We start from the raw sequence: 288,358 nt of genomic DNA, 5'->3' as shown, positions 1-288,358 counted from the left end.
GGCACGGGCTTGGAGGGCCGAAGGGCCTGTTCCTGTGCTGTATTGTTCTTTGTTCTACCCCACTCCCTCTCATCCTGGTGTGCTCCATGTGCCTATCCAATAACCGCTTAAATGTTCCTAAATTGTCTGACTCCACTATCACTGCAGGCAGTCCATTCCACACCCCAACCACTCTCTGCGTAAAGAACCGACCTCTGATATCCTTCCTATATCTCCCACCATGAACCCCATGGTTATGCCCCCTTGTAATAGCTCCATCCACTCGAGGAAATAGTCTTTGAACGTTCACTCTATCTATCCCCTTCATCATTTTATAAACCCAAATCTTCCAGGATTCTATAGACTCTGGAACAGTTCCTACAGATTGGAGGGTAGCAAATGTAACCCCACTATTAAAAAAGGGAGGTAGAGAGAAAACATGGAATTATAGTGATATAATTCACTATCCCTGATAAATGTGAGGTGATTCATTTTGGTAGGACAAATTTAAATGTGGATTACAGGGTCAAAGGTAGGGTTCTGAAGACTGTGGAGGAACAGAGAGATCTTGGGGTCCATATCCACAGATCTCTAAAGGTTGCCAGTCAAGTGGATAGAGCTGTGAAGAAGGCCTATAGTGTGTTAGCTTTTATTAACAGGGGGTTGGAGTTTAAGAGCCGTGGGGTTATGCTGCAACTGTACAGGACCTTGGTGAGACCACATTTGGAATATTGTGTGCAGTTCTGGTCACCTCACTATAGGAAGGATGTGGAAGCGCTGGAAGGAGTGCAGAGGAGATTTACCAGGATGCTGCCTGGTTTGGAGGGTAGGTCATATGAGGAAAGGTTGAGGGAGCTAGGGCTGTTCTCTCTGGAGCGGAGGAGGCTGAGGGGAGACTTAATAGAGGTGTATAAAATGATGAAGGGGATAGATAGAGTGAACGTTCAAAGACTATTTCCTCGGGTGGATGGAGCTATTACAAGGGGGCATAACTATAGGGTTCGTGGTGGGAGATACAGGACGGATATCAGAGGTAGGTTCTTTACGCAGAGAGTGGTTGGGGTGTGGAATGGACTGCCTGCAGTGATAGTGGAGTCAGACGCTTTAGAAACATTTAAGTGGTTATTGGATAGGCACATGGAGCACACCAGGATGATAGGGAGTGGGATAGCTTGATCTTGGTTTCAGATAAAGCTCGGCACAACATCGTGGGCCGAAGGGCCTGTTCTGTGCTGTACTGTTCTATGTTCTATGATTCACTAAGTGATTTTGTAGGAAAACACTTGGAAGTGGCAGGATCGGACGGAGTCAGCATGGATCTATGAAAGGAAATCATGCTTGACAAATCTACTGGAATTCTTCGAGGATGTAACTAGTGGAGTTGAAGAGGGGGAACCAGTGGATGTGGTTTATTTGGGCTTTCAGAAGGTTTTTGACAAAGTCCAACACATAAGAGATTCGTGTTAAAATTAAAGCCCAAGGGATTGGGGGAAGTGTATTGAGATGGATAGAAATCTGATTGGCACACAGGAAACAAAGAGTAAGAATAAATGGGTCATTTTCCAAATGGCAGGCAGTAACTAGTGGGATACCGCTCGGATCGGTGCTGGGGACCCCAGCTATTCACAATATATACTAATGATTTACATGAGGGAACTAAATGTAATATCTCCAAATTTGGAGATGACACAAAGCTCAGTGGGAGGGTGAGCTGTGAGGAGGATGCAGACATGCTTCAGTGCGATTTGGACAAGTTGACTGAACAAAGAACAATACAGCACAGGAACAGGCCCTTCGGCCCTCCAAGTCTGCGCCGCTCATGTGCCCAACTAGACCATTCGTTTGTATCCCTCTATTCCCAGCATGTTCATGTGGCTATCAAGATAAGTCTTAAACGATCCCAGCGTGTCCGCCTCAATCACCTTGCTTGAGAGTGCATTCCAGGCTCCCACCACCCTCTGTGTAAAATACGTCCCCCTGACATCTGTGTTGAACCTTGCCCCCTCTCACCTTGAACCTGTGTCCCCTTGTGTTTGTCACCTCTGACCTGGGAAAAAGCTTCCCACCGTTCACCCTATCAAAGATTTCTGTTAGAGGCCCAGCAATTTCATCTCTTGCCTCCCTGAGGAGTCTAGTATAGATGCCATCCGGCCCTGGGGATTTATCTGTCTTAATGTTTCCTAAAAAACCGAACACTTCCTCCCTTGTAATTGAGATTTTTTCTAACGGGTCAACGCATCTCTCTGAGACCCTACCAGTCAACATGTCCCTCTCCTTTGTGAATACTGATGCAAAGTATTCATTTAGGATCTCTCCTACTTCCTTTGGTTCTTAGCATAATTCCCCTCCTTTGTCCCTGAAACGTCCGATTCTTTCCCTGACAACCCTCTTGTTCCTAACGTATGTATAAAATGCCTTAGGATTCTCCATAATCCTGTCTGCCAAGGACATTTCGTGACCCCTTTTTGCCCTTCTAAGTCCCTGTTTGAGTTCTTTTCTACTTTCTCTGTATTCCTCTACTGCTCCATCTGTTTTTAGCTGCCTGGACCTCATATATGCCTCTTTTTTCTTTTTGATTAGACCCACAATTTCACTGGTTATCCACGGCTCTCGAATCCTACCTTTCCTATCCTCCTTCTTTACAGGCACATGCCTGTCCTGCAGTCCTATCAACTGCTCCTTGAAAGACTCCCACATGCCAGGTGTGGATTTACCCTCGAACAGCCTCTCCCAATCAACAGCCACCAAATCCTGCCTAATCCGGCTGTAGTTAGCCTTCCCCCAATTCAGCACCTTACCCAAAGGACAACACTCATCTTTTTCCATTGCTATCCTAAAGTTTACAGAATTGTGGTCACTATTTGCCACATGTTCCCCCACTGAAACTTTGATGACCTGACCGGGCTCATTCCCCAGTATAGCCCCCTTTCTAGTTGGACTGTCAACATATTGTTCCAAAGAACCTTCCTGTACGCATTTTATAAATTCTTCCCCGACCAGGCCCCCAGCCCTAAGCGATTTCCAGTCGATGTGAGGGAAATTAAAGTCTCCTACTACAACAACCCTATTTTTTCAGCACCTGTCCAGAATCTCCTTACATATCCGTTCCTCAACTTCCCGTGGGCTGTTGGGAGGCCTGTAGTATACCCCCAGCATTGTGACTGCGCCCTTCCTGTTTCTGAGCTCCACCCACAGTGACTCGTTACCTGACCCTTCCAAATTGTCCACCCTCTGTACCGCTGTAATATGCTCCCTAACCAGCATTGCTACTCCCCCACCTCTCCTAGCCCCTCCTCTGTCTCGCCTAAAACACTTATACCCCGGAATATTCAGCTGCCAGTCCTGTCCTTTTAACCAAGTCTCCGTGAGGTTATCCACTTCGGTAGCAAAAATGGGAAGGCAGATTACTATCTGACCATAAATTAGGAGAGGGAAATGTGCAACGAGACCTGGGTATCCTCATACAGCAGTCGCTGAAGGTGCAGCAGGCAGTAAAAAGGGCAAATGGTATGTTGACCTTCATAGTGAGAGGATTTGAGTACAGGAGCAGGGATGTCTTGCTGCAATTATACATTGCCTTGATGAGGCTACATATGGAATATTGTTTTGCAGTTTTGGTCTCGTTATCTGAGGAAGGATGTTCTTTCTGTGGAGGGAGTGCAAGAAAGTTTACCAGACTGATTCCTGGGGTGGCAGAGCTGATGTATGAGGAGAGATTGAGTTGGTTAGGATTGTATTCACTGGATTTCAGAAGAATGAGTGGGGAATCTCATAGAGACTTATAAAATTCCAACAGGACTAGACAGGGTAGATGCAGGAAGGATGTTCCCAATGGTGGGGGAGTACAGAATCAGGGGTCGCAGTCTGAGAATACACGGTAGACCATTTAGGACAGAGATGAGGAGAAATTTCTTCACCCAGAGAGTGGTGAACCTGTGGAATTCGCTACCACAGGAAGCATTTGAGGCCAAAACATTGAATGTTTTCAAGAAGCAGTTGAATGTAGCTCTTGGTGCGAAGGGGATCAACGGATATGGGGGGAAGGGGGAGATCATGGTATTGTGTTTATGATCAGCCATGACCATAATGAATTGTGCAGCAGGCTTGAAGGGCTGAATGGCCTCCTCCTGCTCCTATTTTCAGTGTTTCTATCATAATGAATGGCAAAGCAGGCTCAAAGGGCTGAATGGCCTACTCCTACTTCTACTTTCTTTGTATGTTTCTTTGTATAATGCAATGACCCTTCCTCTCTTCCACCCTGTCCCCCATCACGCCTGAAATCTCTATACCCTGGAATATTGAGTTGCCGGTCCTGCCGGGTTGTACTCTCTATCCCTTCCTGCTACACTCTGGTTATCTTTACCCAAGTCGCTACCTTGATTAACTGCATCTCATACAATTCCTTCCCCACTATTTAGTTTAAAGCCCTCTCCACCATCCTAGTTACACTGGCCCCAGCACGATTCAGTTGAAGACAATCTCAAAGTTACAGCTGCCACTTTCCCCAGTACTGGTGTCAGTGCTCCATGAACCAAAACCCATTTCTCTTAAACTGGCCTGAGCCACACATTCGTCTCTCTAATCTTATTTACCCGACACCAATTTGCTCATGGCTCAAATAATAATTGTTACCTTTAATGTTATGCTTCTTAATTAAGCTCCTAGTTGGTCATAATCCCTAAGCAGGATCACTTTCCTAGTACCTAGGGAAAGCGAATTGCGTGGAGGACGCGGAAAGTCTGCAGAGAGATTTGGATAGGCTGAGCGAGTGGGCGAGGATCTGGCAGATGGAATATAACGTTAGCAAATGTGAGGTTATCCACTTTGGAAGAAATAATAGTAAATTAGAATATTATTTAAATGGAGAAAAATTACATCGTGCGACTGTGCAGAGGGACCTGGGGGTCCTTGTGCACGAATCGCAAAAACTCAGTCTGCAGGTGCAGCAGGTGATCAAGAAGGCGAATGGAATGTTGGCCTTTATCGCGAGGGGGATAGAATATAAAAGCAGGGAGGTCTTGCTGCAACTGTACAAGGCACTGGTGAGGCCGCAACTGGAGTACTGTGTGCAGTTTTGGTCCCCTTATTTGCGAAAGGATATATTGGCCTTGGAGGGAGTGCAGAGAAGGTTCACCAGGTTGATACCGGAGATGAGGGGTGTAGCTTATGAGGAGAGATTAAACGGATTGGGTCTGTACTCGTTGGAGTTTAGAAGGATGAGGGGTGATCTTATAGAGACATATAAGATAATGAAGGGGCTGGATAGGGTAGAGGTGGAGAGATTCTTTCCACTTAGAAGGGAAACCAGAACTAGAGGGCACAGCCTCAAAATAAGGGGGGGCCGGTTCAGAACAGAGTTGAGGGGGAACTTCTTCTCTCAGAGGGTAGTGAATCTCTGGAATTCTCTGCCCATTGAAGTGGTGGAGGCTTCCTCGTTGAATGTGTTTAAATCACGGGTAGATAGTTTTCTGATCGATAAGGGAATTAGGGGATATGGGGAGCAGGCGGGTAAGTGGAACTGATTCGCTTCAGATCAGCCATGATCTTGTTGAATGGCGGGGCAGGCTCGAAGGGCCAGATGGCCTACTCCTGCTCCTATTTCTTATGTTCTTATGTACCTATGTGAACCATGACAACTGGATTCTCTCCCTCTAACTACAAGTTCCTTTCTAACCAAACTTGGCTGAACAGAACTGTGTCTATCCCTCTGACTATACTCTCCCTTACTATGCCTACATTTCTGTTAATTCCCCCCTCTTAAAAGGCTTCCTGTAGCAGTGCCATGTCAGTTTGCGCATCCACCCTGCAGCAGAGTGGCTAGCACTTCTGCCTCACAATGTCAGGGACCTGGGTTTGTTTCCAGCCTTGGATGTTTGTGTGGAGTTTGCACATTCCACAGTTTCCTCCCACAGTCCGTAGATGTACAAGTTAGGTGGATTGGCCATTCTAAAGTGTCCCTTAGTATCCAAAAATGTGTAGGTTAGTGGGATTAACCTTGATCAATGTGCGAGGTTTCAGTGAAAGAATGGGCTTGGGTGTGATGCTCTTTCGGAGACTCAATGGGCCAAATGGCCTCCTCCTGCACAGGACGGATTCTATTCTATTGTCTGAATCTCCCCCCGTGCACTTTGTCTGTTGCAGTAATTAAAATGAAGACTTGGGTTGTAAAAAGTGTGTTGTAATGTTGGAAGTTAACCTTTAATGGATCAGAACTGAGAACTTTTGTTACACTATAATTAAAACTTTCTGTTTCACATTCAGGTCTTTGAACATTGGAAATAAATATGGTTACAGAGTCGAATTCACTGGTGTAGGCAAAGGGCCTCCCGGGACAGAGCAATTGGGATTCTGCACACAAATATCGATATTTCTGAGAGAGCTTTCAAAAACAATTCAAATTGAGACTAAAAATTCAGACACATTATATAAACAGGTGAGTGTTTTCATACAGTAAAATCACAAATTATTGAGAAATCAGTCTCCAAATTTTCTGTCACAAAGAACAAAGAAAATTACAGCACAGGAACAGGTCCTTCGGCCCTCCAAGCCTGCACCGACCATGCTGCCCAACTTAACTAAAACTCCCTACCCTTCCAGGGACCATATATATCCCTCTATTCCCATCCTATTCATGTACTTGTCAAGACGCCTCTTAAAAGCCACTACCGTATCCGCTTCCGCTACCTCCCCCGGCAACGAGTTCCAGGCACCCATTACTCTCTGTGTAAAAAATCTACCTTGTACATCTCCTTTAAACCTTGCCCCTCGCACCTTAAACCTATGCCCCCTAGTAATTGACTCTTCCGCCCTGGGAAAAAGCTTCTGACTGTCCACTCCATCCATGCCTTTCATCATCTTGTAGACTTCTATCAGGTCTCCCCTCAACCTCCGTCGCTCCAGTGAGAACAAACCAAGTTTCTCCAACCTCTCCTCATAGAGCTAATGCCCTCCATACCAGGCAACATCCTGGTGAATCTTTTCTGTACCCTCTCCAAAGCCTCCACATCCTCCTGGTAGTGTGGCGACCAGAATTGAACACTATATTCAAGTGCGACCTAATTAAGGTTCTATAAAGCTGCAACATGACTTGCCAATTTTTAAACTCAATGCCTCGGCCGATGAAGGTAAGCATGCCGTACGCCTTCTTGACTACCTTCTCCACCTGCTTGCCACTTTCAGTGACCTGTATACCTCGATACCCAGATCCCTTTACCGATCAATACTCTTAAGGGTTCTGCCTCATGTTAAGTTGTTTTCAGGCAGCGGTGTGGATCATTTGGTATATAGAATATATATTTTAGCAAAATGCTGGTTCATTGCCCTCTTCATGAATTAGAGTCATAGAGGTTTACAGCATGGAAACAGGCTGTTCGGCCCAACTTGTCCATGCTGCCCTTTTACTTTAAAACCCCTAAGCTAATCCCAATTGCCTGCATTTGGCCCATATCCCTCTATACCCATCGTACCCACATAACTACCTAAATGCTTTTTAAAAGATAAAATTGTACCCGCCTCTACTGCTACCTCTGGCAGCTTGTTCCAGACACTCACCACCCTCTGTGTGAAAAAACTGCCCCTCTGGACACTTTTGTATCTCTCCCCTCTCACCTTAACCTATGCCCTCTAGTTTTAGACTCCCCTACCTTTGGGAAAAGATATTGACGATCTACCTTGTCTATGCCCCTCATTATTTTATAGACCTCTATAAGGTCACCCCTCAGCCTCCTACGCTCCAGAGAAAAAGTCCCAGTCTATTCAGCTTCTCCTTATAACTCAATCCATCAAGTCCCGGTACAAAGAACAAAGAACAATACAGCACAGGAACAGGCCCTTCGGCCCTCCAAGCCCGCGCCGCTCCCTGGTCCAAACTAGACCATTCTTTTGTATCCCTCCATTCCCACTCCGTTCATGTGGCTATCGAGATAAGTCTTAAACGTTCCCAGTGTGTCCGCCTCCACCACCTTGCCCGGCAGCGCATTCCAGGCCCCCACCACCCTCTGTGTAAAATACGTCCTTCTGATATCCGTGTTAAACCCCCCCCCCCCCCCCCCCCCCCTCACCTTGAACCTATGACCCCTCGTGAACGTCACCACCAACCTGGGAAAAAGCTTCCCACCGTTCACCCTATCTATGCCTTTCATAATTTTATACACCTCTATTAAGTCTCCCCTCATCCTCTGTCTTTCCAGTGAGAACAACCCCAGTTTACCCAATCTCTCCTCATAACTAAGCCCCTCCATACCAGGCAACATCCTGGTAAACCTCCTCTGCACTCTCTCTAAAGCCTCCACGTCCTTCTGGTAGTGTGGCGACCAGAACTGGGCGCAGTATTCCAAATGCAGCCGAACCAACATCCTATACAACCGCAACATCAGACTCCAACTTTTATACTCTATGCCCCGTCCTATAAAGGCAAGCATGCCATATGCCTTCTTCACTACCTTCTCCACCTGTGCCGTCGCCTTCAAGGATCTGTGGACTTGCACACCCAGGTCCCTCTGCGTATCTACACCCTTTATGGTTCTGCCATTTATCGTATAGCTCCCCCCTACGTTAGTTCTACCAAAATGCATCACTTCGCATTTATCTGGATTGAACTCCATCTGCCATTTCTTGGCCCAAATTTCCAGCCTATCTATATCCTTCTGTAGCCTCTGACAATGTTCCTCACTATCTGCAAGTCCAGCCATTTTCGTGTAGTAGCATCCGAGTAAATCTTTTCTGCACTCTTTCTAATTTAATAACATGCTTTCTATATGACGGAATAGGGCCTATAAAAGGTGAAGGCGGGAAAGTCTGTACGGAACCAGTAGAAATGGCAGAGGTGCTCAATGAGTATTTTGCCTCGGTTTTCACAGAAGAGAAGGACCTGGGTGGATGTACTGCGGGCGTGCGGTGGACTGAAAGGATTGAGTATGTGGACTTTAAGAAAGAGGTTGTGCTGGAATCTTTGAATGGCATCAAGATAGATAAGTCGCCTGGTCCGGATGTACCCCAGGTTACTGTGGGAGGCGAGGGAAGAGACTGCAGAGCCTCTGGCGATGATCTTTGCGTCGTCGATTGAGACGGGAGAGGTATTGGAGGACTGCGGATGTGGTTCCTATTTTCAAGAAGGGGAATAGGGATAGCCCAGGTAATTACCGACCGGTGAGTCTAACCTCAGTGGTTGGTAAACTGATGGAGAAGATCCTGAGGGACAAAATATATGAGCACTTAGAGAGGTTTAGTATGCTCAAGAATACTCAGCATGGCTTTGTCAAGGGCAGATCATGCCTTACGAGCCTGGTGGAGTTCTTCGAAAATGTGACTAAACACATTGACGAAGGGAAGGCGGTAGATGTGGTTTATATGGATTTTAGCAAGGCGTTCGATAAAGTCCCCCATGCAAGGCTTCTAGAAAAAGTGAGAGGGCATGGGATCCAAGGGGCTGCTGCCTGGTGGATCCAGAACTGGCTTGCCCAAAGGAGGCAGAGAGTGGGTATAGATGGGTCTTTTTCTAAATGGAGGTCGGTCACCAGTGGTGTACCCCAGGGATCTGTTCTGGGACCCTTGCTGTTTGTCATTTTCATAAATGACCTGGATGAGGAAGCGGAGGGATGGGTTTTTAAATTTGCCGACGACACGAAGGTTGGTGGGGTTGTGATAGTCTGGAGGGATGTCAGAAGTTACAGAGGGACATAGATAGGATGCAAGACTGGGCGGAGAAGTGGCAGATGGACTTCAACCCAGATAAATGCGTCGTGGTCCATTTTGGTAGGTCAAATGGGATGAAGGAGTAGAATATAAAGGGAAAGACTCTTAGTACTGTAGAGGATCAGAAGGACCTTGGGGTCCGGGTCCATAGGACTCTAAAATCGGCCCCGCAGGTGGAGGAGGTGGTTAAGAAGACGTATGGTGTGCTGGCCTTTATCAATCGAGGGATTGAGTTTAGGAGTCCGGGGATAATGATGCAGCTATATAAGACCCTCGTCAGACCCCACTTGGAGTACTGTGCTCAGTTCTGGTCACCTCACTGCAGGAAGGATGTGGAAAAGATTGAAAGGGTGCAGAGGAGATTTACAAGGATGTTGCCTGGATTGAATGGCATGCCTTATGAGGATAGGCTGAGGGAGCTCGGTCTTTTCTCCTTGGAGAGACGAAGGATGAGAGGAGACCTAATAGAGGTGTATAAGATGTTGAGAGGCATAGATCGGGTGGACTCTCAGAGGCTTTTTCCCAGGGTGGAAATGACTGCTACGAGAGGACACAGGTTTAGGGTGCTGGGGTGTAGGTACAGGGGAGATGTTAGGGGGAGGTTTTTCACACAGAGGGTGGTGGGCGAGTGGAATCGGCTGCCGTCAGTGGTGGTGGAGGCGAACTCAATAGGGTCTTTTAGAACATAGAACATAGAACATAGAAAGCCACAGCACAAACAGGCCCTTCGGCCCACAAGTTGCGCTGATCATATCCCTACCTCTAGGCCTATCTATAGCCCTCAATCCCATTAAATCCCATGTACTCATCCAGAAGTCTCTTAAAAGACCCCAACGAGTTTGCCTCCACCAGCACCGACGTCAGCCGATTCCACTCACCCACCACCCTCTGAGTGAAAAACTTACCCCTGACATCTCCTCTGTACCTACCCCCCAGCACCTTAAACCTGTGTCCTCTCGTAGCAACCATTTCAGCCCTTGGAAATAGCCTCTGAGAGTCTACCCTATCCAGACCTCTCAACATCTTGTAAACCTCTATCAGGTCACCTCTCATCCTTCGTCTCTCCAGGGAGAAGAGACCAAGCTCCCTCAACCTATCCTCATAAGGCATGCCCCCCAATCCAGGCAACATCCTTGTAAATCTCCTCTGCACCCTTTCAATGGCTTCAACATCTTTCCTGTAATGAGGTGACCAGAACTGCGCGCAGTACTCCAAGTGGGGTCTAACCAGGGTCCTATAAAGCTGCAGCATTATCTCCCGACTCCTAAACTCAATCCCTCGATTAATGAAGGCTAGTACGCCGTACGCCTTCTTGACCGCATCCTCCACCTGCGAGGCCGATTTAAGAGTCCTATGGACCCGGACCCCAAGGTCCTTCTGATCCTCTACACTGCTAAGAATGGTACCCTTCATATTATACTGCTGCTTCATCCCATTGGATCTGCCAAAATGGATCACCACACACTTATCCGGGTTGAAGTCCATCTGCCACTTCTCCGCCCAGTCTTGCATTCTATCTATGTCTCGCTGCAACTTCTGACATCCCTCCAAACTATCCACAACACCACCTACCTTGGTGTCGTCAGCAAACTTACCAACCCATCCCTCCACTTCCTCATCCAGGTCATTTATGAAAATGACAAACAGCAAGGGTCCCAGAACAGATCCCTGGGGCACTCCACTGGTCACTGACCTCCATGCAGAGAAAGACCCCTCCACAGCCACTCTCTGCCTTCTGCAGGCAAGCCAGTTCTGGATCCACAAGGCAACAGCCCCTTGGATCCCATGCCCTCTCACTTTCTCAAGAAGTCTTGCATGGGGGACCTTATCGAACGCCTTGCTGAAGTCCATATAGACCACATCCACCGCTCTTCCTTCGTCAATGTGTTTGGTCACATTTTCAAAGAACTCAACCAGGCTCGTAAGGCACGACCTGCCCTTGACAAAGCCGTGCTGACTACTTTTGATCATACTAAACTTCTCTAGATGATCATAAATCCTGTCTCTCAGGATCCTCTCCATCAACTTACCAACCACTGAGGTTAGACTCACCGGTCGGTAATTTCCCAGGCTGTCCCTGTTCCCTTTCTTGAATACATTGGGCTTAATAGGATGGAGGGTTATAGGTGGGTCCAGAAGGTGGGGATGTGTTCGGCACAACTTGTGGGGCCGAAGGGCCTGTTTGTGCTGTAGTTTTTCTATGTTTCTAATAGGGTGGACCAGAATTGCACACAGTGTTCCAAGTGTGGCCTTACCAATGTCGTGTACGACTTCAACAAGACGTCCCAACTCCTGTATTCAATGTTCTGACCGATGAAACCAAGCATGCTGAATGCCTTCTTCACCACTCTGTCCACCTGTGACTCCACTTTCAAGGAGCTATGAACATGTACCCCTAGATCTCTTTGTTCTGTAACTCTCCCCAACGCCCTACCATTAACTGAGTAAGTCCTGCCCTGGTTCAATCTACCAAAATGCATCACCTCACATTTGTCTAAATTAAATTCCATCTGCCATTCGTCAGCCCATTGGCCCAATTGATCAAGATTCCGTTGCAATTGGAGATAACTTTCTTCACTGTCCACTATGTCACCAATCTTGGTGTCATCTGCAAACATACTAACCATGCCTCCTATATTCTCATCCAAATCATTAATATAAATGACAATTAACAGTGGGCCCAGCACTGATCCCTGAGGCACAACGCTGGTCACAGGCCTCCAGTTTGAACAACAACTCTCTACAACCACACTCTGGCTTCTGTCAAGAAGCCAATTTTGTATCCATTTAGATACCTCACCCTGGATCCCGTGAGATTTAACTTTATGCAACAACCTACCATGCGGTACCTTGTCAGAGGCCTTGCTAAAGTCCATGTAGACAACATCAACTGCACTGCCCTCATCTACCTTCTTGGTTACCCCTTCAAAAAACTCAATTAAATTTGTGAGACATGATTTTCCACTCACAAAGCCATGCTGATTGTCCTAATCAGTCCTTGCATCTCTAAATGCCAGTAGATCCTGTCTCTTAAAATACCTTCCAACAATTTACCCACCACAGATGTGAGGCTCACTGGCCTGTAGTTCCCAGGTTTTTGCCGGCAGCCCTTTTTAAACAAAGGCACAACATTTGGCACTCTCCAATTTTCAGGCACCTCACCCGTGACTATCAATGATTCAAATATCTCTGCTAGGGGACCCGCTATTTCCCCCCTGGCCTCCCACAACGTCCTGGGATATACTTCATCAGGTCCCGGGGATTTATCTACCTTGATGCGCTTTAAGACTTCCAGCACCTCCTTCTCTGTAATATGTACACTCCTCAAGACATCACTATTTATTTCCCCAAGTTCCCTAACATCCATGCTTTTCTCAACAGTAAATACTGATGAGAAATATTCATTTAGGATCTCACCCATCTCTTGTGGATCCGCACATAGATAACCTTGTTGATCCTTAAGAGGCCCTACTCTCTCCCTTGTTACTCTTTTGCCCTTTATGTAAATGTCGAAGTTCTTTGGATTCTTCTTTGCCTTATCTGCCAAAACAATTTCGTGTCCCCTTTTTGCCCTCCTGATTTCTCTCTTAACTCTACTCCTACACCCCCTATATTCTTCAAGAGATTCACTTGATCCCAGCTGCCTATGCATGTCATGTGCCTCTTTCTTCTTCTTGACCAGGGCCTCAATATCCCGAGTCATCCAGGGTTCCTGACTTCTGCCAGCCTTGCCCTTCACTCTAAGAGGAATGTGTTTACCCTGAACCCTGGTTAATACACTTTTGAAAGCATGCCACTCAGCAGACGTCCCTTTGTCTTCCCACAGACTCCCCCAATTAACTTTTGAAAGTTCCTGCTTGATACCATCAAAATTGGCCTTTTAATTCCATTTTAATTAATCGCATGTTAATCTTTGTTAATCAATTCTGTATGAACATATGAAATAGGAACAGCAGTAGGCCATTTGTCACCTTGAACCAGTCTGCCATTCAATAAGACTGTGGCTGATGCAATTATAACCTCAACTCAACAGTCCTGCCTACTCCTGATAACTTTTCACCCTCTTCCTTATCAAGAATTCCAAAAACTCGCGGCCCTCAGAGAAAAACTATCACCTATTGTCTGTCTTAAATAGACGATCCGTTATTTTTAAAGTGATCCCTAGTCTTAGATTCTCCTACAAGCAGAAACATCGTCACATCCGCCCTGTCAAGATCCTTCAACATCTCATATGTTTCAATAAAGGCATCTCTGAATTCCAGCAAATACAAGCCTAGCCTGTCCAAACTTTCCTCAATAGACAACCCACCCAGTGTTGGGCTTAGTCTAGTAAACCTTCTCTGAACTGCTAATGCAGTTACATCCTTCCATACATGAGGAGACCAGTATTGTATTCAGTGCTCTAAATACGGTCTCACCAATGTCCTGTACAACCTCCCACTGTAATAAATCCCCCTTACAATAAATGATATTCTACCAGGTTTCCTAATAACTTGTTGCACCTGCATACTCACTCGTGCACGAGGCCACTCAGAGCTCTGCAATCTCTCATTGTTTAGATAATAAGCTTCTTTTGTATTCTTACCGTCAAAATGGACAATTTCACATTTTCCCACATTATACTCCATTTGCCTGATCTTTACCCACTCATTTAAACTATCAACATCACTTTGTAGACTCCTTAATACATCTTCACAACTTACTTTCCCACCCTATCTTTGTTTCAGGAACAAACTTAGAATGATATATTTGGTTTTCATCCATGTTATTGATATAAACTGTAAATGTTGAGGCCCAGCACTAAACACAATGACACATCATTGTCACATCCTGCCAACCAGGAAAAGACCAATTTATGCCTGCTCTCTGTTTCCTGTTGGCTAGCCAATCATTACCTCAGCAACATGAGTTTTTATTTTCCACAATCACCTTTGATGTGGTACTTTATCAAATGGCTGCTGGAAATCCCCTTCATCCACAGTGTATGCAATGTCTGCAGTAAGTGTTTGCTTTGGCTCAGAGTCATTCAGTAGCAGATACAGCGACACGTGAGAGAGGAAGAGAGTTACCTGGACGCCTTGGTTCAGGGGACAGTCACACTCCTTAGGATAGGATCTTCTGGTTTGGAAACTGGACACAGCAGGAAGGTGTGATTGCAGCTCAGGCAGATAATGGAACCCAGAGGGCAGGAGTGTTAACCTCTGCGATTGTCCAACAGGTCTGAGGTTCTCTGAGCTTGTTTGGATGGGAGTGGGGATTGCAGGGTGAGTGTACTGACAGACGATGGCACTGTGATAGAGGAAGCCATTTAAACGGGGCGTGTACATTAGACGTCACAGAATCATAAGAACATAAGAACTAGGAGCAGGAGTAGGCCATCTGGCCCCTCGAGCCTGCTCCGCCATTCAATAAGATCATGGCTGATCTTTTTGTGGACTCCATAGAAACCATAGAAACCCTACAGTGCAGAAAGAGGCCATTCGGCCCATGAGTCTGCACCGACAACAATCCCACCCAGGCCCTATCCCCGTATCCCTACATATTTACCTGCTAACCCCTCTAACCCTCACATTTACACACTAATCCCTCTAATTTACGCATCCCGGGACACTAAGGGGCAATTTAGCTTGGCCAATCAACCTAAACCACACATCTTTGGACTCAGCTCCACTTACCTGCCCGCTCACCATAACACTTAATTCCTTTACTGTTCAAAAATGTATCTATCCTTGCCTTAAAAACAGCACTTGGCCCATTGCCTCAACTGCTCCACTGGGCAGGGAATTCCACAGATTCACAACCCTTTGTGTGAAGAAGTTCCTCCTCAACTCAGTCCTAAATCTGCTTCCCCTTATTTTGAGGCTATGCCCCCTAGTTCTAGTTTCACCCACCAGTGGAAACAACTTCCCTGCTTCTATCTTATCTATTCCCTTCATAATCTTATATCTTTCTATAAGATCTCCCCTCATCCTTCTGAATTCCAATGAGTATAGCCCCAGTCTACTCAGACTCTCCTCATGAGCCAACCCTCTCAACTCTGGAATTAACTGAGTGAATCTCCTCTGCACCCCCTCCAATGCCAGTATATCCTTTCTCAAGTAATCATACAGTGCAGAAGGAGTCCATTCGGCCCATCGAGTCCGCACTGACCACAATCCCACCCAGACTCTAACCCCATAACCCCATGCATTTACCATGCTAGTCCCCCTCAAACTAAGGGGCAATTTAGCATAGAACATAGAAAGCCACAGCACAAACAGGCCCTTCGGCCCACAGGTTGCGCCGATCACATCCCCACCTCTAGGCCTATCTATAGCCCTCAATCCCATTAAATCCCATGTACTCATCCAGAAGTCTCTTAAAAGACCCCAACGAGTTTGCCTCCACCACCACCGACGTCAGCCGATTCCACTCACCCACCACCCTCTGAGTGAAAAACTTACCCCTGACATCTCCTCTGTACCTACCCCCCAGCACCTTAAACCTGTGTCCTCTCGTAGCAACCATTTCAGCCCTTGGAAATAGCCTCTGAGAGTCTACCCTATCCAGACCTCTCAACATCTTGTAAACCTCTATCAGGTCACCTCTCATCCTTCGTCTCTCCAGGGAGAAGAGACCAAGCTCCCTCAACCTATCCTCATAAGGCATGCCCCCCAATCCAGGCAACATCCTTGTAAATCTCCTCTGCACCCTTTCAATGGCTTCAACATCTTTCCTGTAATGAGGTGACCAGAACTGCGCGCAGTACTCCAAGTGGGGTCTAACCAGGGTCCTATAAAGCTGCAGCATTATCTCCCGACTCCTAAACTCAATCCCTCGATTAATGAAGGCCAGTACGCCGTACGCCTTCTTGACCGCATCCTCCACCTGCGAGGCCGATTTAAGAGTCCTATGGACCCGGACCCCAAGGTCCTTCTGATCCTCTACACTGCTAAGAATGGTACCCTTCATATTATACTGCTGCTTCATCCCATTGGATCTGCCAAAATGGATCACCACACACTTATCCGGGTTGAAGTCCATCTGCCACTTCTCCGCCCAGTCTTGCATTCTATCTATGTCTCGCTGCAACTTCTGACATCCCTCCAAACTATCCACAACACCACCTACCTTGGTGTCATCAGCAAACTTACCAACCCATCCCTCCACTTCCTCATCCAGGTCATTTATGAAAATGACAAACAGCAAGGGTCCCAGAACAGATCCCTGGGGCACTCCACTGGTCACTGACCTCCATGCAGAGAAAGACCCCTCCACAGCCACTCTCTGCCTTCTGCAGGCAAGCCAGTTCTGGATCCACAAGGCAACAGCCCCTTGGATCCCATGCCCTCTCACTTTCTCAAGAAGTCTTGCATGGGGGACCTTATCGAATGCCTTGCTGAAGTCCATATAGACCACATCCACCGCTCTTCCTTCGTCAATGTGTTTGGTCACATTTTCAAAGAACTCAACCAGGCTCGTAAGGCACGACCAATCCACCTAACACACACATCTTTGGATGTAGTGGTGATGGTCTGGAATGCGCTGCCTGGGAGGGTGGTGGAGGTGGGATACCTCATATCCTTTAAAAAGTTCCTGGATGAGTACATGGCACACCATAACATTCAAGGCTATGGGCCAAGTACTGGCAACTGGAATTAGGTGGGCAAGTCAGGGCCTTTCATGCGTCGGTGCAGATTTGATTGGGCTGAAGGGTCTCTTTTACACTGTAGTATTCTGTGATTCTGGTAGCAGGGAATAGCATCGTGAGAGGGATTATCACTGTTATCTGGATCAAAGAGCCAGAGTCCATGGTGGGACACCTGCTGTGGTGGGCTGGTCCAGTCCAAATGGCTGTGTTGTCTGTGTGGCTTTTGCTACCAAATAAACCTGTTGGACTTTAACCTGGTGTTGTTAAACTTCTTACTGTGTTTACCCCAGTCCAACACCGGCGTAGAACCATAGAAAATTACAGCTCAGAAACAGGCCTTTTGGCCCTTCTTGTCTGTGCTGAACCATTTTATGCCTAGTCCCACTGACCTGCACTTGGCTCATATCCCTCCACACCCCTCTCATCCATGAACCCGTCCAAGTTTTTCTTAAATGTTAAAAGTGACCCCGCATTTACCACTTTATCCGGCAGCTCATTCCACACTCCCACCACTCTCTGCGTGAAGAAGCTCCCCCTAATATTCCCTTTAAACTTTTCTCCTTTCACCCTTAACCCACGCCCTCTGGTTTTTTTCTCCCCTAGCCTCAGCGGAAAAAGCCTGCTTGCATTCACTCTATCTATACCCATCAAAATCTTATACACCTCTATCAAATCTCCCCTCAATCTTCTACGCTCCAGGGAATAAAATCCCAACCTATTCAATCTCTCTCTGTAACTCAGCTTCTCAAGTCCCGGCAACATCCTTGTGAACCTTCTCTGCACTCTTTCAACCTTATTTACATGCTTCCTGTAACTAGGTGACCAAAACTGTACACAATACTCCAAATTCGGCCTCACCAATGCCTTATATAACCTTACCATAACACTCCAACTTTTATACTCGATACTCCGATTTATAAAGGCCAATGTACCAAAGGCACTCTTTACGACCCTATCCACCTGTGACATCACTTTTAGGGAATTTTGCACCCGTATTCCCAGATCCTTCTGTTCAACTGCACTCTTCAGAGTCCTACCATTTACCCTGTACGTTCTACTTTGGTTTGTCCTTCCAATGTGCAATATCTCACACTTGTCTGCGTTAAATTGGCCATTACGGAGACGTGGGTAGAACAAGGACAGGAATGGTTGTTGGACGTTCTGGGGTATAGATGTTTCAGTAAGTGTAGGGAAGCTGGTAAAAGAGGTGGAGGAGTGGCATTCTTAATCAAGGATAGTCTAATGGCTGCAGAAAGGCACTTCGGGGGGGATCTGCACACTGTGGAAATATGGGCTGAGGTTACAAATAGGAAAGGAGCGGTCACGTTGTTAGGAGTTTACTATAGGCCCCCAAATAGTAATAGAGATATGGAGGAAGAAATTGCTAAGCAGATTATGGATATGTGTGGGGTGCACAGGGTAGTTGTCATGGGGGACTTTAACTTTCCAAATATTGATTGGAACCTTTGTAGGTCAAATAGTTCGGATGGGGCAGTTTTTGTGCAGCGTGTGCAGGAGGGTTTCCTGACACAATATGTGGATAGGCCGACAAGAGGTGAGGCCACATTGGATTTGGTACTGGGAAATGAACCGGGCCAAGTGTTAGATTTGGTTGTGAGAGAGCACTTTGGAGATAGTGACCACAATTCGGTGTCTTTTGTTATTGCAATGGAGAGGGATAGGGCCGTACGGCAGGGCAAGGTTTACAATTGGGGGAGAGGTAATTATGATGCGATTCGGCAAGAATTAGGGGGCATAAGATGGTAACAGAAACTGTCAGGGAAAGGCACTAATGAAAAGTGGTACTTTTTCAAGGAACAAATACTGGATGTACTTGATAGGTATGTCCCTGTCAGGCAGGGAGGAAATGGCCGAGTGAGGGAACCATGGTTCAGGAAAGAGGTGGAATGTCTTGTGAAAAGGAAGAGGGAAGCTTATGTCGGGATGAGGAAACAAGGTTCAGATGGCTCGATTGAGGGTTACAAGTTAGCAAGGAATGAGCTGTAAAAGGGGCTACGGAGAGCTAGGAGGGGACATGAGAAGTCCTTGGCGGGTCGGGTCAAGGAAAACCCCAAGGCTTTTTATTCTTATGTGAGGAATAAAAGAATGACCAGGGTGAGGTTAGGGCCGGTCAAGGACAGTAGTGGGAACTTGTGTATGGAGTCAGTAGAGATAGGCGAGGTGATGAATGAATATTTTTCTTCAGTGTTCACCAAGGAGAGGGGCCATGTTTTTTGTGGAAGAGAAGGTGTTACAGGCTAATAGGCTGGAGGAAAATAGATGTTCGGAGGGAGGATGTCCTGGCAGTTTTGAATAAACTGAAGGTCGATAAGTCCCCTGGGCCTGATGAAATGTATCCTAGGATTCTTTGGGAGGCAAGGGATGAGATTGCAGAGCCTTTGGCTTTGATCTTTGGGTCCTCACTGTCCACGGGGATGGTGCCAGAGGACTGGAGAGTGGCGAATGTGGTTCCTCTGTTTAAGAAAGGGAATAGAAATGACCCTGGTAATTATAGACCGGTTAGTCTTACTTCGGTGGTTGGTAAATTGATGGAAAAGGTCCTTAGTGATGGGATTTACGACCATTTAGAAAGATGCGGATTAATCCAGGAAGTCAGCACCGATTCGTGAAGGGCAAGTCGTGCCTCACAAATTTGATTGAATTTTTTGAGGAGGTAACTAAGTGTGTTGATGAAGGTAGGGCAGTTGATGTCATATACATGGATTTTAGTAAGGCGTTTGATAAGGTCTCCCATGGTCGGCTTATGATGAAAGTAAGGAGGTGTGGGATCGAGGGAAAGTTGGCCGATTGGATAGGTAACTGGCTATCTGATCGAAGACAGAGGGTGGTGGTGGATGGAAAATTTTCGGACTGGAGGCAGGTTGCTAGCGGAGTGCCGCAGGGATCAGTGCTTGGTCCTCTGCTCTTTGTGATTTTTATTAATGACTTAGAGGAGGGGGCTGAAGGGTGGATCAGTAAATTTGCTGATGACACCAAGATTGGTGGAGTAGTGGATGAGGTGGAGGGCTGTTGTAGGCTGCAAAGAGACATAGATAGGATGCAAAGCTGGGCTGAAAAATGGCAAATGGAGTTTAACCCTGATAAATGTGAGGTGATTCATTTTGGTAGGACTAATTTAAATGTGGATTACAGGGTCAAAGGTGGGGTTCTGAAGACTGTGGAGGAACAGAGAGATCTTGGGGTCCATATCCACAGATCTCTAAAAGTTGCTCAAGTGGATAGAGCTGTGAAGAAGGCCTATAGTGTGTTAGTTTTTATTAACAGGGGGTTGGAGTTTAAGAGCCGTGGGGTTATGCTGCAACTGTACAGGACCTTGGTGAGACCACATTTGGAATATTGTGTGCAGTTCTGGTCACCTCACTATAAGAAGGATGTGGAAGCGCTGGAAAGAGTGCAGAGGAGATTTACCAGGATGCTGCCTGGTTTGGAGGGTAGGTCTTATGAGGAAAGGTTGAGGGAGCTAGGGCTGTTCTCTCTGGAGCGGAGGAGGCTGAGGGGAGACTTAATAGAGGTTTATAAAATGATGAAGGGGATAGATAGAGTGAACGTTGAAAGACTATTTCCTCGGGTGGATGGAGCTATTACAAGGGGGCATAACTATAGGGTTCATGGTGGGAGATATAGGAAGGATATCAGAGGTAGGTTCTTTATGCAGAGAGTGGTTGGGGTGTGGAATGGACTGCCTGCAGTGATAGTGGAGTCAGACACTTTAGGAACATTTAAGCGGTTATCACCAGGATGATAGGGAGTGGGATAGCTTGATCTTGGTTTCAGATAAAGCTCGGCACAACATCGTGGGCCGAAGGGCCTGTTCTGTGCTGTACTGTTCTATGTTCTAAGAAGAAAAGAAAAGACGACAAAAGGTTCAGGGAGCTAGGTAATGTTAGAAATCTTGAAGAGTATACGACTAGTAGGAAGGAACTTAAGAGGGAAATTAGAAGAGCAAGAAGGGGTCATGAGAAGGCCTTGGCAGACAGGATAAAGAATAACCCAAGGCATTCTACAGGTATGTTAAGAGCAAGGGGATAAGATGTGAAGGAGTAGGACCTATCAAATGTGACGGTGGGAAAGTCTGTATAGAACCGGTAGAAATGGCAGAGGTACTCAATGAATTGGATCCAGAACTGGCTTGCCTGCAGAAGGCAGAGAGTGGTTGTAGATGGGTCTTTTTCTGAATGGAGGTTAGTCACCAGTGGAGTGCCCCAGGGATCTGTTCTGGGACCCTTGATGTTTGTCATTTTCATAAATGACCTGAATGAAGAAGTGGAGGGATGGGTTGGTAAGTTCGCCGACGACACGAAGGTTGGTGGTGTTGTGGATAGGTTGGAGGGATGTCAGAATCTGCAGCGTGACATAGATAGGATGCAAGACTGGGCGGAGAAGTGGCAGATGGACTTCAGCCCGGATAAATGTGTAGTGGTCCATTTTGGCAGGTCAAATGGGATGAAAGAGTATAATATCAAGGGTGAGACTCTTAGCAGTGTAGAGGATCAGAAGGACCTTGGGGTCCGGGTCCATAGGACTCTTAAATCGGCCTCGCAGATAGACGAGGTGGTCAAGAAGGCGTATGGTGTGCTGGCCTTCATCAATTGAGGGATTGAGTTTAGGAGTCGGGAGATAATGATGCAGCTTCATAAGACCCTCGTCAGACCCCACTTGGAGTACTGTGCTCAGTTCTGGTCACCTCATTACAGGAGGGATGTGGAAATGATTGAAAGGGTGCAGAGAAGATTTACAAGGATGTTGCCTGGATTTGTTGGCATGCCTTCTGAGGATAGGCTGAAGGAGCTCTGTCTTTTCTCCATGGAGAGACGAAGGATGAGAGGTGACCTGATAGAGGTGTACAAGTTGTTGAGAGGTATAGATTGGGTGGATTCTCGGAGCCTTTTTCCCAGGGCTGAAGGCAGAGAGTGGTTGTAGATGCTACGAGAGGACAGAGGTTTAAGGTGCTGGGGAGTAGGTGCAGAGGAGATGTCAGGGGTACGTTTTTCACTCAGAGGGTGATGGGTGAGTGGAATCGGCTGCCGTCAGTGGTGGTGGAGGCAAACTTGATAGGGTCTTTTAAGAGACTTCTGGATGAGTACATGGGACTTTATCGGATTGAGAGTTATAGGTAAGTCTATATATAAGCCGAGGTAGGTAGGGACATGACCGGCGCAACTTGTGGGCCGAAGGGTCTGTTTGTGCTGTATTTTTTCTATGGTCTATGTAATACTTTGCTTCAGTATTAACAGTGGAAAAGGATCTTGGTAGTTGCAGTGCAGACTTGCAGTGGACTGAGAAGATTGAGCATGTGGACATTAGGAAAGAGGATGTGTTGGAGCTTTTGACAAGCATCAAGTTAGATAAATCGCCAGGACCGGATGGGATGTACCCCAGGTTACTGTGGGAAGCGAGGGAAGAGATTGCTGAGCCTCTGGCGATGATCTTTGCGTCATCAATGGAGACGGGAGAGGTTCTGGAGGATTGCAGATGTAGTTCCGTTATTCAAGAAAGGGAGAAGAGATAGCCCAGGAAGTTATAGACCGGTGAGTCTAACCTCAGTGGTTGGTAAGTTGATGGAGAAGATCCTGAGAGGCGGGATTTATGAACATCTGGAGAGGAATAGTATGATCAGAAATAGCCAGCACGGCTTTGTCCAAGGCAGATCATGCCTTACGAGCCTAATTGAATTTTTTGAAGATGTAACTAGACACATAGACGAGGGAAGAGCGGTAGATGTAGTTTGTATGGATTTCAGCAAGGCGTTTGATAAGGTGCCCCATGCAAGGCTCATTGAGAAAGTGAAGGGGCATGGGATACAAGGGGACATTGCCTTGTGGATTCAGAACTGGCTTGCCCACAGAAGGCAAAGAGTGGTTGTAGATGGGTCTTTTTCAGCATGGAGGTCGATCACCAGTGGACTGCCCCAGGGATCTGTTCTGGGACCCTTGCTCTTTGCGATTTTTATAAATGACCTGGATGAGGAAGTGGAAGGATGGGTTGGCAAGTTTGCTGATGGGGTTGTGGATAGTGTAGAGGGATGTCAGCAGTTGCAACGAGACATAGATAAGATGCAAGACTGGGCGGAGAAGTGGCAGATGGACTTCAACCCAGATAAGTGTGTGGTGGTTCATTTTGGCAGGTCGAATAGGATGAAAGAATATAATATTAAGGGGAAGGCGCTTGGCATTGTGGAAGATCAGAAGGATCTTGGGGTCCAGGTTCATAGGACGCACAAAGCAGCGTCGCAGGTGGAGGCTGTGGTTAAGAAGGCGTATGGAATACTGGCCTTCATCAATAGAGGAATTGAGTTTAGAAATTGGGAGATAATGCTGCAGCTGTATAGGACCCTGGTCAGACCCCACCTGGAGTACTGTGCCCAGTTCTGGTCGCCTCATTACAGAAAGGATGTGGAAGCCATAGAAAGGGTGCAGAGGAGATTTACAAGGATGTTGCCTGGAATAGGTGGCATGCCTTATGAGGATAGATTGAGAGAGCAAGGTCTTTTCTCATTGGAGAGGCGAAGGATGAAAGGTGACCTGATAGAGGTGGTATAAGATGTTGAGGGGTATTGATAAAGTGGATTCTCGGAGGCTTTTACCCAGGGCTGAAATGGTTGCCACAAGAGGTCAGAGGTTGAGGGTGCTGGGGAGTAGGTACAGAGGAGATGTTAGAACATAAGAACATAAGAAATAGGAGCAGGAGTAGGCCATCTGGCCCTTCGAGCCTGCCCCACCATTCAACACGATCATGGGTGATCTGAAGCGAATCAGTTCCACTTACCCGCCTGCTCCCCATAACCCCTAATTCCCTTATCGATCAGAAAACTATCTACCCGTGATTTAAACATATTCAACGAGGAAGCCTCCACCACTTCAATGGGCAGAGAATTCCAGAGATTCACTACCCTCTGAGAGAAGAAGTTCCCCCTCAACTCTGTTCTGAACCGGCCCCCCCTTATTTTGAGGCTGTGCCCTCTAGTTCTTGTTTCCCTTCTAAGTGGAAAGAATCTCTCCACCTCTACCCTATCCAGCCCCTTCATTATATGTCTCTATAAGATCACCCCTCATCCTTCTAAACTCCAACGAGTACAGACCCAATCTGTTTAATCTCTCCTCATAAGCCACACCCCTCATCTCTGGTATCAACCTGGTGAACCAGGGGGGGGGGAGGGATCCTGAGTAGTGGGGCTGAAAGTGAGGGATGCATGGATGGGGACTGCAATGCACGGCATTGCAGAGGTGGGGTGGAGCAGGGTTTGAAATGTGTATACTTCAATGCCAGGAGTATTCGCAATAAAGTGGGTGAACTTGCAGCGTGGATCAGTACCTGGGACTTCGATGTTGTGGCTATTTCAGAGACATGGATAGAGCAGGGGCAGGAATGGATGCTGCAGGTCCCGGGGTTCAAATGTTTTAGTCGAAGTAGGGAAGGAGGTAGAAGAGGGGGAGGGGTAGCATTATTGGTCAGAGATTGTATCACAGTGTCAGAGAGGAGGTTTGATGAGGACTTATCTGTTGAGGTAGTATGGGCGGAGATTAGAAATAGGAGAGGAGAGGTCACCCTGTTGGGAGTCTTTTATAGACCTCCTAAAAGTTCTAGAGAGGTTGAGGAAAGGATTGCGGAGTCAATCCTGCTTAGGAGTGAAAGTAATAGGGCAATTGTTATGGGGGATTTTAACTTGACTAATATTGACTGGAATTGTTATAGCTCTAGCTCGTTAGAGGGGTCAGTTTTTGTTCAAAGCGTGCAGGAAGGTTTTTTGACTCAGTATGTAGACAGGCCAACTAGAGGTGAGGCTATATTGGATCTGGTGCTGGGAAATGAGCCAGACCAGGTGCTAGACTTGGAAGTTGGTGTGCATTTTGGTGATAGTGACCACAATTCGGTTACGTTCACCTTAGTGATGGAAAGGGATAGGCATGAACCTCGGGCCAGTGGTTTTAGCTGGGGGAAGGGTAATTATGAGGCTATTAGGAGAGAATTAGGAAACATAGGTTGGACTAGGAGATTACAGGGACTGGGAACGTCCGACATGTGGAGTTTTTTCAAGGAGCAGCTACTGCGAGTCTGTGATAGGTATGTCCCTGTCAGGCAAGGAGGAATTGGTAGGGCTAGGGAACCGTGGTGCACCAAAAAAGTTTCTTTGTTGGTTAAAAAGAAAAAGGAGGCTTATGTTCGGATGAGACGTGAGCACTCGGGTAGTGCACTAGAAAGCTTTAGATTGGCTAAGAGGGAGTTGAAGAGCGAGCTTAGAAGGGCTAAAAGGGGACATGAGAAGACTTTGGCGGATAGGGTTAAAGAGAATCCTAAGGCGTTCTATAGGTATGTCAAGAACAGAAGGTTGGTTAGGGCAAGTTTAGGGCCAGTTATAGATGGCAGAGGGAAGTTATGTGTGGAACCGGAGGAGATTGGTGAAGCATTGAACCAATATTTCTCTTCGGTGTTCACGCAAGGGGACATGAATATAGCTGAGGAGGACACTGGGTTGCAAGGGAGTAGAATAGACAGTATTACAGTTGATAAGGAGGATGTGCAGGATATTCTGGAGGGTCTGAAAATAGATAAATCCCCTGGTCCGGATGGGATTTATCCAAGGATTCTCTGGGAGGCAAGAGAAGTGATTGCAGAGCCTCTGGCTCTGATCTTCAGGTCGTCGTTGGCCTCTGGTATAGTACCAGAAGATTGGAGGTTAGCGAATGTTGTCCCATTGTTTAAGAAGGGGAACAGAGACTTCCCTGGGAATTATAGACCGGTGAGTCTCACTTCTGTTGTCGGCAAGATGTTGGAAAAAATTATAAGGGATAGGATTTATAGTTATTTGGAGAGTAATGAATTGATAGGTGATAGTCAGCATGGTTTTGTGGCAGGTAGGTCGTGCCTTACTAACCTTATTGAGTTTTTTGAGAAAGTGACCAAGGAGGTGGATGGGGGCAAGGCAGTGGACGTGGTATATATGGATTTTAGTAAGGCGTTTGATAAGGTTCACCATGGTAGGCTTCTGCAGAAAATGCAGATGTATGGGATTGGGGGTGATCTAGGAAATTGGATCAGGAATTGGCTAGCGGATAGGAAACAGAGGGTGGTGGTTGATAGTAAATATTCATCATGGAGTGCGGTTACAAGTGGTGTACCTCAGGGATCTGTTTTGGGGCCACTGCTGTTTGTAATATTTATTAATGATCTGGATGAGGGTATAGTTGGGTGGATTAGCAAATTTGCTGATGACACCAAAGTCGGTGGTGTGGTAGACAGTGAGGAAGGGTGTCGTAGTTTGCAGGAAGACTTAGACAGGTTGCAAAGTTGGGCCGAGAGGTGGCGGATGGAGTTTAATGCGGAGAAGTGTGAGGTAATTCACTTTGGTAGGAATAACAGATGTGTTGAGTATAGGGCTAACGGGAGGACTTTGAATAGTGTGGAGGAGCAGAGGGATCTAGGTGTATGTGTGCATAGATCCCTGAAAGTTGGGAATCAAGTAGATAAGGTTGTTAAGAAGGCATATGGTGTCTTGGCGTTTATTGGTAGGGGGATTGAATTTAGGAGTCGTAGCGTTATGTTGCAACTGTACACAACTCTGGTGCGGCCGCACTTGGAGTACTGTGTGCAGTTCTGGTCCCCACATTACAGGAAGGATGTGGAGGCTTTGGAGAGGGTGCAGAGGAGGTTTACCAGGATGTTGCCTGGTATGGAGGGGAGATCCTATGAGGAGAGGCTGAGGGATTTGGGATTGTTTTCGCTGGAAAGGCGGCGGCTAAGAGGGGATCTTATTGAAACATATAAGATGATTAGAGGTTTAGATAGGGTGGATAGTGATAGCCTTTTTCCTCTGATGGAGAAATCCAGCACGAGGGGGCATGGCTTTAAATTGAGGGGGGGTAGTTATAGAACCGATGTCAGGGGTAGGTTCTTTACCCAGAGGGTGGTGAGGGATTGGAATGCCCTGCCAGCATCAGTAGTAAATGCGCCTAGTTTGGGGGCGTTTAAGAGATCCGTAGATAGGTTCATGGACGAAAAGAAATTGGTTTAGGTTGGAGGGTCACAGTTTTTTTTTAACTGGTCGGTGCTACATCGTGGGCCGAAGGGCCTGTTCTGCGCTGTAATGTTCTATGTTCTTCTATGTTCTATGTTCTAACCTTCTCTGCACTCCCTCCAAGGCCAATATATCCTTTCGCAAATAAGGGGACCAAAACTGCACACAGTACTCCAGTTGCGGCCTCACCAGTGCCTTGTACAGTTGCAGCAAGACCTCCCTGCTTTTATATTCTATCCCCCTCGTGATAAAGGCCAACATTCCATTCGCCTTCTTGATCACCTGCTGCACCTGCAGACTGAGTTTTTGCGATTCGTGCACAAGGACCCCCAGGTCCCTCTGCACAGTCGCACGATGTAATTTTTCTCCATTTAAATAATATTCCAATTTACTATTATTTCTTCCAAAGTGGACAACCTCACATTTGCTAACGTTATATTCCATCTGCCAGATCCTCGCCCACTCGCTCAGCCTATCCAAATCTCTCTGCAGACTTTCCGCGTCCTCCACACAATTTGCTTTCCCACTCACCTTCGTGTCAACAGCAAACTTGAATACCCTAGATTCAGTCCCCTCCTCCAGATCATCTATGTAAATGGTAAACAATTGAGGCCCCAGCACCGATCCCTGCGGCACGCCACTGGTCACCAACTGCCAACCAGAAAAGCACCCATTTATCCCAACTCTCTGCTTCCTGTTAGATAGCCAATCCACAATCCACGCCAACACCTTACCCCTAACTCCGTGTACCCCAATCTTCTGCAGCAACCTTTTGTGAGGCACCTTATCGAACGCCTTCTGGAAATCTAAAAACACCACATCCACCGGTTCCCCTCTGTCAACCGCACTAGTGACATCTTCATAAAAGTCCAGTCGATTCGTCAAACACGACTTTCCCTTCATGAATCCATGCTGCGTCTGCTTGATCGAACCATTCTTATTCAGGTGCTCTGTTATTTCCTCTTTAATAATGGACTCTAGCATCTTCCCAACTACGGACGTTAAGCTAACCGGCCTGTAGTTACCCGCCTTTTGTCTACTTCCTTTTTTAAACAGCGGCATAACAGTAGCTGTTTTCCAGTCAGCCGGCACTACCCCAGAGTCCAGCGAATTTTGATAAATTACTACTAACGCATCTGCTATTACCTCAGCCATTTCTTTCAGTACCCTGGGATGCATTCCATCCGGGCCCGGGGACTTGTCTACCTTCAGTCCTATTAGTCTACCAAGCACCACCTCCTTAGTAACAGTAATTGTATTAAGGACCTCCCCTCCCACCAACTCTCGATCTCTAATATTCGGCAAACTATGTGTGTCTTCCACCGTGAAGACCGACACAAAGAACTTATTTAAAGTCTCAGCCATTTCCTCGTTTTCCACTATTAAATCCCCCCTCTCATCTTCCAAGGGTCCAACATTCACTCTAGCCACTCTATTCCTTTTTATATACTTGTAAAAACTTTTACTATCATTTTTTATATTTTGAGCTAGTTTAGTTTCATAATCTATCTTTCCTTTCTTAATCGCTTTCTTAGTCGTTCTTTGTTTTTCTTTATAGAACATAGAAAGCCACAGCACAAACAGGCCCTTCGGCCCACAAGTTGCGCCGATCACATCCCCACCTCTAGGCCTATCTATAGCCCTCAATCCCATTAAATCCCATGTACTCATCCAGAAGTCTCTTAAAAGACCCCAACGAGTTTGCCTCCACCACCACCGACATCAGCCGATTCCACTCACCCACCACCCTCTGAGTGAAAAACCTACCCCTGACATCTCCTCTGTACCTACCCCCCAGCACCTTAAACCTGTGTCCTCTCGTAGCAACCATTTCAGCCCTTGGAAATAGCCTCTGAGAGTCTACCCTATCCAGACCTCTCAACATCTTGTAAACCTCTATCAGGTCACCTCTCATCCTTCGTCTCTCCAGGGAGAAGAGACCAAGCTCCCTCAACCTATCCTCATAAGGCATGCCCCCCAATCCAGGCAACATCCTTGTAAATCTCCTCTGCACCCTTTCAATGGCTTCAACATCTTTCCTGTAATGAGGTGACCAGAACTGCGCGCAGTACTCCAAGTGGGGTCTAACCAGGGTCCTATAAAGCTGCAGCATTATCTCCCGACTCCTAAACTCAATCCCTCGATTAATGAAGGCCAGTACGCCGTACGCCTTCTTGACCGCATCCTCCACCTGCGAGGCCGATTTAAGAGTCCTATGGACCCGGACCCCAAGGTCCTTCTGATCCTCTACACTGCTAAGAATGGTACCCTTCATATTATACTGCTGCTTCATCCCATTGGATCTGCCAAAATGGATCACCACACACTTATCCGGGTTGAAGTCCATCTGCCACTTCTCCGCCCAGTCTTGCATTCTATCTATGTCTCGCTGCAACTTCTGACATCCCTCCAAACTATCCACAACACCACCTACCTTGGTGTCGTCAGCAAACTTACCAACCCATCCCTCCACTTCCTCATCCAGGTCATTTATGAAAATGACAAACAGCAAGGGTCCCAGAACAGATCCCTGGGGCACTCCACTGGTCACTGACCTCCATGCAGAGAAAGACCCCTCCACAGCCACTCTCTGCCTTCTGCAGGCAAGCCAGTTCTGGATCCACAAGGCAACAGCCCCTTGGATCCCATGCCCTCTCACTTTCTCAAGAAGTCTTGCATGGGGGACCTTATCGAACGCCTTGCTGAAGTCCATATAGACCACATCCACCGCTCTTCCTTCGTCAATGTGTTTGGTCACATTTTCAAAGAACTCAACCAGGCTCGTAAGGCACGACCTGCCCTTGACAAAGCCGTGCTGACTACTTTTGATCATACTAAACTTCTCTAGATGATCATAAATCCTGTCTCTCAGGATCCTCTCCATCAACTTACCAACCACTGAGGTTAGACTCACCGGTCGGTAATTTCCCGGGCTGTCCCTGTTCCCTTTCTTGAATATAGGGACCACATCTGCAATCCTCCAATCCTCCGGAACCTCTCCCGTCTCCATCGACGATGCAAAGATCATCGCCAAAGGCTCCGCAATCTCCTCCCTCGCCTCCCACAGTAACCTGGGGTACATCCCATCCGGTCCCGGCGACTTACCAACCTTGATGCCATTCAATAGTTCCAACACATCCTCTTTCTTTATGTCCACATGCTCGATCCTTTCTGTCCACCGCAAACCAGCAGTACAACCACCCAGATCCCTTTCCACCGTGAATACCGAGGTAAAGTATTCATTAAGCAGCTCCGCCATTTCTAACGGTTCCGCACAAACTTTTCTCCCTTCACCTTTTAAGGGTCCTATGCCTTCACATCTCATCCTTTTACTCTTGACATATTTGTAGAAAGCCTTGGGATTCTCCTTAATCTTACCCGCCAAGGCCTTCTCATGACCCCTTCTCGCTCTCCTAATTTCCTTCTTAAGCTCCTTCCTACATCCCGTATACTCCTCTAAATCCTTAACACCTCCTAGCTCTCTGAACCTTCTGTACGCCTCTCTTTTCTTATTCACCAGGTTCATCACAACCTTTGTGCACCACGGTTCCCGTACCCTACCAACACCCCTCTGTCTCATCGGAACGTTGTCATGCAGAGCTCCAGACAAACATTCCTTGAAAATCCTCCACTTTCCTTCGGTACTTTTCCCCAAGAATGCCTCCTTCCAATTTACCCGTCTAATTTCCTCCCTGATGACACTGTATTTCCCTTTACTCCAGAGAAACACTTTCCTAGCCTGCCTGATCCTATCTCTTTCCAATGCTATCGTGAAGGAGATAGAATTATGATCGCTATCCCCAAGATGCTCACCCACCGAGAGATCCTCCACCTGTCCAGGTTCATTAGCCAGCACCAGATCAAGTACAGCCTCTCCTCTAGTAGGCTTATCCACATACTGTGTCAGGAAACTCTCCTGGACACACCTAACAAACTCCTCTCCATCCAAACCCCTAGCCCTAGGGATATTCCAATCTATGTTTGGGAAATTAAAATCTCCCATCACGACAACTCTGTTATTCCTACATCTCTCCAGGATCTGTTTCCCCATCTGCTCCTCAACATCTCTGTTACTATTGGGCGGCCTATAGAAAACACCCAGCAACGTTACCGACCCCTTCCTGTTCCTAACCTCCACCCACAGAGACTCCGTAGTCAATCCCTCCACGGCGTCCACCTTCTCTACAGCCGTGACACTATCCCTGATCAACAGTGCCACTCCCCCCCCTCTCTTGCCTCCCTCCCTGTCCTTCCTGAAACATCTAAAACCCGGCACCTGAAGCACCCAGTCCTGTCCCTGAGACATCCAAGTCTCCGTAATGGCCACCACATCACAATTCGAAGCAGCAATCCACGCTCTAAGCTCATCCACTTTATTCACTACACTCCTGGCATTAAAATAGACACATCTCAGACCTTCAGCCTGAGCACTTCCCTTCTCCATCACTCGTCTAACCTCCCTCTTACCCTGTTTACATTCCTTATCTATTTGCGAGCTAACCTCCTCGCTCTCAGTCCCCTCATTTCGATTCCCTCCCCCCAACCTTTCTAGTTTAAAGTCTCTCCAGTAGCCTTTAAAGCTTTCCCAATCCACTAATTCTCCACTATTTTTGGCCACTCTGTACGCATCTGATTTTATTTTAATACTCTCCTTTATTTCCTTCGTTATCCACGTCCGGTTATCCTTTTTCTTACAGTCCTTCTTTATCACTGGAATATATTTTTGCTGAGTACTTTAAAAAATCTCCTTAAAAATCCTCCACTGTTCCTCAGCTGTCCTACCTACCAGTCTGCTCGCCCAGTCTACATTAGCCAATTCCACCCTCATCCTATCGTACTCCCCTCTGTTCAAGCAGAGGACACTGGTTTGGGACCCTACTTTCTCACCCTCCATCTGTATCAGAAATTCCACCATATTATGTATCACACACACATAAAATATTAGGGGTACGTTTTTCACTCAGAGGGTGGTGGGTGCTTGGAATCGGCTGCCGGTAGTGGTGGTGGAGGTGGATTCGATAGGGTCTTTTATGAGACTTTTGGATAAGTTCATGGAAGTTAGTAAGATAGAGGGTTATAGGTAAGCCTAGTAGATAGGGACATGTTCGGCGCAACTTGTGGGCCGAAGGGCCTGTTTGTGCTGTAGCTTTTCTATGTTCTATGAATCCCAAGATCTCTGTTCCTCCACATTCCTCAGAACCCTGCCGTTGACCCTGTAATCCACATTCAAATTTGTCCTATCAAAATGAATCACCTTGCACTTATCAGGGTTAAACTCCATCTGCCATTTTTCGGCCCAGCTCTGCATCCTATCAATGTCTCTTTGCAGCCTACAACAGTCCTCCACCTCATCCCCTACTCCACCAATCTTGGTGCCATCAGCAAATTTACTGACTCACCCTTCAGCCCCCTCCTCCAAGTCATTGATAAAAATCACAAATAGCAGAGGACCCAACACTGATCCCTGTGGTACACCGCTGGTAACTGGTCTCCAGTCTGAAAATGTTCCCTCCACCACCACCCTCTGTCTTCTATGAGATAGCCAGTTACTTATCCAATCAGCCAAATCTCCCGCTATCCCACACCTCCTTACTTTCTTCATGAGCGGATCATGGGGAACCTTATCAAACGCCTTACTAAAATCCAACTATACGACATCAACTGCTCTATCTTCATCTCCACACCTAGTTACCTCCTCAAAGAATTCAATCAAATTTGTGAGGCAAGACTTACCATTCACGAATCCATGTTCACTATCCCGGATTAAGCTGCACCTTTGCAAATGGTCATAAATCCTATCCCTCAGGACTTTTTCCATTACCGACCACCGAAGTAAGACTAACTGGCCTATAATTACCAGGGTCATTCCTATTTCCTTTCTTGAACAGAGGAACAACATTCGCCACTCTCCAGTCCTCTGGCACTATCCCCGTGGACAGTGAGGACCCAAGGATCAAAGCCAAAGGCTCTGCAATCTCTTCCCTTGCCTCCCAAAGAATCCGAGGATATATCCAATCTGGCCCAGGGGACTTATCAACCCTCAGATTTTTCAAAATTGCTAATACATCTTCCCTCAGAACATCTACCTCCTCCAGTCTATGAGCCTGTATCACACACACATCCTCAAAAACATGGCCCCTCTCCTCGGTGAACACTGAAGGAAAGTGTTCATTCATCGCCTCTCCTGTCTCTTCTGACTCCATGCACAAGTTCGCACTACCGTCCTTGACCGGCCCTAACCTCACCCTGATCATTCTTTTACTTCTCACATAAGAGTAAAAAGTCTTGGGGTTTTCCTTGATCCGACTCGCCAAGGACTTCTCATGCCCCCTCCTAGCTCTTCTCAGCCCTTTTTTTCACTCATTCCTTGCTGTCTTGTAACCCTCAAGCGACCCAATTGAACCTTGTTTTCTCATCCTTACCTACGCTTCCCTTTTCCTCTTGACAAGTCATTCAACCTCTTTTGTGAACCATGGTTCCCTCACTCGTCCATTCCCTCCCTGCCTGACAGGGACATACCTATCAAGGACACACAGTATTTGTTCCTTGAACAAGCTCCACTTTTCATTTGTGCCTTTCCCTGACAGTTTCTGTTCCCATCTTTTGCTCCCTCATTCCCGCCTAATCGTATCATAATTACCCCTCCCCCAATTATAAACCTTGCCCTGCCATATGGCCCTATCCCTCTCCATTGCAATAGTGAAAGACACCGAATTGTGGTCACTATCTCCAAAGTGCTCTCCCACAAACAAATCTAACACTTGGCCCAGTTCATTACCCAGTACCAAATCCAAAGTAGCCCCACCTCTTGTCGGCCTATCCACATATTGTGTCCGGAAACCCTCCTGCACACACTGTACAAAAATTGCCCATCCTAATTATTCGACTTATAAAGGTTCCAATCAATATTTGGAAAGTTAAAGTCACCCATGACAACTACCCTGTGACCTCCACACCTATCCATAATCTGCTTTGCAATTACTTCCTCCACATCTCTATTACTATTTGGGGGCCTATAGTAAACCCCTAACAACGTGACCGCTCCTTTCCTATTTCTAACTTCAGCCCATATTACCTCAGTAGGCAGATCCCCTTCGATCTGCCTTTCTGCAGCCGTTAAACTATCCTTGATTAACAATGCTACTCCTCCACCTCTTTTATCACCTTCCCTACTCTTACTGAAACATCTATACCCCGGAACTTCCAACAACCGTTCCTGTCCCTGTTCTAACCATGTCTCCGTAATGGCCACAACATCGTAGTCCCAAGTACCAATCCATGCTCCAAGTTCATCTACCTTATTCCGGATGCTCCTTGCATTGAAGTAGACACACTTCAACCCACCTTCCTGTCTGCCGGTACACTCCTGCGACCTTGATTCCCTCCTCAGTACCTCACTACACTCAACACTGGCTTCTGGACTACAGCTCGTTTTCCCATCCTCCTGACAAATTAGTTTAAACACCTCCGAAGAGCCGTAGCAAATTTCCCTCCCAGGATGTTGGTGCCCCTCTGGTTCAGGTGCAACCCGTCCTGTTTGTACAGGTCCCACCTTCCCCAGAATGTGCTCCAATTATCCACGTAACTGAAACCCTCCCTCCTACACCATCCCTGCAACAACGTGTTTATCTGCACTCTCTCCCTGTTCCTCAACTCGCTAGCACGTTTCACCGGCAACAAACCAGAGATGACAACATGTTTTGTCTTGGCTCTCAGCTTCCACCCTAGCTCCCTAAATTCCTGTTTTAAATCCCCATCCCTTTTCTTACCTATGTCGTTGGTACCGATGTGTACCACGACTTGTGACTGTTCCCCCTCTCCCTTAAGGATCCTGAAAACACGGCCCGAGACGTCACGGACCTTGGCACCCGGGAGGCAACATACCATCCATGAGTCTCTTTCGCTGTCACAGAACCTCCTATCTATCCCTCTAACTATTGAGTCCCCAATAACTATTGCTCTCCTGCTCTCTCTCTCTCTCTCTCTCTCTCTCTCCCCCCCCCCGCCCTCCCTGCCGAGGCACAGAGACAGACTCAGTGCTGGAGATTCGGTCACCGCGGCCCACCACTGGTAGGTCAACAAAGAACAATACAGCACAGGAACAGGCCCGTCAGCCCTCCAAGCCCGTGCCGCTCCCTGGTCAAAACTAGACGATTCTTTTGTATCCCTCAATTCCCACTCCGTTCATGTGGCTATCGAGATAAGTCTTAAACGTTCCCAGTGTGTCCGCCTCCACCGCCTTGCCCGGCAGCGCATTCCAGGCCCCCACCACCCTCTGTGTAAAATACGTCCTTCTGATATCCGTGTTAAACCTCCCCCCCCCCCCCCCCCCCACCTCACCTTGAACCTATGGCCCCTCGTGAACGTCACCACCGACCTGGGAAAATCTTCCCACCGTTCACCCTGTCTATGCCTTTCATAATTTTATCCGCCTCTATTAGGTCACCCCTCATCCTCCGTCTTTCCAGTGAGAACAACCCCAGTTTACCCAATCTCTCCTCATAACTAAGCCCCTCCATACCAGGCAACATCCTGGTAAACCTCCTCTGCACTCTCTCTAAAGCCTCCATGTCCTTCTGGTAGTGTGGCGACCAGAACTGGACGCAGTATTCCAAATGCGGCCGAACGAACGTTCTATACAACTGCAACATCAGACCCCAACTTTTATGCTCTATGCCCTGTCCTACAAAGGCAAGCATGCCATCTGCCTTATTCACGACCTTCTCCACCTGTGACGTCACCTTCAAGGATCTGTGGACTTGCACACCCAGGTCCCTCTGCGTATCTACACCCTTTATGGTTCTGCCATTTATCGTATAGCTCCCCTCTACGTTCGTTCTACCAAAATGCATCACTTCGCATTTATCTGGATTGAACTCCATCTGCCATTTCTTTGCCCAAATTTCCAGCCTATCTATATCCTTCTGTAGCCTCTGACAATGTTCCTCACTATCTGCAAGTCCAGCCATTTTCGTGTCGTCCGCAAACTTACTGATCACCCCAGTTACACCTTCTTCCAGATCGTTTATATAAATCACAAACAGCAGAGGTCCCAATACAGAGCCCTGCGGAACACCACTAGTCACAGGTATGCAGCCGGAAAAAGACCCTTCCACTACCACCCTCTGTCTTCTGTGACCAAGCCAGTTCTCCACCCATCTAGCCACCTCCCCCTTTATCCCATGAAATCCAACATTTTGCACCAACCTACCATGAGGTACTTTGACAAACGCTTTACTGAAGTCGATATAGACGACATCCACGGCCCTTCCCTCGTCAACCATTCTGGTCACTTCTTCAAAACACTCCACCAGGTTAGTGAGGCATGACCTCCCTCTCACAAAACCATGCTGACTATCGTTAATGAGTTTATTCCTTTCTAAATGTGCATACATCCTATCTCTAAGAATCCTCTCCAACAACTTCCCTACCACGGACGTCAAGCTCACCGGCCTATAATTTCCCGGGTTATCCTTCCTACCCTTCTTAAATAACGGGACCACATTAGCTATCCTCCAATCCTCTGGGACCTCATCTGTGTCCAGTGACGAGACAAAGATTTGCATCAGAGGCCCAGCGATTTCATCTCTCGTCTCCCTGAGCAGCCTTGGATAGATTCCATCAGGCCCTGGGGATTTGTCAGTCTTTATATTCCCTAAAAAACCTAACACTTCCTCCCTTGTAATGGAGATTTTCTCTAACGGGTAAACACTCCCCTCCAAGACACTCCCAGTCAACACATCCCTCTCCTTTGTGAATACCGACGCAAAGTATTCATTTAGGATCTCCCCTACTTCTTTGGGCTCGAAGCATAATTCCCCACTTTTGTCACTGAGAGTTCCGATTTGTTCCCTGACAACCCTTTTGTTCCGAACGTATGAATAAAATGCCTTGGGATTCTCCTTAATCCTGTCTGCCAAGGACATTTCGTGACCCCTTTTTGCCCTTCTAATTCCTCGTTTGAGTTCTTTCCTACTTTCTTTGTATTCCTCCAGAGCTCCCTCCGTTTTTAGCTGACTGGACCTAATGTACGCCTCTCTTTTCTTTTTGACCATAGAACCATAGAAAATTACAGCTCAGAAACAGGCCCTTTGGCCCCTCTTGTCTGTGCTGAACCATTTTTTGCCCAGTCCCACTGACCTGCACTTGGACCATATCCCTCCACACCCCTCTCATCCATGAACCCGTCCAAATTTTTCTTAAATGTGAAAAGTGACCCCGCATTTACCACTTTATCCGGCAGCTCATTCCACACTCCCACCACTCTCTGCGTGAAGAAGCCCCCCCTAATATTCCCTTTAAACTTTTCTCCTTTCACCCTTAACCCATGCCCTCTGGTTTTTTTCTCCCCGAGCCTCAGCGGAAAAAGCCTTCTTGCATTCACTCCATCTATACCCATCAAGGGTATAGGTAGAGTGACCAATCCCAATCCCAATTGACCAATCCCTCAATTTCCCTGGTTATCCACGGTTCACGAATCCGACCCTTCCTATCCTTTTTTACAGGCACATGCCTATCCTGCAGCCCTAACAACTGTTCCTTAAAAGACTCCCACATGCCAGATGTGGATTTACCCTCAAACAGCCTCTCCCAATCAACAGCTGCCAATTTCTGCCTAATCCCACTAAAGTTAGCCTTCCCCCAATCCAACACCTTACCCTTGGGACACCGCTCATCCTTTTCCATCACTGTTCTAAAGCTAACAGAATTGTGGTCACTATTTGCCACATGTTCCCCTACCGAAACTTTGAAGACCTGACCGGGCTCATTCCCCAGTACTAGGTCCAGTATAGCCCCCTCTCTAGTCGGGCTATCTACATATTGTTCCAAAGAACCTTCCTGTACGCATTTTACAAATGCCTCCCCATTCAGACTCCCAGCCCTACGCGATTTCCAGTCTATACCAGGGAAATTGAAGTCTCCCACTACAACAACCCTATTTTTCCTGCACCTATCCAGTATCTCCTGACATATCCATTCTTCCACTTCCCTTGGGCTGTTGGGGGGCCTGTAGTATATCCCCAACATAGTAACTGCGCCCTTCCTGTTTCTGAGCTCCACCCACAGTGACTCGTTACACGACCCCTCTGAATTGTCCTCCCTCTGCACCGCTGTAATATGCTCTCTAACTAATACTGCTACTCCCCCACCTCTTTTGGCCCCTCCTCTGTCTCGCCTAAAACACTTGTACCCCGGAATATTCAGTTGCCAGTCCTGTCCCTCTTTCAATCAAGTCTCTGTCACCGCAACCACATCCAAATGCCTCGTAAGCATTAAGGCCCTAAGTTCGTCTGTCTTACCTGCTACGCTCCTTGCATTGAAGTAGATGCACTCCAGCCTCCAGGCCCAGTCATCCTCCCCCAGAGTGCTCTTCTTCTTTGCCAGCCTTGTCCTGGCCCCAAGCTCGTCCCCAGCCTCTACACTGGTAGACCTAATTTTTTGATCCCCACCCCCCTGCCATATTAATTTAAACCCACCCGAACTGCACTAGCAAAACTCCCAGCCAGGATATTCGTGCCCTTCCAATTTAGTTGTGATCCGTCCTCCTTGTACAGGTGCCCTCCTCTCTTGAAAACTCTCCAGTGATCCAGGAATATGAAGCCCTCCCTCCTGGACCAGTCCTTTAGCCAAGCGTTCAATTGTACTATCTCCCTATTCCTAGCCTCACTGGCCCTAGGCATTGGGAGCAGCCCAGAGATTGCCACCCTGGAGGCCCTACTTTTTAGCCTATTTCCCAACTCCCTGAATTGCTCTCGTAGGATCCTCCTGCGCTTCCTATCTACGTCATTTGCACCAATGTGTGCAATGACATCCATTTCTCTATCCTCCCCTTTTAATATGCCTCCTATCCGCTCGGAGACATCCAGTACCCCAGTACCAGGTAGGCAGACTACCATGCTGGAGTCCTGTTCGCACCCACAGAATCGCCTGTCCGTGCCTCTAACCGACGCGTCCCCCACCACTATTGCTCTCTTAATCCCTCTCTTTCCTTTCCTGGCCACAGAGCCTGACTGTGTGCCAGTGACCTGGTCTCTGTGGCTTACCCCTGGAGAGTCATCCTCCTCCACACTATCCAAAACAATATATCTGTTTTGGAGTGGGACAACCACAGGTGACCCCACCACTAATTGCTCACTCCCCTCCCCTCTCACACCTGTCGCCGAGCCCTTCATGTGCCCAACTAGACCATTTGTTTGTATCCCTCTATTCCCAGTCTGTTCATGTGGTTGTCTAGATAAGTCTTAAACGATCCCAACGTGTCCACCTCAATCACCTTGTTTGGGAGTGCATTCCAGGCCCCCACCACCCTCTGTGTAAAATACGTCCCCCTGACATCTGTGTTGAACCTTGCCCCCCTCACCTTGAACCTGTGTCCCCTTGTGTTCATCACCTCCGACCTGGGAAAAAGCTTCCCGCCCTTCACCCTATCTATGCCCTTCATAATTTTATACACCTCTATTAGGTCGCCCCTCATCCTCCGTCTTTCCAGGGAGAACATCCCCAGTTTACCTAATCTCTCCTCATAGCTAAGACCCTCCATATCAGGCAACATCCTGGTAAACCTTTTCTGTACTCTCTCCAAAGCCTCCACATCCTTCTGGTAGTGTGGCGACCAGAACTGGACGCAGTATTGCAAATGTGGCTGAACCAATGTTCTATACAGCCGCAACATCATATGCCAACTTTTATATTCTACGCCCCGTCCAATAAAGGCAAGCATGCCATATGCCTTCTTGATCACCCTCTCCACCTGTGCTGCCACCTTGAAGGATCTGTGGACTTGTACATCCAGGTCCCTCTGTGTGTCTATACTCCTGATGGTTCTGCCATTTATTGTATAGCTCCCCCTTACATTAGATCGACTGAAATGCATCACTTCGAATTTATCTGGATTAAATTCCATCTGCCATTTCTCCGCCCAATGTTCCAGCCTATCTATATCCTGCTGTATTCTCTGACAATGTTCATCACTATCCGCCACTCCAGCAATCTTTGTGTCGTCCGCAAACTCACTTATCACACCAGCTACATCTTCCTCCAAATCATATTAAAAGGGGAGGATAGAGAAATGGATGTCATTGTACACATTGGTGCAAATGACGTAGATAGGAAGCGCAGGAGGATCCTACGAGAGCAATTCAGGGAGTTGGGAAATAGGCTAAAAAGTAGGGCCTCCAGGGTGGCAATCTCTGGGCTGCTCCCAATGCCTAGGGCCAGTGAGGCTAGGAATAGGGAGATAGTACAATTGAACGCTTGGCTAAAGGACTGGACCAGGAGGGAGGGCTTCATATTCCTGGATCACTGGGGAGTTTTCAAGAGAGGAGGGCACCTGTACAAGGAGGACGGATCACAACTAAATTGGAAGGGCACGAATATCCTGGCTGGGAGTTTTGCTAGTGCAGTTCGGGTGGGTTTAAATTAATATGGCAGGGGGGTGGGGATCAAAAAATTAGGTCTACCAGTGTAGAGGCTGGGGACGAGCTTGGGGCCAGGAAAAGGCTGGCAAAGAAGAAGAGCACTTTCTCAAGGAACTTTTACTCTTATGTGAGGAATAAAAGAATGACCAGGGTGAGGTTAGGGCCGGTCAAGGACAGTAGTGGGAACTTGTGTATGGAGTCAGTAGAGATAGGCGAGGTGATGAATGAATACTTTTCTTCAGTGTTCACCAAGGAGAGGGGCCATGTTTTTGAGGAAGAGAAGGTGTTACAGGCTAATAGGCTGGAGGAAATAGATGTTCGGAGGGAGGATGTCTTGGCAGTTTTGAATAAACTGAAGGTCGATAAGTCCCCTGGGCCTGATGAAATGTATCCTAGGATTCTGTGGGAGGCAAGGGATGAGATTGCAGAGCCTTTGGCGTTGATCTTTGGGTCCTCGCTGTCCACGGGGATGGTGCCAGAGGACTGGAGAATGGCGAATGTTGTTCCTCTGTTTAAGAAAGGGAATAGAAATGACCCTGGTAATTATAGACCGGTTAGTCTTACTTCGGTGGTTGGTAAATTGATGGAAAAGGTCCTTAGGGATGGGATTTACGACCATTTAGAAAGATGCGGATTAATCCGAGATAGTCAGCACGGATTCGTGAAGGGCAAGTCGTGCCTCACAAATTTGATTGAATTTTTTGAGGAGGTAACTAAGTGTGTTGATGAAGGTAGGGCAGTTGATGTCATATACATGGATTTTAGTAAGGCGTTTGATAAGGTCCCCCATGGTCGGCTTATGATGAAAGTGAGGAGGTGTGGGATAGAGGGAAAGTTGGCCGATTGGATAGGTAACTGGCTATCTGATCGAAGACAGAGGGTGGTGGTCGATGGAAAATATTCGGATTGGAGGCAGGTTGCTAGCGGTGTGCCGCAGGGATCAGTGCTTGGTCCTCTGCTCTTTGTGATTTTTATTAATGACTTAGAGGAGGGGGCTGAAGGGTGGATCAGTAAATTTGCTGATGACACCAAGATTGGTGGAGTAGTGGATGAGGTGGAGGGCTGTTATAGACTGCAAAGAGACATAGATAGGATGCAAGGTTGGGCTGAAAAATGGCAAATGGAGTTTAACCCTGATAAATGTGAGGTGATTCATTTTGGTAGGACAAATTTAAATGTGGATTACAGGGTCAAAGGTAGGGTTCTGAAGACTGTGGAGGAACAGAGAGATCTTGGGGTCCATATCCACAGATCTCTAAAGGTTGCCACTCAAGTGGATAGAGCTGTGAAGAAGGCCTATAGTGTGTTAGTTTTTATTAACAGGGGGTTGGAGTTTAAGAGCCGTGGGGTTATGCTGCAACTGTACAGGACCTTGGTGAGACCACATTTGGAATATTGTGTGCAGTTCTGGTCACCTCACTATAAGAAGGATGTGGAAGCGCTGGAAAGAGTGCAGAGGAGATTTACCAGGATGCTGCCTGGTTTGGAGGGTAGGTCATATGAGGCAAGGTTGATGGAGCTAGGGCTGTTCTCTCTGGAGCGGAGGAGGCTGAGGGGAGACTTAATAGAGGTGTATAAAATGATGAAGGGGATAGATAGAGTGAACGTTCAAAGACTATTTCCTCGGGTGGATGGAGCTATTACAAGGGGGCATAACTATAGGGTTCGTGGTGGTAGATACAGGACGGATATCAGAGGTAGGTTCTTTACGCAGAGAGTGGTTGGGGTGTGGAATGGACTGCCTGCAGTGATAGTGGAGTCAGACACTTTAGAAACATTTAAGCGGTTATTGGATAGGCACATGGAGCACACCAGGATGATAGGGAGTGGGATCGCTTGATCTTGGGTTCAGATAAAGCTCGGCACAACATCGTGGGCCGAAGGGCCTGTTCTGTGCTGTACTGTTCTATGTTCTAGCACTCTGGGGGAGGATGACTGGGCCTGGAGTGCTGGAGTGCATCTACTTCAATGCAAGGAGCGTAGCAGGTAAGACAGACGAACTTAGGGCCTTAATGCTTACGAGGCATTTGGATGTGGTTGCGGTGACAGAGACTTGATTGAAAGAGGGACAGGACTGGCAACTGAATATTCCGGGGTACAAGTGTTTTAGGCGAGACAGAGGGGGGGCCAAAAGAGGTGGGGGAGTAGCAGTATTAGTTAGAGAGCATATTACAGCGGTGCAGAGGGAGGATAATTCAGAGGGGTCGTGTAACGAGTCACTGTGGGTGGAGCTCAGAAACAGGAAGGGCGCAGTCACTATGTTGGGGGTATACTACAGGCCCCCCAACAGCCCAAGGGAAGTGGAAGAATGGATATGTCAGGAGATACTGGATAGGTGCAGGAAAAATAGGGTTGTTGTAGTGGGAGACTTCAATTTCCCTGGTATAGACTGGAAATCGCGTAGGGCTGGGAGTCTGAATGGGGAGGCATTTGTAAAATGCGTACAGGAAGGTTCTTTGGAACAATATGTAGATAGCCCGACTAGAGAGGGGGCTATACTGGACCTAGTACTGGGGAATGAGCCCGGTCAGGTCTTCAAAGTTTCGGTAGGGGAACATGTGGCAAATAGTGACCACAATTCTGTTAGCTTTAGAACAGTGATGGAAAAGGATGAGCGGTGTCCCAAGGGTAAGGTGTTGGATTGGGGGAAGGCTAACTTTAGTGGGATTAGGCAGAAATTGGCAGCTGTTGATTGGGAGAGGCTGTTTGAGGGTAAATCCACATCTGGCATGTGGGAGTCTTTTAAGGAACAGTTGTTAGGGCTGCAGGATAGGCATGTGCCTGTAAAAAAGGATAGGAAGGGTAGGATTCGAGAACCGTGGATAGCCAGGGAAATTGAGGGATTGGTCAATTGGGATTGGGATTGGTCACTCTATCTATACCCTTGATGGGTATAGATGGAGTGAATGCAAGAAGGCTTTTTCCGCTGAGGCTCGGGGAGAAAAAAACCAGAGGGCATGGGTTAAGGGTGAAAGGAGAAAAGTTTAAAGGGAATATTAGGGGGGGCTTCTTCACGCAGAGAGTGGTGGGAGTGTGGAATGAGCTGCCGGATAAAGTGGTAAATGCGGGGTCACTTTTCACATTTAAGAAAAATTTGGACGGGTTCATGGATGAGAGGGGTGTGGAGGGATATGGTCCAAGTGCAGGTCAGTGGGACTGGGCAAAAAATGGTTCAGCACAGACAAGAGGGGCCAAAGGGCCTGTTTCTGAGCTGTAATTTTCTATGGTTCTATGGTCAAAAAGAAAAGAGAGGCGTACATGAGGTCCAGGCAGCTAAAAACAGATGGAGCACTGGAGGAATACAGAGAAAGTAGAAAAGAACTCAAACAGGGACTTAGAAGGGCAAAAAGGGTCACAAAATGTCCTTGGCAGACAGGATTAAGGAGAATCCTAAGGCATTTTATACATACGTTAGGAACAAGAGGGTTGTTAGGGAAAGAATCGGACCTCTCAGGGACAAAGGAGGGGAATTATGCTTAGAACCAAAGGAAGTAGGTGAGATCCTAAACGAATACTTTACATCAGTATTCATAAAGGAGAGGGACATGTTGACTGGTAGTGTTTCAGAGAGATGTGTTGACCCGTTGGAAAAAATCTCAATTACAAGGGAGGAAGTGTTAGGTTTTTTAGGAAACATTAAGACAGACAAATCCCCAGGGCCAGATGGCATCTATCCTAGACTCCTCAGGGAGGCAAGAGATGAACAAAAGGGTTGTCAGGGAAAAAATCGGACCTCTCAGGGACAAAAGTGGGGATTTATGCTTGGAGCCCAAAGAAGTAGGGGAGATCCTAAATGAATACTTTGCGTCGGTATTCACAAAGGAGAGGGATGTGTTGACTGGGAGTGTCTCGGAGGGGAGTGTTGAACCGTTGGAGAAAATCTCCATGACAAGGGAGGAAGTGTTAGGTTTGTTAGAGAATATAAAGACTGACAAATCCCCAGGGCCTGATGGAATCTATCCAAGGCTGCTCAGGGAGACGAGAGATGAAATCGCTGGGCCTCTGACGCAAATCTTTGTCTCGTCACTGGACGCAGGTGAGGTCCCAGAGGATTGGAGGATAGCTAATGTGGTCCCGTTATTTAAGAAGGGTAGGAAGAATAACCCAGGTAATTATAGGCCAGTGAGCTTGACGTCCATGGTGGGGAAGTTGTTGGAGAAGATTCTTAGAGATAGGATGCATTTAGAAAGGAATAAACTCATTAACGATAGTCAGCATGGTTTTGTGAGAGGGAGGTCATGCCTCACTAACCTGGTGGAGTGTTTTGAAGAAGTGACCAGAATGGTTGACGAGGGAAGGGCCGTGGATGTCGTCTATATGGACTTTAGTAAAGTGTTTGACAAAGTCCCTCATGGTAGGCTGGTGAAAAAGGTTGGATCTCATGGGATAAAGGGGGAGGTGGCTAGATGGGTGGAGAACTGGCTTGGTCACAGAAGACAGAGGGTGGTAGTGGAAGGGTCTTTTTCCGGCTGGAGGCCTGTGACTAGTGGTGTTCCGCAGGGCTCTGTATTGGGACCTCTGCTGTTTGTGATTTATATAAACGATCTGGAAGAAGGTGTAACTGGGGTGATCAGTAAGTTTGCGGACGACACAAAATTGGCAGGACTTGCAGACAGTGAGGAGCATTGTCAGAAGCTACAGAAGGATATAGATAGGCTGCAAATTTGGGCAAAGAAATGGCAGATGGAGTACAATCCTGATAAATGCGAAGTGATGCATTTTGGTAGAAATAATGTAGGGAGGAGCTATACGATAAATGGCAGAACCATAAAGGGTGTAGATACGCAGAGGGACCTGGGTGTGCAAGTCCACAGAACCTTGAAGGTGACGTCACAGGTGGAGAAGGTGGTGAAGAAGGCATTTGGCATGCTTGCCTTTATAGGACGGGGCATAGAGTATAAAAGTTGGGGTCAGATGTTGCAGATGTATAGAACGTTGGTTCGGCCGCATTTGGAATACTGCGTCCAGTTCTCGTCGCCACACTACCAGAAGGACGTGGAGGCATTGGAGAGAGTACAGAGGAGGTTTACCAGGATGTTGCCTGGTATGGAGGGGCTTAGTTATGAGGAGAGATTGGGTAAACTGGGGTTGTTCTCACTGGAAAGACGGAGGATGAGGGGAGACTTAATATAGGTGTATAAAATTATGAAAGGCATAGATAGGGTGAACGGTGGGAAGCTTTTCCCCAGGTCGGTGGTGACGTTCACTAGGGGTCATAGGTTCAAGGTGAAGGGCGGGGGGGAGATTTAACACAGATATCAGAAGGACATATTTTATACAGAGGGTGGTGGGGGCCTGGAATGCGCTGCCAGGCAAGGTGGTGGAGGCGGAGACACTGGGAACGTTTAAGATTTATCTAGACAGCCATATGAACGGAGTGGGAATGAAGGGATACAAAAGAATGGTCTAGTTTGGACCAGGGAGCGGCATGGGCTTGGAGGGCCGAAGGGCCTATTCCTGTGCTGTATTGTTCTTTGTTCTTTGATTGGAGGATAGCAAATGTGGTCCCGTTATTTAAGAAGGGTAGCAAGGATAACCCGGGTAATTATAGGCCGGTGAGCTTGACGTCCGTGGTAGAGAAATTGTTGGAGAAGATTCTTAGAGATAGGATATTTGCGCATTTCAAACTGAATAATCTCATCAGCGACAGACAGCATGGTTTTGTACGAGCGAGGTCATGCCTCACAAATTTGGTTGAGTTTTTTGAGGTGGTGACAAAAACAATTGACGAGGGAAGGGCCATGGATGTCGTCAATATGGATTTTAGTGAAGCATTTGACAAGGTCCCTCATGGCAGGCTGGTGCAAAAGAACAAAGAACAGTACAGCACAGGAAACAGGCCCTTCGGCCCTCCAAGCCTGTGCCGCTCCTTGGTCCAACTAGACCAATCGTTTGTATCCCTCCATTCCCAGGCTGCTCATGTGACTATCCAGGTAAGTCTTAAACGATGTCAGCGTGCCTGCCTCCACCACCCTACTTGGCAGCGCATTCCAGGCCCCCACCACCCTCTGTGTAAAAAACGTCCCTCTGATGTCTGAGTTATACTTCGCCCCACTCAGCTTGAGCCCGTGACCCCTCGTGATCGTCACCTCCGACCTGGGAAAAAGCTTCCCACTGTTCACCCTATCTATACCCTTCATAATCTTGTATACCTCTATTAGATCTCCTCTCATTCTCCATCTTTCCAAGGAGAACAACCCCAGTCTACCCAATCTCTCCTCATAGCTAAGACCCTCCATACCAGGCAACATCCTGGTAAACCTTCTCTGCACTCTCTCCAACGCCTCCACGTCCTTTTGGTAGTGCGGCGACCAGAACTGGACGCAGTATTCCAAATGTGGCCTAACCAGCGTTCTATAAAGCTGCATCATCAGACTCCAGCTTTTATACTCTATACCCCGTCCTATAAAGGCAAGCATACCATATGCCTTCTTCACCACCACCTCCACCTGTGTTGCCACCTTCAAGGATTTGTGGACTTGCACACCTAGGTCCCTCTGTGTTTCTATACTCCTGATGACTCTGCCATTTATTGTATAACTCCTCCCTACATTATTTCTTCCAAAATGCATCACTTCGCATTTATCTGGTTTAAACTCCATCTGCCACCTCTCCGCCCAATTTTCCAGCCTATCTATATCCTGCTGTATTGCCCGACAATGCTCTTCGCTATCCGCAATTCCAGCCATCTTCGTGTCATCCGCAAACTTGCTGATTACACCAGTTACACCTTCTTCCAAATCATTTATATATATCACAAATAGCAGAGGTCCCAGTACAGAGCCCTGCGGAACACCACTGGTCACAGACCTCCAGCCGGAAAAAGACCCTTCGACCACTACCCTCTGTCTCCTATGGCCAAGCCAGTTCTCCACCCATCTAGCCACTTCTCCTTGTATCCCATGAGCCTTAACCTTCTTAACCAACCTGTCATGTGGGACTTTGTCAAATGCCTTACTGAAATCCATATAGACGACATCCACGGCCCTTCCTTCATCAACCGTTTCTGTCCGACTATCAACTGCTCTGATGTTGCAGCTGTATAGAACGCTGGTTAGGCCACATTTGGAGTACTGCGTCCAGTTCTGGTCACTGCACTACCAGAAGGACGTGGAGGCTTTAGAGAGAGTGCAGGGAAGGTTTACCAGGATGTTGTCCAGTATGGAGGGTCTTAGCTATGAGGAGAGATTGGGTAAACTGGGCTTGTTCTCCCTGGAAAGACGGAGAATGAGGGGAGACGTAATGGAGGTGTACAGAATTATGAAGGGTATAGATAGGGTGAACAGTGGGAAGCTTTTTCCCAGGTCGGAGGTGATGATCACGAGGGGTCACGGGCTCCAGGTGAGAGGGGCAAGATATAACTCCGATATCAGAGGGACGTTTTTTACACAGACAGTGGTGGTGGCCTGGAATGCGCTGCCAAGTAGGGTGGTAAAGGCAGACACGCCAGCATCGTTTAAGACTTACCTGGATAGTCACATGAGCAGCCTGGGAATGGAGGGATACAAACAAATGGTCTAGTTGGACCAATGAGCGGCACAGGCTTGGAGGGCCGAAGGGCCTGTTTCCTGTGCTGTACTGTTCTTTGTGCTCCTTAAAAGACTCCCACATGCCAGATGTGGATTTACCCTCGAACAGCCTCTCCCAATCAACAGCCACCAAATCCTGCCTAATGCGGCTGTAGTTAGCCTTCCCCCAATTCAGCACCTTACCCATAGGACAACACTCACCTTTTTCCATTACTATCCTAAAGTTTACAGAATTGTGGTCACTGTTTGCCACATGTTCCCCCACTGAAACTTTGATGTAAAGGGATCGTCCCCCTTTACTGTTCAAAAATTTATCCTTGCTTTAAAAACATTTAATGAGGTAGCCTCAATTGCTTCATTGGGCAGGGAATGCCACAGATTCACAACCCTTTGTGTGAAGAAGTTCCTCCTCAACTCAATCCTAAATCTGCTTCCCCTTATTTTGAAGCTATGCCCCCTAGTTCTAGTTTCACCCGCCAGTGTAAACAACTTCCCTGCTGCTATCTTATCTATTCCCTTCATAATCAGATATGTTTCAAAAGATCTCTCCTCATTCTTCTGAATTCCAATGAGTATAGCCCCAGTCTACTCAGTCTCTCTTCATAAGCCAACCCTCTCAACTCCGGAATCAACCTAGTGAATCTCCTATGCACCCCCTCCAGTGCCAGTATATCCTTTCTCAAGTAAGGAGACCAAAACTGTACACAGTACTCCAGGTGTGGCCTCACCAGCACCTTTTACAGCTGCAACATAATCACGCTGTTTTTAAACTCCATCCCTCTAGCAATGAAGGACAAAATTCCATTTGCCTTCTTAATTACCTGCTGCACCTCCAAATCAACTCCTTGAGATTCCTGCACAAGGACACCCTGGTCCCTCTGTACAGCAGCATGCTGCAATTTTTTACCATTTTTTCCCGACAAGATAGGAGAGGCGCTAAATGAATATTTTTCGTCAGTATTCACACAGGAAAAATACAATGTTGTCGAGGAGAATACTGAGATACAGGCTATTGGACTAGACGGGATTGAGGTTCGTAAGGAGGAGGTGTTAGCAATTCTGGAAAGTGTGAAAATAGATAAGTCCCCTGGGCTGGATGGGATTTATCCTAGGATTCTCTGGGAGACTAGGGAGGAGATTGCAGAGCCTTTGGCTTTGATCTTTATGTCGTCATTGTCGACAGGAATAGTGCCAGAAGACTGGAGGATAGCAAATGTTATCCCCTTGTTCAAGAAGGGGAGTAGAGACAACCCTGGTAATTATAGACCACTGAGTCTTACTTCTGTTGTGGGCAAAGTTTTTGCAAGAATTATAAGAGATAGGATTTATAATCATCGGGAAAGGAATAATTTGATTAGGGATAATGAACACGGTTTTGTGAAGGGTAGGTCGTGCCTCACAAACCTTATTGAGTTCTTTGAGAAGGTGACCAAAGAGGTGGATGAGGGTAAAGCAGTTGATGTGGTGTATATGGATTTGAGTAAAGCGTTTGATAAGATTCCCCACGGTAAGCTATTGCAGAAAATACGGACGTGTGGGATTGAGGGTGATTTAGCGGTTTGGATCAGGAATTGACTAGCTGTAAGAAGACAGAGGGTGGTGGTTGATGGGAAATGTTCATCCTGGAGTTCAGTGACTTGTGGTGTACCGCAAGGATCTGTTTTGGGGCCACTGCTGTTTGTCATTTTTAGAAATGACTTGGATGAGGGTGTAGAAGGATGGGTTAGTAAATTTGCGGATGACACTACAGTCGGTGGAGTTGTGAACAGTGCGGAAGGATGTTGTAGGTAACAGAGGGACATGGATAAGCTGCAGAGCTGGGATGAGAGGTGGCAAATGGAGTTTAATGCGAAAAAGTGTGAGGTGATTCACTTTGGAAGGAGTAACAGGAATACAGTGTTCTGGGCTAATGGTAAGATACTTGGTAGTGTGGATAAGCAGAGAGATCTCGGTGTCCATGTGCATAGATCCCTGAAAGTTGGCACCCAGGTTGATAGGGTTGTTAAGAAGGCGTACGGTGTGTTCGCTTTTATTGGTAGAGGGATTGAGTTTCGGAGCCATGACGTCATGTTGTAGCTGTGCAAAACTCTGGTGCGGCCGCACTTGGAGTATTGCGTACAGTTCTGGTCACCGCATTATGGGAAGGATGTGGAAGCATTGGAAGGGGTGCAGAGGAGATTTACCAGGATGTTGCATGGTATGGTGGGAAGGTGTTATGAGGAAAGGCTGAGGAACTTGAGGCTGTTTTCGATGGAGAGAAGAAGGTTAAGAGGTGACTTAATAGAGGCATACAAGATGATCAGAGGATTAGATAGGGTGGGCAGTGAGAGCCTTTTTCCTCGGAAGGTGATGGCTAGCACGAGGGGACATAGCTTTAAATTGAGGGGTGATAGATATAGGACAGATGTCAGAGGTAGGTTCTTTACTCAGAGAGTAGTAAGGGCGTGGAATGCCCTGCCTGCAACAGTAGTGGCCTCGCCAACATTAAGGGCATTTAAATGGTCATTGGATAAACATATAGAACCATAGAACCATAGAAAATTACAGCTCAGAAACAGGCCTTTTGGTCCTTCTTGTCTGTGCCGAACCATTTTTTGCCTAGTCCCACTGACCTGCACTTGGACCATATCCCTCCACACCCCTCTCATCCATGAACCCGTCCAAGTTTTTCTTAAATGTTAAAAGTGACCCCGCATTTACCACTTTATCCGGCAGCACATTCCACACTCCCACCACTCTCTGCGTGAAGAAGTCCCCGCTACTGTACACAATACTCTAAATTCGGTCTCACCAATGCCTTGTATAACCTTACCATAACACTCCAACTTTTATACTCGATACTCCTATTTATAAAGGCCAATGTACCAAAGGCACTCTTTACGACCCCATCCACCTGTGACGTCACTTTTAGGGAATTCTGTACCTGTATTCCCAGATCCCTCTGTTCAACTGCACTCTTCAGAGTCATGGAAACATAGAAAACTGCAGCACAAAACATAGAACATAGAACATTACAGCGCAGAACAGGCCCTTCGGCCCACGATGTTGCACCGACCAGTTAAAAAAAAAAACTGTGACCCTCCAACCTAAACCAATTTCTTTTCGTCCATGAACCTATCTACGGATCTCTTAAACGCCCCCAAACTAGGCGCATTTACTACTGATGCTGGCAGGGCATTCCAATCCCTCACCACCCTCTGGGTAAAGAACCTACCCCTGACATCGGTTCTATAACTACCCCCCCTCAATTTAAAGCCATGCCCCCTCGTGCTGGATTTCTCCATCAGAGGAAAAAGGCTATCACTATCCACCCTATCTAAACCTCTAATCATCTTATATGTTTCAATAAGATCCCCTCTTAGCCGCCGCCTTTCCAGCGAAAACAATCCCAAATCCCTCAGCCTCTCCTCATAGGATCTCCCCTCCATACCAGGCAACATCCTGGTAAACCTCCTCTGCACCCTCTCCAAAGCCTCCACATCCTTCCTGTAATGTGGGGACCAGAACTGCACACAGTACTCCAAGTGCGGCCGCACCAGAGTTGTGTACAGTTGCAACATAACGCTACGACTCCTAAATTCAATCCCCCTACCAATAAACGCCAAGACACCATATGCCTTCTTAACAACCTTATCTACTTGATTCCCAACTTTCAGGGATCTATGCACACATACACCTAGATCCCTCTGCTCCTCCACACTATTCAAAGTCCTCCCGTTAGCCCTATACTCAACACATCTGTTATTCCTACCAAAGTGAATTACCTCACACTTCTCCGCATTAAACTCCATCCGCCACCTCTCGGCCCAACTTTGCAACCTGTCTAAGTCTTCCTGCAAACTACGACACCCTTCCTCACTGTCTACCACACCACCGACTTTGGTGTCATCAGCAAATTTGCTAATCCACCCAACTATACCCTCATCCAGATCATTAATAAATATTACAAACAGCAGTGGCCCCAAAACAGATCCCTGAGGTACACCACTTGTAACCGCACTCCATGATGAATATTTACTATCAACCACCACCCTCTGTTTCCTATCCGCTAGCCAATTCCTGATCCAATTTCCTAGATCACCCCCAATCCCATACATCTGCATTTTCTGCAGAAGCCTACCATGGTGAACCTTATCAAACGCCTTACTAAAATCCATATATACCACGTCCACTGCCTTGCCCCCATCCACCTCCTTGGTCACTTTCTCAAAAAACTCAATAAGGTTAGTAAGGCACGACCTACCTGCCACAAAACCATGCTGACTATCACCTATCAATTCATTACTCTCCAAATAACTATAAATCCTATCCCTTATAATTTTTTCCAACATCTTGCCGACAACAGAAGTGAGACTCACCGGTCTATAATTCCCGGGGAAGTCTCTGTTCCCCTTCTTAAACAATGGGACAACATTCGCTAACCTCCAATCTTCTGGTACTATACCAGAGGCCAACGACGACCTGAAGATCAGAGCCAGAGGCTCTGCAATCACTTCTCTTGCCTCCCAGAGAATCCTTGGATAAATCCCATCCGGACCAGGGGATTTATCTATTTTCAGACCCTCCAGAATATCCTGCACATCCTCCTTATCAACTGTAATACTGTCTATTCTACTCCCCTGCAACCCAGTGTCCTCCTCAGCTATATTCATGTCCCCTTGCGTGAACACCGAAGAGAAATATTGGTTCAATGCTTCACCAATCTCCTCCGGTTCCACACATAACTTCCCTCTGCCATCTATAACTGGCCCTAAACTTGCCCTAACCAACCTTCTGTTCTTGACATACCTATAGAACGCCTTAGGATTCTCTAATCCCTTCGGCCCCACAAGTTGTGCCGAACATATCCCTACCTTTTTAGGCCTACCTAGAGTCCTCCATCCTATTAAGTCCCATGTACTCATCCAGGAGTCTCTTAAAAGACCCTATTGAGTTGCCTCCACCACCACTGACGGCAGCCGATTCCACTCGCCCACCACCCTCTGTGTGAAAAACTTCCCCCTAATATTTCCCCTGTACCTACCACCCAGCACCTTAAACTTGTGTCCTCTCGTAGCAGCCATTTCCACCCTGGGAAAAAGCCTCTGAGAGTCCACCCGATCTATGCCTCTCAACATCTTTTTTACCTCTATTAGGTCTCCTCTCATCCTACGTCTCTCCAAGGAGAAATGACCGAGCTCCCTCAGCCTATCCTCATAAGGCATGCCACTCAATCCAGGCAACATCCTTGTAAATCTCCTCTGCACCCTTTCAATCTTTTCCACATCCTTCCTATAGTGAGGCGACCAGAACTGAGCACAGTACACCAAGTGCGGTCTGACGAGGGTCTTATATAGCTGCATCATTATCCCCGGACTCCTAAACTCAATCCCTCGATTGATAAAGGCCAGCACACCATACGCCTTCTTAACCACCTCATCCACCTGCGGGGCCGATTTTAGAGTCCTATGGACCCGGAGGAGGGTTTAAGAACATAAGAACATAAGAAACAGGAGCAGGAGTAGGCCATCTAGCCCCTCGAGCCTGCCCCGCCATTCAATAAGATCATGGCTGATCTGAAGTGGATCAGTTCCACTTACCCGCCTGATCCCTATAACCCCTAATTCCCTTACCGATCAGGAATCCATCTATCCATGATTTAAACATATTCAACGAGGTAGCCTCCACCACTTCAGTGGGCAGAGAATTCCAGAGATTCACCACCCTCTGAGAGAAGAAGTTCCCCCTCAACTCTGTCCTAAACTGACCCCTCCTTTATTTTGAGGCTGTGCCCTCTAGTTCTAGCTTCCTTTCTAAGTGGAAAGAATCTCTCCACCTCTACCCTATCCAGCCCCTTCATTATCTTATAGGTCTCTATAAGATCCCCCCTCAGCCTTCTAAATTCCAACGAGTACAAACCCAATCTGCTCAGTCTCTCCTCATAATCAACACCCCTCATCTCTGGTATCAACCTGGTGAACCTTCTCTGCACTCCCTCCAAGGCCAATATATCCTTTCGCAAATAAGGGGACCAATACTGCACACAGTATTCCAGCTGCGGCCTCACCAATGCCCTGTACAGATGCAGCAAGACATCTCTGCTTTTATATTCTATCCTCCTTGCGATATCGGCCAACATCCCATTTGCCTTCTTGATCACCTGTTGCACCTGCAGACTGGGTTTTTGCGTCTCATGCACAAGGACCCCCAGGTCCCTCTGCACAGCAGCATGTTGTAATTTCTTTCCATTTAGATAATAATCCAATTTGCTATTCTTTCTTCCAAAGTGAATAACCTCGTATTTGTCAACGTTATACTCCATCTGCCAGATCCTCGCCCACTCACTCAGCCTGTCCAAATCTCTCTGCAGACCTTCTACGCCCTCCACACGATTCACTTTGCCACTTATCTTTGTGTCGTCTGCAAACTTTGTTATCCTACACTCAGTCCCCTCCTCCAGATCGTCTATATAAATGGTAAATAGTCGAGGCCCCAGTACCGATCCCTGCGGCACGCCACTAGTTACCGTCCGCCAACCAGAAAAGCACCCATTTATTCCGACTCTCTGCTTCCTGTCGGACAGCCAATCCCCAATCCACGCTAACGCCCTACCCCCAACTCCGTGTGACCCAATCTTCTTCAGCAACCTTTTGTGGGGCACCTTATGAAACGCCTTTTGGAAATCCAGATACACCGCATCCACCGGTTCCCCTCCGTCAACCGCACTAGTCACATCTTCATAAAAATCCAACAAGTTCGTCAAGCATGACTTTCCCCTCATGAATCCATGCTGCGTCTGCTTAATTGAACCATTCTTATCCAGATAGCCTGCTATTTCTTCTTTAATGGGGATTCCAGCATTTTCCCAACTACAGACGTTAAGCTAACCGGCCTGTCGTTACCCGCCTTTTGTCTATTTCCTTTTTTAAACAGCGGCATAACATTAGCCGTTTTCCAATCCACCGGCACTACCCCAGAATCCAACGAATTTTGACAAATAACCACTCACGCATCCGCTATTACCTCTGACATTTCTTTCAGTACCCTGGGATGCATTCCATCCCAGGGTACTCATCCCTACATAAGCTTCCCTCTTCCTTTTTACAAGACATTCCACCTCTTTTGTGAACCATGGTTCCCTCACTCGGCCATTTCCTCCCTGCCTGGCAGGGACATACCTATCAAGGACACAGTGTTTGTTCCTTGAAAAAGTTCCACTTTTCATTCGTGCCTTTCCCTGACAGTTTCTGTTCCCATCTTATGCCCCCTAATTCTTGCCTAATCGCATCATAATTACCTCTCCCCCAATTATAAACCTTGACCTGCCGTACGCCCCTATCCCTCTCCATTGCAATAACAAAAGACACCGAATTGTGGTCACTATCTCCAAAGTGCTCTCCCACAACCAAATCTAACACTTGGCCCGGTTCATTTCCCAGTACCAAATCCAATGTGGCCTCACCTCTTGTCGGCCTATCCACATATTGTGTCAGGAAACCCTCCTGCACACACTGCACAAAAACTGCCCTATCCGAACTATTCGACCTACAAAGGCTCTAATCAATATTTGGAAAGTTAAAGTCCCCCATGACAACTACCCTGTGACCCCCACACCTATCCATAATCTGCCTTGCAATTTCTTCCTCCACATCTCTATTACTATTTGGGGGCCTATATTAAACTCCTAACAACGTGACCGCTCCTTTCCTATTTCTAACTTCAGCCTTTCCGCAGCCGTTAAACTACCCTTGATTAACAATGCTACTCCTCCACCTCTTCTACCATCTTCCCTGCACTTCCTGAAACATCAATACCCCGGAACGTCCAACAACCATTCCTGTCCTTGTTCTACCCATGTCTCTGTCATGGCCACAACATCGTAGTCCCAAGTACCAATCCACGCCCCAAGTTCATCTACCTTGTTCCGGATGCTCCTTGCATTGAAGTAGACACACTTCAACCCGCCTTCCTGTCGACTGGTACCCACCCTTGACCTTGATACCTTCCCCAATACCTCACTACCCTCAACACTGACTTCTGGACTACAACTCCTTTTCCCACCCCCCTGAAGAGCCGTAGCAAATTTCCCTCCCAGGATATTGGTGCACCTCTGGTTCAGGTGCACCCCGTCCTGTTTGTACAGTTCCCACCTTCCCCAGAATGTGTTCCAATTATCCACTATTAGCTGACACCAGTTAGAGAAAAGCTGATTTAAACTGTTTCCTGAATCAACTTCCTTCAGCTGCTCTACCAGTCACACCTGACAACTCTGCTTAAGGCTGGGAAATTCTGAATTGAAACAGTTTCAGTTGGTGACACAGCGGTTAGCACTGCTGCCTCACAGCGCCAGGGACCCGGGTTTGATTCCCAGCTTGGGTCACTGTCTGCGTGGAGTTTGCACATTCTGCCCATGTCTGCGTGGGTTTCCTCCGGGTGCTCCGGTTTCCTCCCACGGTCTGAAAGACGTGCTGGTTAGGTTCATTGCTCCGAACAGGCGCCAGAGTGTGGCGACTAGGGGAATTTCACAGTAACTTCATTGCAGTGTTAATGTGAGCCTTACTTGTGACTCATAAATAGACTTTACTTTTCTAAAGAGGTTAAGAGTATAAAAGTTGGAGTGTTATGGTAAGGTTATATAAGGCATTGGTGAGGCCGAATTTGGAGTATTGTGTACAGTTTTGGTCACCTAGTTACAGGAAGGATGTAAATAAGATTGAAAGAGTGCAGAGAAGGTTCACAAGGATGTTGCCGGGACTTGAGAAGCTGAGTTACAGAGAGAGATTGAATAGGTTGGGACTTTATTCCCTGGAGCGTAGAAGATTGAGGGGAGATTTGATAGAGGTGTATAAGATTTTGATGGGTATAGATAGAGTGAATGCAAGCAGGCTTTTTCCGCTGAGGCTCGGGGAGAAAAAAACCAGAGGGCATGGGCTAAGGGTGAAAGGAGAAAAGTTTAAAGGGAATATTAGCGGGGGCTTCTTCACGCAGAGAGTGGTGGGAGTGTGGAATGAGCTGCCGGATAAAGTGGTAAATGCGGGGTCACTTTTAACATTTAAGAAAAACTTGGACGGGTTCATGGATGAGAGGGGTGTGGAGGGATATGGTCCAAGTGCAGGTCAGTGGGACTAGGCATAAAATGGTTCGGCACAGACAAGAAAGGCCAAAAGGCCTGTTTCTGAGCTGTAATTTTCTATGGTTCTAAGACTTTCTTATTCACCCAAACTGCAAGTAATCAATTCTCCATGAATCAATCCCATGTTTATCCTGAATTTATTAATCAATCCCAAACAAAAAACAACATGGGACACCCAGATCAATGAAGAATCAACAACAGTTCCAATTGGTCATTCATGATCTCTTTCAGAAATCAGAAATTCCTCATTTCCCCAGCTGTTCAGAAGAAATAATTTTCTTAAACTCAGATGAATGAAGCTGAGGACTGCCTTAATGCATTTATACTGTATAATTCTGCTAGATTTTGTACCGATTTATACATTTCCTCCTTTTATTTCCAAGGTCTGTGAAATTGTTTACCCAAGTCTGAAAGATAAGAAAATCCTACAGGATCTTGTACTTAATGAAGTGATCTATGCAGCGGAATGTGAGCGAAGGCATCTCATCAACAGTCATTGTGATGATAACGAGCATGAAGCTGAGAATTGCTGCCAGAATGAAGGAAAATCTCTGCAAACTGAGGATGGTAAACCTGCAAAAGTCAGTTTTAAGCCAAAGATTAATGAGAGACTGAAAGTGTGCAGAATTGGTAGTAAACTTCATATTCCCTTGATCAATTTATTCTCCATACCCAAAGTGCAGCAACTCAGTGGTTCGCTCCAGCAGCTGCAGGAGATCCTACAGACCACTGATCGAGTCATGCTCAGTGCATGTGGGGCCTCAGTCCTATATCCTGCTTATGACGACAACAATGATGACTAACTGATGGAGTCTCACTGTTATTGGATAGCAGCCAAACTATCACAAAAATAAATCATGAACATATTCAACTCAAAGTGCAGAGTGGGTGCAGTGTGCAGGAACAAAGTTGCAGCTGTTGAATAAAGGATCCAGACAATCAATAAAAACATTGACAAGTTATTCAGTTTATAACTTTCGGTAGAACTGAAAAATGGTGCATTATTTTGCCTGTTGCAACTGAACACGTAGATAAGACTTATTTGTGTCTATCCAATACCATGGTTTTGATAAACATTGATTCTGTTAGATAATAAAATGGAACAGTAATGACACCTCTGTTGACGCAATTAAACCTTAATTTAACCACGTGTTTGCTCAAATTTGTATCATTGGAAAGTAATAAAAGGATTGAGTGAAGGATACAGACAGGGATGGGATTGGTTAAGGGTTACAGTATCAGGGACAGGATTGGGTAAACAAAAATAATATTTCAGCAATGTCTTGAATGTAATAAAATATCCGAAGGCCCTTCGCAGGTATGTTATGGAGCTAAAACTTGACACCGATGGATGAGAATATAGGAGGCATGGTTAGTAAGTTTGCAGATGACACCAAGATGGTGGCATGGTGGACAATGAGGAAGGTTATCTCCAATTGCAGCGGGATCTTGATCAATTGGGCCAGTGGGCTGACGAATGGCAGATGGAGTTTAATTTAGACAAATGCGAGGTAATGCATTTTGGTAGATTGAACCAGGGCAGGACTTATTCAGTTAATGGTAGGGCATTGGGGAGAGTTACAGAACAAGGAGATCTCGGGGTACATGTACATAGCTCCTTGAAAGTGGAGTCACAGGTGGACAGAATGGTGAAGAAGGCATTCGGCATGCTTGGTTTCATCGGTCAGAACATTGAATACAGGAGTTGGGACGTCTTGTTGAAGTCGTACAAGACATTGGTAAGGCCACACTTGGAATACTGTGTGCAATTCTGGTCACCCTATTATAGAAAGAATGTTATCAAACTAGAAAGAGTGCAGAAAAGGTTTACTAGGATGCTACCGGGACTTGATGGATTGAGTTATAAGGAGAGGCTGAATAGACTGGGACTTTTTTCTCTGGAGCGTAGGAGACTGAGGGGTGACTTTATGGAGGTCTATAAAATAATGAGGAGCAGAGACAAGGTAGATAGTCAATATCTTTTCCCAAAGGTAGGAGAGTCTAAAACTAGAGGGCATAGGTTTAAGTGAGGGGAGAGATGCAAAAGTGTCCAGAGGGGCAATTTTTTCACACAGGATGGTGAGTGTCTGGAACAAGCTACCAGAGGTAGTAGTAGAGGCAGGTACAATTTTATCTTTTTAAAAGCATTTAGATAGTTACATGGGTACAATGGGTATAGAGGGATATGGGCCAAATGCGGGCAATTGGGATTAGTTTAGGGTTTTTTTTTAAAAAAAGGGCGGCATGGACAAGTTGGGCCGAAGGGCCTGTTTCCATGCTCAAACCTCTATGACTCTATGAGCCATTTTAAATGGTCAAATGTTTAGCCAAAAAGTTTGATTTTAAGGAGTATCTGAAAGGATACTGAAAGAAATAGTGTTCAATTCTAGTCGCCGCACTACCAGGAGGATGTGGAGGCTTTGGAGGGTACAGAAAAGATTTACCAGGATGTTGCCTGATATGGAGAGCATTAGCTATGAGGAGAGGTTGGCGAAACTTGGTTTGTTCTCACTGGAACGACAAAGGTTGAGAGGTGACCTGATAGAAGTCTACAAGATTATGAGAAGCATGGACAGAGTGGATAGTCAGAAGCTTTTTCCCAGGGTGGAAGAGTCAATTACTAGGGGGCACAGCTTTAAGGTGCGAGGGGCAAGGTTTAAAGGAGATGTACGAGACAGATCTTTTACACAGAGGGTGGTGGGTGCCCGAACTCATTGCTGGGGGAGGTAGTGGAAGTGGATACAGTAGTGACTTTTAAGGGGTGTCTTGACAAATCCATGAATAGGATGGGAATAGAGGGATAGGGTCCCCGGAAGGGTAGGGGGTTTTAGTTAAGTCGGGCAGCATGGTCAGTGCAGGCTTGGAGGGCCGAAGGGCCTGTTCCTGTGCTGTAATTTTCTTTGTTCTTTGATGAGAGAGTGGAGATTTAGGGAGGGAATTCCAGAGCTTCGGACCAGATAGCTGAAGGCGTGACCAGTAATTTTGGAGTAATTTCCAAGATATCAAAAATCTATTGATTTCAGTCTTGAAAGTACTCAATGACTGAGAATCCACAGTCCTCTGCGGTAGAGAATACCAAACACTTACTATCCTCTGGGCGAGGAAGTTCCTCATTTTATCTCTAATTGACCCCTATTCTAGACTCTGGGGTGGCACAGTGGTTCGCTCTGCTGGCTCACAGTGCCAGGGACCCAAGTTCGATTCCCGATTTGGGTCACTGCGGAGTCTGCACGTTCTCCCCGTGTCTGCGTGCATTTCCTCCCACAGTCTCAAAGACGTGCTAGTTAGGTGCATTGGCAGTACTAAATTCTCCCTCTGTGTACCTGAACAGGCGCTGGAGTGTGGGAACAAGGGGAATTTCACAGTAACTTCATTGCACTGTTAGTGTCAGCCTTACTTGTGACTAATAAATAAACTTTAACTTTACTTTCTAGTCTCTCTAGCCAGGGGCAACAATCTCTTGTTATCTACCATGTCAAGCCCCCTCAACATTTTATATGTTTCAATATTTCACTTCTCATTCTTCTAAACTCCATAGAATTTGGCTTTCCGTCTCAATCTCTCCTATAGGACATCCCTGTCATCCCAGGAATCAGTCTAGTGAACACCTTTTAAACCCTCACCATGGCCAACATGTCCTTCCTTAGGAACAATGACCAACACTACATAGTTCTCCAGACGTGGTCTCGCCAAAACCTTGCAACATGACTTATTCTTGTATTCTGTTATTCTCCATCTGCCATCTTCTTGCCCACTCACTTAACTTGTACTGTTATAATCCAGATCAGAAACTCCAAGATATTTTATGAAGTCAGCCTAGACCACAACTTTTGCACTTTGAATCTGGCAAGGGTAAGAACAAAGAACAGTACAGCACAGGAACAGGCCCTTCGGCCCTCCAAGCCTGTGCCGATCACGTTTACTTATCTAATTCAATCTCTTATATCCCTCTATTCTCCATTTGTCCATGTGTCTGTCAAGATAAGTCTTAAATGTTGCTAACGTAACTGTCTCAACCACCCCACTTGGCAGTACATTCCAGGCCCCCACCACACTCTGTGTAAAAAATCTTCCCCCGCACATCTCCACTGAATATTTCCCCCCTTATCTTGAACTTGTGCCCCCTTGTAATTGTCATTTCTGCCCTGGGAAAAAGCTTCCAACTGTTCACCCTATCCATACCTCTCATAATTTTATAAACTTCTATCAGTCGCCCCTCAGCCTCTGTCTTTCAAGGGAGAACAATCCCAGTTTACCCAATCTCTCCTCATAGCTAATACCCTCCATACCAGGCAACATCTTGATAAACCTTTTCTGGACTCCCTTCAAAGCCTCCACATCCTTCTGCTAGTGTGGTGACCAGAATTGGACACAGTATTCCAAATGTGGCCTAACCAACATTTTATACAACAGTAACATAATTTGCCAACTTTTATACTCGGTGCCCCGGCTGATGAAGGCAAGCGTGCCATATGCTTTCTTCACCACCTTTTCCACCTGTGCTGCCACTTTTAAGGATCTATGGACCTGTACTCCCAGATCTCTCTGTGTATCTATGATCCCTGATTGTTCTACCATTTATTTGATAGCTCCCACCTGAATTGAATCTACCAAAATGCATCACCTCGCATTTGTCTGGATTAAATTCCATCTGCCATTTCTCTGCCCAGTTTTCCAGTCTATCTGTATCCTGCTGTATTCTCTGGCAATCTTCACCACTGTCCCCAACTCCGCCAATCTTAGTATCATCTGCAAGCTTGCTACGGTTCCTTCCAAGTCATTTATATATAGCAAGAAGCGATATAGGATCAGAAGGCACAGAATCTCTGAGGATAGAGTTGAGGAATCGCAAGGATAAAAAGACCTTGATGTGAGTTAAGTACAGGCCCCCCAGCAGTCGTCAGGATGTGGGGCAGAAAATAAATCAGGAGATAGAAAAGGCAAATAAAAATGGCAATATTACAATAATCATGGGGGACTTCAATATACAGGTGGACTGGGAAAATCGTGGAGGGAGTGAATCCCAAGAAAAGGAATTTGTGGAATGTCTAAGAGATGGTTTTTTGGAGCAGTTTGTAACAGAGCTTACAAGGGAACAGGCAATTCTGGATTTGGTGATGTGTGATGAGGCAGACTTGATTAGGGAACTTAAGGTGAAGGAACCCTCAGGGAGCAGTGACCACAATATGATAGAATTTACCCTGCAGTTTGAGAGGGAGAAGCTGGAGTCAGATAGAACATAGAACAGTACAGCACAGAACAGGCCCTTCGGCCCACGATGTTGTGCCGAGCTTTATCTGAAACCAAGATCAAGCTATCCCACTCCCTATCATCCTGGTGCGCTCCATGTGCCTATCCAATAACCGCTTAAATGTTCCTTAAGTGTCTGACTCCACTATCACTGCAGGCAGTCCATTCCACACCCCAACCACTCTCTGCGTAAAGAACCTACCTCTGATATCCTTCCTATATCTCCCACCACGAACCCTATAGTTATGCCCCCTTGTAATAGCTCCATACACCCGAGGAAATAGTCTTTGAACGTTCACTCTATCTATCCCCTTCATAGAACATAGAACATAGAACAGTACAGCACAGAACAGGCCCTTCGGCCCACGATGTTGTGCCGACCATCATCTGAAACCAAGATCAAGCTATCCCACTCCCTACCATCCTGGTGTGCTCCATGTGCCTATCCAATAACCGCTTAAATGATCCTAAAGTGTCTGACTCCACTATCACTGCAGGCAGTCCATTCCACACCCCAACCACTCTCTGCGTGAAGAACCTACCTCTGATATCCTTCCTATATCTCCCACCATGAACCCTATAGTTATGCCCCCTTGTAATAGCTCCATCCACCCGAGGAAATAGTCTTTGAACGTTCACTCGATCTATCCCCTTCATCATTTTATAAACCTCTATTAAGTCTCCCCTCAATCTCCTCCGCTCCAGAGAGAACAGCCCCAGCTCCCTCAAACTTTCCTCATAAGACCGACACTCCAAAGCAGGCAGCATCCTGGTAAATCTCCTCTGCACTCTTTCCAGCGCTTCCACATCCTTCTTATAGTGAGGTGACCAGAACTGCACACAATATTCCAAATGTGGTCTCACCAAGGTCCTGTACAGTTGCAGCATAACCCCACGGCTCTTAAACTCCAACTCCCTGTTAATAAAAGCTAACACACTATAGGCCTTCTTCACAGCTCTATCCACTTGACTGGCAACCTTTAGAGATCTGTGGATATGGACCCCAAGATCTCTCTGTTCCTCCACAGTCTTCAGAACCCTACCTTTGACCCTGTAATCCATATTTAAATTTGTCCCACCAAAATGAATCACCTCACATTTATCAGGGTTAAACTCCATTTGCCATTTTTCAGCCCAGCTTTGCATCCTATCTATGTCTCTTTGCAGCCTACAACAGCCCTCCACCTCATCCACTACTCCACCAATCTTGGTGTCATCAGCAAATTTACTGATCCACCCTTCAGCTCCCTCCTCTAAGTCATTAATAAAAATCACAAAGAGCAGAGGACCAAGCACTGATCCCTGTGGCACTCCGCTAGCAACCTGCCTCCAATCTGAAAATTTTCCATCGACCACCACCCTCTGTCTTCGATCAGACAGCCAGTTACCTATCCAATCGGCCAACTTTCCCTCTATCCCACACCTCCTCACTTTCATCATAAGCCGACCATGGGGGACCTTATCAAACGCCTTACTAAAATCCATGTATATGACATCAACTGCCCTACCTTCATCAACACACTTAGTTACCTCCTCAAAAAATTCAATCAAATTTGTGAGGCACGACTTGCCCTTCACGAATCCGTGCTGACTATCCCGGATTAATCCGCATCTTTCTAAATGATCGTAAATCCCATCTCTAAGGACCTTTTCCATCAATTTACCAACCACCGAAGTAAGACTAACCGGTCTATAATTACCAGGGTCATTTCTATTCCCTTTCTTAAACAGAGGAACAACATTCGCCATTCTCCAGTCCTCTGGCACCATCCCCGCGGACAGCGAGGACCCAAAGATCAAAGCCAAAGGCTCTGCAATCTCAACCCTTGCCTCCCAAAGAATCCTAGGATACATTTCATCAGGCCCAGGGGACTTATCGACCTTCAGTTTATTCAAAACTGCCAGGACATCCTCCCTCCGAACATCTATTTCCTCCAGCCTATTAGCCTGTAACACCTTCTCTTCCTCAAAAACATGGCCCCTCTCCTTGGTGAACACTGAAGAAAAGTATTCATTCATCACCTCGCCTATCTTTACAGACTCCATACACAAGTTCCCACTACTGTCCTTGACCGACCTTAACCTCACCCTGGTCATTCTTTTATTCCTCACATAAGAGTAAAAAGCCTTGGTGTTTTCCTTGATCCGACCCGCCAAGGACTTCTCGTGTCCCCTCCTAGCTCTCCTAAGCCCCTTTTACAGCTCATTCCTTGCTAACTTGTAACCCTCAATCGAGCCATCTGAACCTTGTTTCCTCATCCCTACATAACCTTCCCTCTTCCTTTTCACAAGACATTCCACCTCTTTCGTGAACCATGGTTCCCTCACTCGGCCATTTCCTTCCTGCCTGACAGGGACATACCTATCAAGGACATCCAGTATTTGTTCCTTGAAAAAGTTCCACTTTTCATTAGTTCCTTTCTCTGACAGCTTCTGTTCCCAACTTATGCCCCCTAATTCTTGCCAAATCGCATCATAATTACCTCTCCCCCAATTGTAAACTTTGCCCTGCCGTACGGCCCTATCCCTCTCCATTGCAATAACAAAAGACACCGAATTGTGGTCACTATCTCTAAAGTGCTCTCCCACAACCAAATCTAACACTTGGCCCGGTTCATTTCCCAGTACCAAATCCAATGTGGCCTCGCCTCTTGTCGGCCTATCCACATATTGTGTCAGGAAACCCCCCTGCACACACTGCACAAAAACTGCCCCATCCAAACTATTTGACCTGCAAAGGTTCCAATCAATATTTGGAAAGTTAAAGTCCCCCATGACAACTACCCTGTGACCCCCACACATATCCATAATCTGCTTAGCAATTTCTTCCTCCACATCTCTATTACTATTTGGGGGCCTATAGTAAACTCCTAACAACGTGACCGCTCCTTTCCTATTTCTAACCTCAGCCCATATTACCTCAGTGTGCATATCCCCCTCAAAGTGCCTTTCTGCAGCCGTTAAACTATCTTTGATTAACAATGCCACTTCTCCACCTCTTTTACCAGCTTCCCTACACTTAGTGAAACATCTGTACCCCGGAACGTCCAACAACCATTCCTGTCCTTGTTCTACCCACGTCTCCGTAATGGCCACAACATCATAGTCCCAAGTACCAATCCACGCCCCAAGTTCATCTACCTTGTTCCGGATGCTCCTTGCATTGAAGTAGACACACTTCAACCCACCTTCCTGTCTACCAGTACCCACCCTTGACCCTGATACCTTCCCCAATACCTCACCACCCTCACTGACTTCTGGACTACAACTCCTTTTCCCACTCCCCTGACAAATTAGTTTAAACCCCCCTGAAGAGCCGTAACAAATTTCCCTCCTAGGATATTGGTGCCCCTCTGGTTCAGGTGCACCCCGTCCTGTTTTTACAGGTCCCACCTTCCCCAGAATGTGTTCCAATTATCCACGTATCTGAAGCCCTCCCTCCTACACCATCCCTGCAACCACATGTTTAACTGCACTCTCTCCCTGTTCCTCAACTCGCTATCACGTGGCACCGGCAACGTACCAGAGATGACCACATGTTTTGTCTTGGCTCTCAGCTTCCAGCCCAGCTCCAGAAATTCCTGCTTTAAATCCCCGTCCCTTCTCTTACCTATGTCATCGGTACCAATGTGTACCACGAATTGTGACTGTTTCCCCTCCCCCCTCAGAATCCGGAAAACACGGTCTGAGACGTCACGGACCTTGGCATCCGGCAGGCAACATACCATCCGTGAGTCTCTTTTGCTGCCACAGAACTCCTATCTATCCTATAGAGGTGAAATCGTTGGGCCTCTGACGCAAATCTTTGTCTCGTCACTGGACACAGGTGAGGTCCCAGAGGATTGGAGGATAGCCAATGTGGTCCCGTTATTTAAGAAGGGTAGGAAGGATAACCCGGGTAATTATAGGCCGGTGAGCTTGACGTCCGTGGTGGGGAAGTTGTTGGAGAAGATTCTTAAAGATAGGATGTATGCGCATTTAGAAAGGAATAAACTCATTAACGATAGTCAACATGGTTTTGTGAGAGGGAGGTCATGCCTCACTAACCTGGTGGTGTTTTTTGAAGAAGTGACCAAAATGTTTGACGAAGGAAGGGCCGTGGATGTTGTCTATATGGACTTTAGTAAAGCGTTTGACAAAGTCCCTCATGGTAGGCTAGTGAAAAAGGTTGGATCCCATGGGATAAAGGGGGAGGTGGCTAGATGGGTGGAGAACTGGCTTGGTCATAGAAGACAGAGGGTGGTAGTGGAAGGGTCTTTTTCCGGCTGGAGGCCTGTGACTAGTGGTGTACCGCAGGGCTCTGTATTGGGACCTCTGCTGTTTGTGATTTATATAAATGATCTGGAAGAAGGAGTAACTGGGGTGATCAGTAAGTTTGCGGATGACACAAAACTGGCAGGACTTGCAGATAGTGAGGAACATTGTCAGAGGCTACAGAAGGATATAGATAGGCTGGAAATTTGGGCAAGGAAATGGCAGATGGAGTTCAATCCTGATGAATGCGAAGTGATGCATTTTGGTGGGAATAATGTAGGGAGGAGCTACACGATAAATGGAAGAACCATAAAGGGTGTAGAGACGCAGAGGGACCTGGGTGTGCAAGTCCACAGATCTTTGAAGGTGACGTCCCAGGTGGAGAAGGTGGTGAAGAAGGCATATGGCATGCTTGCCTTTATAGGACGGGGCATAGAGTATAAAAGTTGGGGTCTGATGTTGCAGTTGTATAGAACGTTGGTTCGGCCGCATTTGGAATACTGCGTCCAGTTCTGGTCGCCACACTACCAGAAGGACGTGGAGGCTTTGGAGAGAGTACAGAGGAGGTTTACCAGGATGTTGCCTGGTATGGAGGGGCTTAGTTATGAGGAGAGATTGGGTAAACTGGGGTTGTTCTCCTTGGAAAGACGGAGGATGAGGGGAGACTTAATAGAGGTGTATAAAATTATGAAAGGCATAGATAGGGTGAACGGTGGGAAGCTTTTCCCCGGGTCGGTGGTGACGTTCACGAGGGGTCATAGGTTCAAGGTGAAGGGAGGGAGGTTTAACACAGATATCAGAAGGACATATTTCACACAGAGGGTCGTGGGGGCCTGGAATGTGTTGCCGGGCAAGGTGGTGGAGGCGGACACACTGGGAACGTTTAAGACTTATCTAGACAGCTATATGAACGGAGTGGGAATGGAGGGATACAAAAGAGTGGTCTAGTTTGGACCAGGGAGCGGCGCGGGCTAATTGTTCCTTGTTTCTCGTTTCAAGGCTTCATTCTATGATCATCTTGCTGGTGCCAGTACAGAGCGAGACTGCGGATAGTTGGGAACCTGTCTCGGGGGCAGGGAATTCAGATGGTGTTCGTGGAAGTGGAAATGACTAGGGTTGGGAAGCATTTTCCGATCAGGGCCATTGTGATCTCCTGGACTCGTTTCGATCGCCTCAGGGGGTCGGAGAGGAATTTCCCAGATTTTTTTTCCCCATATTGGCCCTGGGGTTTTTCACTCTGGGTTTTCGCCTCTCCCTGGAGATCACATGGTCTGGAATGGGGGGGGTGGGGGTGAGTTAATAGGTTGTAATGAACAAAGCATCGTAGCTGTGAGGGACAGCTCGGTGGATAGGATATTGGTATGTAGATAGGCTGGAAAATTGGGCGGGGATCCTGGATTCAGGATTCAATCCTGGACCGGGGAGCGGCGCGGGCTTGGAGGGCCGAAGGGCCTGTTCCTGTGCTGTATTGTTCTTTGTTCTTTGTTCTTTGTTATCCCTCTAACTAACGAGTCCCCAATAACTATTGCCCTCCCGCTCTGCCCCTTACCCTCCCGAGCCACAGAGACGGACACAGTGCTGGAGATCCTCTCACTGCGGCTCACCACTGGTATGTCATCCCCCTCAACCGTATCCAAAGCGGAATACTTGTTGCTAAGGGGAACGACCACCGGGGATCCCTGCACGGACTGCTTCCTCCCAGCCCCTCTCACCATCACCCATCTGTTTTCATTCCTCGGAGTAACTGTATCCCTAAAGCTACTGTCTATGGCCACCTCTGCGTCCCTAATGATCCTATGTTCATCCAACTCCAGCTCCAGATCCCTAACACGGTTTTGGAGGAGCTGCAGATGGGTGCACTTCTCACAGGTGTAATCAGCAGGGACACTGTCGTCGTCCCTCACCTCAAACATAGTGCAAGAGGAACATAGCACTGCCTTCACACCCATCCCCTCTAGATACCTTGCCAGTACCAGGTAGAAAGTGCAAAAATGAATTTAAACTCACCTCTGCTCGCCCTTTCTGCCTGAACCCTGTGAGCCAAAGCCTTATAGCTCACACTCTGCTTCCCACGCACTCCACTGCCCGCTCCCGACGCTGCCCGCTGTATACTGCAGCCTACCTTTTATACTTCACGCGCTTAAAAAACCCTTCCCAGACTCCTTAGCAGCCCACTTCCAGTTTTCACTTTAAACTTAAAATATTGCTGCAAAAGTAAAGGCCAAAATAAAACACACACTAGCTGACTAATTAAATAAATAAACAATTCAATTAATCTCTCACCAGCACTGCTGCCTCCAATCACTCCCTCTCAGCTTGCTCCAGTGGAACAATGAGCTGCAGATGGGTGCACTTCCCACAGGTGTAATCAGCAGGGACACTGTCGTCATCAATGTAACGGTATTACAATTAAATAAAGGTAACTATAAAGACATGAGGGAGGAGCTGGCCAGAGTTGATTGGAAAGGGAGCCGAGCAGGGAAGACAGTGGAACAGCAATGGCAGGAGTTTTTGGGGGTTATTCGGCAGGCACAACAGAAATTTATCCCAAGCAGGAGGAAACTTGGTAAGGGGAGGGTGAAGCATCCATGGCTGATGAGGGATGTCAAGGACAGCATAAAAGCAAAAGAAAAAGCATGCAAAATGGCGAGGATTAGTGGAAAGCCAGAGGATTGGGAAGCAAAGGACAACAAAAAGAGCAATAAGGGGGGAGAAGATGAAATATGAGTGTTATCTAGCTAGCAATATAAAAGAAGATAGGAAGAGTTTTTTTCAAAACCTAAAAAGTAAGAGAGAGGCAAAAATAGCCACTGGACCGCTGGAAACTGAGGCTGGAGAATAATAGGAAACAAAGCAATGCAGAGGAACTGAATTGTTACTTTGCATCAGTCTTCATGGTGGAAGACACCAGTGGGATGCCGGAGCTCCAGGAGAATTGGGGCACAGCTGAGTGTAGTGGCCACCACTAAGGAGAAGGTTCTGGAGAAACTGAAAGGTCTGAAGGTGGATAAATCGCCTGGACCAGATGGACTACATCCCAGGATTCTAAAAGAGATAACTGAGGAAATTGTGGAGGCAATTGGTGCTGATCTTTCAGCAGTCACTGGAGGCAGGGAGGGTACCAGAGGACTGGAAAGTAGCTAATGTAACACCGCTGTTTAAGAAGGGAGGGAGGCAGCAGGCTGGAAATTGGAGGCCGGTTAGCCTGACTTCGGTCGTTGGCAATATTTTAGAGTCCATTATTAAAGCTGAGATCGCAGAGTACTTGGAAGTGCATAAAATAGGATTGAGTCAACACGGCTTTGTCAACAGGAAGTCACGTCTGACAAGTCTATAGGAGGTAACAAGGAAGTTAAAGGAGAACCAGTGGACGTGATTTATTTAGATTTCCAAAAGGCCATTGACAAGGTGCCGCATAGGAGACTGTTCAATAAGTTAAGAGCCCATGGTGTTAAGGGTAAGATCCTGGCATGGATAGAGGATTGGCCGACTGGCAGAAGGCAGAGAATGGGGAAAAAGGGATCTTTTTCAGGAAGGCAGCCGGTGACTAAGTGGCAAAGATTAGTGGGAACCGAGGGGATTGGGAAATCTTTAAAGGTCAGCAGAAAGCCACGAAAAAAGCTATAAAGAAAAGTATGATGGATTATGAGAGTATCTAGCTCAGAATATAAAAACAGATAGCAAAAGTTTCTGCAAATATATAAAACGAAAAAGAGCGGCGAAAGTAAACATTGGCCCTTCAGAGGATGAGAAGGGGATGTAATAACTGGAAATGAGAAAATGGCTGAGGCACTGAACAGGTGACTAGTGGTGTGCCTCAGGGGTCAGTGCTGGGACCACAACTTTTCACAATATACATTAACGATTTGGAGGAAGGAACTGAAGGCACTGTTGCTAAGTTTGCAGATGATACAAATATATGTAGAGGGACAGATACTATTGAGGAAGCAGGGGACTGCAGAAGGGCTTGGAAAGATTAGGAGAGTGGGCATTCCCTAAACTACAAGGGGACCAATATACTTGCAGGGAGGTTTGCCAGTGTTATTGGAGAGCGTTTAAACTAGATTTGCAGGGGGATGGGAACCAGAGTGCCAGAGCAGATAGTGGAGCAGGGGTAAAAAGACAGGTTCGTTCAAGCAAAATCACAAATGGAAGGGTAGAGTGTGGTGGACATAACATAGAAACATAGAAAACTACAGCACAAAACTGGCCCTTCGGCCCCACAAGTTGTGCCGAACATATCCCTACCTTTTAAGCCTACCTATAACCCTCCGTCCTCTTAAGTCCCATAGAACATAGAGCATAGAACAGTACAGCACAGAACAGGCCCTTCGGCCCACGATGTTGTGCCGAGCTTTATCTGAAACCAAGATCAAGCCATCCCACTCCCTATCATCCTGGTGTGCTTCATGTGCCTATCCAATAATCGCTTAATTGTTCCTAAAGTGTCTGACTCCACTATCACTGCAGGCAGTCCATTCCACACCCCAACCACTCTCTGCGTGAAGAACCTACCTCTGATATCCTTCCTATATCTCCCACCATGAACCCTATAGTTATGCCCCCTTGTAATAGCTCCATCCACCCGAGGAAATAGTCTTTCAACGTTCACTCTATCTATCCCCTTCATCATTTTATAAACCTCTATTAAGTCTCCCCTCAGCCTCCTCCGCTCCAGAGAGAACAGCCCTAGCTCCCTCAACCTTTCCTCATAAGACCTACCCTCCAAACCAGGCAGCATCCTGGTAAATCTCCTCTGCACTCTTTCCAGTGCTTCCACATCCTTCTTATAGTGAGGTGACCAGAACTGCACACAATATTCCAAATGTGGTCTCACCAAGGTCCTGTACAGTTGCAGCATAACCCCACGGCTCTTAAACTCCAACCCCCTGTTAATAAAAGCTAACACACTATAGGCCTTCTTCACAGCTCTATCCACTTGAGTGGCAACCTTTAGAGATCTGTGGATATGGACCCCAAGATCTCCCTGTTCCTCCAGTCTTCAGAACCCTACCTTTGACCCTGTAATCCACATTTAAATTAGTCCTACCAAAATGAATCACCTCACATTTATCAGGGTTAAACTCCATTTGCCATTTTTCAGCCCAGCTTTGCATCCTATCTATGTCTCTTTGCAGCCTACAACAGCCCTCCACCTCATCCACTACTCCACCAATCTTGGTGTCATCAGCAAATTTACTGATCCACCCTTCATCCCGCTCCTCTAAGTCATTAATAAAAATCACAAAGAGCAGAGGACCAAGCACTGATCCCTGTGGCACTCCGCTAGCAACCTGCCTCCAATCCACGAAATGTTTTTGGCAGGCAGGATTAAGGAGAATCCTAAGGCATTCTATTCATACGTTAGGAACAAAAGAGTTGTCAGGGAGAAAATCGGACCTCTCAGGGACAAAGGAGGGGAATTATGCTTAGAACCCAAGGGAATGGGGGAGATCCTAAATGAATACTTTGCATCGGTATTCACGAAGGAGAGGGGCGTGTTAACCGGGAGTGTCTCGGAGGGAGGTGTTGACCCGTTGGAGAAAATCTCCATTACAAGAGAGGAAGTGTTAGGTTTTTTAGGGAACATTAAACAGACAAAGCCCCAGGGCCTGATGGCATCTATCCTCGACTGCTCAGGGAGACGAGAGGTGAAATTGCTGGGCCTCTGACGGAAATCTTTGTCGCTTCTTTGGACACGGGTGAGGTCCCTGAGGATTGGAGGATAGCGAATGTGATCCCGTTGTTTAAGAAGGGTAGCAGGGATAACCCAGGAAATTATAGGCCGGTGAGCTTGACGTCCATGGTAGGGAAGTTGTTGGAGAGGATTCTTAGAGACAGGATGTATGTGCATTTAGAACGGAACAATCTCATTAGTGACAGACAGCATGGTTTTGTAAGAGGGAGGTCGTGCCTTACAAATTTGGTGGAGTTTTTTGAGGAAGTGACAAAAACGGTTGATGAATGAAGGACCGTGGATGTCGTCTTTATGGATTTCAGTAAGGCATTTGACAATGTCCCACATGGCAGGTTGGTTAACAAGGTTAAGGCTCATGGGATACAAGGAGAAGTGGCTAGATAGGTGGAGAACTGGCTTGGCCACAGGAGACAGAGGGTAGTGGTCGAAGGGTCTTTTTCCGGCTGGAGGTCTGTGACCAGTGGTGTTCCGCAGGGCTCTGTACTGGGGCCTCTGCTATTTGTGATATATATAAATGATTTGGAAGAAGGTGTAACTGGTGTAATCAGCAAGTTTGCGGATGACACAAAGATGGCTGGACTTGCGGATAGCGAAGAGCATGGTCGGGCAATACAGCAGGATATAGATAGGCTGGAAAATTGGGTGGAGAGGTGGCAGATGGAGTTTAATCCGGATAAATGCGAAGTGATGCATTTTGGAAGAAATAATGTAGGGAGGAGTTATACAATAAATGGCAGAGTCATCAGGAGTATAGAAACACAGAGGGACCTAGGTGTGCAAGTCCACAAATCCTTGAAGGTGGCAACACAGGTGGAGAAGGTGGTGATGAAGGCATATGGTATGCTTGCCTTTATAGGACGGGGTATAGAGTATAAAAGCTGGAGTCTGATGATGCAGCTGTATAGAACGCTGGTTAGGCCACATTTGGAGTACTGCATCCAGTTCTGGTCGCCGCACTACCAGAAGGACGTGGAGGATTTGAGAGATTGCAGAGAAGGTTTACCAGGATGTTGCCTGGTATGGAGGGTCTTAGCTGTGAGGAGAGATTTGGTAACTGGGGTTGTTCTCCCTGGAAAGACGGAGAATGAGGGGAGATCTAATAGGGGTGTACAAGATTATGAAGGGTATAGATAGGGTGAACAGTGGAAATCTTTTTCCCAGGTCAGAGGTGACGATCACGAGGGGTCACGGGCTCAAGGTGAGAGGGGCGAAGTACAACTCAGATAGCAGAGGGATGTTTTTTACACAGAGGGTGGTGGGGGCCTGGAATGCGCTGCCAAGTAGGGTGGTGGAGGCAGGCACGCTGACATCGTTTAAGACTTACCTGGATAGTCACATGAGCAGCCTGGGAATGGAGGGATACAAACGATTGGTCTAGTTGGACCAAGGAGCGGCACAGGCTTGGAGGGCCGAAGGGCCTGTTTCCTGTGCTGTACTGTTCTTTGTTCTTTGTTCAATCCGAAAATTTTCCATCCACCACCACCCTCTGCCTTCGATCAGATAGCCAGTTACCTATCCAATCGGCCAACTTTCCCTCGATGCCACATCTCCTCACTTTCATCATATGCCGACCATGGGGGACCTTATCAAACGCCTTACTAAAATCCATGTATATGACATCAACTGCCCTACCTTCATCAACACACTTAGTTACCTCCTCAAAATATTCAATCAAATTTGTGAGGCACGACTTGCCCTTCACGAATCCGTGCTGACTATCCCGGATTAATCCGCATCTTTCTAAATGATCGTAAATCCCATCCCTAAGGACCTTTTCCATCAATTTACCAACCACCGAAGTAAGACTAACCGGTCTATAATTACCAGGGTCATTTCTATTCCCTTTCTTAAACAGCCAAAGGCTCTGCAATCTCATCCCTTGCCTCCCAAAGAATCCTAGGATATATTTCATCAGGCCCAGGGGACTTATCGACCTTAAGTTTATTCAAAACTGCCAGGACATCCTCCCTCCGAACATCTATTTCCTCCAGCCTATTAGCCTGTAACACCTTCTCTTCCTCAAAAAACATGGCCTCTCTCCTTGGTGACCACTGAAGAAAAGTATTCATTCATCACCTCGCCTATCTCTACTGACTCCATACACAAGTTCCCACTACTGTCCTTGACCGGCCCTAACCTCACCCTGGTCATTCTTTTATTCCTCACATAAGAGTAAAAAGCCTTGGGGTTTTCCTTGATCCGACCCGCCAAGGACTTCTCATGTCCCCTCCTAGCTTCCCTAAGCCCCTTTTTCAGCTCATTCCTTGCTGACTTGTAACCCTCAATCGAGCCATCTGAACCTTGTTTCCTCATCCCTACATAAGCTTCCCTCTTCCTTTTCACAAGACATTCCACCTCTTTCGTGAACCATGGTTCCCTCACTCGGCCATTTCCTCCCTGCCTGACAGGGACATACCTATCAAGGACACCCAGCATTTGTTCCTTGAAAAAGTTCCACTTTTCATTAGTTCCTTTCCCTGACAGTTTCTGTTCCCAACTTATGCCCCCTAATTCTTGCCTAATCGCATCATAATTACCTCTCCCCCAATTGTAAACCTTGCCCTGCCGTATGGCCCTATCCCTCTCCATTGCAATAACAAAAGACACCGAATTGTGGTCACTATCTCCAAAGTGCTCTCCCACAACCAAATCTAACACTTGGCCCGGTTCATTTCCCAGTACCAAATCCAATGTGGCCTCACCTCTCATCGGCCTATCGACATATTGTGTGGATATATTCCCATGTACTCATCCAGGAGTCTCTTAAAAGACCCTATTGAGTTTGCCTCCACCACCACTGACGGCAGCCGATTCCACTCGCCCACCACCCTCTGTGTGAAAAACTTCCCCCTAACATTTCCCCGGTACATACCCCCCAGCACCTTAAACCTGTGCCCTCTCGTAGCAGCCATTTCCACCCTGGGAAAAAGCCTCTGAGAGTCCACCCGATCTATGCCTCTCAACATCTTATATACCTCTATTAGGCCTCCTCTCATCCTACGTCTCTCCAAGGAGAAAAGACCGAGCTCCCTCAGCCTATCCTCATAAGGCATGCCACTCAATCCAGGCAACTTCTTTGTAAATCTCCTCTGCACCCTTTCAATCTTTTCCACATCCTTCCTGTAATGAGGCGACCAGAACTGAGCACAGTACTCCAAGTGGGGTCTGACGAGGGTCTTATATAGCCGCAATAGACACACCTTTTGAGGTGTGTCTATTTCAATGCCAGGAGTATTGTGGGGAAGGCAGATGAGCTGAAGGCATGGATAGACACATGGAAATATGACAATATAGCCATTAGTGAAACTTGGCTACAGGAGGGGCAGGACTGGCAGCTCAATGTTCCAGGGTTCCAATGTTTCAGGGGCGATAGAGGCAGAGGGATAAAAGGTGGGGGGGTGGCATTGTTAGTCACGAAAAATGTTACAGCGGTACTCAGGCAAGATAGATTAGGGAGCTTGTCGGCAGAAGCCCTATGGGTGGAGCTGAGAAACAGGAAAGGTATGACCACATTAATGGGATTGTATTATAGACCACCCAATAGTCAGCGAGAATTGGAGGAGCAAATCAGCAGAGAGATAGCTGACAAATGCAAGAAACACAAAGCTGTGATAGTAGGGGATTTTAATTTTCCACATATAGATTGGGACTCGACTACCGTTAAAGGTTTACACAGGGTAGAGTTTGTGAAATGTGTTCAGGAGAATTTTCTACATCAGTAAAGAGGTGCCAACTAGAGAGGATGTGATATTGGATCTCCTATTGGGAAATGAGTTAGGGCAGGTGATGGATGTGAGTGTGAGGGAACACTTTGGATCCAGTGATCATAATGCCATTAGTTTCAACCTGATCATGGATAAGGATAGATCTGGTCCTCGGGTTGAAGTTCTGAACTGGAAAAAGGCCAAATTTGATGAAATGAGAAGGGATCTGGGAAGTGTGGATTGGCACAGGCTGTTCTCTGGTCAGGATGTAAATGGAAAGTGGGAGGCCTTCAAAGGAGAAATTTTGAGAGTGCAGAGTTTGTATGTTCCTGTCAGGATTAAAGGCAAAGTAAATCGGAATAAGGAACCTTGGTTCTCAAGGGAGATTGTAACACTGATTAAGAGGAAGAGAGAGTTGTATGAAATGTACAGGCAGCAAGGTACAGATCAGATGCTCGAGGAGTATAAAAAGTGCAAGAAGCTACTTAAGAGGGAAATCAGGAGGGCTAAAAGAAGACATGAGGTTGCTTTGGCAGTCAGAAGGAAAACCCAAAGAGCTTCTCGAGGTATGTTAGGAGCAAAAGGATAGGGAGAGATAAAATTGGTCCTCTTGAACGCCAGAGTGGTAGACTGTGTATGGAACCAAAAGAGATGGGGGAGATTCTAAATGGTATTTTTGCATCCGTATTTACTGAGGAAATGGGCATGGAGTCTACGGAAATAGGGCAAACAGGTAGGGAGGTCATGGAACCTTTACAGATTAAAGGGGAGGAGGTGCTTGCTGTCTTGAGGCAAATCAGAGTGGATAAATCCCCAGGACCGGACAGGGTATTCCCAAGGACCTTGAGGGAAGCTCGTGTTGAACTTGCAGGGGCCCTGGCAGACATATTTAAAATGTCAGTATTCACAGGGGAGGTGCTGGATGATTGGAGTGTGGCTCATGTTGTTCCATTGTTTAAAAAAGGTTCCAAAAGAAATCCGGGAAATTATAGGCCAGTGAGTTTGACGTCAGTGGTGGGCAAGTTATTGGAAGGTGTGACAAGGGATAGGATCTACAAATATTTGGATAGACAGGGACTTGTTAGGGAGAGTCGACATGGCTAAGTGTGTGGTAGGTCATGTTTGACCAATCTATTAGAGTTTTTCGAGGAGGTTACCAGGAAAGTGGAGAAAAAAACCAGAGGACATGGGTTAAAGGTGAAAGGAGAAAGGTTTAAAGGGAATATTAGGGGGGTCTTCTTCACGTAGAAAGTGGTGAGAGTGTGGAATGAGCTGCCGGATAAAGTGGTAAATGCGGGGTCACTTTTAACATTTAAGAAAAACTTGGACGGGTTCATGGATGAGAGGGGTGTGGAGGGATATGGTCCAAGTGCAGGTCAGTGGGATTAGGCAAAAAATGGTTCGGCACAGACAAGAAGGGCCAAAAGGCCTGTTTCTGAGCTGTAATTTTCTATGGTTCTATTCCTGTCTGCATGTACCTACACCATTAAATACTACAAATCTACATAGTAATACAGATGGACTTTAAGATTACCACTACCAGGCAGTTCTTTGGACTGCTTGAAAAGGAATATATTTTACTTTGAACAAGTAGAGGGATATGGGGGGAAGGGGGAATCAGGATATTGTATTTGATGATCAGCCATGATCAAAATGAATGCCAGAGCAGACTCAAAGGGCCAAATGGCTACTCCTGCTTCATTGCTATGTAACACATCAGTCACTTCGATGCAAGTGAGAAAACATACTCTGAATGATCCTGTGCTCTCAGAAATGATGGATCTGGTTTCACAAGGGAGGCCTTCGGAACTAACACCTGGTCTGGAACCCGACTCCACCAGGAGAATGGAGCTGTCAGTACAGTCAGGGTGTCTTCTATGGGGACTCAGAGAGATCATTCTACAAATATACAAAACGAAAAAGAGTGGCTGAAGGAAACATTGGTCCTTTAGAGGATGAGAAGGGGGATGTAATAACTGGAAATGAGAAAATGGCTGAGGCATTGAACAGGTATTTTGTGTCGGTCTTCACAGTGGAAGACACAAATAACATGCCAAAAATTGATGACAGGAAAGCTATGGCAGGTGAAGGCCTAGAAAGAGGTCGTGTTGGGCAAGTTAATGGAGCTAAGGAACAAAGAACAAAGAATAATACAGCACAGGAAACAGGCCCTTCAGCCCTCCAAGCCTGTGCCGCTCCTTGGTCCAATTAGACCAATCGTCACAGGTAGACAAGTCCCCTGGTCCTGAGGGAATGCATCCCAGGGTATGAAAAGAGATGGCAGGGGAAATAGCAAATGCACTAGTGATAATTTACCAAAATTCACTGGATTCTGGGGTGGTTCCCACAGATTGGAAAACAGCAAATGTGACGCCAGTGTTTAAAAAAGGAGGGAGACAAAAGGCAGGTAACTATAGGCCGGTTAGCTTAACTTCTGTAGTCGGGAAAATGCTTGAATCTATCAAAGAAGAAATAGCGAGACATCTGGATATAAGTTGTCCCATTGGGAAGATGCAGCATGGATTCGTGAAGGGCAGGTCATGTTTGACTAATTTGGTGGAATTCTTTGAGAACATTACATGTGCAGTGGACAATGGGGAACCTGTGGATGTGGTGTATCTGGATTTCCAGAAGGCATTTGACAAGTTGCCGCACCAAAGACTGCTACATAGGATAAAGTTGCACGGTGTTACGAGTAATGCATTAGCATGGATAGAAGATTGGTTAACGAACAGAAAGCAAAGAGTGGGAGTAAATGGGTGCTTAAAAATTGCAGCATGCTGCTGTGCAGAGGGACCTGGGTGCCCTTGTGCAGGAATCTCAAGGAGTTGGTTTGCAGGTGCAGCAGGTAATTAAGAAGGCAAATGGAATTTTGTCCTTCATTGCTGGAGGGATGGAGTTTAAAAACAGCGAGATTACGTTGCAGCTGTATATGGTGCTGGTGAGGCCACACCTGGAGTACTGTGTACAGTTTTGGTCTCCTTACTTGAGAAAGGATATACTGGCACTGGAGGGGGTGCAGAGGAGATTTACTAGGTTGATTCCAGAGTTGAGAGGGTTGGCTTATGAGGAGAGACTGAGTAGACTGGGGCTATACTCGTTGGAATTCAGAAGAATGAGGGGAGATCTTATAGAAACATATAAGATTATGAAGGGAATAGATAAGATAGAAGCAGGGAAGTTGTTTCCACTGGCGGGTGAAACTAGAACTAGGGAGCATAGCCTCAAAATAAGAGGAAGCAGATTTAGGACTGAGTTGAGGAGGAACTTCTTCATAGAACATAGAACATAGAAAGCCACAGCACAAACAGGCCCTTCGGCCCACAAGTTGCGCCGATCACATCCCCACCTCTAGGCCTATCTATAGCCCTCAATCCCATTAAATCCCATGTACTCATCCAGAAGTCTCCTAAAAGACCCCAACGAGTTTGCCTCCACCACCACCGACGTCAGCCGATTCCACTCACCCACCACCCTCTGAGTGAAAAACTTACCCCTGACATCTCCTCTGTACCTACCCCCCAGCACCTTAAACCTGTGTCCTCTCGTAGCAACCATTTCAGCCCTTGGAAATAGCCTCTGAGAGTCTACCCTATCCAGACCTCTCAACATCTTGTAAACCTCTATCAGGTCACCTCTCATCCTTCGTCTCTCCAGGGAGAAGAGACCAAGCTCCCTCAACCTATCCTCATAAGGCATGCCCCCCAATCCAGGCAACATCCTTGTAAATCTCCTCTGCACCCTTTCAATGGCTTCAACATCTTTCCTGTAATGAGGTGACCAGAACTGCGCGCAGTACTCCAAGTGGGGTCTAACCAGGGTCCTATAAAGCTGCAGCATTATCTCCCGACTCCTAAACTCAATCCCTCGATTAATGAAGGCCAGTACGCCGTACGCCTTCTTGACCGCATCCTCCACCTGCGAGGCCGATTTAAGAGTCCTATGGACCCGGACCCCAAGGTCCTTCTGATCCTCTACACTGCTAAGAATGGTACCCTTCATATTATACTGCTGCTTCATCCCATTGGATCTGCCAAAATGGATCACCACACACTTATCCGGGTTGAAGTCCATCTGCCACTTCTCCGCCCAGTCTTGCATTCTATCTATGTCTCGCTGCAACTTCTGACATCCCTCCAAACTATCCACAACACCACCTACCTTGGTGTCGTCAGCAAACTTACCAACCCATCCCTCCACTTCCTCATCCAGGTCATTTATGAAAATGACAAACAGCAAGGGTCCCAGAACAGATCCCTGGGGCACTCCACTGGTCACTGACCTCCATGCAGAGAAAGACCCCTCCACAGCCACTCTCTGCCTTCTGCAGGCAAGCCAGTTCTGGATCCACAAGGCAACAGCCCCTTGGATCCCATGCCCTCTCACTTTCTCAAGAAGTCTTGCATGGGGGACCTTATCGAACGCCTTGCTGAAGTCCATATAGACCACATCCACCGCTCTTCCTTCGTCAATGTGTTTGGTCACATTTTCAAAGAACTCAACCAGGCTCGTAAGGCACGACCTGCCCTTGACAAAGCCGTGCTGACTACTTTTGATCATACTAAACTTCTCTAGATGATCATAAATCCTGTCTCTCAGGATCCTCTCCATCAACTTACCAACCACTGAGGTTAGACTCACCGGTCGGTAATTTCCCGGGCTGTCCCTGTTCCCTTTCTTGAATATAGGGACCACATCTGCAATCCTCCAATCCTCCGGAACCTCTCCCGTCTCCATCGACGATGCAAAGATCATCGCCAAAGGCTCCGCAATCTCCTCCCTCGCCTCCCACAGTAACCTGGGGTACATCCCATCCGGTCCCGGCGACTTACCAACCTTGATGCCATTCAATAGTTCCAACACATCCTCTTTCTTTATGTCCACATGCTCGATCCTTTCTGTCCACCCCAAACCAGCAGTACAACCACCCAGATCCCTTTCCACCGTGAATACCGAGGTAAAGTATTCATTAAGCAGCTCCGCCATTTCTAACGGTTCCGCACAAACTTTTCTCCCTTCACCTTTTAAGGGTCCTATGCCTTCACATCTCATCCTTTTACTCTTGACATATTTGTAGAAAGCCTTGGGATTCTCCTTAATCTTACCCGCCAAGGCCTTCTCATGACCCCTTCTCGCTCTCCTAATTTCCTTCTAAAGCTCCTTCCTACATCGCGTATACTCCTCTAAATCCTTAACACCTCCTAGCTCTCTGAACCTTCTGTACGCCTCTCTTTTCTTATTCACCAGGTTCATCACAACCTTCGTGCACCACGGTTCCCGTACCCTACCAACACCCCCCTGTCTCATCGGAACGTTGTCATGCAGAGCTCCAGACAAACATTCCTTGAAAATCCTCCACTTTCCTTCGGTACTTTTCCCCAAGAATGCCTCCTTCCAATTTACCCGTCTAATTTCCTCCCTGATGACACTGTATTTCCCTTTACTCCAGAGAAACACTTTCCTAGCCTGCCTGATCCTATCTCTTTCCAATGCTATCGTGAAGGAGATAGAATTATGATCGCTATCCCCAAGATGCTCACCCACCGAGAGATCCTCCACCTGTCCAGGTTCATTAGCCAGCACCAGATCAAGTACAGCCTCTCCTCTAGTAGGCTTATCCACATACTGTGTCAAAGGGTTGTGAATCTGTGGAATTCCCTGCCCAGTGAAGCAGTTGAGGCTACCTCATTGAATGTTTTTAAGGCAAGGATAAATAAATTTTTGAACAGTAAAGGAATTAAGGGTTGTGGTGAGCAGGCGGGTAAGTGGAGCTGAGTCCACAAAAAGATCAGCCATGATATTATTGAATGACGGAGCAGGCCCGAGGGGCCAGATGGCCTACTCCTGCTCCTAGTTCTTATGTTCTTATTAACATGCAGGTTGAGTCGGCAGGTCAGAAGGCAAATGCAATGTTAGCATTCATGTCGAGAGTGCTAGAATACAAGAACAGGGATGTAATTTTGAGGCTGTATAAGGCTCTGGTCAGACCCCATTTGGAGTATTGTGAGCTGTTCTGGGCCCTGTATCTAAGGAAGGATGTGCTGGCCTTGGAAAGGGTCCAGAGGAGGTTCATAAGAATAATCCCTGGAATGAAGAGCTTGTCGTATGAGGAACAGTTGAGGACACTGGGTCTGTACTCAAGTAAGAAGTTTAACAACACCAGGTTAAAGTCCAACAGGTTTATTTGGTAGCAAAAGCCACACAAGCTTTCGAGGCTCCGAGCCCCTTCTTCAGGTGAGTGGGAACTCTGTTCACAAACAGAACCCATAAGACACAGACTCAATTTACATGAATAATGGTTGGAATGCGAATACTTACAACTAATCCAGTCTTTAAGAAACAAAACAATGGGAGTGGAGAGAGCATCAAGACAGGCTAAAAAGATGTGTATTGTCTCCAGACAAGACAGCCAGTGAAACTCTGCAGGTCCACGCAACTGTGGGAGTTACAAATAGTGTGACATAAATTCTGATTCTAGGATCGCATGATAAAGACTCAGGAGGAAAAAAGCAGAAATATTTATGTGAAATAGTGTGACATAAACCCAATATCCCGGTTGAGGCCGTCCTTGTGTGTGCAGAACCTGGCTATCAGTTTCTGCTCCGCGACTCTGCGCTGTGGCTTTTGCTACCAAATAAACCTGTTGGACTTTAACCTGGTGTTGTTAAACTTCTTACTGTGTTTACCCCAGTCCAACGCCGGCATCTCCACATCTGTACTCAAGAACAAACAAAGAACAAAGAACAATACAGCACAGGAACAGGCCCTTCGGCCCTCCAAGCCCGCGCCACTCCCCGGTCCAGGATTGAATCCTGAATCCAGGATCCCCGCCCAATTTTCCAGCCTATCTACATACCAATATCCTATCCACCGAGCTGTCCCTCACAGCTACGATGCTTTGTTCATCACATCCTATTAACTCACCCCCACCCCCCATTCCAGACCATGTGATCTCCAGGGAGAGGCGAAAACACAGAGTGAAAACCCCAGGGCCAATATGGGGAAAAAAAAATCTGGGAAATTCCTCTCCGACCCCCTGAGGCGATTGAAATGAGTCCAGGAGATCACACTGGCCCTGATCGGAAAATGCTTCCCAACCCTAGTCATTTCCACTTCCACGAACACCATCTGAATTCCCTGCCCCCGAGACAGGTTCCCAACTATCCGCAGACTGGCGGATCATAGAATGAAGCCTTGAAACAAGAAACAAGGAACAATTAGCCCGCGCCGCTCCCTGGTCCAAACTAGACCACTCTTTTGTATCCCTCCATTCCCACTCCGTTCATATAGCTGTCTAGATAAGTCTTAAACGTTCCCAGTGTGTCCGCCTCCACCACCTTGCCCGGCAACACATTCCAGGCCCCCACGACCCTCTGTGTAAACTATGTCCTTCATTACATAGAACATAGAACATAGAACATAGAACAGTACAGCACAGAACAGGCCCTTCGGCCCACGATGTTGTGCCGACCTTCATCTGAAACCAAGATCAAGCTATCGCACTCCCTACCATCCTGGTGTGCTCCATGTGCCTATCCAATAACCGCTTAAATGTTCCTAAAGTGTCTGACTCCACTATCACTGCAGGCAGTCCATTCCACACCCCAACCACTCTCTGCGTGAAGAACCTACCTCTGATATCCTTCCTATATCTCCCACCATGAACCCTATAGTTATGCCCCCTCGTAATAGCTCCATCCACCCGAGGAAATAGTCTTTGAACGTTCACTCGATCTATCCCCTTCATCATTTTATAAACCTCTATTAAGTCTCCCCTCAATCTCCTCCGCTCCAGAGAGAACAGCCCCAGCTCCCTCAACCTTTCCTCATAAGACCGACACTCCAAACCAGGCAGCATCCTGGTAAATCTCCTCTGCACTCTTTCCAGCGCTTCCACATCCTTCTTATAGTGAGGTGACCAGAACTGCACGCAATATTCCAAATGCGGTCTCACCAAGGTCCTGTACAGTTGCAGCATAACCCCACGGCTCTTAAACTCCAATCCCCTGTTAATAAAAGCTAACACACTATATGCCTTCTTCACAGCTCTATCCACTTGAGTGGCAACCTTTAGAGATCTGTGGATATGGACTCCAAGATCTCTCTGTTCCTCCACAGTCTTCAGAACCCTACCTTTGACCCTGTAATCCACATTTAAATTTGTCCTACCAAAATGAATCACCTCACATTTATCAGGGTTAAACTCCATTTGCCATTTTTCAGCCCAGCTTTGCATCCTATCTATGTCTCTTTGCAGCCTACAACACCCCTCCACCTCATCCACTACTCCACCAATCTTGGTGTCATCAGCAAATTTACTGATCCACCCTTCAGCCCCCTCCTCTAAGTCATTAATAAAAATCACAAAGAGCAGAGGACCAAGCACCGATCCCTGCGGCACTCCGCTAGCAACCTGCCTCCAGTCCGAAAATTTTCCATCCACCACCACCCTCTGTCTTCGATCAGACAGCCAGTTACCTATCCAATCGGCCAACTTTCCCTCTATCCCACACCTCCTTACTTTCATCATAAGTCGACCATGGGGGACCTTATCAAACGCCTTACTAAAATCCATGTATATGACATCAACCGCCCTACCTTCATCAACACACCTAGTTACCTCCTCAAAAAATTCTATCAAATTTGTGAGGCACGATTTGCCCTTCACAAATCTGTGCTGACTATCCCGGATTAATCCGCATCTTTCTAAATGGTCGTAAATCCCATCCCTAAGGACCTTTTCCATCAATTTACCAACCACCGAAGTCAGACTAACCGGTCTATAATTACCAGGGTCATTTCTATTCCCTTTCTTAAACAGAGGAACAACATTTGCCACTCTCCAGTCCTCTGGCACCATCCCCGTGGACAGTGAGGACCCAAAGATCAAAGCCAAAGGCTCTGCAATCTCATCCCTCGCCTCCCAAAGAATCCTAGGATACATTTAATCAGGCCCAGGGGACTTATCGACCTTCAGTTTATTCAAAACTGCCAATACATCCTCCCTCCGAACATCTATTTCCTCCAGCCTATTAGCCTGTAACACCTTCTCTTCCTGAAAAACATGGCCCCTCTCCTTGGTGAACACTGAAGAAAAGTATTCATTCATCACCTCGCCTCTCTCTACTGATTCCATACACAAGTTCCCACCACTGTCCTTGACCGGCCCTAACCTCACCCTGGTCATTCTTTTATTCCTCACATAAGAGTAAAAAGCCTTGGGGTTTTCCTTGATCCGACCCGCCAAGGACTTCTCATGTCCCCTCCTAGCTCTCCTCAGCCCCTTTTTCAGCTCGTTCCTTGCTAACTTGTAACCCTCAGTCGAGCCATCTGAACCTTGTTTCCTCATCCCTACATAAGCTTCCCTCTTCCTTTTCACAAGACATTCCACCTCTTTTGTGAACCACGGTTCCCTCACTCGGCCATTTCCTCCCTGCCTGACAGGGACATACCTATCAAGGACACCCAGTATTTGTTCCTTGAAAAAGTTCCACTTTTCATCAGTGCCTTTCCCTGACAGTTTCTGTTCCCATCTTATGCCCCCTAATTCTTGCCTAATCGCATCATAATTACCTCTCCCCCAATTGTAAGCCTTGCCCTGCCGTCCGGCCCTATCCCTCTCCATTCATTGTTGGAGTTTAGAAGGATGAAGGGGGATCTTATTGAAACTTACTGGATACTGTGAGGCCTAGATAGAGTGGACGTGGAGAGAATGTTTTCACTCGTAGGAAAAACTAGTACCAGACGGCACAACCTCAGGTTAAAGGGACGATCCTTCACAACAGAGATGAGGAGGAATTTGTTCGGTCAGAGAGTGGTGAATCTGTGGAACTCTTTAGGTAGTAATTTGCCTTCTTTTTGCTTCCAAAGTGAATAACCTCACACTTATCCAAATTATACTGAATCTGCCATTGATTTGCCCACTCACCCAACCTGTCCGGATCATTCTGAAGGATCTCTGCATCCTCGTCACAGTTCACCCTCCCACCCAACTTGGTATCATCTGCAAACTTTGAGATGTTACATTTTGTTCCCTCATCCAAGTCATTAATATATATTGTGAATAGCTGGGGTCCCAGCACCGATCCCTGTGGCATCCCACTAGTTACTGCCTGCCAATTTGAAAAGCACCCATTAATTCCGACTCTCATTTCCTTTCTGCCAACCAGTTTTCTATCCATCTCAATACACTTCCCCCAATCCCATGCGCTTAAATCTTGCACGATAATCTCTTGTGCGGGACTTTGTCAAACGCTTTCTGAAAGTCCAAATATACCACATTGACTGTTTCCCCCCTGTCATCTCTACCAGTTACATCTTCAAAGAATTCCAACAGATCTGTCAAGCATGATTTCCCCTTCATAAATCCATGCTGACTCTGTCTGATCCTGCCGCTGCTTTCTAAATGCTCTGCTATAAAGTCCTTGATAATGGAGTCGAGAATTTTCCCCACCACCGATGTTAAGCTTACTGGTCTATAATTCCCTGTTTTCTCTCTACCTCCCTTTTTGAATTTTGGAGTGACATTAGCTACCTTCCAATCTGTTCCAGAGTCTATAGAATCCTGGAAGATGACCACCAATGCATCCACTATTTCTAGAGCCACGTCCTTAAGTACTCTGGGATGTAGATTATCATGCCCTGGGGATTTATCCACCTTCAATCCCATCAATTTTCCCAGCACCATTTCTCTACTAATATTGATCTCCCTCAGTTCTTCCCTCTCACTAAATCTTGCATTCTCCAACATTTCTGGCATCTGATCTGTGTCCTCTTTTGTGAAGACAGAACCAAAGTATGTATTCAGTTGCTCAGCCATTTCCCTGTCCCCGATTATACATTCCCCCGTTTCTGTCTGTAGGGGACCTACATTTGTCTTCACCAACCTCTTTCTCTTCACGTAACTATAGAAACTCTTAGTGTCAGTCTTTATGTTCCCTGCAATCTTACTTTCGTACTGTATTTTCCCCTTCTTAATCAATCCCTTGGTCCTTCTTCGCTGAATTCTAAACTGCTCCCAATCCTCAGACCTATTATTTTTCTTGACCAATCAGTATGCTTCTTCCTTAGATCGGATACTCTCTCTAATTTCCTTTGTAAGCCATGGATTGGCCCTCTTACCCATTTTGCTTTTGTGCCAGACAGGAATAAACAGTTGCTGCAGTTCCCCCATGCGTTCCTTGAATGTTTGCCATTGCCTATCCACTGTCATCCCTTTAAGTAACTCTCCCCAATCTATCAAGGCCAACTCACGCCTCATATCCTCATAGTTTCCTTTATTAAGATTCAGCACCCTAGTCTCCGAATCAACTACTTCACTCTCCATCTTGATAAAAAATTCTATCATGTTATGGTCGCTCATCCCCACGGGGTCTCGTACAGTTAGATTGGCAATGATTCCCTTCTCATTACACAGTACCCAGTCTAAGATGACCTGCTCTCTAGTTGGTTCCTCCAGATATTGGTCAAGAAAACCATCCCGTAAACACTCCAGGAATTCCTCCTCTACGGCATTGTGGTTAATTTGATTTGCCCAATCTATGTGCAGATTAAAATCACCCATGATTACTGATATTCCCTCATCACATGCATCTCTAATTTCATGTTTAATGCCATTCACCTTTGCTTTGGTTCCCACCCCCCTGTCAAACTAGTTTAAATCCTCCCGTGTGACACTAGCAAACCTCCCGGCCAGAATATTTATGCCCTTCCAGTTTAGATGCAATCCATCCTTCTTGTACAGGTCCCACCTGCTCTGGAAGAGACCCCAATGGTCCAGATATCTGAAACCCTCCCTCCTGCACCAGCTGTTTAGCCACGTGTTGAGCTGCACTATCTTCCTATTCCTAGCCTCACTGGCACGTGGCACAGGGAGTAATCCTGAGATTACAACCCGAGAGATCCTGCTTTTTAACTTTCTACCTAACTCCCTAAACTGCTGCAGGACCTCATCACTCTTCCTGCCTATGTTGTTAGTATCAATATGGACCACGACCACTGGCTGTTCAAGGAATAAACAACTTCTGGAGTTCAGCTATTCATTCTTTAAATTCCTGCCATTGCCTGTCCACTGTCTTTCCTTTCAGTAATGTTTCCCAGTCCATCATTAAGGAGAGTATTAAATTAAAGACCGATGCATGGCCAAAAATAGTGGAGAATTGGAAGATTGGGAAAACTTTAAGAAACAACAAAGAATGACGAAGAAAGCGATAAAGAAAGGAAAGATAGGTTATGAAGCTAGGCTAGCTCTAAATATAAAAAATGATAGTAAATGCTTTTACAAATATATAAAAAGGAATAAAGTGGCAAGAGTGAATGTTGGACCCTTGGAGGACAAGAGGGGGGATTTAATAGTGGGAAATGAGGAAATGGCTGAAACTTTAAATAAGTTTTTTTGTCACGGTGGAAGACACAGATAGTTTACCGAATATTAACGATAGAGGGTTGGTAGGAGGAGAGGTACTCAATACAATTAATGTTACCAGGGAGGCAGTGCTTGGTAGACTAATGGGACTGAAGGTGGACAAGTCCCCGGGCCCGGATGGAATGCATCCCAGGGTACTGAAAGAAATGTCAGAGGTAACAGCGGATGCGTTAGTGATTATTTATCAAAATTCGTTGGATTCTGGGGTAGTGCCGGCGGATTGGAAAACGGCTAATGTTACGCCGCTGTTTAAAAAAGGAAATAGACAAAAGGCGGGTAACTACAGGCCGGTTAGCTTAACGTCTGTAGTGGGGAAAATGCTGAAATCCATCATTAAAGAAATAGCAGGCCATCTGGATAAGAATGGTTCGATTAAGCAGACGCAGCATGGATTCATGAGGGGAAAGTCGTGCTTGACGAACTTGTTGGATTTTTATGAAGATGTGACTAGTGCGGTTGACGGAGGGGAACCGGTGGATGCGGTGTTTTTGGATTTCCAAAAGGCGTTTGATAAGGTGCCTCACAAAAGGTTGCTGAAGAAGATTGGGTCACACGGAGTTGGGGGTAGGGTGGATTGGGGATTGGGGGTAGCGTGGATTGGGGATTGCCTATCCGACAGGAAGCAGAGAGTTGGAATAAATGGGTGCTTTTCTGGTTGGCGGATGGTAACTAGTGGCGTGCCGCAGGGATCGGTACTGGGGCCTCAACTATTTACCATTTATATAGACGATCTGGAGGAGGGGACTGAGTGTAGGGTAACAAAGTTTGCAGAAGACACAAAGATAAGTGGAAAAGTGAATCGTGTGGAGGGCGTAAAAGGTCTGCAGAGAGATTTGGACAGGCTGAGTGAGTGGGCGAGGATCTGGCAGATGGAGTATAATGTTGACAAATGCGAGGTTATTCACTTTGGAAGAAATAATAGCAAATTGGATTACCTAAATGGAAAAAAATTGCAACATGCTACTGTGCAAAGGGACCTGGGGTCCTTGTGCATGAGACGCAAAAACCCAGTCTGCAGGTGCAACAGGTGATCAAGAAGGCAAATGGGATGTTGGCCTATATCGCAAGGGGGATAGAATATAAAAGCAGAGATGTCTTGCTGCATCTGTACAGGGCATTGGTGAGGCCGCAGCTGGAATACTGTGTGCAGTATTGGTCCCCTTATTTGCGGAAGGATATATTGGCCTTGGAGGGAGTGCAGAGAAGGTTCACCAGGTTGATACCAGAGATGAGGGGTGTTGATTATGAGGAGAGACTGAGCAGATTGGGTTTGTACTCGTTGGAATTTAGAAGGCTGAGGGGGGATCTTATAGAGACCTATAAGATAATGAAGGGGCTGGATAGGGTAGAGGTGGAGAGATTCTTTCCACTTAGAAAGGAAGCTAGAACTAGAGGGCACAGCCTCAAAATAAAGGGGGGTCAGTTTAGGACAGAGTTGAGGAGGAACTTCTTCTCTCAGAGGGTGGTGAATCTCTGGAATTCTCTGCCCACTGAAGTGGTGGAGGCTACCTCGTTGAATATGTTTAAATCATGGATAGATGGATTCCTGATCGGTAAGGGAATTAGGGGTTATAGGGATCAGGCGGGTAAGTGGAACTGATCCACTTCAGATCAGCCATGATCTTATTGAATGGCGGGGCAGGCTCGAGGGGCTAGATGGCCTACTCCTGCTCCTGTTTCTTATGTTCTTATCATGGCCAATTCATGCCTCATACCATCATAGTTCCATTTACTGAGATTCAGGACCCTGGTCTCAGAATCAACTACATCATTATCCACCTTGACAAAGAATTCTACCGCAATATGGTCACTCGTCCCCAAGGGTTCCCTCACAACTAGATTGCCAACTAACCCTTTCTCATTGCACTTCACCCAATACAAGATGGCCTGATCCCTTGTTGGCCGATACATCTATGTTTGCATCTGTATGTATGTCTGCATCCAAGTCTGTGTGTGTACGTGCGTGTGCATGTGTCTGCATCTGTGCGTGTGCATGTGAGCATTCACAAGTAGCCACACCCTTGTCAAGAACTTGGATCGATGGATTCGACCTCTAACCTGTTAATTCGTTGCAATGAGATGATAGACTGGGCTCCACCCTGTATCAGAAGCTGGGGTGAATAAACAAGGTTGACGTATTAAGACATTGCTACAGACTGTTAGAAATGAATCATAGCAGTTTATTGATAAAAAATAATCCATGCAACATGTATAAAATAAAAGTACAAAAAGTACATGAGGGAAACCAACAAGTCAAAAGCTGCTTACTACATTTCAATCATTTCAGATTAATCACTCAAAACTTTCTCAAATTAGACCCATTATTTATTTAAAACATCATCACCAGCGTTACATTTAAAGCACAAGGTAGTGTAGAAAGTGATTCCAAGGTGACTTATATTCAACGTCACTGGCTCAAATCACAGAGTAATTTGGCCAATTAGAAAGGCACAGCGTCAGACAGAACATTGAGAGTAAATGCACTCAATACAAATAATGAGCATTTAAAGTTTATTTGGTTGAAGTGTAAGACGGAACAAAGCAAAGCTGAGAAAAAGTTATTAAATTTATTCCCAGAGACACAGACTTCCAGAAAATTTATACTGTGGACAAAAAGTAAAAAATGTGCATATTTCTCAAAACGTTCATGCTTTATTTGAGGAACACCTGATAAAATGATTCTACTCGAGACAAAACCACAAGCACCAACCCAGGTCGACTGTGAGCTTGTCTAGAAATTGGGGCAATTGAACAGAATCATATCTTAGAATACACATTGCAATAGCATTGAGGTCATTCCCCAGGCCAATGAGGTCAGGGTCGCTTTGCAGTCAAGGCCCTAAGTCAGGCTCACTGTTAAGCAAAGATCAAGGCCCAAGAGTCAAACACTGAGCTGGAAATTTTGCTCCAAACTTTGGGATTCGGTGATTTGTGTAACCAGTTTCAAGAATCAGGTTCTGCAATTCCCGACATTTCACTCTGCCTTGGAATTGAGAAAACAGGAATAGGTCATTCAGCCCTTCAAATTCCACCAAACAATGAGATCATGGCTGATCTATATTTTAACTCCATTTCCCTGCTTAGATTCAATTTTTCTTAATCATAGAAATCATAGAAACCCCATAGTGCAGAAAGAGGCCATTCAGCCCATCGAGTCTGCACCGACCACAATCCCACCCAGGCCCTACCCCCATATCCCTACATATTTACCCACTAATCCCTCTAACCTACGCATCACAGGACACTAAGGGGCAATTTTAGCATGGCCAATCAACCTAACCCGCACATCTTTGGACTGTGGGAGGAAACCGGAGCACCCGGAGGAAACCCACGCAGACACGAGGAGAACGTGCAAACTCCACACAGACAGTGACCCAAGCCGGGAATCGAACCCAGGTCCCTGGAGCTGTGAAGCAGCAGTGCTAACCACTGTGCTACCGTGCCGCCCCAAATATCCTTGGTTTGTAAACGTTTATCAAGCACAGATTTAAAAATCATTAATTTAGTCCAGCATTCATTTCTTTTTGTGGGAGAGATTTCCAAACTTCTAACATCCTGAGTGAAGAAATGTTTCCCAACTTTCCCCTGAATGGAGCCCGAGGCCTGGGAATTGCCTCTGTCCATCTGTATGAAGCTGCAAACCAGATTTGCTGATTGGCTGAAATCTGGTTCCCTGAGTTGATGTGGCCAATTTTAGCTGGACTGAATCCCTAGAGCAGTCTTCATGTGTTCATACACCACGTAGCTGATGCTTACAGCAGGGATCACCTTCAAGAAGTTGGGGGCCAGACCCCTGTAGAGGCCAAACGGTCCCTCTTTAGCCACAATCTTCCGGAATAGACCCATCATGTTAAGCTGTTGTGCTCCCTCTAGCGAAGCTGCAAAGACAGTCATTCTGTTAACATCGCAATCAAATGAAGCAAACTGTGAAGCTCAGATTTTGACATTTTGCCAAGCCTGCGGTTGGGCATCACTGGCAAGGTTGGCATTTATTGTCCTTCCCTAGCTTCCCTGAGAAGGTGCTGATGGTCCACTGCTCACCCAACCTTGGCAGTGGGTTTGCGCTTTGCTAAACCACACCAAGTAGTTAAGAGTCAGTCGCGTTGTGTGGGACTGGAACGACATGATGGAAGTGGTCATGGGTTTGGAAGGTGCTGTCTAAGGATCTTTGGTGAATTGCTGCAGTGCATCTTGTAGATAGTACACACTGCTGCTACTGAGCGTCGATGGTGGAGGGATTGAATGTTTGTGGATGTGGTGTCAATCAAGTGGGGCTGCTTTATCCTGGATGGTGTTGAGCTTCTTGAGTGTTGTTGGAGCTGCAGCCATCCAGGCAAGTGGAAAGTATTCCATCACACTCCTGACTTGTGCCTTGTAGACGGTGAACAGGCTTTGAGGAGTCAGGAGGTGAGTTACTCGCCACAGTATTCCAAGCCCCTGAACTGCTCTTATAGCCTCTGTGTTTATGTGGCGAGTCCAGTTGAGTTTCTGGTCAATGGTAACCCCAAGAATGTTGACAGTGGGGGATTCAAAGAACAAAGAACAATACAGCACAGGAACAGGCCCTTCGACCCTCCAAGCCTGCGCCACTCATGTGCCCAACTAGACCATTCGTTTGTATCCCTCTATTCCCAGTCTGTTCATGTGGCTATCTAGATAAGTCTTAAACGATCCCAGCGTGTCCACCTCAATCACCTTGCTCAGCAGTGCATTCCAGGCCCCCACCACCCGGTGTAAAATACGTCCCCCTGACATCTGTGTTGAACCTTGCCCCCCTCACCTTGAACCCGTGACCCCTTGTGTTCGTCACCTCCGACCTGGGAAAAAGCTTCCCACTGTTCACCCTATCTATGCCCTTCATAATTTTACACACCTCTATTCGGTCGCCCCTCATCCTCCGTCTTTCCAGAGAGAACAACCCCAGTTTACCCAATCTCTCCTCATAGCTAAGACCCTCCATACCAGGCAACATCATGGTAAACCTTTTCTGTACTCTCTCCAAAGCCTCCACGTCCTTCTGGTAGTGTGGCGACCAGAACTGGACGCAGTATTCCAAATGTGGCCTAACCAACGTTCTATACATCTGCAACATCATATGCCAACTTTTATATTCTATGCCCCGTCCAATAAAGGCAAGCATGCCATATGTCTTCTTCACCACCCTCTCCACCTGTGCGGCCACCTTGAAGGATCTGTGGACTTGTACACCCAGGTCCCTCTGTGTGTCTATACTCCTGATGGTTCTGCCATTTATTGTATAGCTCCCCCTTACATTAGATCTACCAAAATGCATCACTTCACATTTATCTGGATTAAATTCCATCTGCCATTTCTCCGCCCAATGTTCCAGCCTATCTATATCCTGCTGTATTCTCTGACAATGTTCATCACTATCCGCAACTCCAGCAATCTTCGTGTCGTCCACAAACTTACTGATCACACCAGCTACATCTTCCTCCAAATCATTTATATATATCACAAACAGCAGAGGTCCCAGTACAGAGCCTTGCGGAACACCACTAGTCACAGACCTCCAACCGGAAAAAGACCCCTCCACTGTTACCCTCTGTCTTCTATGGCTACGCCAGTTCTCAAAGAACAAAGAACAGTACAGCACAGGAAACAGGCCCTTCAGCCCTCCAAGCCTGTGCCGCTCCTTGGTCCAACTAGACCAATCGTTTGTATCCCTCCATTCCCAGGCTGCTCATGTGACTATCCAGGTAAGTCTTAAACGATGTCAGCGTGCCTGCCTCCACCACCCTACTTGGCAGCACATTCCAGGCCCCCACCACCCTCTGTGTAAAAAACATCCCTCTGATATCTGAGTTATACTTCGCCCCTCTCAGCTTGAGCCCGTGACCCCTCGTGATCGTCACCTCCGACCTGGGAAAAAGCTTCCCACTGTTCACCCTATCTATCCCCTTCATAATCTTGTACACCTCTATTAGATCTCCCCTCATTCTCCGTCTTTCCAGGGAGAACAACCCCAGTTTACCCAATCTCTCCTCATAGCTAAGACCCTCCGTACCAGGCAACATCCTGGTAAACCTTCTCTGCACTCTCCCTAACGCCTCCACGTCCTTCTGGTAGTGCGGCGACCAGAACTGGATGCAGTACTCCAAATGTGGCCTAACCAGCGTTCTATACAGCTGCATCATCAGACTCCAGCTTTTATACTCTATACCCCGTCCTATAAAGGCAAGCATACCATATGCCTTCTTCACCACCTTCTCCACCTGTGTTGCCACCTTCAAGGATTTGTGGACTTGCGCACCTAGGTCCCTCTGTGTTTCTATACTCCTGATGACTCTGCCATTTATTGTATAACTCCTCCCTACATTATTTCTTCCAAAATGCATCACTTCGCATTTATCCGGATTAAACTCCATCTGCCACCTCTCCGCCCAATTTTCCAGCCTTTCTATATTCTGCTGTATTACCCGACAATGCTCTTCGCTATCCGCAAGTCCAGCCATCTTCGTGTCATCCGCAAACTTGCTGATTACACCAGTTATGCCTTCTTCCAAATCATTTATATATATCACAAATAGCAGAGGCCCCAGTACAGAGCCCTGCGGAACACCACTGGTCACAGACCTCCAGCCGGAAAAAGACCCTTCGACCACTACCCTCTGTCTCCTATGGCCAAGCCAGTTCTCCACCCATCTAGCCACTTCTCCTTGTATCCCATGAGCCTTAACCTTTTGCACCAACCTGCCATGTGGGACTTTGTCAAATGCCAGACCGAAATCCATATAAACGACACCCACGGCCCTTCCCTCGTCAATCGTTTTTTTCACCTCCTCAAAAAACTCAACCAAATTTGTGAGGCATGACCTCCCTCGTACAAAACCATGTTGTCTATCGCGAATGAGATTATTCAGTTCTAAATGCGCATATATCCTATCTCTAAGAATCTTCTCCAACAATTTCCCTACCACAGACGTCAAGCTCACCGGCCTATAATTACCCGGGTTATCCTTGCTACCCTTCTTAAATAACAGGACCACATTTGCTATCCTCCAATCCTCTGGGACCTCACCTGTGTCCAGTGAAGAGACAAAGATTTCTGTTAGAGGCCCAGCAATTTCATCTCTTGCCTCCCTGAGGAGTCTAGGATAGATGCCATCTGGCCCTGGGGATTTGTCTGTCTTAATGTTTCCTAAAAAACCTAACACTTCCTCCCTTGTAATTGAGATTTTTTCTAACGGGTCAACACATCTCTCTGAGACACTACCAGTCAACATGTCCCTCTCCTTTGTGAATACTGATGCAAAGTATTCGTTTAGGATCTCACCTACTTCCTTTGGTTCTAAGCATAATTCCCCTCCTTTGTCCCTGAGAGGTCCGATTCTTTCCCTAACAACCCTCTTGTTCCTAACGTATGTATAAACTGTTTTAGGATTCTCCTTAATCCTGTCTGCCAAAGACATTTCGTGACCCCTTTTTGCCCTTCTAACTCCCTGTTTGAGTTCTTTTCTACTTTCTCTGTATTCCTCCAGTGCTCCATCTGTTTTTAGCTGCCTGGACCTCATGTATTCCTCTTTTTTCTTTTTGATTAGACCCACAATTTCACTGGTTATCCACGGCTCCCGAATCCCACCTTTCCTATCCTTTCTCTTTACAGGCACATGCCTGTCCTGCAGTCCTATCAACTGCTCCTTAAAAGACTCCCACATGCCAAATGTGGATTTACCCTCGAACAGCCTCTCCCAATCAACAGCCACCAAATCCTGCCTAATCCGGCTGTAGTTAGCCTTCCCCCAATTCAGCACCTCACCCATAGGACAACACTCATCTTTTTCCATTACTATCCTAAGTTTACAGAATTGTGGTCACTATTTGCCACATGTTCCCCTACTGAAACTTTCAGTCATGGTGACACCATTGAATGTCAAGGGGCGGTGGTTAGAGTGTCTCTTATTGGTCATTGTCTGGCTCTTGTGTGGAGTGAATGTTACTGCCACTTGTCAGCCCGAGCCTGGATATTGTCCAGATCTTGCTGCATTTGAACATGGACTGCTTCAGTAATTGAGGAGTCGCCAATGGTGCTGAACATTGTGCAATCATCAGCGAACATCCCCACTTCTGACCTTATGATGGAGGGAAGGTCACTGATGAAGCAGCTGAAGATGGTTGGCCCTCAGACCCGACCCTGAGGGACTCCTGCAGAGATGTCCTGGAACTGAGATGACTGACCCTCCACAACCACAACCATCTTCCTATGTACAAGGTATGACTCCACCAATGGAGAGTTTGCCCCCTGATCCCAATGATTCCAGTTTTGCTAGGGTTCCTTGATGCCACACTTGGTCGAATGCGACCTTGATGTCAAGGGCTGTCACACTCACCTCACCTCAGGAATTCAGCTCTTGTGTCCATGTTTGAACCAAGGCTGTAATGAGGTCAGGAGCTGAGTGACCCTGGCGAAACCCAAACTGGGCGTCACTGAGCAGGTTATTGCTGAGCAGGTGCTGCTTGATAGCGCTGTCGATGATCTTCCCTTGCAGCAGGTGTAACATCTGCCCCTTTACCTCCTCCCTGTCCAAGGGGAGGTGATAACCTCGTGACTATTAATCCAGAAACTCAGCTAATGTACTGAGGATCCGGGTTCGAATCCTGCCATGGCAGATGGTGGAATTTGAATTCAATAAAAAATATCTGGAATTTAGAATCTACTGATGACCGTGAAACCATTGCTGGAAAAACCCATGTGGTTCACTCATGTCCTTTAGGGAAGGAAATCTGCCATCCTTACCCAGTCTGGCCTACATGTGACTCCAGAACCATAGCAATGTGGTTGACTCTCAACTGCCCTCCAAGGGCAACTAGGGATGGGCAACAAATGCTGGCCAGCCAGCGACATCCATGTCCCACAAATTAATAAAAATAAAAGCCCCAAACATTCCTTTCATATGAGGCAGCATTTCATTTGCATCTCCTTCAATTTGGTTAATTGTATTCGCTGCTCCCAAAGCGGTCTCCCCTACATTGGAGAGACTAAAGGCAGACATGGTGACTGCTTTCCTTCGCTCCATCTACAAATATGTCACCAACTTCCTGGTTGCTTGCTATTTCACATCAGCATCTTCCTCCTATGCCCACATATCTGTCCTTGGCTGCTGCAATGCTCCAGTGAAGCCCACCGCAAACAGACCGAGTAAGGGCACAGGTCCCACAAGGGAGACTTGTAAAGAAGGTAAATTCACATGGGATACAGGGTAATCTGATAAAAGTGGATTCAAAATTGGCTCAGTTGTAGGAGACAGAGGGTGATGACAGAAGGCTGCTTTACTGACTGGAAGCCAGTGTCCAGCGGCGATCTGTGTTTGGCCCCCTATTATTCGACATTTATACAAACAACATTGATGACGATGTGTGGGATAGGATTAGGAAGTTTGTGGATATCACAAAGATTGGATGGGTGGTTAACAGTGAGGCGGAGTGTCTTAGGCTACAGGAAGATATAGACGGAATGGTCAAATGGGCAGATAAGTGACAGATGGAATTTAATCCTGAAAAGTGTGAGGTGACACATTTTGGAAGGAGTAATTTGACAAGAAAGTATTCAATGAATGGTAGGACACTAAGAAGTTCTGTGGAACAAAGGGACCTTGGCGTGTTTGTCCACAAATCTCTGAAGACGGAAGGGCATGTTAGTAGGGTGGTGAAAAAGGCACGTGGGACACTTGCCTTTATCAATCGGGGTATAGATTACAAAAGCAGGGAAGTCATGTTGGAGTTGGATAGAACTTTGGTGAGGCCACAGCTGGAGCACTGTGTGCATTCTGGTCACCACATTATCGGAAGGATGTGATTGCACTGGAGGGGGTGCAGAGGAGATTCACCAGGATGCTGCCTGGGATGGAGCGTTTAAGTTATGAAGAGAGGTTGGATAGGTTTGGGTTGTTTTCATTGGAGCAGATCTGTGGAGAAGGTGCAGACTCCACGCAGTCACCCCATACCTGCATACCAGGAGTGGCTCGGTGGCACAGTGGTTAGCATTGCTGCCTCACAGCGCCAGGGACCTGGGTTCAATTGCGGCCTCAGGTCACTGTCTGTGTGGAGTCTAAACCCAGGTCCCTGGCGCTGTGAGGCAGCAATGCTAACCACTGTGCCACCATGCTGCCCTGGGTCCCTGGCGCTGTGAGGCAGCAACGCTAACCACTGAGAAGATTGAGCATGTGGACATTAGGAAAGAGGATGTGTTGGAGCTTTTGAAAAGCATCAAGTTAGATAAATCGCCGGGACCGGATGGGATGTACCCAAGGTTACTGTGGGAGGCGAGGGAAGAGATTGCTGAGCCTCTGGCGATGATCTTTGTGTCATCAATGGAGACAGGAGAGGTTCTGGAGGATTGGACGATTGCAGATGTGGTTCCGTTATTCAAGAAAGGGAGAAGAGATAGCCCGGGAAATTATAGACCAGTGAGTCTAACCTCAGTGGTTGGTAAGTTGATGGAGAAGATCCTGAGAGGCGGGATTTATGAACATCTGTAGAGGAATAGAACATAGAAAAAATACAGCACAAACAGGCCCTTCGGCCCACAAGTTGCGCCGGTCATGTCCCTACCTACCTAGGCTTATATATAGGCTTACCTATAACCCTCAATCCTATTAAGTTCCATGTACTGATCCAGAAGTCTCTTAAAAGACCCTATCGAGTTTGCCTCCACCACCACTGACGGCAGCCGATTCCACTCACCCACCACCCTCTGAGTGAAAAACGTACCCCTGACATCTCCTCTGCACCTACTCACCAGCACCTTGAACCTGTGTCCAATAGTATGATCAGAAATTGCCAGCACGGCTTTGTCCAAGGCAGATCATGCCTTACGAGCCTAATTGAATTTTGTGAAGATGTAACTAGACGCATAGACGAGGGAAGAGCGGTAGATGTAGTTTATATGGATTTCAGCAAGGCGTTTGATAAGCTGCCCCATGCAAGGCTTATTGAGAAAGTGAAGGGGCATGGGATACAAGGGGACATTGCCTTGTGGATTCAGAACTGGCTTGCCCACAGAAGGCAAAGAGTGGTTGTAGATGGGTCTTTTTCAGCATGGAGGTCGATCACCAGTGGAGTGCCCCAGGGATCTGTTCTGGGACCCTTGTTCTTTGCGATTTTTATAAATGACCTGGATGAGGAAGTGGAAGGATGGGTTGGCAAGTTTGCTGATGACACAAAGGTTGGTGGTGTTGTGGATAGTGTAGAGGGATGTCAGCAGTTGCAACGAGACAGAAATAAGATGCAAGGCTGGGTGGAGAAGTGGCAGATGGACTTCAACCCAGATAAGTGTGTGGTGGTTCATTTTGGCAGGTCGAATAGGAAGAAAGAATATACTATTAAGGGTAAGACGCTTGGCAGTGTGGAGGATCAGAAGGATCTTGGGGTCCGGGTTCATAGGACGCTCAAAGCAGCGTCGCAGGTAGAGGCTGTGGTTAAGAAGGCGTATGGAATACTGGCCTTCATCAATAGAGGAATTGAGTTTAGAAATCGGGAGATAATACTGCAACTGTATAGGACCCTGGTCAGACCCCACCTGGAGTACTGTGCCCAGTTCTGGTCATCATAGAAACCCTACAGTACAGAAAGAGGCCATTCGGCCCATCGAGTCTGCACCGACCACAATCCCACCCAGGCCCTACTCCCATATCCCTACATATTTACCCAACTAATCCCTCTAACCTACGCATCTCAGGACACTAAGGGCAATTTTTAGCTTGGCCAATCAACCTAACCCGCACATCTTTGGGCTGTGGGAGGAAACCGGAGCACCCGGAGGAAACCCACGCAGACACGAGGAGAATGTGCAAACTCTACACAGAGACCCAAGCCGGGAATCGAACCCAGGTCCCTGGAGCTGTGAAGCAGCAGTGCTAACCACTGTGCTACCGTGGTCACCTTATCCATCGTAGCTGTGAGGGACAGCTCGGTGGATAGGATATTGCTATGTAGATAGGCTGGAAAATTGGGCGGGGATCCTGGATTCAGGATTCAATCCTGGACCGGGGAGCGGCGTGGGCTTGGAGGGCCGAAGGGCCTGTTCCTGTGCTGTATTGTTCTTTGTTCTTTGTTCATTACAGAAAGGATGTGGAAGTCATAGAAAGGGTGCAGAGGAGATTTACAAGGATGTTGCCTGGATTAGGTGGCATGCCTTATGAGGATAGGTTGAGAGAGCAAGGTCTTTTCTCCTTGGAGAAGTGAAGGATGAGAGGTGACCTGACAGAGGTGTATAAGATGTTGAGGGGTATTGATAGAGTGGATTCTCAGAGGCTTTTACCCAGGGCTGAAATGGTTGCCACAAGAGGTCACAGGTTTAGGGTGCTGGGGAGTAGGTACAGAGGAGATGTTAGGGGTAAGTTTTTCACTCAGAGGGTGGTGGGTGCGTGGAATCGGCTGCTGGTAGTGGTGGTGGAGGTGGATTCGATAGGGTCTTTTAAGAGACTTTTGGGTAAGTTCATGGAAGTTAGTAAGATAGAGGGTTATAGGTAAGTTGAGTAGGTAGGGACATGTTCGGCGCAACTTGTGGGCTGAAGGGCCTGTTTGTGCTGTAGCTTTTCTATGTTCTATGTTCACTGTGCCACCGTGCTGCCCCGGGTCCCTGGCACTGTGAGGCAGCAATGCTAACCACTGGGCTGCCAACCGATGGGCTATTTAGAATTGAAACTCAAACCTGTTGAGTTTATTTTCTGTTTTTATTTTAGTCCTAACCCAGGTAAGTATAACACGATTCGTCCCCTAATCTACTTCAGTGAGTTTTTAACAACTGGCTGTTTTATGGTCACTTTTACTGATACAACATTTTTATTTTTATGTTTTTTTTTAATTGAATGCAAATTGTCCACGGTGAGAATTGAACTCCTGCTCTCCAGATTATTAACCCAGTAATGCACCATCATAAAGTGTGCAACTGGCCTGAGAGTCATATTCAGTCTAACTGACGCAGCAACTGGCACAGAGGACAGTAACATTTAGGAGACTGGACTAGACAAAGAGCGCTGTTAATTCATTCAACATATATTCCGCTTTAGAACCATAGAAAAGCAGAAAGGCTATTCAGCCCATCTTGTCCATGCCAGCCCGTGGACAACCCAGGTGCACTTTCTAATCCCACCTTCCTGCAGCCAGCCCATAGCTTACAGCACTTAAAGTGCAGATCCAGGTACTTTTTAAAAAGAGTTTAGTGTCTCTGCCTCCACCACCAACTCGGGCAGTGAATTAGGACTGGAACATAATGACTGGTATCTGACACTGAATGGAGTGAGTTACATACCAGCCAGTCTACAGCCTACAAGCTTTAATTACAAAGATGTGACTAGCACACATGGGATTAACAGTATCTTACCCTGCGCTTGCATCCGTGTCCTGACCAGGGCCAGTGGGTAACTGGCCAGCTGTCCACACGTACTAGATATGGTGCCACAGGCTAACAGGACCAATATGCCTGGATTGGCAGAATCTTTGGCATATTTATTCAACCAGGTTTTCTTCAATGTCTGAAAGGGAATAAGAGAACTCAAAATAGCAGCAGAAATGACAAACTCCAAACAAGAAAGTATTAAGGGCGGCACGGTAGCACAGTGGTTAGCACTGCTGCTTCACAGCTCCAGGGTCCCGGGTTCGATTCCCGGCTCGGGTCACTGTCTGTGTGGAGTTTGCACATTCTTCTCGTGTCTGCGTGGGTTTCCTCCGGGTGCTCCGGTTTCCTCCCACAGTCCAAAGATGTGCGGGTTAGGTTGATTGGCCAGGTTAAAAATTGCCCCTTAGAGTCCTGGGATGCGTAGGTTAGAGGGATTAGCGGGTAAATATGTGGGGTGGGATTGTGGTCGGTGCAGACTCGATGGGCCGAATGGCCTCCTTCTGCACTGTAGGGTTTCTATGATTTCTATGATTTCTTTGCACAGTGAAGAGTAACTACGGAGAGAGTAGGGCCTCTTAAGAATCAACAAGGTCATAGAACATAGAACATAGAACATTACAGCGCAGAACAGGCCCTTCGGCCCACGATGTTGCACCGACCAGTTAAAAAAAAAAACTGTGACCCTCCAACCTAAACCAATTTCTTTTCGTCCATGAACCTATCTACGGATCTCTTAAACGCCCCCAAACTAGGCGCATTTACTACTGATGCTGGCAGGGCATTCCAATCCCTCACCACCCTCTGGGTAAAGAACCTACCCCTGACATCGGTTCTATAACTACCCCCCCTCAATTTAAAGCCATGCCCCCTCGTGCTGGATTTCTCCATCAGAGGAAAAAGGCTATCACTATCCACCCTATCTAAACCTCTAATCATCTTATATGTTTCAATAAGATCCCCTCTTAGCCGCCGCCTTTCCAGCGAAAACAATCCCAAATCCCTCAGCCTCTCCTCATAGGATCTCCCCTCCATACCAGGCAACATCCTGGTAAACCTCCTCTGCACCCTCTCCAAAGCCTCCACATCCTTCCTGTAATGTGGGGACCAGAACTGCACACAGTACTCCAAGTGCGGCCGCACCAGAGTTGTGTACAGTTGCAACATAACGCTACGCCTCCTAAATTCAATCCCCCTACCAATAAACGCCAAGACACCATATGCCTTCTTAACAACCTTATCTACTTGATTCCCAACTTTCAGGGATCTATGCACACATACACCTAGATCCCTCTGCTCCTCCACACTATTCAAAGTCCTCCCGTTAGCCCTATACTCAACACATCTGTTATTCCTACCAAAGTGAATTACCTCACACTTCTCCGCATTAAACTCCATCCGCCACCTCTCGGCCCAACTTTGCAACCTGTCTAAGTCTTCCTGCAAACTACGACACCCTTCCTCACTGTCTACCACACCACCGGTGATAGGTCATCTATGCGCAGATCCACAAGGGATGGGTGAGATCCTAAATGAATATTTCTCATCAGTATTTACTGTTGAAAAAAGCATGGATGTTAGGGAACTTGGGGAAATAAATATTGATGCCTTGAGGAGTGTACATATTACAGAGAAGGAGGTGCTGGAAGTCTTAAAGCTCATCAAGGTAGATAAATCCCCGGGACCTGATGAAGTGTATCCCAGGACATTGAGGGAGGCTAGGGAGGAAACTGCGGGTCCCTAGCTGAGATATTTGAATCATCGATAGTCACGGGTGAGGTGCCTGAAGATTGGAGAAAAGGCAAATGTTGTGCCTTTGTTTAAAAAGGGCTGCAGGGAAAAGCCTGGGAATGCAGGAAAGTAGAAAGAAACTGAAGCAAGGAGTAAGAAAGGATAAAAGGGGTCATGAAAAATCATTGGCCAGCAGGATTAAGGAAAATTCCAAGGCTTTTTATACATATATAAAGAGCAAGAGGGTAGCCAGGGAGAGGGTTGGCCCACTCAAGGACGAGGGAGGGAATCTATGCATGGAGCCAGAGGAAATGGGCGAGGTATTAAATGAGTACTTTGCGTCAGTATTCACCAAAGAGAAGGACTTGGTGGATGATGAGTTTGGGAAAGGATGTGTAGATAGTTCGAGTCATGTTGAGATCAAATAGGAGGTACTGGGGTTCTTGAGATATATTAAGGTAGACAAGTCCCCAGGGCCTCATGGGATATATCCCAAAGTACTGAGAGAGGCAAGGGAGACAATTGCTGGGGCCTTGAGAGAAATCTTTGTATCCTCACTGGCTACAGGGGAGGTCATGATGTGGAGATGCCGGCGTTGGACTGGGGTGAACATGGTAAGAAGTCTCACAACACCAGGTTAAAGTCCAACAGGTTTATTTGGTAGCAAATACCATAAGCTTTCGGAGCACAGCTCCTTCGTCAGATGGAGTGGAAATGTGCTCTCAAACAGTGCAAACAGACAAAATCAAGTTGCAGAATACTGATTAGAATGCGAATCTTAAAGGTACAGACAATGTGGGTGGAGGGAACATTAAACACAGGTTAAAGAAATGTGTATTGTCTCCAGACAGAACAGCTAGTGAGATTCTACAAGCCCAGGAGGCAAGCTGTGGGGGTTACTGATAATGTGACATAAATCCAACATCCCAGTTTAGGCCGTCCTCATGTGCGCGGAACCTGGCCACCAGTCTCCGCTCAGCGACTCTGCGCTGTCGTGTGTCATGAAGGCCGCCTTGGAGAACGCCCACCCGAAGATCCAAGGCTGAATGCCCGTGACTGCTGAAGTGCTCCCCCACAGGAAGAGAACAGTCTTGCCTGGTGATTGTCAAGCGGTGTTCATTCATCCGTTGTCATAGTGTCTGCATGGTTTCCCCAATGTACCATGCCTCGGGACATCCTTTCCAGCAGCGTATCAGGTAGACAATGTTGGCCGAGTTGCAAGAGTGGGTACCGTGTACCTGGTAGATGGTGTTCTCACGTGATATGATGGCATCCGTGTAGGATTCGCTGTAGGATTCGCATTCTAATCAGTATTCTGCAACTTGATTTTGTCTGTTTGCACTGTTTGAGAGCACATTTCCACTCCATCTGACGAAGGAGCAGTGCTCCGAAAGCTTATGGTATTTGCTACCAAATAAACCTGTTGGACTTTAACCTGGTGTTGTGAGACCTCTTACAGGGGAGGTCCCAGAGGATTGGAGAATAGCCAGTGTTGTTCCTTTGTTTAGAACATAGAACATAGAACATAGAACATTACAGCGCAGAACAGGCCCTTCGGCCCATGATGTTGCACCGACCAGTTAAAAAAAAAACTGTGACCCTCCAACCTAAACCAATTTCTTTTCGTCCATGAACCTATCTACGGATCTCTTAAACGCCCCCAAACTAGGCGCATTTACAACTGATGCTGGCAGGGCATTCCAATCCCTCACCACCCTCTGGGTAAAGAACCTACCCCTGACATCGGTTCTATAACTACCCCCCCTCAATTTAAAGCCATGCCCCCTCGTGCTGGATTTCTCCATCAGAGGAAAAAGGCTATCACTATCCACCCTATCTAAACCTCTAATCATCTTATATGTTTCAATAAGATCCCCTCTTAGCCGCCGCCTTTCCAGCGAAAACAATCCCAAATCCCTCAGCCTCTCCTCATAGGATCTCCCCTCCATACCAGGCAACATCCTGGTAAACCTCCTCTGCACCCTCTCCAAAGCCTCCACATCCTTCCTGTAATGTGGGGACCAGAACTGCACACAGTACTCCAAGTGCGGCCGCACCAGAGTTGTGTACAGTTGCAACATAACGCTACGACTCCTAAATTCAATCCCCCTACCAATAAACGCCAAGACACCATATGCCTTCTTAACAACCTTATCTACTTGATTCCCAACTTTCAGGGATCTATGCACACATACACCTAGATCCCTCTGCTCCTCCACACTATTCAAAGTCCTCCCGTTAGCCCTATACTCAACACATCTGTTATTCCTACCAAAGTGAATTACCTCACACTTCTCCGCATTAAACTCCATCCGCCACCTCTCGGCCCAACTTTACAACCTGTCTAAGTCTTCCTGCAAACTACGACACCCTTCCTCACTGTCTACCACACCACCGACTTTGGTGTCATCAGCAAATTTGCTAATCCACCCAACTATACCCTCATCCAGATCATTAATAAATATTACAAACAGCAGTGGCCCCAAAACAGATCCCTGAGGTACACCACTTGTAACCGCACTCCATGATGAATATTTACTATCAACCACCACCCTCTGTTTCCTATCCGCTAGCCAATTCCTGATCCAATTTCCTAGATCACCCCCAATCCCATACATCTGCATTTTCTGCAGAAGCCTACCATGGTGAACCTTATCAAACGCCTTACTAAAATCCATATATACCACGTCCACTGCCTTGCCCCCATCCACCTCCTTGGTCACTTTCTCAAAAAACTCAATAAGGTTAGTAAGGCACGACCTACCTGCCACAAAACCATGCTGACTATCACCTATCAATTCATTACTCTCCAAATAACTATAAATCCTATCCCTTATAATTTTTTCCAACATCTTGCCGACAACAGAAGTGAGACTCACCGGTCTATAATTCCCGGGGAAGTCTCTGTTCCCCTTCTTAAACAATGGGACAACATTCGCTAACCTCCAATCTTCTGGTACTATACCAGAGGCCAACGACGATCTGAAGATCAGAGCCAGAGGCTCTGCAATCACTTCTCTTGCCTCCCAGAGAATCCTTGGATAAATCCCATCCGGACCAGGGGATTTATCTATTTTCAGACCCTCCAGAATATCCTGCACATCCTCCTTATCAACTGTAATACTGTCTATTCTACTCCCCTGCAACCCAGTGTCCTCCTCAGCTATATTCATGTCCCCTTGCGTGAACACCGAAGAGAAATATTGGTTCAATGCTTCACCAATCTCCTCCGGTTCCACACATAACTTCCCTCTGCCATCTATAACTGCCATCTATAACTGGCCCTAAACTTGCCCTAAGAAGGGTAGCAAGAATAATCCAGGTAATTACAGGCCGGTGAGCCTTACATCAGTGGTAGGGAAATTATTGGAGAGGATTCTTCGAGACAGGATTTATTCCCACTTGGAAATAAGTGGACATATTAGTGAGAGGCAACATGGTTTTGTGAAGGGGAGGTCGTGTCTCACGAACTTGATTGAGTTTTTCAAGGAAGCGACGAAGATGATTGATGCGGGTAGGGCAGTGGATGTTGTCTACATGGACTTCAGTAAGGCCTCTGACAAGGTCCCCCATGGCAGACTGGTGCAGAAGGTGAAGTCGCATGGGATCTGAGGTGCGCTAGCAAGGTGGATACAAAACTGGCTTGCTCAAAGAAGACAGAGAGTAGCAGTGGAAGGGTGTGTTTCTGAATGGAGGGCTGTGACAGGTGGTGTTCCTCAGGGATCAGTACTGGGACCTTTGCTGTTTGTAATATATATAAAAATAAATGATTTGGAGGAAAATGTAACTGGATTGATTAGTAAGTTTGCGGGTGACACAAAGTTTGGGGGATTTGCGGATAGCGATGAGGGCCATCAGAGGATACAGCAGGATATAGATCAATTGGAGACTTGGGCGGAGAGATGGCAGATGGAGTTTAATCTGGACAAATGTGAGGTAATGAATTTTGGAAGGTCTAATACAGATAGGAAATATGCAGTAAAAGACAGAACCCTTAAGAGTATTGATAGGCAAAGGGATCTGGGTGTACAGGTACACAGGTCACCGAAAGTGGCAAAGCAGGTGGAGAAGATAGTCAAGAAGGCAAACGGCATGCTTGCCTTCATCGGCCGCGGTATTGAGTTTAAAAACTGGCAAGTCATGTTGCAGCTTTACCACAATTCGGTGTCTTTTGTTATTGCAATGGAGAGGGATAGGGCCGTATGGCACGGCAAGGTTTACAATTGGGGGAGAGGTAATTATGATGCGATTAGGCAAGAATTAGGGGGCATAAGATGGGAACAGAAACCGTCAGAGAAAGGAACTAATGAAAAGTGGAACTTTTTCAAGGAACAAATACTGGGTGTCCTTGATAGGTATGTCCCTGTCAGGCAGGGAGGAAATGGCCGAGTGAGGGAACTATGGTTCACGAAAGAGGTGGAATGTCTTGTGAAAAGGAAGAGGGAAGCTTTTGTAGGGATGAGGAAACAAGGTTCAGATGGCTCGATTGAGGGTTACAAGTTAGCAAGGAACGAGCTGAAAAAGGGGCTGAGGAGAGCTAGGAGGGGACATGAGAAGTCCTTGGCGGGTCGGATCAAGGACGGCACGGTAGCACAGTGGTTAGCACTGCTGCTTCACAGCTCCAGGGTCCAGGGTTCGATTCCCGGCTCGGGTCACTGTCTGTGTGGAGTTTGCACATTCTCCTCGTGTCTGCGTGGGTTTCCTCCGGGTGCTCCGGTTTCCTCCCACAGTCCAAAGATGTGCGGGTTAGGTTGATTGGCCAGGTTAAAAAAAAAAAAATTGCCCCTTAGAGTCCTGAGATGCGTAGGTTAGAGGGATTAGTGGGTTAAATATGTGGGGGTAGGGCCTGGGTGGGATTGTGGTCGGTGCAGACTCGATGGGCCGAATGGCCTCCTTCTGCACTGTAGGGTTTCTATGATTTCTATGAAAACCCCAAGGCTTTTTACTCTTATGTGAGGAATAAAAGAATGACCAGGGTGAGGTTAGGGCTGGTCAAGGACAGTAGTGGGAACTTGTGTATGGAGTCAGTGGAGATAGGCGAGGTGATGAATGAATACTTTTCTTCAGTGTTCACCAAGGAGAGGGGCCATGTTTTTGAGGAAGAGAAGGTGTTACAGGCTAATAGGCTGGAGGAAATAGATGTTCGGAGGGAGGATGTCCTGGCAGTTTTGAATAAACTGAAGGTCGATAAGTCACCTGGGCCTGATGAAATATATCCTAGGATTCTTTGGGAGGCAGGGGATGAGATTGCAGAGCCTTTGGCTTTGATCTTTGAGACCTCACTGTCCACGGAGATGGTGCCAGAGGACTGGAGAGTGGCGAATGTTGTTCCTCTGTTTAAGAAAGGGAATAGAAATGACCCTGATAATTATAGACCGGTTAGCCTTACTTTGGTGGTTGGTAAATTGATGGAAAAGGTCCTTAGGGATGGGATTTACGACCATTTAGAAAGATGCGGATTAATCCGGGATAGTCAGCACGGATTCGTGAAGGGCAAGTCGTTACTCACAAAATTGACTGAAATTTTTGAGGAAGTAACTAAGTGTGTTAATGAAGGTAGGGCAGTTGATGTCATACACATGGATTTTAGTAAGGCGTTTGATAAGGTCGGCTTATGATGAAAGTAAGGAGGTGTGGGATCGAGGGAAAGTTGGCCGATTCGATAGGTAACTGGCTGTCTGATCGAAGACAGAGGGTGGTGGTGGATGGAAAATTTTCGGACCGGAGGCAGGTTGCTAGCGGAGTGCCACAGGGATCAGTGCTTGGTCCTCTGCTCTTTGTGATTGTTATTAATGACTTAGAGGAGGGGGCTGAAGGGTGGATCAGTAAATTTGCTGATGACACCAAGATTGGTGGAGTAGTGGATGAGGTGGAGGGCTGTTGTAGGCTGCAAAGGGACATAGATAGGATGCAAAGCTGGGCTGAAAAATGGCAAATGGAGTTTAACCCTGATAAATGTGAGGTGATTCATTTTGGTGGGACAAATTTAAATATGGATTACAGGGTCAAAGGTAGGGTTCTGAAGACTGTGGAGGAACAGAGAGATCTTGGGGTCCATATCCACAGATCTCTAAAGGTTGCCACTCAAGTGGATAGAGCTGTGAAGAAGGCCTATAGTGTGTTAGCTTTTATTAACAGGGGATTGGAGTTTAAGAGCCGTGGGGTTATGCTGCAACTGTACAGGACCTTGGTGAGACCACATTTGGAATATTGTGTGCAGTTCTGATCACCTCACTATAAGAAGGATGTGGAAGTGCTGGAAAGAGTGCAGAGGAGATTTACCAGGATGCTGCCTGGTTTGGAGGGTAGGTCTTATGAGGAAAGGTTGAGGGAGCTAGGGCTGTTCTCTCTGGAGCGGAGGAGGCTGAGGGGAAACCATAGAAACCATAGAAAATTACAGCTCAGAAACAGGCCTTTTGGCCCTTCTTGTCTGTGCCGAACTTAATAGAGGTTTATAAAATGATGAAGGGGATAGATAGAGTGAACGTTCAAAGACTATTTCCTCGGGTGGATGGAGCTATTACAAGGGGGCATAACTATTGGGTTCGTGGTGGGAGATATAGGAAGGATATCAGAGGTAGGTTCTTTACGCAGAGAGTGGTTGGGGTGTGGAATGGACTGCCTGCAGTGATAGTGGAGTCAGACACTTTAGGAACATTTAAGCGGTTATTGGATAGGCACATGGAGCACACCAGGATGATAGGGAGTTGGATAGCTTGATCTTGGTTTCAGATAAAGCTCGGCACAACATCGTGGGCCGAAGGGCCTGTTCTGTGCTGTACTGTTCTATGTTCTTTATAGAACCTTAGTTAGGCCGCACTTACAATATAGTGTTCAATTCTGGTTGCCACACTACCAGAAGGATGTGGAGGCTTTGGAGAGGGTACAGAAAAGATTTACCAGGATGTTGCCTGGTATGGAGGGCATTAGCTATGAGGAGAGGTTGGAGAAACTTGGTTTGTTCTCACTGGAGCGACGGAGGTTGAGGGGAGACCTGATAGAAGTCTGCAGGATTATGAAATTATGAGTATCAGGCCAGCAATGACAGGCCAGGAAGAGGTGATTGTATAGAGTCATGGAGCTATAGAGGTTTACAGCATGGAAACAGGCCCTTCGGCCCAACTTGTCCATGCAGCCCTTTTTTTTTTAAACCCCTAAGCTAGTCCCAATTGCCCTCATTTGGCCCATATCCCTCTATATCCATCGTACCCATGTAACTATCTAAATGCTTTTCAAAAGACAAAATTGTACCTGCCTCTACTACTACCTCTGGCAGCTTGTTCCAGACACTCACTACCCTCTGTGTGAAAAAATTGCCCCTCTGGACACTTTTGTATCTCTCCCCTCTCACCTTAAACCTATGCCCCCTAGTTTTAGACACCCCTACCTTTGGGAAAAGATATTGACTATCTACCTTGTCTATGCCCCTCAGTACTTTATAGACCTCTATAAGGTCACCCCTCAGCCGCCTACACTCCAGAGAAAAAAGTCCCAGTCTACTCAGCCTCTCCTTATAACTCAAACAATCAAGTCCCGGTAGCATCCGAGTAAATCTTTTCTGCACTCTTTCTCGTTTAATAATATCCTTTCTATAATAGGGTGACTAGAATTGCACATAGTATTCCAAGTGTGGCCTTACCAATGTCTTGTACAACTTCAATAAGACGGCCCAACTCCTGTATTCAATGTTCTGACCGATGAAACCAAGCATGCCGAATGCCTTCTTCACCACTCTGTCCACCTGTGACTCCACTTTCAAGGAGCAATGAACATGTACCCCCAGATCTCTTTGTTCTGTAACTCTCCCCAATGCCCCACCATTAACTAAGTCCTGCCCTGGTTCAATCTACCAAAATGCATCACCTCGCAATTTGTCTAAATTAAACTCCGTCTGCCATTTGTCAGCCCATTGGCCCAATTGATCAAGATCCCTTTGCAATTGGAGACAACTTTCTTCACTGTCCACTATGCCAGCAATCTTGGTGTCATCTGCAAACTTACTAACCATGCCTCCTATATTCTCATCCAAATCATTAATATAAATGACAATTAACAGTGGGCCCAGCACTGATCCCTGAAGCACACCGCTGGTCACAGGCCTCCAGTTTGAGAAACAACTCTCTACAACCACATTCTGGCTTCTGCCAAGAAGTGGAGATGCCGGTGTTGGACTGGGGTAAACACAATGAGACAAACAAACAAAGAACAAAGAACAATACAGCACAGGAACAGGCCCTTCGGCCCTCCAAGCCCGTGCCGCTCCCTGGTCCAAACTAGACCATTCTTTTGTATCCCTCCATTCCCACTCCGTTCATATGGCTGTCTAGATAAGTCTTAAACGTTCCCAGTGTGTCCGCCTCCACCACCTTGCCTGGCAGCGCATTCCAGGCCCCCACCACCCTCTGTGTAAAATATGTCCTTCTAATATCTTTGTTAAACCTCCCCCCCTTCACCTTGAACCTATGACCCCTCGTGAACGTCACCACCGACCTGGGGAAAAGCTTCCCACCGTTCACCCTATCTATGTCTTTCAGAATTTTATACACCTCTATTAAGTCTCCCATCATCTTCCGTCATTCCAGGGAGAACAACCCCAGTTTATCCAATCTCTCCTCATAACTAAGCCCCTCCATACCAGGTAACATCCTGGTAAACCTCCTCTGTACTCTCTCCAAAGCCTCCACGTCCTTCTGGTAGTGTGGCGACGAGAACTGGACGCAGTATTCCAAATGCGGCCGAACCAACGTTCTATACATCTGCAACATCAGACCCCAACTTTTATACTCTATGCCCCGTCCTATAAAGGCAAGCATGCCATATGCCTTCTTCACCACCTTCTCCACCTGTGACGTCACCTTCAAGGATCTGTGGACTTGCACACCCAGGTCCCTCTACACCCTTTATGGTTCTGCCAGTTATCGTATAGCTCCTCCCTACATTATTTCTACCAAAATGCATCACTTCGCATTTATCAGGATTGAACTCCATCTGCCATTTCTTTGCCCAAATTTCCAGCCTATCTATATCCTTCTGTAGCTTCTGACAATGCTCCTCACTATCTGCAAGTCCTGCCAATTTTGTGTCGTCCGCAAACTTACTGATCACCCCAGTTACACCTTCTTCCAGATCGTTTATATAAATCACAAACAGCAGAGGTCCCAATACAGAGCCCTGCGGAACACCACTAGTCACAGGCCTCCAGCCGGAAAAAGACCCTTCCACTACCACCCTCTGTCTTCTGTAACCAAGATGTGGAGATGCCGGCGTTGGACTGGGGTAAACACAGTAAGAGGTTTAACAACACCAGGTTAAAGTCCAACAGGTTTATTTGGTAGCAAAAGCCTCACAAGCTTTCGGAGCTGCAAGCCCCTTCTTCAGGTGAGTGGGATTTCTGTTCACAAACAGAGCATATAAAGACACAAACTCAATTTACATGAATAATGGTTGGAATGCGAATACTTACAACTAATCAAGTCTTTAAGAAACAAAACAATGTGAGTGGAGAGAGCATCAAGACAGGCTAAAAAGATGTGTATTGTCTCCAGACAAGACAGCCAGTGAAACTCTGTGGGGGTTACAAATAGTGTGCCATGAACCCAATATCCCGGTTGAGGCCGTCCTTGTGTGTGTGGAACTTGGCTATCAGTTTCTGCTCAGCGACTCTGCGCCGTCGTGTGTCACAAAGGCCGCCTTGGAGAACGCTTCCCCGAATATCAGAGGCCGAATGCCCGTGACCGCTGAAGTGCTCCCCAACAGGAAGAGAACAGTCTTGCCTGGTGATTGTCGAGCGGTGTTCATTCATCCGTTGTCGCAGCGTCTGCATAGTTTCCCCAATGTACCATGCCTCGGGACATCCTTTCTTGCAGCGTATCAGGTAGACAACGTTGGCCGAGTTGCAAGAGTATGTACCGTGTACCTGGTGGATGGTGTTCTTACGTGAGATGATGGCATCTGTGTCGATGATCCGGCATCTTTTTAGCCTGTCTTGATGCTCTCTCCACTCACATTGTTTTGTTTCTTAAAGACTTGATTAGTTGTAAGTATTCGCATTCCAACCATTATTCATGTAAATTGAGTTTGTGTCTTTATATGCTCTGTTTGTGAACAGAATTCCCACTCACCTGAAGAAGGGGGTTGCAGCTCCGAAAGCTTGTGTGGCTTTTGCTACCAAATAAACGTGTTGGACTTTAACCTGGTGTTGTTAAACTTCTTATTCTGTGACCAAGCCAGTTCTCTACCCATCTAGCCACCTCCCCCTTTATCCCATGAGATTCAACCTTTTTCACCAGCCTACCATGAGGGACTTTGTCAAACGCTTTACTAAAGTCCATATAGACGACATCCACGGCCCTTCCCTCGTCAACCATTCTGGTCACTTCTTCAAAAAACTCCATCAGGTTAGTGAGGCATGACCTCCCTCTCTCAAAACCATGCTGACTATCGTTAATGAGTTTATTCCTTTCTAAATGCGCATACATCCTATCTCTAAGAATCTTCTCCAACAACTTCCCCACCACGGATGTCAAGCTCACCGGCCTATAATTACCTGGGTTATCCTTCGTACCCTTCTTAAATAACGGGACCACATTAGCTATCCTCCAATCCTCTGGGACCTCACCTGCGTCCAGTGAAGAGACAAAGATTTGCGTCAGAGGCCCAGCGATTTCATCTCTCGTCTCCCTGAGCAGCTTTGGATAGATTCCATCAGGCCCTGGGGATTTGTCAGTCTTTATATTCTCTAACAAACCTAACACTTCCTCCCTTGTAATGGAGATTTTCTCCAACGGTTCAACACTTCCCTCCGAGACACTCCCGGTCAACACATCCCTCTCCTTTGTGAATACCGACGCAAAGTATTCATTTAGGATCTCCCCTACTTCTTCGGGCTCCAAGCATAATTCCCCACTTTTGTCCCTGAGAGGTCTGATTTTTTCCCTGACAGGTCTGATTTTTTCCCCGACAATCCTTTTGTTCCTAACGTATGAATAAAATGCCTTGGGATTCTCCTTAATCCTGTCTGCCAAGGACATTTCGTGACCCCTTTTTGCCCTTCTAATTCCCCATTTGAGTTCTTTCCTACTTTCTTTGTACTCCTCCAGAGCTCCCTCCGTTTTTAGCTGCCTGGACCTAACATATGCCTCTCTTTTCTTTTTGACCAGTCCCCCATATTTCCCTGGTTATCCACGGTTCTCGAATCCTACCCTTCCTATCCTTCTTTTTTACAGGCACATGCCTGTCCTGTAGCCCTAACAACTGTTCCTTAAAAGACTCCCACATGCCAGATGTGGATTTACCCTCAAACAGCCTCTCCCAATCAAGAGCTGCCAATTTCTGCCTAATCCCACTAAAGTTAGCCTTCCCCCAATCCAACACCTCACCCTTGGGACACCACTCATCCTTTTCCATCACTATTCTAAAGCTAACAGAATTGTGGTCACTATTTGCCACATGTTCCCCTACCAAAACTTTGAAGACCTGACCGGGCTCATTCCCCAGTACTAGGTCCAGTATAGCCCCCTCTCTAGTCAGGCTATCTACATATTGTTCCAAAGAACCCTCCTGTACACATTTTACAAATTCCTCCCCATTCAGAGTCCCAGCTCTCAGCGATTTCCAGTCTATACCAGGGAAATTGAAGTCTCCCACTACAACAACCCTATTTTTCCTGCACCTATCCAGTATCTCCTGACATATCCATTCTTCCACTTCCCTTGGGCTGTTGGGGGGCCTGTAGTATACCCCCAACATAGTGACTGCACCCTTCCTGTTTCTAAGCTCCACCCAGAGTGACTCGTTACACGCCCCCTCTGAATTGTCCTCCCTCTGCACCGCTGTAATATGCTCTCCAACTAATACTGCTACTCCCCCACCTCTTTTGGCCCCTCCTCTGTCTCGCCTAAAACACATGTACCCTGGAATATTCAGCTGCCAGTCCTGTCCCTCTTTCAACCAAGTCTCTGTCACCACAACCACATCCAAATTCCTCGTGAGCATTAAGGCCCTAAGTTCGTCTGTCTTACCTGCTACGCTCCTTGCATTGAAGTATAAGCACTCCAGACCTCCAGGCCCAGTGAGGTCATCCTCCCCCAGAGTGCTCTTCTTCTTTGCCAGCCTTGCCCCAGCCCCAAGCTCGTCCCCAGCCTCTACACTTGTAGACCTAATATTTTGATCCCCACCAAATCTGCCACCAAATAAACCTGTTGGACTTGAACCTGGTGTTGTTAAACTTCTTATTCTGTCAAGAAGCCAGTTTTGTAACCATTTAGATACATCACCCTGGATCCCGTGAGATTTAACTTTATGCAACAACCTACCATGCGGTACCTTGTCAAAGGCTTTGCAAAAGTCCATGTCGACAACATCAACTGCACTGCCCTCATCTACCTCCTTGGTTACCCCTTCAAAAAACTCAATCAAATTTGTGAGACATGATTTTCCACTCACGAAGCCATGCTGACTGTCCCTAATCAGTCCTTGCGTCTCTAAATGCTTGTAGGTTCTGTCTCTCAAAATACCTTCCAACAACTTACCCACCACAAATGTGAGACTCACTGGCCTGTAGAACAAAGAAAATTACAGCACAGGAACAGGCCCTTCGGCCCTCCAAGCCTGCACCGACCATGCTGCCTGACTGAACTAAAACCCCCTACCCTTCCGGGGACCATATCCCTCTATTCCCATCCTATTCATGTACTTGTCAAGACGCCCCTTAAAAGTCACTACCGTATCCGCTTCCACTACCTCTCCCGGCAACGAGTTCCAGGCACCCACTACTCTCTGTGTAACAAATCTGCCTCTTACATCTCCTTTAAAACTTGCCCCTTGCACCTTAAACCTGTGCCCCCTAGTAATTGACTCTTCCACCCTGGGAAAAAGCTTCTGACTATCCACTCTGTCCATGCCTCTCATAATCTTGTAGACTTCTATCAGGTCTCCCCTCAACCTCCGTCGCTCCAGTGAGAACAAACCAAGTTTCTCCAACCTCTCCTCATAGCTAATGCCCTGCATACCAGGCAACATCCTGGTAAATCTTTTCTGTACCCTCTCCAAAGCCTCCACATCCTTCTGGTAGTGTGGCGACCAGAATTGAACACTATATTGTAAGTGCGGCCTAACTAAGGTTCTATAAAGCTGCAACATGACTTGCCAATTTTTAAACTCAATGCTTGACAAATTCACTGGAATTCTTTAAGGATGTAACTAGTAGAGTTGATGAGGGGGAGCCAGTCGATGTGGTTTATTTGGACTTTCAGAAAGCTTTCGAAAAAATCCCAAATAAGGGGGTAAGGTTCAGTGGAGATGTGCGGGGGAAGTTTTTTTTACACAGAGGGCGGTGGGGGCCTGGAATGCACTGCCAAGTGAGGTGATTGAGGCAGTTACATTAGCGACATTAAGACTTATCCGGATAGACACATGAACAAATGGGTAGAGGGATACAAGTGGTTGATTGGATAGGTAAACGTGATCGGTGCAGGCTTGGAGGGCCAAGGGACCTGTTCCTGTGCTGTACTGTTCTTTGTTTGTCCTTTATCCGTGGGACATAGGCATCGCTGGCTGGTCAGCATTTATTGCTGATCCCAAGTTGCCCTTGTTCAAAGGGCATTTGAGAAGCAACCACATTGTTCTGGTTTTGGAGTCACATGTAGGCCAGACCGGGTACGGACGGCAGATTTCCTTCCCTAAAGGACATTAGCAAACCAGATGGGTTTTTCTGACAAACAACAATGGTTTCATCGTCATCAGTGGATTCTTAATTCCCGATTTTAAAAAAAATTCAAATTCCACCATCTGCCATGGTGGGATTCGAACCCAGATCCCCAGAACATTAGCTGAGTTTCTGGATTAATTGTCTAGCGAGAATACAATATGCCATCGCCTCCCCATTATTCATTATATATATTAATGATTTAGCTGAGGGGACAGGTACAAAAGTGTCCAGAGAAGCAATTTTTTCACACAGAGGGTGGTGAGTGTCTGGAACAAGCTGCCAGAGGTAGAAATCATCATAGAAACCCTACAGTACAGAAAGAGGCCATTCGGCCCATCGAGTCTGCACCGACCACAATCCCACCCAGGCCCTACCCCCATATCCCTACATATTTTACCCGCTAATCCCTCTAATCTACGCATCCCAGGACACTAAGGGGCAATTTTTTAGCATGGCCAATCAACCTAACCCGCACATCTTTGGACTGTGGGGGGAAACCGGAGCACCCGGAGGAAACCCACGCAGACACGAGGAGAATGTGCAAACTCCACACAGACAGTGACCCAAGCCGGGAATCGAACCCAGGTCCCTGGAGCTGTGAAGCAGCAGTGCTAACCACTGTGCTACCGTGCCACCCACGGTGCTACCGTGCCGAAGATAGTAGTAGAGGCGGGTACAATTATGTCTTTTAAAAAGCATTTAGACAGTTACATGGGTATAGAGGGGTATGGGCCAAATGCGGGCAAGTGGGACTAGCTTTGGGGTTTAATAAAAAGGGTGGAATGGACAAGTTGGGCCGATGGGCCTGTTTCAATGCTGTAAACCTCTTTGACTCTATAATGGGCAAATGTTCTCAAATAAATTTGAAGCGTCGGGGCGAGTGAGTAAATGTTTGCCTTGCCAGTTTTTTCAGCAGGATAGGTATGTGAATTTATGGCACTCTGTGCAATACAGAAGCCATAATGTGAATCTCGCCAGGAGGGGGAGGGGGGAAGCTGGAGTCTCAGCTCATCTGAGATGCTGGCTGCTGAGCTTCAGGATGCCATTGTGCAGGCTCCCTGATCGCCCAGTCTACTGTGTAGACACAGGATAAACAAGGCAATGGGAGATCTGTCACTCTCCCCCGCCCCTGATCACTGCCCCGGCTGATTGCCCCCACCACCCTCCACGATCAGCAGCCTGGCCCATTGCTCCCCCCACCCCCCGATTGTAGCCCCAATCCTATCGCCACCTCACAGATCACCCCCACTGCAGAATTCTCCCTTCCCTCCCTTCCTATGGACTTTCCCCCACCTCCTGTTAGGCTCAGCCGGGCCCTGCAACCACCCCCCCCACTGGCACTCCCAGGGTGCCAGGCTGGCAGTGCCCCCATGACTGCCCAGTCCTGCCAACAACCACCCAGGGGGCTTCCATAGGAACATAAGAATTAGGAGCAGGAATAGGCCATCTGGCCTCTCGAGCCTGCTCCGCCATTCAATAAGATCATGGCTGATCTTTTCGTGGACTCAGCTCCACTTACCCGCCCGCTCACCATAACCCTTAATTCCTTTACTGTTCAAAAATTTACCCATCCTTGCCTTAAAAACATTCAATGAGGTAGCCTCAACTGCTTCACTGGGCAGGGAATTCCACAGATTCACAACCCTTTGAGAAGAAGTAGTTCCTCCTCAACTCAGTCCTAAATCTGCTTCCCCTTATTTTGAGGCTATGCTCCCTAGTTCTAGTTTCACCCGCCAGTGGAAACAACTTCCCTGCTTCTATCTTATCTATTCCCTTCATAATCTTATCTATTCCCTTCATAATCTTATATGTTTCTATAAGATCTCTCCTCATTCTTCGGAATTCCAATGAGTATAGCCCCAGTCTACTCGGTCTCTGCTCATAAACCAACCCTCTCAACTCCGGAATCAACCTAGTGAATCTCCGTTGCACCCCCTCCTGTGCCAGTATATCCTTTCTCAAGTAAGAAGACCAAAACTGTACACAATACTCCAGGTGTGGCCTCACCAGCACCTTATACAGCTGCAACATAATCTCCCTCTTTTTAAACTCCATCCCTCCAGCAATGAAGGACAAAATTCCATTTGCCTTCTTAATTACCTGCTGCACCTGCAAACCAACTCCTTGTGATTCTTACACAAGGACACCCAGGTCCCTTTGCACAGCAGCATGCTGCAATTTTTTACCATTTAAATAATGGTCCATTTTGCTGTTATTCCTACCAAAATGGATGATCTCACATTTACCAACATTGTACTCCATCTGCCAGACCCTCGCCCACTCACTTAGACTATCTATATCCCTTTGCAGACTTTCAGTGTCCTCTGCACACTTTGCTCTGCCACTCATCTTAGTGTCATCTGCGAATTTTGACACACTACACTTGGTCCCCAACTCCAAATCATCTATGTAAATTGTAAACAATTGCGGTCCCAACACTGATCCCTGAGGCACACCACTAGTCACTGATTGCCAATCAGAAAAACACCCATTTACCCCCACTCTTTGCTTTCAGTTAGTTAACCAATCCTCTATCCATGCTAATACATTACCTGTAACATAAGAACATAAGAAATAGGAGCAGGAGTAGGCCATCTGGCCCTTCGAGTCTGCCCCGCCATTCAACAAGATCATGGCTGATCTGAAGCGAATCAGTTCCACTTACCCGCCTGCTCCCCATATCCCCTAATTCCCTTATCGATCAGAAAACTATCTACCCGTGATTTAAACATATTCAACGAGGAAGCCTCCACCACTTCAATGGGCAGAGAATTCCAGAGATTCACTACCCTCTGAGAGAAGAAGTTCCCCCTCAACTCTGTTCTGAACCGGCCCCCCCCTTATTGAGGCTGTGCCCTCTAGTTCTGGTTTCCCTCCTAAGTGGAAAGAATCTCTCCACCTCTACCCTATCCAGCCCCTTCATTATCTTATGTGTCTCTATAAGATCACCCCTCATCCTTCTAAACTCCAACGAGTACAGACCCAATCTGTTTAATCTCTTCTCATAAGCCACACCCCTCATCTCCGGTATCAACCTGGTGAACCTTCTCTGCACTCCCTCCAAGGCCAATATATCCTTTCGCAAATAAGGGGACCAAAACTGCACACAGTACTCCAGTTGCGGCCTCACCAGTGCCTTGTACAGTTGCAGCAAGACCTCCCTGCTTTTATATTCTATCCCCCTCGTGATAAAGGCCAACATTCCATTCGCCTTCTTGATCACCTGCTGCACCTGCAGACTGAGTTTTTGCGATTCGTGCACAAGGACCCCCAGGTCCCTCTGCACAGTTGCACGATGTAATTTTTCTCCATTTAAATAATATTCCATTTAAATAATAACACCATGCACCTTTATCTTATGTAGCAGTCTTTGGTGCAGCACCTTGTCAAATGCCTCTGGAAATCCAGGAGGCTTCAATGGCCTCCAGTCCCACCAGCAATCCTGGTCCCCATTGGTGAGGACTATCTGCAATCCTCACCAGTGAGGGTACTAAGATAAGGTAAGCCTGGGGCTCATTAGTGAAATGTAAAACGTATCATTAATAGTTATAATTTTGCCAGCAAAACGGGGCTGGAACATCGCGAGAGGCGAGAAATCAGGTGCCAACCAGATTTTCTGCCTCTTGCCCCATCTTACCGGCTCGCCTTGCTGATCGACCAGTGTGCCGGGCCAGTAAGATCATGCCCAATAGCTCCAACTTTGCAGATGATACAAACTTGAGTGGGAGGGTGAGCTGTGAGGAGGATGCAGAGATGCTTCAGTCTGATTTGGACAAGTTACATGAGTGAGCAAATGAATGGCAGATGCAGTATAATGTGGATAAATGTGAGGTTATCCACTTCAGTAGCAAAAACAGGAAGGCAGATTGTTATATGAATGACCATAAATTAGGCAAGGGGAGTGTGCAGCGGAACCTGAATGTCCTTGTACACCAGTCACTGAAGGGAAGCATGCAGGTGCAGCAGGCGGTAAAGAAGGCAAATGGTATGTTGGCCTTCATTGTGAGAAGTTTCGAGTACAGGAGCAGCGGTGTGTTGATGCAACTACAGTAAGAAATCTAACAACACCAGGTTAAAGTCCAACAGGTTTATTTGGTAGCAAAAGTCAGTGGCTTTTGCTACCAAATAAACCTGTTGGACTTTAACCTGGTGTTGTTAGACTTCTTACTGTGTTTACCCAAGTCCAACGCCGGCATCTCTACATCTTGATGCAACTATACAGGGCCTTGGTGAGGCCACACTTGGAATACTGAGAGTTTTGGTCTCCTGAGGAAGGATATCCTTGCCCTGGGGGGAGTGCAGCGAAGGCTTATCAGACTGATTCCTGTGATGACAGGACTGACGTATGAGGAGAGATTGTGTTGGTTAGGATTGTATTTGCTGGAATTCAGAAGAATGGGGGGGGAATCTCAAAGAAATCAATAAAATTCGAAAAGGACTGGGACAGTTTAGATGCAAGAAGGAGTTTCTGATGGTGGAGGAGTCCATAACCAGGAGCCACCTGGGTCCCTGGCGCTGTGAGGCAGCAGTGCTAACCATATTGCTTGTGGTTTAAGGAACTCTATCGGAATGCACACAGCATTCTCAACAAGATAGGTGATTGGAAGCACAAATCGAGATAAATAGGTACGGTTTAGTCACCATTACAGAGACATGGCCGCAGGGTGACCAGAATTGGGAACTGGATATTCAAGGATATTCATCATGTCTGTTGCACAGGCACAAAGGAAAAGGCAGTGGAAGCAGAATCACTGCCAGATTGGGATTAGTACTGACAGGTATTTGATCGTCAGCAGGGACCAATATCAGTTCCTGTACCGTGTGACTCTATGTCTCTGAACTGGGAGCTTATTTTTTATTCATTCGTGGGACATTCTGCCTGGCATGCCCTCCTGCACTCTTCATTGAACCAGGCTTGGCTGCTTGGCTTAATGGTCAAGGTAAAGTGAGGGAAATGCCAGACCATGAGGTTACAGATTGTGTTTGACACAATTATGCCCACATTTGTCTCAACAAGGACTGTGCGGTAGTCACTAGTACAGAGACAGTCACCGACAGATAACATAGGCATAGAAGATAAGAGCAGGAGGAGGCCATTTGGCCCTTCGAGCCTGCTCCGCCATTCATTATAATCATAGCTGATCATCCAACTCAATACATCTGCAACAGGTAAACTGATGACGACAATGTCAAGTCGCTTTTTCCTTCTTGTTGGTCACCTCACCAACTGCTGCAGGTCCAGTTTGGCAGGTTTGACCTTTAGGAGCCTGATGGACTTTGAACGTTTATGCAGATTTGAGTGTATGGAGCAGTGAGGAATAGATGAGTTTGACCACTGGCCCACCTGCCCTTAATCAACAAATATAAGGAAACATTTAAGGTTATCTTTTTGAACCTACCTCATAGATAGCAAGATCAATGCCGGCATATGGAATAATACCCAGAATGTTTGGAATGTAGCCTTTGTAAAATGCAATCAATCCTTCCTGCTTCATTATTTTCTTGATGCAGTCCCCTAGCCCCGCGTATTGTCCAGTCTTCCGCAGAGCCATTCGAGTCTTTAGCACCTTGAAACGATCAGCAAAACAGAAGAATAGTTAGAACTTAGACTGAAGCAGAGCTCAAACCCTCCATCATTAAACAGTGCATCTTTGGTGGCTAAACACAATGGCCAAGGAGGTTTGATTGGGGATCATGTTCTTCAGACAAGTTGGAGATCGTATTCTCTATGTGAGAATTCAGTGTCAGGAACATCATTCCAGCACACAGGAGCAAGGGGGGAGATCTCTCACCATCACTTCCTGGGAGGCCCGAACTCTGACCTTCACCCCAAAGAGCTTACATCCAAATCCTAGAGTATCTAAATTATTATATAGATCATTTTCCTCATTTTATTCATGAAACATGAACATTCCTAATTGCCCTGGACAATGTGATGGTAAACTGCTTTCTTAAATTGCAGCAATCCATGTAGTGCAGGTACACCCACGGTGCTGTTAGGGAAGGAGTTGCAGGATTTTGACCCAGTGACAGTGAAGGAATGGTGATCAACATAGAAACTAGAAGCAGGACTAGGCCCCTCAGCCCCTCAACCTGCTGCGCCATTCATTTTGATCATGGCTGATCATCGAATTCAGTATCCTGATCCCCCTTCCTCCTATATCCCTTGATCCCTTTAACCCCAAAAGCTATATCTAATTTCTTCTTGAAATCAAACAACGTGTTGGCCTCATTCTGTGGTAGTGAATTCCACACATTCACCACCCTCTGGGTGAAGAAATTTCTCCTCAATTCAGTTCTAAAAGTTTACCCCTTATCCTCAAACTATGACCCCTAGTTCTGGACTCCCTCACCATGGGAACGTTCTCTCTCAATCACCCTGTCTAACCCTGTTGGAATTTTATGAGTTTCTATGAGATCCCCTCTCACTCTTCTGAACTCCAGTGAATATAATCCTAACCGACTTAGTCTCTCCTCACATGACAGACTTGACTTCCCAGGAATCAGCCTGGTAAACCTTCTCTGCACTCCCTTTACAGCAAGGACATCCTTCCTCAGATAAGGACACCAAAACTGTACAAAATACTCCAGGTGTGGCCTCACCAATGCCCTGTACAATTGCAGCAAAACATCCCTATCACTATACTCAAATCCTCCCACTATGAAGGCCAATATACCACTTGCATTCTTTACTGCCTGCTGTACCTGCACGCTTACTCTCAGCGACTGATGCACGAGGACTCCAAGGTCTCGTTGAGTATTCACCTCTCTCAATTTACATCCATTCAAGTAATAATCTATCTTCCTATTATTGCTACCAAAGTGGATAACCTCACATTTATCCACATTATACTGCATCTGCCGTGCAGATGCCCACACACTCAGCCTGTCCAAATCACGCTGAAACATCTCTGCATCCTCAAAGAACAAAGAACAGTACAGCACAGGAAACAGGCCCTTCGGCCCTCCAAGCCTGTGCCGCTCCTTGGTCCAACTAGACCAATCGTTTGTATCCCTCCATTCCCAGGCTGCTCATGTGACTATCCATGTAAGTCTTAAATGATGTCAGCGTGCCTGCCTCCACCACCCTACTTGGCAGCGCATTCCAGGCCCCCACCACCCTCTGTGTAAAAAACATCCCTCTGACATCTGAGCGATACTTCGCCCCTCTCACCTTGAGCCCGTGACCCCTCGTGATCGTCACCTCCGACCTGGGAAAGAGCTTCCCACTGTTCACCCTATCTATCCCCTTCATAATCTTGTACACCTCTATTAGATCTCCCCTCATTCTCCGTCTTTCCAGGGAGAACAACCTCAGTTTACCCAATCTCTCCTCATAGCTAAGACCCTCCATACCAGGCAACATCCTGGTAAACCTTCTCTGCACTCTCTCTAACGCCTCCACGTCCTTCTGGTAGTGCAGCGACCAGAACTGGACGCAGTACTCCAAATGTGGCCTAACCAGCGTTCTATACAGCTGCATCATCAGACTCCAGCTTTTATACTCTATACCCCGTCCCATAAAGGCAAGCATACCATAGAAAGTAGGAAAGAACTCAAACGGGGAATTAGAAGAGCAAAAAGGGGTCACGAAATGTTCTTGGCAGACAGGATTAAGGAGAATCCCAAGGCATTTTATTCATACGTTAGGAACAAAAGGGTTGTCAGGGAAAAAATCGGACCTCTCAGGGACAAAAGTGGGGAATTATGCTTGGAGCCCAAAGAAGTAGGGGAGATCCTAAATGAATACTTTGCGTCGGTATTCACAAAGGAGAGGGATCAGTTGACTGGGAGTGTCTCGGAGGGGAGTGTTGAACCGTTGGAGAAAATCTCCATTACAAAGGAGGAAGTGTTAGGTTTGTTAGAGAATATAAAGACTGACAAATCCCCAGGGCCTGATGGAATCTATCCAAGGCTGCTCAGGGAGACGAGAGATGAAATCGCTGGGCCTCTGACGCAAATCTTTGTCTCGTCACTGGACGCAGGTGAGGTCCCAGAGGATTGGAGGATAGCTAATGTGGTCCCGTTATTTAAGAAGGGTAGGAAGGATAACCCGGGTAATTATAGGCCGGTGAGCTTGACGTCCGTGGTGGGGAAGTTGTTGGAGAAGATTCTTAGAGATAGGATGTATGCGCATTTAGAAAGGAATAAACTCATTAACGATAGTCAGCATGGTTTTGTGAGAGGGAGGTCATGCCTCACTAACCTGGTGGAGTTTTTTGAAGAAGTGACCAAAATGGTTGACGAGGGAAGGGCCGTGGATGTCGTCTATATGGACTTTAGTAAAGCGTTTGACAAAGTCCCTCATGGTAGGCTGGTGAAAAAGGTTGCAGCTCATGGGATAAAGGGGGAGGTGGCTAGATGGGTGGAGAACTGGCTTGGTCACAGAAGACAGAGGGTGGTAGTGGAAGGGTCTTTTTCCGGCTGGATGCCTGTGACTAGTGGTGTTCCGCAGGGCTCTGTATTGGGACCTCTGCTGTTTGTGATTTATATAAATGATCTGGAAGAAGGAGTAACTGGGGTGATCAGTAAGTTTGCGGACGACACAAAATAGGCAGGACTTGCAGATAGTGAGGAGCATTGTCAGAAGCTACAGAAGGATATAGATAGGCTGCAAATTTGGGCAAAGAAATGACAGATGGAGTTCAATCCAGATAAATGCGAAGTGATGCATTTTGGTAGAAATAATGTCGGGAGGAGCTATACGATAAATGGCAGAACCATAAAGGGTGTAGATACGCAGAGGGGCCTGGGTGTGCAAGTCCACAGATCCTTGAAGGTGACGTCACAGGTGGAGAAGGTGGTGAAGAAGGCATATGGCATGCTTGCCTTTATAGGACGGGGCATAGAGTATAAAAGTTGGGGTCTGATGTTGCAGATGTATAGAACGTTGGTTCGGCCGCATCTGGAATACTGCGTCCAGTTCTGGTCGCCACACTACCAGAAGGACGTGGAGGCTTTGGAGAGAGTACAGAGGAGGTTTACCAGGATGTTACCTGGTATGGAGGGGCTTAGTTATGAGGAGAGATTGAGTAAACTGGGGCTGTTCTCCCTGGAAAGACGGAGGATGAGGGGAGACTTAATAGAGGTGTATAAAATTATGAAAGGCATAGATAGGGTGAACGGTGGGAAGCTTTTCCCCAGGTCGGTGGTGACGTTCACGAGGGGTCATAGGTTCAAGGTGAAGGGCGGGGGGGAGATTTAACACAGATATCAGAAGGACATATTTTATACAGAGGGTGGTGGGGGCCTGGAATGCACTGCCAGGCAAGGTGGTGGAGGCGGACACACTGGGAACATTTAAGACTTATCTAGACAGCCATATGAACGGAGTGGGAATGGAGGGATACAAAAGAATGGTCTAGTTTGGACCAGGGAGCGGCGCGGGCTTGGAGGGCCGAAGGGCCTGTTCTTGTGCTGTATTGTTCTTCGTATATGCCTTCTTCACCATCTTCTCCACCTGTGTTGCCATCTTCAAGGATTTGTGGACTTGCACACCTAGGTCCCTCTGTGTTTCTATACTCCTGATGACTCTGCCATTTATTGTATAACTCCTCCCTACATTATTTCTTCCAAAATGCATCACTGCGCACCTCCTCACAGCTCACCCTCCCACCCAACTTTGTATCATCTGCAAATTTGGAGATAATACATTCAGTTCCCTCTTCCAAATCATTAATATATAATGTGAACAGTTGGGGTCCCAGCACAGACCCCTGTGGAACCCCACTAGTCACTGACTGCCAATCAGAAAAAGACCCATTTATGCCAACTCTTTGCTTCCTATCTGCTAATCAGCTTTCTATCCATCTCAAGACATTACCTGCAATTCCATGTGCTTTAACTTTATATAGTAGTCTGTTATGTGAGACCTTGTTGAAAGCCTTCTGAAAGTCTAAATAAACCACATCTATCCACTGGTTCCCCTCTGTCAACTCTACATCCTCAAAATTCCAATAGATTCGTCAAGCATGATTTCCCTTTTGTAAATCCATGCTGATTATATCACTGCCTCCCAAATGCCGAGTTATGAGATCCTCGATAATGGACTCCAGCAACTTCCCCAGTCCCGACGTTAGGCTGACTGGTCTATAGTTCCCCGTTTTCTCTCTACCTCCCTTTTTGAATAATGGGCTTACATTAGCTACTCTCCAGTCTGTAGGAACTATTTCAGAGTCCAAAGATTTTTGGAAAATAACCACCAATGGATCTACTATTTCCAGGGCCACTTCCTTAATTATTCTGGGATGAAGATTATCAGGATCTGGATATTTATCCACTTTCAATCCCATCAATTTCCCCAAAACCATTTCTCGACTAATGCTGATTTTCTTCAGCTCCTCATTAAAACATGTTTCTCTCAGCACTTCTGATACATTATTCATGTCTTCCTTTGTGAAGACTATAGCAAAATATAAATTTACTTCCTCAGCCATTTCTTTATTCCCCGTTATGAATTCTCCCATTGCTCTGAATCCTTGCAAAGGTTCCCATCCCCTTGCCATATTAGTTTAAACTCTCCCCAACAACTCTAGCAAGTACAACACCCCCCCTGCCCCCTCCCCGCCCCCCACCCGCCCCCTCCCCAAGGACATCAGTCCCGATCCCCCTGCCCAGGTGTAACCCGTACAGTTTGTACAGGTCCCACCTCCCCCAGAACTGGTCCTAATGCCCTATGAATGTGAACCCCTTTGCCTTACATCATCTTTTCAGCCACGTATTCATCCTATGTATCCTGCTGTTTCTACTCTGACTAGCACGTGGCACAGGTAGCAATCCTGAGATCACCACCTTTGAGGTCCTACTTTTCAGCTTGCCTCCTAACTCCCTATATTCTGCTTTTAGGACCTCATCCCTTTTTTTTTTAACCTATGTCTATAACTATTGCATTCTCACACTTTTTACCCCTCCCCTCTGTAGCAGATTGAACCGTGGTGCAAAAGATTTGTCTGTTGCTGTTTTCCCAGAAAGGCTATTCCCCTCAACAGTATCCAAAACCGTATATCTGTTCTGCAGGGGAATAGCCACAGGAGATTCCTGCACTACCTGCCTAGCTCTCTTGCTCTGTCTGGTGGTCACCCATTCCCTTCCTGCCTGTGGAGTCTGAGCCTGTGGTGTGACCACCTCTCTATATGTGCTATCCACGATACTCTCTGACTCGCGGATGCTCCACAGTGTCCCTATTTACCACTCCAGCTCCGAAAAGTGGCTTCCAGGAGCTGCAGCTGGAGACACTTCCTGCTCACATACTGGCCCCGGGCACTGAAAATGTTCCCGGCCTCCCACATGGAGCACGAAGAGCAGACCACGGCTTGGAATTTTAAATTAAAGTTCCAAGACAGGGTGGTGTGGGGCTTGGAGGGGAACTTCCAGGTGGCGTGTTCCCTTACATCTGCTGTCCTTGTCCTTTTGGTGATAGAGGTCAAGGGGAGAACGTGCAGACGCCACACAGACAGTGACCCAAGCCGGGAATCGAACCCAGGTCCCTGGCGCAGTGAAGCAGCAGTGCTAACCACCGTGCCTCTCAAACCAGCCTCCCATTCCTTGGAAAAGCAGCCAGCATAATCAAAGACCTCATGCACCCCGGACATTCTCTCTTCCGCCTTCTTCCGTCGGGAAAAAGATACAAAAGTCTGAGGTCACATACCAACCAACTCAAGAACAGCTTCTGCCCTGCTGCTGTCAAACCTTTGAATGGACCTACCTCGCACTAAGTTGATCTTTCTCTACACCCTAGCTATGACTGTAACACTACATTCTGCACTCTTTCCTTGCCTTCTCCCCTATGTAGTCTATGAACAGCATGCTTTGTATAGCATGCAAGAGGCAATAATTTTCACTGTATCCCAATACATGTGACAATAATAAATCAAATCAAATCTACACTGTGGAACAAAGGGACCTTGGCGTGTTTGTCCACAGATCTCTAAAAGCGGAAGGGCATATTAGCTGGGTGGTGAAAAAGGCATGTGGGACACTCGCCTTTATCAATTCAGGCATAGATTACAAAAGCAGGGAAGTCATGTGGAGTTGGATAGAACTTTGGTGAGGCCACAGCTGGAGCACTGTGTGCATTCTGGTCGCCACATTATAGGAAGGATGTGATTGCACTGGAGGGGGTGCAGAGGAGATTCACCAGGATGCTGCCTGGGATGGAACATTTAAGTTATGAAGAGAGGTTGGAAACGCTTGGGTTGTTTTCATTGGAGCAGAGAAAACTGAGGGGTGACCTGATCGAGGTGTACAAGATTATGAGGGGCATGGACAGAGTGGATAAGGAGCAGCTGTTCCCCTTAGTTGAAGGGTCAGTCACGAGGGGACAGAGGTTCAAGGTGAGGGGTAGGTGGTTTAGGGAGGATGTGAGGAAAAAGCTTTTTATAGGTAATTGGGTTACCGTCAAGCGAGGGAAAGGGAAAGGGCAGGCAGAGCAGGGTTCCCCTGTGGCCATTCCCCTCCACTGCAGATATACCGATTTGGATACTGTTGTGGGGGATGCCTTACCTGGGACAAGCTGCGGCAGCCGGATCTCTGGCACTGAGTCTGGTTCTGCAGCGCAGAAGGGAGGGTGGAAGAAGAGGAGAGCGGTAGTGATAGGGGACTCGATAATCAGAGGTACAGACAGGAGGTTCTGTGGTCGTGACAGAGACTCCCGCATGGTTTGTTGCCTCCCGGGTGCCAGGGTCAGCGATGTCTCTGATCGCGTGCACAGCATTCTAAAGTGGGAGGGTGATCAGCCAGATGTCATGGTACACATCGGTACCAATGACGTAGGAAGGAAGAGTGAGGAGGTCCTGAAGAGTATAGAGAGCTTGGTAGGAAGTTAAAAAGCAGAACCCCGAGGGTAGTAATCTCAGGATTGCTACCTGTGCCACGTGCCAGTGAGGGTAAGAGTAGGATGCTCAGGTGGATGAACACGTGGCTGAGGAACTGGTGCAGGGGGCAGGGTTTCAGATTTCTAGATCATTGGGACCTCTTCTGGGGCAGGTGGGACCTGTACAAGAGAGACGGGTTACACCTGAACTACAAGGGGACCAATATACTTGCAGGGAGATTTGCTAGTGTTATTGGGGAGGGTTTAAACTAGATTTGCAGGGGGATGGGAACCAGAGTGCCAGAGCAGATAGTGGAGCGGGGGTGAAAATAAATGATGTATAGAATGCTGGTTAGGCCACATTTGGAGTACTGCGTCCAGTTCTGGTCGCCGCACTACCAGAAGGACGTGGAGGCGTTAGAGAGAGTGCAGAGAAGGTTTACCAGGATGTTGCCTGGTATGGAGGGTCTTAGCTATGAGGAGAGATTGGGTAAACTGGGGTTGTTCTCCCTGGAAAGACGGAGAATGAGGGGAGGTGTACAAGATTATGAAGGGTATAGATAGGGTGAACAGTGGGAAGCTTTTTCCCAGGTCGGAGGTGACGATCACGAGGGGTCATGGGCTCAAGGTGAGAGGGGCGAAGTATAACTCAGATATCAGAGGGATGTTTTTTACACAGAGGGTGGTGGGGGCCTGGAATGTGCTGCCAAGTAGGGTGGTGGAGGCAGGCACGCTGACATCGTTTAAGACTTACCTGGATAGTCACATGAGCAGCCTGAGAATGGAGGGATACAAACGATTGGTCTAGTTGGACCAAGGAGCGGCACAGGCTTGGAGGGCCGAAGGGCCTGTTTCCTGTGCTGTTCTTTGTTCTTTGTAATAGTTCATGCAAAATCACAAATAGAAGGGTTGTGTGTGGTGGTAATAATCTTCTCAGGTGTGTCTATTTCAATGCCAGGAGTATTGTGGGGAAGGAAGACGAGCTGAGGGCATGGATTGACACATGGAATTATGACATTATAGCCATTAGTGAAACTTGGCTACAGGAGGAGCAGGACTGGCAGCTCAATGTTCTAGGGTTCCGATGTTTCAGACGTGATAGAGGCAGAGGGATGAAGGGTGGGGGGGTGGCATGGCTAGTCAGGGAAAATGTTACAGCAGTGCTCAGGCAGGACAGATTAGAGGACTTGTCTTCCGATGCCATATGGGTGGAGCTGAGAAACAGGAAAGGTATGACCACATTAATGGGGTTGTATTATAGACCACCCAATAGTCAGCGAGAATTGGAGGAGCAAATCTGCAGAGAGATACCTGACAACTGCAGGAAACAAAGTTGTGATAGTAGGGGATTTTAATTTTCCACATATAGATTGGGACTCCCATACTGTTAAAGGTTTAGACGGGTTAGAATTTGTAAAATGTGTTCGGGAAAATTTTCTAAATCAATATATAGAGGTACCAACTAGACAGGATGCAATATTAGATCTCCTATTAGGAAACGAGTTAGGACAAGTGACGGAAGTGTGTGTCGGAGAACACTTTAGTTCCAGTGATCATAACGCCATTAGTTTCAACTTGATCATGGATAAAGCTAGATCTGGTCCTCGGGTTGAGGTTCTAAACTGGAAAAAGGCCAAATTTGAAACATAGAAACATAGAAAAACTACAGCACAAACAGGCCCTTCGGCCCACAAGTTGTGCCGAACACATCCCTACCTTCTAGACCTACCTATAACCCTCCATCCTATTAAGCTCCATGTACTCATCCAGGAGTCTCTTAAAAGACCCTATTGAGTTCGCCTCCACCACCACTGTCGGCAGCCAATTCCACTCGCCCACCACCCTCTGTGTGAAAAACCTACCCCTAACATCTCCCCTGTACCTACCCCCCAGCACCTTAAACCTGTGTCCTCTCGTAGCAGACATTTCCACCCTGGGAAAAAGCCTCTGAGAGTCCACCCGATCTATGCCTCTCAACATCTTATACACCTCTATTAGGTCTCCTCTCATTCTTCGTCTCTCCAAGGAGAAAAGACCGAGCTCCCTCAGCCTATCCTCATAAGGCATGCCACTCAATCCAGGCAACATCCTTGTAAATCTCCTCTGCGCCCTTTCAATCTTTTCCACATCCTTCCTGTAATGAGGCGACCAGAACTGAGCACAGTACTCCAAGTGGGGTTTGACGAGGGTCTTATATAGCTGCATCATCATCCCCGGACTCCTAAACTCAATCCCTCGATTGATAAAGGCCAACACACCATACGCCTTCTTAACCACCTCCTCCACCTGCGGGGCCGATTTTAGAGTCCTATGGACCCGGACCCCAAGGTCCTTCTGATCCTTTACAGTACTAAGAGTTTTTCCCTTTATATTCTACTCCTTCATCCCATTTGACCTACCAAAATGGACCACGACGCATTTATCTGGGTTGAAGTCCATCTGCCACTTCTCCGCCCAGTCTTGCATCCTATCTATGTCCCACTGTAACTTCTGACATCCCTCCAGACTATCCACAACCCCACCAACCTTCGTGTCGTCGGCAAACTTACCAACCCATCCCTCCGCTTCCTCATCCAGGTCATTTATGAAAATGACAAACAGCAAGGGTCCCAGAACAGATCCCTGGGGCACACCACTGGTGACCGACCTCCATTTAGAAAAAGACCCATCTATACCCACTCTCTGCCTCCTTTGGGCAAGCCAGTTCTGGATCCACCGGGCAGCAGCCCCTTGGATCCCATGCCCTCTCACTTTTTCTAGAAGCCTTGCATGGGGGACCTTATCGAACGCCTTGCTAAAATCCATATAAACCACATCTACCGCCTTCCCTTCGTCAATGTGTTTAGTCACATTTTCGAAGAACTCCACCAGGCTCGTAAGGCACGATCTGCCCTTGACAAAACCATGCTGAGTATTCTTGAGCATACTAAACCTCTCTAAATGCTCATATAGCCTGTCCCTCAGGATCTTCTCCATCAGTTTACCAACCACTGATCATTTAGTTTAATGAGTTTGTCCCATGTGGGCACCAGGGTGAGAACAGAAGTGTAATTTCTTTCACTGAAGGGCAGGGTCGTTGATTGTCCGGTGGTCCCCTAAGGTCGAAACCCACCCCCTGTTCCCCGACCTGCTGCCTCTCTTAAACCCACCTCCCCCCACTTGCCCCTCCCCCTTACCCAGCAATGGCACGGTGGTACAGTGCAGTGGTTCGCACTGCAGTCTCACAGTGCCAGGGACCCAGGTTCGATTCTCAGTCTCGGGTCACTGTCTGTGTGGAGTTTGCACATTCACCCAATGTCTGTGTGGGTTTCCTCCAGGAGCTCCGGTTTCCTCCCACAATCCGAAGATGTGCGGGTTAGGGCGATTAGCCATGGTAAATTGCCTCTAGTGTCAGGGGATTAACAGGGTAAATATGTAGGGATACGGGAATAGGGCCTGGGTGGGATTGTGGTCGCTGCAGACTCGATGGGCCGAATGGCCTCCTTCTGCACTGGAGGGATTCTATGTTTATGATTTAAAGTTTAAAAGTTTATTTATTGGTCTCAAGTAAGGCTTGCAACAACATTGCAATGCAGTTACTGTGAAATTTCCCCAGTCGCCACACTCCGGCACCCGTTCGGGTCAATGTACCGAACCGGCACGTCTTTCAGAATGTGGGAGGAAACCGGAGCACCCGGAGGAAACCCACACAGACACGGGGAGAATGTACAAAGTCCACACAGACAGTGACCCAAGCCGGGAATCGAATCCAGATCCCTGGTGCTGTGAAGCAGCAGTGCTAACCATTGTGCTACCGTGCCACTCACTGGAATTTATGATTCTAGCCAGGTGGAAAGAGCAGTCAGTAAAGCATTCTGTATCCTGGGCTTTATTAATAGGGGCACAGAGTACAAGAGCAAGGAGGTTATACTGAACTTATACAAGATACCAGTTAGACTCAGCGAGAATATTGTGTACAGCTCTGGGTGCTGCAGTATAGGAAGGATGTGAATACATTGGAGAGAGAGCAGATGTGCAGCTCCAGGGTCCCGGGTTCGATTCCCGGCTCGGGTCACTGTCTGTGTGGAGTTTGCACATTCTCCCCGTGTCTGCGTGGGTTTCCTCCGGGTGCTCCGGTTTCCTCCCACAGTCCAAAGATGTGCGGGTTAGGTTGATTGGCCAGGTTAAAAAATTGCCCCTTAGAGTCCTGGGATGTGTAGGTTAGAGGGATTAGCGGGTAAAAATATGTGGGGGTAGGGCCTGGGTGGGATTGTGGTCGGTGCAGACTCGATGGGCTGAATGGCCTCCTTCTGCACTGTAGGGTTTCTATGATTTCTATGAGATGAGAAAGGATCTAAAAAGCGTGGATTGGGACAGGCTGTTCTCTGGCAAGGATGTGAATGGTAAGTGGGAGGCCTTCAAAGGAGAAATTTTGCGAGTGCAGAGTTTGTATGTTCCTGTCAGGATTAAAGGCAAAGTGAATAAGAATAAGGAACCTTGGTTCTCAAGGGATATTGGAACTCTGATAAAGAAGAAGAGAGAGATGTATGACATGTATAGGCAACAGGGAGCAAATAAGATGCTTGAGGAGTATAAAAAGTGCAAGAAACTACTTAGGAAAGAAATCAGGAGGGCTAAAAGAAGACATGAGGTTGCTTTGGCAGACAAAGTGAAGGATAATCCTAAGAGCTTCTACAGGTATATTAAGAGCAAAAGGATAGTAAGGGATAAAATTGGTCCTCTTGAAGATCAGAGTGGTCAGCTATGTATGGAACCAAAAGAATCGGGGAAAATATTAAATGGGTTTTTTGCATCCGTACTTACTAAGGAAACTGGCATGGAGTCTATGGAAATAAGGCAAACAAGTAGGGAGGTCATGGAACCTATACAGATTAAAGGGGAGGAGGTGCTTGCTGCCTTGAGGCAAATCAGAGTAGATAAATCCCCAGGACCGGACAAGGTATTCCCTCGGACCTTGAAGAAGACTAGTGTTGGATTGAGGGAAGGCTAACTTTAGAGGGATTAGGCAGAAATTGGCAGCTCTTGATTGGGAGAGGCTGTTTGAGGGTAAATCCACAACTGGCATGTGGGAGTCTTTTAAGGAACAGTTGTTAGGGCTGCAGGATAGGCATGTGCCTGTAAAAAAGGATAGAAAGGGTAGGATTCGAGATCCGCGGATAACCAGGGAAATTGAGGGACTGGTCAAAAAGAAAAGAGAGGCGTACGTTAGGTCCATAGAACATAGAACATAGAACATAGAACATTACAGCGCAGAACAGGCCCTTCGGCCCACGATGTTGCACCGACCAGTTAAAAAAAAAAAAAAAAATGTGACCCTCCAACCTAAACCAATTTCTTTTCGTCCATGAACCTATCTACGGATCTCTTAAACGCCCCCAAACTAGGCGCATTTACTACTGATGCTGGCAGGGCATTCCAATCCCTCACCACCCTCTGGGTAAAGAACCTACCCCTGACATCGGTTCTATAACTACCCCCCCTCAATTTAAAGCCATGCCCCCTCGTGCTGGATTTCTCCATCAGAGGAAAAAGGCTATCACTATCCACCCTATCTAAACCTCTAATCATCTTATATGTTTCAATAAGATCCCCTCTTAGCCGCCGCCTTTCCAGCGAAAACAATCCCAAATCCCTCAGCCTCTCCTCATAGGATCTCCCCTCCATACCAGGCAACATCCTGGTAAACCTCCTCTGCACCCTCTCCAAAGCCTCCACATCCTTCCTGTAATGTGGGGACCAGAACTGCACACAGTACTCCAAGTGCGGCCGCACCAGAGTTGTGTACAGTTGCAACATAACGCTACGACTCCTAAATTCAATCCCCCTACCAATAAACGCCAAGACACCATATGCCTTCTTAACAACCTTATCTACTTGATTCCCAACTTTCAGGGATCTATGCACACATACACCTAGATCCCTCTGCTCCTCCACACTATTCAAAGTCCTCCCGTTAGCCCTATACTCAACACATCTGTTATTCCTACCAAAGTGAATTACCTCACACTTCTCCGCATTAAACTCCATCCGCCACCTCTCGGCCCAACTTTGCAACCTGTCTAAGTCTTCCTGCAAACTACGACACCCTTCCTCACTGTCTACCACACCACCGACTTTGGTGTCATCAGCAAATTTGCTAATCCACCCAACTATACCCTCATCCAGATCATTAATAAATATTACAAACAGCAGTGGCCCCAAAACAGATCCCTGAGGTACACCACTTGTAACCGCACTCCATGATGAATATTTACTATCAACCACCACCCTCTGTTTCCTATCCGCTAGCCAATTCCTGATCCAATTTCCTAGATCACCCCCAATCCCATACATCTGCATTTTCTGCAGAAGCCTACCATGGTGAACCTTATCAAACGCCTTACTAAAATCCATATATACCACGTCCACTGCCTTGCCCCCATCCACCTCCTTGGTCACTTTCTCAAAAAACTCAATAAGGTTAGTAAGGCACGACCTACCTGCCACAAAACCATGCTGACTATCACCTATCAATTCATTACTCTCCAAATAACTATAAATCCTATCCCTTATAATTTTTTCCAACATCTTGCCGACAACAGAAGTGAGACTCACCGGTCTATAATTCCCGGGGAAGTCTCTGTTCCCCTTCTTAAACAATGGGACAACATTCGCTAACCTCCAATCTTCTGGTACTATACCAGAGGCCAACGACGACCTGAAGATCAGAGCCAGAGGCTCTGCAATCACTTCTCTTGCCTCCCAGAGAATCCTTGGATAAATCCCATCCGGACCAGGGGATTTATCTATTTTCAGACCCTCCAGAATATCCTGCACATCCTCCTTATCAACTGTAATACTGTCTATTCTACTCCCTTGCAACCCAGTGTCCTCCTCAGCTATATTCATGTCCCCTTGCGTGAACACCGAAGAGAAATATTGGTTCAATGCTTCACCAATCTCCTCCGGTTCCACACATAACTTCCCTCTGCCATCTATAACTGGCCCTAAACTTGCCCTAACCAACCTTCTGTTCTTGACATACCTATAGAACGCCTTAGGATTCTCTTTAACCCTATCCGCCAAAGTCTTCTCATGTCCCCTTTTAGCCCTTCTAAGCTCGCTCTTCAACTCCCTCTTAGCCAATCTAAAGCTTTCTAGTGCACTACCCGAGTGCTCACGTCTCATCCGAACATAAGCCTCCTTTTTCTTTTTAACCAACAAAGAAACTTTTTTGGTGCACCACGGTTCCCTAGCCCTACCAATTCCTCCTTGCCTGACAGGGACATACCTATCACAGACTCGCAGTAGCTGCTCCTTGAAAAAACTCCACATGTCGGACGTTCCCAGTCCCTGTAATCTCCTAGTCCAACCTATGTTTCCTAATTCTCTCCTAATAGCCTCATAATTACCCTTCCCCCAGCTAAAACCACTGGCCCGAGGTTCATGCCTATCCCTTTCCATCACTAAGGTGAACGTAACCGAATTGTGGTCACTATCACCAAAATAGATAGATCGAGTGAACGTTCAAAGACTATTTCCTCAGGTGGATGGAGCTGTTACAAGGGGGCATAACTATAGGGTTCATGGTGGGAGATATAGGAAGGATATCAGAGGTAGGTTCTTCACGCAGAGAGTGGTTGGGGTGTGGAATGGACTGCCTGCAGTGATAGTGGAGTCAGACACTTTAGGAACATTTAAGCGGTTATTGGATAGGCACATGGAGCACACCAGGATGGTAGGGAGTGGGATAGCTTGATCTTGGTTTCAGATGAAGGTCGGCCGAAGGGCCTGTTCTGTGCTGTACTGTTCTATGTTCTATTCAACCTTTCTCTGTAACTCAGTTTCTCAAGTCCCGGCAACATCCTTGTAAACCTTCTCTGCACTCTTTTCAACCTTCTTAATATCCTTCCTGTAATTAGGTGACCAAAACTGCGCACAATACTCTAAATTCAGCCTCATCAATGTCTTATACAACCTCAGTAAGAAGTCTCACAACACCAGGTTAAAGTCCAACAGGTTTATTTGGTAGCAAATACCATAAGCTTTCGGAGCACAGCTCCTTCGTCAGATGGAGTGGATATCTGTTCTCCAACAGTGCACAGACACACAAATCAAGTTACAGAATACTAATTAGAATGCAAATCTCTACAGCCAGCCAGGTCTTAAAGGTACAGACAATGTGGGTGGAGGGAGCATTCAACACAGGTTAAAGAGATGTGTATTGTCTCCAGACAGAACAGCTAGTGAGATTCTGCAAGATCAGGGGGAAAGCTGTGGGGGTTACTGATAATGTGACATAAATCCAACATCCCGGTTTAGGCCGTCCTCATGTGTGCGGAACTTGGCTATCAGTTTCTGCTCAGCGACTCTGCACTGTCGTGTGTTGTGAAGGCCGCCTTCTGCACGTTATACAACCTCACCATAACATTCCAACTCTTATACTCAATACTTTGATTTATAAAGGCCAGTGTACCAAAAGCACTCTTTACGACCCTATCTACCTGTGACGCCACTTTTAGGGAATTATGTATCTGTATTCCCAGATCCCTCTGTTCTGCTGCACTCTTCAGTGTCCTACCATTTACCTTGTATGTTCTACCTTGGGTTGTCCTTCCAAAGTGCAATACCTCACACTTGTCTGCATTAAACTCCATCTGCCATTTTTCAGCCCATTTTTCTAGCTGGTCCAAATCCCTCTGCAAGCTTTGAAAACCTTCCTCACTGTCCACTACACCTCCAATCTTTGTATCATCAGCAAATTTGCTGATCCAATTTACCACATTATCATCCAGATCATTGATATAGATGACAAACAACAATGGACCCAGCACTGATCCCTGTGGCACATCACTAGTCACAGGCCTCCACTCAGAGAAGCAATCCTCCACTACCACTCTCTGGCTTCTTCCATTGAGCCAATGTCGAATCCAATTTACTATCTCTCCATGTATACCTAGCGACTGAACCTTCCCAACTAACCTGCCATGCGGGACCTTGTCAAAGGCCTTACTGAAGTCCATGTAGACAACATCCACTGCCTTCCCTTCATCCACTTTCCTGGTAACCTCCTCGAAAAACTCTCAATAGATTGGTTAAACATGACCTACCACGCACAAAGCCATGTTGACTCTCCCTAATAAGTCCCTGTCTATCCAAATATTTGTAGATCCTATCCCTTAGTACTCCTTCCAATAATTTACCTATTACTGACGTCAAACTTACCGGCCTATAATTTCCTGCATTACTTTTTGAGCCTTCTTTAAACAACGGAACAACATGAGCTATCCTCCAATCATCCGGCACCTCACCCGTGGATACCGACATTTTAAATATATCTGCCAGGGCCCCTGCAATTTCAAAGAACAAAGAACAATACAGCACAGGAACAGGCCCTTCGGCCCTCCAAGCCTGTGCCGCTCCCTGGTCCAAACTAGACCATTCTTTTGTATCCCTCCATTCCCACTCCGTTCATATGCCTATCTACATAAGTCTTAAACGTTCCCAGTGTGTCCGCCTCCACCACCTTGCCTGGCAGCGCATTCCAAGCCCCCCACCACCTTCTGTGTAAAATATGTCCTTCTGATATCTGTGTTAAACCTCCCCCCCTTCACCTTGAACCTATGACCCCTCGTGAACGTCACCACCGACCTGGGGAAAAGCTTCCCACCGTTCACCCTATCTATGCCTTTCAGAATTTTATACACCAATATTAAGTCTCCCCTCATCCTCCGTCTTTTCAGGGAGAACAACCCCAGTTTACCCAATCTCTCCTCATAACTAAGCCCCTCCATACCAGGCAACATCCTGGTAAACCTCCTCTGTACTCTCTCCAAAGCTTCCACGTCTTTCTGGTAGTGTGGCGACCAGAACTGGACGCAGTATTCCAAATGCGGCCGAACCAACTTTCTATACATCTGCAACATCAGACCCCAACTTTTATACTCTATGCCCCGTCCTATAAAGGCAAGCATGCCATATGCCTTCTTCACCACCTTCTCCACCTGTGACGTCACCTTCAAGGATCTGTGGACTTGCACACCCAGGTCCCTCTGCGTATCTACACCCTTTATGGTTCTGCCAGTTATCGTATAGCTCCTCCCTACATTATTTCTACCAAAATGCATCACTTCGCATTTATCAGGATTGAACTCCATCTGCCATTTCTTTGCCCAAATTTCCAGCCTATCTATATCCTTCTGTAGCTTCTGACAATGCTCCTCACTATCTGCAAGTCCTGCCAATTTTGTGTCATCTGCAAACTTACTGATCACCCCAGTTACACCTTCTTCCAGATCGTTTATATAAATCACAAACAGCAGAGGTCCCAATACAGAGCCCTGAGGAACACCACTAGTCACAGGCATCCAGCCGGAAAAAGACCCTTCCACTACCACCCTCTGTCTTCTGTGACCAAGCCAGTTCTCCACCCATCTAGCCACCTCCCCCTTTATCCCATGAGCTGCAACCTTTTTCACCAGCCTACCATGAGGGACTTTGTCAAACGCTTTACTAAAGTCCATATAGACGACATCCACGGCCCTTCCCTCGTCAACCATTCTAGTCACTTCTTCAAAAAACTCCACCAGGTTAGTGAGGCATGACCACCCTCTAAAAAAACCATGCTGACTATCGTTAATGAGTTTATTCCTTTCTAAATGCACATACATCCTATCTCTAAGAATCTTCTCCAACAACTTCCCCACCACGGACGTCAAGCTCACCGGCCTATAATTACCCAGGTTATCCTTCCTACCCTTCTTAAATAACGGGACCACATTAGCTATCCTCCAATCCTCTGGGACCTCACCTGTGTCCAGTGACGAGACAAAGATTTGCGTCAGAGGCCCAGCGATTTCATCTCTCGTCTCCCTGAGCAGCCTTGGACAGATTCCATCAGGCCCTGGGGATTTGTCAGTCTTTATATTCTCTAACAAACCTAACACTTCCTCCCTTGTAATGGAGATTTTCTCCAACGGTTCAACACTCCCCTCCGAGACACTCCCAGTCAACACATCCCTCTCCTTTGTGAATACCGACGCAAAGTATTCATTTAGGATCTCCCCTACTTCTTTGAGCTCCAAGCATAATTCCCCACTTTTGTCCCTGAGAGGTCCGATTTTTTCCCTGACAACCCTTTTGTTCCTAACGTATGAATGAAATGCCTTGGGATTCTCCTTAATCCTGTCTGCCAAGGACATTTCGTGACCCCTTTTTGCCCTTCTAATTCCCCGTTTGAGTTCTTTCCTACTTTCTTTGTACTCCTCCAGAGCTCCCTCCGTTTTTAGCGGCCTGGACCTTTAAAGTTTAAAGTGAAAACTAGAAGTGGGCAGCAAAGGAGTCTGGGAAGGGTTTTTATTTTAACTTTAAAAGTCAGTTACCTGGGAGGTTCCCCCTCATTGATCCACTGGAGCAAGCTGAGAGGGGTGATTGAAAAGCAGCAGTGCTGGTAAGAGATTAATTGGATTAATTGAATTGTTTATTTATTTAATTAGTCAGCTAGTGTGTGTATTTTTTTGGCCTTTACTTTAACAGCAGTTTTTCAAGTTTAAAGTGAAAACTAGAAGTGGGCAGCAAAGGAGTCTGGGAAGGGTTTTTATTTTAACTTTAAAAGTCAGTTACCTGGGAGGTTCCCCCTCAGTAGTAGTTTTTTTTTTCTCTCAGGCCCCTAGCCCTATAAATTGGTGCAGAGGAGATACCCGATCCTCTACACTGGTAGAGGATCCCACCCTTCCATCCTCCTCTAACCTAATTATAAGTGTGGGGAAGTTTTTTGTTTTCTTTTTTTCTTGCTGGTAATGGCTTCAGGGATGGCAGTTCAGGCAGTATGCTGCATCTCCTGTGGGATGTATGTGGTGAGGAAATCCAGTAGTGTTTCAGGAGATTTTAGTTGTAAGAAGTGCATTAGATTGCAGCTTCTGGAGAAGCGTGTAAAGGAGCTGGAGGGGGAGGTAGAGGAACTCCGCATAATTCGGGAGGCGGAGGTGGAAGTTGATAGGAGTTATAGAGAAATAGTAACTCCTAGAAATGAGGCTTGGGTCAATGCCAGGAGGAGGGGTAAGAAGCAATCGGGAAGACAATCCCCTGGGGCGGTTCCCCTCCATAATAGGTTTTCGGTGCTGGAGGCTACAGTTGAGGAGGAATCAACTGAGCATAGAGAGCAGATCTCTGGGGGTGAGCCGAGTGAGAAAGCTCAGGTGGTTAGGGGCTGTAAAAGACTGGGCCTTGTGATTGGGGACTCCACAATTAAGGGGACAGATAGGAGGGTCGGAACTAAAGGTAGGGACTCAGGGTTGGTGTGTTGCCTACCAGGGGCTGGGGTCCGGGATGTGTCTGACAGGGTATTCAGGACTCTTAGGGGGGAGGGAGATAAACCACAAGTTATTGTACATGTGGGGACACACGACATAGGGAGGATAGGGGAAGGGGATATTAGGCAGGGATTTATGGAGTTGGGGTGGAAACTAAAGGCCAAGACTGACAGAGTGGTTATCTCTGGACTCTTGCCTGTACCACGGGATAGTTTAGAGAGGAATAGGGAGAGGGAAGGTTTGAATTCATGGCTGAGGGGATGGTGCAGGAGGGAGGGGTTCAGGTACTTAAGCAATTGGGGCTCGTACTGGGGAAGGTGTGACCTCTATGAGAAGGATGGTCTACACCTTAATCAGAAGGGGACCAATATCCTGGGGGGTAAATTTGCGAAGGCCATGCAGGGAGGTTTAAACTAATTCGGGGGGGGGGAGGGATCCTGAGTAGTGGGGCTGAAAGTGAGGGATGCATGGATGGGGACTGCAATGCACGGCATTGCAGAGGTGGGGTGGAGCAGGGTTTGAAATGTGTATACTTCAATGCCAGGAGTATTCGCAATAAAGTGGGTGAACTTGCAGCGTGGATCAGTACCTGGGACTTCGATGTTGTGGCTATTTCAGAGACATGGATAGAGCAGGGGCAGGAATGGATGCTGCAGGTCCCGGGGTTCAAATGTTTTAGTCGAAGTAGGGAAGGAGGTAGAAGAGGGGGAGGGGTAGCATTATTGGTCAGAGATTGTATCACAGTGTCAGAGAGGAGGTTTGATGAGGACTTATCTGTTGAGGTAGTATGGGCGGAGATTAGAAATAGGAGAGGAGAGGTCACCCTGTTGGGAGTCTTTTATAGACCTCCTAAAAGTTCTAGAGAGGTTGAGGAAAGGATTGCGGAGTCAATCCTGCTTAGGAGTGAAAGTAATAGGGCAATTGTTATGGGGGATTTTAACTTGACTAATATTGACTGGAATTGTTATAGCTCTAGCTCGTTAGAGGGGTCAGTTTTTGTTCAAAGCGTGCAGGAAGGTTTTTTGACTCAGTATGTAGACAGGCCAACTAGAGGTGAGGCTATATTGGATCTGGTGCTGGGAAATGAGCCAGACCAGGTGCTAGACTTGGAAGTTGGTGTGCATTTTGGTGATAGTGACCACAATTCGGTTACGTTCACCTTAGTGATGGAAAGGGATAGGCATGAACCTCGGGCCAGTGGTTTTAGCTGGGGGAAGGGTAATTATGAGGCTATTAGGAGAGAATTAGGAAACATAGGTTGGACTAGGAGATTACAGGGACTGGGAACGTCCGACATGTGGAGTTTTTTCAAGGAGCAGCTACTGCGAGTCTGTGATAGGTATGTCCCTGTCAGGCAAGGAGGAATTGGTAGGGCTAGGGAACCGTGGTGCACCAAAAAAGTTTCTTTGTTGGTTAAAAAGAAAAAGGAGGCTTATGTTCGGATGAGACGTGAGCACTCGGGTAGTGCACTAGAAAGCTTTAGATTGGCTAAGAGGGAGTTGAAGAGCGAGCTTAGAAGGGCTAAAAGGGGACATGAGAAGACTTTGGCGGATAGGGTTAAAGAGAATCCTAAGGCGTTCTATAGGTATGTCAAGAACAGAAGGTTGGTTAGGGCAAGTTTAGGGCCAGTTATAGATGGCAGAGGGAAGTTATGTGTGGAACCGGAGGAGATTGGTGAAGCATTGAACCAATATTTCTCTTCGGTGTTCACGCAAGGGGACATGAATATAGCTGAGGAGGACACTGGGTTGCAAGGGAGTAGAATAGACAGTATTACAGTTGATAAGGAGGATGTGCAGGATATTCTGGAGGGTCTGAAAATAGATAAATCCCCTGGTCCGGATGGGATTTATCCAAGGATTCTCTGGGAGGCAAGAGAAGTGATTGCAGAGCCTCTGGCTCTGATCTTCAGGTCGTCGTTGGCCTCTGGTATAGTACCAGAAGATTGGAGGTTAGCGAATGTTGTCCCATTGTTTAAGAAGGGGAACAGAGACTTCCCCGGGAATTATAGACCGGTGAGTCTCACTTCTGTTGTCGGCAAGATGTTGGAAAAAATTATAAGGGATAGGATTTATAGTTATTTGGAGAGTAATGAATTGATAGGTGATAGTCAGCATGGTTTTGTGGCAGGTAGGTCGTGCCTTACTAACCTTATTGAGTTTTTTGAGAAAGTGACCAAGGAGGTGGATGGGGGCAAGGCAGTGGACGTGGTATATATGGATTTTAGTAAGGCGTTTGATAAGGTTCACCATGGTAGGCTTCTGCAGAAAATGCAGATGTATGGGATTGGGGGTGATCTAGGAAATTGGATCAGGAATTGGCTAGCGGATAGGAAACAGAGGGTGGTGGTTGATAGTAAATATTCATCATGGAGTGCGGTTACAAGTGGTGTACCTCAGGGATCTGTTTTGGGGCCACTGCTGTTTGTAATATTTATTAATGATCTGGATGAGGGTATAGTTGGGTGGATTAGCAAATTTGCTGATGACACCAAAGTCGGTGGTGTGGTAGACAGTGAGGAAGGGTGTCGTAGTTTGCAGGAAGACTTAGACAGGTTGCAAAGTTGGGCCGAGAGGTGGCGGATGGAGTTTAATGCGGAGAAGTGTGAGGTAATTCACTTTGGTAGGAATAACAGATGTGTTGAGTATAGGGCTAACGGGAGGACTTTGAATAGTGTGGAGGAGCAGAGGGATCTAGGTGTATGTGTGCATAGATCCCTGAAAGTTGGGAATCAAGTAGATAAGGTTGTTAAGAAGGCATATGGTGTCTTGGCGTTTATTGGTAGGGGGATTGAATTTAGGAGTCGTAGCGTTATGTTGCAACTGTACACAACTCTGGTGCGGCCGCACTTGGAGTACTGTGTGCAGTTCTGGTCCCCACATTACAGGAAGGATGTGGAGGCTTTGGAGAGGGTGCAGAGGAGGTTTACCAGGATGTTGCCTGGTATGGAGGGGAGATCCTATGAGGAGAGGCTGAGGGATTTGGGATTGTTTTCGCTGGAAAGGCGGCGGCTAAGAGGGGATCTTATTGAAACATATAAGATGATTAGAGGTTTAGATAGGGTGGATAGTGATAGCCTTTTTCCTCTGATGGAGAAATCCAGCACGAGGGGGCATGGCTTTAAATTGAGGGGGGGTAGTTATAGAACCGATGTCAGGGGTAGGTTCTTTACCCAGAGGGTGGTGAGGGATTGGAATGCCCTGCCAGCATCAGTAGTAAATGCGCCTAGTTTGGGGGCGTTTAAGAGATCCGTAGATAGGTTCATGGACGAAAAGAAATTGGTTTAGGTTGGAGGGTCACATTTTTTTTTTTTTTTTTTTAACTGGTCGGTGCAACATCGTGGGCCGAAGGGCCTGTTCTGCGCTGTAATGTTCTATGTTCTATGTTCTATGTTCTATCCCCTTCATCATTTTATAAACCTCTATTAAGTCTCCCCTCAATCTCCTCCGCTCCAGAGAGAACAGCCCCAGCTCCCTCAACCTTTCCTCATAAGACCGACACTCCAAACCAGGCAGCATCCTGGTAAATCTCCTCTGCACTCTTTCCAGCGCTTCCACATCCTTCTTATAGTGAGGTGACCAGAACTGCACGCAATATTCCAAATGCGGTCTCACCAAGGTCCTGTACAGTTGCAGCATAACCCCACGGCTCTTAAACTCCAACCCCCTGTTAATAAAAGCTAACACACTATATGCCTTCTTCACAGCTCTATCCACTTGAGTGGCAACCTTTAGAGATCTGTGGATATGGACCCCAAGATCTCTCTGTTCCTCCACAGTCTTCAGAACCCTACCTTTGACCCTGTAATCCACATTTAAATTTGTCCTACCAAAATGAATCACCTCACATTTATCAGGGTTAAACTCCATTTGCCATTTTCCAGCCCAGCTTTGCATCCTATCTATGTCTCTTTGCAGCCTACAACAGCCCTCCACCTCATCCACTACTCCACCAACCTTGGTGTCATCAGCAAATTTACTGATCCACCCTTCAGCCCCCTCCTCTAAGTCATCCCTGCGGCACTCCGCTAGCAACCTGCCTCCAGTCCGAAAATGTTCCATCCACCACCACCCTCTGTCTTCGATCAGATAGCCAGTTACCTATCCAATCGGCCAACTTTCCCTCTATCCCACACCTCCTTACTTTCATCATAAGCCGACCATGGGGGACCTTATCAAACGCCTTACTAAAATCCATGTATATGACATCAACCGCCCTACCTTCATCAACACACCTAGTTACCTCCTCAAAAAATTCTATCAAATTTGTGAGGCACGATTTGCCCTTCACAAATCCGTGCTGACTATCCCGGATTAATCCGCATCTTTCTAAATGGTCGTAAATCCCATCCCTAAGGACCTTTTCCATCAATTTACCAACCACCGAAGTCAGACTAACCGGTCTATAATTACCAGGGTCATTTCTATTCCCTTTCTTAAACAGAGGAACAACATTTGCCACTCTCCAGTTCTCTGGCACCATCCCCGTGGACAGCGAGGACCCAAAGATCAAAGCCAAAGGCTCTGCAATCTCATCCCTCGCCTCCCAAAGAATCCTAGGATACATTTCATCAGGCCCAGGGGACTTATCGACCTTCAGTTTATTCAAAACTGCCAGGTCATCCTCCCTCCGAACATCTATTTCCTCCAGCCTATTAGCCTGTAACACCTTCTCTTCCTCAAAAACATGGCCCCTCTCCTTGGTGAACACTGAAGAAAAGTATTCATTCATCACCTCGCCTATCTCTACTGATTCCATACACAAGTTCCCACCACTGTCCTTGACCGGCCCTAACCTCACCCTGGTCATTCTTTTATTCCTCACATAAGAGTAAAAAGCCTTGGGGTTTTCCTTGATCCGACCCGCCAAGGACTTCTCATGTCCCCTCCTAGCTCTCCTCAGCCCCTTTTTCAGCTCATTCCTTGCTAACTTGTAACCCTCAATCGAGCCATCTGAACCTTGTTTCCTCATCCCTACATAAGCTTCCCTCTCCCTTTTCACAAGACATTCCACCTCTTTTGTGAACCACGGTTCCCTCACTCGGCCATTTCCTCCCTGCCTGACAGGGACATACCTATCAAGGACACCCAGTATTTGTTCCTTGAAAAAGTTCCACTTTTCATCAGTGCCTTTCCCTGACAGTTTCTGTTCCCATCTTATGCCCCCTAATTCTTGCCTAATCGCATCATAATTACCTCTCCCCCAATTGTAAGCCTTGCCCTGCCGTCCGGCCCTATCCCTCTCCATTGCAATAACAAAAGACACCGAATTGTGGTCACTATCTCCAAAGTTCTCTCCCACAACCAAATCTAACACTTGGCCCGGTTCATTTCCCAGTACCAAATCTAATGTGGCCTCACCCCTTGTCGGCCTATCCACATATTGTGTCAGGAAACCCTCCTGCACACACTGCACAAAAAGTGCCCCATCCAAACTATTCGACCTACAAAGGTTCCAATCAATATTTGGAAAGTTAAAGTCCCCCATGACAACTACCCTGTGACCCCCACACGTATCCATAATCTGCTTAGCAATTTCTTCCTCCACTTCTCTATTACTATTTGGGGGCCTATAGTAAACTCCTAGCAACGTGACCGCTCCTTTCCTGTTTCTAACTGCAGCCCATATTACCTCAGTGTGCATATCCCCCTCAAAGTGCTTTTCCGCAGCCGTTAAACTATCCTTGATTAACAATGCTACTCCTCCACCTCTTTTACCAGCTTCCCTACATTTACTGAAACATCTATACCCCGGAACGTCCAACAACCATTCCTGTCCTTGTTCTACCCACGTCTCCGTAATGGCCACAACATCGTAGTCCCAAGTAGCAATCCACGCCCCAAGTTCATCCACCTTGTTCCGGATGCTCCTTGCATTGAAGTAGACACACTTCAACCCACCTTCCTGTCTACCGGTACCCACCCTTGACCTTGATACCTTCCCCAATACCTCACCACCCTCAACACTGACTTCCGGACTACAACTCCTTTTCCCACTCCCCTGACAAATTAGTTTAAATCCCCCTGAAGAGCCGTAGCAAATTTCCCTCCCAGGATATTGGTGCCCCTCTGGTTCAGGTGCACCCCATCCTGTTTGTAGAGGTCCCACCTTCCCCAGAACGTGTTCCAATTATCCACGTATCTGAAACCCTCCCTCCTGCACCATCCCTGCAACCACATGTTTAAGTGCACTCTCTCCCTGTTCCTCAACTCGCTATCACGTGGCACCGGTAGCGTACCAGAGATGACCACATGTTTTGTCTTTGCTCTCAGCTTCCAGCCCAGCTCCCGAAATTCCTGTTTTAAATCCCCGTCCCTTCTCCTACCTATGTCGTTGGTACCAATGTGTACCACGACTTGTGACTGTTTCCCCTCCCCCTTAAGAATCCGGAAAACACGGTCCGAGACGTCACGGACCCTGGCATCCGGTAGGCAACAAACCATCCTCGAGTCTCTTTTGCTGCCACAGAACCTCCTATCTATCCCTCTAACTAACGAGTCCCCAATAACTATTGCCCTCCCGCTCTCCTCCTTACCCTCCTGAGCCACAGGGACGGACTCAGTGCCGGAGATCCTCTCACTGCGGCTCACCACTGGTATGTCGTCCCCCTCAACCGTATCCAAAGCGGAATACTTGTTGCTAAGGGGAACGACCACAGGGGATCCCTGCACCGACTGCTTCTTCCCAGCCCCTCTCACCGTCACCCATCTATTTTCATTCCGCGGAGTAACTGTATCCCTGAAGCTTCTGTCTATGGCCATCTCTGCATCCCTAATGATCCTAAGTTCCTCCAACTCCAGCTCCAGTTCCCTTACACGGTTTTGGAGGAGCTGCAGATGGATGCACTTCTCACAGGTGTAATCAGCAGGGACACTGACGTCGTCCCTCACCTCGAACATAGTGCAAGAGGAACATTGCACTGCCTGCACACCCATCCTCTCGAGATACCTTGCCAGTACCAGGTAGAAACAGCAAAAAATGAATTAACTCACCCCTGCTCGCCCTTTCTGCCTAAGCCCTGTGAGCCAAAGCCCTACAGCTTTCACTCTGCCTCCTGCTCACTCTGCTGCCCGCTAACGACGCTGCCCGCTCAAATGTGCGGCCTACTTTTAAACCCTCCAAAACCTTCCCAGACTCCTGCTGGGCCTACTTCCTGTTTTGAAAAAAAACCTCCGATTTTTTTACACAAATTTAACTTAAAATAAATAAATGTCGTGAACAAACAAACTGCCTTCTCCTCAGCCTGGTCCTGTGGAACAGTTATAACCCCATTATAACTCCATTCAGCATCAAAAGCCACACAAGTTTGTGAACAGAATTCCCACTCACCTGAAGAAGGGGCTTGCAGCTCCGAAAGCTTGTGTGGCTTTTGCTACCAAATAAACCTGTTGGACTTTAACCTGGTGTTGTTAAACCTCTTACTGTGTTCTTCCATTGAGCCAGTGTCTAATCCAATTTACTGCCTCCCCATGTATACCTAACGACTGAACCTTCCTAACTAACCTCCCATGAGGGACCTTGTCAAAGGCCTTGCTGAAATCCAGGTAGACAACATCCACCGCCTTCCCTTCATCCACTTTCCTGGTAACCTCCTCGAAAAACTAATAGATTGGTCAAACATGACCTACCACGCACAAAGCCATGTTGACTCTCCCTAATAAGTCCCTGTCTATCCAAATATTTGTAGATCCTATCCCTTATCACACCTTCCAATAACTTGCCCACCACCGACGTCAAACTTACTGGCCTATAATTTCCCGGATTTATTTTGGAACCTTTTTTAAACAACGGAACAACATGAGCCACCCTCCAATCATCCGGCACCTCCCCCGTGAATACTGACATTTTAAATATGTCTGCCAGGGCCCCTGCAAGTTCAACACTAGCTTCCCTCAAGGTCCGTGGGAATACCCAGGAGTGGTCCTGGTGATTTATCCACTCTGATTTGCCTCAAGACAGCGAGCACCTCCTCCCTTTTAATCTGTAAAGGTTCCATGACCTCCCTACCTGTTTGCCCTATTTCTGTAGACTCCATGCCCGTTTCCTCAGTAAATACGGATGCAAAAAAACCATTTAGTATCTCCCCCATCTCTTTTGGTTCCATACACAGTCTACCACTCTGGTCTTCAAGAGGACCAATTTTATCCCTTACTATCCTTTTGCTCCTAACATACCTCTCGAAGCTCTTTGGATTTTCCTTCTGTCTGCCAAAGCAACCTCATGTCTTCTTTTAGCCCTCCTGATTTCCCTCTTAAGTAGCTTCTTGCACTTTTTATACTCCTCGAGCATCTGATCTGTACCTTGCTGCCTGTACATTTCATACAACTCTCTCTTCCTCTGAATCAGTGTTACAATCTCCCTTGAGAACCAAGGTTCCTTATTCCTATTTACTTTGCCTTTAATCCTGACAGGAACATACAAACTCTGCACTCTCAAAATTTCTCCTTTGAAGGCCTCCCACTTTCCATTTACATCCTTACCAGAGAACAGCCTGTGCCAATCCACACTTCCCAGATCCCTTCTCATTTCATCAAATTTGGCCTTTTTCCAGTTCAGAACTTCAACCCAAGGACCAGATCTATTCTTATCCATGATCAGGTTGAAACTAATGGCATTATGATCACTGGATCCAATGTGTTCCCTCACACTCACATCCATCACCTGCCCTAACTCATTTCCCAATAGGAGATCCAATATCGCATCCTCTCCAGTTGGCACCTCTATATACTGATGTAGAAAATTCTCCTGAACACATTTCACAAACTCTACCCCGTCTAAACCTTTAACAGTACAAAGAACAAAGAACAGTACAGCACAGGAAACAGGCCCTTCGGCCCTCCAAGCCTGTGCCGCTCCTTGGTCCAACTAGACCAATCGTTTGTATCCCTCCATTCCCAGGCTGCTCATGTGACTATCCAGGTAAGTCTTAAACAATGTCAGCGTGCCTGCCTTCACCACCCTACTTGGCAGCGCATTCCAGGCCCCCACCACCCTCTGTGTAAAAAACGTCCCTCTGATAACTGAGTTATACTTCGCCCCTCTCACCTTGAGCCCGTGACCCCTCGTGATCGTCACCTCCGACCTGGGAAAAAGCTTCCCACTGTTCACCCTATCTATACCCTTCATAATCTTGTACACCTCTATTAGATCTCCCCTCATTCTCCGTCTTTCCAAGGAGAACAACCCCAGTCTACCCAATCTCTCCTCATAGCTAAGACCCTCCATACCAGGCAACATCCTTGTAAACCTTCTCTGCACTCTCTCTAACGCCTCCACGTCCTTCTGGTAGTGCGGCGACCAGAACTGGACGCAGTACTCCAAATGTGGCCTAACCAGCGTTCTATACAGCTGCATCATGAGACTCCAGCTTTTATACTCTATACCCCGTCCTATAAAGGCAAGCATACCATATGCCTTCTTCACCACCTTCTCCACCTGTGTTGCCACCTTCAAGGATTTGTGGACTTGCACACCTAGGTCCCTCTGTGTTTCTATACTCCTGATGACTCTGCCATTTATTGTATAACTCCTCCCTACATTATTTCTTCCAAAATGCATCACTTCGCATTTATCCGGATTAAACTCCATCTGCCACCTCTCCGCCCAATTTTCCAGCCTATCTATATCCTGCTGTATTGCCCGACAATGCTCTTCGCTATCCGCAAGTCCAGCCATCTTCGTGTCATCCGCAAACTTGCTGATTACACCAGTTACACCTTCTTCCAAATCATTTATATATATCACAAATAGCAGAGGCCCCAGTACAGAGCCCTGCGGAACACCACTGGTCACAGACCTCCAGCCGGAAAAAGACCCTTCGACCACTACCCTCTGTCTCCTATGGCCAAGCCAGTTCTCCACCCATCTAGCCACTTCTCCTTGTATCCCATGAGCCTTAACCTTCTTAACCAACCTGCCATGTGGGACTTTGTCAAATGCCTTACTGAAATCCATATAGACGACATCCACGGCCCTTCCTTCATCAGCCGTTTTTGTCACTTCCTCAAAAACGCCACCAAATTTGTAGGGCACGACCTCCCTCTTACAAAACCATGCTGTCTGTCACTAATGAGATTGTTGTATGCGAGTCCCAATCTATATGTGGAAAATTAAAATCCCCTACGATCACAACTTTGTGTTTCTTGCAGTTGTCAGCTATCTCTCTGCTGATTTGCTCCTCCAATTCTCGCTGACTATTGGGTGGTCTATAATACAACCCCATTAATGTGGTCATACCTTTCCTGTTTCTCAGCTCCACCCATAGGGCCGCTGTAGACAAACTCCCTCATCTATCCTGCCTGAGTACCGCTGTAACATTTTCCCTGACCAACAATGCCACCCCCCCACCTTTTATCCCTCTGCCTCTATCCCACCTGAAACATTGGAACCCTGGAACATTGAGCTGCCAGTTCTGCCCCTCCTGTAGCCAAGTTTCACTAATGGCTATCATGTCATATTTCCATGTGTCTATCCACACCTTCAGCTCATCTGCCTTCCCCACAATACTCCTGGCATTGAAATAGACACACCTCAAAATATTATTTCCACCACACTCAACCCTTCCATTTGTGATTTTGCTTGAACGATCCCTTAAACGAAGTCTTAAACGATCCCAGCGTGTCCGCCTCAATCACCTTGCTTGGCATAAGCAGAGGTCTTTACACCATAACACGTAGGAACAGATGTAGGCCATTCAGCCCATCAAGTCTGCTCCACCATTCAATGACATCATGACTGATTTGATGTTATAATCCTCAACTCCACTTTCCCGCCTTATCCCCATAACCCTCGAATCCCTTACTGATAAAAATCTATCTCAGCCATGAACATACTTAACGACCCAGCCTCTACAACCCTCTGTGGGAAAGAATTCCACAGATTACCCTCTGAGAGAGAGTACAGGTAGAGAAAATGCTTCCAATTTTAGACGAGAACAGAACTAAGGGACCATCAATGACAGGACTCACATTGGTCCTTTAGAGGATGAGAAGGGGGATGTAATAACCGGAAATGAGAAAATGGCTGAGGCATTGAACAGGTATTTTGTGTCGGTCTTCACAGTGGAAGAACAAATAACACGTCAAAAATTGATGACAGGATGGCTCTGACATGTGAGAACCTAGAAGCTATCATTATCACGAAAGAGGTAGTGTTGGGCAAGTTAATGGGGCTAAAAGTAGACAAGTCTCCTGGCCCTGATGGAATGCATCCCAGGGAACTAAAAGAGATGGCAGGGGAAATAGCAAATGCACGAGTGGTAATTTACCACAATTCGCTGGACTCTGGGGTGGTTCCCGCAGATTGGAAAACAGCAAATGTGACGCCACTGTTTTAAAAAGGAGGTAGACAAAAGGCAGGTAACTATAGGCCGGTTAGCTTAACTTCTGTAGTAGGGAAAATGCTTGAATCTATCATCAAGGAAGAAATAGCGAGACATCTGGACATAAATTGTCCCATTGGGAAGACGCCATCCCTTTTAGTACCCTGGGATGCATTCCATCAGGACCAGGAGACTTGTCTACCTTCAGCCCCATTAACTTGCCCAACATTACCTCTTTCATGATAATGATAGGTTCATGAAGGGCAGGTCATGTTTGACTAATTTGGTGGAATTCTTTGAGAACATTACATGTGCAGTGGACAATGGGGAACCTGTGGATGTGGTGTATCTGGATTTCCAGAAGGCATTTGACATGGTGCTGCACCAAAGACTGCTACATAAGATAAAGGTGCACAGTGTTGCGGGTAATGTATTAGCATGGATAGAGGATTGGTTAACTAACAGAAAGCAAAGAGTGGGGGCAAATGGGTGCTTTTCTGGTTGGCGATCAATGAATAGTGGTGTGCCTCAGGGATCAATGTTGGGACTGCAATTGTTAACGATTTACAGAGATGATTTGGAGTTGGGGACCAAGTGTAGTGTGTCAAAATTCGCAGATGACACTAAGATAGGTGGCAGAGCAAAGTGTGCAGAAGACGCCAAAAGTCTGCAAAGGGATATAGTCTAAGTGAGTGGGCGAGGGTCTGGCAGATGGAGTACAATGTTGGTAAATGTGAGGTCATCCATTTTGGTAGGAATAACAGCAAAATGGACTATTATTTAAATGGTAAAAGTTGCAGCATGCTGCTGTGCAGAGGGACCTGGGTGTCCTTGTGCAGGAATCTCAAGGAGTTGGTTTGCAAGTGCAGCAGGTAATTAAGAAGGCAAATGGAATTTTGTCCTTCATTGCTAGAAGGATGGAGTTTAAAAACAGCGAGGTTATGTTGCAGCTGTATAAGGTGCTGGTGAGGCCTCACCTGGAGAACTGTTAAGAGTTTTGGTCTCCTTACTTGAGAAATGACATACTGGCACTGGAGGGGGTGCAGAGGAGATTCATTAGATTGATTCCGGAGTTGAGAGGGTTGGCTTATGAGGAGAGACTGAGTAGACTGGGGCTATACTCATTGGAATTCAGAAGAATGAGGGGTGATCTTATAGAAACATATAAGATTATGAATCATACAAGCCCTACATCACAGAGGAAGGCCATTCAACCCATCAAGTCTGCACCAACCACAATCCCATCCAGGCCCCATTCCTGTAACCCTATACAGTTACCTGAGCTAGTCCCCCTGACACTCAGGGGCAATTAAGCATGGCCAATCCACCGAACCAGCATGTCTTTCGGACTATGAGAGGAAACCGGAGCACCTGGAGGAAACCCATGCAGACACGGGGAGAACGTGCCAACTTCACACAGATAGTGTCCCAAGCTGGGAATCGAACCCAGGTCCCAGGCGCTGTGAGGCGGCAGTGCTAACCACTGTGCCACCCTGCTGAAGGGAATAGATAAGATAGAAGCAGGGAAGTTGTTTCTACTGGCGGGTGACACTAGAACTAGGGAGCATAGTCTCAAAATAAGGGGAAGCAGATTTAGGACTGAGTTGAGGAGGAACTTCTTCACACAAAGGGTTGTGAATCTGTGGAATTCCCTGCCCAGTGAAGCAGTTGAGGCTACCTCATTGGACGTTTTTAAGGCAAGGATAGATAAATTTTTGAACAGTAAAGGAATTAAGGGTTATGGTGAGCGGGCGGGTAAGTGGAGCTGAGTCCACGAAAAGATCAGCCATGATCTTATTGAATGGCGGAGCAGGCTCGAGGGGCCAGATGGCCTACTCCTGCTCCTAGTTCTTATGTTCTTAAATATATCCAATGGGGAATTCAAGAAAGGCTTCTTTAACGAAAGATTGGTCAGAATGTGGAATCCACTATCATAGGGAGTGGTTGAGATAAACAATATAAATGTATTGAAGAGGAAGTTGGATAAATACATAAGGGAGAAAGGTAACAGTGAGTTGAAGTGGGAACATAAACCCTGGCAAGGGCCATTTGGGCTGACTTGGTAATAGGTCTACAATTCCCTCCTGATTTTCGGGTATTTCTCTAATTCACACCTACCTCCATTGGATAAATAAGGGTCTGTGCCGTCGCTCCAGCCAACGATCCTGCAAGGAACCTCTCGGCAGTCGCAACGTTTTGCTTGTCCCTTGCAAACAGTTTCTTGTACTGTAGAAAACGGAAGAAAGGTCAAGTGCCAAAAATTCAGAAGCGAGGAAAACACATTTTCTATGACCTTATCCTGGGGAAGCGGCCCAGGCCCGGCCCCCCGAGAGCCGGCCCGGACCCCCCCCCCCCCCCGAGAGCCGGCCCGGGCCGCCCCCCCCCCCCCCCCCCCCCCCGTCCGAGAGCCGGCCCAGGCCGGGCCCCCCCCCGAGAGCCGGCCCGGGCCGGGCCGCCCCCCCCCCCCCCCCCCCCCCCCCGAGAGCCGCCCCGAGCCGCCCCCCCCCCCCCCCCCCCCGAGAGCCGGCCCCGACCCGGCTCCCGGACTCGAGCATCAATCCCGACACTGATCCAGACTCAAATGGCAGCTCACGTTTGCCGAAATTTAGGAACCTATCCCTCCCGCGTTCCAGAGTTTGTGTCACCGAGATGATGAGATCGATTGTGACAGTCGCCACACACGGAGATTACTGGGCTTTTATTCTCAGTTCAGCGTCTACTCCAGGCAAAATCTGCTTCAATGCAAAGTTAGAAAGGTTTGATCCCAGGAGCCTGGTACCTGCTCATAGGCCATGAATTTAATGGCTGTTTCTGGTGCAATTTTCACCACATTCATCCCGTTTCCTCGCCACAGCGACACCACGCCTCCTTCTTTCAGCATCTGCTTGAATCCACTGTACATATTCATTTGATTTGTTTTGGAAGCATGGACCTGGTTATAAAACAGCAGGAACTTTGTTAAAATATCAAGTTTGTAGCAACATGGGATGTGGGCATTTATCGATTAGCTTAGGGGTTTAAAAAAAAAGGGTGGCATGGACAAGTTGGGCCGTAGGGCCTGTTTCCATGCTATAAACCTCTATGACTCAATCTCTACTAGCCCCTTGAACTTAGTGTCTCTCTCGGCCATTTCAGAGGACACTTGAGAGTCAACCACATTGCTGTGGCTCTGTGAGTCACATGTAGGCCAGACCAGGTAAGGACGGCAGATTTCTTTCCAGAAAGGACATTAGTGAACCCGATGGGATTTTCTGACAATTGACAATGGTTTCATGGTCACACCATTGATATCGAGATTTCAATCTGAGATGCAGTGATGGAATTCAAATATCAGCAGCTACCAAGGTGGGATTTCAAGCCATATCCCTGGGGCATTGTCTCTGGGTTACTAATACAGTGACTGTCCTCCTGGGGATTAGTATCTCACCTAGAATTTGGTATTTGTCACATAGAACATAACAGCGCAGTACAGGCCCTTCGGCCCTCGATGTTGCGCCGACCAGTGAAACCAATCAAGCCCATCTAACCTACACTATTCCAATATTTTCTATGATTTCTAATATCATCCATATGTTTATCCAATAACCATTTGACTGCTCTTAATGTTGACGAGTCCACTACTGCTGCAGGTACGGTATTCCATGCCCTTACTACTCTCTGAGTAAAGAACCTACCTCGAACATCTGTCCTATATCTATCACCCCTCAATTTAAATCTATGTCCCCTCGTGTTAGCCATCACCATCCAAGGAAAAAGGCTCTCACTATCCACCCTATCTAATCCTCTGGTCATCTTGTATGCCTCTATTAAGTCACCTCTTAACCTTCTTCTCTCTAACGAAAACAACCTCAAGCCCCTCAGCCTTTCCTCATACGATTTTCCCACCATACCAGGCAACATCCTGGTAAATCTCCTCTGCACCCTTTCCAACACTTCCACATCCTTCCTATAATGCGGCGACCAGAACTGTACGCAATACTCCAAGTGCGGCCGCACCAGAGTTTTGTACAGTTGCAACATGACCTCGTGGCTCCGAAACTCAATCCCTCTACCAATAAAAGCTAACACACCGTACGCCTTCTTAACAACCCTATCAAGCTGGGTGCCAACTTTCAGGGATCTATGCACATGGACACCCAGATCCCTCTGTTCATCCACACTACCAAGTATCTTACCATTAGCCCAGTACTCTGTATTCCTGTTACTCATTCCAAAGTGAATCACTTCGCACTTTTCCGCATTAAACTCCATTTGCCACCTCTTGGCCCAGCTCTGCAGCTTATCTATGTCCCTCTGTAACCTGCCACTTCCCTCCGCACTGTCTACAACTCCACCAACTTTAGTGTCATCCGCAAATTTACTAACCCATCCTTCTACGCCCTCATCCAGGTCATTAATAAAAATGACAAACAGCAGTGGCCCTAAAACAGATCCTTGCGGTACACCACTAGTAACTGAACTCCAGGATGAATATTTCCCATCAACCACCACCCTCTGTTTTCTTACAGCTAGCCAATTCCTGATCCAAACCACTAAATCACCCTCAATCCCACACTTCCGTATTTACTGCAATAGCTTACCATGGGGAACCTTATCAAACGCTTTGCTGAAATCCATATACACCACATCAACCGCTTTACCCTCATCCACCTCTTTGGTCACCTTCTCGAAGAACGCAATAAGGTTTGTGAGGCACGACCTACCCTTCACAAAACCGTGCTGACTATCCCTAATCAAATTATTCCTTTCTCGGTGATTATAAATCCTATCTCTTATAATCCTTTCCAATACTTTGCCCACAACAGAAGTAAGGCTCACCGGTCTATAATTACCAGGGTTGTCCCCACTCCCCTTCTTGAACAAGGGGACAACATTTGCTATCCTCCAGTCTTCTGGCACTGTTCCAGTAGACAATGACGACACAAAGATCAAAGCCAAAGGCTCTGCAATCTCCTCTCTTGCCTCCCAGAGAATCCTAGGATAAATCCCATCCGGCCCAGGGGACTTATCTATTTTTACCCTTTCCAGAATTGCTAACACCTCCTCCTTATGAACCTCAATCCCATCCAGTCCAACAGCCTGCATCTCAGTACTCCCCTCGACACTGCCCCTCTCCAGTGTGAATACCGACGAAAAATATTCATTTAGTTCCTCTCCTATCTCTTCAGACTCCACGCACAACTTCCCACTCCTGTCCTTGACTGGCCCTAATCTTACTCTAGTCATTCTTTTACTCCTAACATACCTATAGAAAGCTTTAGGGTTTTCCTTGATCCTACCTGCCAAAGACTTCTCATGTCCCCTCCTGGCTCTTCTTAACTCTTTCTTTAGGTCCTTCCTGGCTAACTTGTAACTCTCAAGCTCCCTAACTGAGCCTTCACGTCTCATCTTTACACAAGTCTCCTTCTTCCTCTTCACAAGAGATTCAACCTCCTTAGTAAACCACGGTTCCCTCACACGTCTGCTTCCTCCCTGCCTGACAGGTACATATTTATCAAGGACGCGTAGTAGCTGTTCCTTGAACAAGTTCCACATTTCAATTGTGCCCATCCCCTGCAGTTTTCTTCCCCAACCTATGCCAGCTAAATCTCGCTTAATCGCATCATAATTTCCTTTCCCCCAGCTATAACTCTTGCCCTTTGGTATAAATCTATCCTTCTCCATAGCAAGGGTAAACGTAATCGAATTGTGGTCACTGTCACCAAAGTGCTCACCTACCTCCAAATCTAACACCTGGTCTGGTTCATTCCCCAGTACCAAATCCAATGTGGCCTCGCCTCTTGTTGGTCTATCTACAGACTGCGTCAGGAAGCCTTCCTGCACACATTGGACAAAAACCGACCCCTCCAAAGTACTCGAACTATAGCTTTTCTAGTCAATATTTGTAACGTTAAAGTCCCCCATAACAACTACCCTGTTACTTTCACTCCTATCCAGAATCATCTTTGCAATCTTTTCCTCTACATCTCTGGAACCTTTCGGAGGTCTATAAAAAACTCCCAACAGGGTGACCTCTCCTTTCCTGTTTCTAACCTCAGCCCAAACTACCTCAGTCGACGAGTCCGCATCAAAAGTCCTTTCTGCCACCGTAATACTGTCCTTGACTAACAATGCCACACCTCCCCCTCTTTAACCACCTTCCCTGCACTTATTGAAACATCTAAACCCTGGAACCTGCAACAACCATTCCTGTCCCTGCTCTATCCATGTCTCCGAGGTGGCCACAACATCGAAATCCCAGGTACCAACCCATGCTGCAAGTTCACCCACCTTATTCCGGATGCTCCTGGCGTTGAAGTATACACACTTCAAACCACCTTCCTGCCTGCCAGTACACTCCTGCGACCCTGAAACCTTATCCATGAGCTCACTGCTCTCAACCTCCTGTACACCGGAGCTACAATTCAGGTTCCCACCCCCCTGCTGAATTAGTTTAAACCCTCCCGAAGAGCATTAGCCAATTTCCCCCCCAAGATATTGGTACCCCTCTGATTCAGGTGCAGACCATCCTGTTTGTAGAGGTCCCACCTACCCCAGAAAGAGCCCCAATTGTCTAGGTATCTGAAACCCTCCCTCCTGCACCATCCCTGTAACCACGTGTTCAACTGCTCTCTTTCCCTATTCTTCTCCTCACTATCACGTGGCACGGGTAACAAACCAGAGATAACAACTCTGTTTGTTCTAGCCCTAAGCTTCCACCCTAACTCCCTGAATTTCTGCCTTACATCCTGTGGTGAACCATTGTTGGTTCCCACCAGGTAGTGCTGAGCCATGGTCTGGCCAGTACTATGAGTCTGTAGATATATTACTGTTGGGGTTAGGGTTGGGCTGTTCTACCTGTTAATATAGTCCTTATGGTACACCCCAGTCGGCTCCGCCTCCTGGGAGAGGAATAAAGGTCACTGCTCTGCCTGGTGACCCTTTAGTCTGGGATCGTATACTGTATATGGTAGCTCTGTTATTGTTGGCAATAAAAGCCTTTATTTCCCGAGTACATCCAGCCTCTCGTGTGTTATATCGCGCATCACATCCCCACCCCTTTTCCTACCTATGTCTTGAGTGCCGATGTGAACCACAACTTGGGGCTGGTCCCCCTCCCCTTAAGGATTTCGAAAACACAATCCGAGACATCGCGGACTCTGGCTCCTTGGAGGCAACACACCGACCGCGAGTCTCTCTCGTTCCCGCAGAATCTCCTCTCCGTCCCTTTAACTATGGAGTCCCCAATGACTAATCCTCTACTCCTCTCCCCCCTTCCCTTCTGAGCCACAAGGACAGACTCTGAGTCAGTGACCTGTACACCATGGCTTACCCCTGCTAAGTCCCCCCCCCCAACAGCATCCAAAAGTGTACTATCCCCAATTTCTACTACATTTCTTGTTTCTCCCCCCACTTGGACGGCTCCCTGTACCTTGGCGCTGTGGTCAGTTTGCTCATCCTCCCTTTCCCTCCCCTTCTGAGCTGCCGGGCCGGACTCTGCCCCGGAGGCACGGCCACTGTTGCTTCCCCCAGGTAGGCTGCTCCCCCCAACAGCACTCAAACAGGAGTACTTATTTTTAAGGGGCACAGCCACTGGGGTACTCTCTAGTACCCGCCCTTTCCCCTTCCCATTCCTAACCGTGACCCACTTGTCCGTCTCCCGTGGCCCCGGTGTGACCACCTGCCTGTAACTCCTATCTATCACCTCCTCATTCTCCCTAACCAGACGAAGGTCATTAAGCTGCAGCTCCAGTTCCCTAACGTGGTCCCTTAGGAGCTGCAGCTCAATGCACCCGGCGCAGATATGGACGTCCGGGAGGCTAGCTGACTCCAGGACCTCCCACATCCGACAGTGAGAACAACAAACTGGCCTCACACTCATCCTTCCCCCTTTCTTCCAATGACACAGGAAAAACTGTCTAAACCTACCCCACCTCTGCCTGTCTACACCGAAGCCCGATGAGCCAAAGCCTGTCAGCTCCCACTCTGCTCCCCGCTCACTCCACTGCCCACTACGACGCCGCCCGCTTAACAGTGCAGCCTATTTATATACCCCGCACATGCTGAAGAAAAATTTAGACCCTTCCCACAACCCCCAGCGTCCTACTTCCGGGTTAGAGTTCAAAGTTTTTTTTTAACAACACCCGCGAAAAAGTACTTTAAACTAAAAGTACTATTTTTTAAATGGAAGGTAACAATTTTACAGAACCTGAACATCACACATTAGCAGAATGATAACTGGGAGACAGGCTGACGAGACAAACCCTTTGATACTTATTAATCTGACCCGAATGGCTGAGGTCTCTGTAATGAGATTCTAACCACCTTTATTTAAACAGTGCATTAATCTCTATCACACACCTTGTCATTTTGCAAGACTAAAGCTTCATTGTGTTTGAGGTTAAATTGCCTGTTGTACTGTACAACATCTAACAAACTACAGTCACTTAGTTTTCAGAATACTGTACAAAAACTATCAAGTTGTGATAGTCCAAAAGATGTCGAGGTAGATTTCACAAAATTAGAGTTTTATTATCTATTGTCAGGCTTTGTTTAGTTATATTTGGGTGCAGACAGCAGCAAAGATGCCGAGTGTTTTTGAGGATTTACCTGCATGAGGACTTTAAGTCGATCTAAAGGGGCTGTGCCAGTACGGGACACCGCGCCAGCCATTGCCCCAGACAGCAGCTGCCTCCACCACATGCCTGACTTCTTCTCCTCTTCTGTGAACTCGTCAGGAATGGTCAAACTGTCACCAATGTCCAGAACCTGCGGACGGAAAGCGCAGTGCTTTTATAAAGAGATTTATCATTGCCACTAAAGATAAATCAGATGCCTAATTGTGACAGGTTTTTCATGCGACTTCGTATTGTTGACCTGGTGCTGAATCCACTCTGACCCTTGACCCTGCGTGAGCCAAATGACCTCAATCTGACCTGCCGACCCTGCTCTGATCCCACTCTGACGTGGAGATGCCTGCGTTGGACTGGGGTAAACACAGTAAGAAGTTTAACACCACCAGGTTAAAGTCCAACAAATTTATTTGGTAGCAAATGAGTGGCATTTGCTACCAAATAAACCTGTTGGACTTTAACCTGGTGTTAAACTTCTCACTGTGCCTACCCCAGTCCAACGCCGGCATCTCCACATCATGCCCACTCTGACCCACAGACCCTACTCATGCCACTACCAGGGCAGAGCATTCTGAGCGTACCGGGTTCTCCAACAGTTGCCACCTTCCCAAGACTCATTTCACCTCACACTCTGTTCCCGTTCCCGTTCCCCCCCCCCCTCCTCTCCAGTGTTCTGCACTACCCCCACACGGGTTGGGATCTGCGTCTCTTGTTGGAGATGGTCATTGCCTGGCACTTAAGTGGTATTTACTTTCTCATGATGCTGAACATTGTGCAGTCATCGGCGAACATCATCACTTCTGCCCTTATGACGGAGGGAAAGTCATTGAAGCAGCTGAAGATTGTTGGGTCTAGGACACTACCCTGAGGGACTCCTGCAGAGATGTTCTGGAACTGAGATGACTGACCCTCCACAACCATCTTCCTATGTACCAGGTATGACTCCAACCAGTGGAGAGTTTGCCCCGATTCCCATTGATTCCAGTTTCTGGGGCTCCTTGATGCCACACTCGGTCGAATGCAGCCTTGATGTCCAGGGCTGTCACTCTCACCTCACCTCTGGAATTCAGCTCTTTTGTCCATGTTTGAACCAAGGTTGTAATGAGGTCAGGAGCTGAGTGACCCTGGCGAAACCCAAACTGGGTGTCACTGAGCAGGTGATTGCTGAGCAGGTGCTGCTTGATAGCGCTGTCGATGACCCCTTCCATCACTTTACTGATGATCGAGAGTAGACTGATTGGGCAGTACTTGGCCGGTCCAGGGCCCGCGCCGAAGACGGCCCGGGGTGTGCACCTAACAGCAATTCATGATTGCTGATCAAACATCAGCCCGTGAGCTCGAATGGTTTCAGCCTCATGCACTGCTGTGGAGTGATGTTCTGGGCATAAATCTTAGTCAGGGGTTTGGGCCGATGGAGTGTTTCACTGTGAGCTATTTGAGGCCGGGGTGATGCCCATGGACTGTGGGAGGGCACGGCATATTCAGCTACCCAATAAAGCCCTGATCAGGGCTTGCATCCCTTCCCGCTGAACATTCCTGATGTCGGCCTGCTGTCTTTGCCTTCCGGGTCCCGGGATCTGGGTCGATGGCGGTGCGCTCTTCTGATCCCAGTGTATCCGTCACATCATTCTCCTGGTTCACAGATTCACCCCTGGAGAGAGAGAGGGGGATTTGAAAACTGCAGCCAACTACAACAAACGACACTGACCCGAGCGGAGGCTGCAGAGCGCCCCAGATCAGTCCCGACATCGGAACCTTGTAATCCAGAACCTTCTGCGATATGGGACCTCTGTAATGTCCAAGACGCTGGCAGCTGGGTAGTGGCATCTTCTCTGAGGCCAATCTCTTTGCCTTCTCTACTGTCTCTCATGATCCAGGGCCTGTGTCTCTGTCAGAGGGGCACGCCTACGAGCACCAGGCCTCCTTCCTCTTTATTCCCTGCTCTCCTCCTCCTCCAAGCAGCTCCTTGCTGAGTAAACAGCACCCATCGGTGGGTCTGCAGACATCGCTGACCCCTGCACAAAGGGTGGCAGAGGGGTCCAAACCTCTGGTGCCAGCGGGCAGCAATGTCAGAGATCTCCACACTGTGCTGAGTCAACACAGAAAACACACTCTCAAAATCACAAAACACCAACTCAACTCACTCCCTGAAACTCCCAACTCCTCACCCAGCATCTTCTCCAATCCCTTTAACCCCACCCTTGAATGTAAAAAGCTGGGAAAAGGTTGGTCCTTCTGCCGTGTTTGCATGTGCTGAGCTTGAAATCAGACAGGAAACCAACTCACTCAATTGGGGGTTTCATCTCCTCAAAAAGATGGTTAATTGTTGGTGGGCACCTGGCACCGAAATAACGCACAGGGTGTCAGAGTACACACCCCACATCATTCCGCACTGTTTAACCCTGCCCGCACACCACTAACTCTCCCCAGTGTTTAAATCACTTGTTGAGCACACTGATTTGATGGCGATTCCGGGGCAGTGACAACTCGCTGTGTGAATCTGAAATACAATTTCTCACTGTTGAGTGTTTCCAGAAGTGGATGATTTCTTGGATGTTTGTTGCTGGATTGAACAGGAAGTGATCCCGCCATTCGTTCCAGTCCACTGTCATCGTCCTGTTTTCATCCATACTGTATCACAGAGAAAGCAAATAGTACAGGTTAGAGCTGAAACCGTCCACTACATTCTCCACCTTCTATATCCCAACATCAACCTCTAGAAATATTTAAATTACTCATTACGGTGATGTGACCATCGCTAGCAAGTCCAGAATTTATGGTCTACTTCTAGTTGCCCTTCAGAAGGTGGTGGTGAGCTGCCTTCATGAACCATCGGATTCACGGAATCTCACAATGCAGATTCAAGTCACCACATTTGTCAACTTGCATTTATATTGAGCTTTACCAGAGCTAAAGATAAGTTATTTTTGCCCAGCAGATTATTGCGATTTGGAATACGCTGTCTGAACGGGCGGTGGCAACAGATTCATAATAACGTTCAAAAAGAAGCTGAATTTGAAGGGGGAAGAGCAGGGAACTGGGCCTAAACGGAATGGCTCCTGCAGGGAGCTGCCACAGGAACGAGGGGCAACGTGGCTTCCTGAGCAATGCAAATCTACCACAACTGATCAGTAAAACTTGGCATGAGCAATAAACCTTGGCCTTGCAGGTTATTCCCAGAACCTGAGAATGAATAACAACATTTACAACCTTTTAACATAAAGATAACGTTTCACAATGATTTAAATAAGGGCGTTTTCCTGACTCACTGGGGAGCATGCCACCAGGACTTAGTCACGAGGGAGATACAATGCCCAAAACACATGAATAAACAATAAAGAGAAAGTTTACCACAATCGCACACCTCTGAAGAATCTTCTCCGCAGTTTGAAGGCTGATGCTCATTCCCAGGGTCTTCAAAGATTCAACTATCTCAGCAGCATCGATCCTCCCTAAAGAATCAAATAACATCTCACTGAAATAGTCAGAAAATAACAAGTGATGAACCATGCCGTGTGGGAGTGCGCGCACAGGGTGCCACACGCTACACGGGAGCGCGTGTGTGCAGGGTGCGGCGTGGGAGCGCGCGCGTGCAGGGTGCCGCACGGGAGCGTGCGCGTGCAGGGCGCCGCACGGGAGCGCGCCACATGGGAGCGCGCGCGTGCAGGGCGCCGCACGGGAGTGCGCGTGTGCAGGGTGCCACACGGGAGCGCGCCACACGCCCCGAGCAGCCTGTTCGTGCCCAGTTGCTGCATGTGTTCAGCAACATGTACTGCATTGCATTTTTAAAAATTTAGCTGGGCCAGTAATACTAACCATCGTTATTTTTATCCAAACTCTTGAAGGCCAGTTTAAGTTTCTTCTCATGGTTTCGGAGGTAGTTGCTAAACTCTCCAAAGTCCAGCTGCTCGTTCTTGTCACCATCCGCAGAATTGAATATTTTCTGTTGAAAGCAAAATTCAGTAAACCGGTAAATGAAAACTGGGAAATGAAATGTCTGCCAGACTGCAGAACTTAGGAACGACCATCTATACATCAGTGTTTGTACAGATTGCTGCAGCATCAAGAATACAGCACAGGCGGAGGCCATTAGGCCCATGTTATCTGTGCCAGCTCTTTGAAAGAGCTTTCCAATTAGACCCACTCCCCAGCTCTTTCCCCCATAGCCCCGGGAATTGAGTCTGGGGAAGAGGGAGAACAGGCTCTAGGTGACAGAGGGCAGAGCGAGGGTGGGTAGTTCGAGGGTTGGGGGGATTTTGGAAAGATAGAGTTATAGAGAGCGATGCAATATTGAAACAGAATCCTCTCCTTTGCTGAATCCGCCTGATAAACTCAGAACCAGCCATTTGGGAATATTAATCCCACAACACACTGCAAAATGCTGCATGTTACCAGGTGCTGCTTCCACCGCCTTTTCCCGGTCACTGCCTGTGCTCTGTCAAAGCCAGGAACTCGCCTCACCTCAGCCTGCACTTTTATATTCATTCATAAAACACAAACAAGACCATTCAGCCCTTTGAGCCCACTCCATCATTTACTAAGATCACACTTGACCTGATAGCAACTTCCCCTATCCCTACCAACCTATCAGCCTCTTGCTTACAAAGAATCTACGCACCTCTAAAAAATATTCAAAGCCTCCTTACAGCAGCTTTTCAGGAAGAGAATTCCAAAGACTCTCAACCCTCCGAAAGAAATAAAATCACCTCATCTCTGTTTTAAATGGCGATCCCTTATTTTTAAACCCCGAGTTCTAGGTTCTCCAACAAGAGGAAATATCCTCTCCACATCCCCTCTATCAATACCCCTCAGCATCCTCAAGCTTCCAATCAAATTGCCTCAAAGGTCCAGCGGATACAGCTAGCCTGCCCAGCCTCTGCTCACACATTCCTGGTATTAGTCCAGTAAACCTTCTCTCAATAGAAGGTTCCAACGCATTTATATCTTTCCTTAAATAAGGAGACTAGTACCGTACACTATACCCCAGTACCGTACACTATACCCCAGTACCGTACACTATACCCCAGTACCGTACACTATACCCCAGTACCGTACACTATACCCCAGTACTGTACACTATACCCCAGTACTGTACACTATACCCCAGTACCGTACACTATACCCCAGTACCGTACACTATACCCCAGTACCGTACACTATACCCCAGTACCGTACACTATACCCCAGTACCGTACACTATACCCCAGTACTGTACACTATACCCCAGTATCCGTACACTATACCCCAGTACTGTACACTATACCCCAGTACCGTACACTATACCCCAGTACTGTACACTATACCCCAGTATCCGTACACTATACCCCAGTACTGTACACTATACCCCAGTACTGTACACTATACCCCAGTACCGTACACTATACCCCAGTACCGTACACTATACCCCAGTACTGTACACTATACCCCAGTACCGTACACTATACCCCAGTACCGTACACTATACCCCAGTACCGTACACTATACCCCAGTACCGTACACTATACCCCAGTACTGTACACTATACCCCAGTACTGTACACTATACCCCAGTACCGTACACTATACCCCAGTATCGTACACTATACCCCAGTACTGTACACTATACCCCAGTACCGTACACTATACCCCAGTATCGTACACTATACCCCAGTACTGTACACTATACCCCAGTACCGTACACTATACCCCAGTATCGTACACTATACCCGAGTACCGTACACTATACCCCAGTACCGTACACTATACCCCAGTACCGTACACTATACCCCAGTACTGTACACTATACCCCAGTACTGTACACTATACCCCAGTACCGTACACTATACCCCAGTACCGTACACTATACCCCAGTACCGTACACTATACCCCAGTACCGTACACGATACCCCAGTACTGTACACTATACCCCAGTACTGTACACTATACCCCAGTACCGTACACTATACCCCAGTACCGTACACTATACCCCAGTACTGTACACTATACCCCAGTACCGTACACTATACCCCAGTACCGTACACTATACCCCAGTACCGTACACTATACCCCAGTATCCTTACACTATACCCCAGTACCGTACACTATACCCCAGTACCGTACACTATACCCCAGTACCGTACACTATACCCCAGTACTGTACACTATACCCCAGTACTGTACACTATACCCCAGTACCGTACACTATACCCCAGTACCGTACACTATACCCCAGTACCGTACACTATACCCCAGTACTGTACACTATACCCCAGTACTGTACACTATACCCCAGTACCGTACACTATACCCCAGTACTGTACACTATACCCCAGTACCGTACACTATACCCCAGTACCGTACACTATACCCCAGTACCGTACACTATACCCCAGTACCGTACACTATACCCCAGTACCGTACACTATACCCCAGTACCGTACACTATACCCCAGTACCGTACACTATACCCCAGTACCGTACACTATACCCCAGTATCGTACACTATACCCCAGTATCGTACACTATACCCCAGTACCGTACACTATACCCCAGTACTGTACACTATACCCCAGTACCGTACACTATACCCCAGTATCGTACACTATACCCCAGTACTGTACACTATACCCCAGTACCGTACACTATACCCCAGTACTGTACACTATACCCCAGTACTGTACACTATACCCCAGTACCGTACACTATACCCCAGTACTGTACACTATACCCCAGTACTGTACACTATACCCCAGTACTGTACACTATACCTCAGTACTGTACACTATACCCCAGTACCGTACACTATACCCCAGTACCGTACACTATACTCCAGTACCGTACACTATACCCCAGTACCGTACACTATACCCCAGTACCGTACACTATACCCCAGTACCGTACACTATACCCCAGTACCGTACACTATACCCCAGTATCGTACACTATACCCCAGTATCGTACACTATACCCCAGTACCGTACACTATACCCCAGTACCGTACACTATACCCCAGTACCGTACACTATACCCCAGTATCGTACACTATACCCCAGTACTGTACACTATACCCCAGTACCGTACACTATACCCCAGTACTGTACACTATACCCCAGTACTGTACACTATACCCCAGTACCGTACACTATACCCCAGTACTGTACACTATACCCCAGTACTGTACACTATACCCCAGTACTGTACACTATACCTCAGTACTGTACACTATACCCCAGTACCGTACACTATACCCCAGTATCGTACACTATACCCCAGTACCGTACACTATACTCCAGTATCGTACACTATACCCCAGTATCGTACACTATACCCCAGTATCGTACACTATACCCCAGTACTGTACACTATACCCCAGTACTGTACACTATACCCCAGTACTGTACACTATACCCCAGTATCGTACACTATACCCCAGTACTGTACACTATACCCCAGTACCGTACACTATACCCCAGTATCGTACACTATACCCCAGTATCGTACACTATACCCCAGTACTGTACACTATACCCCAGTACTGTACACTATACCCCAGTACTGTACACTATACCCCAGTACCGTACACTATACCCCAGTATCGTACACTATACCCCAGTACCGTACACTATACCCCAGTATCGTACACTATACCCCAGTATCGTACACTATACCCCAGTATCGTACACTATACCCCAGTACTGTACACTATACCCCAGTACCGTACACTATACCCCAGTACTGTACACTATACCCCAGTACTGTACACTATACCCCAGTACCGTACACTATACCCCAGTACTGTACACTATACCCCAGTACTGTACACTATACCCCAGTACCGTACACTATACCCCAGTATCGTACACTATACCCCAGTATCGTACACTATACCCCAGTACTGTACACTATACCCCAGTACTGTACACTATACCCCAGTACCGTACACTATACCCCAGTACCGTACACTATACCCCAGTACTGTACACTATACCCCAGTACTGTACACTATACCCCAGTACTGTACACTATACCTCAGTACTGTACACTATACCCCAGTACCGTACACTATACCCCAGTACCGTACACTATACCCCAGTATCGTACACTATACCCCAGTATCGTACACTATACCCCAGTACCGTACACTATACTCCAGTATCGTACACTATACCCCAGTATCGTACACTATACCCCAGTATCGTACACTATACCCCAGTACTGTACACTATACCCCAGTACTGTACACTATACCCCAGTACTGTACACTATACCCCAGTATCGTACACTATACCCCAGTACTGTACACTATACCCCAGTACCGTACACTATACCCCAGTATCGTACACTATACCCCAGTATCGTACACTATACCCCAGTACTGTACACTATACCCCAGTACTGTACACTATACCCCAGTACTGTACACTATACCCCAGTACCGTACACTATACCCCAGTATCGTACACTATACCCCAGTACCGTACACTATACCCCAGTATCGTACACTATACCCCAGTATCGTACACTATACCCCAGTATCGTACACTATACCCCAGTACTGTACACTATACCCCACTATACCCCAGTACTGTACACTATACCCCAGTACTGTACACTATACCCCAGTACCGTACACTATACCCCAGTACTGTACACTATACCCCAGTACTGTACACTATACCCCAGTATCGTACACTATACCCCAGTATCGTACACTATACCCCAGTACTGTACACTATACCCCAGTACTGTACACTATACCCCAGTACTGTACACTATACCCCAGTACTGTACACTATACCCCAGTACCGTACACTATACCCCAGTACTGTACACTATACCCCAGTACTGTACACTATACCCCAGTACCGTACACTATACCCCAGTATCGTACACTATACCCCAGTATCGTACACTATACCCCAGTACTGTACACTATACCCCAGTACTGTACACTATACCCCAGTACCGTACACTATACCCCAGTACCGTACACTATACCCCAGTACTGTACACTATACCCCAGTACTGTACACTATACCCCAGTACCGTACGCTATACCCCAGTACCGTACGCTATACCCCAGTACCGTACACTATACCCCAGTACTGTACACTATACCCCAGTACTGTACACTATACCCCAGTACCGTACGCTATACCCCAGTACCGTACACTATACCCCAGTACCGTACACTATACCCCAGTACTGTACACTATACCCCAGTACTGTACACTATACCCCAGTACCGTACACTATACCCCAGTACCGTACACTATACCCCAGTACCGTACAATATACCCCAGTACCGTACACTATACCCCAGTACCGTACACTATACCCCAGTACTGTACACTATACCCCAGTACCGTACACTATACCCCAGTACTGTACACTATACCCCAGTACCGTACACTATACCCCAGTATCGTACACTATACCCCAGTACTGTACACTATACCCCAGTACCTGTTTGTCATTTTCATAAATGACCTGGATGAGGAAGTGGAGGGATGGGTTGGTAAGTTTGCTGACGACACCAAGGTAGGTGGTGTTGTGGATAGTTTGGAGGGATGTCAGAAGTTGCAGCGAGACATAGATAGAATGCAAGACTGGGCGGAGAAGTGGCAGATGGACTTCAACCCGGATAAGTGTGTGGTGATCCATTTTGGCAGATCCAATGGGATGAAGCAGCAGTATAATATGAAGGGTACCATTCTTAGCAGTGTAGAGGATCAGAAGGACCTTGGGGTCCGGGTCCATAGGACTCTTAAATCGGCCTCGCAAGTGGAGGATGCGGTCAAGAAGGCGTACGGCGTACTGGCCTTCATTAATCGAGGGATTGAGTTTAGGAGTCGGGAGATAATGCTGCAGCTTTATAGGACCCTGGTTAGACCCCACTTGGAGTACTGCGCGCAGTTCTGGTCACCTCATTACAGGAAAGATGTTGAAGCCATTGAAAGGGTGCAGAGGAGATTTACAAGGATGTTGCCTGGATTGGGGGGCATGCCTTATGAGGATAGGTTGAGGGAGCTTGGTCTCTTCTCCCTGGAGAGACGAAGGATGAGAGGTGACCTGATAGAGGTTTACAAGATGTTGAGAGGTCTGGATAGGGTAGACTCCCAGAGGCTATTTCCAAGGGCTGAAATGGTTGCTACGAGAGGACACAGGTTTAAGGTGCTGGGGGGTAGGTACAGAGGAGATGTCAGGGGTAAGTTTTTCACTCAGAGGGTGGTGGGTGAGTGGAATCGGCTGACGTCGGTGGTGGTGGAGGCAAACTCGTTGGGGTCTTTTAAGAGACTTCTGGATGAGTACATGGGATTTAATGGGATTGAGGGCTATAGATAGGCCTAGAGGTGGGGATGTGATCGGCGCAACTTGTGGGCCGAAGGGCCTGTTTGTGCTGTGGCTTTCTATGTTCTATGTACCGTACACTATACCCCAGTACCGTACACTATACCCCAGTACCGTACACTATACCCCAGTACCGTACACTATACCCCAGTACCGTACACTATACCCCAGTACTGTACACTATACCCCAGTACTGTACACTATACCCCAGTACCGTACACTATACCCCAGTACCGTACACTATACCCCAGTATCCGTACACTATACCCCAGTACCGTACACTATACCCCAGTACTGTACACTATACCCCAGTACTGCACACTATACCCCAGTACTGTACACTATACCCCAGTACCGTACACTATACCCCAGTACTGTACACTATACCCCAGTACTGTACACTATACCCCAGTATCGTACACTATACCCCAGTATCCGTACACTATACCCCAGTACTGTACACTATACCCCAGTACTGTACACTATACCCCAGTATCGTACACTATACCCCAGTATCCGTACACTATACCCCAGTACCGTACACTATACCCCAGTACCGTACACTATACCCCAGTACTGTACACTATACCCCAGTACTGTACACTATACCCCAGTACCGTACACTATACCCCAGTACCGTACACTATACCCCAGTACTGTACACTATACCCCAGTACCGTACACTATACCCCAGTACTGTACACTATACCCCAGTACTGTACACTATACCCCAGTATCGTACACTATACCCCAGTACCGTACACTATACCCCAGTACCGTACACTATACCCCAGTACCGTACACTATACCCCAGTACCGTACACTATACCCCAGTACCGTACACTATACCCCAGTACTGTACACTATACCCCAGTATCGTACACTATACCCCAGTACTCTACACTATACCCCAGTACCGTACACTATACCCCAGTACCGTACACTATACCCCAGTACCGTACACTATACCCCAGTACCGTACACTATACCCCAGTACCGTACACTATACCCCAGTACCGTACACTATACCCCAGTACTGTACACTATACCCCAGTACCGTACACTATACCCCAGTATCCACCGGTGCCCTGTAAAACTGAAGCATAACCTCCCTACTTTTAGAACCATGGAAATGATACAGCGTAGAACGGGGCCATTTGGCCCATCTTGTCCATGCTGACCCAAAGACACCCAGGTGCCCTTTCTGATCCCACCTTCTTGCACACAGCCCATAGCCCTGCAACCTATTTAAGGTGCAGATCTAGGTGCTTTTTAAAAGAGTTTAGGGTCACCATCGCGAACTCAGGCAGCGAATTCCAGACACCCACCACCCTCTGGGTAAAAACATTCTCCCCATGTCCTCTCTAATCCTTCTGCCCCTCAGCTTGAATCTATGACTCCTGGTTTTTGAACTCTCTGCCAAGGGAACAGGTTTCTCCTGTCTACTCTCTCCCCCATCCCTTAATTGTATTTTGTACCTCAGTCATGTCACCCCTCAGCCTTCTCTGTTCCAGGGAAAACTACCCTAACCTCTCCAATCTCTCCTCGTAGCTACAATTCTCCAGCCTTGGAACATTCTAGTAAACCTTCTCTGCATTCTCTCTCCAGACCAATTACCTCCTTCCTGTAATGTGGTGACCAGAACTGCACACAATGCTCCAGTTGTGGCCTCACCAGTGTTTTATACAATCCCATCATTATATCCATACTTTTATATTCTATCCCTCTGCCAGTGACGGAGAGCATTCCATCTGCCTTCTTTACAACCTTGTACTGCTGCTTTTAGGGACCTGTACACACTCACGCCGAGATCTCCCACTTCATCCATCCCTCTCAGTGTATTCCCATTTATTGTGTATTCTGTTTACTCTTTGACCTCCCAAAATGCGTTACTTCACACATATCAAAGTTGAACTCAATGGGCGCAATTTTACCTGAAAATTCTAATTGTCCAGCTAGCGTGAAAATGGGGGGAGTTGCAGATCTGTTTTTGGGTGAGTTTTTACTACCAATCTTATGCACAGTGCTTGAAAAAAAATGGGCTAGACCATTTCCAGCTACTACAGGCAGTGGGCGGGGCTTAACTTGACAGCAAGCTTCTTCAAGCAACAGAGGAAGCTGAAGGGGCAAGTTATTAATCAGTTACTAAGGTTTTAAACAGAATACATAAGGCACTGACAATATTACCAATAAAGAGTTAAATGATTCTTGAAACAACGGTTAATAAGTTAATGAGACAAATGATTTACACATGTATAAATGCAGTTAAGAGAATCAAGCAAGTAATGATGATTTTAAACTATTATTGACATTTTAAAATGTATTTTACGTATTGTATGAACCATTGTTCACTTCAGCCAAGAGCAGGTTGCTGTAAGAGATGATGGTAAATATGAAGAGTTCAGAGCCAAAGGCCTGAGAACTCGAGCAGTTAGCAGAATTCACATCAGAAAGTTTCTGCTGAGGGAACATATTTTGCAACTTTATGAATAGGGACATTCATTGCCCAGACATAGAATAGATACGTATCTGGATGCAGGATCACATGTCTATTCACCTTGGCAGTGAGCCAGTGGGACTGTTCACTTTGACCTCTATGATGAGTGTCTATAGTTACTTAGCAACAGGGAAGTGAATTCAGCCAAGACGGGAGTTAGTGTCTGGGTTGAAAGGACAAATGATATATTATGCTGAATGATAAAATGCAATTGGCTGAGGGATATGTCAGAGATTATTATTGATGTATGTATACTGAATGTAATTGATTTTAAACTTAATGAGACAGGAATGATCGATAAAAAAATCTATAATTGATCGATTTTTGATTGCATACGTTAAATTCATCGGAGAGGTTCTGCTGCTTTATTCCAGAGCTGCTTAACTCTTTTGGTGAACTCTGAGCAGCTGCTTGTTGTGTTTTGGTTTTTAAAATAAATGTTACATCTATATACAAGAGATATCTGCCTCGTGCGTTTTGCACTGTTTAAGTTAAAACATAATTGACCATCTTAAATTACCCCACAGCAGGACGGAATGTGCATGTGCAGCCACAGAGGTCTTCGTGGCCAACAGCAGAATTCCAACAGTCGAGGCCTGATAGAGAGAGAGCTGTCAGGCCTCTGCTGTTGCAGCCAGCTTCATAGAACCGCCCCCCGCCTCCCCCAACTATCGCAGGGCCCATGGCCCTTCACAGGCCCCACATTGCCCATAAAGTAGTACCTCCCCCCATCGCCCAGACTGATCAGGCCCCCCTCTCCCCCAAACTCCGGCAGAGTGCACAGCACCCCCCCTCCCCCACTGACCATAATGTGGAGTGGCAGTGATCCCCCCCCTCCCTCCCCCAACTCATACCGATCTGCTGCAGAGTGCACAGCGGCCCCCCCTCACTCCCCAATCAGGCTGACCCCACCCTATAGGCCCTGTCCCTTCAGGTACTGCCAAGATACAAGGCTGGTAGAGCCCAAGGTGCACCCCCCTTGCCCTCTACCTCCCCAGGGGACTTCAATGGGCTCCGGTTCTACCAGCGAGGCCAACAAGACTATTCCCCCTTCATGGGGAGCAGGTGTTTTCCTTGCCAGAGAAAAGCTTTCCCGGCAAGGCCATAAAGGCAAGAGAGCCCAACGATTGAGCTCGCTAACCACATGTAAATGAAGATTAGAATAAATTTAAATAATTTATTCACCCTCTCGCCAGAAATGGATGAGAGGCTGACCATGGCGGAAATCCGGTTCCGGTGAGATCTCAAGAGCTGAGAAATCTGGCACGATCCTGATTTCTCGCTTCTTGCACAATTTTACCAGCTTGCTCCGTCTATGCCCATTTGTCACTTCCTTGCCCTCTGCACCAACCTATCAATATTATTTTGGAGCTAACACCTACCCTCTACACTATCAACTACTCGGCCTGCAAACTTCCCAATGTGGGAGGCCCCACATTCAAGTCCAAATCGTTAATATATGAAACAAACAGCAAGGGTCCCAACAGTCAGCCCTGTGGAACTCCATCTGAAACAGCTTTCCATTCACAAGGGCATCCATCGACCATTCCCCTTTGTTTCCTGTTACTGAGTCAACTTTGGATCCATTTTGCCACATTACCCATATACCACATTGTCAAATGCTTTTTTGACCAAAGGTCAAAGGTAGGGTTCTGAAGACTGTGGAGGAACAGAGAGATCTTGGGGTCCATATCCACAGATCTCTAAAGGTTGCCACTCAAGTGGATAGAGCTGTGAAGAAGGCCTATAGTGTGTGAGCTTTTATTAACAGGGGGTTGGAGTTTAAGAGCCGTGGGGTTATGCTGCAACTGTACAGGACCTTGGTGAGACCACATTTGGAATATTGTGTGCAGTTCTGGTCACCTCACTATAAGAAGGATGTGGAAGCGCTGGAAAGAGTGCAGAGGAGATTTACCAGGATGCTGCCTGGTTTGGAGGGTAGGTCTTATGAGGAAAGGTTGAGGGAGCTAGGGCTGTTCTCTCTGGAGCGGAGGAGGCTGAGGGGAGACTTAATAGAGGTTTGTAAAATGATGAAGGGGATAGATAGAGTGAACGTTCAAAGACTATTTCCTCGGGTGGATGGAGCTATTACAAGGGGGCATAACTATAGGGTTCGTGGTGGGAGATATAGGAAGGATATCAGAGGTAGGTTCTTTACGCAGAGAGTGGTTGGGGTGTGGAATGGACTGCCTGCAGTGATAGTGGAGTCAGACACTTTAGGAACATTTAAGCGGTTATTGGATAGGCACATGGAGCACACCAGGATGATAGGGAGTGGGATAGCTTGATCTTGGTTTCAGATAAAGCTCGGCACAACATCGTGGGCCGAAGGGCCTGTTCTGTGCTGTACTGTTCTATGTTCTATGACCAGTCTACCATGTGGGACCTTATCAAACCCCTTGCTAAAATCCATGTACACAACATCCACTGCACTACCTTCATCAATCCTCCTTGTCACTTCCTCAAAGAATTCAATCAGGTTTGTGAGGCAACACTTTCCCTTAATAAAACCATGCTGACCATCCCTGGCAGGTCCACGTCTAAGTGACAGTTTATCCGATCTCTCAGGATTAATTCTAACTATTTGCCCACCACTGAAGTGAGACTAACTGGCCTATAATTGTTTGGCAATTCTCTCGTACCTGTTTTAAAACAACTGAACCACATTTGCATTCCTCCAGCACCTCCTCTGTGTTTAGTGAAGATTGGAAAATGATCCTCAGATCATCTGCTTGTTCCTCCCTGTCCTCCTTCAGCATCCAAGAGAACATTCCATCCGCCCCTGGCAACTTTGCCACTTTCCACATTCCAACTCCGAGAGTCATAGAGGTTTACAGCATGGAAACAGGCCCAACTTGTCCATGCCGCCCTTTTTTTTAAACCCCTAACCTAATCCCAATTGCCCGCATTTGGTCCATATCCCTCTATACCCATCGTACTGTTGTAACTATCTAAACGCTTTTTAAAAGATAAAATTGTACCTGCCTCTACTACTACCTCTGGCAGCTTGTTCCAAACACTCACCACCCTGTGCGTGAAAAAATTGCCTCTTTGGACCACTTTGTATCTGTCCCCTCTCACCTTAAACCTATGCCCTCAAACCATCAAATCCCGGTAGCATTCTCGTAAATTTTTTCTGCACTCTTTCTCGTTTAATAATACTCTTTCTATAATAGGGTGACCAGAACTGTACACAGTATTCCAAGTGTGGCCTTACCAATGTCTTGTACAACTTCAACAAGATGTCCCAACTCCTGTATTCAATGTTCTGACCAATGAAACCAAGCATGCCGAATGCTTTTTTCACTACTCTGTCCACCTGTGACTCCACTTTCAAGGTGCTATGAACATGTACCCCTGGATCTCTTTGTTCTGTAACTCTCCCCAACGCCCTATCATTAACTGAGAAAGTCCGGCCCTTGTTCAATCTACCAAAATGCATCACCTCGCATTTATCTAAATTAAACTCCATCTGCCATTCGTCAGCCCACTGGCCCAATTGATCAAGATCTTATCGCAATCCGAGATAACCTTCTTCACTGTCCACTATGCCACCAATCTTGGTGTCATCGGCAAACCTACTAACCATGCCTCCTATATTCTCATCCAAATTATTCATATAAATGGCAAATAACAGTGGACCCAGCACCGATCCCTGAGGCACACCCCTAGTCACAGGCCTCCAGTTTGAAAATCAACCCTCTGCAACCACACTCTGGCTTCTGTCATCAAGCCAATTTTGTATCCATTTGGCTACCTCACCCTGGATCCCATGAAATTTAACCTTATGTAGGGCGGCACGGTAGCACAGTGGTTAGCACTGCTGCTTCACAGCTCCAGGGACCTGGGTTCGATTCCCGGCTTGGGTCACTGTCTGTGTGGAGTTTGCACATTCTCCTCGTGTCTGCGTGGGTTTCCTCTGAGTGCTCTGGTTTCCTCCCACAGTAAGAAGTCTCACAACACCAGGTTAAAGTCCAACAGGTTTATTTGGTAGCAAATACCATAAGCTTTCGGAGCGCTGCCCCTTCGTCAGATGGAGCGGATATCTGTTCTCCAACAGTGCACAGACACAGAAATCACAGTCCAAAGGTGTGCGGGTTAAGTTGATTGGCCATGCTAAAAATTGCCCCTTAGAGTCCTGCGGTGCGTAGGTTAGAGGGATTAGCAGGTAAATATGTAGGGATATGGGGGTAGGGCCTGGGTGGGATTGTGGTGGGTGCAATCTCGATGGGCCAAATGGCCTCTTTCTGCACTGTAGGGTTTCTATGATTCTATGTAACAACCTATCATGCAGTACCTTGTCAAAGGCCTTGCTAAAGTCCATGTAGATAACATCAACTGAACATAGAACATAACAGCGCAGTACAGGCCCTTCGGCCCTCGATGTTGCACCGACCAGTGAAACCAATCTAACGCCCCTTTAACCTACACTATTCCAATATCATCCTTATGTTTATCCAATGACCATTTAAATGCCCCTAATGTTGGCGAGTCCACTACTGCTGCAGGCAGGGCATTCCACGCCCTTACCACTCTCTGAGTAAAGAACCTACCTCTAACATCTGTCCTATATCTATCACCCCTCAATTTAAAGCTATGTCCCCTCGTGCTAGCCAACACCATCCGAGGAAAAAGGCTCTCACTATCCACCCTGTCTAATCCTCTGATCATCTTGTATGCCTTTATTAAGTCACCACTGCACTGCCCTCATCTACCTTCTTGGTTACCCTTTCAAAAAGCTCAAATCAAATTTGAGAGACATGATTTTCCACATGATTGTGGTCACTATCCCCAATATGGTCACCCACTGTCACTTCACCATGATTGTCATTTGCCCATCTTCATTTCCCAAGACTAAACGAACATTCCAGGACAGGTGTTTCAGGCGGGATAGAGGGGGGTGTAAAAGGGGTGGGGGAGTTGCACTACTGGTTAAGGAGAATATCACAGCTGTACTCCGGGAGGACACCTCGGAGGGCTCATACAGCGAGGCAATATGGGTAGAACTCAGGAGTAGGAAAGGTGTAGTCACAATGTTGGGGGTTTACTATAGGCCACCCAACAGCCAGCGGGAGATAGAGGAACAGATATGTAGGCAGATTTTGGCACGGTGTAAAAGTATCAGGGTTGTTGTGGTGAGAGATTTTAACTTCCCCTATATTGACTGGGATTCAATTAGTGCTAGGAGCACGGATGGGGCAGAGTTTGTAAGGAACATCCAGGAGGGCTTTTTGAAACAGTATATAGATAGTTCAACTAGGGAAGGGGCGATACTGGACCTGGTATTGGGTATGAGCCCGGCCAGGTGGCCGATGTTTCAGTAGGGGAGCAGTTCGGGAACAGTGACCACAATTCAGTAAGCATTAAGGTACTGATGGATAAAGATAAGTGTAGTCCTCAAGTTAAGGTGCTAAATTGGGGGAAGGCTAATTACAACAATATTAGGCAGGAACTGAAGAATGTAGATTGGGGGCAGATGTTCGAGGGCAAATCAACATCTGGTATGCGGGAGGCTTTCAAGTGTAAGTTGATAGGAATTCAGGACCGGCGCATTCCTGTAAGCATGAAGGATAAGTATGGCAAGTTTTGGGAACCTTGGATAACGAGAGATATTGTGAGCCGAGTCAAAAAGGAGGAGGAAGCATTTGTCAAGGCTAGGAGGCTGGGAACACATGAAGCAAGTGTGGAATACAAGGAAAGTAGAATGAAACTTGATCAAGGAGTAAGGAGGGCTAAAAGGGGTCACAAAAAGTTATTGGCCAGCAGGATTAAGGAAAATCCCAAGGCTTTTCATGCATATATAAAGAGCAAGAGGGTAGCCAATGAGAGGGTTGGCCCACTCAAGGACAGGGGAGGGAATCTATGCGTGGAGCTCGAGGAAATGGGCGAGGTATTAAATGAGTACTTTGCGTCAGCATTCACCAAAGAGAAGGACTTGGTGGATGAATAGCCTGGGAAAGGGTGTGTAGATAGTTTGAGTAATGTTGAGATCAAAAAGGAGGAGGTATTAGGGTTCTTGAGAAGCATTAAGGTAGACAAGTCCCCAGGGCCTGATGGGATATACCCCAGAATACTGAGAGAGGCAAGGGAGGAAATTGCTGGAGCCTTGAGAGAAATCTTTGTATCCTCACTGGCTACAGGGGAGGTACACACAGTAAGAAGTTTAACAACACCAGGTTAAAGTCCAACAGGTTTATTTGGTAGCAAAAGCCACACAAGCTTTCGGAGCTCCAAGCCCCTTCTTCAGGTGAGTGGGAATTCTGTTCACAAACAGGGCATATCAAGACACAGACCTGTGTGTCTTTGTGTCTTCATATGCCCTGTTTGTGAACAGAATTCCCACTCACCTGAAGGGGCTTGGAGCTCCGAAAGCTTGTGTGGCTTTTGCTACCAAATAAGCCTGTTGGACTTTAACCTGGTGCTGTTAAACTTCTTACTGTGTTTACCCCAGTCCAAAGCCGGCATCTCTACAGGGGAGGTCCCAGAGGATTGGAAAATAGCCAAGGTTGTTCCTTTGTTTAAGGAAGGTAGCAAGGATAATCCAGGTACAGGCCAGTGAGCCTTCATCGGCCAGGGCATTGAGTTTAAAAATTAGCAAGTCATGTTGCAGCTTTATAGAACCTTAGTTAGGCCGCACTTGGAATATAATGTTCAATTCTGGTGGCCAGTGGTAGGGAAATTATTGGAGTGGATTCTTCGAGTCAGGATTTACTCCCACTTGGAAATAAGTGGACGTATTAGCGAGAGGCAACTTGGTTTTGCGAAGGGTTAAGGTTAGGGTGTCTTTCGAGGAAGTGACAAAGATGATTAATGGGTGGCACAGTAGTTAGCACTACTGCCTCACAGCTCCAGGAACCTAGGTTCGATTCTTGGCTTCGTTCACTGTCCGTGTGGAGTTTGCAGGTTCTCCTCGTGTCTGCATGGGTTTCCTTTGGGTACTCTGGTTTCCTCCCACAGTCGAAAGATGTGCAGGTTAGGTGTATTGGCCATGCTAAATTGCCCCTTAGTGTCCAGGGATGCATAGGTTAGAGGGATTAGTGGGGTAAATGTGTGCGTTTTCGGGGATAGGGCCTGGGTGGGATGGTTGTCGGTGCAGAATGGGCCGAATGGCCTCCTTCTGCACTGTAGGGATTCTATAACGGTAGGGCAGTGGATGTTGTCTACATGGACTTCAGTAAGGCCTTTGTCAAGGTCCCTCATGGCAGACTGGTACAGAAGGTGAAGTCGCATGGGATCAGAGGTGGCAAGGTGGATACAGAACTGGCTCGGTCATCGAAGACAGAATAGCAGTGGAAGGGCGTGTTTCTGAATGGAGGGCTGTGACAAGTAGTGTTCGTCAGGGATCAGTGCTGGGACCTTTGCTGTCCGTAATAAATATATAAATAATTTGGAGGAAAATATAACTGGTTTGAATAGTAAGTTTGCAGAAGACACAAAGGTTGATAGATCTGCGGATAGTGATGAGGAACGTCAGAGGATACAGCAGGATATAGATCGGTTGGAGACTTGGGTGGAGAGATGCAGATGGAGTTTACTCCGGATGAATGTGAGGTAATGCATTTTGGATGGTTTAATACAGATGAGAAATATACAGTAAATGGCAGAACCCTTAAGAGTATTGATAGGCAGAGGGATCTGGGTGCACAGGTACACAGGTCACTGAAAGTGGCAATGCAGGTGGAGATGGTAGTCAAGGCAGCGTACGGCATGCTTGCCTTAATCGGCCGGGGCATTGAGTTTAAAAATTAGCAAGTCATGTTGCAGCTTTATAGAACCTTAGTTAGGCTGCAGTTGGAATATAGTGTTCAATTCTGGTGGCCATACTACCAGAAGGATGTGGAGGCTTTGGAGAGGGTACAGAAAAGATTCACCAGGATGTTGCCAGGATTAGCTGAGAAGAGGTTGGAGAAACCTGGTTTGTTCTCACTGTAACGACGGAGGTTGAGGGGTGAACATAAGAACATAAGAACATAAGAAATAGGAGCAGGAGTAGGCCATCTAGCCCCTCGAGCCTGCCCCGCCATTCAATAAGATCATGGCTGATCTGACGTGGATCAGTACCACTTACCGCCTGATCCCCATAACCCTTAATTCCCTTACCGATCAGGAATCCATCCATCCGCGCTTTAAACATATTCAGCGAGGTAGCCTCCACCACCTCAGTGGGCAGAGAATTCCAGAGATTCACCACCCTCTGGGAGAAGAAGTTCCTCCTCAACTCTGTCTTAAACCGACCCCCCTTTATTTTGAGACTGTGTCCTCTAGTTTTATCTTCCTTACTAAGTGGAAAGAATCTCTCTGCCTCCACCCTATCCAGCCCCCGCATTATCTTATAAGTCTCCATAAGATCCCCCCTCATCCTTCTAAACTCCAACGAGTACAAACCCAATCTCCTCAGCCTCTCCTCATAATCCAAACCCCTCATCTCCGGTATCAACCTGATGACCTGAGGGGTGACCTGATAGAAGTCTACAAGATTATGAGGGGCATGGACAGAGTGGATAGTCAGAAGCTTTTTCCCAGGGTGGAAGAGTCAATTATTAGGGGCCATAGGTTTAAGGTGTGAGGGGCAAGATTTAAAGGAGATGAACGAGGCAAGTTTTTTTACCCAGAGAGTGGTGGGTGCCTGGAACTTGTTGCCGGGGGAGTTAGTGGAATTGGATATGGTCGTTATTTTTAAGGGGCATCTTGACAAGTTCATGAATAGGATGGGAATAGAGGGATATGGTCCCCGGAACGGTAGGGGGTTTTAGTTCAGACAGGCAGCATGGTCAGTGCAGGCTTGGAGGGCCGAAGGGCCTGTTCCTGTGCTGTAATTTTCTTTGTTCTTTGTTCTAAATCCAAAATTGTATCTCTTCTTGTTGGGCTTGTCACGTATTGTTTTTTTAAAAATTCCTGGACACAGTACATTAATTTTTCACTCTGAATGTCCTTTATAATGTTAGAATCCCAGTTTGTCAGAGTGGTTAACACTGCTGCCTCACAGTGCCAGGAACCTGGGTTCAATTCCTGACTTAGACCACTGTCTGTGCAGAGTCTGCACATTCTCCCCAGTGTCTGCATGCGTTTCCTCCGGGTGCTTATAAAATACTTGTAGCAAAGTAGGAAGTCTCACAACACCAGATAAAGTCCAACAGATTTATTTGGAATCACGAGGTTTTGGAGCACTCCTCCTTCATCAGGTGAGTGGAGATAGGTTCACAAACAGGACATATATAGACACAGACTCAATTACATAAGAACATAAGAACTAGGAGCAGGCCATCTGGCCCCTCGAGCCTGCTCCGCCGTTCAATAAGATCATGGCTGATCTTTTCATGGACTCAGCTCCACTTACCCGCCCGCTCACCATAACCCTCAATTCCTTCACTGTTCAAAAATGTATCTATCCTTGCCTTAAAAACATTCAATGAGGTAGCCTCAACTGCTTCACTGGGCAGGGAATTCCACAGATTCACAACCCTTTGTGTGAAGAAGTTCCTCCTCAACTCAGTCCTAAATCTACTTCTCCTTATTTTGAGGCCATGCCCCCTCGTTCTAGTTTCACCCGCCAGTGGAAACAACTTCCCTGCTTCTATCTTATCAATTCCCTTCATAATCTGATATGTTTCAAAAGATCTCCCCTCATTCTTCTGAATTCCAATGAGTATAACCCCAGTCTACTCAGTCTCTCCTCATAAGCCAACCCTCTCAACTCCGGAATAAACCTAGTGAATCTCCTACTAACTGTCCTGGCTTGAGACAATTCGCACCTCTTTAACCTGTGATTATCCCCTCTCCATGTACACCGTTTGTACCTGTAAAGACTTGATTACCTGTAAAAACTCGCATTCCAACCATACTTCACATTCCAATCTGTAATTACTTTGCAATTTTGGCTTTGCCTATATATGCATGTTTGTGAACCTACTTTCACTCACCTGATGAAGGAGCAGTGCTCCGAAAGCTCATGGTTCCAAATAAACCTGTTGGACCTTAGCCTGGTGTTGTGAGACTTCTTACTGTGCCCACCCCAGTCCAACGCCGGCAACACCACATCATGGGTACCTTGTAGAAAAGGATAGATGTAGTCCCAGAGTGAAAGTACTAAATGGAGGAAGGTTAACTACGACAGTATTAGGCAGGAGCTAGGGAATTTAGACTGGGGGCGGCTGCTTGAGGGTAAGTCTGCATCTAATATTTCGGAGTCTATTAAAAGTCAGTTGTTGACAATTCAGGACAAGTATGTCCCTGTAAAAATGATGGATAAAGATGGCAAGATTCGGGAATCCTGGATGACAAGAGAGATTGTGAGCTTAGTGAAAAAGGAGACATATGCAAAAGTTAGGAAATTGAAAACAGATAAGGCTCGAGGAACACAAAGATAGCAGAAAGAGCTTAAACTGGGACTTAGGAGAGCTAAAAGGGACCATGAAATATCATTGGCAGGCAGGATTAAAGAGAATCCCAATGCTTTTCATGCATATACAAGGAGGAAAAGGGTAGCTAAGGAAAGGGTAGATCCACTCAGGGACAGTGGAGGGAATTTGTGTGTGGAGCCAGATGAGGTGGTTGAGGTCCTTAACGAGTGCTTTGCATCAGTATTCACAAAGGGGAAGGATGTGGTGGATGGTGAGTGTAGAAAGGAGGATGTTGACATTCTAGGACATGTTGAAATAAAAAGGGAGGAGGTATTGGAGGTTTTGAAAAACATTAAGATGGACAAGTCCCCAGAGGCAGATAGGGTCTATCCCAGAATACTGAGAGAGGCAAGAAAAGAAATTGAACAAAGAGCAAAGAACAAAGAAAATTACAACACAGGAACAGGCACTTCGGCCCTCCAAGCCTGCACCGACCATCCTGCCCGACGGAACTAAAACCCCCTATCCTTCCGGGGACCCTATCCCTCTATTGCCATCCTATTCATGTATTTGTCAAGACGCCCCTTAGAAGTCACTATCGTAGCTGCTTCCACTACCTCCCCCGGCAGACTATCCACTCTGTCCATGCCTCTCATAATCTTGTAGACTCTATCAGGTCACCCCTCAACCTCCGTCGTTCCAGTGAGAACAAACCAAGTTTCTCTAACCTCTCCTCATAGCTAATACCCTCCATACCAGGCAACGTCGTGGTAAATCTTTTCTGTACCCTCTCCAAAGCCTCCACATCCTTCTGGTAGTGTGGCGACCAGAATTGAACATTATATTCCAAGTGCGGCCAAACTAAGGTTCAGTAAAGCTGCAACATGACTTGCCAATTTTTAAACTCTCTGCCCCAGCCGACGAAGGCAAGCATGCCGTATGCCTTCTTGACTACCTTCTCCACCTGCATTACTACTTTCAGTGACCTGTGTACCTGTACACCCAGATCCCTTTGCCTATCAATACTCCTAAGGGTTCTGCCACTTACTGTATATTTCTCATCTGTATTAGACCTTCCAAAATGCATTACCTCACATTCATCCGGATTAAACTCCATCTGCCATCTTTCCGCCCAAGTCTCCAACTGATCTATATCCTGCTGTACCCTCTGATGGTCCTCATCACTATCCGCAGATCTATCAACCTTTGTGTTGTCCGCAAACATACTAATCAAACCAGTTACATTTTCCTCCAATTCATTTATATATATTACAAATAGCAAAGGTCCCAACACTGATGCCTGAGGAATGCCACTTGTCACAGCCCTCCATTCAGAAACGCACCTTTCCACTGCTACCCTCTGTCTTCTTTGGCTGAGCCAGTTTTGTGTCCACCTTGCCAGCTCACCTCAGATCCCAATGCAACTTCAACCTCTGCACCAGTCTGCCATGAGGGGCCTTGTCAAAGGCCTTACTGAAGTCCATGTAGACAACATCCACTGCCCTACCCTCATCAATCATCTTCGTCACTTCCTCGAAAAACTCAATCAAGTTCGTGAGGCACGGCCTCCCCTTCACAAAACCAAATTGTTGAGGGCTTGACCAAAATCTTTGTATCCTCTTTAGCCACTGTTAGGAAGGGCAGAAGAGACAATCTGGGAAATTACAGCCTGTGAACCTTACATCAGTGGTGGGGAAATTATTGGAGAAGATTCTTAGGGGCAGTATTTACTCACATCTGGAAGAGAATAGGCTTATTAGTGATAGGCTGCATGGTTTTGTGAAGGGTAGATCTTAGAACATAGAAAATAACAGCGCAATACAGGCCCTTTGGCCCTCGATGTTGCACTGACCAGTGGAACCAATCTAAAGCCCCTCTAATCTACACTATTCCAATATCATCCATATGTTTATCCAATGACCATTTAAATGCCCTTAATGTTGGCGAGTCCACTACTGCTGCAGGCAGGACATTCCACGCCCTTACGACTCTCTGAGTGAAGAACCTACCTCTGACATCTGTCCTATATCTATCACCCCTCAATTTAAAGCTATGTCCCCTCGTGCTTGCTATCACCATCCGAGGAAAAAGGCTCTCACTATCCACCCTATCTAATCCTCTGATCATCTTGTATGCCTCTATTAAGTCACCTCTTAACTTTCTTCTCTCTCATGAAAACAACCTCAAGTCCCTCAGACTTTCCTCATAAGACCTTCCCACCATACCAGGCAACATACTTGTAAATCTCCTCTGCACCCTTTCCAATGCATCCACATCCTTCCTATAATGCGGTGACCAGAACTGTACGCAATACTCCCAAGTGCGGCCGCACCAGAGTTTTGTACAGTTGCAGCATGACCTCCTGGCTCCAAAACGCAATCCCTCTACCAATAAAAGCTAACACACCGTACGCCTTCTTAACAACCCTATCAACCTGGCTGCCAACTTTCAGGGATCTATGCACATGGACACCGAGATCTCTCTGCTCATCCACACTACCAAGTATCTACCATTAGCCCAGTACTCTGTATTCCTGTTACTCCTCCCAAAGTGAATCACCTCACACTTTTCCGCATTGAACTCCATTTGCCACCTCTCAGTCCAGCACTGCAGCTTATCTATGTCCCTCTGTAACCTGCAAAAACCTTCCGCACTGTCCACAACTCCACTGACTTTAGTGTCAGCCGCAAATTTACTAACCCATCCTTCTGCGCCCTCATCCAGGTCATTTATAAAAATGACAAACAGCAGTGGCCCCAAAACAGATCCTTGCGGTACACCACTAGTAACTGAACTCCAGGGTGAACATTTCCCATCAACCACCACCCTCTGTCTTCTTACAGCTAGCCAATTCCTGATCCAAACCGCTAAATCACCCTCAATCCCATGCGTCTGTATTTTCTGCAATAGCTTACCATGGGGAACCTTATCAAATGCTTTACTGAAATCCATATACACCACATCAACTGCTTTACCCTCATCCACCTCTTTGGTCACCTTCTCAAAGAACTCAATAAGGTTTGTGAGGCACGACCTACCCTTCACAAAACCGTGTTGACTATCCTTAATCAAATTATTCCTTTCTGGATGATTATAAATCCTATCTCTTATAATCCTTTCCAAAACTTTGCCCACAACAGAAGTAAGGCTCACTGGTCTATAATTACCAGGGTTGTCTCTACTCCCCTTCTTGAACAAGGGGACAACATTTGCTATCCTCCAGTCTTCTGGCACTATTCCTGTAGACAATGACGACATAAAGATCAAAGCCAAAGGCTCTGCAATCTCCTCCCTAGCCTCCCAGAGTATCCTGGGATAAATCCCATCCAGCCCAGGGGACTTATGTATTTTCACACTTTCCAGAATTGCTCACACCACCTCCTTATTAACCTCAATCCCATCTCGTCCAATAGTCTGCATCTCAGTATTCTCCTCGACAACATTGTCTTTTTCCTGTGTGAATACTGACGAAAAATATTCATTTAGCGCCTCTCCTATCTCTTCAGGCTCCACGCACAACTTCCCACTACTGTCCTTGACTAGCCCTAATCTTACTCTCGTCATTCTTTTATTCCTGACATATTTATAGAAAGCTTTAGGGTTTTCCTTGATCCTACCTGCCAAAGACTTCTCATGTCCCCTCCTGGCTCTTCTTAACTCTCTCTTTAGGTCCTTCTTGGCTAACTTGTAACTCTCAAGCGCCCTAACTGAGCCTTCACGTCTCATCTTTACATAAGTCTCCTTCTTCCTCTTCACAAGAGATTCAACTTCTTTAGTAAACCACGGTTCCCTCACTCGACCATTTCCTCCCTGCCTGACAGGTACATACTTATCAAGGACACCCAGTAGCTGTTCCTTGAACAAGCTCCACATTTCAATTGTGTCCATCCCCTGCAGTTTCCTTCCCCAACCAATGCATCTTAAATCTCTCCTAATCGCATCATAATTTCCGTTCCCCCAGCTATAACTCTTGCTCCTTGGTATATACCTATCCCTTTCCATCGCTAAAGTAAACATAACCGAATTGTGGTCACTATCACCAAAGTGCTCCCCTTCCTCCAAATCTAACACCTGGTCTGGTTCATTACCCAGTACCAAATCTAACGTGGCCTCGCCTCTTGTTGGCCTACCTACATACTGTGTCAGGAAATCCTCCCTGCACACATTGGACAAAAACTGACCCATCTAAAGTACTCGAACTATAGCTTTTCCAGCCAATATTTGCAAAGTTAAAGTCCCCCATAACAACTACCCTGTTACTTTCGCTCCTGATGTGGAGATGCCGGCGTTGGGCTGGGGTAAACACAGTAAGAGTTTTAACAACACCAGGTTAAAGTCCAGCAGGTTTATTTGGTAGCAAATACCATTAGCTTTCAGAGCGCTGCTCCTTCGTCGGATGGAGCGGAAATCTGCTCTCAAACAGGGCACGGAGACACAAAATCAAGTTACAGAATACCGATTAGAATGCAAATCTCTACAGCCAACCAGGTCTTAAAGATACAGACAATGTGAGTGCAGGGAGCATTAAGCACAGGTTAAAGAGATGTGTATTGTCTCCAGACAGGACAGCCAGTCTGCAAGTCCAGCAGGCAGGCTGTGGGGGTTACTGATAGTGTGACATAAACCCAACATCCTAGTTTAGGCAGTCCTCAAGTGTGCGGAACTTGGCTATCAGTTTCTGCTCAGCAACTCTGCGCACCGCTCGACAATCACCAGGCAAGACTGTTCTCTTCCTGTTGGGGAGCACTTCAGCGGTCACGGGCATTCAGCCTCTGATCTTCAGGTAAGCGTTCTCCAAGGCAGCCTTCACGACACACGACAGCGCAGAGTCGCTGAGCAGAAACTGATAGCCAAGTTCCACTCACATGAGGACGGCCTAAACTGGGATGTTGGGTTTATGTCACATTATCAGTAACCCCCACAGCTTGCCTGCTGGACTTGCAGAATCTCACTGGCTGTCCTGTCTGGAGACAATACACATCTCTTTAACCTGTGCTTAATGCTCCCTCCACTCACATTGTCCGTATCTTTAAGACCTGGTTGGCTGTAGAGATTTGCATTCTAATCAGTATTCTGTAACTTGATTTTGTGTCTCTGTGCCCTGTTTGAGAGCAGATTTCCACTCCATCTGACGAAGGAGCAGCGCTCCGAAAGCTAGTGGCATTTGCTACCAAATAAACCTGTTGGACTTTAACCTGGTGTTGTTAGACTCCTTACTTTCGCTCCTATCCAGAATCATCTTTGCAATCCTTCCCTCTCCATCTCTGGAACTTTTCGGAGGCCTATAGAAAACTCCCAACAGGGTGACCTCTCCTTTCCTGTTTCTAACCTCAGCCCATACTACCTCAGTAGACGAGTCCTCATCAAACGTCCTTTCTGCCACCGTAATACTGTCCTTGACTAACAATGCCACACCTCCCACCTCTTTTACTACCTTCCCTGCTCTTACTGAAACATCTGAACCCTGGAACCTGCAACAACCATTCCTGTCCCTGCTCTATCCATGTCTCCGAGATGGCCACAACCTCGAAGTCCCAGGTACCAACCCATGCTGCAAGTTCACCTACCTTATTCCGGATGCTCCTGGCGTTGAAGTATACACACTTCAAACCACCTTCCTGCCTGCCGGTACACTCCTGCGACATTGAAACCTTATCCATGACCTCACTACTCTCAACCTCCTGAACACTGGAGCTACAATTCAGGTTCCCACACCCCTGCTGAATTAGTTTAAACCCTCCTGAAGAGCATCAGCAAATTTCCCCCCCAGTGATTCATTTTGGTAGGACTAATTTAAATGTGGATTACAGGGTCAAAGGTAGGGTTCTGAAGACTGGAGGAACAGAGAGATCTTGGGGTCCATATCCACAGATCTCTAAAGGTTGCCACTCAAGTGGATAGAGCTGTGAAGAAGGCATATAGTGTGTTAGCTTTTATTAACAGGGGGTTGGAGTTTAAGAGCCGTGGGGTTATGCTGCAACTGTACAGGACCTTGGTGAGACCGCATTTGGAATATTGCGTGCAGTTCTGGTCACCTCACTATAAGAAGGATGTGGAAGCGCTGGAAAGAGTGCAGAGGAGATTTACCAGGATGCTGCCTGGTTTGGAGTGTCGGTCTTATGAGGAAAGGTTGAGGGAGCTGGGGCTGTTCTCTCTGGAGCGGAGGAGATTGAGGGGAGACTTAATAGAGGTTTATAAAATGATGAAGGGGATAGATCGAGTGAACGTTCAAAGACTATTTCCTCGGGTGGATGGAGCTATTACAAGGGGGCATAACTATAGGGTTCATGGTGGGAGATATAGGAAGGATATCAGAGGTAGGTTCTTCACGCAGAGAGTGGTTGGGGTGTGGAATGGACTGCCTGCAGTGATAGTGGAGTCAGACACTTTAGGAACATTTAAGCGGTTATTGGATAGGCACATGGAGCACACCAGGCTGGTAGGGAGTGGGATAGCTTGATCTTGGTTTCAGATGAAGGTCGGCACAACATCGTGGGCCGAAGGGCCTGTTCTGTGCTGTAATGTTCTATGTTCTATGATATTGGTACCCTTCTGGTTCAGGTGTAGACCATCCCGTTTGTAGAGGTCCCACCTACCCCAGAATGAGCTCCAATTGTCCAGGGATCGGAATCCCACCCCCCTGCACCATCCCTGTAGCCACGTGTTCAATTGCTCTCTCTCCCTATTTCTCTCCTCACTATCACGTGAAGATTCTTGATTGAGTTCTTTGAGGAAGCGACCAAAAAATTGACCAGGGCAGGGCAGTGGATGTTGTATACATGGACTTTAGTAAAGCCTTCGATAAGGTTCCTCATGACAGGCTGATACAGAAGGTGAAGGTATATGGGACCCAAGGTGAGCTGGTAAGATGGATACAAAACTGGCTTGGGCATAGAAAGCAGAGAGTAGCAGTGGAAGGGGACTTTTCTAACTGGAAGTCTGTGACAAGCGGTGTTCCACAAGGATCAGTGCTGGGGCCTCTGTTGTTTGTAATATATATAAATAATTTGGAGGAAAATGTAACTCGTCTGATTAGTAAATTTGCAGATGATACAAAAATTGGGGGAGTAGTGGATAGTGAGGATTGTTGGAAGATACTGCAGAATATAAATCGGCTGGAGACCTGGGTTGAAAGATGGCAGATGGAACTTAACCCGGACAAATGTGAGGTGATGCGATTTGGAAGGTCTACTGCAGAAGTATACAGTAAATGGTAGAGCCCTTAGAAGTATTAGCATACAGAGGGATCTAGGCATGCAGATCCACAGTTCCCTGAAAGTGGCAACTCAGGTGGACAAGGTGGTCAAGAAGGCATATGGCATGCTGGCCTTCATCAGTTGGGGCATTGAGTACAGGAATTGGAAGATCATGTTGCAGCTGTGTAAGACTTTGGTTGGGCCACATTTGGAGTAGTGTGTACAATTCTGGTCACCACACTACCAGAAGGATGTTGGTGCATTGGAAAGGGTGCATTTTGGTAGGAGTAACAGCAAAATGGACCATTATTTAAATGGTACAAAATTGCAGCATGCTGCTGTGCAGAGGGACCTGGGTGTCCTTGTGCAAGAATCACAAGGAGTTGGTTTGCAGGTGCAGCAGGTAATTAAGAAGGCAAATGGAATTTTGTCCTTCATTGCTAGAGGGATGGAGTTTAAAAACAGTGAGGTCATGTTGCAGCTGTATAAGGTGCTGGTGAGGCCACACCTGGAATACTGTGTACAGTTTTGGTCTCCTTGCTTGAGAAAGGATATACTGGCAATGGAGGGGGTGCAGAGGAGATTTACTAGGTTGGTTCCGGAATTGAGAGGGTTGGCTTATGAGGAGTGACTGAGTAGGCTGGGGCTATACTCACTGGAATTCAGAAGAATGAGGGGAGATCTTATAGAAACATATAAGATTATGAAGGGTATAGATAAGATAGAAGCAGGGAAGTTGTTTCCACTGGCGGGTGAAACTAGGGCTAGGGGGCATAGCCTCAAAATAAGGGGAGCAGATTTAGGACTGAGTTGAGGAGGAACTTCTTCACACAAAGGGTTGTGAATCTGTGGAATTCCCTGCTCAGTGAAGCAGTTGAGGCTACCTCATTGAATGTTTTTAAGGCGAGGATAGACAGATTTTTGAACAGTAAAGGAATTAAGGATTATGGTGAGTGGGCGGGTAAGTGGAACTGAGTCCACGAAAAGATCAGTCATGATCTTATTGAATGGCGGAGCAGGCTCGAGGGGCCAGATGGCCTACTCCTGCTCCTAGTTCTTATGTTCTTATTATGTAGAGATTTACCAGGGTGTTGCCTGGTTTGGAGGATATGGAATATGAAGAAAGGTTGAATAAACTTGGATTGTTTTCATTGGAGCGTCGGAGGATGCGGGGGAACCTGATAGAGGTTTACAAGGTTATGACAGGTTTGGATAGAGTGGATAGTCAGTCTTTTTCCCAGGGTCGAAGGGTCAATTACTCAGGGGCATAGGTTGAGAATGAGAGGGGGAAAATTTGAGAGAGATGTAAGGGGCAAGTTTTTCACAGAGGGTGGTGAATGCCTGCAACGCGCTGCCGGAGGAGATGGTGGAAGCTGATTCTGTAACAACGTTCAAGAAGCATCTGGATAGATACATGAATAGTCAGGAAATAGAGGGATATGAACCACATAGAGGCAATAAAATATTGGATTAGAGAGGCACCTGTGTCGGCAGAGACTTGGTGGACAGAAGGGCCTGTACCTATGTTGTACTGTTCTTTGTGCTTTCCTTTGCTCTGATTTCCTCCCACAGTCCGAAGGACATGCAGGTGAGGTGCATTGGCCATGCTAAATTATCCCTCAGTGTACCCAAACAGGCGCCAGAGTTTGGCGACTCGGGGATTTTCACAGTAACTTCATTGCGGTGTTAATGTAAGCCTATTTGTGACACTAATAAATAAACTTAAAACTTGTGATTCATGCACTCGGTCACTCAGATCCCTCTGAATCTCAGAGCTCTGCAATGTCTCACCATTTAGAAGATATGCTTAATTTTTATTCCTCCTGTGAAAATAGACAATTTCAGTTTCCTACATTATGCACCATTTGCCAGATCTTTGCCCACTCATTGAACCTATCAGTAGGACTTTCCATTCTCACCTGCCCAGGGACCAGAAATTCTCACCTGAGGTCAATGACCTTTTAGTTGTCCGTCTAATTGTCCATCCCAGCAGCAACGATTCCTGCAGCGGACGGGTCGGTATATTTATGCCAATACATTTTTGTAGCCTCTTTTTGTTCTCTTCACAACATGCTTTCATAGAAACATAGGAAATAGGAGCAGGAATAGGCCATTCAGCCCTTTAAGTCTGCTCTGCCATTCAGTATGTTCAATGCTGACCCTTTGATCCCCTTTGCCCCAAGAGCTATATCTAACTATAGATTAATATAAAGTAGGGCGGCACGGTAGCACAGTGGTTAGCACTGCCGCTTCACAGCTCCAGGGTCCCGGGTTCGATTCCTGGCTCGGGTCACTGTCTGTGTGGAGTTTGCACATTCTCCTCGTGTCTGCGTGGGTTTCCTCTGGGTGCTCCGGTTTCCTCCCACAGTCCAAAGATGTGCGGGTTAGGTTGATTGGCCAGGTTAAAAAAAAACGTGCCCCTTAGAGTCCTGGGATGCGTAGGTTAGAGGGATTAGCGGGTAAAATATGAGGGGGTAGGGCCTGGGTGGGATTGTGGTCAGTGCAGATTCGATGGGCCGAATGGCCTCCTACTGCACTGTAGGGTTTCTATGATTTCTATGATTTCTAACTCCTTCTGGAAAACAGATGATGATTTGGCCTCAACTGCTTTCCGTGTCACCAGAAAATTTAGCAACCAACCCTTCAACCAAGTCATTAATCAGAATTGAACCAATTGGAACAGGAAATCCCAACAGTGTAAAAGCCATTTGGAAACTCCCATTAGACTCTCGGCCGCTATTCCCAGCTACTGTAAATGATGGTGGAAAATTCCCCCATGTTTTTAAACGTAAATAAGGGCAATTATAAGGGCATGAAAGCTGAGCTGGCTGAAGAGAACTGGCAAATTAGGTTAAGAGATAGGTCAATATAGATGCAGTTTGAGGGGATATATCAGGATGCACAGAATAGATGCGAGAGAAAGCTAGCCAGAAAAATAAAAACTGATAGGAAAGAATTTTATGAATAGTTAAAAAAGAAATAAGTAACAAAGTAGGCATTGATCCTGTAGAAAGTGTGTGTAGAGAATTAGAACATAGAACAGTACAGCACAGTACAGGCCCTTCGGCCCTCGATGTTGTGCCGAGCTTTGTCCAAAACCAAGATCAAGCTATCCCACTCCCTATCATCCTGGTGTGCTCCATGTGCCTATCCAATAACCGCTTGAAAGTTCCTAAAGTATCCGACTCCACTATCACAGCAGGCAGTCCATTCCACACCCCAACCACTCTCTGAGTAAAGAACATACCTTGGACATCCCTCCTATATCTCCCACCATGAACCCTATAGTTATGCCCCCTAGTAACAGCTACATCCACCCGAGGAAATAGTCTCTGAACATCCACTCTATCTATCCCCCTCATCATCTTATAAACCTCTATTAAGTCTCCCCTCAGCCTCCTCCGCTCTAAAGAGAAAAGCCCTAGCTCCCTCAACCTTTCCTCATAAGACCTACCCTCCAAACCAGGCAGCATCCTGGTAAATCTCCTCTGCACTCTTTCCAGCGCTTCCACATTCTTCTTATAGTGAGGTGACCAGAACTGCACACAATATTCCAAATGTGGTCTCACCAAGGTCCTGTACAGTTGCAGCATAATCCCATGGCTCTGAAACTCAAACCCCCTGTTAATAAACGCTAACACACTATAGGCCTTCTTCACGGCTCTATCCATTTGAGTGGCAACCTTCAGAGATCTGTGGATATGAACCCCAAGATCTCTCTGTTCCTCCACATTCCTCAGAACCCTGCCGTTGACCCTGTAATCCGCATTCAAAGTTGTCCTACCAAAATGAATCACCTCGCACTTATCAGGGTTAAACTTCATCAGCCATTTTTCGGCCCAGCTCTGCATCCTATCAATGTCTCTTTGCAGCCTACAACAGCCCTCCACCTCATCCACTACTCCACCAATTTTGGTGTCATCAGCAAATTTACCGATCCACCCTTCAGCCCCCTCCTCCAAGTCATTGATAAAAATCACAAATAGCAGAGGACCCAGCACTGATCCCTGTGGTACACCCCTGGTAACTGGTCTCCAGTCTGAAAATTTTCCATCCACCACCACCCTCTGTCTTCGATCAGATAGTAAGAAGTTTAACAACACCAGGTTAAAGTCCAACAGGTTTATTTGGTAGCAAAAGCCACACAAGCTTTCGGAGCTGCAAGCCCCTTCTTCAGGTGAGTGGGAATTCTGTTCACAAACAGAGCTTATAAAGACACAAACTCAATTTACATGAATAGTGGTTGGAATGCGAATAAACATAAGAACATAAGAAATAGGAGCAGGAGTAGGCCATCTAGCCCCTCGAGCCTGCCCCGCCATTCAATAAGATCATGGCTGATCTGACATGGATCAGTACCACTTACCCGCCGGATCCCCATAACCCTTAATTCCCTTACCGATCAGGAATCCATCCATCCGCGCTTTAAACATATTCAGCGAGGTAGCCTCCACCACCTCAGTGGGCAGAGAATTCCAGAGATTCACCACCCTCTGGGAGAAGAAGTTCCTCCTCAACTCTGTCTTAAACCGACCCCCCTTTATTTTGAGGCTGTGTCCTCTAGTTTTAACTTCCTTACTAAGTGGAAAGAATCTCTCCGCCTCCACCCTATCCAGCCCCCGCATTATCTTATAAGTCTCCATAAGATCCCCCCTCATCCTTCTAAACTCCAACGAGTACAAACCCAATCTCCTCAGCCTCTCCTCATAATCCAAACCCCTCTTCTCCGGTATCAACCTGGTGAACCTTCTCTGCACTCCCTCCAATGCCAATATATCCTTCCTCATATAAGGGGACCAATACTGCACACAGTATTCCAGCTGCGGCCTCACCAATGCCCTGTACAGGTGCATCAAGACATCCCTGCTTTTATATTCTATCCCCCTCGCAATATAGGCCAACATCCCATTTGCCTTCTTGATCACCTGTTGTACCTGCAGACTGGGCTTTTGCGTCTCATGCACAAGGACCCCCAGGTCCCTTTGCACGGTAGCATGTTTTAATTTGTTTCCATTGAGATAGTAATCCCATTTGTTATTATTTCCTCCAAAGTGTATAACCTCGCATTTCTCAACGTTATACTCCATTTGCCATATCCTCGCCCACTCACTCAGCCTGTCCAAATCTCTCTGCAGATCTTCTCCGTCCTCCACACGATTCACTTTTCCACTTATCTTTGTGTCGTCTGCAAACTTCGTTACCCTACACTCCGTCCCCTCCTCCAGATCATCTATATAAATGGTAAACAGTTGCGGCCCGAGTACCGATCCCTGCGGCACGCCACTAGTTACCTTCCTCCAACCGGAAAAACACCCATTTATTCCGACTCTTTGCTTCCTGTCGGATAGCCAGTCCCCAATTCACTTTAACACACTACCCCCAACTCCGTGTGCCCTAATCTTCTTCCGCAGCCTTTTATGGGGCACCTTATCAAACGCCTTTTGGAAATCCAAAAACACCGCATCCACCGGTTCTCCTCCATCAACCGCCCTAGTCACATCTTCATAAAAATCCAACATGTTCGTCAAGCACGACTTTCCCCTCATGAATCCATGCTGCGTCTGATTGATCGAACCATTTCTATCCAGATGCCCTGCTATCTCCTCTTTAATAATGGATTCCAGCATTTTCCCTACTACAGACGTTAAGCTGACCGGCCTATAGTTACCCGCCTTTTGTCTCCTTCCTTTTTTAAACAGCGGCGTAACATTAGCCGTTTTCCAATCAACCGGCACTACCCCAGAATGCAACGAGTTTTGATAAATAATCACTAACGCATCCACTATTACCTCTGACATTTCTTTCAATACCCTGGGATGCATTCCATCCGGACCCGGGGACTTGTCCACCTTCAGTCCCATTAGTCTACCCAGCACTGCCTCTCTGGTAACATTAATCGTATTAAGTATTTCTCCTGCTGCCAACCCTCTATCGTTAATATTTGGCAAACTATTTGTGTCCTCCACCGTGAAGACCGACACAAAAAACGTATTTAAAGACTCAGCCATATCCTCATTTCCCACTATTAACTCCCCCCTCTCGTCCTCCAAGGGTCCAACATTCACTCTAGCCACTCTATTCTTTTTTATATATTTATAAAAACTTTTACTATCATTTTTTATATTAATTGCTAGCCTAGCTTCATAGTCTATCCTTCCTTTCTTTATCGCTTTCTTAGTCTCTCTTTGTTGTTTCTTAAATTTTTGTTGTTTCTTAATACTTACAACTAATCAAGTCTTTAAGAAACAAAACAACGTGAGTGGAGAGAGCATCAAGACAGGCTAAAAAGATGTGTATTGTCTCCAGACAAGACAGCCAGTGAAACTCTGTGGGGGTTACAAATAGTGTGACATGAACCGAATATCCCGGTTGAGGCCGTCCTCGAGTGTGCGGAACTTGGCTATCAGTTTCTGCTCAGCGACTCTGCGCCGTCGTGTGTCGCGAAGGCCGCCTTGGAGAACGCTTACCCGAATATCAGAGGCCGAATGCCCGTGACCGCTGAAGTGCTCCCCAACAGGAAGAGAACAGTTTTGCCTGGTGATTGTCGAGCGGTGTTCGATCAGATAGCCAGTTACTTATCCAATCGGCCAACTTTCCCTCTATCCCACACCTCCTTACTTTCTTCATGAGCCGACCATGGGGAACCTTATCAAACGCCTTTCTAAAATCCATGTATACGACATCAACTGCTCTACCTTCATCTACACGCTTAGTTACCTTAGTTAGAATTGATAATGGAAAACAAGGAGATGGCAGATGAATTGAATATGTGTTTTGCAACCATTTTCACTGTGGAGGATACAAGTAACATCCCAAAACCAGCTATAAACCAGTAAATGGAAGGGAGGGAGGAACCCAGGAAAACTACAGTCACCAGAGAAGTGGTTCCGAGCAAATAGAACATAGAACATAGAACATAGAACATTACAGCGCAGAACAGGCCCTTCGGCCCACGATGTTGCACCGACCAGTTAAAAAAAAAAACTGTGACCCTCCAACCTAAACCAATTTCTTTTCGTCCATGAACCTATCTACGGATCTCTTAAACGCCCCCAAACTAGGCGCATTTACTACTGATGCTGGCAGGGCATTCCAATCCCTCACCACCCTCTGGGTAAAGAACCTACCCCTGACATCGGTTCTATAACTACCCCCCCTCAATTTAAAGCCATGCCCCCTCGTGCTGGATTTCTCCATCAGAGGAAAAAGGCTATCACTATCCACCCTATCTAAACCTCTAATCATCTTATATGTTTCAATAAGATCCCCTCTTAGCCGCCGCCTTTCCAGCGAAAACAATCCCAAATCCCTCAGCCTCTCCTCATAGGATCTCCCCTCCATACCAGGCAACATCCTGGTAAACCTCCTCTGCACCCTCTCCAAAGCCTCCACATCCTTCCTGTAATGTGGGGACCAGAACTGCACACAGTACTCCAAGTGCGGCCGCACCAGAGTTGTGTACAGTTGCAACATAACGCTACGACTCCTAAATTCAATCCCCCTACCAATAAACGCCAAGACACCATATGCCTTCTTAACAACCTTATCTACTTGATTCCCAACTTTCAGGGATCTATGCACACATACACCTAGATCCCTCTGCTCCTCCACACTATTCAAAGTCCTCCCGTTAGCCCTATACTCAACACATCTGTTATTCCTACCAAAGTGAATTACCTCACACTTCTCCGCATTAAACTCCATCCGCCACCTCTCGGCCCAACTTTGCAACCTGTCTAAGTCTTCCTGCAAACTACGACACCCTTCCTCACTGTCTACCACACCACCGACTTTGGTGTCATCAGCAAATTTGCTAATCCACCCAACTATACCCTCATCCAGATCATTAATAAATATTACAAACAGCAGTGGCCCCAAAACAGATCCCTGAGGTACACCACTTGTAACCGCACTCCATGATGAATATTTACTATCAACCACCACCCTCTGTTTCCTATCCGCTAGCCAATTCCTGATCCAATTTCCTAGATCACCCCCAATCCCATACATCTGCATTTTCTGCAGAAGCCTACCATGGTGAACCTTATCAAACGCCTTACTAAAATCCATATATACCACGTCCACTGCCTTGCCCCCATCCACCTCCTTGGTCACTTTCTCAAAAAACTCAATAAGGTTAGTAAGGAGCTCTGGGCAGACAAATCCCCAGGCCCTGTGAAAATCCTCCTAGGGTCCAAAAGGTTGAGGAAGATAGTTGATGCATTGATTCCAAAACTCCCTAGATGCCGTACATCGATAAGGAAAGGAGAGAGTGCAGAATGTAGTGTTACAGTCATAGCTAAGGTGTAGAGAAAGCTCAACTTAATGCGAGGTAGGTCCATTCAAAAGTCTGACAGCAGCAGGGAAGAAGCTGTCCTTGAGTCGGTTGATACGTGACCTCAGACCTTTGTATCTTTTTCCTGACGGAAGGTGGTGGAAGAGAGAATGTCCAGGGTGCGTGGGGTCCTTAATTATGCTGGCTGCTTTGCCGAGGCAGCAGGAAGTGTAGACAGTGTCAATGGATGGGAGGATGGTTTGCGTGGTGTACTGGGCTTCGTTCACGACCCTTTGTAGTTTCTTGCGGTCTTGGACAAAGCAGGAGACATACCGAGTTGTGATACAACCAGAAAGAATGCTTTCCATGGAGCATCTGTAGATGTTGTTGAGAGTCGCAGCTGACATGCCAAATTTCCTTAGTCTCCTGAGAAAGTAGAGGCATTGGTGGGCTTTTCCAGTCTTTATGTAAATTAAAATACCCAATTGCAGCCGGATAGGCAATGGTAATGGCAACAATGACAATGAGAATCAAGCATGCTGGGAATTTTAGCCACGTTGTGTTAAGTATAGATGCAGATCAGAGAAGACTGCAGCAAGTCATAACCTGTCCTGTGAGGTGTGACCTGACACTTCCTGCCTTAACCAAATAAGGATGGTTGTTTGGACAATCTAGCGCCATTTATTCCCACCTTATTTCATTAATCGTGAGACTATGTGACCTACATGTAGTTTAAGTATCTGGGAGTTGTTTATGAGGATTTCCATTGGCTATAATCAAACACGGTGATCAGTTTCCAGTGGTATCGTTGGCTGAGTGCCAGAGAACTTTCCGGAAGAAAGAGCCAAAGTTTAGGATAAAAGATGTGTTTTGAGGCTTTGTTCTCAATGGAAGCTCACGAATCATATTCGGAACGTATGCCCTGAAGACATCTTCAGAGAAGAAGAAAGGAACCATGAGGAAGATTCAGACCGAAGAGCAAACCTGGCAGTTCCCTCAAGCGGGTAGCATTTGTTTTCAGTCAAAAGCTTAAGTTAGAGATAAAGTTAAACTTGAGTTAAAGTAAGTGCTGTAACTAATGTGGGTTTGTGTTGAGTATTGGTACCTAAAGTATTAATTAAAGACAGGCATGGTTTAAAGGAGATATGTGAGGCAAGTTTTTTTTACACAGAGTTAAGGTGAGTGCCTGGAACTCCCTGCCGGTGGAGGTGGTGGAAGCAGGTACAATAGCGATTTTTAAGGGGTGCCTTGACAAATACATGACTAGGATGGGAATAGAAGTTCCCGGAAGGGGAGGGGGGTTTTAATTCAGTCGGGCAGCATGGTCGGTGCAGGCTTGGAGGGCCGAAGGGCCTGTTCCTGTTCTGTAATTTTCTTCATTCTTTAAGAGAAAAATTTTGTTGAAGTGAAATTTGAGACGATCTCTGTCCTTTGGTTTGTCACACAAGGGAAAATATGGGCGGCACGGTAGCACAGTGGTGAGCACTGCTGCTTCACAGCGCCAGGGACCCGGGTTCAATTCCAGCCTCGGGTCACTGTGTGGTTTGCACATTCTACCCGTGTCTGCGTGGGTTTCCTCCAGGTGCTCCGGTTTCCCCTCTCAGTCCAAAGATGTGCAGGTTTAGATGGATTGGCCATGTTAAATTGACTTTTAGTGTTAGGGGGATTTGCAGGGTAAATATGTGGGGTTATGGTAACAGGGACTGGGTGGGATTGTGGTCGGTGCAGACTCGATGGGCTGAATGCACTCCTTCTGCACTGTCGCGATTCTATGCTCTGGGGACAAGGTTTCAGTTTCCAGTTGGATAACACCATGATTATCGCTTTGCATTTCTGATCAGCTCCAATTAGTTTCTCCCCTTTATGCTGCTTCCGACCATGTGGTTATTATTAGGGAGCCTGTACACGACTCCCACAAGTGACTTCTTCCCTTTACGATTTCTCACCTGTACTCAAACCATTCCCACATTCTTGTTTCCTGAACTTGCGAAGAGCATTATTAACTAACGGAGCCACCCCCTTCACCTATTCTTCGCTTCCTGTCCTTCCTAAATATCCTGCACCCTTCAATATTCAGATCCCAAACCATGTTTTCCTGCAGCTATGTCTCCGTAATTGCTATCTAATCGTACCTATTAGTAAATGCCATCTCAGTTCATCAATTTTGTGTTGAATGCGACCTACATTCAGATCGAGCTTTTCATTTTATCCCATTATTCTTTTCTAACCTCCAGTCTCATTTGTTTATTCTCTATTAGATTTGTATTCGCGATCCCTTCCTGTTACAATTTGCTTTTTATTTCCTGCAACAATGCCTCACATAAATACACCACTCCCAGCATGGTTCAGGGGTAGACTGTCCCAATGTACAGATCCCACATTCCCCAGGGCTGATGCCAGTGCCCCACAAACTGGAACCCACTTAGAATCATAGAATCATTCAGCGCAGAAGAGGCCCTTCGGCCCATCAAGTCCACACAGACACATTAGAAACACCTGAACTCCCACCTAATCCCATGTGCCAGCACTTGGCCCATAGCCCTGAATGTGATGATGTGCCAAGTGCTCATCCAGATACTTTTTAAAGGATGTGAGGCAACCCGCCTCCACCACCCTCCCAGGCAGCGCATTCCAGACCCTCAGCACCCTCTGGGTAAAAAGGTTTTTCCTCACATGGCCCCAAAACCTCCTGCCCCTCACCTTAAACCTACTTCCCCTGTGACAGACACTTCAACTAACGGGAACAGCTGCTCCTTATCCACTCTGTCCATGTCTCTCATAATCTTGTACACCTCGATCAGGTTGCCCCTCAGTCTTCTCTGCTCCAATGAAAACAACCAACCCAAGCCTACCCAATCTCGCTGCATAACTTAAGTGTTCCATCCCAGGCAGCACCCTTATTGTACATGTGGGGACACACGACATAGGGAGGATAGGGGAAGGGGATATTAGGCAGGGATTTATGGAGTTGGGGTGGAAACTAAAGGCCAAGACTGACAGAGTGGTTATCTCTGGACTCTTGCCTGTACCACGGGATAGTTTAGAGAGGAATAGGGAGAGGGAAGGTTTGAATTCATGGCTGAGGGGATGGTGCAGGAGGGAGGGGTTCAGGTACTTAAGCAATTGGGGCTCGTACTGGGGAAGGTGTGACCTCTATGAGAAGGATGGTCTACACCTTAATCAGAAGGGGACCAATATCCTGGGGGGTAAATTTGCTAAGGCCATGCAGGGAGGTTTAAACTGATTCGGGGGGGGGGAGGGATCCTGAGTAGTGGGGCTGAAAGTGAGGGATGCATGGATGGGGACTGCAATGCACGGCATTGCAGAGGTGGGGTGGAGCAGGGTTTGAAATGTGTATACTTCAATGCCAGGAGTATTCGCAATAAAGTGGGTGAACTTGCAGCGTGGATCAGTACCTGGGACTTCGATGTTGTGGCTATTTCAGAGACATGGATAGAGCAGGGGCAGGAATGGATGCTGCAGGTCCCGGGGTTCAAATGTTTTAGTCGAAGTAGGGAAGGAGGTAGAAGAGGGGGAGGGGTAGCATTATTGGTCAGAGATTGTATCACAGTGTCAGAGAGGAGGTTTGATGAGGACTTATCTGTTGAGGTAGTATGGGCGGAGATTAGAAATAGGAGAGGAGAGGTCACCCTGTTGGGAGTCTTTTATAGACCTCCTAAAAGTTCTAGAGAGGTTGAGGAAAGGATTGCGGAGTCAATCCTTGGCGTTTATTGGTAGGGGGATTGAATTTAGGAGTCGTAGCGTTATGTTGCAACTGTACACAACTCTGGTGCGGCCGCACTTGGAGTACTGTGTGCAGTTCTGGTCCCCACATTACAGGAAGGATGTGGAGGCTTTGGAGAGGGTGCAGAGGAGGTTTACCAGGATGTTGCCTGGTATGGAGGGGAGATCCTATGAGGAGAGGCTGAGGGATTTGGGATTGTTTTCGCTGGAAAGGCGGCGGCTAAGAGGGGATCTTATTGAAACATATAAGATGATTAGAGGTTTAGATAGGGTGGATAGTGATAGCCTTTTTCCTCTGATGGAGAAATCCAGCACGAGGGGGCATGGCTTTAAATTGAGGGGGGGTAGTTATAGAACCGATGTCAGGGGTAGGTTCTTTACCCAGAGGGTGGTGAGGGATTGGAATGCCCTGCCAGCATCAGTAGTAAATGCGCCTAGTTTGGGGGCGTTTAAGAGATCCGTAGATAGGTTCATGGACGAAAAGAAATTGGTTTAGGTTGGAGGGTCACAGTTTTTTTTTAACTGGTCGGTGCAACATCGTGGGCCGAAGGGCCTGTTCTGCGCTGTAATGTTCTATGTTCTATGTTTTGTTCAATCCTGCTTAGGAGTGAAAGTAATAGGGCAATTGTTATGGGGGATTTTAACTTGACTAATATTGACTGGAATTGTTATAGCTCTAGCTCGTTAGAGGGGTCAGTTTTTGTTCAAAGCGTGCAGGAAGGTTTTTTGACTCAGTATGTAGACAGGCCAACTAGAGGTGAGGCTATATTGGATCTGGTGCTGGGAAATGAGCCAGACCAGGTGCTAGACTTGGAAGTTGGTGTGCATTTTGGTGATAGTGACCACAATTCGGTTACGTTCACCTTAGTGATGGAAAGGGATAGGCATGAACCTCGGGCCAGTGGTTTTAGCTGGGGGAAGGGTAATTATGAGGCTATTAGGAGAGAATTAGGAAACATAGGTTGGACTAGGAGATTACAGGGACTGGGAACGTCCGACATGTGGAGTTTTTTCAAGGAGCAGCTACTGCGAGTCTGTGATAGGTATGTCCCTGTCAGGCAAGGAGGAATTGGTAGGGCTAGGGAACCGTGGTGCACCAAAAAAGTTTCTTTGTTGGTTAAAAAGAAAAAGGAGGCTTATGTTCGGATGAGACGTGAGCACTCGGGTAGTGCACTAGAAAGCTTTAGATTGGCTAAGAGGGAGTTGAAGAGCGAGCTTAGAAGGGCTAAAAGGGGACATGAGAAGACTTTGGCGGATAGGGTTAAAGAGAATCCTAAGGCGTTCTATAGGTATGTCAAGAACAGAAGGTTGGTTAGGGCAAGTTTAGGGCCAGTTATAGATGGCAGAGGGAAGTTATGTGTGGAACCGGAGGAGATTGGTGAAGCATTGAACCAATATTTCTCTTCGGTGTTCACGCAAGGGGACATGAATATAGCTGAGGAGGACACTGGGTTGCAAGGGAGTAGAATAGACAGTATTACAGTTGATAAGGAGGATGTGCAGGATATTCTGGAGGGTCTGAAAATAGATAAATCCCCTGGTCCGGATGGGATTTATCCAAGGATTCTCTGGGAGGCAAGAGAAGTGATTGCAGAGCCTCTGGCTCTGATCTTCAGGTCGTCGTTGGCCTCTGGTATAGTACCAGAAGATTGGAGGTTAGCGAATGTTGTCCCATTGTTTAAGAAGGGGAACAGAGACTTCCCCGGGAATTATAGACCGGTGAGTCTCACTTCTGTTGTCGGCAAGATGTTGGAAAAAATTATAAGGGATAGGATTTATAGTTATTTGGAGAGTAATGAATTGATAGGTGATAGTCAGCATGGTTTTGTGGCAGGTAGGTCGTGCCTTACTAACCTTATTGAGTTTTTTGAGAAAGTGACCAAGGAGGTGGATGGGGGCAAGGCAGTGGACGTGGTATATATGGATTTTAGTAAGGCGTTTGATAAGGTTCACCATGGTAGGCTTCTGCAGAAAATGCAGATGTATGGGATTGGGGGTGATCTAGGAAATTGGATCAGGAATTGGCTAGCGGATAGGAAACAGAGGGTGGTGGTTGATAGTAAATATTCATCATGGAGTGCGGTTACAAGTGGTGTACCTCAGGGATCTGTTTTGGGGCCACTGCTGTTTGTAATATTTATTAATGATCTGGATGAGGGTATAGTTGGGTGGATTAGCAAATTTGCTGATGACACCAAAGTCGGTGGTGTGGTAGACAGTGAGGAAGGGTGTCGTAGTTTGCAGGAAGACTTAGACAGGTTGCAAAGTTGGGCCGAGAGGTGGCGGATGGAGTTTAATGCGGAGAAGTGTGAGGTAATTCACTTTGGTAGGAATAACAGATGTGTTGAGTATAGGGCTAACGGGAGGACTTTGAATAGTGTGGAGGAGCAGAGGGATCTAGGTGTATGTGTGCATAGATCCCTGAAAGTTGGGAATCAAGTAGATAAGGTTGTTAAGAAGGCATATGGTGTCTTGGCGTTTATTGGTAGGGGGATTGAATTTAGGAGTCGTAGCGTTATGTTGCAACTGTACACAACTCTGGTGCGGCCGCACTTGGAGTACTGTGTGCAGTTCTGGTCCCCACATTACAGGAAGGATGTGGAGGCTTTGGAGAGGGTGCAGAGGAGGTTTACCAGGATGTTGCCTGGTATGGAGGGGAGATCCTATGAGGAGAGGCTGAGGGATTTGGGATTGTTTTCGCTGGAAAGGCGGCGGCTAAGAGGGGATCTTATTGAAACATATAAGATGATTAGAGGTTTAGATAGGGTGGATAGTGATAGCCTTTTTCCTCTGATGGAGAAATCCAGCACGAGGGGGCATGGCTTTAAATTGAGGGGGGGTAGTTATAGAACCGATGTCAGGGGTAGGTTCTTTACCCAGAGGGTGGTGAGGGATTGGAATGCCCTGCCAGCATCAGTAGTAAATGCGCCTAGTTTGGGGGCGTTTAAGAGATCCGTAGATAGGTTCATGGACGAAAAGAAATTGGTTTAGGTTGGAGGGTCACAGTTTGTTTTTTTTAACTGGTCGGTGCAACATCGTGGGCCGAAGGGCCTGTTCTGCGCTGTAATGTTCTATGTTCTATGTTCTATGTTCTATGGTGAATCTCCTCGGCACCCTCTCCACTACAATCATAGAAACATAGAAGATAGGAACAGGAGGAGGCCATTTAACATAAGAACATAAGAACATAAGAACTAGGAGCAGGAGTAGGCCATCTGGCCCCTCGAGCCTGCTCCGCCATTCAATAAGATCATGGCTGATCTTTTCGTGGACTCAGCTCCACTTACCCGCCCGCTCACCATAACCCTTAATTCCTTTACTGTTCAAAAATTTATCTATCCTTGCCTTAAAAACATTCAATGAGGTAGCCTCAACTGCTTCACTGAGCAGGGAATTCCACAGATTCACAACTCTTTGTGTGAAGAAGTTCCTCCTCAACTCAGTCCTAAATCTGCTTCCCCTTGTTTTAAGGCTATGCCCCCTAGTTCTAGTTTCACCCGACAGTGGAAACAACTTCCCTGCTTCTATCTTATCAATTCCCTTTATAATCTTATATGTTTCTATAAGATCTCCCCTCATTCTTCTGAATTCCAATGAGTATAGTCCCAGTCTACTCAGTCTCTCCTCATAAGCCAACCCTCTCAACTCCGGAATCAACCTGTGAATCTCCTCTGCACCCCCTCCAGTGCCAGTATATCCTTTCTCAAGTAAGGAGACCAAAACTGTACACAGTATTCCAGGTGTGGCCTCACCAGCACCTTATACAGCTGCAACATAACCTCACTGCTTTTAAACTCCATCCCTCTAGCAATGAAGGACAAAATTCCATTTGCCTTCTTAATTACCTGCTGCACCTGCGAACCAACTCCTTGAGATTCCTGCACAAGGACACCCAGGTCCCTCTGCACAGCAGCATGCTGCAATTTTTTACCATTTAAATAATAGTCCATTTTGCTGTTATTCCTATCAAAATGGATGACCTCACATTTACCAACATTATACTCCATCTGCCAGACCCTCGCCCACTCACTTAGATTATCTATATCCCTTTGCAGACTTTCAGTGTCCTCTGCACACATTGCTCTTCCACCCATCTTAGTATCATCTGCGAATTTTGACACACTACACTTGGTCCCCAAACTCCAAATCATCTATGTAAATCGTAAACAATTGCAGTCCCAACACTGATCCCTGAGGCACACCACTAGTCACTGATCGCCAACCAGAAAAACACCCATTTTCCCCCACTCTTTGCTTTCTGTTCGTTAACCAATCCTCTATCCATGCTAATACATTACCCGTAACACTGTGCACCTTTATCTTATGTAGCAGTCTTTAGTGCGGCACCTTGTCAAATGCCTTCTGGAAATCCAGATACACCACATCCACATTTGGCCCTCGGAGCTTGCTCCGCCATCATCACGATAAGAACATAAGTAGGGTGGTGGAGGCAGGCACGCTGACATCGTTTAAGACTTACCTGGATAGTCACATGAGCAGTCTAGGAATGGAGGGATACAAACGAATGGTCTAGTTGGACCAATGAGCGGCACAGGCTTGGAGGGCCAAAGGGCCTGTTTCCTGTGCTGTACTGTTCTTTGTTCTATAAGAACAAATCTAAAACAGAATTGAGGAACATAAGAACGAGGAGCAGGAGTAGGCCATCTGGCCAGTCGAGCCTGCTCCCCCATTCAATAAGATCATGGCTGATCTTTTCATGGACTCAGCTCCACTGACCCGCCCGTTCACCATAATCCTTAATTCCTTTACTGTTCAAAAATTTATCTATTCTTGTCTTAAAAACATTCACTGAGGTAGCCTCAACTGCTTCACTGGGCAGGGAATTCCACAGATTCACAACCCTTTGTGTGAAGAAGTTCCTCCTCAACTCAGACCTAAATCTGCTCCCTCTCATTTTGAGGCTATGCCCCTGAGTTCTAGTTTAACCTGCCAGTAGAAACAAGCTCCCTAAAATAAATTGTATTTATTAGTCACAAGTAAGGCTTAGGGCGGCACGGTGGCACAGTGGTTAGCACTGCTGCTTCACAGCTCCAGGGACCTGGGTTCGATTCCCGGTTTGGGTCACTGTCTGTGTGGAGTTTGCACGTTCTCCCCGTGTCAGCATGGGGTTCCTCCGGGTGCTCCGGCTTCCTCCCACAGTCCAAAGATGTGCGGGTTAGGTTGATTGGCCATGCTAAAATTGCCCCTTAGTGTCCTGCGATGCGTAGGTTAGAAGGATTAGCGGGTGGATGTGGGGGTAGGGCCTGGGTGGGAATGTGGTCGGTTCAGACTCGATTCGCCAAATGGCCTCTTTCTGCACGGTGGTGATTCTATTCTATTAACACTACAATGAAGTTACTGTGAAATTCCCCCACTTGGGCGCCTGCTTGGGTCAATGCACCTAACCAGCACGTCTTTCAGACTGAGGGGGGAAACCGGACCACCTGGAGGAAACTCACGCAGACACGGGGAGAACGTGCAAACTTCACACAGACAGTGACCCAAGCTGGAATCGAACCCGGGTCCCTCACACTGTGAGGCAATAGTGTTTATCTCTGTGTCACCGTGCCACCCACTGCTTCTATCTTATCTATTCCCTTCATAATCCTGTGCTTCGATGAGATCTCCCTTCATTCTTCTGAATTCCAATGAGTACAGCCCCAGTCTACTCAGTCTCTCCGCATAAACCAACCACTGGAGTCCTTGGCGGGTCGGATCAAGGAAAACCCCAAGGCTTTTTACTCTTATGTGAGGAATAAAAGAATGACCAGCGTGAGGTTAGGGCCGGTCAAGGACAGTAGTGGGAACTTGTGTATGGAGTCAGTAAAGATAGGCGAGGTGATGAATGAATACTTTTCTTCAGTGTTCACCAAGGAGAGGGGCCATGTTTTTGAGGAAGAGAAGGTGTTACAGGCTAATAGGCTGGAGGAAATAGATGTTCGGAGGGAGGATGTCCTGGCAGTTTTGAATAAACTGAAGGTCGATAAGTCCCCTGGGCCTGATGAAATGTATCCTAGGATTCTTTGGGAGGCAAGGGATGAGATTGCAGAGCCTGTGGCTTTGATCTTTGGGTCCTCGCTGTCCACGGGGATGGTGCCAGAGGACTGGAGAATGGCGAATGTTGTTCCTCTGTTTAAGAAAGGGAATAGAAATGACCCTGGTAATTATAGACCGGTTAGTCTTACTTCGGTGGTTGGTAAATTGATGGAAAAGGCCTAAGAGATGGGATTTACGACCATTTAGAAAGATGCGGATTAATCCGGGATAGTCAGCACGGATTCGTGAAGGGCAAGTCGTGCCTCACAAATTTGATAGAATTTTTTGAGGAGGTAGCTAAGTGTGTTGATGAAGGTAGGGCAGTTGATGTCATATACATGGATTTTAGTAAGGCGTTTGATGGTCGGCTTATGATGAAAGTGAGGAGGTGTGGGATCGAGGGAAAGTTGGCCGATTGGATAGGTAACTGGCTGTCTGATCGAAGACAGAGGGTGGTGGTCGATGGAAAATTTTCGGATTGGAGGTAGGTTGCTAGCGGAGTGCCGCAGGGATCAGTGCTTGGTCCTCTGCTCTTTGTGATTTTTATTAATGACTTAGAGGAGGGGGCTGAAGGGTGGATCAGTAAATTTGCTGATGACACCAAGATTGGTGGAGTAGTGGATGAGGTGGAGGGCTGTTGTAGGCTGCAAAGAGACATAGATAGGATGCAAAGCTGGGCTGAAAAATGGCAAATGGAGTTTAACCCTGATAAATGTGAGGTGATTCATTTTGGTAGGACTAATTTAAATGTGGATTACAGGGTCAAAGGTAGGGTTCTGAAGACTGTGGAGGAACAGAGAGATCTTGGGGTCCATATCCACAGATCTCTAAAGGTTGCCACTCAAGTGGATAGAGCTGTGAAGAAGGCCTATAGTGTGTTAGCTTTTATTAACAGGGGGTTGGAGTTTAAGAGCCGTGGGGTTATGCTGCAACTGTACAGGACCTTGGTGAGACCACATTTGGAATATTGTGTGCAGTTCTGGTCACCTCACTATAAGAAGGATGTGGAAGCGCTGGAAAGAGTGCAGAGGAGATTTACCAGGATGCTGCCTGGTTTGGAGGGTAGGTCTTATGAGGAAAGGTTGAGGGAGCTAGGGCTGTTTTCTCTGGAGCGGAGGAGGCTGAGGGGAGACTTAATAGAGGTTTATAAAATGATGAAGGGGATAGATAGAGCGAACGTTCAAAGACTATTTCCTCGGGTGGATGGAGCTATTACAAGGGGGCATAACTATAGGGTTCGTGGTGGGAGATATAGGAAGGATATCAGAGGTAGGTTCTTTACGCAGAGAGTGGTTGGGGTGTGGAATGGACTGCCTGCAGTGATAGTGGAGTCAGACACTTTAGAAACATTTAAGCGGTTATTGGATAGGCACATGGAGCACACCAGGATGGTAGGGAGTGGGGTAGCTTGATCTTGGTTTCAGATAAAGCTCGGCACAACATCGTGGGCCGAAGGGCCTGTTCTGTGCTGTACTGTTCTATGTTCTATAACCCTCTCAACTCCGGAATCAACATGGTGAATCTCCTCTGCACCCCCTCCAGGGCCAGTATATCCTTTCTCAAGTAAGGAGACCAAAACTGTACACAGTACTCGAGGTTCAATTTCCCTGGTATAGACCGGAAATCGCGTAGGGCTGGGAGTCTGAATGGGGAGGAATTTGTAAAATGCATACAGGAAGGTTCTTTGGAACAATATGTAGATAGCCCGACTAGAGAGGGGGCTATACTGGACCTCGTACTGGTGAATGAACCCGGTCAGGTCTTCAAAGTTTCGGTAGGGGAACATGTGGCAAATAGTGACCACAATTCTGTTAGCTTTAGGATAGTGATGGAAAAGGGTGAGTGGTGTCCCAAGGGTAAGTGTTGGATTGGGGGAAGGCTAACTTTAGTGGGATTAGGCAGAAATTGGCAGCTCTTGATTGGGAGAGGCTGTTTGAGGGTAAATCCACATCTGGCATGTGGGAGTCTTTTAAGGAACAGTTGTTAGGGCTGCAGGATAGGCATGTGCCTGTAAAAAAGGATAGGAAGGGTAGGATTCGAGAACCGTGGATAACCAGGGAAATTGAGGGATTGGTCAAAAAGAAAAAAGAGGCGTACGTTAGGTCCAGACAGCTAAAAACGGAGGGAGCTCTGGAGGAATACAAAGAAAGTAGGAAAGAACTCAAATGGGGAATTAGAAGGGCAAAAAGGGGTCACAAAATGTCCTTGGCAGACAGGATTAAGGAGAATCCCAAGGCATTTTATTCATACGTTAGGAACAAAAGGGTTGTCAGGGAAAAAATCGGACCTCTCAGGGACAAAAGTGGGGAATTATGCTTAGAGCCCAAAGAAGTAGGGGAGATCCTAAATGAATACTTTGCGTCGGTATTCACAAAGGAGAGGGATGTGTTGACTGGAAGTGTCTCGGAGGGGAGTGTTGACCCGTTAGAGAAAATCTCCATTACAAGGGAGGAAGTGTTAGGTTTTTTAGGGAATATAAAGACTGACAAATCCCCAGGGCCTGATGGAATCTATCCAAGGCTGCTCAGGGAGACGAGAGATGAAACCGCTGGGCCTCTGACGCAAATCTTTGTCTCGTCACTGGACACAGGTGAGGTGTGGAGATGCCGGCGTTGGACTGGGGTAAACACAGTAAGAAGTTTAACAACACCAGGTTAAAGTCCAACAGGTTTATTTGGTAGCAAAAGCCACACAGGTGAGGTCCCAGAGGATTGGAGGATAGCTAATGTGGTCCCATTATTTAAGAAGGGTAGGAAGGATAACCCGGGTAATTATAGGCCGGTGAGCTTGACGTCCGTGGTGGGGAAGTTGTTGGAGAAGATTCTTAGAGATAGGATGTATGCGCATTTAGAAAGGAATAAACTCATTAACGATAGTCAGCATGGTTTTGTGAGAGGGAGGTCATGCCTCACTAACCTGGTGGAGTTTTTTGAAGAAGTGACCAGGATGGTTGACGAGGTAAGGGCCGTGGATGTCATCTATACGGACTTTAGTAAAGCGTTTGACAAAGTCCCTCATGGTAGGCTGGTGAAAAAGGTTGAATCTCCTGGGATAAAGGGGGAGGTGGCTAGATGGGTGGAGAACTGGCTTGGTCACAGAAGACAGAGGGTGGTAGTGGAAGGGTCTTTTTCCGGCTGGAGGCCTGTGACTAGTGGTGTTCCGCAGGGCTCTGTATTGGGACCTCTGCTGTTTGTGATTTATATAAACGATCTGGAAGAAGGTGTAACTGGGGTGATCAGTAAGTTTGCGGACGACACAAAATTGGCAGGACTTGCAGATAGTGAGGAGCATTGTCAGAAGCTACAGAAGGATATAGATAGGCTGGAAATTTGGGCAAAGAAATGGCAGATGGTGTTCAATCCAGATAAATGCGAAGTGATGCATTTTGGTAGAAATAATGTAGGGAGGAGCTATATGATAAATGGCAGAACCATAAAGGGTGTAGATACGCAGAGGGACCTGGGTGTGCAAGTCCACAGATCCTTGAAGGTGACGTCACAGGTGGAGAAGGTAGTGAATAAGGCATATGGTATGCTTGCCTTCATGGGACGGGGCATAGGGTATAAAAGTTGGGGTCTGATGTTACAGTTGGATAGAACGTTGGTTCGGCTGCCTTTGGAATACTGCGCCCAGTTCTGGTCGCCACGCTACGAGAAGGACGTGGAGGCTTTAGAGAGAGCGCAGAGGAGGTTTACCAGGATGTTGCCTGGTATGGAAGGGCTTAGTTATGAGGAGAGATTGGGTAAACTGGGGTTGTTCTCACTGGAAAGACGGAGGTTGAGGGGTGACCTAGTAGAGGTGTATAAAATTATGAAAGGCATAGATAGGGTGAACGGTGGGAAGCTTTTTCCCAGGTCGGTGGTGACGTTCACGAGGGGTCATAGGTTCTAGGTGGGTGGGGAGGGGAGGCCTGGAATGCGCTGCCGGGCAAGGTGGTGGAGGCGGACACACTGGGAACGTTTAAGACTTATCTAGATAGCCATATGAGCAGAGTGGGAATGGAGGGATACAAAAGAATGGTTTAGTTTGGACCAGGGGGCGGTGTGGGCTTGGAGGGCCGAAGGGCCTGTTCCTGTGCTGTATTGTTCTTTGTTTGTGTGGCCTCACTAGCACCTTATACAGCTGCAACATAACCTCGCTGTTTTTAAACTCCATCCATCTAGCAATGAAGGACAAAATTCCCTTTGTCTTCTTAATTACCTGCTGCACCTGTAAACCAACTTTTTGTGATTCATGCACAAGGACATCTAGGTCCCTCTGCTCAGCAGCATGCTGCAAATACGAGGTGATGCATTTTGGTAGATTTAACCAGGGTAGGACTTACTCAGTTAATGGTAGGGCGTTGGGGAGAGTTACAGAACAAAGAGATCTAGGGGTACAGGTTCATAGCTCCTTGAAAGTGGAGTTACAGATGGACAGGGTGGTGAAGAAGGCATTCAGCATGCCTGGTTTCATTGGTCAGAACATTGAACACAGGACTTGGGACGTCTTGTTGAAGTTGTACAAGACATTGGTAAGGCCACACTTGGAATACTGTGTACAGTTCTGGTCATTCTATTATAGAAAGAATATTATTAAACTAGAAAGAGTGCAGAAAAGATTTATTAGGATGCTACGGACCTTGATGGTTTGAGTTATAAGGAGAGGCTGGATAGACTGGGACTGTTTTCTCTGGAGCGTAGGAGGCTTAGGGGTGATCTTACAGAGGTCTATAAAATAATGAGGGCACAGATCAGCTCGATAGTCAATATCTTTTCCCAAAGGTAGGGAAGTTGTACAAGGGGAGAGAGCGGGTAAATGGAGTTGAAATCAACCATGATTGAATGGTGGAGTGGACTCGATGGGCCGAATGGCCTTACTTCCGCTCCTATGTCTTATGGTCTTATGGAAGTCTAAAACTCAATGGCAAATGTTTAAGGTGAGAGGGGAGAGATACAAAGGGGTCCAAGGGGGCAATTGTTTCGCACAGAGGGTGGTGAGAGTGTCTGGAACAAGCTGCCAAAGGTAGTAGTAGAGGCGGATACAATTTTGTCTTTAAAAAAGCATTTAGACAGTTACATGGGTAAGATGGGTATAGAGGGATATGGGCCAAACGCGTGCAATTGGGACTAGCTTAGGGGTTTAAAAAAAAGGGGCGGCATGGACAAGTTGTGCCGAAGGGCCTGTTTCCATGCTGTAAACCCAAATGACTCTATGCCTTCATTGATTAGCTCCTGTTGTACTTTTTAAAAGCCTTTCTTTTCCTTCTCATTGTATCCTGAATATCTCTGGTTATCCATGGTTCTCTGGGTTTGTTTTTCCTCCCTATCACCCTCGAGGGAACATGCTGGGGTTGCACCCTCCCCATTTCCTTTTTGAATGCCCCCCACTGCTCTTCTGTAGATTTTCCTGCTCGCAGCTGTTTCCAATCTACCTCTGTCAGATTCTGTCTTATTTTACTAAACTCCGTTCTCCCCAATTCAAAACTTTTTTTGCAGCTTGCCTATTTCCTTGTCCATGACAAGCTGAAATTATACCATGTTGTGATCGCTATCACTAAAATGCTCCCCCATCATCACCTCAACCACCTGTCCGGCTTCATTCCCCAGAATCAGGTCCAGCACAGCTCCCTCCCTTGTTGGATCCTCCACATATTGATTTAAAAAGTTCTCCTGTCCACATTTCAAGAAATCTACTCCATCTAAACCCTTAACACTTTGTATATCCTCGCTAATTTAGGAAAGTTGAAATCACCTAATAACCCTATTGTTATGTATTTACACACCTCCACAAACTGAGCACAGATTTGTTTTTCAATATCCCGCTGACTATCGGCGGGGGGGGGGGGGGGGGGGGTCTATAATAAACACCTAACAATGGAGCTGCTTCTTTTTTGTTCCTAAACTCTACCCACAAAGCTTCATTTGATGCCCCTCCAAAATATCATCTCTCCACTCTGCAGTAACTGACTCCTTAACTCATAATGCAATGCCTCCTCCTCTTTTACCACCTCTCCTGTCTCGCCGGAAGATTCTATATCCCGGAATGTGTCTTTCCTTTAACCATGTTACTGTGATGGCAGCAATATCACACTTCCACATGTCAATCATCGCTCTCAACTCATCCATTTTGCCTGCAATATTCCTGGTGTTAGAGTAGAGGCCACCCAGCCTGGCCTTACTCCCTCTGACTGGTTAGTTTTGCTGTATGATTCCGTGCCCTTATTCTGCTAACAGTCTGTGTCCTCGTCCCCCATACCAATCTTTAACCCACATATTGATCACCCTAATCTGATTCATCCTTTGCCAGTTTGCATGTGGCTTAGGTAATTTATCCAGAGTCATAGAGATTTACAGCATGGAAACAGGCCCTTCGGCCCAACTTGTCCAAGCCGCCCTTTTTTTAAAAAAAACCCTAAGCTAATCCCAATTGCCCGCATTTGGTCCTTATCCCTCAATACCCATCATACCCATGTAACTATCTAAATACTTCTTAAAAGACAAAATTGTACCCGCCTCTACTACTACCTCTGGCAGCTTGTTCCAGACACTCACCACCATCGGTGTGAAAAAATTGCCCCTCTGGACACTTTTGAATCTCTCCCCTTAAACCTATGCCCTCTAGTTTTAGACTCGCCTACCTTAGGGAAAAGATATTGACTATCTACCTTGTCTATGCCCCTCATTATTTTAAAGACCTCAATAAGGTCACCCCTCAGCCTCCTACGCTCCAGAGAAAAAAGCCCCAGTCTATTCAGCCTCTCCTCATAACTGAATCCATCAAGTCCCAGTAGCATCTTAGTAAATCTTTTCTGCACTCTTTCTAGTTTAATAATATCCTTTCTCTAATGAGGGTGACCAGAATTGCAGAGTGTTCCAAGTGTGGCCTTACCAAAGTCTTGTACAACTTCAACAAGACGTCCCAACTCCTGTATTCAATGTTCTGACCGATGAAACCAAGCATGCCAAATGCCTTCTTCACCATTCTGTCCACCTGTGACTCCACTTTCAAGGAGCTACGAACATGTACCCCTAGATCTCTTTGTTCTGTAACTCTCCTCAACGCCCTACCATGAACTGAGTAAGTCCTGCCCTGGTTCAATCTACCAAAATGCGTCACCTCGCATTTGTCTAAATTAAACTCCATCTGCCATTCGTCAGCCCACTGGCCCAATTGATCAAGGTCCCCTTGCAATTGGAGATAACCTTCTTCACTGTCCACTATGCCACCAATCTTGGTGTCATCTGCAAACTTACGAACCATGCCCCCTATATTCTCATCCAAATCATTAACATAAATGATGAATAACAGTGGGCCCAGCACTGATCCCTGAGGCGCACCGCTGGTCACAGGCCTCCAGTTTGAAACACAACTCTCTACAACCACGCTCTGGCTTCTGTCAAGAACCTGTTGGACTTTAACCTGGTGTTAAGAGACTTCTTACTCTGTTTACCCCAGTCCAACACCGCTCCACATTCTGTCAAGAAGCCAATTTTGTATCCATTTAGATACCTCACCCTGGATCCCGTGAGATTTAACTTTATGCAACAACTTACCATGTGGTACCTTGTCAAAGGCCTTGCTAAAGTCCATGTAGACAACATCAACTGCACTGCCCTCATCTACCTTCTTGGGCACCCCTTCAAAAAACTCAATCAAATTTGTGAGACATGATTTTCCACTCACAAAGCCATGCTGATTGTCCTAATCAGTCCTTGCATCTCTAAATGCCTGTAGATCCTGTCTCTCAAAATACCTTCCAACAATTTACCCATCACAGATGTGAGGCTCAATGGCCTGTCGTTCCCAGACTTTTCCCTGCAGCCCTTCTTAAACAAAGGCACAACATTTGCCACTCTCCAATCTTCAGGCACCTCACCCGTGACTATCGATGATTCAAATATCTCGACTCAGGGACCCGCAATTTCCTCCCTCGCTTCCCACAACGTCCTGGGATATACCTCATCAGGTCCCGTAGATTTATCTACCTTGATGCGCTTTAAGACTTCCAGCACCTCCTTCTCTGTAATATGTACACTCCTCAAGACATCACTATTTATTTCCCCAAGTTCCCTAACATCCTTGCTTTTCTCAACAGTAAATACTGATGAGAAATATTCATTTAGGATCTCACCCATCTCTTATGGATCCACACATAGATGACCTTGTTGATCCTTAAGAGGCCCTACTCTCTCCCTTGTAACTCTTTTGCCCTTTATGTATTTGTAGAAGCTCTTTGGATTCTCCTTTGCCTTATCTGCCGAAACAATTTTGTGTCCCCTTTTTGCCCTCTTGATTTCTCTCTTAACTCTACTCCTACACCCGCCATACTCTTCAGAGATTATGAACTTTGAGGTTCCGCTTCTTAATTGTGTGCCTGGGTCCTCATACTGACTGCGCAGAGCCGTCTCCTTTGTCCTGCCTATGTTATTGGCACCTACATGGACCACAACTCGGTCCTCCCCCTCATGGGATGTGGACATCACTGGTTAGGCCAGCATTTATTGCACATTCCTAATTGCCCTTGAAAGAGTTGCGGTGAGATGTTTTCACAGACATTGCAGTCCACGTGTGCAGGTACACCCACAGTAGTGTTGGGGAGTGTTCCAGGATTTGACCCAACGATAGTGAAGGAACGGCGGTGTACTTCCAAGTCAGGATGGTGAGTGATTTGGAAGGAAACCTCCAGGTGGTGATGTCCTCAGATATCTGCTGCCCATGTCCTTCCAGACGGTAGACGTCGTGGGTTTGGAAGATGCTGCCCAAGGAACCTTGACATACATGGCTAACACTGTGTGCTGTGGTGGAGGCAGTGAATCTTTCTGGATGGGATGTCAATCAAGTGGGCTGCTCTGTCCTGGACGACATCGAGCTTCTGGAGTGTTGTTGGAGCCAAATTCATCCAGGCAAGTGGAGGCACTTTCCCCTATCGTCCATTGCATAACATTGTCTTTGCCAAGCTTGTTGCCGGACGGCACTGACTCGGCTAGGCCTGTTGCCGGGCAGCACTGACTCGGCTACGCTTGTTGCCGGGCAGCACTGACTCGGGTACGCCTGTTGCCGGGCAGCACTGACTCGGCTACGCCTGTTGCCGGGCAGCACTGACTCTCAAAGTGTGAGGTTATAAACTTTGAACATAAGAACATAGAACATAAGAATTGGAGCAGGAGTAGGCCATCTAGCCCCTCGAGCCTGCCCCGCCATTCAATAAGATCATGGCTGATCTGACGTGGATCAGTACCACTTACCCGCCTGATCCCCATAACCCTTAATTCCCTTACCGATCAGGAATCCATCCATCCGCGCTTTAAACATATTCAGCGAGGTAGCCTCCACCACCTCAGTGGGCAGAGAATTCCAGAGATTCACCACCCTCTGGGAGAAGAAGTTCCTCCTCAACTCTGTCTTAAACCGACCCCCCTTTATTTTGAGGCTGTGTCCTCTAGTTTTAACTTCCTTACTAAGTGGAAAGAATCTCTCCGCCTCCACCCTATCCAGCCCCCGCATTATCTTATAAGTCTCCATAAGATCCCCCCTCATCCTTCTAAACTCCAACGAGTACAAACCCAATCTCCTCAGCCTCTCCTCATAATCCAAACCCCTCATCTCCGGTATCAACCTGGTGAACCTTCTCTGCACTCCCTCCAATGCCAATATATCCTTCCTCATATAAGGGGACCAATACTGCACACAGTATTCCAGCTGCTGCCTCACCAATGCCCTGTACAGGTGCATCAAGACATCCCTGCTTTTATATTCTATCCCCTTCGCAATATAGGCCAACATCCCATTTGCCTTCTTGATCACCTGTTGTACCTGCAGACTGGGCTTTTGCGTCTCATGCACAAGGACCCCCAGGTCCCTTTGCACGGTAGCATGTTTTAATTTGTTTCCATTGAGATAGTAATCCCATTTGTTATTATTTCCTCCAAAGTGTATAACCTCGCATTTCTCAACGTTATACTCCATTTGCCATATCCTCGCCCACTCACTCAGCCTGTCCAAATCTCTCTGCAGATCTTCTCCGTCCTCCACACGATTCACTTTTCCACTTATCTTTGTGTCGTCTGCAAACTTCGTTACCCTACACTCCGTCCCCTCCTCCAGATCATCTATATAAATGGTAAACAGTTGCGGCCCGAGTACCGATCCCTGCGGCACGCCACTAGTTACCTTCCTCCAACCGGAAAAACACCCATTTATTCCGACTCTTTGCTTCCTGTCGGATAGCCAGTCCCCAATCCACTTTAACACACTACCCCCAACTCCGTGTGCCCTAATCTTCTTCAGCAGCCTTTTATGGGGCACCTTATCAAACGCCTTTTGGAAATCCAAAAACACCGCATCCACCGGTTCTCCTCCATCAACCGCCCTAGTCACATCTTCATAAAAATCCAACATGTTCGTCAAGCACGACTTTCCCCTCATGAATCCATGCTGCGTCTGATTGATCGAACCATTTCTATCCAGATGCCCTGCTATCTCCTCTTTAATAATGGATTCCAGCATTTTCCCTACTACAGACGTTAAGCTGACCGGCCTATAGTTACCCGCCTTTTGTCTCCTTCCTTTTTTAAACAGCGGCGTAACATTAGCCGTTTTCCAATCAACCGGCACTACCCCAGAATGCAACGAGTTTTGATAAATAATCACTAACGCATCCACTATTACCTCTGACATTTCTTTCAATACCCTGGGATGCATTCCATCCGGACCCGGGGACTTGTCCACCTTCAGTCCCATTAGTCTACCCAGCACTGCCTCTCTGGTAACATTAATCGTATGAAGTATTTCTCCTGCTGCCAACCCTCTATCGTTAATATTTGGCAAACTATTTGTGTCCGCCACCGTGAAGACCGACACAAAAAACTTATTTAAAGACTCAGCCATATCCTCATTTCCCACTATTAACTCCCCCCTCTCGTCCTCCAAGGGTCCAACATTCACTCTAGCCACTCTATTCCTTTTTATATATTTATAAAAACTTTTACTATCATTTTTTATATTAATTGCTAGCCTAGCTTCATAGTCTATCCTTCCTTTCTTTATTGCTTTCTTAGTCTCTCTTTGTTGTTTCTTAAATTTTTCCCAATCACTTGTTTCTCCACTATTTTTGGCCACTCTGTACGCAGCTGTTTTTATTTTAATACTCTCCTTTATTTCCTTCGTTATCCACGGCTGGTTCTCCCTTTTCTTACAATCCTTGTTTTTTGCTGGAATATATTTTTGCTGAGAACTGAAAAGGATCTCCTTAAAAATCCTCCACTGTTCCTCAGCTATCCTACCTGCCAGCCTGCTCTCCCAGTCTACCTTAGCCAATTCATCCCTCATCCTATCATATTTCCCTCTGTTCAAACAGAGGACACTGGTTTGGGACCAAACTTTCTCCTCTTCCATCTGAATCAGAAATTCGACCATATTGTGGTCACTAGACCCAAGAGGGTCCTTCACAATAAGATCCTTAATTCTACCTACCTCGTTACACAATACCAGATCCAAAATAGCTCGTTCCCTCGTCGGTTCCGTAACATGCTGTTCAAGGAAACTATCCCGACAGCATTCTAAGAACTCTTCCTCCATTCCACCCTTACCGACTTGAGTCTGCCGGTCAATGTGCATGTTGAAGTCCCCCATGATTATTGCCGTTCCGTTTTTACACGCATCCCTTATCTGCTTGTTTACAGCCCTCCCTACCTCAACATTATTATTTGGGGGCCTATATACCACACCTACTAGCGTCTTTCTCCCTCTACTATTCCTCATCTCTACCCATAATGATTCCACGTTTTGTTCCTCAGAGCCTATGTCATCCCTCAGTACTACCCTGATATTATCTCTTATTAATAGCGCGACCCCACCACCTTTTCCTTCCTGTCTATTCTTCCTAAACGCCTGATACCCCTGGATATTCATCTCCCAGTCCTGGTCACCTTTCAGCCACGTTTCTGTAATGGCCACCAGATCGTATCCACTTGTGCTGATTTGCACCATCAACTCATTTACCTTGTTCCGAATGCTTCGTGCATTCAGGCAAAGTGTCCTTATTCCAGCTTTTATCTGGACCCGCTTTGATGAGTCGCGAACACCCTCTCCCTCTACTCCCTTATCTAAATTACCGCCTTCATTCACTTGCACCCTCTCCTCTACCATTAATTTTGTAATTCCCCTTACCCCTGCATCCTCCCCCCCATCAATTAGTTCCTTGATCCCGGTCAACTCTTCCAGCTCCCCTCCCCCCAACCTATCTAGTTTAAATTCTCCCCAGTAGCCTTAGCCAACCTACCGGCCAGGATATTGGTCCCCGTGTGATTCAAGTTCCACCCGTTTTTTGTATACAGATCACCCCTGCCCCTAAAGAGGTCCCAATGGTCCAGGAACCTGAATCCCTGCCCCCTGCACCAGTCCCTCAGCCACACATTCATCCTCCACCTCACTCCATTCCTGCCCTCACCTTCCCGTGGCACAGGCAGTAATCCTGAGATTACTACCTTTGCTTTCCTCTTTCTCAGCTGTCTCCCTAATTTCCTGTACTCCTTTTTCATGACCCCTTCTCCCTTCATACCCACATCAGCGGTACCAATATGTACCGCTACCTCAGGCTCCTCTCCCTCCCACCTCAGGATTTCCGGGACGCGACTAGCGACATCCTGGATCCCGGCCCCAGGGAGGCAGACCACCATGCGAGAATCCCGCCTACCTCCGCAGAAACGCCTGTCTGTCCCCTTCACCATCGAGTCCCCGATTAATACCGCCTTCCTCCTCTTTTCTTTAGCCCTCTGAGTTACAGGGCTGGACTCCACTGCGGAGACACGGCCACTGCTGCTTCCCCCAGGCGGGCTGTCCCCCCCAGCAGTACTCAAGCAGGAGTACTTGTTGTGCAGGGGCAAATCCACTGGGGTGCTCTCAACCACCCTAGCCTTACCCTTCCTGGCCGTCACCCACTTGGCCTCCTCCCGTGGCCCTGGTGTGACCACCTGATGATAGCTCTTGTCTATCACCTCCTCATTCTCCCTCATCAGCCTAAGATCCTCGAGCTGCAGTTCCAGCTCCCTAACACGGTCCCTCAGGAACCGCAGCTCGACACACCCCTCACAGATGTGGATGTCCGGGAGGCCAGGTGCCTCCAGGACCTCCCACATCCTACACTGGGAACAACACACTGGTTTCACACTCATACTGGCCACTTTATGTCAAGTAAGACAGTGAAAAGTTAATTTGGCAAGGAATTATTCAATGAACAGCAAGACACTAGGAAGTTTTTTGGAACAAAGAGACTTTAGCATTTAAGGCGGAAGGATATGTTAGTAGGGTGGTGAAAAAAGGTGTGGAATGGACTACCTGCTGTGATAGTGGAGTTGGACACTTTAGGAACTTTCAAGCGGTTATTGGATACTCATGGGGGACTTCAACCTGCATATTGATTGGCTGACTCAAGTTGGAAGGGGTGGGATAAGAACATAAGAAATAGGAGCAGGAGTAGGCCATCTAGCCCCTCGAGCCTGCCCCGCCATTATATAAGATCATGGCTGATCTGAAGTGGATCAGTTCCACTTATCCGCCTGATCCCTATAACCCCTAATTCCCTTACCGATCAGGAATCCATCTATCCGTGATTTAAACATATTCAACGAGGTAGCCTCCACCACTTCAGTGGGCAGAGAATTCCAGAGATTCACCACCCTCTGAGAGAAGAAGTTCCTCCTCAACTCTGTCCTAAACTGACCACCCTGTATTTTGAGGCTGTGCCCTCTAGTTCTAGTTTCCTTTCTAAGTGGAAAGAATCTCTCCACCTCTACCCTATCCAGCCCCTTCATTATCTTATAGGTCTCTATAAGATTCCCCCCTCAGCCTTCTAAATTCCAACGAGTACAAACCCAATCTGCTCAGTCTCTCCTCATAATCAACACCCCTCATCTCTGGTATCAACCTGGTGAACCTTCTCTGCACTCCCTCCAAGGCCAATATATCCTTCCGCAAATAAGGGGACCAATACTGCACACAGTATTCCAGCTGCGGCCTCACCAATGCCCTGTACAGATGCAGCAAGACATCTCTGCTTTTATATTCTATCCCCCTTGCGATATAGGCCAACATCCCATTTGCCTTCTTGATCACCTGTTGCACCTGCAGACTGGGTTTTTGCGTCACATGCACAAGGACCCCCAGGTCCCTCTGCACAGCAGCATGTTGTAATTTCTTTCCATTTAGATAATCATCCAATTTGCTATTATTTCTTCCAAAGTGAATAACCTCGCATTTGTCAATGTTATACTCCATCTGCCAGATCCTCGCCCACTCACTCAGCCTGTCCAAATCTCTCTGCAGACCTTCTACGCCCTCCACACGATTCACTTTTCCACTTTGTGTCGTCTGCAAACTTTGTTACCCTACACTCAGTCCCCTCCTCCAGATCGTCTGTATAAATGGTAAATAGTCGAGGCCCCAGTACCGATACCTGCGGCACGCCACTAGTTACCATCTGCCAACCAGAAAAGCACCCATTCATTCCAACTCTCTGCTTGCTGTCGGATAGCCAATCCCCAATCCACGCTAACACCTTACCCCCAACTCCGTGTGACCCAATCTTCTTCAGCAACCTTTTGTGAGGCTAGATGGCCTACTCCTGCTCCTATTTCTTATGTTATGTTCTTATGGATAGGCACATGGAGCACACTGGAATGATAGGGAGTGGGATAGCTTGATCTTGGTTTCGGAAAAGGTTCGGCACAACATCGTGGGCCAAAGGGCCTGTACTGTGATGTACTGTTCTATGACGCATAGATTACAAATGATGTGGAAGCTAATGGCATTTGCTCCCAAATAAACCTGTTGGACTTTAACCTGGTGTTGTTAAAACTCTTACTGCATAGATTACAAAAGCAGAGAGGTCATGCTGGAGTTGTATAGAACTTTGCTGAGGCCACAGCTGGAGCACTGTGTGCAGTTCTGGTCGCCACATTATCAGAAGGATGTGATTGTACTGGAGGGAGTGCAGAGGAGATTCACCAGGATGCTGCCTGGAATGGAGCATTTAAGTTATAAAGAGAGGTTGGATAGGCTTGGGTTGTTTTCATTGGAGCAGAGAAGACTGAGGGGCGACCTGATCGAGGTGTTCAAGATTATGAGGGACAAGGACAGAGTGGATAAAGTTGAAGGGTCAGTCACGAGGGGACATAGGTTCAAGGTGAGGGGCAGGAGGTTTAGGGGGAATGTGAGGAAAATCCTTTTTACTCAGAGGGTGGTGAGGGTCTCGAATGCACTGCCTAGGTGGTGGAGGCAGGTTGCCTCACATCCTTTAAAAACTATCTGGATGAGCACTTGGCACGTCGTAACATTCAGGGCTATGAGATAAATGCTGGTCAATAGGATTAAGTGGGCAGGTCAAGTGTTTCTTCCATGTCAGTGCAGACTCGATGAGCCCAAGGCCCTATATTACCGGGCAGCACTGTCTCTGCCCAGCCTGTTGCTGGGCACTGACCCCACACAATCCATAGCATGCCACTAGCCCCACTCAATCCTGGGCACTGACCCCACTCAATCCTGGGCACTGAAACTGCCTATTGCCAAACAATGATACTCCAAATTGTAGCCACTGACTCCACACAACGGCAGCCACTGAGCCTTTCCCTGCCCATTGCTGGGCACTGACCCGCCTGTTGCTCAACACTGACCCGCCCCAGCCCAATGCCAGGCACTGAGCTCAATCCAAGAGAATAAGTTTGCAGGGATCATAAGAGATTGAGTTGGTTAGGATTGTTTTCGCTGGAGTTCAGATGAATGAGGGGGATCTCACAGAGACTTTTAAAATTCTAACAGGACTCGACAGGGTAGATGCAGGAAGGATGTTCCCGATGGTTGGGGAGCCCAGAACCAGGGGTCACAGTCTGAGGATTTGGGGTAGATCATTTAGGACAGAGATGAGGAAAAGTTTATTCACCCAGAGGGTGGTGAACCTGTGGAATTCATTACCACAGGAAGTAGCTGATGCCAAAACGTTGTCTGATTTCAGGAAGAAGTTAGATAGAGCTCTTGGGGATCAAGGGGATCGGGGGGATCAGGATATTGAATTTGATGACCGTGATCGTAATGAATGGCGGAACAGGCTTGAAGGGCCGAATGGCCTCCTCCTGTTCCTAGTTTCAGTTTCGATGCCCCACCCCAGCCCGTTGTTATTCTGTCCAATCAGCATCAACTCAACCACAACCACCAAGACCCAAAACCATTAAAGAGCGGGAAATTCAAACCGCGCGACTCAGACTCACACCCCCCCCCCGGGCGGTTTCCAGGCTCCCCATCCACACCCCCCCCCCCCCCCCCGCGGTTTCCAGGCACCTCCTCCACCCCCCACCCCCCTGCGGTTTCCAGGCCCCCCACCTTGCCACCCCGCCCGTTGCCAGGCCCCCACTGCCACCCCCCCCCTCCAGACACCCACTGCCCCCCACCCCAATCCAGGCACTCACTGCCCCCTCCCCCTGCTTTCCAGGCACCCCCCCTCCAGGCACCCACTGACCCCCGCCCTTTCCACGCACCCACTGCCCCCCGCCCTTTCCACGCACCCACTGCCCCTGCCCCCCCGCCCTTTCCAGGCACCCACTGCCCTCCCCCCTTCCAGGCACCCACTGACCCCCCCCTCCCCAGGCACCCACTGCCCCGCCCCGGTTTCCAGGCACCCCCTGCCCTGCCCCGGCTTCCAGGCAACCCCTGTCCTGCCGCACCCCCCCGGCCCCGACCCCCCCACCCCTGCCCCACCCCCCCAACCTGACCCGCACCCCCGCCCCGCCCCAGCCCCCCCACCCCCTGCCCCGCCCCCTCACCCCACCCCCCTGCCCCACCCCGCCCCCTCCCCCCTGCCCCACCCCGCCCCCTCCCCCCTGCCCCACCCCGCCCCCCTGCCCCACCCCGCCCCCTCCCCCCTGCCCCGGCCCGCCCCCTCCCCCCTGCCCCACCCCGCCCCCTCCCCCCTGCCCCACCCCGCCCCCTCCCCCCTGCCCCGGCCCGCCCCCTCCCCCCTGCCCCACCCCCCCGCCCCACCCCCTCCCCTGCCCCACCCCCCTGCCCCACCCTGCCCCACCCCACCCCCCGCCCCGCCCCACCCCCCCGCCCTACCCCCCCTCCGGTTTCCAGGCACCCCCTGTCCTACCTGCTGGGCCTCGGGCTGTAGTTTGAGGCCTCGGGCCTGCAGCGCCGCCCGGAGTTCGGACACATCCACCCACCCGTCCCGGTTCACATCCAGCTGGGAGAAGAGCTCCGAATAGCGGCGCTCCGCCTCGGCCTCGGGCTCGGCTCCCCTGCACTGAGCGCGCAGCATCGGCATCGGCTCCGGGAGCGGCTCCGGGGGGAGTGGGGCCTGGCTGGGAGCGGGGATACAGGCTGTGCGCCGGGGTGTGGAAGGGGCTGGGAGCGGGCTCCGGGTCCGGGCTTGGCGTCGGTCCGGGGGGGGTTGTGGGGCCGGGCTGGGAGCGGGGGTCAGGGCTCAGGGGCCGGGGTGCGGGGCTGGAGGTCGGGGTTGCGGGTTGGGGGAAGCGGGCTCGGCCGGGTCTGGCTGTGGGAGCGGCGGGTTGAGGGCCGGGCTCTGGATGTGGGGCCGGGCTGGGAGCGGCTGTGGGCGGCTCAGGAAATGTGGGATTCGGGGCGGGGAGATGCGGCCAATCGGCCCATCCGGGATATACTAGCCCATCCCCGCTGGAGAATTCCTGAGTTGAGAGAGAAACCCGGAGCTGGGATTGGAAAGAGAATCAGAGATAAATGTCAACGTGAGGAGACTGTGTGGATCCGGGCCCAGGGCAGCTCTCCCAGAGGGCTAGCACACACAGGCTGGGCCGAATGGCCTCCTCCACTCGCAGGCACTGTGCTCCACACCTTAACCCAAAAGTTATAAAGTTTATTTATTTGTGTCACAAATAGGCTGACATTAACACCACAGTAAATCTCTGCGTCGCCGCAACTCGGGCTGAGAAATTACTCTCGACTTTTGCAGTAACTTTAAACCTCTCATTCTCAGCAGGGAAGTTTCTCCATCCACTCTGTCCAAAACCTTCATCCTTTCCTCTGTCAGATCTCCCCTCAGCTGCCTTTCTCAAAGGAAAACAGGCCTGAGAGGCCAATCTATCTTCATGCCTTTTTATAACTTGATTTATTATTGTCACATGTATTAGTATACAGCGACAAGTATTGTTTCTTTTGCGCTATACAGACAAAACATACCGTTCATAGAGAAGGCTGAGGAACTGGTGCAGGGGGCAGGGTTTCCAATTCTTGGATCATTGGGACCTCGGCATGAACCTCGGGCCAGTGGTTTTAGCTGGGGGAAGGGTAATTATGAGGCTATTAGGAGAGAATTAGGAAACATAGGTTGGACTAGGAGATTACAGGGACTGGGAACGTCCGACATGTGGAGTTTTTTCAAGGAGCAGCTACTGCGAGTCTGTGATAGGTATGTCCCTGTCAGGCAAGGAGGAATTGGTAGGGCTAGGGAACCGTGGTGCACCAAAAAAGTTTCTTTGTTGGTTAAAAAGAAAAAGGAGGCTTATGTTCGGATGAGACGTGAGCACTCGGGTAGTGCACTAGAAAGCTTTAGATTGGCTAAGAGGGAGTTGAAGAGCGAGCTTAGAAGGGCTAAAAGGGGACATGAGAAGACTTTGGCGGATAGGGTTAAAGAGAATCCTAAGGCGTTCTATAGGTATGTCAAGAACAGAAGGTTGGTTAGGGCAAGTTTAGGGCCAGTTATAGATGGCAGAGGGAAGTTATGTGTGGAACCGGAGGAGATTGGTGAAGCATTGAACCAATATTTCTCTTCGGTGTTCACGCAAGGGGACATGAATATAGCTGAGGAGGACACTGGGTTGCAAGGGAGTAGAATAGACAGTATTACAGTTGATAAGGAGGATGTGCAGGATATTCTGGAGGGTCTGAAAATAGATAAATCCCCTGGTCCGGATGGGATTTATCCAAGGATTCTCTGGGAGGCAAGAGAAGTGATTGCAGAGCCTCTGGCTCTGATCTTCAGGTCGTCGTTGGCCTCTGGTATAGTACCAGAAGATTGGAGGTTAGCGAATGTTGTCCCATTGTTTAAGAAGGGGAACAGAGACTTCCCCGGGAATTATAGACCGGTGAGTCTCACTTCTGTTGTCGGCAAGATGTTGGAAAAAATTATAAGGGATAGGATTTATAGTTATTTGGAGAGTAATGAATTGATAGGTGATAGTCAGCATGGTTTTGTGGCAGGTAGGTCGTGCCTTACTAACCTTATTGAGTTTTTTGAGAAAGTGACCAAGGAGGTGGATGGGGGCAAGGCAGTGGACGTGGTATATATGGATTTTAGTAAGGCGTTTGATAAGGTTCACCATGGTAGGCTTCTGCAGAAAATGCAGATGTATGGGATTGGGGGTGATCTAGGAAATTGGATCAGGAATTGGCTAGCGGATAGGAAACAGAGGGTGGTGGTTGATAGTAAATATTCATCATGGAGTGCGGTTACAAGTGGTGTACCTCAGGGATCTGTTTTGGGGCCACTGCTGTTTGTAATATTTATTAATGATCTGGATGAGGGTATAGTTGGGTGGATTAGCAAATTTGCTGATGACACCAAAGTCGGTGGTGTGGTAGACAGTGAGGAAGGGTGTCGTAGTTTGCAGGAAGACTTAGACAGGTTGCAAAGTTGGGCCGAGAGGTGGCGGATGGAGTTTAATGCGGAGAAGTGTGAGGTAATTCACTTTGGTAGGAATAACAGATGTGTTGAGTATAGGGCTAACGGGAGGACTTTGAATAGTGTGGAGGAGCAGAGGGATCTAGGTGTATGTGTGCATAGATCCCTGAAAGTTGGGAATCAAGTAGATAAGGTTGTTAAGAAGGCATATGGTGTCTTGGCGTTTATTGGTAGGGGGATTGAATTTAGGAGTCGTAGCGTTATGTTGCAACTGTACACAACTCTGGTGCGGCCGCACTTGGAGTACTGTGTGCAGTTCTGGTCCCCACATTACAGGAAGGATGTGGAGGCTTTGGAGAGGGTGCAGAGGAGGTTTACCAGGATGTTGCCTGGTATGGAGGGGAGATCCTATGAGGAGAGGCTGAGGGATTTGGGATTGTTTTCGCTGGAAAGGCGGCGGCTAAGAGGGGATCTTATTGAAACATATAAGATGATTAGAGGTTTAGATAGGGTGGATAGTGATAGCCTTTTTCCTCTGATGGAGAAATCCAGCACGAGGGGGCATGGCTTTAAATTGAGGGGGGGTAGTTATAGAACCGATGTCAGGGGTAGGTTCTTTACCCAGAGGGTGGTGAGGGATTGGAATGCCCTGCCAGCATCAGTAGTAAATGCGCCTAGTTTGGGGGCGTTTAAGAGATCCGTAGATAGGTTCATGGACGAAAAGAAATTGGTTTAGGTTGGAGGGTCACAGTTTTTTTTTAACTGGTCGGTGCTACATCGTGGGCCGAAGGGCCTGTTCTGCGCTGTAATGTTCTATGTTCTTCTATGTTCTATGTTCTATGTTCTTTTGGGGCAGGTGGGACCTGTACAAGAGAGACGGGTTACACCTAAACTACAAGGGGACCAATATACTTGCAGGGAGATTTACTAGTGTTATTGGGGAACGTTTAAACTAGATTTGCAGGGGGATGGGAACCAGAGTGCCAGAGCAGATAGTGGAGCAGGGGTAAAAAGACAGGTTAGTTCAAGCAAAATCACAAATGAAAGGGGAGAGTGTGGTGAAAATAATTTTTTGAGGTGTGTCTATTTCAATGCCAGGAGTATTGTGGGGAAGGCAGATGAGCTGAAGGCGTGGATAGACTCATGGAAATATGACATTATAGCCATTAGTGAAACTTGGCTACAGGAGGGGCAGGACTGGCAGCTCAATGTTCCAGGGTTCCAATGTTTCAGGCGGGATAGAGGCAGAGGGATAAAAGGTGGGGGGGTGGCATTGCTAGTCAGGGAAAATGTTACAGCGGTACTCAGGCAGGATAGATTAGGGAGCTTGTCTACAGAGGCCCTATGGGTGGAGCTGAGAAACAGGAAAGGTATGACCACATTAATGGGCTTGTATTATAGACCACCCAATAGTCAGCGAGAATTGGAGGAGCAAATCAGCGGAGAGATAGCTGACAACTGCAAGAAACACAAAGTTGTGATAGTAGGGGATTTTAATTTTCCACATATAGATTGGGACTCGCATTCTGTTAAAGGTTTAGACGGGGTAGAGTTTGTAAAATGTGTTCAGGAGAATTTTCTACATCAGTATATAGAGGTGCCAACTAGAGAGGATGCGATATTGGATCTCCTATTGGGAAATGAGTTAGGGCAGGTGATGGATGTGAGTGTGAGGGAACACTTTGGATCCAGTGATCATAATGCCATTAGTTTCAACCTGATCGTGGATAAGGATAGATCTGGTCCTCGGGTTGAAGTTCTGAACTGGAAAAAGGCCAAATTTGATGAAATGAGAAGGGATCTGGGAAGTGTGGATTGGCACAGGCTGTTCTCTGGTAAGGATGTAAATGGAAAGTGGGAGGCCTTCAAAGGAGAAATTTTGAGAGTGCAGAGTTTGTATGTTCCTGTCAGGATTAAAGGCAAAGTAAATCGGAATAAGGAACCTTGGTTCTCGAGGGAGATTGTAACACTGATTAAGAGGAAGAGAGAGTTGTATGAAATGTACAGGCAGCAAGGAACACATCAGATGCTCGAGGAGTATAAAAAGTGCAAGAAGCTACTTAAGAGGGAAATCAGGAGGGCTAAAAGAAGACATGAGGTTGCTTTGGCAGACAGAGTGAAGGAAAATCCAAAGAGCTTCGAGAGGTATGTTAGGAGCAAAAGGATAGTGAGGGATAAAATTGGTCCTCTTAAAGACCAGAGTGGTAGACTGTGTATGGAACCAAAAGAGATGGGGGAGATACTAAATGGTTTTTTTTGCATCCGTATTTACTGAGGAAACGGGCATGGAGTCTACGGAAATAGGGCAAACTGGTAGGGAGGCCATGGAACCTTTACAGATTAAAAGGGAGGAGGTGCTCGCTGTTTTGAGGCAAATCAGAGTGGATAAATCCCCAGGACCGGGCAGGGTATTCCCACGGACCTTGAGGGAAGCTAGTGTTGAACTTGCAGGGGCCCTGGCAGACATATTTAAAATGTCAGTATTCACGGGGGAGGTGCCGGATGATTGGAGGGTGGCTCATGTTGTTCCGTTGTTTAAAAAAGGTTCCAAAAGAAATCCGGGAAATTATCGGCCAGTAAGTTTGACGTCGGTGGTGGGCAAGTTATTGGAAGGCGTGATAAGGGATAGGATCTACAAATATTTGGATAGACAGGGACTTATTAGGGAGAGTCAACATGGCATTGTGCGTGGTAGGTCATGTTTGACCAATCTATTGGAGTTTTTCGAGGCGGTTACCAGGAAAGTGGATGAAGGGAAGGCGGTGGATGTTGTCTACCTGGATTTCAGCAAGGCCTTTGACAAGGTCCCTCATGGGAGATTAGTTAGGAAGGTTCAGTCGCTAGGTATACATGGGGAGGTAGTAAATTGGATAAGACACTGGCTCAATGGAAGAAGCCAGAGAGTGGTTGTGGAGGATTGCTTCTCTGAGTGGAGGCCTGTGACTAGTGGTGTGCCGCAGGGATCGGTGTTGGGTCCATTGTTGTTTGTCATCTATATCAATGATCTGGATGATAATGTGGTAAATTGGATCAGCAAGTTTGCTGATGATACAAAGATTGGAGGTGAAGTGGACAGTGAGGAAGGTTTTCAAAGCTTGCAGAGGGATTTGGACCAACTAGAAAAATGGGCTGAAAAATGGCAAATGGAATTTAACGCAGACAAGTGTGAGATATTGCACTTTGGAAGGACAAACCAAAGAAGAACGTACTCGGTAAATGGTAGGACTCTGAAGAGTGCAGTTGAACAGAGGGATCTGGGAATACAGGTACAGAATTCCCTAAAAGTGACGTCACAGGTGGATAGGGTTGTAAAGAGTGTCTTTGGTACATTGGCCTTTATAAATCGGAGTATCGAGTATAAAAGTTGGAGTGTTATGGTAAGGTTATATAAGGCATAGGTGAGGCCGAATTTGGAGTATAGTGTACAGTTTTGGTCACCTAGTTACAGGAAGGATGTAAATAAGATTGAAAGAGTGCAGAGAAGGTTCACAAGGATGTTGCCGGGACTTGAGAAGCTGAGTTACAGAGAGAGATTGAATAGGTTGGGACTTTATTCCCTGGAGCGTAGAAGATTGAGGGGAGATTTGATAGAGGTGTATAAGATTTTGATGGGTATAGATAGAGTGAATGCAAGCAGGCTTTTTCCGCTGAGGCTAGGGGAGAAAAAAACCAGAGGGCATGGGTTAAGGGTGAAAGGAGAAAAGTTTAAAGGGAATAGCAGGGAGGGCTTCTTCACGCAGAGAGTTGTGGGAGTGTGGAATGAGCTGCCGGATAAAGTGGTAAATGCGGGGTCACTTTTAACATTTAAGAAAAACTTGGACGGGTTCATGGATGAGAGGGGTGTGGAGGGATATGGTCCAAGTGCAGGTCAGTGGGACTAGGCATAAAATGGTTTGGCACAGACAAGAAGGGCCAAAAGGCCTGTTTCTGAGCTGTAATTTTCTATGGTTCTATGATTCTAAGGAAACGAGAGAGTGCAGAATGTACTGTTACAGTCACAGCTAGGGTGTAGAGAAAGATAAACTTAATGCAAGGTAGGTCCATTCAAAAGTCTGACAGCAGTAGGGAAGAAGCTGTTCTTGAGTCGGGTGGTACGTGACCTCAGACCTTTGTAACTTTTTCCCGACGGAAGAAGATTTTGGGGCCTTTGCCTCTTCTGCAGCAGAGAGTGATGAATAGGTAGCCATACCATCAACAATGGTGGCACAGTGGTTAGAGCTGCTCCCTTCCAGCACCAGGGACCCAGGTTTGATTCTGGCCTCGGGTGACAGTCTGTCTAGAATCATAGAATGTACGGCACGGAGACAGGCCCTTCGGCCCAAACTGGTCCATGCTTACCAAAATGCCCATCGAAACTAACCCCATTTGTCTGCATTTGGCCCATATCCCTCTAAACTTTTCCTGTCCATGTATCTGTCCAAATGCCTTTTAAATGTTGTCAATGTCCCTGCCCCAACCACTCCCTCCGGCAGCTCATTCCACACACGCACCACCCTCTGTGCAAAAACGTTGCTCCTCAGGTTCCCAGTAATTCTTTCCCCTCTTAACTGAAACCGATGCCCTCTAGTTCTCGATTCCCCAACCCTGGGAAAAAGACTGAATGCATTCACCCTAGCCATGCCTCTTGCAATCTTAAACACCTCGATAAGATCACCGCTCACTTTCCTACGCTCCAAAGGAAAAAGTCCTAGCCTGTCCAATCTTTCCTATAACTCAGTCCCTTGAATCCTGGCAACATGCTTGTAAATCCCTTCTGCACTTTCTCCAGTTCAATAACATCTCTCCTATAACAAGGTGATCAAAACTGAACATAATACTCCAGGTGTGGCCTCACCAACGTCCTGTTCAGCTGCAACATAACTTCCCAATTTCTAGAACAAAAGAACTGTTGTGGGAAAAGTACCACTCGGAGTCAGACTTAAAGATTCAACACACAGTTTTATCGGACAAAGCTTTGGGAGAAGCGCTGGGCTCTCCGCAGTGCGCGCACTCACCTTCTCAACTTTACAATGGCAGTTGAGCATCTTTATACTTTTCAAATAATAGACTAGTACGGACATTAGCCGTTAGCACATCGTTATACAAATAATAGACAAGGATGGACATCAACAGCACATCGTTACACATAGAGTAGACAAGGACATTGACAGCTAACACATCGTTGTACATCGAGTAGATACATTTATGCATTTATGTCCCCCATCAAAGGCTGATCTCGTTATCAAAACTCTTTGTTTTGGGTTCTGCTTTTATCTAAAGCTAAGGTGCCTTCAGGTCTGATCTGTTTCCTGCAGTAATTTAAACACTAACAGGTTTTAACTCTTTGTGTAATGTCTGTGCCCAAGTCAGCACATCTTAATGTCTTTCCCAGAGTCCATTTTGTGCCAGGTAACCATTTTGTGTCCTTTAATTTTGATTTTACTCCAACAGAACAAAGAAAATTACAGCACATGAACAGCCCTTCGGTCCTCCAAGCCTGCACTGACCATGCTGTCCGACTGAACTAAAACCCCCGACCCTTCCAGGGACCATATCCCTCTGTTCCCATCCTAATCATGTATTTGTCCAGGCGCCCCTTAAAACTCACTGTCGTATCTGCTTCCACTACCTCCCCCGGCAGCGAGTTCCAGGCACCACCACCCTCTGTGTAAAAAAACTTGCCTCGTACATCTCTTTTAAACCTTGCCCCTCGCACCTTAAACCTATGCCCCCTAGTAATTGACTCTTCCACCCTTGGAAAAAGCTTCTGACTATCCACTTTGTCCATGCCCCTCATAATCTTGTAGACTTCTATCAAGTCTCCCCTCAACCTCCGTCATTCCAGCGAGAACAAACCAAGTTTCTCCAACCTCTCCTCATAGCTAATGCCCTCCATACCAGGCAACATCCTGGTAAATATTTTCTGTACCCTCTCCAAAGTCTCCACATCCTTCTGGTAGTGCGGCGACCAGAATTGAACACTATATTCCAACTGCGGCCTAACTAAGCTTCTATAAAGCTGCAACATGAATTGCCAATTTTTAAACTCAATACCCCGGCCGATTAAGGCAAGCATGCCGTATGCCTTCTTGACTACCTTCTCCACCTGCGTTGCCACTTTCAATGACCTCTGTACCTGTACACCCAGATCCCTCTGCCTATCAATACTCCGAAGGGTTCTGCCATTTACTGTATATTTCTCATTGTATTGGACCTTCCAAAATGCATTGCCTCGCATTTGTCCAGATGAAACTCAATCTGTCATCTCTCCGCCCAAGTCTCCAACTGATCTACATCCTGCTGTATCCTCTGATGGTCCTCATTGCTATCCGCAAATCCACCAACCTTTGTGTCATCCTCAAACTTACGAATCAAACCAATTACATTTTCCTCCAAATCATTTATATATATTACAACAGCAAAGGACCCAACACTGATCCCTGAGGAACGCCACTTGCCACAGCCCTCCATTCAGAAACACACCCTTCCACTGCTACCCTCTTCAATGACGGAGCCAATTCTATATCCATCTTGGCAGCTCACCTCTGATCCCATACGACTTCAAAAGAACAAAGAACAATACAGCACAGGAACAGGCCCTTCGGCCCTCCAAGCCTGCGCCACTCATGTGCCCATTAGACCATTCTTTTGTATCCCTCTATTCCCAGTCTGTTCATGTGGCTATCTAGATAAATCTTAAATGATCCCAGCGTGACCACCTCAATCACCTTGCTTGGCAGTGCATTCCAGGCCCCCACCACCCTCTGTGTAAAATACGACCCCCTGACATCTGTGTTGAACCTTGCCCCCCTCATCTTGAACCCGTGACCCCTTGTGTTTGTCACCTCCGGCCTGGGAAAAAGCTTCCCACTGTTCACCCTATCTATGCCCTTCATAATTTTATACACCTCTATTAGGTCGCCCCTCAGCCTCCGTCTTTCCAGGGAGAACAACCCCAGTTTACCCAATCTCTCCTCATAGCTAAGACCCTCCATACCAGGCAACATCCTGGTAAACCTCTGTACTCTCTCCAAAGCCTCCACGTCCTTCTGGTAGTGTGGCGATCAGAACTGGACGCAGTATTCCAAATGTGGCCGAATCATCGTTCTATACAGCTGCAACATCATATGCCAACTTTTATATTCTATGCCCCGTCCAATAAAGGCAAGCATGCCATATGCCTTCTTGACCACCCTCTCCACCTGTGCTGCCATCTTTAAGGATCTGTGGACTTGTACATCCAGGTCCCTCTGTGTGTCTATACTCCTGATGGTTCTGCCATTTATTGTATAGCTCCCCCTTACATTAGATCTACCAAAATGCATCACTTCACATTTATCTGGATTAAATTCCATCTGCCATTTCTCCGCCCAATGTTCCAGCCTATTTATATCCTGCTGTATTTCCTGACAATGTTCATCACTATCCGCAACTCCAGCAATCTTCGTGTCGTCCGAACACACCAGCTACATCTTCCTCCAAATCATTTATATATATATCACTAACAGCAGAGGTCCCAGTACAGAGCCTTGCGGAACACCACTAGTCACAGACCTCCAACCGGAAAAAGACCCCTCCACTGCTACCGTCTGTCTTCTATGGCTAACACAGTAAAGCTTGTGTGGCTTTTGCTACCAAATAAACCTGTTGGACTTTAACCTGGTGTTGTTAAACTTCTTACTGTGTTTACCCCAGTCCAACGCCGGCATCTCCACATCATGACTTCTATGACCAAGCCAGTTCTCCACCCATCTAGCTAGCTCACCTTTTATCCCGTGAGATTTAACCTTTTGCACCAGTCTGCCATGAGGGACCTTGTCAAACGCTTTACTAAAATCCATATAGACGACATCCACGGCCCTTCCCTCATCAATCATTTTTGTCACCTCATCAAAAAACTCAACCAAATTTGTGAGGCATGACCTCCCTCGTACAAAACCATGCTGTCTATCGCGAATGAGATTATTCAGTTCTAAATGTGCATATATCCTATCTCTGATAGTGTGACATACTATCAGTAACCCCCACAGCTTGCCTCCTGTCCTGTCTGGAGACAATACACATCTCTTTAACCTGTGCTTAATGCTCCCTCCTCCACTCACATTGTCTGTATCTTTAAGAACTGGTTGGCTGTAGGGATTTGCATTCTAATCAGTATTCTGTAACTTGATTTTGTGTCTCTGTGCCCTGTTTGAGAGCAGGTTTCCACTCCATCTGACGAAGGAGCTGTGCTCCGAAAGCTAATGGTATTTGCGACCAAATAAAACTGTTGGACTTTAACCTGGTGTTGTTAAAACTGTTACTGTGTTTGCCCAAAGGAGGCAGAGAGTATGTATCGATGGGTCTTTTTCTAAATGGAGGTCGGTCACCAGTGGTGTGCCCCAGGGATCTGTTCTCAGACCCTTGCTGTTTGTCATTTTCATAAATGACCTGGATGAGGAAATAGAGGGATGAGTTGGTAAGTTTGCGAAGGTTGGTGGGGTTGTGGATAGTCTGGAGGGATGTCAGAAGTTACAGAGGGACATAGATAGAATGCAAGACTGGGCGGAGAAGTGGCAGATGGACTTCAACCCAGATAAATGCATAGTGGTCCATTTTGGCAGGTCAAATGGGATGAAGGAGTACAATATAAAGGGAAAGACTCTTAGTACTGTAGAGGATCAGAAGGACCTTGGGGTCCGGGTCCATAAGACTCTAAAATTGGCCCCGCAGGTGGAGGAGGTGGTTAAGAAGGCGTATGGTGTGCTGGCCTTTATCAATTGAGGGATTGTTTTTAGGAGTCCGGGGATAATGATGCAGCTATATAAGATCCTCGTCAGACCCCACTTGGAGTACTGTGCTTAGTTCTGGTCGCCTCATTACAGGAAGGATGTGGAAAAGATTGAAAGGGTGCAGAGGTGATTTACAAGGATGTTGCCTGGATTAGTGGCATGCCTTAGGAGGATAGGCTGAGGGAGCTCGATCTTTTCTCCTTGGAGAGACGTAGGATGAGAGGAGACCTAATAGAGATATATAAGATGTTGAGGCATAGATTGGGTGGACTCTCAGAGGCTTTTTCCCAGGGTGGAAATGGCTGCTACGAGAGGACACAGGTTTAAAATGCTGGGGGGTAGGTTCAGGGGAGATGTTGGGGGAAGTTTTTCACACAGAGGGTGGTGGGCGAGTGGAATCGGCTGCCGTCAGTGGTGGTGGAGGCAAACTCAATAGGGTCTTTTAAGAGACTCCTGGATGAGTACATGGACTTAATAGGATGGAGGGTTATAGGTAGGCCTAAAAGGTAGGGATATGTTCGGCACAACTTGTGGGGCCGAAGGGCCTGTTTTGTGCTGTAGTTTTCTATGTTTCTATGTTCCCCTACTGCAACTTTGATGACCTGACCGGGCTCATTCCCCAGTACTAGGTCCAGAATAGCCCCCTCTCTAGTTGGACTGTCAACATATTGTTCCAAAGAACCTTCCTGTACGCATTTTATAAATTCGTCCCCGTCCAGGCCCCCAGCTCTAAGCGATTTCCAGTCTATGTGAGGGAAATTAAAGTCTCCCACTACAACAACCCTATTTTTTCTGCACCTGTCCAGAACTTCCTTACATATCCGTTCCTCAACTTCCCGTGGGCTGTTGGGAGGCCTGTAGTATACCCCCAGCACAGTGACTGCGACCTTCCTGTTTCTGCGCTCCACCCACAGTGACCCTTCCATATTGTCCACCCTCTGTACCGCTGTACTATGCTCCCTAACCAGCATTGCTACTCCCCCACCTCTCCTCGCCCCTCCTCTGTCTCGCCTAATACACTTATACCCCGGAATATTCAGCTGCCAGTCCTGTCCTTTTAACCAAGTCTCCGTCACTGCAACCACATCCAAGTTCCGCGCAAGCATTAAGGCTCTCAGCTCGTCTGTCTTGCCCGTGACGCTCCTTGCATTGAAGCAGATGCACTCCAGGCCCATTGAGGTCATCCTCCCCCAGAATGCTCTTCCTCTTAGATAGCCTTGTCTTGGCCCCAATCTCGTCCCCAGCCTCTATGTTTATTGACCTATTGTTCTGATCCCCCACCCCCCTGCCACATTAGTTTAAACCCACCCGAACCACACGAGCAAAACTCCCAGCTAGGATATTCGTACCCCTCCAGTTTAGGTGCAACCCGTCCTGCTTGTACAGGTGCCATTCTCTCTTGAAGACTTCTCAGTGATCCATGAATTGGAAACCCTCCCTCCTGCACCAGTTCTTTACACGCGTTCAGCTGTGCAGTCTCCCTGTTCCGAACCTCACTAGCTTGTGGCATTGGGAGTAGTCCAGAGATCGCTACCCGAGAGGCCCTGCTTTTTAGCCTACTACCCAACTCCCTGAATTGCTCTCGCAGGACCTTCACCTTCTGTACCAGTCTGCCATGAGGGACTTTGTCAACGGCCTTACTGAAGTCCATGTGGACAACATCCACTGCCCTACCCTCACCAATCATCTTCGTCACTTTGTTTAAAAACTCATCAAGTGAGAACATAGAACATTACAGCGCAGTACAGGCCCTTCGGCCCTCGATGTTGCGCCGACCAGTGGTACCAATCTAAAGCCCCTCTAATCTACACTATTCCAATATCATCCATATGTTTATCCAATAACCACTTGAACGCTCTCAACGTTGACGAGTCCACCACGGCTACAGGCAGGGCATTCCACGCCCTTACTACTCTCTGAGTAAAGAACCCACCTCTAACATCTGTCCTATATCTCTCACCCCTCAATTTAAAGCTATGTCCCCTCGTGCTAGCCAACATCATCTGAGGAAAAAGGCTCTCACTATCCACCCTATCTAATCCTCTGATCATCTTGTATGCCTCTATTAAGTCACCTCTTAACCTTCTTCTCTCTAACGAAAACAACCTCAAGCCCCTCAGCCTTTCCTCATATGATTTTCCCACCATACCAGGCAACATCCTGGTAAATCTCCTCTGCACCCTTTCCAACACTTCCACATCTTTCCTATAAGGCGGCGACCAGAACTGTACGCAATACTCCAAATGCGGCCGCACCAGAGTTTTGTACAGTTGCAGCATGACCTCCTGGCTCCGAAACTCAATCCCTCTACCAATAAAAGCTAACACACCGTATGCCTTCTTAACAACCCTATCAACCTGGGTGCCAACTTTCAGGGATATATGCACATGGACACCCAGATCCCTCTGTTCATCCACACTACCAAGTATCTTACCATTAGCCCAGTACTCTGTATTCCTGTTACTCCTTCCAAAGTGAATCACCTCACATTTTTCTGCATTAAACTCCATTTGCCACCTCTCAGCCCAGCACAGCAGCTTATCTATGTCCCTCTGTAACCTGCCACTTCCCTCCGCACTGTCTACAACTCCCCTGACTTTAGTGTCATCCGCAAATTTACTAATTCATCCTTCCACGCCCTCATCCAAGTCATTGATAAAAATGACAAACAGCAGTGGCCCCAAAACAGATCCTTGCGGTACACCACTAGTAACTGAACTCCAGGATGAATATTTCCCATCAACCACCACCCTTTGTTTTCTTACAGCGAGCCAATTCCTGATCCAAACCACTAAATCACCCTCAATCCCATGTGTCCGTATTTTCTGCAAAAGCTTACCATGGGGAACCTTATCAAACGCTTTGCTGAAATCCATATACACCACATCAACCGCTTTATCCTCATCCACAAAGAACAAAGAACAAAGAACAGTACAGCACAGGAAACAGGCCATTCGGCCCTCCAAGCCTGTGCCGCTCCTTGGTCCAACTAGACCAATCGTTTGTATCCCTCCATTCCCAGGCTGCTCATGTGACTATCCAGGTAAGTCTTAAACGATGTCAGCGTGCCTGCCTCCACCACCCTACTTGGCAGCGCATTCCAGGCCCCCACCACCCTCTGTGTAAAAAACGTCCCTCTGATGTCTGAGTTATACTTCGCCCCTCTCAGCTTGAGCCCGTGACCCCTCGTGATCGTCACCTCCGACCTGGGAAAAAGCTTCCCACTGTTCACCCTATTTATACCCTTCATAATCTTGTATACCTCTATTAGATCTCCCCTCATTCTCCGTCTTTCCAAGGAGAACAACCCCAGTCTACCCAATCTCTCCTCATAGCTAAGACCCTCCATACCAGGCAACATCCTGGTAAACCTTCTCTGCACTCTCTCCAATGCCTCCACGTCCTTCTGGTAGTGCGGCGACCAGAACTGGACGCAGTACTCCAAATGTGGCCTAACCAGCGTTCTATACAGCTGCATCATCAGACTCCAGCTTTTATACTCTATACCCCGTCCTATAAAGGCAAGCATACCCCGTCCTATAAAGGCAAGCATACCATACCGTGGGGCGGCACGGTAGCACAGTGGTTAGCACTGCTGCTTCACAGCTCCAGGGTCCCCGGTTCGATTCCCGGCTCGGGTCACTGTCTGTGTGGAGTTTGCACATTCTCCTCGTGTCTGCGTGGGTTTCCTCCGGGTGCTCCGGTTTCCTCCCACAGTCCAAAGATGTGCGAGTTAGGTTCATTGGCCAGGTTAAAAATTGTCCCTGAGATGTGTAGTTAGAGGGATTAGCGGGTAAATATGTGGGGGTAGGGCCTGGGTGGGATTGTGGTCGGTGCAGACTCGATGGGCCGAATGGCCTCCTTCTGCACTGTAGGGTTTCTATGATTTCTATGATTCTATATGCCTTCTTCACCACCTTCTCCACCTGTGTTGCCACCTTCAAGGATTTGTGGACTTGCACACCTAGGTCCCTCTGTGTTTCTATACTCCTGATGACTCTGCCATTTATTGTATAACTCCTCCCTACATTATTTCTTCCAAAATGCATCACTTCGCATTTATCCGGATTAAATTCCATCTGCCACCTCTCCGCCCAATTTTCCAGCCTATCTATATCCTGCTGTATTGCCCGACAATGCTCTTCGCTATCCGCAATTCCAGCCATCTTTGTGTCACCTTCTCAAAGAACTCAATAAGGTTTGTGAGGCACGACCTACCCTTCACAAAACCGTGCTGACTATCCCTAATCAAATTATTCCTTTCTAGGTGATTATAAATCCTATCTCTTATAATCCTTTCCAATACTTTGCCCATAACAGAAGTCAGGCTCACTGGTCTATAATTACCAGGGTTGTCCCTACTCCCCTTCTTGAACAAGGGGACAACATTTGCTATCCTCCAGTCTTCTGGCACTGTTCCTGTAGACAATGACGACCCAAAGATCAGAGCCAAAGGCTCTGCAATCTCCTCTCTAGCCTCCCAGAGAATCCTAGGATAAATCCCATCCGGCCCAGGGGACTTATCTATTTTTACCCTTTCCAGAATTGCGAACACCTCCTCCTTATGAACATAAGAACATAAGAAATAGGAGCAGGAGTAGGCCATCTGGCCCTTCGAGCCTGCCCCGCCATTCAACAAGATCATGGCTGATCTGAAGCGAATCAGTTCCACTTACCCACCTGCTCCCCATATCCCCTAATTCCCTTATCGATCAGAAAACTATCTACCCGTGATTTAAACATATTCAACGAGGAAGCCTCCACCACTTCAATGGGCAGAGAATTCCAGAGATTCACTACCCTCTGAGAGAAGGAGTTCCCCCTCAACTCTGTTCTGAACCGGCCCCCCCTTATTTTGAGGCTGTGCCCTCTAGTTCTTGTTTCCCTTCTAAGTGGAAAGAATCTCTCCACCTCTACCCTATCCAGCCCCTTCATTATCTTATATGTCTCTATAAGATCACCCCTCATCCTTCTAAACTCCAACGAGTACAGACCCAATCTGTTTAATCTCTCCTCATAAGCGACACCCCTCATCTCCGGTATCAACCTGGTGAACCTTCTCTGCACTCCCTCCAAGGCCAATATATCCTTTCGCAAATAAGGGGACCAAAACTGCACACAGTACTCCAGTTGCGGCCTCACCAGTGCCTTGTACAGTTGCAGCAAGACCTCCCTGCTTTTATATTCTATCCCCCTCGCGATAAAGGCCAACATTCCATTCGCCTTCTTGATCACCTGCTGCACCTGCAGACCTAGTTTTTGCGATTCGTGCACAAGGACCCCAGGTCCCTCTGCACAGTCGCACGATGTAATTTTTCTCCATTTAAATAATATTCCAATTTACTATTATTTCTTCCAAAGTAGATAACCTCACATTTGCTAACGTTATATTCCATCTGCCAGATCCTCGCCCACTCGCTCAGCCTATCCAAATCTCTCTGCAGACTTTCCACGTCCTCCACGCAATTCGCTTTCCCACTCCCTTCGTGTCATCAGCAAACTTGAATACCCTACATTCAGTCCCCTCCTCCAGATCATCTCTGTAAATGGTAAACACTTGAGGCCCCAGCACCGATCCCTGCGGCACGCCACTGGTCACCAACTGCCAACCAGAAAAGCACCCATTTATCCCAACTCTCTGCTTCCTGTTAGATAGCCAATCCCCAATCCACGCCAACACCTTACCCCTAACTCCGTGTACCCCAATCTTCTGCAGCAACCTTTTGTGAGGCACCTTATTGAACGCCTTCTGGAAATCTAAAAACACCACATCACCGGTTCCCCTCTGTCAACCGCACTAGTGACATCTCCATAAAAGTCCAGTAGATTCGTCAAACACGACTTTCTCTTCATGAATCCATGCTGCGTCTGCTTGATCGAACCATTCTTATTCAGGTGCTCTGTTATTTCCTCTTTAATAATGGACTCTAGCATCTTCCCAACTACGGACGTTAAGCTAACCGGCCTGTAGTTACCCGCCTTTTGTCTACTTCCTTTTTTAAACAGCGGCGTAACAGTAGCTGTTTTCCAGTCAGCCGGCACTACCCCAGAGTCCAGCGAATTTTGATAAATTACTACTAACGCATCTGCTATTACCTTGCTCACGGACCAACGGTCCGTTGCCTTTATGTTCAGTCACGCGCAGCGGGGCAAAATCAAGAACGATAAAATTTTGAGGTGGAGGATCCAGCTCTCCACCTACAATTACGACATTTTATACCGGCCTGGGAAGCTCAATGAGCCCCCAGACGCCCTGTCCCGGGGGACCTGTGCCAGCACAAACCTAGACCGGTTACAGACCCTCCACGATGACCTCTGCCACCCGGGGGTGACCAGGTTCTTCCATTTCATCAAGGCCCGGAACCTGCCATATTCCATTGAGGAAGTCAGGTCTGTAACCAGGCACTGCCAAGTCTGCGCGGAGTGCAAGCTGCACTTCTACCGGCCAGACAGACCGCACCTCATCAAAGCCACCCGCCCTTTCGAACGCCTGAGCGTTGACTTCAAAGGTCCCCTCCCCTCCTCTGACCGCAACATATACTTCCTCAACATCATTGATGAGTATTCGGGGTTCCCCTTTGCTATTCCCTGCCCGGATATGACCTCGGCCATGGTCGTCAGGGCCCTGCACAGCCTCTTCACCCTGTTTGGTTTCCCCAGCTATATTCATAGCGACCGGGGATCCTCTTTTATGAGTGACGAGCTGCGCCAGTACCTGCTCTCCAAAGGCATAGCCTCGAGTAGGACCACCAGCTACAACCCCAGGGGGAACGGACAGGTGGAGAGGGAGAATGCGACAATCTGGAAGGCCGTTTTATTAGCTCTCCGGTCTAAGGGTCTTCCAGTCTCCCGCTGGCAAGAGGTCCTCCCTGATGCGCTACACTCAATTAGGTCACTACTGTGCACGGCTACCAACGCCACCCCTCATGAGCGAATGTTAGTTTTCCCCAGGAAGTTCTCCTCGGGGACCTCACTACCGTCGTGGCTGACGTCCCCTGGCCCTGACCTGCTCCGGAAGCACGTGTGGACCCATAAGTCGGACCCCCTGATCGAAACGGTCCGGTTCCTCCACGCCAACCCCCAATACGCCTATGTGGTGTATCACGACGGGCGGGAGGACACGGTCTCCATTCGCGATCTGGCCCCCGCAGGTACTACGCCCCACGGTCCCTCACCCCCAGCTCCCAACGTCGTCAATGAAGCACCAGAGTCGCAGCACGCTCATTTAGCCCCCGTGTACGGCACACCTGAGCCCCAGGAGCAGCCTCCACGCACCCGGCAGTCTGAAGGCGCGACGGACGGCTTCACCAGTTATGGACTGGTGGCCTCCTGAACCGGCACCACGGCCGACATTGCGGCGGTCGCAGCGGCAGATCAAGCCCCTGGAGTGACTGAACTTGTAACTTGAATCAATCATTTGTGACTGTCGTTCCACCACCTCGCCCCCGCCGAACTCTTTTTTTAAACAGGGGGTGAATGTGGTGAACCACTGTAATACTGTCTGTATATGGGATATGCCTGGGCACGCCCCTGCTGCCTCAATCCGGGGCTCCGCCCTCCTCGGGGCATAAAGGTGGCTGCTCTCACACTACCGGAAGGACGTGGAGGCTTTAGAGAGAGTGCAGAGGAGATTTACCAGGATGTTGCCTGGTATGGAAGGGCTTAGTTATGAGGAGAGATTGGGTAAACTGGGGTTGTTCTCACGGAAAGACGGAGGATGAGAGGTGACCTAATAGAGGTGTATAAAATTATGAAAGGCATAGATAGGGTGAACGGTGGGAAGCTTTTTCCCAGGTCGGTGGTGACGTTCACGGGGGGGGGTCATAGGTCAAGGTGAGGGCGGGGGAGGTTTAACACGGACATCAGAAGGACGTATTTTACACAGAGGGTGGTGGGGGCCTGGAATGCACTCCCAAGCAAGGTGATTGAGGCGGACACGCTGGGATCGTTTAAGACTTATCTAGATAGCCACATGAACAGACTGGGAATAGAGGGATACAAACAAATGGTCTAGTGGGCACATGAGCGGCGCAGGCTTGGAGGGCCGAAGGGCCTGTTCCTGTGCTGTATTGTTCTTTGTTCTTTGTTCAATATGCCAACATCTTCATGCACAGGTTCGAACAAGACCTCTTCACCGCACTGGACCTTCAAACGATGCTATACACTAGATACATCGATGACATTTTCTTCCTTTCGACTCATGGTGATCAATCACTGAAACAACTCTATGATGACATCAGCAAGTTCCATCCCACCATCAGACTCACCATGGACTACTCTCCGGAATCGGTTGCATTCTTGGACACACGCATCTCCATTAAGGACGGTCACCTCAGCACCTCACTGTACCGCAAGCCCACGGATAACCTCACGATGATCCACTTCTCCAGCTTCCACCCTAAACACGTTAAAGAAGCCATCCCCTACGGACAAGCCCTCCGTATACACAGGATCTGCTCGGATGAGGAGGATCGCAACAGACACCTCCAGACGCTGAAAGATGCCCTCATAAGAACAGGATATGGCGCTCGACTCATCGATCAACAGTTCCGACGCGCCACAGCGAAAAACCGCACCGACCTCCTCAGAAGACAAACACGGGACACAGTGGACAGAGTACCCTTCGTCGTCCAGTACTTCCCCGGAGCGGAGAAGCTATGACAACTTCTCCGGAGCCTTCAACATGTCATTGATGAAGACGAACATCTCGCCAAGGCCATCCCCACACCCCCACTTCTTGCCTTCAAACAACCGCGCAACCTCAGACAGACCATTGTCCTCAGCAAACTACCCAGCCTTCAGGAGAACAGTGACCACGACACCACACAACCCTGCCACAGCAACCTCTGCAAGACGTGCCGGATCATCGAAACGGATGCCATCATCTCATGTGAGAACACCATCCACCAGGTACATGGTACATACTCTTGCAACTCGGCCAACGTTGTCTACCTGATACGCTGCAGGAAAGGATGTCCCGAGGCATGGTACATTAGGGAGACCATGCAGACGCTACGACAACGGATGAATGAACACCGCTCGACAATCACCAGGCAAAAGTATTCTCTTCCTGTTGGGGAACACTTCAGCGGTCACGGGCATTCGGCCTCTGATCTTCGGGTAAGCGCAGAGTCGCTGAGCAGAGACTGATAGCCAAGTTCCGCACACATGAGGACGGCCTCAACTGGGATCTTGGGTTCATGTCATACTATCTGTAACCCCCATAACGACTTGACTGGGCTTGCAAAATCTCACTAACTGTCCTGTGTGGAGACAATACACATCTCTTTAACCTGTGCTTAACCCTATCTCCACTCACATTGTCTGTACCTTTAAGACTTGATTACCTGTAAAGACTCACATTCCAACCATTATTTTGTAAATTGAGTTTGTGTCTTTATATGCCCTGTTTGCGAATAGAACTCCCACTCACAAAGAACAAAGAACAGTACAGCACAGGAAACAGGCCCTTCGGCCCTCCAAGCCTCTGCCGCTCATTGGTCCAACTGGACCATTCGTTTGTATTCCTCCATTCCCAGACTGCTCATGTGACTATCCAGGTAAGTCTTAAATGATGCCAGCGTGTCTGCCTCCACCACCCTACTTGGCAGCGCATTCCAGGCCCCCACCACACTCTGTGTAAAACATGTCCCTCTGATATCTGAATTATACCTCACCCCTCTCACCTTGAACCCGTGACTCCTTGTGATCGTCACCTCCGACCTGGGAAAAAGCTTCCCATTGTTCACCCTATCTATACCCTTCATAATTTTGTACACCTCTATTAGGTCTCCCCTCATTCTCTGTCTTTCCAGGGAGAACAACACCAGTTTACCCAATTTCTCCTCATAGCTAAGACCCTCCATACCAGGCAACATCCTGGTAAACCTTCTCTGCACTTTCTCCAAAGCCTCCATGTTCTTCTGGTAGTGCAGCGACCAGAACTGGATGCAGTACTCCAAATGTGGCTTAACCAGCGTTGTATACAGCTGCAACATCAGACTCCAGCTTTTATACTCCATACCCCGTCCTATAAAGGCAAGCATACCATATGCCTTCTTCACCACCTTCTCCACCTGTGCTGCCACCTTCAAGGATTTGTGGACTTGCACACCTAGGTCCCTCTGTGTTTCTATACTCTTGATGGCTCTGCCATTTATTGTATAACTCCCCCTTACATTAGTTCTTCCAAAATGCATCACTTCGTGTTTATCTGGATTAAATTCCATCTGCCATTTCTCCGCCCAATTTTCCAGCCTATCTATATCCTGCTGTATTGTCTGTCAATGTTCATCGCTATCCGCAAGTCCAGCCATCTTCGTGTCATCCGCAAACTTGCTGATAACACCAGTTACACCTTCTTCCAAATCATTTATATATATCACAAATAGCAGAGGTCCCAGTACAGAGCCCTGCGGAACACCACTGGTCACAGACCTCCAGCCGGAAAAAGAACCTTCGACCACTACCCTCTGTCTCCTGTGGCCAAGCTAGTTCTCCACCCATCTAGCCACCTCTCCTTGTATCCCATGAGCCTTAACCTTCTTAACCAACCTGCCATGAGGGACTTTGTCAAATGCCTGACTGAAATCCATATAGACGACATCCACAGCCCTTCCTTCATCAACCATTTTTGTCACTTCCTCAAAAAACTCCACCAAATTTGTAAGCCCGACCTCCCTCTTACAAAACCATGCTGTCTGTCACTAATGAGATTGTTCCGTTCTAAATGCGCATACATCCTGTCTCTAAGAATCCTCTCCAACAACTTCCCTACCACGGACGTGAAGCTGACTGGCCTATAATTACCCGGGTTATCCCTGCTACCCTTCTTAAATAACGGGACCACATTCGCTATCCTCCAATCTTCAGGGACCTCACCTGTGTCCAATGAAGAGACAAAGATTTCCGTCAGAGGCCGAGCAATGTCTCTTGCCTCCCTGAGCAGTCGAGGATAGATGCCATCAGGCCCTGGGGATTTCTCAGTTTTAATGTTACCTAAAAAACCTAACACTTCCTCCCTTGTAATGGAGATTCTCTCTAACGGGTCAACACCTCCCTCTGAGACACTCCCAGTTAACAAGTCCCTCTCCTTTGTGAATACCGATGCAAAGTATTCATTTAGGATCTCCCCTGTTCCCTTGGGTTCTAAGCATAATTCCCCTCCTTTGTCCCTGAGAGGTCCGACCTTTTCCCTGACAACTCTTTTGTTCCTAACATATGAATAAAATGCCTTAGGATTCTGCTTAATCCTGCCTGCCAAGAACATTTCGTGACCTCTTTTTGTCCTTCTAACTCCCCGTTTGAGTTCTTTCCTACTCTCTCTGTATTCCTCCAGAGCTGCATCTGTTTTCAGATGCCTGGACCGAACGTACGCCCCTCTTTTCATTTTAATCAAATCCTCAATTTCCCTGGTTATCCACGGCTCTCCAATCCTACCTTTCCTGTCCTTCCTTCTTACAGGCACATGCCTGTCCTACAGCCTTATCAACTGTTCCTTAAAAGACTCCCACATGCCAGACGTGGACTTACCCTCGAACAGCCGCTCCCAATCAACATCACCTGATGAAGGGGCAGCACTCCGAAAGCTAATGGTATTTGCTACCAAATAAACCTGTTGGACTTTAACCTGGTGTGAGACTTCTCACTAAATTAAAATCACCCATAGTTGCTGCAGTACCTTTCTTACACACTCCCTCCAATTGGCTGGTTCACGTAAGATCATTTCTGAAGTCCCATTGCTGCTGCAAATAGGATCAGGATCTGAAAACTCAAAATTAAAAAGATTCAGTCCACACACTCGCACACACTAGCACACACTCGCACACACTCGCACACACTAGCACACACTCGCACACACTAGCACACACTCGCACACACTAGCACACACTAGCACACACTAGCACACACTCGCACACACTAGCACACACTAGCACACACTCGCACACACTCGCACACACTAGCACACACTCGCACACACTCGCACACACTCGCACACACTCGCACACACTAGCACACACTCGCACACACTAGCACACACTAGCACACACTCGCACACACTAGCACACACTCGCACACACTCGCACACACTAGCACACACTCGCACACACTAGCACACACTCGCACACACTAGCACACACTCGCACACACTCGCACACACTAGCACACACTCGCACACACTAGCACACACTAGCACACACTAGCACACACTAGCACACACTCGGCTTCACTTTCACATGGAATTGCTCTCATACATAGTCTCACACACACTTACTCTTACTGACCTGCAGTGATACTTATATCCACACACAACCACTGTGATATGTATAGGTATCCATTTTAAAGAAGTTTTTTTAAAATCCCTCTATGTACTAGATCACATCTCACCCTTTCTCCCTCTGCTGGTGTCCTTGTATCAAGAGTGAATAAGCCCATTGTTCTGATCCTACAAAACAATCAGGCAACAGTCAAGATCTTGAAGTGAAAAGCTCAACACAGTGATTGGATATTTTATAACTTTTCTTTTTAATCTTGCCACTTAAGAAAAATGTTGGTTGCTGATACATTTTATAAAAGAAAAGAACGAAATCTGACAGAACAATGTAATACAGTTAGTTACATGATGTAGCGGCTAGAATTACATTAATCAAATAGTGTGAAGGATTGAAAACTATTGTATCTTGTCAAGTACTAATAGCAATTTCTGTCAGATATCTAGTCCCCACACCACTATTGTTACTGTGATTATAAAGTTATACAAAAGTTAGTTTATATAAAGAAAACACTTTGTTTAAAAAAATGAAAGAACAAAAAATAACAGATTCATGCAGTTCAGCTTCTCAAAGCCTCTGAATTTGATGAATAAGGCAAATGGACAGAATTCAACTCATTTAAGGTATGAATTGGTCACACTGTGTTTACGTACAGATTTGGTCCAGGACCCTGGAGCCATACAACACCTGTATTACGTTCACTGGACACTCATGTCTGGAGAGAAACGGTGAAAGAATCTTGTCACTTCAAGGGGAAGTTTGTTGCTGAAAAGATGGGTTGTAAGCTTGTCCATAACTATTGCCGTCCTGGAGATTCTGGGTCCTCCTGGGTCTGAATGACATGGAACAAGGTGACATTGAAAAGCACTTGATGGCCATTGTTCCAGGCGTACAGCATCCGGTCTCTGGCATTGTAATCCAGCATAGAAATGTGGAAGTATTGGTTATGGAATGGGATGTCTGTGTACTCATAGCTTGAGGTCTTGGTAGAGTAGGCGAAGTAGACTTTGGCCCCGGTCAGGTGGGAATTGGTGACATAAAGTGTGCCACAAATCATGAAGGCCTCGCCAGCACTCCTTTTGGGATAGCCCGTGTTCCAGCTTTTCTGCACCTCCAGTGTCTGCTCATCCAACTGGCTGATGACAATATTTCCCGCATTCTGATTGGTGGCATAGACAGCCCAGATTCCCCCCTCATCAGCCATAAGATCAATGTCAGAGAAACCCCCCCAGGTGTAGGGGTAGATATTATTGAAGCCAGCATACTCCAGGCTGCGCTGGGCCAACACTGAGCCTGTCTCAAAGTTGTACTTGACCAGTGTGTTGCTCTGATATTTGTTAAAGTAGAGGGAGCCATTATACACCAGATGATTGGTTCCTGCCCAAGGGTAGGGCAGGCGGTACAACCTGTAGTCCTCTCCACTCACAAAGGCTGCCACAGATTTGTACTCACGAACCACTTTACTACTTGTGTAACCATCCATGTACCACACCTGTGGAGAAAGATGCAGGCTAGGTTAGGCTTTAGACTCCCAACAGTAAGTGTACAGAGTTTCTGAGAGAGTAAAAAAACATAGTTTTGTATTTTCTATGTATCTTTCACAACCTCAGAACATACTAAAGTTCCTTACAACCAGCTAACATATGGACATACAAATCAGAAGCAGGGGTATCCCACTCGGCCCCTCGAGCCTGCTCTGCTGTTCAGTAAGATCATTGGTGATCTGACTGTAACCAGTCTCCCCCTGATAACATTTCACATCCAGCCCCTTATTAATCAAATATCTACAGCTCTGCCTTAAAAATATTCAAACACTTTGCTTCCTTTTCAGAAAGAGAGTTTCAAAGATTCAGAACACTCAGAGAAATATAGTTGCTGTTGGAATGTAGAAATCAGAACATAGAACATAGAACAGTACAGCACAGAACAGGCTCTTCGGCCCACGATGTTGTGCTGAGCTTTGTCTGAAACCCAGATCAAGCTATTTCCTCCCTATCATCCCGAAGTACTCCATGTGCCTATCCAATAGCTTCTTAAATGTTCCTAAAGTTTCTGACTCCACTATCCCTGCAGGCAGTCCATTCCACACCCCAACCACTCTCTGAGTAAAAAACCTACCTCGGACATGCTTCCTATATCTCCCACCATGAACCCTATAGTTATGCCCTCTAGTTACCGCTCCATTCACCCAAGGAAATAGTCATTGAACGTTCACTCTATCTATCCCCCTCATCATCTTATAAACCTCTATCAAGTCTCCTCTCAACCTCCTCCGCTCCGAAGAGAAAAGCCCAAGTTCCCTCAACCTTTCCTCATAAGACCTACCCTCCAAACCAGGCAGCATCCTGGTAAATCTCCTTTGCACTCTTTCCAGTGTCTCCACATCCTTCTTGTAGTGAGGTGACCAGAACTGCACACAATATTCCAAATGCGGTCTCACCAAGGTCCTGTACAGTTGCAGCATAACCCCACGGCTCTTAAACTCAAACCCCCTGTTAATGAACGCCAACACACTATAGGCCTTCTTCACGGCTCTATCCACTTGAGTGGCAACCTTCAGAGATCTATGGATATGAACCCCAAAATCTCTCTGTTCCTCCACATTCTTCAGAACCCTACCTTTGACCCTGTAATCCACATTTAAATTTGTCCTACCAAAATGAATCATCTCGCATTTGTCAGGGTTAAACTCCATTTGCCATTTTTCAACCCAGCTCTGCATCCTATCTATATCTCTTTGCAGCCTACAACAGCCCTCCACCTCATCCACTACTCCACCAATCTTGGTGTCATCAGCAAATTTACTGATCCACCCTTCCGCCCCCTCCTTCAAGTCATTTATAAAAATTACAAATAGCAGAGGACCAAGCACTGATCCCTGTGGCACTCCGCTGGTAACCGGTTTCCAGTCTGAAAATTTTCCATCCACCACCACCCTCTGTCTTCTGTTAGAGAGCCAGTTACCTATCCAATCGGCCAAACTTCCCTCTATCCCACACATCCTTACTTTCTTCATAAGCCGACCGTGGGGGACTTTATCAAACGCCTTACTAAAATCCATGTATATGACATCAACTGCACGACCTTCATCTACACACTTCGTCATCAGGGAGGAAATTAGACGGGTAAATTGGAAGGAGGCATTCTTGGGGAAAAGTACCGAAGGAAAGTGGAGGATTTTCAAGGAATGTTTGTCTGGAGCTCTGCATGACAACGTTCCGATGAGACAGGGGGGTGTTGGTAGGGTACGGGAACCGTGGTGCACGAAGGTTGTGATGAACCTGGTGAATAAGAAAAGAGAGGCGTACAGAAGGTTCAGAGAGCTAGGAGGTGTTAAGGATTTAGAGGAGTATACGGGATGTAGGAAGGAGCTTAAGAAGGAAATTAGGAGAGCGAGAAGGGGTCATGAGAAGACCTTGGCGGGTAAGATTAAGGAGAATCCCAAGGCTTTCTACAAATATGTCAAGAGTAAAAGGATGAGATGTGAAGGCATAGGACCCTTAAAAGGTGAAGGGGGAAAAGTTTGTGCGGAACCGTTACAAATGGCGGAGGTGCTTAATGAATACTTTACCTCGGTATTCACGGTGGAAAGGGATCTGGGTGGTTGTACTGCTGGTTTGCGGTGGACAGAAAGGATCGAGCATGTGGACATAAAGAAAGAGGATGTGTTGGAACTATTGAATGACATCAAGGTTGGTAAGTCGCCGGGACCGGATGGGATGTACCCCAGGTTACTGTGGGAGGCGAGGGAGGAGATTGCGGAGCCTTTGGCGATGATCTTTGCATCGTCGATGGAGACGGGAGAGGTTCCGGAGGATTGCAGATGTGGTCCCTATATTCAAGAAAGGGAACAGGGACAGCCCGGGAAATTACCGACCGGTGAGTCTAACCTCAGTGGTTGGTAAGTTGATGGAGAGGATCCTGAGAGACAGGATTTATGATCATCTAGAGAAGTTTAGTATGATCAAAAGTAGTCAGCACGGCTTTGTCAAGGGCAGGTCGTGCCTTACGAGCCTGGTTGAGTTCTTTGAAAATGTGACCAAACACATTGACGAAGGAAGAACGGTGGATGTGGTCTATATGGACTTCAGCAAGGCGTTCGATAAGGTCCCCCATGCAAGACTTCTTGAGAAAGTGAGAGGGCATGGGATCCAAGGGGCTGTTGCCTTGTGGATCCAGAACTGGCTTGCCTGCAGAAGGCAGAGAGTGGCTGTGGAGGGGTCTTTCTCTGCATGGAGGTCAGTGACCAGTGGAGTGCCCCAGGGATCTGTTCTGGGACCCTTGCTGTTTGTCATTTTCATAAATGACCTGGATGAGGAAGTGGAGGGATGGGTTGGTAAGTTTGCTGACGACACCAAGGTAGGTGGTGTTGTGGATAGTTTGGAGGGATATCAGAAGTTGCAGCGAGACATAGATAGAATGCAAGACTGGGCGGAGAAGTGGCAGATGGACTTCAACCCGGATAAGTGTGTAGTGATCCATTTTGGCAGATCCAATGGGATGAAGCAGCAGTATAATATGAAGGGTACCATTCTTAGCAGTGTAGAGGATCAGAAGGACCTTGGGGTCCGGGTCCATAGGACTCTTAAATCGGCCTCGCAGGTGGAGGATGCGGTCAAGAAGGCGTACGGCGTACTAGCCTTCATTAATCGAGGGATTGAGTTTAGGAGTCGGGAGATAATGCTGCAGCTTTATAGGACCCTGGTTAGACCCCACTTGGAGTACTGCGCGCAGTTCTGGTCACCTCATTACAGGAAAGATGTTGAAGCCATTGAAAGGGTGCAGAGGAGATTTACAAGGATGTTGCCTGGATTGGGGGGCATGCCTTATGAGGATAGGTTGAGGGAGCTTGGTCTCTTCTCCCTGGAGAGACGAAGGATGAGAGGTGACCTGATAGAGGTTTACAAGATGTTGAGAGGTCTGGATAGGGTAGACTCTCAGAGGCTATTTCCAAGGGCTGAAATGGTTGCTACGAGAGGACACAGGTTTAAGGTGCTGGGGGGTAGGTACAGAGGAGATGTCAGGGGTAAGTTTTTCACTCAGAGGGTGGTGGGTGAGTGGAATCGGCTGACGTCGGTGGTGGTGGAGGCAAACTCGTTGGGGTCTTTTAAGAGACTTCTGGATGAGTACATGGGATTTAATGGGATTGAGGGCTATAGATAGGCCGAGAGGTAGGGATATGATCAGCGCAACTTGTGGGCCGAAGGGCCTGTTTGTGCTGTGGCTTTCTATGTTCTATGTTCTATGTTACCTCCTTGATGCGCGATTAAATCACTCGGGAGGCTAGATCGTACCCGGGAAATAAAGGCTTTTATTACTAACAAGAATGGAGCACACTATATGCAATATAATCCCAGACTAAAGGGTCACCAGGCAGTGCAGTGACCTTTATACTCCTCCAGGTAGGTGGAGCCAACTGGAGTGTACCACAGAACAATATTAACAGGTAGAACAGCCCAACCCTAACCCCAACAGTGACAACAGTAACATATCTACAAGTACCCATAGTGCTGACCATCTATGGTTCAGTACTCAAAGTGGTAACCAACTATGGTTCACCACACTCCTCAAAAAATTCTATCAAATTTGTGAGGCAAGACTTGCCCTTCACAAATCCGTGCTGACTATCCCGGATTAAGCTGCATCTTTCCAAGTGGTCGTAAATCCTATCCCGAAGGACCTTTTCCATCAACTTACCGACCACCGAAGTAAGACTAACCGGTCTATAATTACCAGGGTCATTTCTATTCCCTTTCTTAAACAGAGGGACCACATTCGCCACTCTCCAGTCCTCTGGCACCACCCTCGTGGACAGTGAGGACGCAAAGATCAAAGCCAAAGGCTCTGCTATCTCATCCCTTGCCTCCCAAAGAATCCTAGGATATATTTCATCAGGCCCAGGGGACTTATCAACTTTCAGTTTATTCAAAATTGCGAGTACATCTTCCCTCCGAACATCTATTTCCTCCAGCCTATCAGCCTGTGACACCCTCTCTTCCTCAAAAACATGGCCCCTCTCCTTGGTGAACACCGAAGAAAAGTATTCATTCATCACCTCTCCTATCTCTTCTGACTCCATGCACAAATTCCCACTACTGTCCTTGACTGGCCCCAGCCTCACCCTGGTCATTCTTTTATTCCTCACATAAGAGTAAAAAGCCTTGGGGTTTTCCTTGATCCAACCCGCCAAGGACTTCTCATGCCCCCTCCTAGCTCTCCTAAGCCCCTTTTTCAGCTCATTTCTTGCTAACTTGTAACCCTCCATCGAGCCAACTGAACCTTGTTTTCTCAACCTAACATACGCTTCCTTCTTCCTCTTGACAAGACATTCCACCTCTTTTGTGAACCATGGTTCCCTCTCTGCCTGGCAGGGACATACCTATCAAGGACACGCAGTATTTGTTCCTTGAAAAAGTTCCACTTATCATTCGTGCCTTTGCCTGACAATTTTTGTTCCCATCCTATGCTTCCTAACTCACGCCTGATTGCATCATAATTACCTCTCCCCCAGTTGTAAACTATGCCCTGCCGTACGGCCCTATCCCTCTCCATTGCAATAACAAAAGACACCGAATTGTGGTCACTATCTCCAAAGTGCTCTCCCACAACCAAATCCAACACTTGGCCCAGCTCATTTCCCATTACCAAATCCAATGTGGCCCCACCTCTTGTCGGCTTATTGTGTCAGGAACCCCTCCTGCACACATTGCACAAAAACTGCCCCATCCGAACTATTCGACCTATAAAGGTTCCAATCAATATTTGGAAGGTTAAAATCCCCCATGACAACTACCCTGTGACCTCCACACCTATCCATAATCTGCTTAGCAATTTCTTGCTCCACATCTCTATTACTATTTGGGGGCCTATAGTAAACTCCTAACAACGTGACCACTCCTTTCCTATTCCTAACCTCAGCCAATAAGACCTCTGTAGGCCGATCCCCTTCGAAATGCCTTTCTGCAGCCGTTACACTCTCCTTGATTAACAGTGCCACTCCTCCACCTCTTTTACCAGCTTCCCTACACTTACTGAAACATCTATACCCTGGAACTTCCAACAACCATTCCTGTCCTTGTTCTACCCATGTCTCCGTAATGGCCACAACATCGTAGTCCCAAGTGCCAATCCACGCCCCAAGTTCACCTACCTTATTTCGGATGCTCCTTGCATTGAAGTAGACACACTTCAACCCACCTTCTTGTCTGCTGGTACCCACCTTTGACCATGATACCCTTCCCAGTACCTCACTGCACTCACTGACCTCTGGACTACAACTCCTTTTCCCATCCCCCTGACAAATTAGTTTAAATCCCCCCGAAGAGCCGTAGCAAATTTCCCTCCCAGGATATTGGTGCCCTTCTGGTTCAGGTGCACCCCGTCCTGTTGGTACAGGTCCCACCTTCCCCAGAAAGTGTTCCAATTATCCACATAGCTGAAACCCTCCCTCCTACACCATCCCTGTATCCATGTGTTTAACTGCACTCTCTCCCTGTTCCTCAACTCGCTATCCCGTGGCACCGGCAACATACAGAGATGACAACCAGTTTTGTCCTGGCTCTCAGCTTCCACCCAAGCTCCCTGAATTCCTGTTTTAAATCCCCGTCCCCTCTCTTACCTATGTCTTTGGTGCTGACGTGCACCATGACTTGTGACTCTTCCCCCTCCCCCTTTAGAATCCTGAAGACACGGTCGGAGATGTCACGGACCCTGGCATCCGGGAGGCAACATACCATCCGTGAGTCTCTCTTGTTGCCACAGAACCTCCTATCTGTCCCTCTAACAAATGAGTCCCCAATAACTATAGCTCTACCGCTCTCCCCCTTTCCCTTCTGAGCCACAGGGACGGACTCAGCGCTGGCAATCTGGTCACTGCGGCTTACCACTGGTAGGTCGCCCCCCTCACCTGTATCCAAAGTGGAATACTTGTTGCTAAGGGGAACGACCACAGGGGATCCCCGCACCGACTGCTTCCTCCCAGTCCCTCTCACTGTCACCCATCTATTTTCATTCCCTGGAGCAACTATATCCCTGAAGCTTGTGTCTATGGCCCTTTCTGCCTCCCTGATGACCCTAAGCTCATCCAACTCCAGCTCCAGCTCCCTAACATAGAACATAGAACATAGAACATAGAACATTACAGCGCAGAACAGGCCCTTCGGCCCACGATGTTGCACCGACCAGTTAAAAAAAAACTGTGACCCTCCAACCTAAACCAATTTCTTTTCGTCCATGAACCTATCTACGGATCTCTTAAACGCCCCCAAACTAGGCGCATTTACTACTGATGCTGGCAGGGCATTCCAATCCCTCACCACCCTCTGGGTAAAGAACCTACCCCTGACATCGGTTCTATAACTACCCCCCCTCAATTTAAAGCCATGCCCCCTCGTGCTGGATTTCTCCATCAGAGGAAAAAGGCTATCACTATCCACCCTATCCAAACCTCTAATCATCTTATATGTTTCAATAAGATCCCCTCTTAGCCGCCGCCTTTCCAGCGAAAACAATCCCAAATCCCTCAGCCTCTCCTCATAGGATCTCCCCTCCATACCAGGCAACATCCTGGTAAACCTCCTCTGCACCCTCTCCAAAGCCTCCACATCCTTCCTGTAATGTGGGGACCAGAACTGCACACAGTACTCCAAGTGCGGCCGCACCAGAGTTGTGTACAGTTGCAACATAACGCTACGACTCCTAAATTCAATCCCCCTACCAATAAACGCCAAGACACCATATGCCTTCTTAACAACCTTATCTACTTGATTCCCAACTTTCAGGGATCTATGCACACATACACCTAGATCCCTCTGCTCCTCCACACTATTCAAAGTCCTCCCGTTAGCCCTATACTCAACACATCTGTTATTCCTACCAAAGTGAATTACCTCACACTTCTCCGCATTAAACTCCATCCGCCACCTCTCGGCCCAACTTTGCAACCTGTCTAAGTCTTCCTGCAAACTACGACACCCTTCCTCACTGTCTACCACACCACCGACTTTGGTGTCATCAGCAAATTTGCTAATCCACCCAACTATACCCTCATCCAGATCATTAATAAATATTACAAACAGCAGTGGCCCCAAAACAGATCCCTGAGGTACACCACTTGTAACCGCACTCCATGATGAATATTTACTATCAACCACCACCCTCTGTTTCCTATCCGCTAGCCAATTCCTGATCCAATTTCCTAGATCACCCCCAATCCCATACATCTGCATTTTCTGCAGAAGCCTACCATGGTGAACCTTATCAAACGCCTTACTAAAATCCATATATACCACGTCCACTGCCTTGCCCCCATCCACCTCCTTGGTCACTTTCTCAAAAAACTCAATAAGGTTAGTAAGGCACGACCTACCTGCCACAAAACCATGCTGACTATCACCTATCAATTCATTACGCGGTCTTGGAGGAGCTGCAGATGGGTGCACCTCCCACAGGTGTAATCAGCAGGGACACTGACGGTGTCCCTCACCTCAAACATTCTGCAGGAGGTAATTTGAAGGTAACCCAGAAGACCAATTTGACACAGCAAGATCCAGTCAATGGCAGTGAGATGAAAAACGAGTGCCGTTTGGAACTGAGTGTATTGCTGGGAGTTTGTTGAGTGGCGGAAGGCGGTGTTCCTTTCCTTTTGCTTTCCCTAACTTTTCACCCTGAAGGAGTTAGTTCTTATTCTACGACAGGGAAATAAACGATCTGATTGGTAAGTATCTGGTAAGTGGTTAAGGTCTATTCCATTCCTAAGGTTTTAAATAGTACAGGAACAGGTGGTAATTTTAATAAAATATATTCGGGGAGGTGATGGCCCAGTGATGTTATTGCGAGACTATTAATCCAGAAACTCAGCTAATATTCTGGGGACCCGGGTTCAAATCCTGCCACGGCAGGTAGTGAAATTTGAATTCAATTAAATAATCTGGAATTAAGAATCTACTGATGACCATGAAACCATTGTCGATTGTCGGAAAACCCCACCTGGTTTACTAATGTCCTTTAGAAAAGTAAATAGCGATGAGGACCATCAGAGGATACAACAGGATATAGACCGGTTGGAAAGTTGGGCGGAGAGATGGCAAATGGAGTTTAATCCGGACAAATGTGAGGTAATGCATTTTGGAAGGTCTAATACAGATAGGAAATATACAGTAAATGGCAGAACCCTTAAGAGTATTGATAGGCAGAGGGATCTGGGTGTACAGATACACAGGTCACAGAAAGTGGCAATGCAGGTGGAGAAGGTAGTCATAGAATCATAGAAACCCTATAGTGCAGAAAGAGGCCATCTGGCCCATTGAATCTGCACCGACCACAATCCCACCCAGGCCCTACCCCCATATCCCTACACATTTGCCTGCTAATCCCTCTAACCTACGCACCTCAGGACACTAAAGGGCAATTTTAGCGTGGCCAATCAACCTAACCCGCACATCTTTGGACTGTGGGAGGAAACCGAAGCACCCGGAGGAAACCCACGCAGATACGAGGAGAATGTGCAAACTCCACACAGACAGTGACCCAAGCCGGGAATCGAACCCAGGTCCCTGGAGCTGTGAAGCAGCAGTGCTAACCACTGTGCTACTGTGCCGCCCACGGTAGTCAAGAAGGCATATGGCATGCAGAGCAGACTCGATGGGCCGAGTGGCCTAATTCTGCTCCTATGTCTTATGGTCTATGCTTGCCTTCATTGGCCGGGGCATTGAGTTTAAAAGTTGGCAAGTCATGTTGCAGCTTTATAGAACCTTAGTTAGGCCGCACTTGGAATATAGTGTTCAATTCTGGTCGCCACACTATCAGAAGAATGTGGAGACTTTGGAGAGGGTTACAGAGGGACATAGATAGGATGAAAGACTGGGCGGAGAAGTGGCAGATAGACTTCAACCCAGATAAATGCGTAGTGATCCAATTTGGCAGGTCAAATGGGAGGAAGGAGTACAATATAAAGGGAAAGACTTTTCACACAGAGGGTGGTGGGCGAGTGGAATTTTCACACAGAGGATGGTGGGCGATTGGAATCGCCTGCCATCAGTGGTGGTGGAGGCAAACTCAATAGGGTCTTTTAAGAGACTCCTGGATGAGTACATGGAGCTTAATAGGATGGAGGGTTATAGGTAGGTCTCGAAGGTAGGGATGTGTTCGGCACAACTTGTGGGCCGAAGGACCTGTTTGTGCTGTAGTTTTCCTATGTTTCTATGTTTCTAAGACTCTTAGTACTGTAGAGGATCAGAAGGACTTGGGGTCCGGGTCCATAGAACTCTAAAATCAGCCCCGCAGGTGGAGGAGGTGGTTAAGAAGGCGTATGGTGTGCTGGCCTTTATCAATCGAGGGATTGAGTTTAGGAGTCTGGGGATAGTGATGCAGCTATATAAGACCCTCGTCAGACCCCACTTGGAGTACTGTGCTCAGTTCTGGTCGCCTCATTACAGGAAGGATGTGGAAAAGATTGAAAGGGTGCAGAGGAGATTTACAAGGATGTTGCCTGGATTGAGTGGCAAGCCTTATGAGGATAGGCTGAGGGAGCTCGGTCCTTTCTCCTTGGAGAGACGTAGGATGAGAGGACACTTAATAGAGGTGTATAAGATGTTGAGAGGCATAGATCGGGTGGACTCTCAGAGGCTTTTTCCCAGGGTGGAAATGGCTGCTACGAGAGGACACAGGTTTAAGGTGCTGGGGGGTAGGTACAGGGGAAATGTTCGGGTTAAGTTTTTCACACAGAGGGTGGTGGGCGAGTGGAATCGGCTGCCATCAGTGGTGGTGGAGGCGAACTCAATAGGGTCTTTTAAGAGACTCCTGGATGAGTACATGGGACTTAATAGGATGCAGGGCTATAGGTAGGCCTAAAAGGTAGGGATATGTTTGGCACAACTTGTGGGGCCGAAGGGCCTGTTGTGTGCTGTAGTTTTTCTGTGTTTCTATGTTTCTAATAAGACTCGGTGCAGATTCATTGGGCCAAAGAGTCTCTTCTGCGCTCTATGATTATATCATATTGTGATGTGGCACCTCCACATCATTTAAAATGGGTGCAATTTGCTTTTAGAATACATTTTGTGAAACTTCAGCCAACAGCAAGATACGGCAAGGTTTGATGGGATGGGGTAGTAGACAGAGCCTGCATCCCAGAGGACAATGGTTTTAATGAATCCGGCCACTTTATCAGCAGTTGTTGGGACCAAAATGGTTACCAATGGCAGTTTGATGAATAGAACTATACAGCTCAAAGCTGATAACACAGGTGCAAGACAGATATCAGGATTTTCTCAGAGTTGGACAAGTGTCACATGGGTTTGAGTCCAGAGCCTTCCGTGGCAATGAATTCCATTGATTCACCACCCTGTGGCTGAAGAAATTCCTCCTCACCTCGGTTCTAAAGGATTGTCCCTTTACTCTAAGGTTGTGCCCTCGGATCCTAGTATTTTCCCCACATCCACTCTATCCAGGCCTTTCATATTCTGTAAGTTTCAATGGGATTGCCCTCTCATTCTTCTAAACTCCATCAAGTACAGACCCAGAATCCTCAAACGTTCCTCATACGTCAAGCCTTTCATTTCAGGGATAATTCTTGTGAATTTCCTCTGGACCCTTTCCAAGGCCAGCACATCCTTCCTTAGATACGGGGCCCAAAATTTCTCACAATATTCCAAATATGGTCTGACCAGAGCCTTATAAAGCCTCAGCAATACATCCCTGCTCTTGTAATCTAGCCCTCTTGAAATGAATGCTAGCATTGCATTTGTCTTCTTAACTACCAACTCAACCTGCAAGTTAACCTAAAGAGTGTCCTGAACTAGGACTCCCAAATCCCTTTGCACTTCTGGTTTCTGAATTCTCTCCCCATTTAGAAAATAGTCTATGCCTCTAAAGTGCATACCAACGTGCAAAACCTCACACTTTCCCACATTGCATTCCATCAGGGCATGGATAGGTACTTGGGACTGGGATATTATAGCAATCACTGAAACATGGCTAAGGGAGGTACATGACTGGCAGCTCAATGTTCCAGGGTACAGATGCTATCGGAAAGATAGAACAGGATGTAAGAGAGGAGGGGGAGTTACACTTTTGATTAGGGAAAACATCACAGCAGTACTGAGAGGAGATATATTCAAGGGTTCGGCCACTGAGTCTATATGTGTAGAACTGAGAAATAAGAAGGGGGAAATCACTTTGATAGGGTTGTACTATAGGCCCCCAAATAGTCAGTGGGAAATTGAGGAGCAAATATGTAAGGAGATTACAGATAGCTCCAAGGAAAATAGGGTGGTAATAATCAGAGATATTAACTTTCCCAACATTGACTGGGACAGCCATAGTATCAGAGGGTTGGATGGAGAGAAATTTGTTGAGTGTATTCAGGACGAGTTTCTCATTCAGTCTGTGGATGGCCCGACTAGAGAGGGGGCAAAAATTGACCTCCTCTTGGGAAATAAGGAAGGGCAGGTGACAGAAGTGTTAGTGAGGAATCACTTTGGGACCAGTGACCATAATTCTATTAGTTTTAAGATAGCTCTGGAGAACGATAGGTCTGAACAAAAGTTAAAATTCTAAATTGGCAGGAACTTTCAAAAGTTGATTGGGGGAGTCTGTGGGAAGGCAAAGGGACGTCTGGTAAGTGGGAGGCTTTCAAAAATGTATTAACCAGGGTTCAGGGTAAGCACATTTCTCTTAGAGTGAAGGGCAAGGCTGGTAGAAGTAGGGAACTCTGGATGACTCGGGGTATTGAGGCCCTGGTCAAGAAGAAGAAGGAGGCACATGACATGCATAGGCAGCTGGGATCAAGTGAATCCCTTGAAGAGTATAGAGGGTGTAGGAGTAGAGTTAAGAGAGAAATCAGGAGAGCAAAAAGGGGACACGAGATTGTTTTGGCAGATAAGGCAAAGGTGAATCCAAAGAACTTGTACAAATACATAAAGAGCAAAAGAGTATCTAGGAGAGAGTAGGGCCTCTTAAGGATCAACAAGGTCGGATCCACAAGAGATGGGTGAGATCCTAAATGAATATTTCTCATCAGTATTTACTGTTGAGAAAAGCATGGCTGTTGGGGAACTTGGGGAAATAAATAGTGATGTCTTGAGGAATGTACATATTACAGAAAAGGAGGTGCTGGAAGTCGTAAGGCACATCAAGGTAGATAAATCCCCGAGACCTGATGAAGTGTATCCCAGGACTTTGTGGGAGGCTAGGGAGGAAATTGCGGGGTCCCCTAGCAGAGATATTTGAATCATCGACAGCCACAGGTGAGGTGCCTGAAGATTGGAGGGTGGCAAATGTTGTGCCATTTTCTAAGATGGGCTGCAGGGAAAAGCCTGGGAACTACAGGAAATGAGCCTCACATCTGCAGTGGGTAAGTTGTTGGAAGGTATTCTGAAAGACAGGATCTACAGGCATTTAGAGATGCAAGGACTGATTAGATATAGTCAGCATGGCTTTGTGAGTGGAAAATCATGTCTGACGAATTTGATTGAGTTTTTTGAAGGGGTAACCAAGAAGGTAGATGAGGGCAGTGCAGTTGATGTTATCTACATGGACTTTAGCAAGGCCTTTGACAAGGTACCGCATGGTAGGTTGTTGCATAAAGTTAAATCTCACAGGATCTAGGATGAGGTATCTAAATGGATAAAAAATTGGCTTCTTGACAGAAGACAGAGGGTGGTTGGAGAGTGTTCTCTTTCAAACTGGAGGCCTGTGACCAGCAGTGTGCCTCAGGGATCAGTGCTGGGCCCACTGTTATTTGTCATTTATATTAATGATTTGGATGAGAATTTAGGAGGCATGGTTAGTAAGTTTGCAGATGACACCAGGATTAGTGGCATAGTGGACAGTGAAGAAGGTTATCCAGGATTGCAGTGATATCTTGATCAATTGGGCCAATGGACTGACGAATGGCAGATGGAGTTTAATTTAGATAAATGTGAGGTGATGCATTTTGGTAGATTGAACCAGGGCAGGACTTACTCAGTTAATGGTAGGGTGTTGGGAGAATTACAGAACAAAGAGATCTAGGGGCACAGGTTCATATCTCCTTGAAAGTGGAGTCACAGGTGTACAGAATGGTGAAGAAGGCATTCGGCATGCTTGGTTTCATAGGTCAGAACATTGAATACAGGAGTTGGGACGTCTTGTTGAAGTTGTACAAGATATTGGTAAGGCCACACTTGGAATACTGTGTACAGTTCTGGTGACCCTATTATAGAAAGGATATTATTAACCTGGAAAGAGTGCAGAAAAGATTTACTGGGATGCTACCGAGACTTGATGGTTTGAGTTATAAGGAGAGGCTGGATAGACTGGGACTTTTTGCTCTGGAGCCGAGGAGGCTGAGGGGTGACCTTATAGAGGTCTATAAAATAATGAGGGGCATAGATAGTCAATACTTTTTCTCAAAGGTAGGGGAGTCTAAAATTAAAGGGCATAGGTTTAAGGTGAGAGGCGAGATACAAAAGGGTCCAGAGGGGCAATTGTTTCACACGGATGGTGATAAGTGTCTGGAACAAGCTGCCAGAGGTAGTAGTAGAGGTGGGTGCAATTTTGTCTTTTAAAAAGCATTAGACAGTTACAAGGGTAAGATGGGTATCGAGGGATATGGGCCAAATGTCGGCAGTTGGAACTAGCTTTGTGGTTAAAAACAATGGGGTGGTATGGACAAGTTGGACTGAATGGTCTGTTTCCAGTTGTGATGGGAAACTGAATCCTTTCCCGCACTCCACACATTTCCACGGTTTCTCCATGGTGCTGGTGCCTTGTGTTTCTCCAGGTTGGATGATCAGTTGAAACCTCGTCCTCACACACAACATACATGTAGTTTCACCCTGCTGTGAACTGTGTGATGTTCTATGTGAGACTCTATGACTCTCACCTTAAACCTATGCCCTCTAGTTTTAGACTCCCCCACCTTTGGCAAAAGATATTCACTCATAGAATATCATAGAAACCCAATGGTACAGAAAGAGGCCATTCGACCCATCAAGTCTGCACCGACCACAAACCCACGCAGGCCCAACCCCCATATCCCTACATATTTGCACACTAATCCCTCTAACATACGCATCTCAGGACACTAAGGGGCAATTTTTAGCATGGCCAATCAACCTAACCTGCACATCTTTGGACTGTGGGAGGAAACCGGAGCACCCGGAGGAAACCCACGCAGACACAAGGGGAATGTGCAAACTTCACACAGACAGTGACCCAAGCCGGGAATCGAACCCAGGTCCCTGGAGCTGTGAAGCAGCAGTGCTAACCACTGTGCTACCGTGCCGCCTGGTATCTACCTAACTGGAAGAAGGGAATCATGCCAGGAGATCTCCGAGAAGTCGTAATCGTGACCAGAAAGGTGACAATTCCGACTGCAGGAACTACAGGGAATTTCCCTGCTGTCGGCCAAAGGGAAGGTTATTGCAAGAGCGCTCCTCAATCACCGTCTCCCTGTGGCTGAAAAACTCTTCCCATAGTCGCAACGTGATCCCAGCCAGTGAGGGCACAACATCACCCACTTGAGAAATCCAGGGAGCAGCAGCAACCCTTGTACACGGCTTCCTTTGACCTCACACAAAGGCCTTCCACGCTCTCAACTACGAGGGATTCTGGAGCCTCCTCCATTTTGGCTGCTCCCAAACGTTTGTCACCCCCCCCTCCACCTGCTCCTCAATACAAACCCTGATCTTCACCAAAGGATCCAGCACAGAGTCAATTCATGTTCGCACTGGGCTCAAGTGAGGCTCTGTCATCGCATCGACTCTCTTCCCGATCTCCCTTGCTGCAATGCTCCATCTCGCCCTCAACAAACCCCCCACTGGAGTGGAGCTAAACAGCAGAACAAACAGGCATCTGTCCAACCTCCACCACCTCCTGGCCAGATCCTAGCTTGTTCCATCCTCTGTCATTGAGCTACACTGTGCTGACGATGGTTACGTCTGCGCACATTGAAGGCCAAGCTCCAAGCCATCGTCTAAACCTTTACCAAGGTGTGTGAAAACATGGGCCTTACACTAAACATCCATAAGACAAAAGTCCTCTACCAACCTACCCCTGCCAAACAGCACTTCTCAACAACCCCCCTCCAGTAAATCAAACAAGGTCTTGGACAATGTGGCCCACTTTCCAAACCTCGGGAATCTGCTGCCAACAAGGGCAGATGTTGAAGACAAAGTTCAACACCAGCTTCAGTGCAGCCTTCAGTTGCCTGAGGAAGAGAGTGTTTGAAGGCCGGGACACCAGAGCCGTCACCAAGCTCATGGTGTGCAGAGCAGTGGTGATAGCCGCCCTCCTGTATGGCCCAAAGATGTGGACAATGTACAACAGGAACCTCAGAATCCTGGAGAAGTTCCAGCAGTGCTGCCTCCGCAAGACGCTGCAACTCCATTGGCAGGATAGGCACACCAATGCCGCTCAGGCCGACATCCCCAGCAGCGAAGCACGCTTGCTGAGCAGACCACACCATCTGACACAAGACTCCTGAAACAACTGCTTTACTTACAGGTTCCACACGGCAAGTGAGCCCCAGGAGGACAGAGGAAATGCTTCAAGGAACTCCCTCAAAGCTTCCTTGAGAAAGTGCAGCATTCACACAGATACCTGGGAATCCCTGGCCCAAGGTGGCCCAAAGTATCTGGGAAGGAGCTGTACACCTCGAGTTTCATCACCAAGAGCAAGCTGAAGCCAAGCATCAACAGCAGAAGGAGCACATGGCCACCTGGGCACCCCCCCTCCCCCCCACCCGGGCACCCCACCCACCCGGGACCTCACCCAACTGGGACCCCACCCTCAGAATCCACCCCCCACCCACCCGAGCACCGCCCCCCCTCCCCCCCGGGCACCCCCCCCCCCCCCACCACCACCCCCCCCCCCCCCCCCCCACCACCCCCCCACCCCCACCCAGGCATCCCACCACCCGGGCACCCTGCCCACCCACTCCCCCACCCACTTGAGCACCTTACCCCCCCAACCCGCTCCTCCAGCTACCCTCTGCCCCACCTGTGACAGAGACTGAAGGTCGCACACTGGACTCCTCAATCAAAGCCCCAAGAGACTGCCTCAGAAGAAGAGATACCAAAGTGCATCATCCCAGATTGATCCAGATCATATTTCCAATTACACTCAGATTCTGCTGGTTTATTAATGAATTTCTGGTATTTTGTGATTTCCTGATTAACTATATCCCTCATTTGGTGTCATTCACAAATTTTGAAATTGTTTTTGATGTAAATAGTGAAGAACACCAGTCTTATGGAACAACAATTTCCCACTAATTGACAATCCAAATGACTAACTTTAACTCCTCCCCTGCTCCCTGCTTTGGAGGCAATTCACTCCCATACCACACAAACCTTGTTGTCCTTCTCTGTCGCGAGGGGATCCATCATCCACGCTCCAAATCTTGTTCCAGAAGTTTTCACTGTGATGGGGAGGCTGATTTTCATCAACTTGCCACAGGCTGCAATAATAAAGAAGCAGCATTTCACTGGGGTTTAATCACACAGTGTATCCTCCTTCTCAAAGAGTGTCAATTCAAAACTAAAAATTCAATCAGTGTGCACTCAACCTTTAGGCTGGAGCTGTTAGTTTTGATTCGTTTAAATGTGAGACATTTCTCCCAAAATATAAACCATTTTAGGCTTCAGTCTGAGTAAATGGAGTCTACAAGATTATGAGAGGCATAGAAACAGAAACATAGAAAAACTACAGCACAAACAGGCCCTTCGGCCCCCAAGTTGTGCCGAACACATCCCTACCTTCCAGACCTACCTATAACCCTCCATCCTATTAAGTCCCATGTACTCATCCAGGAGTCTCTTAAAAGACCCTATTGAGTTCGCCTCCACCACCACTGTTGGCAGCCGATTCCACTCGCCCACCACCCTCTGTGTGAAAAACTTAACCCGAACATTTCCCCTGTACCTACCCCCCAGCACCTTAAACCTGTGTCCTCTCGTGGCAGTCATTTCCACCCTGGGAAAAAACCTCTGAGAGTCCACCCGATCTATGCCTCTCAACATCTTATACACCTCGATTAGGTCTCCTCTCATCCTTCGTCTCTCCAAGGAGAAAAGACCGAGCTCCCTCAGCCTATCCTCATAAGGCATGCCACTCAATCCAGGCAACATCCTTGTAAATCTCCTCTGCACCCTTTCAATCTTTTCCACATCCTTCCTGTAATGAGGCGACCAGAACTGAGCACAGTACTCCAAGTGGGGTCTGACGAGGGTCTTATATAGCTGCATCATTATCCCCGGACTCCTAAACTCAATCCCTCGATTGATAAAGGCCAGCACACCATACGCCTTCTTAACCACCTCCTCCACCTGCGGGCCCGATTTCAGAGTCCTATGAACCCGGACCCCAAGGTCCTTCTGATCCTCCACAGTACTAAGAGTCTTTCCCTTTATATTGTACTCCTTCATCCCATTTGACCGACCAAAATGGACCACGACGCATTTATCTGGGTTGAAGTCCATCTGCCACCTCTCCGCCCAGTCTTGCATCCTATCTATGTCCCTCTGTAACTTCTGACATCCCTCCAGACTATCCACAACCCCACCAACCTTCGTGTCGTCGGCAAACGTACCAACCCATCCCTCCGCTTCCTCATCCAGGTCATTTATGAAAATGACAAACAGCAAGGGTCCCAGAACAGATCCCTGGGGCACACCACTGGTGACCGACCTCCATTTAGAAAAAGACCCATCAATACCCACTCTCTGCCTCCTTTGGGCAAGCCAGTTCTGGATCCACTGGGCAGCAGCCCCTTGGATCCCATGCCCTCTCACTTTTTCTAGAAGCCTTGCATGGGGGACCTTATCGAACGCCTTGCTAAAATCCATATCAACCACATCTACCGCCTTCCCTTCGTCAATGTGTTTAGTCACATTTTCGAAGAACTCCACCAGGCTCGTAAGGCACGATCTGCCTTTGACAAAGCCATGCTGAGTATTCTTGAGCATACTAAACCTCTCTAAATGCTCATATATCCTGTCCCTCAGGATCTTCTCCATCAGTTTACCAACCACTGAGGTTAGATTCACCGGTCGGTAATTTCCTGGGCTATCCCTATTCCCCTTCTTGAAAATAGGAACCACATCCGCAATCCTCCAATCCTCCAGCACCTCTCCCGTCTCCATCGACGACGCAAAGATCATCGCCAGAGGCTCTGCAATCTCTTCCCTCGCCTCCCACAGTAACCTGGGGCACATCCCATCCGGACCCGGTGACTTATCTATCTTGATGCCATTCAAAGATTCCAGCACAACGTCTTTCTTAAAGTCCACATACTCAATCCTTTCAGTCCACCGCACGCCCGCAGTACATCCACCCAGGTCCTTCTCCTCTGTGAAAACCGAGGCAAAATACTCATTCAGCACCTCTGCCATTTCTACTGGTTCCGTACAGACTTTCCCGCCTTCACTTTTTATAGGCCCTATTCCGTCACATCTCATCCTTTTACTCTTCACATATTTATAGAACGTCTTAGGGTTTTCCTTAATCCTACCTGCCAGGGCCTTCTCGTGACCCCTTCTGGCTCTCCTAATTTCCTTCTTTAGTCCCTTCCTACAAGCCATATACTCTTCTAAATCCCTATCTTCGCCAAGCTCTCTGAGCCTTTTGTACGCTTTCCTTTTCTTCTCGACTAGGTCCCGCACAGCTTTCGTGCACCACGGTTCCTTTAACCGACCAACACCTCCCTGTCTGCTCGGAACGTTGTCCTGTAGAACTCTAGACAGACATTCCTTGAAAAACTGCCACCTCCCTTCAGTACATTTCCCCAAGAATACCTCCTTCCAATTTACTCCTCTAATTTGCTGTCTAATGTCTTCATATTTCCCCTTACTCCATATAAACACTTTCCTAGCTTGCCTGATCCTCTCTTTTTCCAATGCAAGCCTAAAGGAGATAGAGTTATGATCGCGATCCCCAAGATGCTCTCCCACTGAGAGATCTGACACCTGTCCAGGCTCATTGGTCAGTATCAGATCAAGTACAGCCTCTCCTCTTGTAGGCTTGTCCACATGCTGTGTCAGGAAACCCTCCTGAACACACCTAACGAACTCTTCCCCATCCAATCCCCTTACCCTTGGGATATTCCAATCTATGTTTGGGAAATTAAAGTCTCCCATCACAACAACTCTGCTATTACTGCATCTCTCCAGGATCTGTTTCCCTATCTGCTCCTCCACCTCCCTGTTACTATTGGGCGGCCTATAGAAAACTCCCAGCAAAGTGACCAGCCCCTTCTCACTCTGAACTTCCACCCACAGAGACTCGGTGGACAATCCCTCCACAGCATACACCTTCTCTACAGCTGTGACACTATCCCTGATCAGCAGTGCCACTCCACCCCCTCTCTTGCCTCCCTCCCTGTCCTTCCTGAAACATCTGAATCCCGGCACCTGGAGTATCCAGTCCTGTCCCTGAGACATCCAAGTCTCCGTAATGGCCACCACATCATATTTCCAGGCATCGATCCACGCTCTGAGCTCATCCCCTTTATTCACTATACTCCTGGCATTCAAGTAAACACATCTCAATCCTTTGGTCTGAGCTCTCCCCTTCTCTATTCCCTGTCCATCCGCCCTCTTGCACTGCCTATAACCCTTCTCTGTTTGCGAGCTACCTTCCTCACTCTCAGTCACCTCATTTTGATCCCCTCCCCCCAACCTATCTAGTTTAAACTCTCCCCAGTAGCCTTAGCCAATCTTCCTGCCAGGATATTGGTCCCCCTGGGATTCAAGTGCCACCCGTTTTTTGTGTACAGGTCACACCTGCCCCCAAGGAGGTCCCAATGGTCCAGGAACCTGAACCCTGCCCTCTGCACCAGTCCCTCAGCCACACATTCATCCTCCACCTCACTCCATTCCTGTCCTCACCTTCCCGTGGCACAGGCAGCAATCCTGAGATTACTACCTTTGCTTTCCTCCTTCTCAGCTGTCTCCCTAATTCCCTATACTCTCTTTTCATGACCCCTTCCCCCTTCCTACCCACATCAGCGGACAGAGTGGATAGTCAGAAGCTTTTTCCCAGGGTGGAAGAGTCAATTACTAGGGGGCACAGCTTTAAAGTGTGAGGGGCAAGGTTTAAAGGAGATGTACAAGGCAGATTTTTTACACAGAGGGTGGTGGGTTCCTGGAACTCGTTGCCGGGAGAGGTAGTGGAAGCAGATATGATAGTGACTTTTAAGGGGCGTCTTGACAGACACATGAATAGGATGGGAATAGAGGGATATGGTCCCCGGAAGGGTAGGGGGTTTTAGTTAAGTTGGGCAGCATGGTCAGTGCAGGCTTGGAGGGCCGAGGGGCCAGTTCCTGTGCTGTAATTTTCTTTGTTCTTTGTTCTTTGACGTGTGGAGTGAGTGGAATGGGTTTTGGAGGAACAAGTGTCTTTGGACCTCTGGTTTCATCTATCCCCTACTGTGGTTTTTCCTCACATCACGTCTGTCTCTGTGTGAGATTCATCATAGAGATTCATTGTGACTGGTCAAAAGTTCCATTATCCTTGGATCATATGATGAGCGTGAAGGTAGAAGTTGAACAAGATGGATACTGATTTAGCCATTCCTGGTCAAGTAACTGAGAAAGAGAGAGGGTTGGCTTATGAGGAGAGACTGAGTAGACTGGGGCTATACTCATTGGAATTCCGAAGAATGAGTGGAGATCTCATAGAAACATATAAGATTATGAAGGGAATAGATAAGATAGAAGCAGGGAAGTTGTTGCCACTGGAGGGTGAAACTGGAACTAGGGGGCATAGCCTCAAAATAAGGGGGAGCAGATTTAGGCCTGAGTTGAGGAGGAGCTTCTTCACACAAAGGGTTGTGAATCTGTGGAATTCCCTGCCCAGTGAAGCAGTTGAGGCTACCTCATTGAATGTTTTTAAGGCAAGGATAGATACATTTTTGAACATTAAAGGAATTAAGGGTTATGGTGAATGGGTGGGTAAGTGGAACTGAGTCCACAAAAAGATCAGCCATGATCTTATTGAATGGTGGAGTAGACTCAAGGGGCCATATGGCCTACTCCTGCTCCTAGTTCTTGTCTTCTTATGTTCCAACTCCTCTGTTGGAATAATAAGGCCACTCAGATTGGGAGGGGCAGAACAGTAATCATTCAGATCAGAGGAAAGGAGGATAACATGAAAATGTTATCATTGTTTAAAAGGGAATGAGAGTTTGAGAAGAAAGTGTCTAAAAAGATAAAGGAATTGGCAAAAAGATAAAGGAAGATGGCTTGTTTGGCCGAGTGACCAGCTGTCCTGAAATTACCACGCTTGTGAAATGCCACATTCCACATGCAAGATTTGGCTTGTCGCACTTTCTGAGCCATTCAAATTTCACCATTGTTGCAAATACTGGGAACTCACAGAGTTTCTTCATGCAGTCATGCAGCCTGCTTTCCAGGTTGAGGACTCTCTGCTGTAGCTCCTCATAATCATAAGCTCCAATTTCTTCCTGGATCCCCGTCAGCACCGCAGACAGGTTCCTCACTTCATCTTTGAACTGAATGATGAGTTTGCTGTCAGTTTTGTATTGCTCCAGGACAGGGATCAGTGGGAGTAATTCCTCCATCTTTTCTTTCAGCTCCTGAAAAATTCCACAACTCAGAATTCCAGATTCAACTTTTGTTTTTAGCTGACTGCCAGTGAAACATTCAGTCCTTACCTGGAAATGCTTCGTTAAGAGTGTCTTCCGGTCATCTTCAATTTGTCGGAATTTTCCCTTTAGTCCTTTCATTTGTGTTTCCATTTTTAACACATATTGAAAGTCCCTCTGTGTCCTCAGATTCAGCACCTCAATGGATTGAGACATGTTCTGGACCTTTAGTCGAAAAATAAACAAGAAACACACTACAACACAAACTAAAAGAAAGGAGGATTTTATATAGGTCGGTACCAAAGATCCCACAGCACAACTGCACAAACGCAGGGGAGTTTTCTTCTGTGTCTGACCTATATAATTTTCAACAAACCTCACAGAAACAGGTCATATGATTATTATCACATTGTTGCTTCTGATGCAGAAATTGCTCATGGAAAGTACGATATAAATTCCCTTCTTCACAACACTTTACCAAATGTTTCACTTTTTATTAAATAAAAAGAGGAAATGCTGGTTAGACGCAGCAGGTCAGGCAGCATCTGCAGAGAGAGAAACACAAGTTAACCTTTCGAATCCATTGACCCTTCCACAGCCAGGAGAGGAACAGAGTCATAGGGTGGAATTTTCCCATCCTGTCTGCCATGGGAATCGTAGCTGGCAGGACATGGACCATGCAAAGGTCCATTGAGCTCGGGTGGGAATTTCCAGCCTTGGGGCGAGCGAGACTGGAAGATCCCGCCCATAGAGTTTGAAAGCATGGAAAGAGGCCCTTCAGCCCATCATGTCCACACAGACCAACAAGCACCGACCTATTTTAATCCCATTTTGCAGCACTTGTGCTGTAGTCTTGTATCCTGTGGCATTTGTAAATGCTTCTTAAATATTGTAAGGGTTCCCGCCACGACCACCCTTTCAGACTGTGAGTTCAGGCTGTGGCAGCACAGTGGCACAGTGGTTAGCACTGCTGCCTCACAGCACCAGGGACCCGGGATCGATTCCCGGCTTGGTCACTGTCTGTGTGGAGTCTGCATGTTCTCCGTGTCTGTGTGGTTTTCCTCCAGTTTCCTCCCACACTCCACAGACCTGCTGGCTAGATGTATTGGCCATGCTAAATTCTCCCTCAGTGTACCCGAACAGGCGCCAGAGTCTGGCGACTTGGGGATTTTCACAGTAACTTCATTGCAGTGTGAATGTAAGCTTACTTTGACTAATAAATAAACTTTAACTTTTCAGTTTTTCCTCACATCTCCTATAAGCCTGTCCCTTTCTTAAATCTGTGCCTCTGGTTTGCCCCCTCTCCTAAGTTCCCCCTCTCCTAAGTTCCTTCCTATCCATACCAGCAAATCTATGCCCCTCATGAATTTATACACCTCAGTAAGACTCCCTCAACTTCTCTGCTCCAAGGAGAACAACCCCAGCCTAACCAGCCTCTCTTTATAGCTGAGATGCTGCAGCCCAGGCAACATCCTGGTGAATCTCCTCTGCACCCTCTCTGTGTGGCTAGCACGGCTGCCTCACAGTGTCAAGGACCCAGGTTCAATTCCAGCCTTGGGTTGCTGTCTGTGTGGAGTTTGCACGTTCCCTTCGTGTCTGCATGGGTTTCCTCCCACAGTCCAAAGATGTGCAAGTTTGATTGATTCGTCATGCTAAATTTCCCCTGAGAGTCAGGAGGACTCGTGTAAATACATGGGGTTATGGGGATAGGGGCTGGGTGGGATTGATGTCGGTGCAGACTCGATGGGCCGAATGGCCTCTTCCTGCACTGTCGGGTTTCTATGATTTCTATGATTTCACTATTCACTCTACCAGCAATTTTTGTGTCAAGTGCGAACTTAGTTATCATACCTCCTACATTCATGTCCAGATCATTAAGGTATGCTCCAAACAACAAGGGACTCAACACCAATCCCTGTGGAACACCACTGGACACAGGCTTCCAGTCACAAAAACAACCATCGACCATTGCCCTGGGTCACATGAAGTCTAACCTTCATCAGACTCACATGTGGGACGTTGTCAGAAACCTTAATGAAGTCTTTCTTTTTCTACATGCTAGCCCCAATTTCTTCTTGGAATCACACAACGTTTTGGCCTCAACTACTTTTTGTCGTAGTAAATTCCACACATTCACCACCCTCTGGATGAATAAATCTGCATATATATTGGGAGAGTCACATTAATCACAGTACAATAGAAGAGGAATTTCTGGAGTGTATACGGGATGGTTTTCTGGAACAACATGTTGAGGAACCAACAAGGGAGTAGGTCATCTTGGACTGGGTGTTGTGCAATGAGAAAGGATTAGTTGGCAATCTAGTTGTGAGAGAACCCTTCGGGACGAGTGACCATAATATGATAGAATTTTTTGTCAAGGTGGATAATGATGTAGCTGATTCTGAGACCAGGATCCTGAATCTCAGTAAAGGTAACTATGATGGTATGAGGCATGAATTGGCCATGATGGACTGGGAAACATTACTGAAAGCAAAGACAGTGGACAGGCAATGGCAGGCATTTGAAGAACGAATAGGTGAACTCCAGAAGTTGTTTATTCCTGTTTGGCTCAAGATTGTATGAAATGTACAGGCAGCAAGGAACACATCAGATGCTCGAGGAGTATAAAAAGTGCAAGAAGCTACTTAAGAGGGAAATCAGGAGGGCTAAAAGAAGACATGAGGTTTCTTTGGCAGACAGAGTGAAGGAAAATCCAAAGAGCTTCTATAGGTATGTTAGGAGCAAAAGGATAGTGAGGGATAAAATTGGTCCTCTTGAAGACCAGAGTGGTAGACTGTGTATGGAACCAAAAGAGATGGGGGAGATACTAAATGGTTTTTTTGCATCCGTATTTACTGAGGAAACGGGCATGGAGTCTACGGAAATAGGGCAAACTGGTAGGGAGGCCATGGAACCTTTACAGATTAAAGGGGAGGAGGTGCTCGCTGTCTTGAGGCAAATCAGAGTGGATAAATCCCCAGGACCGGACAGGTTATTCCCACGGACATTGAGGGAAGCTAGTGTTGAACTTGCAGGGGCCCTGGCAGACATATTTAAAATGTCAGTATTCACGGGGGAGGTGCCGGATGATTGGAGGGTGGCTCATGTTGTTCCGTTGTTTAAAAAAGGTTCCAAAATAAATCCGGGAAATTATCGGCCAGTAAGTTTGACGTCGGTGGTGGGCAAGTTATTGGAAGGTGTGATAAGGGATAGGATCTACAAATATTTGGATAGACAGGGACTTATTAGGGAGAGTCAACATGGCTTTGTGCGTGATAGGTCATGTTTGACCAATCTATTAGAGTTTTCGAGGCGGTTACCAGGAAAGTGGATGAAGGGAAGGCGGTGGATGTTGTCTACCTGGATTTCAGCAAGGCCTTTGACAAGGTCCCTCATGGGAGGTTAGTTAGGAAGGTTCAGTCGCTAGGCAGACATGGGGAGGTAGTAAATTGGATAAGATACTGGCTCAATGGAAGAAGCCAGAGAGTGGTTGTGGAGGATTGCTTCTCTGAGTGGAGGCCTGTGACGAGTGGTGTGCCGCAGGGATCGGTGTTGGGTCCATTGTTGTTTGTCATCTATATCAATGATCTGGATGATAATGTGGTAAATTGGATCAGCAAGTTTGCTGATGATACAAAGATTGGAGGTGTAGTGGACAGTGAGGAAGGTTTTCAAAGCTTGCAGAGGGATTTGGACCAACTAGAAAAATGGGCTGAAAAATGGCAAATGGAGTTTAATGCGGACAAGTGTGAGATATTGCACTTTGGAAGGACAAACCAAAGTAGAACGTACAGGGTAAATGGTAGGACTCTGAAGAGTGCAGTTGAACAGAGGGATCTGGGAATACAGGTACAGAATTCCCTAAAAGTGACGTCACAGGTAGATAGGGTCGTAAAGAGTGCCTTTGGTACATTGGCCTTTATAAATCGGAGTATCGAGTATAAAAGTTGGAGTGTTATGGTAAGGTTATATAAGGCATTGGTGAGGCCGAATTTGGAGTATTGTGTACAGTTTTGGTCACCTAGTTACAGGAAGGATGTAAATAAGATTGAAAGAGTGCAGAGAAGGTTCACAAAGATGTTCCCGCAACTTGAGAAGCTGAGTTACAGAGAGAGATTGAATAGGTTGGGACTTTATTCCCTGGAGTGTAGAAGATTGAGGGGAGATTTGATAGAGGTGTATAAGATTTTGATGGGTATAGATAGAGTGAATGCAAGCAGGCTTTTTCCGCTGAGGCTAGGGGAGAAAAAATCCAGAGGGCATGGGTTAAGGGTGAAAGGAGAAAAGTTTAAAGGGAATATTAGGGGGGGCCTCTTCACGCAGAGAGTGGTGGGAGTGTGGAATGAGCTGCCGGATAAAGTGGTAAATGCGGGGTCACTTTTAACATTTAAGAAAAACTTGGATAGGTTCATGGATGAGAGCGGTGTGGAGGGATATGGTCCAAGTGCAGGTCAGTGGGACTAGGCATAAAATGGTTCGGCACAGACAAGAAGGGCCAAAAGGCCTGTTTCTGAGCTGTAATTTTCTATGGTTCTCTGGTCAGGGAATTGTGGCCAAATCATGGCTGACAAGGGAAATTAGAGATAGTGTCAGATTCAAGGAAGAAGCGTACAAATTGGCAAGAAAAAGCAATAGGCCTGAGGATTGGGAACAGTTTAAAATTCAGCAAAGGAGGACCAAGGGATTGATTAAGAAGGGAAAAATAGAGTATGAAAGTAAGCTAGCGGGGAACATAAAAACTGACTGTAAAAGTTTCTATAGATATGTAAAGAGAAAAAAATTGGCAAAAATGAATGTAGACCCCTTACAGTCAGAAACGGGAGAATTCATAACGGGGAATAAGGAAATGGATGAGAAATTAAACTTGTACTTGCTTCAGTCTTCACAAAGGAAGACATGAATAATGTACCAGAAGTGCGAGAGAAACATGTTTTACTGAGGAGCTGAAGGGGGAGATAGAGGAACAGACATGTAGGCAGATTTTGGCAAGATGTTAAAGTATCAGGGTTGTTGTGATGGGAGATTTTAACTTCCCCTATATTGACTGGGACTCACTTAGTGCTAGGGGCATGGATGGGACAGAGTTTGTAAGGAGCATCCAGGAGGGCTTCTTGAAACAGTATGTTGATAGTCCAACTAGGGAAAGGGCCATACTGGACCTGGTATTGGGGAATGAGCCCGGCCAGGTGGTCGATGTTTCAGTAGGGGAGCAGTTCGGGAACAATGACCACAATTCAATGAGGTTTAATGTACTGATTGATAAAGATAAGTGTAGTCCTCAGGTGAAGGTGCTAAACTAGGGGAAGACTAATTACAACAATATTAGGCTGGAACTGAAGAATGTAGATTGGGGGCAGATGTTTGAGGGCAAATCAACATCTGGCATGTAGAAATCATAGAAACCCTACAGTGCAGAAGGAGGCCATTCAGCCCATTGAGTCTGCACCGACCACAATCCCATCCAGGCCCTACCCCCACATATTTACCCGCTAATCCCTCTAACCTACACATCTCAGGACTCTAAGGGACAATTTTTAACCTGGCCAATCAACCTAACCCGCACATCTTTGGACTGTGGGAGGAAAACGGAGCACCCGGAGGAAACCCACGCAGACACGCGGAGAATGTGCAAACTCCACACAGACAGTGACCCAAGCCGGGAATTGAACCCAGGTCCCTGGAGCTGTGAAGCAGCAGTGCTAACCACTGTGCTACCGTGCCGCCCTGTGGGAGGCTTTCAAATGTAAGTTGATAGGGATTCAGGATTGGCACATTCCTGTAAGGATGAAGGGTAAGTATGGCAAGTTTTGGGAACTTTGGATAACAAGAGATATCGTGAGCCTAGTCAAAGAGAAAAAGGAAGCATTTGTCAAAGCTAGGAGGCTGAGAACACGTGAAGCAAGTGTGGAATACAAGGAAAGTAGAAAGAAACTTAAGCAAGGAGTAAGGAGGGTTAAAAGGGGTCACAAAAAGTCATTGGCCAGCAGGATTAAGGAAAATCCCAAGGGTTTTTATACATATATAAAGAGCAAGAGGGTAGCCAGGGAGAGGATTGGTCCACTCAAGAACAGGGGAGGGAATCTGTGCATGGAGCCAGAGGAAATCAGCAAGGTATTAAATGAGTTATTTGCGACAGTATTCACCAAAGAGAAGAACTTGGTAGATGATGAGTCTGGGAAAGGGTGTATAGATAGTTTGTGTCATGTTGAGATCAAAAAGGAGGAGGTATTGGGGTTCTTGAGAAACATTAAGGTAGACAAGTCCCCAGGGCCTGATGGGATTTACCCCAGAATACTGAGAGAGGCAAGGGAGGAAATTGCTGGGGCCTTGAGAGAAATCTTTGTATCCTCACTGGCTACAGGGGAGATCCCAGAGGATTGGAGAATAGCTGATGTTGTTCCTTTGTTTCAGAAGGGTAGCAAGAATAATCCAGGTAATTACAGGCCGGTGAGCCTTACATCAGTGGTAGGGAAATTATTGGAGAGGATTCTTCGAGACAGGATTTACTCCCACTTGGAAATAAGTGGACGTATTAGCGAAAGGTAACATGGTTTTGTGAAGGGGAGTTCGTGTTTCACGAACTTGATCGAGCTTTTTGAGGGAGTGACAAAGATTATTGATGAGAGTAGGGCAGTGGATGTTGTTTACATGGACTTCAATAAGGCCTTTGGCAAGGTCCCTCATGGCAGACTGGTGCAGAAAGTGAAGTCGCATGGGATCAGAAGTGAGCTGGCAAGGTGGATACATAACTGGCTCAGTCATAGAAGACAGAGGGTAGCAGTGGAAGGGTGTGTTTCTGAATGAGGGCTGTGACAAGTGGTGTTCCTCAGGGATCAGTGCTGGGACCTTTGCTGTTTGTGATATGTATAAATGATTTGGAGGTGAGGAGAAATTTCTTCACCCAGAGGATGGTGAATGTGTGGAATTCGCTACCGCAGAATGCAGTTGAGGCCAAAACATTGTCTGATTTCAAGAAGAAATTAGATATAGCTCTTGGGGCTAAAGGGATCGAAGAATATGGGGGGGGGAGGGGATCAGGATATTGAATTTGATGATCAGCCATGATCGTAATGAATGGCGGAGCAGGTACGAAGGGCCGAATGGCCTCCTCCTGCTTCTAGTTTCTATGCAACATTCTCCTCACCTCAGTTCTAAAAGTTTTGCCCCTCATCCTCAAACGATGACTCCTAGTTCTGGACTCCCCCACCATTGGGAACATTCTTTCTGAATCTACACTGTCTAACCCTGTTAGAATTTTATAAATTTCTATGAGATCCCCTCTCGCTCTTCTAAACTCCAATGAATATAATCCTTCCCGACTTAGTCTCTCCTCATATGACAGACCTGCCATCCCAGGAATCAGCCTGGTAAACCTTCGCTGTACTCCCTCTATAGCAAGGACATCCTTCCTCAGATAAGGACATCAACTAGATTTTCAAGTTTGCTGACGACATCACCGTAGTGGGTCGGATCTCAAACAATGACGAGACAGTGTACAGGAATGGGATAGAAAATCTGGTGAACTGGTGCAGCGATAATAATCTCTCCCTCAATGTCAAGAAAATGAAGAAGACTTCAGGAAGCGTGAAGGAGAACATGCCCCTGTCTACACCAACGGGGACGAAGTAGAAATAGCGCGCAAGAAACAATACTTTTCACTGTACACTGATACATGTGACAATAAAAATCAAGTTAAAAAAAAATCAAAACTGCACACAATACTCCAGGTATGGTGTCACCAACACCCTAAACGCTTGCAATAAAACATCCCTATCCCTACACTCCAATCCTCTCGCTATGAAGGCCAACATGCCATTTGCCTTCTTTACTGCCTGCTGTACCTGCACGCTTACTTTCAAAGAACAAAGAAGAAAGAAAATTACAGCACAGGAACAGGCCCTTCGGCCCTCCAAGCCTGCACCGACCATGCTGCATGACTTATCTAAAACCCCCTACCCTTCCGGGGACCATATCCCTCTATTCCCATCCTATTCATGTCTTTGTCAAGATGCCCCTTAAAAGTCACTACCGTATCCGCTTCCACTACCTCCCCCGGCAGCGAGTTCCAGGCACCCACTACTCTCTGTGTAAAAAATCTGCCTCGTACATCTCCTTTAAACCTTGCCCCTCGCACCTTAAACCTATGCCCCCTAGTAATTGACTCTTCCACCCTGGGAAAAAGCTTCTGACTATCCACTCTGTCCAAGCCCCTCATAATCTTGTAGACTTCTATCAGGTCACCCCTCAACCTCCGTCGCTCCAGTGAGAACAAACCAAGTTTCTCCAACCTCTCCTCATAGCTAATGCCCTCCATACCAGGCAATATCTTGGTAAATCTTTTCTGTACCCTCTCCAAAGCCTCCACATCCTTCTGATCGTGTGGTGACCAGAATTGAACACTATATTCCAAGTGCGGCCTAATTAAGGTTCTATAAAGCTGCAACATGCTTGCCAATTGTTAAACTCAATCCCCCGGCCGATGAAGGCAAGCATGCCGTATGCCTTCTTGACTACCTTCTCCACCTGCATTGCCACTTTCAGTGACCTGTGTACCTGTACACCCAGATCCCTTTGCCTATCAATACTCTTAAGCGACTGATGCTCGAGGACTCCAAGGTTTCACTGAGTATTCACCTCTCTCAATTTACACCCATTCAAGTAATAATCTGTCTTCCTATTATTGCTACCAAAGTGGATAACCTCACATTTATCTACATTATACTGCATCTGCCGTGCAGCTGCCCACACACTCAGCCTGTCCAAATCACGCTGAAGCATCGAAACATCATCAGCGAATATTCCTACTTCTGACCTTATGATAGAAGGAAGATCATTGATGAAGCATCTGAAGACGCTGGTCCGAGGACACGACCCTGAGGAACACCTGCAGCGGTGTCTTGGAGCTGAGTTAATCTATTTTGACAAAAGTATACTTTATACATAAAATACCTGAAAGGGTATTACAAACATTTCACAATGGCTATCCCTCAGAGTGAAGTAAAGTAAAGTTTCTTTATTAGTCACAAGTAAGGCCTCCATGAACACTGCAATGAAGTTACTGTGAAATTCCCCTAGTCGGCACACTCTGGCACTTGTTTGGGTCAATGCACCTAACCAGCACGTCTTTCAGAATGTGGGAGGAAACCGGAGCACCCGGAGGAAACCCACACAGACACGGGGAGAATGTGCAAACTCCACATAGACAGTGACCCAAGCCGAGAATTGATCCCGGGTCCCTGGCGCTGTGAGGCAGCAATGCCAACCACTGTGCTACCGTGCAAAAACAATCAAGTGTTCTACATAGATCAAGTTGTACTCTGAGATGTTTCAAAACAACTGTGAACCATGTGATACTCATCGTATACATTCGATATGAGTCACACAGTTGGAGATGTTCTATACAATTTCCATCCCCTCGATGCACGCTGACTGATAGTGGCCTTTCCCCATTCCTGCGATAATTGGTCTGCAACTACAATCATCTACTTTGAATATGTTTTGAATGGACTGGCAAGATGCACTGTAGGAACTGTAGAGCCGTGGGGTTATGCTGCAACTGTACAGGACCTTGGTGAGACCACATTTGGAATATTGTGTGCAGTTCTGGTCACCTCACTATAGGAAGGATGTGGAAGCGCTGGAAGGAGTGCAGAGGAGATTTACCAGGATGCTGCCTGGTTTGGAGGGTAGGTCATATGAGGAAAGGTTGAGGGAGCTAGGGCTATTCTCTCTGGAGCGGAGGCGGCTGAGGGGAGACTTGATAGAGGTGTATAAAATGATGAAGGGGATAGATAGAGTGAACGTTCAAAGACTATTTCCTCGGGTGGATGGAGCTATTACAAGGGGGCATAACTATAGGGTTCGTGGTGGGAGATATAGGAAGGATATCAGAGGTAGGTTCTTTACGCAGAGAGTGGTTGGGGTGTGGAATGGACTGCCTGCAGTGATAGTGGAGTCAGACACTTTAGAAACATTTAAGCGGTTATTGGATAGGCACATGGAGCACACCAGGATGATAGGGAGTGGGATAGCTTGATCTTGGTTTCAGATAAAGCTCGGCACAACATCGTGGGCCGAAGGGCCTGTTCTGTGCTGTACTGTTCTATGTTCTATGAACTCACCAAGCTTCCTTAGACAGCAGCTAGGGAGGCTGTGGCATCGTGGTCTTATCATAAGAACACCAGAACATAAGAACTAGGAGCAGGAATAAGCCATCTTCCCCTCGAGCCTGTTCCAATAAGATCATGGCTGATCTTTTTGTGGACTCAGCTCCACTTACTCGCCCACTCACCATAACCCTTAATTCCTTTACTGTTCAAAAATTTATCTATCCTTGCCTTAAAAACATTCAATGAGGTAGCCTCAACTGCTTCACTGGGCAGGGAATTCCACAGATTCACTCCATCCCTCTGGCAATAAAGAACAAAATTCCATTTGCCTTCTTAATTACCTGCTGCACCTGCAAACCAACTCCTTGAGATTCCTGCCCAAGGACACCCAGGTCCCTCTGCACAGCAGCATGCTGCAATTTTTTACCATTTAAATAATAGTCCATTTTGCTTTTATTCCTACCAAAATGGATGACCTCACATTTACCAACATTGTACTCCATCTGCCAGACTAATGCTGGACTAGTAACTTGGAGACTCAAGGTAGTGCCAAATGGGGACCCGGATTCGAATCCCACCATGGCAGACGGTGAAATTTGAATTAAATGAAAAAAATGGAATTAAAAGTCTAATGATTACAATAAAACCATTGTCAATTGTCATCTGGTTCACTAATATCCTTTAGGGAAGGAAATCTACCATCCTTACCCGGTCTGGCCTATATGTGACTCCAGAGCCACAACAGTGTGGTTGATCTCAACTGCCCTCCAAGGGTAACTAGGGGTGGACAATAAATGCTGGCCCAGCCGGCGATACCCAGTGTCCTATGAATGAATTTAAAAAAGTGTCTCCAGATTTACAGCAATGTGATTATCTCTTAATTGCAATAAGTGCTGGCCCAGCCAGCGACACTAAACTCACGACTATTACCACCTAGAAGGACAAGGACACAAGACACAAGGAGAGAGCACCATCTGGAAGTTCCCCTCCACCACTTACTCACCACTTTGACTTGAAAAAATATCACCGTTCCTTCTCTGCTGCTGGGTCAAAATCCTGGAACTCCCTCCCTAACAGCACAGTGGGTGTACCTACACCACATGGACTGCAGTGGGTTCAAGAAGGAAGTTCACCACCACCTTCTGAAGGGTGATTAGGGATGGGCAATAATGCTAGCCTCGCCAGAGATGTCTACAGCCCATGAATCAATAAAAGGTTGAATTACCTTCTCCAGCAACTGGCGGAGTTGTCTGCTTCGAGCATCCCTTGAACACAGGTTCTGCTCTGGAGCCACGACTGTACAAATGCATCGTCCATCGGGATCCTGGGCAGAGCTGTATACTTGCCAGCCATCCTTCGGACTGATGGCCTGTGAAAACAAAGACTAAAGACTGGAGAAAGCATACCAAAATTCAGCAACCCTCATACAGATATCATGCCCCTGGCTGCATGGTGGCACAGTGGGGGTGGCACAGTGGCACAGTGGGGGCAGCATGGTGGCACAGTGGGGGTGGCACAGTGGCACAGTGGGGGCAGCATGGTGGCACAGTGGGGGTGGCACAGTGGCACAGTGGGGGCAGCATGGTGGCACAGTGGGGGTGGCACAGTGGGGGTGGCACAGTGGCACAGTGGGGGTGGCACAGTGGCACAGTGTGGGCAGCACAGTGGCACAGTGGGGGTGGCACAGTGGCACAGTGTGGGCAACATGGTGGCACAGTGGGGGCAGCATGGTGGCACAGTGGGGGTGGCACAGTGGCACAGTGGGGGCAGCATGGTGGCACAGTGGGGGTGGCACAGTGGCACAGTGGGGGCAGCATGGTGGCACAGTGGGGGTGGCATGGTGGCAGAGTGGGGGTGGCACAGTGGCACAGTGGGGGCAGCATGGTGGCACAGTGGGGGTGGCATGGTGGCAGAGTGGGGGCAGCACAGTGGCACAGTGGGGGTGGCACAGTGGCACAGTGGGGGCGGCATGGTGGCAGAGTGGGAGTTGCACAGTGGCACAGTGGGGGTGGCACAGTGGGGGCAGCACAGTGGCACAGTGGGGGTGGCACAGTGGGGACGGCACGGTGGCACAGTGGGGGTGGCACGGTGGCACAGTGGGGGTGGCACAGTGGGGGCAGCACGGTAGCACAGTGGGGGTGGCACGGTGGCACAGTGGGGGTGGCACAGTGGGGGCAGCACGGTAGCACAGTGGGGGTGGCACGGTGGCACAGTGGGGGCAGCACGGTAGCACAGTGGGGGGCGGCACGGTAGCACAGTGGGGCAGCACAGTAGCACAGTGGGGGTGGCACGGTAGCACAGTGGGGCGGCACGGTAGCACAGTGGGGGTGGCACGGTAGCACAGTGGGGGTGGCACGGTAGCACAGTGGGGGTGGCACGGTAGCACAGTGGGACAGTACGGTAGCACAGTGGGGGTGGCACAGTGGGGGCAGCACGGTAGCACAGTGGGGGTGGCACGGTAGCACAGTGGGGGTGGCACGGTGGCACAGTGGGGGCAGCACGGTAGCACAGTGGGACAGTACGGTAGCACAGTGGGGGTGGCATGGTGGCACAGTGGGGGCAGCACGGTAGCACAGTGGGGGTGGCATGGTGGCACAGTGGGGGCAGCACAGTAGCACAGTGGGGGTGGCACGGTGGCACAGTGCGGGCAGCACAGTAGCACAGTGGGGGCAGCACGGTAGCACAGTGGGGCAGCACAGTAGCACAGTGGGGGCAGCACGGTAGCACAGTGGGGGTGGCACGGTGGCACAGTGGGGGTGGCACGGTAGCACAGTGGGGGTGGCACGGTGGCACAGTGGGGGTGGCACGGTGGCACAGTTGGGGCGGCACGGTAGCACAGTGGGGGTGGCACGGTGGCACAGTGGGGGTGGCACGGTGGCACAGTTGGGGTGGCACGGTGGCACAGTGGGGGTGGCACGGTGGCACAGTGCGGGCAGCACAGTAGCACAGTGGGGGCAGCACGGTAGCACAGTGGGGGTGGCACGGTGGCACAGTGGGGGTGGCACGGTAGCACAGTGGGGGTGGCACGGTAGCACAGTGGGGGCAGCACA

The 288,358-nt window shown here is 47.3% G+C and overlaps 3 protein-coding genes across 3 annotated transcripts in view; 1 reads left to right on the top strand and 2 right to left on the bottom strand.

Annotated features, from left to right (window-relative positions):
* The window catches only part of henmt1 (HEN methyltransferase 1), a 147,453-nt gene extending 89,256 nt beyond the window's left edge, over nucleotides 1-58,197 (top strand). The window contains exons 5-6 of the mRNA XM_078219043.1: nucleotides 6,241-6,412; nucleotides 57,778-58,197. Of these exons, the coding sequence (XP_078075169.1) occupies nucleotides 6,241-6,412; nucleotides 57,778-58,197 (592 nt within the window). The remainder of the gene's footprint in view (nucleotides 1-6,240; nucleotides 6,413-57,777) is intronic.
* Nucleotides 58,198-90,883: 32,686 nt separating this feature from the next.
* LOC144497596 (mitochondrial adenyl nucleotide antiporter SLC25A24-A-like) lies at nucleotides 90,884-228,709 on the bottom strand. Its single transcript, XM_078219041.1, has 10 exons — nucleotides 228,089-228,709; nucleotides 166,370-166,496; nucleotides 165,918-166,005; nucleotides 165,073-165,184; nucleotides 162,531-162,689; nucleotides 156,721-156,873; nucleotides 156,060-156,167; nucleotides 122,920-123,087; nucleotides 102,070-102,220; nucleotides 90,884-92,602 (listed from the first exon to the last, which is right to left on the bottom strand). Exons 1-10 carry the CDS (start codon nucleotides 228,260-228,262, stop codon nucleotides 92,418-92,420), a joined length of 1,425 nt encoding a protein of 474 aa, XP_078075167.1. The 5' UTR covers nucleotides 228,263-228,709; the 3' UTR covers nucleotides 90,884-92,417.
* Nucleotides 228,710-252,411: 23,702 nt separating this feature from the next.
* On the bottom strand, nucleotides 252,412-286,686 carry LOC144497987 (noelin-3-like). The gene is made up of 5 exons (XM_078219450.1): nucleotides 286,534-286,686; nucleotides 275,269-275,424; nucleotides 274,971-275,190; nucleotides 269,948-270,054; nucleotides 252,412-253,107 (listed from the first exon to the last, which is right to left on the bottom strand). Exons 2-5 carry the CDS (start codon nucleotides 275,413-275,415, stop codon nucleotides 252,412-252,414), a joined length of 1,170 nt encoding a protein of 389 aa, XP_078075576.1. The 5' UTR covers nucleotides 275,416-275,424; nucleotides 286,534-286,686.
* Between the last annotated feature and the right edge of the window lie 1,672 nt (nucleotides 286,687-288,358).

Source organism: Mustelus asterias, chromosome 8 (genome assembly GCF_964213995.1).
Source record: "Mustelus asterias chromosome 8, sMusAst1.hap1.1, whole genome shotgun sequence".
Classification (NCBI taxonomy): domain Eukaryota; kingdom Metazoa; phylum Chordata; class Chondrichthyes; order Carcharhiniformes; family Triakidae; genus Mustelus; species Mustelus asterias.
Note: the sequence above shows the minus strand (reverse complement) of the source record. Positions and strands in the feature narration are given on the sequence as shown.

Coding starts and splice junctions, on each gene's coding strand:
- LOC144497596 (XM_078219041.1), bottom strand. CDS start 228,262: ATGCCGATGCTGCGCGCTCAGTGCAGGGGAGCCGAGCCCGAGGCCGAG. Junction 102,221..122,919: donor TTGATCTTGCTATCTATGAG/GTAGGTTCAAAA, acceptor ATTCCCTTTCAG/ACATTGAAGAAAACCTGGTT. Junction 92,603..102,069: donor GACACGGATGCAAGCGCAGG/GTAAGATACTGT, acceptor CTGTCTTTGCAG/CTTCGCTAGAGGGAGCACAA.
- LOC144497987 (XM_078219450.1), bottom strand. CDS start 275,415: ATGTCTCAATCCATTGAGGTGCTGAATCTGAGGACACAGAGGGACTTT. Junction 275,191..275,268: donor TCTTAACGAAGCATTTCCAG/GTAAGGACTGAA, acceptor GGAATTTTTCAG/GAGCTGAAAGAAAAGATGGA. Junction 270,055..274,970: donor TGACTGCATGAAGAAACTCT/GTGAGTTCCCAG, acceptor TTATTATTGCAG/CCTGTGGCAAGTTGATGAAA.